The sequence below is a fragment of the Coregonus lavaretus genome (genome assembly GCF_964263955.1).
Source record: "Coregonus lavaretus genome assembly, chromosome: 27".
Taxonomy (NCBI): Eukaryota; Metazoa; Chordata; class Actinopteri; order Salmoniformes; family Salmonidae; genus Coregonus; species Coregonus lavaretus.
This window is the reverse complement of record NC_140014.1, coordinates 42,401,903-42,686,414: the sequence shown is the minus strand read 5'-3', so window position 1 is coordinate 42,686,414 and position 284,512 is coordinate 42,401,903. Positions and strand designations below refer to the sequence as shown.

At 44.8% G+C, this 284,512-nt stretch overlaps 4 protein-coding genes and 2 long non-coding RNA genes across 7 annotated transcripts in view; 1 reads left to right on the top strand and 5 right to left on the bottom strand.

Moving 5' to 3' along the window:
• Positions 1-23,111: 23,111 nt before the first annotated feature.
• Positions 23,112-35,698, bottom strand: LOC311102965 (calcineurin B homologous protein 1). Its single transcript, XM_084144469.1, has 7 exons — positions 35,359-35,698; positions 34,600-34,672; positions 32,939-33,019; positions 30,918-31,045; positions 30,605-30,666; positions 29,475-29,597; positions 23,112-25,972 (listed from the first exon to the last, which is right to left on the bottom strand). Exons 1-7 carry the CDS (start codon positions 35,423-35,425, stop codon positions 25,919-25,921), a joined length of 588 nt encoding a protein of 195 aa, XP_084000595.1. The 5' UTR covers positions 35,426-35,698; the 3' UTR covers positions 23,112-25,918.
• A 12,588-nt stretch (positions 35,699-48,286) lies between these two features.
• LOC311102487 lies at positions 48,287-52,392 on the bottom strand. Its single transcript, XR_014610018.1, has 3 exons — positions 52,022-52,392; positions 50,399-50,477; positions 48,287-48,602 (listed from the first exon to the last, which is right to left on the bottom strand). It is a non-coding gene; the product is annotated as an uncharacterized lncRNA (long non-coding RNA).
• Positions 52,393-59,223: 6,831 nt separating this feature from the next.
• Positions 59,224-72,362, bottom strand: LOC311102486. The gene is made up of 5 exons (XR_014610017.1): positions 72,117-72,362; positions 71,113-71,208; positions 67,072-67,190; positions 61,516-61,594; positions 59,224-59,539 (listed from the first exon to the last, which is right to left on the bottom strand). It is a non-coding gene; the product is annotated as an uncharacterized lncRNA (long non-coding RNA).
• Positions 72,363-79,702: 7,340 nt separating this feature from the next.
• On the bottom strand, positions 79,703-97,899 carry LOC311103079 (legumain-like). 2 transcript variants are annotated; one of them, XM_084144613.1, is made up of 14 exons: positions 97,813-97,899; positions 97,309-97,470; positions 96,453-96,550; positions 94,807-94,888; positions 94,508-94,590; positions 94,141-94,216; positions 93,172-93,234; positions 92,782-92,848; positions 87,490-87,608; positions 86,396-86,485; positions 85,914-86,123; positions 85,335-85,505; positions 83,620-83,687; positions 79,703-81,714 (listed from the first exon to the last, which is right to left on the bottom strand). In XM_084144613.1, the coding sequence occupies exons 2-14, from the start codon at positions 97,450-97,452 to the stop codon at positions 81,675-81,677; spliced, it is 1,311 nt and encodes a 436-aa protein (XP_084000739.1). In that variant the 5' UTR covers positions 97,453-97,470; positions 97,813-97,899; the 3' UTR covers positions 79,703-81,674. The 2 variants fall into 2 exon arrangements, with proteins under 2 accessions (XP_084000739.1, XP_084000738.1); XM_084144612.1 differs by having other exon boundaries at positions 97,807-97,879.
• A 7,947-nt stretch (positions 97,900-105,846) lies between these two features.
• LOC311102783 (pecanex-like protein 1) lies at positions 105,847-247,567 on the bottom strand. Its single transcript, XM_084144196.1, is given in 36 exon segments — positions 105,847-107,995; positions 108,364-108,504; positions 109,136-109,737; positions 113,409-113,563; positions 120,851-121,125; positions 137,278-137,508; positions 139,677-139,827; positions 141,629-141,729; positions 142,650-142,880; positions 143,624-143,877; positions 145,323-145,421; positions 145,424-145,525; positions 145,938-145,996; positions 146,524-146,653; positions 146,931-147,039; positions 147,802-147,979; positions 148,651-148,792; positions 149,027-149,177; positions 152,742-152,834; positions 162,394-162,499; positions 162,667-162,776; positions 167,469-167,560; positions 167,898-168,008; positions 171,770-171,941; positions 173,857-173,889; positions 176,847-177,000; positions 177,598-177,806; positions 178,364-178,421; positions 180,346-180,439; positions 198,889-199,082; positions 205,278-205,386; positions 219,489-221,492; positions 237,756-237,798; positions 239,610-239,709; positions 241,774-241,976; positions 247,173-247,567. Coding segments are annotated over 36 exon segments (7,290 nt in total). The 5' UTR covers positions 247,326-247,567; the 3' UTR covers positions 105,847-107,854.
• Positions 247,568-281,256: 33,689 nt separating this feature from the next.
• The window catches only part of ttc9 (tetratricopeptide repeat domain 9), a gene marked incomplete at both ends in the record, with an annotated part of 3,269 nt that continues 13 nt past the window's right edge, over positions 281,257-284,512 (top strand). The window contains 3 exons of the mRNA XM_084144034.1: positions 281,257-281,734; positions 283,581-283,763; positions 284,443-284,512. The exon at positions 284,443-284,512 is cut by the window's right edge and continues 13 nt beyond it. Coding sequence (XP_084000160.1) covers positions 281,257-281,734; positions 283,581-283,763; positions 284,443-284,512 — 731 coding nt within the window. The remainder of the gene's footprint in view (positions 281,735-283,580; positions 283,764-284,442) is intronic.

The window sequence follows — 284,512 nt, the reverse complement described above, 5'->3', positions numbered from 1 at the left end:
TTTTTTTATTGCAGATTCTTCAGTTAAATACCAAACCAGAAAAAAAGAGGCTTGTTCTAGCATGCCCAGGGCGTCCTCTCTCTGGAGTGCATAGTTAAACCACAAAGCACAGTACACTCATTCGGTTGTTTACGAGTTGATCAATACAGTCTTTCTGCCATAACGGTGTGAAATAAATAATGGCCTGAAATCCCGTCTGTTTGTACTATAATTAACATTGTACATCAAAAGTAATCTGGATCAGAACAGGAGAACAGGTGGTTACAATGTGCTCACTGTAAATGTCAACAACCATCCCTGTTATTCAAGACATGTCAAGACAACTTATATCATAGGAGGTACAATATCAACCTTTCAGTACATTTTACATTTACGTCATTTAGCAGACGCTCTTATCCAGAAGCATAGCTCTATTGAGCAACACAAATTAAAGTCGATTATTGCATGCAATACAAAATGTATTACTTTTACTTTAATCATGCATAATCTTTTCACACATTCATGCCGTTTAAAATGACAGATTCTAAAAAATCTTCTGATCCTGACCATCGCCACATTATGTAGCATTAAAATGAGTTTTAGAACACAGTATTCAAGACAGGTAGTGATAAATGCTTTACAGTGTTCTCCTTGAGGCATCTATTGCTTTCAGTTATCAGGACAGGAGGTATAATCCCCATGTATACATACATACATGATAGTTTGATCTGGACAATGGTGGAACAAGGAAACAGAATGTAAAACAAGGCATTAAAATAGGCCAACTAAAAACGCTATTGTATGAATCTGACAAATGGCACCCTATTCCGTATAAAAAGTGCACTACTTTTTTTTTTCTTTCTCCCAGAGCCCAAAAGTAGAGCACTGGTCCCGTTTAGGATGCAAGCCAGAACAGAGTTTCCCCAGAATACAGACTGTTTTGCCAATCCAAAAATTCAGCATTTTGTTTTCAATGTGGTACCTTTATGTCCGGTTGGGTGGTTCTTACTTGGAACATACTGTATTCTAAAGCAGAGTCCCAAAACGTTCTTACTTGGAACATACTGTATTCTAAAGCAGAGTCCCAAAACGTTCTTACTTGGAACATACTGTATTCTAAAGCAGAGTCCCAAAACGTTCTTACTTGGAACATACTGTATTCTAAAGCAGAGTCCCAAAACGTTCTTACTTGGAACATACTGTATTCTAAAGCAGAGTCCCAAAACGTTCTTACTTGGAACATACTGTATTCTAAAGCAGAGTCCCAAAACGTTCTTACTTGGAACATACTGTATTCTAAAGCAGAGTCCCAAAACGTTCTTACTTGGAACATACTGTATTCTAAAGCAGAGTCCCAAAACGTTCTTACTTGGAACATACTCTATTCTAAAGCAGAGTCCCAAAACGTTCTTACTTGGAACATACTGTATTCTAAAGTAGAGTCCCAAAACGTTCTTACTTGGAACATACTGTATTCTAAAGCAGAGTCCCAAAACGTTCTTACTTGGAACATACTGTATTCTAAAGCAGAGTCCCAAAACGTTCTTACTTGGAACATACTGTATTCTAAAGCAGAGTATATTCAATACTCTTCCCAAAACGTTGATTATAGCTACTAATATCCTAAAAATTCCTTTAAAAAACAGATTACAATAGATAAAATACCCTCAAAATACACAAATCATGCAGAATTGTTATTGCTTAAAAAAAATGTCTAATCAAATACTTGCTTTTTACTATATTCTGAACAAAAAAAAAAACGGTTTGCATTCCAGACTGAGGTATCACTCTACCGGTACATTACAGTATTCTGCTTTTACAGACTATTTTATTGGTCAATGACTACTGACAACGATGTCGATTCTTAAGTGTTAATTATATAGAACGCATATAGTTTAGAATAGATATTATATAATTATACATCATCTCGGGTCTGAATAGATATTAACAATTCAAATCTCCCAGTTAGTAGCCAAACACGTTCTGTCTGTTTATAGAAATCAATTTCTCTAGAATTCTCATTAGTACATTTTACATTTACATTTTAGCAGACGCTCTTATCCAGAGTGACTTACATTATTATTTTATTTTTTTCATACTGGCCCCCCGTGGGAATCGAACCCACAACCCTCTCTACATCCCATAGTAAGCAAGCATCACTAGCTACCTTTCATGCACAGCTAGTTATAACCTTGGCACCACAATCCCTCTATATAAAAGCTAATGCATATGAAGACCTTAAATGGAAGACGTTGGTGATTTTGTTGTTTTCAAAACAACTTGTCACTTGTTCATACAATATACATATTAGATAAACATGACAGGTAATGAGATACCATATTGCACATTATCCCGGAAGGAAGTGTGGCGGAACACAAATGTTGCAACCAAAACAGGTCATAATCAAATCAAATCAAAACGTTAACTGGGGCACAACACACACTGACTGGACCTAACTCGGTGAGGAGAGAGGAGACAGACAGCTCGGTGAGGAGAGAGGAGACAGACAGCTCGGTGAGGAGAGAGGAGACAGACAGCTAGGTAAGGAGAGAGGAGACAGACAGCTCGGTGAGGAGAGAGGAGACAGACAGCTAGGTAAGGAGAGAGGAGACAGACAGCTAGGTAAGGAGAGAGGACACAGACATGGTCTGTACCATTCACACACCCTCTGATAAGGTTATCGAAATAATTCTGGAAAGGGGGAGGGGGGGGGGGGGGGGGGGGGAGTATAAATCGTGTCCTGTGAATTTTGGTACAGTATGTTTTATGGTACGTACTTCATATTTATTTTATTTTTTATTTAACCTTTATTTAACCAGGCAAGTCAGTTAAGAACAAATTCTTATTTACAATGAAGGCCTACACCGGCCAAACCCGGACGACGCTGGGCCAATTGTGCGCCGCCCTATGGGACTCCCAATCACGGCCGGTTGTGATACAGCCTGGAATCGAACCAGGGGGGGGTCTGTAGTGACGCCTCAAGCACTGAGATGCAGTGCCTTAGACCGCTGCGCCCCTCGGGAGCCCAATGACGTGAAGTCTAAGGGAACGCATGTTAATCACGTCCCAGGATTAGAGTTCTGCTGTTGGTCTCGACCCTGTTCTATCATGTAGAAAAGCACCAACTGTCACGGTGCGAAACATATCAATGAGGTAGAGCGATATTTCCATCTTTCAACCATAGACCAACTGTCACGAGGGGGGCTATTAATCTAAAATCTCACACAGCCAGACAAGTGTCTCAGAATATTGCATAATATTTAGACAAACTTGACTCTGTAATGTCTGGCATGCGAGACTAGGCAGCTACACAAGATCTTTACTACAGTTTGCAATGTCTTCTAAGTTCTACTCCATTTGTGAAGGTTGGAGATAGGGCATTCAGAAAAACAACAAACCACTGATCCCAGTACATCTAGGTCTATACCTAGATAAATTCATTATAAATGGTAAATTGCCTTTGTTCAGACAGCAGTAGAGCAGGGGGCAAACTGGGCAGTAAAACTACACAATTCCTGTTTGACCCCTAGTTATGAAAGGAATAGGATCAAACTTTACAGATATCATCATTATTGGCCACAAGGAGTGGTGATCTAGGATCTGTCTAGGATCTGTCTAGGATCTGTCTAGGATCTGTCTAGGATCTGTCTAGGATCTATCTAGGATCTGTCTATACAATCTTATTCATTATGATCCAAAAGTCTAAACTGATGCTTGATCAGCACTCCTACTTTGAGACGCTTTGTGGATACGGGCCCCTGACCTTTGTGGATACGGGCCCTGACCTTTGTGGATACGGGCCCTGACCTTTGTGGATACGGGCCCTGACCTTTGTGGATACGGGCCCTGACCTTTGTGGATACGGGCCCTGACCTTTGTGGATACGGGCCCTGACCTTTGTGGATACGGGCCCTGACCTTTGTGGATACGGGCCCCTGACCTTTGTGGATACGGGGCCCTGACCTTTGTGGATACGGGGCCCTGACCTTTGTGGATACGGGCCCTGACCTTTGTGGATACGGGCCCTGACCTTTGTGGATACGGGCCCTGACCTTTGTGGATACGGGCCCTGACCTTTGTGGATACGGGCCCCTGACCTTTGTGGATACGGGCCCCTGACCTTTGTGGATACGGGCCCTGACCTTTGTGGATACGGGCCCCTGACCTTTGTGGATACGGGCCCCTGACCTTTGTGGATACGGGCCCCTGACCTTTGTGGATACGGGCCCTGACCTTTGTGGATACGGGCCCTGACCTTTGTGGATACGGGCCCTGACCTTTGTGGATACGGGCCCTGACCTTTGTGGATACGGGCCCTGACCTTTGTGGATACGGGCCCTGACCTTTGTGGATACGGGGCCCTGACCTTTGTGGATACGGGCCCTGACCTTTGTGGATACGGGCCCTGACCTTTGTGGATACGGGCCCTGACCTTTGTGGATACGGGCCCTGACCTTTGTGGATACGGGCCCTGACCTTTGTGGATACGGGCCCTGACCTTTGTGGATACGGGCCCTGACCTTTGTGGATACGGGCCCTGACCTTTGTGGATACGGGCCCTGACCTTTGTGGATACGGGCCCTGACCTTTGTGGATACGGGCCCTGACCTTTGTGGATACGGGCCCTGACCTTTGTGGATACGGGCCCTGACCTTTGTGGATACGGGCCCTGACCTTACAGTTATCATCATTGTTGGCTATAAGGAGTGGTGGAGAGGAGGCAGACAGCTCGGTGAGGAGAGAGGAGACAGACAGCTCGGTGAGGAGAGAGGAGACAGACAGCTCGGTGAGGAGAGAGGAGTCATCTCGGTGAGGAGAGGAGACAGACAGCTCGGTGAGGAGAGAGGAGACAGACAGCTCGGTGAGGAGAGGAGAGAGGAGAAAGACAGCTCGGTGAGGAGACAGACAGCTCGGTGAGGAGAGGAGAGAGGAGAAAGACAGCTCGGTGAGGAGACAGACAGCTCGGTGAGGAGAGGAGAGAGGAGACAGACAGCTCGGTGAGGAGACAGACAGCTCGGTGAGGAGAGAGGAGACAGACAGCTCGGTGAGGAGAGGAGAGAGGAGAAAGACAGCTCGGTGAGGAGAGGAGAGGAGAGGAGAGAGGAGACAGACAGCTCGGTGAGGAGAGGAGAGGAGAGAGGAGACAGACAGCTCGGTGAGGAGAGGAGAGGAGAGAGGAGACAGACAGCTAGGTGAGGAGACAGACAGCTAGGTGAGGAGACAGACAGCTAGGTGAGGAGACAGACAGCTAGGTGAGGAGACAGACAGCTAGGTGAGGAGACAGACAGACAGCTCGGTGAGGAGACAGACAGACAGCTCGGTGAGGAAAGAGGAGACAGACAGATCTGGGCTGTGGTACCCAGTCTCTCCTGTAACCCACACATCCCCGGAGCGGTCCACTCTTTACTGAAGAATGGCGGAGGTTGATATCTCGATCCATTGATGTTGACACAGACCTTGATCCATCTCTGGTTTCAACAGCTGAGCTTGACAGTTGGTCGATGTTATCCTAACTCCTGTGGTCCGCAGGAGAGTTTCCCCACACCTGGCAGTCATTTAGTTTGCATCTGTTTTGGGATTTGAGAACCGTGAGAATAGTAACTGAAAAGCACATAGCTAGCTACATGCCATTATGGTTTATGATGGCTTAAAAAGGACTGACCTTTGTCAAATGATGGACATGTTCGGATGTTGCACAGTCAGAGATGATCTTGTCTAGAAGCTGGAGAGGCAGACTGTGGATGGACAAACAATAATACCCAATTTAAAAAAACTTAGCGAGGAAATGAGCTTGCTATTTAATTATGTCATCCAAATGATCTATTATGGAAAACAGATGTAGAAACCCGTGACATGCCCATAGTAAAGCAGTAATACAACGGCAACCAATCATTATTGCTACAGATGTTGAGTTGCTAGCTATTAGCGGACTGAACTCCACCAATGGAGTGGCACCGAGACCAGGCTTTGTGGAACCTAGCGCTGACTAAATCGATTCGCCCAAGATCAATACCTTATGAAAATTATGAAACGCCCACCTTGTACCTTTGTCTGTCCTCCGTATTTTACACACACACACATTTGTTTACATCCCTGTTAGTGAACATTTCTCCTTTGCCAAGATAATCCATCCACCTGACAGGTGTGGCATATCAAGAAGCTGATTAAACAGCATGATCATTACACAGGTGCACCTTGTGCTGGGGACAATAAAAGGCCACTAGAATGTGCAGTTTTGTCACACAACACAATGCCACAGATGTCTCAAGTTGAGGGAGTGTGCAATTGGCATGCTGACTGCAGGAATGTCCACCAGAGCTGTTGCCAGAGAATCTAATGTTAATTTCTCTATCATAAGCCGCCTCCAACGTTATTTTAGAGAATTTGGCAGGACGTCCAACCGGCTTCACAACCGCACACCATGTGTAACCACGCCAGCCCAGGACCTCCACATCCGGCTTCTTCACTTGCGGGTTCGTCTGAGACCAGCCACCTGGACAGCTGATGAAACTGTGGGTTTGCACAACCGAAGAATTTCTGCACAAACTGTCAGAAACTGTCTCAGGGACGCTCATCTGAGTGCTCGTAATCCTCACCAGGATCTTGACCTGACTGCAGTTCGGCGTCGTAACCGACTTCAGTGGGCAAATGCTCACCTTCGATGGCCAATTGCACGCTGGAGAAGTGTGCTCTTATAATAATAATAATAATATGCCATTTAGCAGACGCTTTTATCCAAAGCGACTTACAGTCATGCGTGCATACATTTTTGTGTATGGGTGGTCCCGGGGATCGAACCCACTACCTTGGCGTTACAAGCGCCGTGCTCTACCAATTGAGCTACAGAGGACCACATGGATGAATCCCGGTTTCAACTGTACCGGGCAGATGGCTGACAGCGTGTATGGAGTCGTGTGGGCGAGCGGTTTGCTAATGTCAACGTTGTGAACAGAGTGCTCGATGGTGGCGGTAGGGTTATGGTATGGGCAGGCATAAGCTACGGACAACGAACACAATTGCATTTTATCAATGGCCATTTGAATGCACAGAGATACTGTGACGAGGTCCTGAGGCCCATTGTCGTGCCATTCATCCGCCGCCATCACCTCATGTTTCAGCATGATAATGCACGGCCCCATGTCACAAGGATCTGTACACAATTCCTGGAAGCTGAAAATGTCCCAGTTCTTCCATGGCCTGCATACTCACCAGACATGTCACCCACTGAGCATGTTTATGATGCTCTGGATGGACGTGTATTGACTGAGTGTTCCAGTTCCTGCCAATATCCAGAAACTTTGCACAGCCATTGAAGAGGAGTGGGACAACATTCCACAGGCCACAATCAACAGCCTGATCAACTCAATGCGAAGGAGATGTGTCGCGCTGCATGAGGCAAATGGTGGTCACACCAGATACTGACTGGTTTTCTGATCCAGGCCCCTACTTAAAAAAAAAAAAAAGGTATCTGTGACCAACAAGATGCATATCCGTATTCCCAGTCATGTGAAATTGTGAAATCCATAGATTAGGGCCAAATGAATTCATTTCGGTTTACTTATTTCCTTATATATGAACTGTAACTCAGTAAAATCTTTAAAATGGTTGCGTTTAGATTTTTGTTCAGTGTAGATTGTGAAAAGTGTCACGCACCATTGTTTTAACACTATCCACTGACTTTAAACAATGACGTCATATGAATTCTGCCATCTTTATGCACATTCGCCATGGTATTTAATTAACGTTTATTATTAAAACAAATAAAAAAAGGATGGATTTCAGCAAACAAAGTAAGGCACGCAGGTGGCTTAGTGGTTAAGAACGTTGTGCCAGTAACCGAAAGGTCGCTGGTTCTAATTCCCGAGCCGACTAGGTGAAAAATCTGTCGATGTGCCCTTGAGCAAGGCACTTAACCCTAATTGTTCATGTAAGTCGCTCTGGATAAGAGCGTCTGCTAAATGACTAAAATGTAAACTACAAAGAACAAACATAGGTACAAGGTGGGCGGTTCATACGGTCATTTACATTTGTTAAAGTATTGACCTTGGGCGAATCGCTGTAGTCGGAGCTAGATTCCACAAAGACTGGTCTTTCAGAGCTAGATTCCACAAAGTCTGGTCTTTCAGACCTAGATTCCACAAAGACTGGTCTTTCAGACCTAGATTCCACAAAGACTGGTCTTTCAGACCTAGATTCCACAAAGTCTGGTCTTTCAGACCTAGATTCCACAAAGACTGGTCTTTCAGACCTAGATTCCACAAAGTCTGGTCTTTCAGACCTAGATTCCACAAAGACTGGTCTTTCAGACCTAGATTCCACAAAGTCTGGTCTTTCAGACCTAGATTCCACAAAGTCTGGTCTTTCAGAGCTAGATTCCACAAAGTCTGGTCTTGGCGTCACTCCGTTGGTGAAGTTAATCATAAACTTCCTTCACTATGGAGTAGAGTTTAGTTCGCTGCTAGCTTTGTCGCGGCTACACAAGTAAACAAAGGGCTAAGTGCCCATCTCGCAAAAACCGCTCATCCCAACCACCCATAGCTACGTCTAAATATTATATTCCTCATTAAAGTACTCACTGAAAGCATTCCAAGCCACCAAAATCATCAGTAACCGCTAATGTCCCGGGGTGTTGTCCGTCGGTCGTTGAACGGGTCTCCACCGTTCTACGCCATTTTTCCTCTTGCATGGGCAGATATACTTCTGAGATGGGAAACTCCATTGGAATCGTATTAACGCTTTTGTGTTCGTTGCTCAATGCTACGGCAATGGGCCCCGCGGTGCATTCTGGGAGATTCTGGGACAAGGAGTCAATTGGGCGCTAGCTCAAAAACCTAACATTAGCATGAATTTTGTCAACAAGAAGTACAACATTACAAATATTTTAAAAAATGTGAGATATTTAACTTGCTGTCTGTAATACTGTATAGCTCCGGGATGGTGACATTACGTACTTTCGAGGGAAATAGGCACGTTTCTCGACTGACCCTGACTTTGAAAAGGGATTGCGTGACGCAGCATGATAACGGGAACGCGATTGGTCGACAAGTCTGCTGCGTGGGGCGTTTTACGTTCAACCATTCATTGCCTAATGAATTCCTATCAATTCAATTCAAAGGGCTTTATTGGCATGGGACACATATGTTTACATTGCCAAAGAAAGTGAAATAAACAATCTCCTCCAATCTCCTAATATCTCTGGCATAGGTGACTGCCAGCTTTCTACTGAGATGCGCAGAAAACATGTCACTCAAATCCTAAAGCCCGCCCCTCAGTTTTCCTCCCATGAAAAATACATATAAAAAGAAGAGAGAAATACACTGAACAAAAATCTAAACACAACATGCAACAATCTCAAAGATTTTACTGAGTTACAGTTCATAAGGAAGTCAGTCAATTGAAATTAATTCATTAGGCCCAAATCTGTGGATTTCACATGACTGGGAATACAGAGATGCATCTGTTGGTCACAGATACCTTAAAACAAAAGGTAGGGGTGTGGATCAGAAAACCAGTCAGTATCTGGTGTGACCACCATTTGCCTCATGCAGCCCTAAATCTCTTTCGCATAGAGTTGATCAGGCTGTTGATTGTGGCTTGTGGAATGTTGTCCCACTCCTCTTCAATGGCTGCGCGAAGTTGGTGAATATTGGTGGGAACTGGAAAACGCTGTCATACACGTCGATCCAGAGCATCCAAAACATGCTCAATGAGTGACATGTCTGGTGAGTATGCAGGCCATGGAAGAACTGGGACATTTTCAGCTTCCAGGAATTGTGTACAGATCCTTGTGACATGGGGCCGTGCATTATCATGCTGAAACATGAGGTGATGGTGGCGGATGAATGGCACGACAATGGGCCTCAGGATCTCGTCACAGTATCTCTGTGCATTCAAATTGCCATCGATAAATTGCAATTGTGTTCGTTGTCCGTAGCTTATGCCTGCCCCCATACCATAACCCCACCACCACCATGGCATACTCTGTTCACAACGTTGACATCAGCAAACGGCTCGCCCACACGACTCCATACTGTGGGGTTCTATTTTCTAATAATTGGATCTGTATGTGATGAATAGCTTAGAAGGAATGCATTAATGAGGAGCATAGGTTTGTACTATACTGATATAAATTGTTTCACATAACAGGCTGTGATTCATGTAAGGAACGTTAGGGGGTAGGACAGATAAGACTTGTATTTCTTACAGATACGAACACTGCCTCTTTGTTGTCTGTGAACCGTTGTCTGTGAACCGTCCTTGAACTAGGTACTCACAGTACAGTGGAATGGTGTCTTTTGGGTGCTAACTCCACAGGTTGTTATGATAAAAACGTATGCCTGGCAACAGTGTGCAACAGGGATGCGCCAAGGGGTTGGGACTAGCCGGTGCGCCAACGGATTGGCTGAGTAAGTCTAAACCACGCTCAGTCTCTACTCTGATTGGCCAGCAGGGAGTGGGAAATATCTCTGTCAGAGTATTTGAAGAAGAACCTGTAACAATGGATCAGTTCTCTGTCTGCCCTGCGTGGTATTTCAGTGAGCCCGTATACGAACCATCATACTTATCATACATACATTTTGCATATAATAAATTTAGCTTGGATTGAAGATCTCTTGATTCTTATTCCAATACCAGATTTGAATTACGCAATTTCTAACAATACACGCTGTCAGCCATCTGCCCGGTACAGTTGAAACCGGGATTTATCCGTGAAGAACACACGTCTCCAGCGTGCCAGCGGCCAATCGAAGGTGAGCATTTGCCCACTGTAGCCGGTTATGACGCCGAACTGCAGTCAGGTCAAGACCCTGGTGAGGACGACGAGCACGCAGATGAGCTTCCCCTGAGACGGTTTCTGCGGAAATTCTTCGGTTGTGCAAACCAACAGTTTCATCAGCTGTCCGGCTGGCTGATCTCAGACGATCCCGCAAGTGAAGACAACGGATGTGGAGGTCCTGGGCTGGCGTGGTTACACGTGGTCTGCGGTTGTGAGGCCAGTTGGACATACTGCCAAATTCTCTAAAACGACATTGGAGGCAGCTTATGGTAGAGACATTTAACATTTAATTATCTGAAAACAGCTCTGGTGGACATTCCTGCAGCCAGCATGCCAATTGCACGCTCCCTCAAAACTGGTGATATATGTGGTATTGTGTTGTGACAAAACTGCACATTTTAAAGTGTCCCTTTATGGCCCCCAGCACAAGGTGCACCTGTGTAATGATCATGCTATTGTCAAAGTTGCGTCAATTCAAATCTGGTATTAGGAACAAAAGAGGTCAACACGACTTCTAAGATATACTAGTTATTTTAATTAATGCAAAAACCTTCAATGGTAAATATGATGTTTCGTATATACGGGCTCTTTGAAATACCTCGCAGGGCACTTCAGAGAACTAATCCATTGTTCTAGGTTCTTGCTCAAATACTCTGACAGAGAGAGTTTCCCACCTCTCTGCTGGCCAATCAGAGTAGAGACTTGAGCGGGGTTTAGACTTACTTAGCCTATCCGTTGGCGCACCGGCTGTTCCCCGCCTCTTCTGTTACCAGGCATACGTTTATCATAACAACCTGTCATAGTGAGAAGAGCCAGCTCCCTTAGACACCATTCCTACGTCCAAGGAAGGTTCACAGATCACAAAGAACCAGTATATTCTAGTATTTGGAGACACAAATCCTTATCTAATTTTACCCCCTAAAACAGCTCTTCACATCAATCACAGCCTGCCAGGTGACACAACCTACACTAGCCCAGTCAAGAATGCATTCTTTCTAAGTTAGTCATCCCATCAATTATAAAAATAATAAATCTCTCACACTATTTAATCAGCTTCTTGATATGCCACACCTGTCAGGTGGACGGATTATCTTGGCAAAGGAGAAATGCTCACTAACAGGGATGTAAACAAATGTGTGCACAAAATGAGAGAAATACGCTTTTTGTGTGTTTGGAACATTTCTGGGTTCTTTTATTTCAGCTCATGAAACATGGGACCAACACTTTACATGTTGCGTTTATATTTTTGTTGTGTAGTAATGGTGTCTTTTTGTAGGCACCAACTCCACCATGGTTTGTTGGACAAAAGCCTATAAGGAAAATGAATGGCGTTTTTGGATAAACACCGAAAATAAGGTCTGTGGTAAACACAGGCTTAGGAGATCTGATGCGTTTTCTTCTATGAGAATTTTTAATCAGCTAACGTCACTTTTGTGAGAATTAATGTAATAAAACACAAAGCACATAAAGGATTCATAATTCATAAAGGTCATGTTAACTGACTGCTATCAACTCATAGAACACAACTTGAAGGATTCATAATTCATGAAGGTAATGTCAACTGACTGCTATCATCTCATAGAACACAACTTGAAGGATTCATAATTCATGAAGGTAATGTCAACTGACTGCTATCATCTCATAGAACACAACATAAAGGCTTCATAATTCATAAAGGTCATGTTAACTGACTGCTATCATCTCATAGATCACAACATAAAGGCTTCATATAACACAACATGGCAGCAGCACAACGTGGTATTAGCTTAACATGGTACAAACATGATTGGGCACCGACTACAGCACAAAGGGCAAGAAGTTAGAGACAACAATACATCACGCGAAGCAGCCACAACTGTCAGTAAGAGTGTCCATGATTGAGTCTTTGAATGAAGAGATGGAGATAAAACTGTCCAGTTTGAATATTTTTTTGCAGCTCGTTCCAGTCGCTAGCTGCAGCGAACTGAAAAGAGGAGCGACCCAGGGATGTGTGTGCTTTGGGGACCTTTAACAGAATGTGACTGGCAGAACGGGTGTTGTATGTGGAGGATGAGGGCTGCAGTAGGTATCTCAGATAGGGGGGAGTGAGGCCTAAGAGGGTTTTATAAATAAGCATCAACCAGTGGGTCTTGCGACGGGTATACAGAGATGACCAGTTTACAGAGGAGTATAGAGTGCAGTGATGTGTCCTATAAGGAGCATTGGTGGCAAATCTGATGGCTGAATGGTAAAGAACATCTAGCCGCTCGAGAGCACCCTTACCTGCCGATCTATAAATTACGTCTCCGTAATCTAGCATGGGTAGGATGGTCATCTGAATCAGGGTTAGTTTGGCAGCTGGGGTGAAAGAGGAGCGATTACGATAGAGGAAACCAAGTCTAGATTTAACCTTAGCCTGCAGCTTGGATATGTTGTAGTGTCGAGTTAATGCTGGTAATTATTGCTGTTGAACAAAGGAGTCCGCTCATACTGAACCTTGATCATAAGTTTTATTCATATCACAAGATGTAAGCATAAGTTTACGGGTGTCATGATCCCCCCCGGAGAGCAGCGTTTCCCAGATTGTAATGGCCGCTCTAACCTCTTCTTCGTTTAAACCCAGTATATATAATCTTCCCCAAAATATGGGTGGCTCCCTCTACTGTCCAATCCCCTGTCTACAACACACACTTCCTCTGTTCTATCTGGGGTGTCACACTAAAAACGGCTCTCTTTGAACCTAAATAAACATCCTCTCAGATTCCACTTAAAACCTTAACTAAGTCATAATCTTCATATACTACATTCCCCCCTTCGAGACTAACTAAAAGTCTCGAAAACAAACAGAATAGGATTATGACAAGTAACAATTGATCTTTTTTGAGTATCTTTAACAATAAACCAAAAACATTTCCCTCTGGAGTGTAAATACCTTTCTATGAAATATGAACAAATCTTTATGAAGTGTGAATACATTACTATGAAATATGAACAAATCTTTATGGAGTGTGAGAGCGAAAAACTGTCTGGCAGCCTTCTTTCATCAATCAAGACAGTACAATTCTCTCACGGTCCCTCTGCCCCAGGCAACCACCTAGGTACTCCAGATCAATTCATAAATCTTTATCAATGCATTTGAAACTATGATGCAATTAAATACACATGTAAGCCCCTGCAAACAAAATAATATCCAAAATGTCCACTCTCAGGCTGGTCGACCCATCGGACCCTACAGTGGATCTCTATCCCTGCCTAGACTCCCTGTCCCTAAGCATTCACGAAATAAACAAAAATATCTAAGATCCCCACATGTATTCAATAACATCAAATATCATTCTACAAAAATTAATACCTAAGAATATGACACACATTATGTATTACACATGCAAATATGTCTATATTTCATTGCAGACACTGGAATGTAGTCCACTACACTTCATCTCTCCAGCAGTCTCCTCCCCCAATGCATCTTTGATGATGGAATCGGAACCTTTCCACACCTTCCTTGTTCCATCTCCTCCAGTCATTCTCCTTTCATATTGTCCCTTCATATTGTCCTTGTTTGAGTATTTCAATCTCTACATATTCCCCCAAATGCTTCTGGAAGAAAAGAAAAGACCAAACAGTATCTTTTGCAAAACAACACTTTCAAATTAAAACATCAATATCAACTAAGAATATAAAAAATGATATAAAATGATATATGAATCACATTATCCTATTTCCCCCCTTTGATTCATAACATCATACTAAAATCACACTACTATTGAAAAAAATATATAATAATTTGAAAAATGATCAAATAATCAAAAAGGATATTTATCCATCAACACTCCATCCAGTCCCACTTGTCCCTCTTCATCCAGATCAGGAACAGTCAACAACGGCATCTGAGCGTTGTCTCCAGGCATCACTACTCCAACCTATCTCAATATCATAGCTTTCTCAAAGGTCAGTAACAAATTACAAAAGAAAAATATCACACACAGTGCTATCAGAGCTGCTACTAAAATCTGAACCATCACTGCTCCCACTGGGCCTAACTGATCTTGCAACCAAGTCTTCACTGACCATCCAGCTCCTTCAGACCTACCAAATGCATCCCTTATATTCTTCAATGCATCTATAACTATCTGGAATCAAAGTATAGGTAATATTGTCAATATGATCTTCCCAAATTTTACACCATACCATGGAAAAATTCCCACTTCTCTCTTAGACTTATCCTCCAATGATAGGCTTCCCAGACTATAACATTCCTCTAAAATTGGTGCTGGAGCTATCTGCTCCCTTGTAATCAAATGCGATATATTTATGGCTTTAATAACTATCAATGTTGAAAGAGTTAAATTGCTTCTCACTGTTGTTATAATAGACTGAAGTGTTGATGTCATTGTTGTTACTTCATCCATTCTCCCTAAAGCTTTGAACTCTTCACTTGTATTTCCATCTATCACCACTAGTGTCACTACATTCACTCTCTCTTCCTACTAACATTGAAACTTAGCTTACTGTCTTAGAGTTCCTTCAACCCTAGTTCTCCTAACTTTTTCTAATCTTTTCTCCTAACTTTTAAAAACCTTTTCCACTGATTTATTCACAAAATCCCTTTACCACCAATTTTTAGAATATGTGATTGGGAAAGTCCCCACCTGCTTCTGACTTCTTTACACACAGACTTGGCAAACTATCAAACACCTTTTAGCCTAGCCTGAAATCTCTTGGTGTAGGAATGTAACCCAGAATAACAGTCACCCCTTTTAACTTTATTTTTCAGACAGATTGTCTAATAGCTTGTCATCCTTCCTATGATATTATCTTTTCAAGCAAATATGATTCCCAAAAACCCTACTTTTTAAAATCTTCTACCAGACAGCCGTCTAGTGTACATCTTATTGTACAGTTCAATTTACACAATGCATCTCTTCCCAACAATGCAATAGGTATATGTTCTAATACCAGTATGTGTATTTTAATTTCTCTTTGATTTTTATAGCAGAGCTCAAATTGGTTCCTTAAGAGTAATCAACTGTTTTACTCCCTCAAATCCCTATCCTAATTAGTTAATTTTACATAGTGAGATGTTTAACCTCTTTAGGCTCAACACAGATAAAAGCTTTTCCACTTTTCACCTCTCCTAGTCCTTTTTATTTTCACTTCAATTGTTAGATATTTTCTTCCTAATCGGTGCTATCAGCTGACACCCCCCTTCGGATCTTCTAGGCACTCTAGAATCCTTGCTCCTTTAAGGGTTCACCTGGAGGACAGGTGATCTTCACTTGCTCCTTTATCTTCCTCAGAAATTCCCTCTGTTGTTTCCTCCTGATGCATTGCACTCACAGGTAAAATAACCAACCTGTCCACAATTATAACACTCTTCTGAAAGTTGCTGGAAGCGTAGCTGAAATCTTCCTCCTCCTTCTAAGCCTTCTCGTCCTCTTCCTCTCCAATTCTGTGTCTGTCCAGAAACTGGCTGTGGATATGGAACAACTTGTACCGCTATTGGTGGCTGATACAATTGCATTTGACCTTGTTCAGTTGAAGCTGTAGCAGTGATTGTTGATTTGATTCACTCTGATTCTTCATAACCAAAGCTTCTCTTCTCCTACTTCTTCTCCACCAGTTGTATTTGATTGAGTTTTCTGAGAGTTTCTTGGTCCTGCTCTTTCTTGTTGTTGACATATCAGTATTCTTCAAAAGGTTATATTCTAAGTTCTGTCCTCGAAATATCATCTTCCATCATTTTCTTCCTAGTGGCCTTTTTCCTTGGCCTCAATGTATTCTTCTCCTCCAATTCTTGGGATCCTTTTCTCAGCAGTTTTTCTCCTTCTGTATCTTCTCTTCTTGAGTTGTTCATCCAGTTGTGTTACTTCTTCTAAACTATTCGCTTTATCCAGGCATGATACGCATCGGTCTATATCTCTTTCTATTTCTTCTTTGCTAATCCTTGTTGGATAAAATCCTCTTGAATATGAAGCACCTTTAATCTCCAAATCTTCATCGCTGTCTTCATCTTTGCTTCCATCAGAGATCAAATCTCTAGTATCCTTCTTCTTTCCTCTCTTGCCAACTTCCTTCTGATCACAGAGTCATATCCACCCATGATCTCTTCTCAATCACTCTGATCATTATCTTCAAGTTCCATCTTCCTTAACCTCACTCTTCTCTTCCAGACATCTCATTTTCTTCCTTCTGGAGTTTTCTTTTATCTTTATGGTCGTTTCTGCTTCTCCCCTCTCTATTATTCAATCACTTTCATCATGTTGATGACGTCAGGGTTAAGATTCCCTCTACTAGATATGGTTGTTCAATGTCAGGCCAACTTTTGTTCCCTTTTCCAGACAACCTTTAGTTAATGGTATTGCAATGTTTACTATTTTCAACTATATCAACAGGTGTAATTACCTTCTTAGTCCTTATATCCTTTTTCCCCATTGTAACAACTCTTTTATATTCCTTTATTGTGAATTATTTTATTTTAGACTATATAGCCTATGGCTTCCCCCCTTTAATTATTAATATAAACTAAACGATCAAAAAAAAAAAAAAAAAAAAAATATTCCAAACAATAAACTGCATCAATAAAAATATGAATATTCAAAAATAATTAATTTAAAAAATTTTCCTTTCCCCCAATTAAACAATTACTCAATAAATGTATGAATAATAAAAAAAATTTTTTATTTCTATTTCCTATTTTACTAATTTATCAATTAGTGGCTATCATACCCTTCCTGATAGAAGGTGGTATGTATAGTATCTATAATCCAGCAACACTACAATACTCATAAACCCCATTGCTTAATAAGCATCCAATTATCTTAATTTTACAGAATAATGTCAGTACTCGATTTCCAACAGAACTGTAATCAAACCAAGTGATGCACAGAAACTCCAAAATGCAAATTTTATTCAATCAGTCTTTTGCCAAGTCCCTGTGAAATTGTCATAACATCAAATATCCTGTAGGGGAAGATTTTGTAAACAGAACAGTACTAGCCCGATATTTGACTCGATCCTCTGTCGCGTCACACCTTGTCACGTGATGTACACGTCAGCACCTCCTCTCTTTCTCTCTCTCTCTCTCCTCGTTCCTCCTATCGTTCCTATTTCCTCTCATATGACAAAAGAGCATAGAAACAGACAAGAATTTAGTAGTTTATGCAATCACTGAGTCACTTCAACCATTCAATATTCCTCCAGTCACATTCGCTCTAAGAATTAACTCAGGAATAATTATAGATAGCTCAATAACATTTATTTATTTATTTTAATCCGTCATTTTATTTAATTTATTTTAATCCGTCAACATATATCTAATTTATAAATTCAATAGATCTCAACAAATAGTTTCATTCTCAAACAACAGCCGACGTAACAACTAGAACATTCCATTTGTGTTCAAATCTCTACGTTCGTCTGTGTCTGTGTCTCCCCCCCTTGCACCGTGTAGCAGAGGACCTATTCTCCCTACGTCACTCTAGTGTCGTAAAATCACACGCATGCGCAGTTCATTCACCAATACGATTTCAGCGTGGACGGAGCCCTCTAGCAGCTCTCTCCCCAAGCCAAACAGAAAGTTAACAGTCCCGCTGTAACTCTGTTTTCTCCTCATAGCCAAACAACATTTAACAGAGCTCACAAAGCATAGAACTTGAATTCTACACACACAAACATAATTTAAGAGGCTTTATTCCATCGCAATGGCCCTCTAAGGTCACATGTTAGCATTTAGCATGCAGCATAATTAGCATTTAGCATTTAGCCTTAGCATGTATGTAACATGTGGCGTGCCACATGTAGCAACGTAACCTGCATTGCGCTTAACTACCTTTTTCCTTTGTCCCTACCTTTTATGATGCCGTGAGCTTCAGGATATTCTATGAGAGGTTCCCCCAAACAGATACCCCGTCGGATACAAGATGAGCAGTAACTTGCAATAGAATATATAACCACACCCCAGTCCCAGACTGACCCAAAACACATATAATCGCGTAAAAGGATTTTCGGCCCATCCTAAGATCGCCTCCCTGAGGTCTTTACAAGATTGCAATGCCCTAATGTGTATACGTATCTCTGCCTTGTGTATCTGCCTTGTGTATCTGCCTTGTATATCCGCCTTGTATATCTGCCTTGTATATCTGCCTTGTGTATCTGCCTTATTCACTACCATCGATTGCTCTAGAATTCCTATTCAAGCCTATTTCTATAGACACTCCCCCCTATTTGCGCCGTTTACCAGTGCAAACAAAATTTTGAATAATTATGACAGACCCTTAGTCGACAGCAACAAAACCACATCAGCACACACAAGTAATTTACACGGTACATCTTCCCAGCGCACACCCATAAGCCAGCGAACCAACTAGCGCCCAAAATTTGTGAGGAATCTCACCTTATAGCCGGCTTGAGCGGGAGTCTCCTCGCGGCTCATGAATGGAACACAAGAAAGATGCAGACCGATTCTGTTCGTGACGCCATTTGTAGTGTCGAGTTAATGCTGGTAATTATTGCTGTTGAACAAAGGAGTCCGCTCATACTGAACCTTGATCATAAGTTTTATTCATATCACAAGATGTCAGCATAAGTTTACGGGTGTCATGATCCCCCCCGGAGAGCAGCGTTTCCCAGATTGTAATGGCCGCTCTAACCTCTTCTTCGTTTAAACCCAGTATATATAATCTTCCCCAAAATATGGGTGGCTCCCTCTACTGTCCAATCCCCTGTCTACAACACACACTTCCTCTGTTCTATCTGGGGTGTCACACTAAAAACGGCTCTCTTTGAACCTAAATAAACATCCTCTCAGATTCCACTTAAAACCTTAACTAAGTCATAATCTTCATATACTACAATGTGCTGAGAGAAGGACAGTGTACCGTCTAGCCGTACTCCCAAGGACTTGTATGAGGTGACTACCTCAAGCTCTAAACCCTCAGAGGTAGTAATCACACCGGTGGGGAGAGGGGCATTCTTCTTACCAAACCACATGACCTTTGTTTAGGAGGTGTTCAGAACAAGGTTAAGGGCAGAGAAAGCTTGTTGGACACTAAGAAAGCTTTGTTGTAGAGCGTTTAACACAAAATCCGGTGAGGGGCCAGCTGAGTATAAGACTGTATCATCTGCATTTAAATGGATGAGAGAGCTTCCTACTGCCTGAGCTATGTTGTTGATGTAAAGTGAGAAGAGCGCGGGGCCTAGGATCGAGCCTTGTGGTACTCCCTTGGTAACAGGCAGTTACTTGGGGTACTCCCTTGGTGACAGGCAGTTACTTGGGGTACTCCCTTGGTAACAGGCAGTTACTTGGGGTACTCCCTTGGTAACAGGCAGTTACTTGGGGTACTCCCTTGGTAACAGGCAGTTACTTGGGGTACTCCCTTGGTAACAGGCAGTTACTTGGGGTACTCCCTTGGTAACAGGCAGTTACTTGGGGTACTCCCTTGGTAACAGGCAGTTACTTGGGGTCCTCCCTTGGTAACAGGCAGTGGCTGAGACAGCAGATGTTGTGACTTTACACACTGCACTCTTTGAGAGAGGTAGTTAGCGAACCGGGCCAAAGACCCTTCAGAGACACATTTACATTTTAGTCATTTTAGCAGACGCTCTTATCCAGAGCGACTTACAGTTAGTGAGAGCATACATTTTCATACTGGCCCCCCGTGGGAAACGAACCCACAACCCTGGCATTGCAAGCGCCATGCTCTACCAACTGAGCTACAGGGGACACCAATACTCCTTAGCCGGCCCACAAGAATAGAATGGTCTACCGTATCAAAAGCTTTGGCCAAGTCAATAAAAATAGCAGCACAACATTGCTTAGAATCAAGGGCAATGGTGACATCATTTAGGACCTTCAAGGTTGCAGTGACACATCCATAACCTGAGGGGAAACCAGATTGCATACCAGAGAGAATACTATAGACATCAAGAAAGCCAGTCAGTTGATTATTGACAAGTTTTTCCAACACTTTTGATAAACAGGGCAAAATAGAAATTGGCCTATAACAGTTAGGATCAGCTTGATCTCTCCCTTTAAATAAAGGACGCACCGTGGCTGCCTTCCAAGCAATGGGAACCTCCCCAGAGAGGAGAGACAGGTTAAAAAGGTCAGAGACAGGCTTGGCGATGATAGGGGCAGCAACCTTAAACATAAAAAAAAAATGTTTAGTCATTTAGCAGACGCTCTTATCCAGTGCATACATTATTTTTTTATTTTTCATACTGGCCCCCCGTGGGAATCGAACCCACAATCCTGGCATTGCAAACGCCATGCTCTACCAACTGAGCTACATCCCTGCCGGCCATTCCCTCCCCTACCCTGGACGCCGCCCCATGGGTCTCCAGGTCGCGGCCAGCTACGACAGAGCCTGGATTCGAACCTTAGACCACTGCGCCACTCGCAGTCATCTGACCCAGATGGTTTTTTGGGGTCAAGTTTTAAGGAGCTCCTTTAGCACCTCGGACTCAGTGACCGCCTGCAGGGAGAAACTTTGTAGCGGGGCAGGGGAAAAAGAGGGAGGAGCATTGGGGCTAGTCGCATTAGAAGGGCTGGGAGATGAGGAAATGTTGGACGGGCTAGGAGACATGGCTGAGTCAAATAGGAATCCTGACTTAATGAAGTGGTGATTTAAAGAGTTCAGCCATGTGCTCCTTGTCAGTAACAACCACATCATCAACATTAAGGGACATGGGCAGCTGTGAGGAGGAGGGTTTATTCTCCAGGTCTTTAACCGTTTTCCAGAACTTCTTGGGGTTAGACCCACAGAGAGAGAACTGCTCCTTAAAGTAACTAACTTTGGCCTTCCGGATAGCCAGAGAGCACTTATTTCTCATTTGCCTGAACGAGAGCCAGTCAGCCTGAGTAAGCGTGTGCCGAGCCTTTCGCCAAATGGAATTCTTGAGGTGGAGTAACTCTGCCAGATCACGGTCGAACCAGGGGCTGAACCTGTTTTTAATTCTCATTTTCTTTATGGGGCGTGTTTGTTAACAATACCACTGAAAATATCAAAAAAGAAGTTCCAAGCGTCTTCGACAGAGGGGATCAAGCTGATTCTATACCAATTTACAGAGGCCAGGTCATGAAGGAAGGCTTGCTCATTAAAGGTTTTTAGCAAGCGTCTATGACAAATCAGGACAGGTCATTTCACTGAGCAGCCATTATGAACACAGGCTGTAAAACAGTGATCACTAAGGTCATTACAGAAAACACCAGACTGATACCTATCAGGATTATTGGTGAGGATAACATCAAGGAGAGTAGCCTTTTCTGGGTGTTTGGAGTCATACCTTGTGGGATTGGTTAATAATCTGAGAAAGATTTAGGGAGTCCCATTGCTTTAGGACTTGGTCAGGTGGTTTAAGCATGTCCCAGTTTAGGTCACCTAGCAGGACAAATTCAGACTTAGTGTAAGGGGACAGGAGAGAGCTTAGGGCAGGTAGGGTACAGGCCGGTGCTGATGGAGGACGATAACGCCCAGCAACAGTCAACAAAGAGCCATTTGAAAGTGTAATGCTTAAAAATCAGCAAATCAAATTGTTTGGGGACAAACTTGGTGGAGACAACCGAGCCCTGAAGGTGTTCCTTGGTAAAGATTGCCACTCCACCACCTTTGGAAGATCTGTCTTGCCGAAAAAGGTTATAACCAGAAAGGTTAACATCAGTGTTCAAAACACTCTTTCTTAACCACGTCTCAGTAATGACCAACACATCTGGATTGGAGCTGTGAACCCACACTTTCAATTGATCCATTTTAGGTAAGAAGCTTCTAGTGTTAACATGCAGAAAGCCCATGCTTTTACGAGAGCAGGAATCAGTGAAGCAGATATCAGAGCACAAGTCAGAATTGGGGCTAGCAACAGTAGATGGGCCAGGGTGTACATACACGTTTCCAGATATCATCAGCAGTAATCCAATCAGGGCATGGCAGAGGACAGGGAGGAGCTCTGCAGTGTTGATTTATGACATTTTAAATGTGCATCAGATGGCAACAAGATCATATTGTACAGCAATTTCATCAGGTAACATGAATACAAAGCCGGCGAGAGGTGGCTAGAATACGATGGGAGTCCAAGAACAAACAGTCTGTCCCACGGTTGTGTAAACAAGCAAGTTCATAGTCAAACTTGGTCCTGTTAACTGACTGCTATCATCTCATAGAACAAAAACCTATAAGATCTGAGCTTATTCTTTCCACATAGGAATGGCTGAACCAATCAGGAGGTAACTAACTCTGGGTTTTAGGAAGACAAGCTGGTGACCTATATAGCTAGTCCTGGACATCCCAGACCTTGCTTGGATGAACGTAAACTAAAAAGAGTAACAAGGATAAATACTATATTAGGCCGTCCAAATGAAACAAGACAAAGCCAAAAAAGGTAACTTTTGAGCAAGTTTTATTGCAATCAAATAATTTTTACAATTGTCCTAACATTTCACAGGATAAACATTTCTATATAGCGTACATTTGAGTTATGCATGATTGATTATCACATTTCGATTAATAAAAATAATTGATGAAAAATAAATCTCTACTTCCAGCATCAAGGAGGATCTGTTGGAATCTATCATTTAAAAAAAAGGTGCTACTCAGGATTTTGGTAGAATTTTTGCATTGTAATTTCAGAAAACGTCCCCTAACACAGCTGGTGCTAATAGTGGAAGGAGTGTTTCACCAGGTGTTACTTACTCACCATTGTTGTGATTGGCTGTGATATAATCGCCTATTGATTTCTCCCAACCGGAGAGGCATCCGTTGTCAAAATGGGGAAAGCTGTTCTGACTTTGTGGCTGTGTTATCTAGTGGAAATCACTCATTTCCTGGTTGCTAAAATTCTACGTCGTTCGCTCAACTTTAGTTTGTGTGAAAACAAGCACTGAATATTGTAGGTAATCATTATACCATCTAAAAATCGCTGTGAAATATCATTTCAATAACTAAAACAGCTGTTTGAAGCAACATGATCATTCCACTATAACTGCAGTTGTATTATTGACATTCTGAAATTACAATGCAAAAAAAATCTGACAAATCATCCTGTGTAGCACCTTAAAAAGACAGACCCACAATCACATATAGCTTAATGAGCGCTGGTACTATCATACATTTGGCATTTCTGGTTCAAATACATTAACAAAAACAAAATTAGAATGTTTTTCGCCTCTCCATCAAAAGTACCTGGCTAACCTGATGATAATCAAGAATAAAAGCATGGAACAGTGGTATGGATGTTTATACGTTAGACTACAATGCCTCTTGGTTGATTCACAATGACTCTTTAAATCTTCTATTGATCGTGGAAAGGTTTGTGTTACTCCTAGACTTGAGGATATTGATCTAAGCCTCTGACCAGCTAGGGTCAGGGTTATGTCTGACGCAGTCATTAGACTAGCTAGGGTCAAGACCGAGTTGGGAAACCCTGCCCTTGAGAACAAGTCGTTGCTCAGTGATGGAAGGAATATGCATTATTCCTCGTTAGCATAACAACCCAATACACGTTACTGGAGGGACATGTTCATATTACCTTTACATCTGTGTATTCATACTGACAAAGAAAGCAGCAACACATTTTTTTGATAAAAAGTTAGCTTAAATAAAAGGAGGATAGATTTGGCCTTTTCTGCCCTGGCTAACATCACAATAACAACGCCATACCTTACATGGAACGACACCAAACATGTTTTAAACGTTTAAAATGTCTAAAGGTTTAACGGTTTAAGTCAAAAAGGTGATAAACGCAGAGCCTTGCTAATAAACATTGAGATCTATTTCAACCTTGAACGGTCTAAACAATAAATATTAAAGGTTTCATCTGTAAGAGAAGCCAGACTTAACATAAAACAACCCAAGGCACGCAACTATTCCCTTTAGTTTACAGAGCAGTGCAAGGCAGAACAGTCAGACAAAATATTAAAAACTACAACATTATCTTATATACCATAACCTTGGTCAGAGAGAGCATAGTACTGTATGGAGGAGGAGGGGTCAGAGAGAGAGAGAGAGAGAGAGAGAGAGAGCATAGTACTGTATGGAGGAGGGGTCAGAGAGAGAGAGAGAGAGAGAGAGAGAGAGAGAGAGAGAGAGAGAGAGAGAGAGAGAGAGAGAGAGAGAGAGAGAGAGAGAGAGAGAGAGAGAGAGAGAGAGAGAGAGCATAGTACTGTATGGAGGAGGGGTCAGAGAGAGAGAGAGAGAGAGAGAGCATAGTACTGTACGGAGGAGGGGTCAGAGAGAGAGAGAGAGAGAGAGCATAGTACTGTATGGAGGAGGGGTCAGAGAGAGAGAGAGAGAGAGAGCATAGTACTGTATGGAGGAGGGGTCAGAGAGAGAGCATAGTACTGTATGGGGGAGGGGTCAGAGAGAGAGAGAGAGAGAGCATAGTACTGTATGGAGGAGGGGTCAGAGAGAGAGAGAGAGAGAGCATAGTACTGTATGGAGGAGGGGTCAGAGAGAGAGAGAGAGAGAGCATAGTACTGTATGGAGGAGGGGTCAGAGAGAGAGAGAGAGAGAGAGAGAGAGCGTAGTACTGTATGGGGGAGGAGGGGGTCAGAGAGAGAGCATCGTACTGTACGGAGGAGGAGGGGTCAGAGAGAGAGAGAGAGCATAGTACTGTATGGAGGAGGAGGGGTCAGAGAGAGAGAGCATAGTACTGTATGGAGGAGGATGGGTCAGAGAGAGAGAGAGAGAGAGAGAGAGAGAGAGAGAGAGATGGAGAGAGAGAGAGAGAGAGAGAGCATAGTACTGTACGGTGGTAGAGGGCCACAGCTGCTGCCCATAGTGTATTGAGATGGGAGTGAGTCTGCGTCCAAAAGAGCACCCTATTTCCTATGTAGTGCACTACTTTTGACTTGGGACCTATGGGCCCTGGGCAAAAGTAGTGTACTACATAGGGAATAGGGTGCCAGTTGGGACTCCGCTTGGGTCTTGTTCCAACGGACATGGTGAAGGTGGAGGGTCCAGTCAATCAGAGACAGTCCTGTCAGGATGGGGTCCAATCAGAGACAGTCCTGTCAGGATGGGGTCCAATCAGAGACAGTCCTGTCAGGATGGGGTCCAATCAGAGACAGTCCTGTCAGGATGGGGTCCAATCAGAGACAGTCCTGTCAGGATGGGGTCCAATCAGAGACAGTCCTGTCAGGATGGGATCCAATCAGAGACAGTCCTGTCAGGATGGGGTCCAATCAGTGTCTCAGTGTAGGAAGCGGATGCTCATCTTCTGTTCCACGTCCACTTTCTCCAGCACCTGAGGAGGACATCAACAACACCGGTCACTAACCACAACCTGATACATTACCTCGGTCACTAACCACAACCCGATACATTACCTCAGTCTAACAAGGCCATCAACACCTGCAGTGATAACCTCAACATTACCATCAATATTGTCTCATTCAGGGGAGACCCCCCCCCCCCCCCCCCCAATATGTAGCCAGGACACTTCAATTGTAAATTACATCAATAAGAAACAATATTTTTGCTTTGATAACATCAGAAAATATCCTCCTCGCAATCTCCAAAATACAACAGCCACAGGACAACTTTTGTTTGGACGTAGCTCGCTGGCATCTCCTACAAGGAATCTGCCTCCCGAAAAAGTTTATCCCAAGTGGGTGTGACACCTACTCCTGTTGCCCCTGCTGCTTGGATTCCACCTGGCGGTCTGTTTACCGCCTGCCCTGGCCTGTCCCGTCTCCCCCTGTCAGGTACCCCCGCCACACTCCCCCCTCCCCTCTCTCCCGAGCCTCCAGTTGGGGCGAGAGACTCTGAACTTCCCATGGCTGGCCCCAGGTCGTTATACTTGTTTCCTTGTGTTTTATTGCCATTTGCCTCATGACTCCTGCGTGCTTTGTTGACTGTGACCTTCCTCGTTTACCCGCCCGTGGGACAGACGGCGTTTGTTACTACACTCGGGACTCTGACTCTCTATTGGTTCCACGGTCTCTGGGACTCCCATCCTACTCTAACCACCTCTCGCCAGCTTTGTATTCATGTTACCCGATGAAATTGTTGTACAATATGATCTTGTTGCCATCTGATGCACATTTTAAAATGTCATAAAATCAACACTGCAGCGCTCCTCCCTGTCCTCTGCCGTGCCCTGATTGGATTACTGCTGATGATATCTGGAAACGTGTATGTACACCCTGGCCCATCTACTGTTGCTAGCCCCAATTCTGACTTGTCCTCCGATATCTGCTTCACTGATTCCTGCTCTCGTAAAAGCCTGGGCTTTCTGCATGTTAACACTAGAAGCTTCTTACCTAAAATGGATCAATTGAAAGTGTGGGTTCACAGCTCCAATCCAGATGTGTTGGTCATTACTGAGACGTGGTTAAGAAAGAGTGTTTTGAACACTGATGTTAACCTTTCTGGTTATAACCTTTTTTGGCAAGACAGATCTTCCAAAGGTGGTGGAGTGGCAATCTTTACCAAGGAACACCTTCATGGCTCGGTTGTCTCCACCAAGTTTGTCCCCAAACAATTTGATTTGCTGATTTTTAAGCATGAAACTATCAAATAGCTCTTTGTTGACTGTTGCTGGGCGTTATCGTCCTCCATCAGCACCGGCCTGTACCCTACCTGCCCTAAGCTCTCTCCTGGCCCCTTACACAGCACCGGCCTGTACCCTACCTGCCCTAACCTCTCTCCTGGCCCCTTACACTAAGTCTGAATTTGTCCTGCTAGGTGACCTAAACTGGGACATGCTTAAACCACCTGACCAAGTCCTAAAGCAATGGGACTCCTTAAATCTTTCTCAGATTATTAACCAATCCCACAAGGTATGACTCCAAACACCCAGAAAAGGCTACTCTCCTTGATGTTATCCTCACCAATAATCCTGATAGGTATCAGTCTGGTGTTTTCTGTAATGACCTTAGTGATCACTGTTTTACAGCCTGTGTTCATAATGGCTGCTCAGTGAAATGACCTGTCCTGATTTGTCATAGACGCTTGATAAAAACCTTTAATGAGCAAGCCTTCCTTCATGACCTGGCCTCTGTAAATTGGTATAGAATCAGCTTGATCCCCTCTGTCGAAGACGCTTAGAACTTCTTTTTTTATATTTTCAGTGGTATTGTTAACAAACACGCCCCATAAAGAAAATGAGAATTAAAAACAGGTTCAGCCCCTGGTTCGACCGTGATCTGGCAGAGTTACTCCACCTCAAGAATTCCATTTGGCGAAAGGCTCGGCACACACATACTCAGGCTAACTGGCTCTCGTTCAGGCAAATGAGAAATAAGTGCTCTCAGGCTATCTGGAAGGCCGAAGTTAGTTACTTTAAGGAGCAGTTCTCTCTCTGTGGGTCTAACCCCAAGAAAGTTCTGGAAAACAGTTAAAGACCTGGAGAATAAACCCTCTTCCTCACAGCTGCCCATGTCCCTTAATGTTGATGATGTGGTTGTTACTGACAAGGAGCACATGGCTGAACTCTTTAAATCACCACTTCATTAAGTCAGGATTCCTATTTGACTCAGCCATGCCTCATTGCCCGTCCAACATTTCCTAATCTCCCAGCCCTTCTAATGCGACTAGCCCCGATGCTCCTCCCTCTTTTCCCCCCGCTACAAAGTTTCTCCCTGCAGGTGGTCACTGAGTCCGAGGTGCTAAAGGAGCTCCTTAAAACTTGACCCCAAAAAACCATCTGGGTCAGATGACTGCGAGTGGCGCAGTGGTCTAAGGTTCGAATCCAGGCTCTGTCGTAGCCGGCCGCGACCTGGAGACCCATGGGGCGGCGTCCAGGGTAGGGGAGGGAATGGCCGGCAGGGATGTAGCTCAGTTGGTAGAGCATGGCGTTTGCAATGCCAGGATTGTGGGTTCGATTCCCACGGGGGGCCAGTATGAAAAATTAAAAAAATAATGAATGCACTGGATAAGAGCGTCTGCTAAATGACTAAACATTTTTTTTTTTATGTTTAAGGTTGCTGCCCCTATCATCGCCAAGCCTGTCTCTGACCTTTTTAACCTGTCTCTCCTCTCTGGGGAGGTTCCCATTACTTGGAAGGCAGCCACGGTGCGTCCTTTATTTAAAGGGGGAGATCAAGCTGATCCTAACTGTTATAGGCCAATTTCTATTTTGCCCTGTTTATCAAAAGTGTTGGGAAAAACTTGTCAATAATCAACTGACTGGCTTTCTTGATGTCTATAGTATTCTCTCTGGTATGCATTCTGGTTTCCGCTCAGGTTATGGATGTGTCACTGCAACCTTGAAGGTCCTAAATGATGTCACCATTGCCCTTGATTCTAAGCAATGTTGTGCTGCTATTTTTATTGACTTGGCCAAAGCTTTTGATACGGTAGACCATTCTATTCTTGGTCGGCCGGCTAAGGAGTATTGGTGTCCCCTGTAGCTCAGTTGGTAGAGCATGGCGCTTGCAACGGCAGGGTTGTGGGTTCGTTTCCCACGGGGGGCCAGTATGAAAATGTATGCTCTCACTAACTGTAAGTGGCTCTGGATAAGAGCGTCTGCTAAAATGACTAAAATGTAAATGTGTCTCTGAGGGGTCTTTGGCTTGGTTCGCTAACTACCTCTCTCAAAGAGTGCAGTGTGTAAAGTCAGAACATCTGCTATCTCAGCCACTGCCTGTCACCAAGGGAGTACCCCAAGTAACTGCCTGTCACCAAGGGAGTACCCCAAGTAACTGCCTGTCACCAAGGGAGTACCCCAAGTAACTGCCTGTCACCACTGATTCTAGGTCAGGTATTAGTGAACGTTCCCAAATATACAAATGTAAGTTTCCAACCTTGATGAACTCATTAAAGGAAATGGAGTTGTCTCCGTTCTGGTCAGCCTCCTGGATGGTCCTATCAGCGATGCTGCCCAGCTGCTCGTCAGAGATGTTCACGCCAACCATCATTCTTAGAACCTGGAATAAACATGTTCACACCAACCATCATTCTTAGAACCTGGAATAAACATGTTCACGCCAACCATCATTCTTAGAACCTGGAATAAACATGTTCACGCCAACCATCATTCTTAGAACCTGGAATAAACATGTTCACGCCAACCATCATTCTTAGAACCTGGAATAAACATGTTCACGCCAACCATCATTCTAAAAAACCTGGAATATGTTGACAAAGTTCCTTAGGGTCTAAAATGTACAGTTCTAAGTCTTAACACCAGTGCTGTAAAGTACAGGATGACCTAAATGTAGTATACATAAATAATGAGTATAAGTGAAAAAAAAAGACTTCTGTTAACAAAGGGTGCAAAAATAATTCAGCCTTGAAATTCCAGTGTTAATGTGGGAATAAGCGCTCAAGGCATGTGCATGATATAAAGAATATTAGGCAGCCATTTTGTTTTCAAAACAAGAGATTAGCTTCTCCTGAGTCATCGAATCCAGAGATAACAGTGATTGTAGGGCACGTCCCAGTCCGATAAACAGGTTTCATACGGCACCGCCCACCTAGACACACAGGTCATATTTCATAGGGCACTGCCCACCTGGACACACAGGTCATATTTCATAGGGCACTGCCCACCTGGACACACAGGTCATATTTCATAGGGCACTGCCCACACAGGTAATATTTCATAGGGCACTGCCCAGCCGATACAATGAGAGAATACAGAAGAAAGAGGAAGGAGGTTGAAAAATGTATGCACTCACTAACTGTAAGTGGCTCTGGATAAGAGCGTCTGCTAAATGACTAAAATGAAAAAATGACAAACCTAAGACAAAAAGTCTCTCTGTTTTCAACAAAAGCAGAGAAAAGGAGTGTCTGCCTTAGAGTTCGTTATTCAGCTCTAGTGTAGGTCCAATGTATTTATCCTTCTGATACATACTCCACAACAGTAAAGCCCTCATTCTCCAATGACAAAAACATTTTAAAAAATACTTAAATGTGTCATTTAAACCCTCACCTGTAGCAGTTCGTCCCGGGAGATCTTGTCATCTCTGTCCAGGTCATATAGCTGGAAAGCAACTGGAGCAGAGATGGAGGAATTTAACGTTAAGTCATCGTTTCAAAATGCATTTTCAAATTTCCATCATAAAAATAAAAAAAGTCTTAACCAACTAGCTTTTTAAAACAATGGAGGGATAGAGAAACAGTCAACTCAGTTCTGGGACCCAGGCTAAATGTGCCTAGCCTGTTTGTGCCATCTCGACAAGGAGTTGGCAAGACAGTACAAAAACGCACCTGTGACCCAGGCTAGGGCCTAGTCTCTGACTTACAGAGCAGCTTGTTGGTCCTGCTGTTGAGAGGTTCAGAGGCGGTGGGGTCCTTGTTCTTCTCATTGTCCTCTATGGGACGGAAGTGAGCCAGCGTCCTCATGAAGCCCCGGAAGTTAACCTGGTCCTCCCTGTCCGACCAACCGTGGGGAAAACAACAATTACTTACCCCCCCCATCAACAATCCAGCATCACAGTCAAATAACAATGACTTCAGTCAACCATCCCTCAGAATGGTAGGCTATAACAGAGGCCTACATATAGAATGGTAGGCTATAACAGAGGCCTACATATAGAATGGTAGGCTATAACAGAGGCCTACATATAGAATGTTAGGCTATAACAGAGGCCTACATATAGAATGGTAGGCTATAACAGAGGCCTACATATAGAATGGTAGGCTATAACAGAGGCCTACATATAGAATGGTAGGCTATAACAGAGGCCTACATATAGAATGGTAGGCTATAACAGAGGCCTACATATAGAATGGTAGGCTATAACAGAGGCCTACATATAGAATGGTAGGCTATAACAGAGGCCTACATATAGAATGGTAGGCTATAACAGAGGCCTACATATAGAATGGTAGGCTATAACAGAGGCCTACATATAGAATGGTAGGCTATAACAGAGGCCTACATATAGAATGGTAGGCTATAACAGAGGCCTACATATAGAATGGTAGGCTATAACAGAGGCCTACATATAGAATGGTAGGCTATAACAGAGGCCTACATATAGAATGAGGGTCATTTCTAAGGTACGGTAGTGAAAGATTCATCTGTATCATTTGCTCCATAGCCATCCAGTAAAAACAGTCATTCACGTCACTAGTTAAAGACTCGAGGTCAGTACACCTCAGACCAATGTGACCCTGTTCTACCAGGCCATTCATTCTGGCTCGCATGACTCAGCCTAACCTGAGACACAGACGTACGTGGGTCACACAAAATCGCAAAAGTCTTAGCTAGTCAATTACTGCAGACAACAAGACTCGTGTCCTGATTGAACAGCTCCCCGTCTGTCCTCCAGGCATGCTCTAGCCTAGTTGAAGGTCTGTTTGTGCCTTCTTACTCAATTCTATGCTGGAAATAACCACACAAGTGGTCAAGACAGCACAAATAGATCTAGGACCAGGCTATAATGCTACAATCTGTGGTGGAACTCAACAACTCTCTTCACAAACTGCTCCAAACCAGACCAGCTCCAGACTCCAGAGGACCAGTAACCATTATAAGCCACAGCTAAAATCAAGTCGCCTACACACTGGTCGTGTAATGATACAGGCCGATCCATAAATCATGGAACTTTCATGTCAATTTCAAAGATCCAGAACCACAACGTCTACAAAAACTAGCTTAAAAAATGTGCAGTTTGTCTTAAACGTTTGAATATTTATTGTCAAATACACACAAACCATTCATTTGTAACCCTGTTCCAACAAAATAATATTTAACGTATGTTTAATGTATTACTAAACGGTTCTTGTAGTAAGAGTGACTTACGGCTATGTGCATTGTGTACCCTTGAGGAAAAACAGTAAAAGGACACAGAGCCGACCGTAAAGGACACAGAGCCGACCGTAAAGGACACAGACGACCGTAAAGGACACAGAGACGACCGTAAAGGACACAGAGACGACCGTAAAGGACACAGAGACGACCGTAAAGGACACAGAGACGACCGTAAAGGACACAGAGACGACCGTAAAGGACACAGAGACGACCGTAAAGGACACAGAGACGACCGTAAAGGACACAGAGACGACCGTAAAGGACACAGAGACGACCGTAAAGGACACAGAGACAGAGACGACCGTAAAGGACACAGAGACAGAGACGACCGTAAAGGACACAGAGACAGAGACGACCGTAAAGGACACAGAGACGACCGTAAAGGACACAGAGACGACCGTAAAGGACACAGAGACGACCGTAAAGGACACAGAGACGACCGTAAAGGACACAGAGACGACCGTAAAGGACACAGAGACGACCGTAAAGGACACAGAGACGACTCACCCCTCAGGAAAGAAGGCATTGATGATTCTGTCTCCCAGAGGATTGATGGCCAACTCTGGGATCCGCTGGAAATCTTCACGACTACAGAAACCAGACAAGGTGAAGAGAGTTAGGATTAACTCAATGACAACAGAGGGAATGTTGGACTATAGTCTCTTAGAGAGTCTAAGAATGTGTCCCCACATCACACACTATGGATCACACTACCAGATATCACTGATATGACACTGGATATTGTGATGATATGACAATGATTCCTTTGGCCGTATGATTTGATTCAAACGGTGCGGCTCGCTGGGTCTTGAACAGTCAGCTCGACATTGAGAGTGTGCGGGGTGAGACATTCAGCCCAGGGGAGTGGACGTGGCTGTAGTGTTGTGTCAACTGATTAATTATTAAGACAAGTCACCTTGGATTCACCAGACCAGCTTTAGCCATGCCCAGCCCCACTGTATACCGTAATGCAGACCGGATGCTTCAGTGAGAGGCCACAGAACCCACACTGGTTATATGTAAACAGGAAAGTAGACTGTCTACATTCCAGTGTTTACAGTTTTGTATCTACCTTGTTAAATATCATATAGTGATCTGAAACTGACCCCCACCCAGTTTAATAGTCAGTAGTAACACTTCAAAGACACTGGTTAAATGTGTGGCTGGAATCTAGGAAGTTTCTTCCTTATAGAGGGTTAGAACCCACTCAGAGAGATAAAAGAGCTGTGATTAAAGGAGACCGTTTTCTCTGAAGGTCAGAGAGGGAAGGAACATTGAGAGCAATCAGACTGTCTATCTAGTCTGTTTGCAATGTAATGTTTGAGGTCACACGTGCACTAAATCTGCTGTTGATATTGCAAACAGTGTTGTCAGACTAGACGGACACCCGGGTCAAAAAAATATGTTCCCTGTAGCTCAGTTGGTAGAGCATGGCGCTTGCAACGCCAGGGTTGTGGGTTCGTTTCCCACGGGGGGCCAGTATGAAAAATGTATGCACTCACTAACTGTAAGTCGCTCTGGATAAGAGCGTCTGCTAAATGACTAAAATCTCAAATGTAAAATGTTACCCAGTGTTATGCCTGAGCCCTGAGGAAAGGCTTTTGGCCAAGGGAGTCGCGTGTGCACTGCTCACAGACCGGAGGCTACAAACGTCTAAATGTGCACTCAATTTCAAAACCACACCGGGCTCAGAATATACTTCCATTGCCACTTTTAAGTAGGGGAAATGGTCACTTGCCTCTAAGCGATATTCACTGGCATGAGGACAATTCCATTGCACATTACCCAGTTGGATCTGATGGTGTTACAGCTGAAGCAATGCAGGAAGGAAGGGTAACCATGAACCATGAACCTTCTCCCTTCTGGTTGTTTCAGTAGTTACTGAGTGTTTCACGAAGCGCACACATTGTAAATATAATATAATAATAAGCCATTTAGCAGACGCTTTTATCCAAAGCGACTTACAGTCATGCGTGCATACATTTTTTTGTGTATGGGTGGTCCCGGGGATCGAACCCACTACCCTGGCGTTACAAGCGCCGTGCTCTACCAGCTGAACTACAGAGGACCAAATAAGAATTTGTTCTTAACTGACTTAGTTAAATGAAATCAAAACATTTAATATAATCACACCAGCGGCAGTGCTGCTGTTGGGGCCGGTTCTGTACCTGAGCGTGCCGTTCTCTCCTTTGTCCAAGCTGGTAAAGCGACTGTAGAGCCGTGTGATCTGGCTGTGGGAAACTGCCAACAAACACAGTGACAACATCGTTGGGATTATGCTTCTAAATGCCTCAGGTCTCTTCATACAAAGGAGTACGATAACGTAGCATACTAGCACTGACTTTGCTGAGAGCTACTTTGAGGAAAAATGTCCTTACTATGTGTGGTTGTCTCACCTAGATGGGTGCACTAACTAAATCGCACTGGATAAGAGCGTCAGCTAATAATACTCAAATGTAAATGAGAAGGAAATTGATAGTTTGTCTTTTTTTTTCCCCAACAACGTTTGTTCGTAATTTAATGTCAGTATCTAACGTTAGTTTGTTTCTTTGCTGTGATCTTCTGGAATAAAGCCTATGTAGTTATTATGTAGTGGTTAGGGACAACCCAGGCACCAGAATAATTACATGTCTTTGCTCAGGTCATTTCAAGGGACAGTAGAAAAACATAACACTTCACGACACTAACTAGTACTTACATAATGTACAAACACAACACTAATCTAACTAGCAACAATATAGTTAGCTAGGTGGAACAACGCGCCTTTTTGTTAAACTAGAGTGAGAGTTTGTCATAGAATTGCTAGTTGGCTACAGACTACAGTACTGAGCCAATAAGGCTAACTAGCAAGTTAACTAGCACTACGTTGGCTAGCTAACAAGCTAGCTAGTTAACAGCCATTGGTAAACGTGGACAATTCAACTTACAGCCGGTCTCCTTTTTGATTTCTTCAATCTCCTCCTCTCTCAGTAATGTCGACGCTCTGGATCCCATTGTAAAATCCTACAAAAGCTAAATGCCTACGCTAACAAGTTGTTTCGATAAGCCTGCTGATTCGTGCTAGTTAGCTAGCGAAAAGCTGGGTACATGAAGGTAGCAAGCTAGCAATTTTGTAACGTGCCGATGGTTTACGTTGAATCGTACTGTTGATGAATTCCTTGTGATCCTTTAAATTATTCTGAGTTTGACTCTCCAAACAGCTGACCGGATAGGTGTCAGCTTGGTCTTGTGTTTTCAACACTCCATGGGGCAGCAAGCTGGGACCCACTTTTGACTGCATTTTGACGGTGGGCGGTGCTATACGTCACGGTAGGCGGTACTACACGTCACGATGGGCGGTGCTATACGTCACGGTAGGCGGTGCCATACGTCACGGTGGGCGGTGCTATACGTCACGGTGGGCGTTGCTATACGTCACGGTGGGCATATATTTCAGCGCACCCAGTGATGGGAAGTTCGGCTCTTTCTACTGACTCTGATCTGTTCCTCGTTCAGTCAAAATAATGAATCTTTCGACTCATTTCGTTCATTTGAGTCAGACCAAGGATATCCAAAATCCATCAGATCAACCGTTTTTTATGAAGCCAGCAATGCTGATACCAAGGTCATTTTTTAGAGAAAAAAAAAAGTTTGCACATTGGGAGAGAGAAAGAGAGAGGATCACACACAAACGGTTTATGTAGCAAGGTATAAACTCTGTAAAAGTCACACCATCTCATACACATCATATTGGCTTCAGATGGATAAGTCTGTTTTCGGTAGCTGGAGAAGTGTACATATTGTCAAGTATAGAGAGAGACAGAAATGTTCACACACATACAGCTTGCAGCTAGATCTACTACCGTACAGCTCACATACATTGATAGCATGCATTTAGGCATGATCACTGTTGATCATACTGACCTGAAGTATTTGTAGCCGGCGCGGTCTGCTCGTTGCCGACTACTGCGTTGTGTTCCGGTGCACTGAAGACAAGACACTGGCGTACTTGAAGGCACTTTATTGTGTACAACTCTCTCAATCTGTTCAACATCAAGGAGAGAAAATGTTCAAAACTCTACCCTCGACCAGAATCCGCCTCTCCCAGTCGAGTAGAATGCAGACTGAGAAAAGCATGAGATCCCTCCGCATATAACCAAACCAACCCTCTAGAGGGCGCATTACCCAACTAACTCTCCCAATATCTGTAAACTACACGATATGCTGAACAATACAATATTTTGGTGAAATCAACTCACAAAATAAAATAAAAAATAGAAAATGAACGGTTACAAAAATCTGTAATTCTTTGACCTGTTACATTCACCCCTCTTTAATTTCACCAAAATCCTTCACACTTCGAGGGTGGAAAATAACCAAAAACATATAGAATAAAACTCTTGTCCACTTGGTCCAAGATAGCCCTGGGACTCCATTTCCCATATACAGCGTATAAAGCTACTTACAAAGTAAGTTAAAAGAAAACAGCAGTTGATCAGGCTACTGCCCCTTCTAGTGAATATGATGCCTTATACACCATATGAAATCTTGGAACACTTTCCCTCCAATATGAACATCTCATGACCCAGGTCATACTACTGGTAATAAAGAAAAATATCTTAATCTCAAAAATGTATCTAAAATAAAGAACGGAAAGACAGTGACCTTCTGACTCCTGTAACAAAACCCTTGGTGAGTGGTTTTTGCACCATGTTCTCTATCAAGCGATCGACTGCCTTAACAACCCTGCCAGTACGTGTTCTGACAACCTGACTTTCAAACCCTTGTACTTGGGAGGGTATCTGACTATCAATCAGTGTAACAGGTGAATTGACGTCCGAAGACCCTGTCTCATCTAAGTCAGGAACATCAATTGGGGCAACAGAGTCAGTGTCAGTCATGTGCAAATCAGGGGGGTCACTGGAATCCGACAAGCCTCTCACAGGTGAGTATTCATTTTCCCCTTGGTCTCTGACCTCTTTAGACTGGGCTCTCGTGGGTGTCAGTTGAACAGACTTCCTGGACAGGGAGTGGGGCATCTCATTCTCCATCTCAGACTCATCAGCTTCTCCAATAGACTCAGAGTCAGAGGATGCGTTTAACCACGAACATGTACGGTCCTCAGAAGCATCTACTGCTAGGCCACTCAAAGCATCAACAGAAGGAGGCTGAAACTCACTGGCCACATCCGAGGCAGCTCCATTCGTCTCTTCATCGCTTAGTTCTGGCATGGGCAAGAAGCTCACGTCCAACATCAAATTCCGATGAACAACTTTTGTTTTCCCACTTTCTTCTCTGACTTTGTAAACGTGAGTCTGAGGGTTCCGGTCTATGATGGTATACATAGTGGCTTCCCACTTATCCGCTAACTTCCTCTTCCCCCTCTCTGCTTTATTAGCTAACAAAACTATGTCGCCAACGTTCAAGTGGGTTCCACGAACTCTCTTGTTGTAGCCATCAGCTTGATGTTGCTGTCCTTTCCTCGCATGCTGCTGAGCTATGTCGGCAGCCACATGGAGGTTCGCCATCAGTTTCTCTGCATATGTCTTATAATTCACCACGACTGGATCCCTCAAGACTTGTTTGAAGACCATGTCTACTGGGAGTCTGGGGACTCGACCATACATCAAATAGAATGGAGGATATCCAGTTGTTTCATGAGTGGTGGCATTATGCGCAAAAGTCAAAGTCTGTATCTGTTGGGCCCAGTGTTGCTTAGCTGTCAGGGGTAGGGCACGCAACATACTGCCAAGTGTCCTATTGAACCTTTCGGTTTGCCCATTTCCCATGGGATGGTATGCTGTTGTGTGTGTTTTCATAATCCCTGTGAGGCTGAGGAGTTCAGCTATGAGTTTGCTTTCAAAATTGGCCCCTTGATCAGAATGTATTCGCTCTGGGAAACCGTAGATGCAGAATACGTTATCCCATAACTTCTTTGCTATTTGCTTTGCAGTTTGGTTTATGCAGGGAAGGCATGAGCCAATTTTGTAAAGTGGTCTGTTATGACTAACACATCGACAGATCTTTGCTTACAGTCCTCAGCACTCCAAAAATCAATGCACACCAGCTCCATGGGTGCCGAAGTGCGAATGCTCTCCAAGGGAGCTCGGGCAGCTGGTTCAGGGGTCTTTGCAAGGATACAGCGTTGGCAGCATTTCACATATTCCTTGATGTCTCTTCCCATTTGCGGCCAGAAGAAACGCTGTCGGGCGAGGTGTGCTGTTCTAGCCTGCCCTTGATGCCCAGCGAAATCATGCACACCAGCGAGAGCTTTGGCCTTCAAGCTAGCAGGCAGCACAAACTGATACCTCTTCTCTCTGCTTAATGGGTCTTTGGTTACCCTATATAGGACTCCGTCCTGGACTTTTAGATGATGCCACTGCTTGCACAGTGTCTGGGTCGTAAGAGCTAACCTCCTCCCTCGCCTAGGTGGTGGCTCACCCCTCTGAATGAGTGGCAGGACTTCCCTGATAACTGGATCTATTTCCTGGCTCTGCCTCAGCTCGCCGATGGAGAGGGCTGGAAGTGTGTCTTGTTCTGAGGGCACCGCCTGGGGAAGAACATTGAGAAACTGTGTTGCTCTTATCTCTGCTCCCCTTTCCCACTCTACATGAGCTTCACAAGCAGATTTCACATGAGAGGGTTCTTGACTGCCGGCCAGCCTGTCTTGAGTGGGGTCCATAGTTACACAGCACCCTGCATCAAGTGCCTGGAGACACTGGGTCTTACTCCGGAAGAGATCTTGGACTTTCTCCTCTTTGGTTCCCTCCGCCTCGGCCAAAAGACTTTCATAGGGCTCACTGATCAACCTTTGGCTCACTGATTTAGCAAACGGATCTCTACTCAGGGCATCTGCCACAATGTTCTTTACCCCAGGAATGTGTTTGATACTGAAGGTGTAGGGGGAAAGCTTTGCCACCCACCTCTGTTCGCAAGCGTCAAGTTTTGGTTTGGTCATTATATAGGTCAAAGGATTATTGTCGGTCCACACTGTAAAAGTGTGGCCTTTCAACCAGTGGCTGAATTTTTCACAAACACTCCATTTGAGCGCCAAGAACTCCAGTCGGTGAGCAGGATACCTCTTTTGTGAGCCAGTGAGGGTCTTGCTGGCAAAGGCGATCGGGCGTGCCTTCGTTTCTCCTTCTGGTATCTGGGACAGAACTGCCCCAAGGCCATCAAGAGACGCATCAATGGACAGAACCAAGGGCTTAGAAAAGTCTGGATGGCTAAGGACCACACAATTCAGGAGCTTCTCCTTAAGGCCAGCGAAAGCGGAATCGCAGTCAAGGGTCCAATCCGCAGGTTTGAGCTTTCTGTAGACTCCCGCATTCTGACTGTACTTCCCGGCCTTTCCTCTCCGTTTCTGGCCAGCTGTGAGAGCAAACAGGGGTTTTGCGATGGAGGAGCAATTTGGTATGTAGTGTTGGTAATAAAGTACCATCCCCAGGAACGACTTCACTCTGTGAACTGAAGGAGTGCAGCCATCATCTTCCATCAGGTCCCTCTTTGACATTTTGGTGATGACCTCGACCTTCTCTGGGTCAACAGCAACACCGTCACTGTCAACGATGTGTCCGAGAAACTTCACAGATCTCCGCAACAGATGGCATTTTTTTGGACTCAACTTTAGATTGTGCTCCCGTAGCCTCTGGAAAACAACCTCTAATCTGCTGAGGGCCTGCTGTTCATTGGGGGCAAATATCAAGAGATAATCTAGGTAGCACAAGAGACTGCTGAAGTTAAGATCGCCAAAGATACTCATCATCATCCTCATGAAGGACGCTGGACTGTTGCAAAGCCCCTGTGGCATTCTGTTATACTCGTGCAGGCCTAATGGTGTGTGAAGGCGGTATACTTTTTGTCCTCCTCATGCATGGGCAAGTTATAAAATCCAGACGTGAGGTCCATGGTGCTGAAGACAGCATTACCGCCAAGGGCAGCCAAGCAGTCCGATTGATGGGGCAAAGGATGAGCATCCTTGATAGTTCTTGCATTCAGCCATCGAAAGTCTGTGCATATCCGGAGGTCGCCATTTTTCTTCCAAACCATCACGAGTGGAGAAGCATATTCACTCATTGATTTCCGTATGATTTCCTGTTCCTCCATCTCGGTGAGAACTTGGCGCAGCTTTTGATAGTGGGCTGGCGGCACTCTGCGATATGGAAGACGGAAGGGACGGTCGTCAGTGAGGCGGATCCTATGGGCAAAGCCCTTGGCTTCTCCACAGTCAAGATGATGCTTTGAAAATATATCCTGATATTTCTCCAGCAATGTCACAAGTTGGAGCTTGGTGGAGGGGCTCGCTTCACAATGATCAATGTCGACATTTCCTAGACCAGACTTCTGCAGTCTGTCTTTCAGGTCACCGTTGTCGTCCTGTTTCACATGAGTCACTCCAACAGAGCCAGCATCACTCTGACAGGAACCCTGGAACAGTGTGAGATCTTCAGCTGCAACACAAGTAGAGACGTCCGCAAGCTTGCTGTTCCTTTTCAGTGTGAGTGGTTTGTCTGAGATATTAGTGATTTTCATGGGAGTCCAGCCATCTCCCCATAGCGGTGTTACCACTCTCCCCACCATAATGCCCCGAGGCACGCACCTGGAGGTTGTAGGCTCCACCATAACTGTACTCCCAGGTGACTTGGGTATATTACTTGGCAGTCTTCCCCACAGCAGGTACTCTTGTTTGGGAAGGAGAGTCACCGCCTGAGTTAGCTTCACTGTCCCTACTTTTCCTGGGACATCTTCACCCCTCCATCTTGTGAGACTGGTCATCATTTCTAGAAACTGTTCGCCATCTGGAGACCCTTTTGTGTTGCTCGAGATAAGTGTCCAATAACTGTTCTCGTTTTTCAGCTGATGCAGTACACGTTTCAACATGTTGGTGCCTATTATTATGTCGTCTTTCTGACCAGTGATCACCAGAACTGGGACCATGCACTTTACCCCATACAGACTTAGTTCCATGTCATACATGCACTTGGGGCGCACTTGTACTCCTCCACAGCCAACAAGGATGATATGCTGTGAGAGTTCTTGATGTGGGGTCAAGACGCTATCCGATAGTAGTCTCTGCTCTGCCTCTTCACTTATCGTGCAGGCCATTGAGCCTGTATCGAGGAGCCCTTGCAACTGAGCACAGCCATTAACTGTCACCGGTGCGTGAAATAACTCACTGAACGTCTCAACTCTGTGAATATTCTGAACAATTACCGTGCAATTATCAGACATTGCTTTACAGACATTGACATACATCTCCTTCAATTCTTCACTTTCTTCAAGGGTTGAATCTTCAACGCTCACACATCCCCTTTCCGTATGTGAGCTATCTAGTTTAAACTGGCTCCACCTTGCTCAGAGTTAGGTGGTGTGTGCGCTAACTGTGGCTGAGCGTTAATTCTTGGCCGGCGCTGTTGGCATTCTCTCTTCCAGTGGCCGGGCTTGTAACAGCCCATACAGAGGTTCGCCTGTCTACAGTGTGCAGTAGTTGAATGTTCGGCAGACTGACAGACTTTACATCTACTCTGAACAATGGCTGCTGGCCCCCTGCTTGGTGGCACGACTGCTGTTGTGTGTGCCGTCTGCTCTAGCACACGGTTCAGCAAGCCAATGAGAGACTGCATGCAGATGCTCTCTGTCTGAGGAGAGGATGGAAGCCCCATTGCCTTTGGGTAACCAGTAAGGTCTGTTGGGTTTTCAGCAGCGACTGTCTCTGTGGTTAATGCCTGAGCATGTGCACCGATGTTCTTTGGCCGATAAGATTTGGCTTGACACATTGTTCTAGCCTCTCTCTGATGTTCAACGAGGTGTTCCTGAATCTCATTTGCTGTCCACTTTTCAGCTGTTTTGCACTTTAGGACACTTGCAAGAGCGGGGTCGGGACAGTGTTTCACCAGCATCATTGTGACTTCGTGAGAGGGGTCCTCAATGTTTCGCCCCTGCCTTCTCAGACACTCATCTGCGACATCCACAGCCTTGTTCAAGCGTATCCAATAGTCCATGGGACTTTCTCCGACCAGAGGAAGTGTGTTATAGAAATCTGCTAAAGGCATAGAGGAGTAGGTTAACTCACTGAAATGTTGTTTCAGAATATCAAAGACGAGCTTGGAGTTCTCAGCTGGCTGCAGCGATGGCATACTGCGCAGGGTAACTTTAACAATGTCTCTAGCCTTTCCCATTAGTCTTGACATTATCTCCTGGGAGTGCTCTTGCGGGTGTACACCCCTCTTATTCAGGTAAACGCTCATAATCTCTTCCCACTCATGCACTGTGTGTTTGTCTGTTCCATCACCCCTGAAGTACGGCGGCTCTTTGACATCTGTCTTCATGACTAACTTTACTCCTGTCATGTTCAAATCAGACTGTCCATATCCTAAGTTCAGGCTAGGCGTAGGAGTGGTTTGGTTATCTGCACTACCAACAGATCTCTGTAATTGGCTAGCAATGTTCTCTCCTATTTCATGAGCTAACTGTGTGATGAGACTCCCTAGGTCTGCAGAACTCACATGTGAACTAGACACTGGCTGACGTGGAGAATGTTCATCTGTTTGGGTGTGAGTGTATGAAAATGCAGGACGGCCCACTGAACTAACGCTGCTTGCAATGTCTGGAGCATCTCTTAAGCTACGCATGTGTGGTGCGGGGGAATATTCATCAGTGCGTAAGCGTGTGGACGAGAGTACAGGTCTGCCTAGTATACCAGCACCCCTAACCGGCGTGCTCTCCACCCTACTCATAAACCTGCCCCTCCCCAGGCTTACCCCTGCAGCATCTCCAACACTAAATGGTGTCTGCGCATCCTTACCATCAGTCATTAAAAAAAAGAAAAAAAGAAAGTTGTAATAGACTATGGTAATGATATGTGAATCACCAGAACATGTGAATCTGAAAAAAAAATTGTTAAATGATAGAAGTAGCTGAGGTAAGCAATTAAGAGCTACAATTTACACATTAATGTTTGCCCTTATACTTGTCAACGTTCCGAAGAGGTTCCTACTCGTCACAGCAACCACCGGCGATCACCCTGGCGATGATCTGAAGCGAAGATAATCCGGGTCACGGCACCAATGTAGCCGGCGCGGTCTGCTCGTTGCCGACTACTGCGTTGTGTTCCGGTGCACTGAAGACAAGACACTGGCGTACTTGAAGGCACTTTATTGTGTACAACTCTCTCAATCTGTTCAACATCAAGGAGAGAAAATGTTCAAAACTCTACCCTCGACCAGAATCCGCCTCTCCCAGTCGAGTAGAATGCAGACTGAGAAAAGCATGAGATCCCTCCGCATATAACCAAACCAACCCTCTAGAGGGCGCACTTACCCAACTAACTCTCCCAATATCTGTAAACTACACGATATGCTGAACAATACAATATTTTGGTGAAATCAACTCACAAAATAAAATAAAAAATAGAAAATGAACGGTTACAAAAATCTGTAATTCTTTGACCTGTTACATATTGATTACACATAGCATGCATATCAATGTATTTAGGCATGATCACTGTTGATCATACTGACCTGAAGTATTGGTTACACATAGCATGCATATCAATGTATTTAGGCATGATCACTGTTGATCATACTGACCTAAAGTATTGGTTACACATAGCATGCATATCAATGTATTTAGGCATGATCACTGTTGATCATACTAACCTAAAGTATTGGTTACACATAGCATGCATATCAATGTATTTAGGCATGATCACTGTTGATCATACTGACCTAAAGTATTGGTTACACATAGCATGCATATCAATGTATTTAGGCATGATCACTGTTGATCATACTGACCTGAAGTATTGGTTAGCATTTTTTTTCACATCACAGTCACTGATAATGGAGAGGAAAAGTGTAGGCTAGGTTCAGTTAATGTGATTTTGTTCATCTAAACGCAAATAATTAATCTAAGTGATTGTCAGTATATATGTATTTTGCATGTTGACTAACCAATCGCAGAGAAATGAGATTAAATCTAGTCATGATCAGTTTCATATTTCAGGTAAAATTAGTAATTAGTAGATTGGCTTGATAGCGGCATTGAAGTTGTTGGTTGGCTAGCAAGCGAAACTTGACCTTACACATCGTTCACTTTTTGGGAAAACTGGCCCAGCCACTTGGTAGCTAGCTAGCTATCGTTAGTTCAAATAAAGCAAAATGATGTACTGATATGAAAGTGCAAACTATAAAGTATAAACCCACCGTAGTGATGCCGGTAAAGACGTTATGAATGAGGTACAATGACGTATACATAAATAATTGATGAGGTACCAGGCTGAGGGTTCTCGAACGTGGACGCGCATCAGACATTCCTTACACTTTGAAACCCACGCCCATTGTGACGTACAGCACCACCCACCGGGCGAAATGGCGTGAAAAGAGTGTCCCGTGGCTAGCTAGCTAGCTGTCATCCTGCTGTCAGAGGGGCAGCAAAGATTATTGATATACTGACAAGATACATGTCTCTCCGCCCTAACAATGGGAGTCGTTGTCCACAAAGCGGCACGGAATAGCTCCCGCCCATCCTTTCTTTGGATTGGTGGATACATCTCATTATTCTAATCTAATTTTTGAATATTCGATGAGGGTTCTTGACGTCAACCGCCTGTATTCAATGGAGAGAGACGCTATGCTACTAGCCCCATGTTATGAATATGCATAGCCATCTCAAGACAACTCCAACATAAAGTGTTTTCTCAAAGTTATGGAGAAGATCACAGAAAAGGAAAATAAGCCTGAGGAAGATAGCTTAGTGGTTAAGAGTGTTGTGCCGGTAACCGAAAGGTCGCTGGTTCTAATCCTAGAGCCGACTAGGTGAAAAATCTGTCGATGTGCCCTTGAGCAAGGCACTTAACCCTAATTGCTCTGGATAAGAGCGTCTGCTAAATATATATATATTTTTAAATAAGAGGAGATGAAGGCTTTAAAAAAAGAGGTGAAACAGTTGAAGGTCCAAAACCAGGAACTGACAACCCTGAACATGTCTCTGCAGAGAGGTATGTATTGCTATAGGCATGTTTAAATTGTTATTAAGGAAGTACCTGAACGTCTCTCTCTCTCTTCTATCTGTCTCTCACTCTTTTCAAATGACTGAATTAAAAACAGGTTTATTTGTTTCTGTTTTTCAATCTCATGAATAGCCTTGCTTCTAAAACTTGAAGCTGTTGCCCCGGCCTCCAGCCTCTCAGGTCACTGCCCAACCACAAAGGTAAGTGCTTAGTTAGCCAGTCAAAAAGTGTATTTGTCATATTTTAACGTTGGGCAGTGCTAAGATATTAGTGTAGGATTACGTTAACATTTATACAGCCAGGACCATCAGCAGAGGGGATTACCCCTTTGGGCATCAGTAATGCCACGCTGCTGGCCTGCGGTAGAGGTGGCGCCTCCACCACAGCCTTGTTCAAAGACCTGGCTGTGGCTGTGTTTGGGAGGGAGGTGATTGCTACCCATGGATTATCTGGACAAATTGGAAATGCCAATAAAGGGACTTCAGCAAAGCTGGCCCTTGATGAGGGAAAAGTCTAACTGATAATTGGTAAGGGAAACGTTTAGATCCCAATGCAGCACAAAAAAAAAATATATTTCCAGTGGCAAAACCCATTTATTAACTCATAAAATGTTTTACTTTGACCCGATTTGGATTTGTAGAAACTGTGCAAAACAAGTTTCCAGATATACCCCCCAAATTCAATCCGAGCAGCACTGAGGGAGAGGATGAACGATGGGCATAAACTTCACATCAGGTATAGGTTTACATACTTTCTTGTCAATGTATAGGTGTGTTGAGTGTTAATATACAAATTTCTTCTGTGTTTTCAGACAAAGAAAACACTTACATGGGCAACGTTTCCTTTAACCCTAAATTACCCTTTTTATTCATTTATCTAATAAATAAATGACCCCATCCTCTGCTTCGCTTCCTACATTTCCCAGGGGGTCAGATTTTTAACTTTTTAATCTGGAACGAAGCCTTGTGTGGAAGGCTCCACAATACCTGTGCTTTGTAGTTTTCAGATCAAAATCAAATCATATCAAATGTTATTTGTCACATGCGTCGAATACAACAAGTGTAGACCTTAACGTGAAATGCTTACTTACAAGCCCTTAACCAACAAGGCAGTTCAAGAAATAGAGTTCAGAAAATATTTACTAAGTAAACTAAAGTAAAAAATAAACAGAAAAGTAACACAATAAAATAACAATAACGAGGCTATATACAGGGGGTACCGGTACCGAGTCAATGTGCGGAGGTACAGGTTAGTCCAGGTAATTTGTACATGTAGGTAGGGGTAAAGTGACTATGCATAGATAATAAACAGAGAGTAGCAGCCCTGTAAATAGTCACACAAACACAGAGTTTCTGCTGTTACATCCTGTGAACTCTGCCCCTCTCATCTCTCTCCTGTCCTCCCCAGTTAAGACAGGGCCTGTAAACAACAGTGAGAAAACAGGGTGAAAAACCACAGTGTGCCATCACAGCAGCAAGATCTGTGATCTGTTGCCACAAGAAAAGGGCAACCAGTGAAAAACACCATTGTAAATACAACCCATATTTATGTTTATTTATTTTCCCATTTGTACTTTAACTATTTGCACATTGTTACAACACTGTATATAGACATAATATGACATTTGAAATGTCTTTATTCTTTTGGAACTTCTGAGTGTAATGTTTTCTGTTAATATTTGTTTATTTCACTTTTGTTGATTATCTACTTCACTTGCTTTGGCAATGTTAACATACGTTTCCCATGCCAATAAAGCCCTTAAATCGATAATTGAATTGAATTGTCTACCACAGAAGGCAAAGAAGAAGAAAAGAGGACGTGGCGCCGAACCACAAAAATATCTCCTCGAGCTAGAAGCCGCTTACTTCTCCTTTATGAAATGTTAAAATGTCACAAGATGATATTGTGTAGTTTCTTTATGAGAAGTCAAGTATTGGTCAAGCCCATGTTTTTGAAGCTATAAAATACTGACAAGGTGATTGGCGCTGTCAGGGATAGGTAGATGTATTAAGCTGTTGTTGTTAGGGGAAGTCACGCTGGGAAGGGTTGGGGAGGCTTTATAAGTTACAGGATGTCTTTAGACACCTCGCAGAACTTGGGGAGAGCTATCAATATTGTACTCTGTACTAACTTCTGCCTGCAATTGCATCAACTAAAGAATAATCTTAATACTTTGACGAAGAGTTGGTGTTTCCTTCTTACCACCACATATTGATTTGAGCATCATTACACCTGATCATCAGTTGAAGAATTTGAGCCAACAACTTCCTATTCCTACAGGATATACACTGCTCAAAAAAATAAAGGAATTTAAATTTTTGAGCAGTGTATATTCTGCAGGATTCCTGCAGGATTCCTGCAGGATTGTTTTCCTGAAGGACTACCTGCATGATTTCTACAGGATCCTGCAGGAATTGTCCTACAAGAAAAGTGGCCCCTTTTTTTTTGTAAGGGCTGTGTGAAAAACAAATGTACAATATATTATCATCATTTTATGGCTAAATGACAAATAGCATCTAGCGGTGCATGCCGATACTCTTCTCTTCTCTCCTCCTCTCCTCCTCCTCTCTACCACCATGTGGAGAGGAGCCATGTTCTATTCAGAGATTACTGGGAAATATCTTCAACTGTAACAGTTCAGAGAATAAGCTGTTCTGTGTTTTTGTGTACCGTGTACTCTTGCATATTTGAAAATGAAAAATATAATTTGTTCTGTTTTGGCTGACAAATAACATCGAATGGTGGTTATACATAATCTTCTCTCCTCTCCTCTTCACATTAAATCAAAGTCTAATATACTCTAATGGTAAGGGACAAAAGTAGCCTAAAGTGTCTTTAAAATGTTTTTATTAGCAAAATATGCATGTTTCATTTATGTAGGTTAACAGTGGTAATTAGTCATTCAAAACAATTCAACACGGGTAAATCAGTTAAATCAGTGACAAAAGAGCTAAACAAAACTAAAAATCAGTTTGTCCATATATTTCTGCAGACCAGCAATATTATGGAGACACCAAAAAAATATTACAATATTAACTAGAAATAAAACCATGTGCCAATTTTATATTTTGGAGTCGGTTAAACCTGAAATTCATTTCAGCAATGATGGTGCACAGGAGGAAGAGCACTATATTAACGGTTTTCACCAGATAGAAGAGTGCTCGCTCCAATCCGTAGAGTAATCTGTTGAAGAATAACATTGCTTTTTGAGGACACTTCGGCAAACAGCACTTCAACAAAATGTTTGAAGCAGATAGGGGACACACTTTCAAAATCATCCTAAATTATCAGAAAAATTGATTTGAGTAATTAATCCAATGATGTTACTTCTAGAAGATTTGGATACGAAGCGCGAAAATGCTATTATAGGTACCATTATAGGTAGCATTTGAAACCGGGGCCAGGTAAACAGAACCAAAGCATGGGTTGCTGTCATACCTTGTCCATGGACTGCTTACAGGGGAAGGAAACCAATATGTAATTGTGTAAATTGGGTGATCTATCCCTTTAACATTGTGAGGGGGTATTCTTAAAAAATATATAATAACAATAGCAAGATCAGCACCATCTAGTGGTCAGAACCTGGTAATGCGTTGTAGGATGGGACACAAACCTAAAAACTTCAATGACTAATTTCTCTGAACATGGGAAAAAAAAAAAATATATATAACCAAATCCACTGAAAATACATGACATAGGATGAAGAAACCGCAGCTCCATACTACTCCATACTCCGAGCCGCAGCTCCATACTACTCCATACTCCGAGCCGCAGCTCCATACTACTCCATACTCCGAGCCGCAGCTCCATACTACTCCATACTCCGAGCCGCAGCTCCATACTACTCCATACTCCGAGCCGCAGCTCCATACTACTCCATACTCCGAGCCGCAGCTCCATACTACTCCATACTCCGAGCCGCAGCTCCATACTACTCCATACTCCGAGCCGCAGCTCCATACTACTCCATACTCCGAGCCGCAGCTCCATACTACTCCATACTCCGAGCCGCAGCTCCATACTACTCCATACTCAGAGCCGCAGCTCCATACTACTCCATACTCCGAGCCGCAGCTCCATACTACTCCATACTCCGAGCCGCAGCTCCATACTACTCCATACTCCGAGCCGCAGCTCCATACTACTCCATACTCCGAGCCACAGCTCCATACTACTCCATACTCCGAGCCGCAGCTCCATACTACTCCATACTCCGAGCCGCAGCTCCATACTACTCCATACTCCGAGCCGCAGCTCCATACTACTCCATACTCCGAGCCGCAGCTCCATACTACTCCATACTCCGAGCCGCAGCTCCATACTACTCCATACTCCGAGCTGCAGCTCCATACTACTCCATACTCCGAGCCGCAGCTCCATACTACTTGTCAAACACTGGAGGCTGCTGAGGGGGAGGACGGCTCATAATAATATCCGGAACGGCGCTAATGGAATGGCATCAAACACTTAGAAACCATGTGTTTGATACCATTCCACCCATTCCGCTCCAGCCATTACCACGAGCCAGTCCTCCCCAGTTAAGGTGCAACCATCCTCCTGTGCTGTTAAACATAGAGAACTTATCCTGTATACTCGTTGTTGGGTTGGGATTTGCATGGCATGTGGGAGGTCTGTGGGTGGCTTTTGACCATTTCTTTGGATTCTTACTTATTGTTAGAAAAAAAAGTTCGGTCCAAATCAGATGTTAGGTACTATATTTATTGAATAATATATAAATCCTGTAAATTAAAATGGTCAATTTGGGTGCAATCAATTAGCTTAATTTCTCAGCGATCAAATTATATTTCATCAAAATAACGTTTTAGGAATGCTAATCTTCTCTTTTTCAAACTACAGAAACGATTGCAGAACAATCTGAAATGGTGGGTGTCATGGCTTGCTGAAATGGATCGACCCCGTTATTAATCCCATATTAAATCATGTACACAATACATTTCTGATTGCTTATGTACACTCACCTAACGACGTCTTCAGATGTATACATGCTGTACGCTGATGTTAAGTATGTTGAGTCTTCGGTGGTTGGCATTGACATTACTGTAGAGGAAACAAAATGATAGTTTTTTCACAGACTGGTGTCTATGCCAGTATGAAAATGTATGCACTCACTAACTGTAAGTGGCTCTGGATAAGAGCGTCTGCTAAATGACTAAAAATGTCAATGTAAATGTATGTGAGGAAGTAAAAGCATGAAATAAAAGGTCTATTATTTTCAGGGTGATACTTAGAAAAATGACATCTGTTACAGATTTGGAGCAACTTCAGATATCAAACTGTTATTCAGAAGTGGGAAGATGGAACAATATTATTTCACAGCTAGGATGGGCAGTGCTTACTATAGAAAAGCCATAATAAACGCAACGTCCTTTTACACCAGAGTTTAAGAAATCGAGAGCGTGGGACTATGAGGTTCTATCTGCATTTTATTTGTCGAAATTGAGTTATTTGCATAGTCTTGTTCTGTTTAATGTTCAGTACTCTAAAATAACCCAATTCATGTTGTTAAGTTCAAAAAGAATACAAGCTAAAAAATTGCTGACACCATTCAAACCAATGAGGGTTCAGAACTTTAAAAAAGCCAATGATCTCAAAAAATCATATTTTTGCAGACAGAACCTTCCAGTCCCAAGCTTTTCTAAATGTTGATGATAAGATGCATGGGATGGTGGTGGAGCTTCCTGTCTGCACTGACACAAGACCCCAATGACACTTCCTGTCTGCACTGACACAAGACCCCAATGACACTTCCTGTCTGCACTGACACAAGACCCCAATTACACTTCCTGTCTGCACTGACACAAGACCCCAATGACACTTCCTGTCTGCACTGACACAAGACCCCAATGACACTTCCTGTCTGCACTGACACAAGACCCCAATGACACTTCCTGTCTGCACTGACACAAGACCCCAATGACACTTCCTGTCTGCACTGACACAAGACCCCAATGACACTTCCTGTCTGCACTGACACAAGACCCCAATGACACTTCCTGTCTGCACTGACACAAGACCCCAATTACACTTCCTGTCTGCACAGACACAAGACCCCAATGACCAGCATCTGCAGACACAACAGCACATTTAGGATGTTGTGTCTGCAGATGCAGCCTAAATACAGTGGGGAAAAAAATACTTATTTTCCACCATAATTTGCAAATAAATTAATTAAAAATCCTACAATGTGATTTTCTGGATTTCTTTTTCTCAATTTGTCTGTCATAGTTGACGTGTACCTATGATGAAAATTACAGGCCTCTCTCATCTTTTTAAGTGGGACAACTTGCACAATTGGTGGCTGACTAAATACTTTTTTCCCCCCACTGTATATGGCCCTCACAATAAGGACACCATAACATGTAAAAATAAATATATATAGATAATATATTTATTCAATAAGAATATTTCCTTTGAGAGACATGTTACAGACTATACATCATTCTAAAGCATAGAACTGCTCAGTAAAATACATGCTAAAGCCCTACGCAGATCTAGCCTGAACTCCACGTCTCTGACTTCAAGTAAGCAAACTGAAAGGAACCATGAGACTTCATCACTTCATAGAAACATGTTTCCATTACCTGAGATGATGATGATGAGGAGGAGGAAGACGGAGAGATGAAGAGCCATGTGAGGGTTTGAGTCTGGGTGTGTGACGGTGTATCTATGCACAAATATTTATGTGTGTGTGTGTGTGTCAAGGATCAAGAAACCAAATAAAATGACGACTTCCTAATGTTCATATATCACTGTCTTAAACTCTCTTCCTGCTTCTGTTTGCGTATACATGGCCCATCATTGGCAGATGGCAACTATTGCTTTATATGGACCTGTTTTAACCCAAGGTTGCTCTCCGTCACTACGATTGGACTTTTTCTCAGATAGACTCATTAGCCAGCGTTCTACAGTATCAGGACACCATTACCTGAGATGATGATGATGAGGAGGAGGAAGACGGAGAGATGAAGAGCCATATGCACCCTTGCACTTTTCTTAAATAATTCCCTATTTATTCCACAACAAGTTGAAATGGAAAAAAATTACTTTTAGTCTCCACACATCCACATTTTCAACATGATTGAATTTATTGGATTTTTACTGCAGAACGGATTTAGTATTTTTACTTTAATTTGTTCCCTACCCAAGGACCTATACCCTAGCCCAATAATGGTCTAAAGTAGTCTAACGTTACTCCTTAAAGCCCAAGAACCTTACATGTTCTGTTTAAAGGTGAAATGTCTCTGGAAGCAAAAACAGCCAAATACTACATCTGAACGTGAATTGATTCTCAACTTCGGTATGGTTCTAGAAACCATACCTTCAGAAAGCATTCAGACCCCTTGACATTTTCCATATTTTGTTACGTTACTGCCATATTCTAAAAATGATTAAATGCCCCCCCCCCCCCCATCAATCTACACACAATAGCCCATAATGACAAAGCAAAAACTGGTTTTTAGAAATTTGAGCAGCTGTTTTCAGGTCTCTCCAGAGATATTCGATCGGGTTCAAGTCTGGTCTCTGGCTGGGCCACTCAAGGACATTCAGAGACCTGTCCCAAAGCCACTCTTGCGTTGTCCTGTTGGAAGGTGAACATTCGCCCCAGTCTGAGGTCGTTTTTTCCCCCCCTCATCAATCTACACACAATACCCCATAATGACAAAGCAAAAACTGTTTTTCAGACATTTGAGCAAAAATATAAAAAACGGAAATATTACATTTACATAACTATTCAGACCCTTTACTCAGTACTTTGTGGAAGCGCCTTTGGTAGCGATTACAGCCTCAAGTTCTTATTTTTATCTGTTTTTTTTAAATCTAATTTTACTGCTTGCTGGCGTGAGTTACTTGATGTGGAATAGAGTTCCACTTTGAAACCCACGGCCATCGTGACGTACAGCACCACCCACCGGGCGAAATGGCGTGAAAAGAGTGTCCCGTGGCTAGCTAGCTGTCATCCTGCTGTCAGAGGGGCAGCAAAGATTATTGATATACTGACAAGATACATGTCTCTCCGCCCTAACAATGGGAGTCGTTGTCCACAAAGCGGCACGGAATAGCTCCCGCCCATCCTTTCTTTGGATTGGTGGATACATCTCATTATTGTAATCCGATTTTGAATATTCGATGAGGGTTCTTGACGTCAACCGCCTGTATTCAATGGAGAGAGACGCTATGCTACTAGCCCCATGTTATGAATATGCATAGCCATCTCAAGACAACTCCAACATAAAGTGTTTTCTCAAAGTTATGGAGAAGATCACAGGAAAGGAAATTAAGCCTGAGGAAGATAGCTTAGTGGTTAAGAGCGTTGTGCCAGTAACCGAAAGGTCGCTGGTTCTAAACCCAGAGCCGACTAGGTGAAAAATCTGTCGATGTGCCCTTGAGCAAGGCACTTAACCCCAATTGCTCTGGATAAGAGTGTCTGCTAAATATATATATATTTTTTTAAATAAGAGGAGATGAAGGCTTTAAAAAAAAAAAAAAGAGGTGAAACAGTTGAAGGTCCAAAACCAGGAACTGACAACCTTGAACATGTCTCAGCAGAGAGATATGTATTGCTATAGGCATGTTTGTATTGTTATTAAGGAAGTACCTGAACGTCTCTCTCTCTCTCTTCTGTCTGTCTCTCACTCTTTTCAAATGACTGAATTAAAAACAGGTTTATTTGTTTCTGTTTTTCAATCTCATGAATAGCCTTGCTTCTAAAACTTGAAGCTGTTGCCCCGGCCTCCAGCCTCTCAGGTCACTGCCCAACCACAAAGGTAAGTGCTTAGTTAGCCAGTCAAAAAGTGTATTTGTCATCTTTTAACGTTGGGCAGTGCTAAGATATTAGTGTAGGATTACGTTAACATTTATACAGCCAGGACCATCGGCAGAGGGGATTACCCCTTTGGGCATCAGTAATGCCACGCTGCAGGACTGCGGTAGAGGTGGTGCCTCCACCACAGCCTTGTTCAAAGACCTGGCTGTGGCTGTGTTTGGGAGGAAGGGGGGGAGGGGAGGAGGGAGGGAGGGAGGGAGGGAGGGAGGGAGGGAGGTGATTGCTACCCATGGATTATCTGGACAAATTGGAAATGCCAATAAAGGGACTTCAGCAAAGCTGGCCCTTGATGAGGGAAAAGTCAAACTGATAATTGGTAAGGGAAACATTTAGATCCCAATGCAGCACAAAAAAAAAGTTATTTCCAGTGGCAAAACCCATTTATTAACTCATAAAATGTTTTACTTTGACCCGATTTGGATTTGTAGAAACTGTGCAAAACAAGTTTACAGATATACCCCCCAAATTCAATCCGAGCAGCACTGAGGGAGAAGATGAACGATGGGCATAAACTTCACATCAGGTATATGTTTACATACTTTCTTGTCAATGTATAGGTGGGTTGAGTGTTACAGTTTTTCTCGATTGCTAAGACACATTTCTTGAAAGCTGCTCTCCTTTTCTCTTAACTGTGAACACAAAACCCAATTTTCAAGCTACATTCACAAAACCTCAGACTCTTCTTGCAAAACCAAACTTTCACCTCAAAACAGTTCAATCTGTGCTCAAAACTGAACTGTTGTCAAATCGTGCCCCGAGTCAATCAAAATAAAAAACACTACTGAACAGTCACTAAACACTACGTAGAAAAATAGAAAACACAATGCTCAGGACATGAAGCTGGAGAAATAAATGTTTATTGTTCACTGTAGGCTAAATGCATGTTGCAAAACAAAAAATACCTGTGCATTTAGCACTTGTACAAAAAGACAAAACAGAAATATTGTGCATTTACATGTAGCACTTGTAAAAACAAACAGAAATCTTATGCGTTTGCCACTTGTGTACAGTAAGCCCATGTAAAAATAAAGTACAAAAATATACAAATAAGTGCATTACTCAGCCACAGCATCATGTCTCCGTACTGGGTCAGGCCACAGGACTTCATCCACATCACAGGCCACATTTTGTCTGGCCAGGCAACGGGGGAAAAAACCCCTGGCATGCCGTATCCAGGCTTGGCATGCCTCCACACCTATGTCACCACAGGCAAGTCCCATGGCTTGCAGGAGATTTACCCTGGTGTAAGGTTGGCGTTCATATACCTTCCACCGCCATGAGGAGAATAATTCCTCAATGGGGTTTAGGAAAGGGGAGTACGGTGGAAGGCAAAGATTGATAAAACCTTGGTTCATATTGTACCACTCTCTAACCTGGAGGGCTCTGTGAAAACTCACATTGTCCCAAACAACAACATAGATGGGATGCTCATCCTGCTGCCCTAACAAAGCATCTCGCATGTGATTGAGGAAAATGAGGAGCTGGTGAGTGTTGTAGGGCCCCAGGTTGGCATGATGGTGGACAACCCCATGATTGCTGATGGCAGCACATAATGTGACATTGCCACCACGCTGCCCAGGAACACCAACAATGGCCCGATGGCCAATCACATTACGGCCTCTCCTTCTCCTTTTGGTGAGATTAAACCCAGCTTCATCCATGTAGATGTATTGATGGGGTCTTTCCATTGCATCCAGTTGAAAAACCCTCTGTAGAAATAGATATAGTTTTGTAAGTGATACGGAAAAAGTGATTTAGGCCACTACAGTAAATCACTACTTAGAGTAATCAACATTGAATGTGTCTGGATATATGCCAACCTGTACATACTGGAATCTTTGCTCTTTGACTCTGTCTGAGTTGCGATCAAAGGGCACTCTGTATAGCTGTTTCATGCGCAGTCTGTTGCGCTTGAGGACACGATCAACAGTAGAGAGGCTGACACTGTTGATACCCTCAAAATGTAAATGGTCCTCAATGATCTTCTGCTGAATTTCGCTCAGTTTAATGGCATTTTTCTTACGGACCATATCAACAATTAGGGTCTCTTGGTGTGGGGAGAACATACCTGTCCTCCCACCCCCATGTGGCAGTCTTTCAATTCTACAAAAAGAGAACATGGAGTTACAAAAAATATACATGGAATACTAGGCCTACAAACAGTTAGACCAACCCTCCATTACAATACTACAGTACATTGGTACAGTGATGTACTGAAACATATATTCACTTACAGTATACTGTGGTACAGTATATAGTATGTCATACAGTAATTGCTGTCAACATTTACATACTGTACTATAATGTCAAAAAAAGGTAATTACCTGTTCTCTTCTCTAAATCTTCGGATTATGGTGGACACAGTGAATCTACTGATGTTTGGTTGTACCCTTTGTCCAGCCTCCCTCATGCTCATACCATGGACAAGAACATGGTCAATCACAGTAGCTCTGATTTCATCAGATATTACTGTTCTTTGTCTTCGCTGACCACCTCGACCACCTCGACCTCCTCTCACACAAACTCTTCCTCTCAGATTTCTATCCATTGTAGGGCCTCACAAACCAGTGCTCTCTGAACTGGCTTACTGTATATGTTCCCTCACATCATTAGCCACAAGTGTGATACATTTTTAGTTGTTGTGTTCAAGTGGTGATACCTGTGCTCTAATTGTGTTTGACTTTTGTCACCTGTGCTCACCATTATGCAGCACGGGTGCATCACAATGAAAATGTGTTGGCAAGTTGTGTCTAAACAGGTGAAAAGTGGTTATGGTTTTGCCAAAAGAGTGATTGATTCAATCAGTGGGTTCAGGCAACTGAGCATTTGGTTCAGACAATAGGGTTTAGTGTTTTAGCAATTGAGAAAAACTGTAATATACACATTTCTTCTGTGTTTTCAGACAAAGAAAACACTTACATGGGCAACGTTTCCTTTAACCCTAAATTACCCTTTTTATTCATTTATCTAATAAATAAATGACCCCATCCTCTGCTTCGCTTCCTACATTTCCCAGGGGGTCAGATTTTTAACTTTTTCATCTGGAACGAAGCCTTGTGTGGAAGGCTCCACAATACCTGTGCTTTGTAGTTTTCAGATCAAAATCAAATCATATCAAATGTTATTTGTCACATGCGTCGAATACAACAAGTGTAGACCTTATCGTGAAATGCTTACTTACAAGCCCTTAACCAACAATGCAGTCCAAGAAATAGAGTTCAGAAAATATTTACTAAGTAAACTAAAGTAAAAAATAAACAGAAAAGTAACACAATAAAATAACAATAACGAGGCCATATACAGGGGGTACCGGTACCGAGTCAATGTGCGGAGGTACAGGTTAGTGGAGGTAATTTGTACATGTAGGTAGGGGTAAAGTGACTATGCATAGATAATAAACAGTGAGTAGCAGTCCTGTAAATAGTCACACACAGACACAGAGTTTCTGCTGTTACATCCTGTGAACTCTGCCCCTCTCATCTCTCTCCTGTCCTCCCCAGTTAAGACAGGGCCTGTAAACAACAGTGAGAAAACAGGGTGAAAAACCACAGTGTGCCATCACAGCAGCAAGATCTGTGATCTGTTGCCACAAGAAAAGGGCAACCAGTGAAGAACAAACACCATTGTAAATACAACCCATATTTATGTTTATTTATTTTCCCATTTGTACTTTAACTATTTGCACATTGTTACAACACTGTATATAGACATAATATGACATTTGAAATGTCTTTATTCTTTTGGAACTTCTGAGTGTAATGTTTTCTGTTAATATTTGTTCATTTCACTTTTGTTGATTATCTACACTTGCTTTGGCAATGTTAACATACGTTTCCCATGCCAATAAAGCCCTTAAATCGATAATTGAATTGAATTGTCTACCACAGAAGGCAAAGAAGAAGAAAAGAGGACGTGGCGCCGAACCACAAAAATATCTCCTCGAGCTAGAAGCCGCTTACTTCTCCTTTATGAAATGTTAAATGTCACAAGATGATATTGTGTAGTTTCTTTAAGAGAAGTCAAGTATTGGTCAAGCCCATGTTTTTGAAGCTATAAAATACTGACAAGGTGATTGGCGCTGTCAGGGATAGGTAGATGTATTAAGCTGTTGTTGTTAGGGGAAGTCACGCTGGGAAGGGTTGGGGAGGCTTTAGAAGTTACAGGATGTCTTTAGACACCTCGCAGAACTTGGGGAGAGCTATCAATATTGTACTCTGTACTAACTTCTGCCTGCAATTGCATCAACTAAAGAATAATCTTAATACTTTGACGAAGAGTTGGTGTTTCCTTCTTACCACCACATATTGATTTGAGCATCATTACACCTGATCATCAGTTGAAGAATTTGAGCCAACAACTTCCTATTCCTACAGGATATACACTGCTCAAAAAAATAAAGGAATTTAAATTTTTGAGCAGTGTATATTCTGCAGGATTCCTGCAGGATTCCTGCAGGATTGTTTTCCTGAAGGACTACCTGCATGATTTCTACAGGATCCTGCAGGAATTGTCCTACAAGAAAAGTGGCCCCTTTTTTTTGTAAGGGCTGTGTGAAAAACAAATGTACAATATATTATCATCATTTTATGGCTAAATGACAAATAGCATCTAGCGGTGCATGCCGATACTCTTCTCTTCTCTCCTCTCCTCCTCCTCCTCTCTACCACCATGTGGAGAGGAGCCATGTTCTATTCTGAGATTACTGGGAAATATCTTCAACTGTAACAGTTCAGAGAATAAGCTGTTCTGTGTTTTTGTGTACCGTGTACTCTTGCATATTTGAAAATGAAAAATATAATTTGTTCTGTTTTGGCTGACAAATAACATCGAATGGTGGTTATACATAATCTTCTCTCCTCTCCTCTTCACATTAAATCAAAGTCTAATATACTGTAATGGTAAGGGACAAAAGTAGCCTAAAGTGTCTTTAAAATGTTTTTATTAGCAAAATATGCATGTTTCATTTATGTAGGTTAACAGTGGTAATTAGTCATTCAAAACAATTCAACACGGGTAAATCAGTTAAATCAGTGACAAAAGAGCTAAACAAAACTAAAAATCAGTTTGTCCATATATTTCTGCAGACCAGCAATATTATGGAGACACCAAAAAAATATTACAATATTAACTAGAAATAAAACCATGTGCCAATTTTATATTTTGGAGTCGGTTAAACCTGAAATTCATTTCAGCAATGATGGTGCACAGGAGGAAGAGCACTATATTAACGGTTTTCACCAGATAGAAGAGTGCTCGCTCCAATCCGTAGAGTAATCTGTTGAAGAATAACATTGCTTTTTGAGGACACTTCGGCAAACAGCACTTCAACAAAATGTTTGAAGCAGATAGGGGACACACTTTCAAAATCATCCTAAATTATCAGAAAAATTGATTTGAGTAATTAATCCAATGATGTTACTTCTAGAAGATTTGGATACGAAGCGCGAAAATGCTATTATAGGTACCATTATAGGTAGCATTTGAAACCGGGGCCAGGTAAACAGAACCAAAGCATGGGTTGCTGTCATACCTTGTCCATGGACTGCTTACAGGGGAAGGAAACCAATATGTAATTGTGTAAATTGGGTGATCTATCCCTTTAACATTGTGAGGGGGTATTCTTAAAAAATATATAATAACAATAGCAAGATCAGCATCATCTAGTGGTCAGAACATGGTAATGCGTTGTAGGATGGGACATAAACCTAAAAACTTCAATGACTAATTTCTCTGAACATGGGGAAAAAAAAATATATATATAACCAAATCCACTGAAAATACATGACATAGGATGAAGAAACCGCAGCTCCATACTACTCCATACTCCGAGCCGCAGCTCCATACTACTCCATACTCCGAGCCGCAGCTCCATACTACTCCATACTCCGAGCCGCAGCTCCATACTACTCCATACTCCGAGCCGCAGCTCCATACTACTCCATACTCCGAGCCGCAGCTCCATACTACTCCATACTCCGAGCCGCAGCTCCATACTACTCCATACTCCGAGCCGCAGCTCCATACTACTCCATACTCCGAGCCGCAGCTCCATACTACTCCATACTCCGAGCCGCAGCTCCATACTACTCCATACTCCGAGCCGCAGCTCCATACTACTCCATACTCCGAGCCGCAGCTCCATACTACTCCATACTCCGAGCCGCAGCTCCATACTACTCCATACTCCGAGCCGCAGCTCCATACTACTCCATACTCCGAGCCGCAGCTCCATACTACTCCATACTCCGAGCCGCAGCTCCATACTACTCCATACTCCGAGCCGCAGCTCCATACTACTCCATACTCCGAGCCGCAGCTCCATACTACTCCATACTCCGAGCCGCAGCTCCATACTACTCCATACTCCGAGCCGCAGCTCCATACTACTCCATACTCCGAGCCGCAGCTCCATACTACTCCATACTCCGAGCCGCAGCTCCATACTACTCCATACTCCGAGCCGCAGCTCCATACTACTCCATACTCCGAGCCGCAGCTCCATACTACTCCATACTCCGAGCCGCAGCTCCATACTACTCCATACTCCGAGCCGCAGCTCCATACTACTCCATACTCCGAGCCGCAGCTCCATACTACTCCATACTCCGAGCCGCAGCTCCATACTACTCCATACTCCGAGCCGCAGCTCCATACTACTTGTCAAACACTGGAGGCTGCTGAGGGGGAGGACGGCTCATAATAATATCCGGAACGGCGCTAATGGAATGGCATCAAACACTTAGAAACCATGTGTTTGATACCATTCCACCCATTCCGCTCCAGCCATTACCACAAGCCAGTCCTCCCCAGTTAAGGTGGCACCATCCTCCTGTGCTGTTAAACATAGAGAACTTATCCTGTATACTCGTTGTTGGGTTGGGATTTGCATGGCATGTGGGAGGTCTGTGGGTGGCTTTTGACCATTTCTTTGGATTCTTACTTATTGTTAGAAAAAAAAGTTCGGTCCAAATCAGATGTTAGGTACTATATTTATTGAATAATATATAAATCCTGTAAATTAAAATGGTCAATTTGGGTGCAATCAATTAGCTTAATTTCTCAGCGATCAAATTATATTTCATCAAAATAACGTTTTAGGAATGCTAATCTTCTCTGTTTCTAACTACAGAAACGATTGCAGAACAATCTGAAATGGTGGGTGTCATGGCTTGCTGAAATGGATCGACCCCGTTATTAATCCCATATTAAATCATGTACACAATACATTTCTGATTGCTTATGTACACTCACCTAACGACGTCTTCAGATGTATACATGCTGTACTCTGATGTTAAGTATGTTGAGTCTTCGGTGGTTGGCATTGACATTACTGTAGAGGAAACAAAATGATAGTTTTTTCACAGACTGGTGTCTATGCCAGTATGAAAATGTATGCACTCACTAACTGTAAGTCGCTCTGGATAAGAGCATCTGCTAAATGACTAAAAATGTCAATGTAAATGTATGTGAGGAAGTAAAGCATGAAATAAAGGTCTATTATTTTCAGGGCGATACTTAGAAAAATGACTTCTGTTACAGATTTGGAGCAACTTCAGATATCAAACTGTTATTCAGAAGTGGGAAGATGGAACAATATTATTTCACAGCTAGGATGGGCAGTGCTTACTATAGAAAAGCCATAATAAACGCAACGTCCTTTTACACCAGAGTTTAAGAAATCGAGAGCGTGGGACTATGAGGTTCTATCTGCATTTTAATTGTCGAAATTGAGTTATTTGCATAGTCTTGTTCTGTTTAATGTTCAGTACTCTAAAATAACCCAATTCATGTTGTTATGTTCAAAAAGAATACAAGCTAAAAAATTGCTGACACCATTAAAACCAATGAGGGTTCAGAACTTTAAAAAAGCCAATGATCTCAAAAAATCATCTTTTTGCAGACAGAACCTTCCAGTCCCAAGCTTTTCTAAATGTTGATGATAAGAGGTATGGGATGGTGGTGGAGCTTCCTGTCTGCACTGACACAAGACCCCAATGACACTTCCTGTCTGCACTGACACAAGACCCCAATGACACTTCCTGTCTGCACTGACACAAGACCCCAATGAACCAGCCTCTGCAGACACAACAGCACATTTAGGCTGCTGTGTCTGCAGATGCAGCCTAAATATATGGCCCTCACAATAAGGACACCATAACATATATAACATATATAATATATTTATTCAATAAGAATATTTCCTTTGAGAGACATGTTACAGACTATTCTAAAGCATAGAACTGCTCAGTAAAATACATGCTAAAGCCCTACGCAGATCTAGCCTGAACTCCACGTCTCGGACTTCAAGTAAGCAAACTGAAAGGAACCATGAGACTTCATCACTTCATAGAAACATGTTTCCATTACCTGAGATGATGATGATGAGGAGGAGGAAGACGGAGAGATGAAGAGCCATGTGAGGGTTTGAGTCTGGGTGTGTGATGGTGTATCTATGCACAAATATATATATGTGTGTGTGTGTGTGTCAAGGATCAAGAAACCAAATAAAATGACTACTTCCTAATGTTCATACATCACCGTCTTAAACTCTCTTCCTGCTTCTGTTTGCGTGTACATGGCCCCTCATTGGCAGATGGCAACTATTGCTTTATATGGACCTGTTTTAACCCAAGGTTGCTCTCCGTCACTACGATTGGACTTTTTCTCAGATAGACTCATTAGCCAGCGTTCTACAGTATCAGGACACCATTACCTGAGATGATGATGATGAGGAGGAGGAAGACGGAGAGATGAAGAGCCATATGCACCCTTGCACTTTTCTTAAATAATTCCCTATTTATTCTACAACAAGTTGAAATGGAAAAAAATAAACTTTTAGTCTCCACACATCCACATTTTCAACATGATTGAATTTATTGGATTTTTACTGCAGAACGGATTTAGTTTTTTTTACTTTAATTTGTTCCCTACCCAAGGACCTCTACCCTAGCCCAATAATGGTCTAAAGTAGTCTAACGTTACTCCTTAAAGCCCAAGAACCTTACATGTTCTGTTTAAAGGTGAAATGTCTCTGGAAGCAAAAACAGCCAAATACTACATCTGAACGTGAATTGATTCTCAACTTCTGTATGGTTCTAGAAACCATACCTTCGGAAAGTATTCAGACCCCTTGACATTTTCCACATTTTTGTTACGTTACTGCCATATTATAAAAATGAGTACATTCTTTTTTTCCACCCCTCAATCTACACACAATACCCCATAATGATAAAGCAAAAACTGGTTTTTAGAAATTTGAGCAAAAAAGTAATAAAAAAACCCCGGAAATATCACATTTACATAAGTATTCAGACCCTTTACTCAGTACTTTGTTGAAGCACCTTTGGCAGCGATTACAGCCTCAAGTCTTCTTGGGTATGACGCTACAAGCTTGGCACACCTGTCTCTGTCAGGTTGGATGGGGAGCATCGCTGCACAGCTATTTTCAGGTCTCTCCAGAGATGTTTGATTGGGTTCAAGTCCGGGCTCTGGCTGGGCCACTCAAGGACATTTAGAGACTTGTCCCGAAGCCACTCCTGCGTTGTCTTGGCTGTGTGCTTAGGGTTGTTGTCCTGTTGGAAGGCGAAGCTTTGCCCCAGTCTGAGGTTCTGAGCGCTCTGGAGCAGGTTTTCATCAAGGATCTCTCTATACTTTGCTCCGTTCATCTTTGCCTTGATCCTGACAAGTCTCCCAGTCCCTGTCGCTGAAAAGCATCCCCACAGCATGATGCTGCCACCACCATGCTTCACCGTAGGGATGGTGCCAGGTTTCCTCCAGACGTAACACTTGGCATTCAGGCCAAAGAGTTCAATCTTGGTTTCATCAGATAAGAGAATCTTGTTTCTCATGGTCTGAGAGTCTTTAGGTGCCTTTTGGCAAACTCCAAGCGGGCTGTCATGTGCCTTTTACTGAGGAGTGGCTTCCGTCTGGCCACTCTACCATAAAGGCCTAATTGGTGGAGCACTGCAGAGATGGTTGTCCTTCTGGAAGGTTCTCCCATCTCCACAGAGGAACTCTAGAGCTCTGTCAGAGTGACCATCGGGTTCTTGTTCACCTCCCTGACCAAGGCCCTTCTCCCCCGATTGCTCAGTTTGGCCGGGCGGCCAGTTCTAGGAAGAGTCTTGGTTGTTCCAAACTTCTTCCATTTTTAGTAATTTAACCTTTTGTTTTTAGAAAATAATTTCTGGCTGATATAAAATATATTTTCAAACAGGAAGGCTAGTCTGAATGCTCGTTTAACTTAATCAAGTAAGCAGAACATAATTCACTTAGTTTCCTATTATACGGGCATAGTGGGAATGAATACAGATGTATCTCAGCATAATGGCGCCAGAGGAGGAGATGGCTGCCGTTTTACGGGCTCCTAACCAATTGTGCTATTGTGTGTGTTTTTTCGCGTTATTTGTAACTTATTTTGTACATAATGTTTCTGCCACCGTCTCTTACGACTGAAAAGAGCTTCTGGATATCAGGACAGCGATTACTCACCTCGTACTGGACAAATATTTTTTATTTAACGAGTCGGACGCGAAGGATTTTCGCATGAGAAAGAGACAGAGATATCGGGGACGTAGGTCGGGGTGCCTTGTAAGGATCCGACACGCTTACAAAGCTCTCTCTCGCCCTCCATTTGGCAAATCTGACCATAACTCTATTCACCTGATTCCTGCTTACAAGCAAAAACTAAAGCAGGAAGCACCAGTGACTCGGTCAATAAAGAAATGGTCAGATGACGCAGATGCTAAGCTACAGGACTGTTTTGCTAGCACAGACTGGAACATGTTCCGGGATTCTTCTGATGGCATTGAGGAGTACACCACATCAGTCACTGGCTTCATCAATAAGTGCATCGATGACGTCGTCCCCACAGTGACCGTACGTACATACCCCAACCAGAAGCCATGGATTACAGGAAACATCCGCACTGAGCTAAAGGGTAGAGCTGCCGCTTTCAAGGAGCGGGACTCTAACCCGGACGCTTATAAGAAATCCCGCTATGCCCTCCGACGAACCATCAAACAGGCAAAGAGTCAATACAGGACTAAGATTGAATCGTACTACACTGGCTCTGACGCTCGTCGGATGTGGCAGGGCTTGAAAACTATTACAGACTACAAAGGGAAGAACAGCCGGGAGCTGCCCAGTGACACGAGCCAACCAGACGAGCCAAATTACTTCTATGCTTGCTTCGAGGCAAGCAACACTGAAGCATGAACGAGAGCATCAGCTGTTCCGGATGACTGTGTGATCACGCTCGCCGTAGTCGAAGTGAGTAAGACCTTTAAACAGGTCAACATTCACAAGGCCGCAGGGCCAGACGGGGAACCAGGACGTGTACTCCGAGCATGCGCTGACCAACTGGCAAGTGCTTCACTGACATTTTCAACCTGTCCCTGACTGAGTCTGTAATACCAACATGTTTATCACATCAACACCATTATCCCAGAAACCTAGTCCCACTCCAATTTGCATACCTCCCCAACAGATCCACAGATGATGCAATCTCTATTGCAATCCACACTGCCCTTTCCCACCTGGACAAAAGGAACACCTATGTGAGAATGCTATTCATTGACTACAGCTCAGCGTTCAACAACATAGTTCCCTCAAAGCTCATCACTAAGCTAAGGATCCTGGGACTAAACACCTCCCTCTGCAACTGGATCCTGGACTTCCTGACGGGCCGCCCCCAGGTGGTAAGGGTAGGGAACAACACATCTGCCACGCTGATCCTCAACACGGGGGCCCCTCAGGGGTGCGTGCTCAGTCCCCTCCTGTACTCCCTGTTCACCCATGACTGCGTGGCCAAGCACGACTCCAACAACATCATTAAGTTAAGTTAAGCCGTGTGGTGCCAGGACAACAACCTCTCCCTCAACGTGACCAAGACAAAGGAGATGATTGTGGACTACAGGAAAAGAAGAGGACTGAGCATGCCCCCATTCTCATCAACGGGGCTGTAGTGGAACAGGTTGAGAGCTTCAAGTTCCTTGGTGTCCACATCACCAACGAACTATCATGGTCCAAACACACCAAGACAGTCGTGAAGAGGGCACGACAAAGCCTATTCCCCCTCAGGAGACTGAAAAGATTTGGCATGGTTCCTCAGATCCTCAAAAGGTTCTACAGCTGCACCATCGAGAGCATCCTGACTGGTTGCATCACTGCCTGGTATGGCAACTGCTCGGCCTCCGACCGCAAGGCACTACAGAGGGTAGTGTGTACAGCCCAGTACATCACTGGGGCCAAGCTCCCTGCCATCCAGGACCTCTATACCAGGCGGTGTCAGAGGAAGGCCCTAAAAATGGTAAAAGACTCCAGCCACCCTAGTCATAGACTGTTCTCTCTGCTACCGCACGACAAGCGGTACCAGAGCGCCAAGTCTAGGTCCAAAAGTCTTCTTAACAGCTTCTACCCCCAAGCCATAAGACTCCTGAACAGCTAATCAAATGGCTACCCGGACTATTTGCATTGTCTCCCCCACCCCACCCCCTCTCTCTCTTTTACACTGCTACTCTCTGTTTATTGTCTATGCATAGTCACTTTAACTCTACCCACATGTACATATTACCTCAATTACCTCCACTAACCGGTGCCTCCGCACATTGACTCTGTACCGGTACCCCCTGTATATAGCCTCGCTACTGTTATTTTACTGTTGCTCTTTAATTATTTTTATATTTTACGTATCTATATTTTTTCCTTAACACTTATTTTTCTTAAAACTGCATTGTTGGTTAAGGGCTTGTAAGTAAGCATTTCATTGTAAGGTCTACACCTGCTGTATTCGGCGCATGTGACGAATACATTTTGATTTGGTTGTCCTTCTGGAAGGTTCTCCCATCTCCAGAGGAACTCCGTCTTGCTTCTTCTCTCCTCTTCTATGAGCCACGTACAGAATGTCCTTCACCCATTTACCCCATAGCCTGTAAGCACAATAACGCACATTCATCATGCTTGCTGTTCAACTTATTGGCAGTGTCGGTTCTAGACCATTCCGAGTGGGGGGGCCAGGCTGGGGCCAGTTGTACTGTTAGAGGGGCCAGTTACATTACACATTATTGTTGTCATGTCGTTTTCTTCACTGCATTGCAGGCATCAATAGACAAATGACCATGTTTATAAAATCATTAAACTATTTATTATTTACATTTTTACATTACATATTCAGTATCAGTTACATCAACTGTATTCTACGGTTTTTGTGGTTTCTTGCAGAAAGATCAGCAAATTCATCTGGATTCAAGGCGTTTGCCTTGACTTTATACTTAATACACCTAAATTGCTTAATCTCTCATCTGACATTGTGGACCTAAGATACGTTTTAACCAGCTTTAGTGCAGAAAAACGCTTCACAAGAAGCGGTACTAACAGGGATTGAAACAGATATTTTGCACAGTTTAAAGAGCTCAAAGAAAACTTCTTTATAAGGCTGAATGAATAATGCTATCTCTACTACACTGGAGGGTCTCTGCATGCCACTCTGGATTTTCCTTTGTAAAAATCTTCTGAACTGATGTAGTTCATGCCCCAAGTCCTCAATAATTTATTCATACATTCTAGCAAATGGAAACAGGGACTTCTCTTTGAGAAATGCATCACTTTTGGGGGTTTACAGTTTGGATGCCATTCATTATGTCACAGTTTTTGCTAGAGAACCGTCTGTTGAGCTCATTGAGCATCTGATCTAAGACAGGGTAGAAAAAGGTTGTACGAAAACTGTCTTTATCCATTTCTGAATCTGACCTCTGACCTCCTGTACTGAGTACACAGTCTCCATTAAATTGAGAGCTTTTTTGGTGGTTTTGCAGGGGGCTGTATTGCAGTATCACATTGCTCAGCTGTGTTCAACACCTCATTCCATAGGTCATAAAAAAATGACTCATCCCTGTAGTCATTCAAAGTTTGAAATAAGGCTTCAACTAAATCAACAGCCTTTGACAGGTCAAGTGATGAAGACTGTAGCATCTCTGATAGAAATGTTGCTTCTCCAAAAACGTTATGCAGTGGAACAAGGAACACAATGAATTGTACATCTATCTGTGCAAGCAGACCTCGCGCCTCAACAGATCCGTCACCGTTGTGTTCTTGGACTATGTCTTGCAGGACTCGCTTAAATGGCAGGCAATCTATCCATAATACACTGCTCAAAAAAATAAAGGGAACACTAAAATAACACATCCTAGATCTGAATGAATGAAATAATCTTATTAAATACTTTTTTCTTTCCATAGTTGAATGTGCTGACAACAAAATCACACAAAAATTATTAATGGAAATCAAATGTATCAACCCATGGAGGTCTGGATTTGGAGTCACACTCAAAATTAAAGTGGAAAACCACACTACAGGTTGATCCAACTTTGATGTAATGTCCTTAAAACAAGTCAAAATGAGGCTCAGTAGTGTATGTGGCCTCCACGTGCCTGTATGACCTCCCTACAACGCCTGGGCATGCTCCTGATGAGGTGGCGGATGGTCTCCTGAGGGATCTCCTCCCAGACCTGGACTAAAGCATCCGCCAACTCCTGGACAGTCTGTGGTGCAACGTGGCGTTGGTGGATGGAGCGAGACATGATGTCCCAGATGTGCTCAATTGGATTCAGGTCTGGGGAACGGGCGGGCCAGTCCATAGCATCAATGCCTTCCTCTTGCAGGAACTGCTGACACACTCCAGCCACATGAGGTCTAGCATTGCCTTGCATTAGGAGAAACCCAGGGCCAACCGCACCAGCATATGGTCTCACAAGGGGTCTGAGGATCTCATCTCGGTACCTAATGGCAGTCAGGCTACCTCTGGCGAGCACATGGAGGGCTGTGCGGCCCCCCAAAGAAATGCCACCCCACACCATGACTGACCCACCGCCAAACCGGTCATGCTGGAGGATGTTGCAGGCAGCAGAACGTTCTCCACGGCGTCTCCAGTCTCTGTCACATGTGCTCAGTGTGAACCTGCTTTCATCTGTGAAGAGCACAGGGCGCCAGTGGCGAATTTGCCAATCTTGGTGTTCTCTGGCAAATGCCAAACGTCCTGCACGGTGTTGGGCTGTAAGCACAACCCCCACCTGTGGACGTTGGGCCCTCATACCACCCTCATGGAGTCTGTTTCTGACCGTTTGAGCAGACACGTGCACATTTGTGGCCTGCTGGAAGTCATTTTGCAGGGCTCTGGCAGTGCTCCTCCTGCACCTCCTTGCACAAAGGCGGAGGTAGCGGTCCTGCTGCTGGGTTGTTGCCCTCCTACGGCCTCCTCCACGTCTCCTGATGTACTGGCCTGTCTCCTGGTAGCGCCTCCATGCTCTGGACACTACGCTGACAGACACAGCAAACCTTCTTGCCACAGCTCGCATTGATGTGCCATCCTGGATGAGCTGCACTACCTGAGCCACTTGTGTGGGTTGTAGACTCTGTCTCATGCTACCACTAGAGTGAAAGCACCGCCAGCATTCAAAAGTGACCAAAACATCAGCCAGGAAGCATAGGAACTGAGAAGTGGTCTGTGGTCACCACCTGCAGAACCACTCCTTTATTGGGGGTGTCTTGCTAATTGCCTATAATTTCCACCTGTTGTCTATTCCATTTGCACAACAGCATGTGACATTTATTGTCAATCAGTGTTGCTTCCTAAGTGGACAGTTTGATTTCACAGAAGTGTGATTGACTTGGAGTTACATTGTGTTGTTTAAGTGTTCCCTTTTTTTGAGCAGTGTATTAAATGTGCACCACAGGTTATAATGTACACCGCAGTGTATATATGAAGAGCCATATATCGACATGCCCAGCGAGTGTCACTTAGTCTCTGAAGCTCTCTAGGTGCACCTGGGTACATCTCTCTTTGTACGCTAAGCCATTTTTGATGCACATATGACCCAGATGTGAAGACATACAGTCTTTCTAGTAAGGAGAATAACTGTCCTACCTCAGGGACAGCTTTGACTGTATCCACTAAAACTAAGTGTAGACAGTGTGCACTGCAGTGGAGGTAAAAGGCTTTGCTTGTTCTTTAATGCGTTGCCTGGACGCCTGAATGCTGCCACTCATAACTGAAGCACTGTCATGTGCTTGGCCTACTAGGTTGTTTTTGTATTCCAATACCATTACTTTTTAATATGTGTATGATTTTGTCAGTAAGCCCTGCTGCATCTAGTGGATCAGCCGATTCAAAGTGGAGACAGCTCTCATGGACAAGCGCTCCACTGAAATAGTACCTGAGTACTGGAGATAACTGATCCTTTTTTCCTCCACATCTTTTGTTTTTCGTCTGCCATTATGCTGGAGACCTCAATGTCTTTCACTTCTTCTATCATCTCTGTTCGAACCATGTCTGCCAAACAACTCAGAACCTCCTTCTGAATCCCTTTGCTTGTGTATTTTGCATTATGAATGGAAGTCAACCATTTTTTCCACAGTTGTGTCATGCTTAGCTATTGTTTCTAGGATTGCCATGAAGTTCCCTTTATTATCAGACTCTGCAGACTCATCGTGTCCTCTTTGTGCAATGTTTTGTGTGGCTGTAAGTAGTAGTACTTCTCCTATTGTTTTAATATAGTCCCCATTTTCTTGAACCTGTTTGTTGTGTTCCTTGTTTAGGGCATGTACTAGTGTTGCATTACTTTTTACAGCTTTCTGATAAGACTCTCCATGTAATCGTTGCTTGTTTGTGCCGCTCAGACGTCGCATGAATTGCAAATCCCCCCTCTTTGTAAGTTGCCTTCTTCCAGTTGTTAAAACCCAATTTTGAATCGAACACAGTCTCAGGGACTTTGGGAGGGCTAAAATGCCTGCAGGCGTAACAAAACACAGAGTCTGATTTTTTTTGAATATTCAAGCCAGGGGTGGATGTGGTACCAGACTACAAGCTACTCCTCCTGTCCCCCATCAGTGTTCTTGGGTCCATGTTCATTACTGGCTGCACCGGTGGCTCCTCCCAGGATTTGCTGATATCTGTCGAAGAAAAAAAACATAATTAAAAGTATCTATTTGGGTAATTTTAGACACATACCATAGCCATCAGACAACTTCTGAAATCCATCCGATATCTATATCACAAGCCCAATAGCATGTTAAATGAGATCATTTCATTTCAATCATAAACCCGGCACATTTCTATACACCATATAAACGGACTAATTGCACTGCTTTACAAGTAACCACAGATTTATTCAACAACACAAACCTGGATGGTCCACTGCTTGTGGACGCACATGGTTCCTCTGTTGGTGTCTCACTCTCAGTCTCTACCTCCCCCTCAGCCTCTCCATCTCTCCTGCTCTACTATGCCTTCACTCTGTCTCTCCAATGGACACGTCTTCCTGCTCTCTCTCTGCAGGCTCTCTGCTCTCTCTTGCTCTCTCCACACCTGAACCCTCTGGCTCTGTCTGACTTCCTGCCTTGTCTTTTCTTTGGAAGAAGGACATTATGTTATTTTTTCTCTTCGTGTTGGTGAGAACTATAGAGCAAAAGCAATGGGGCCCAAGCTTATTCATTCATTTACTGAAAAAAACTGACTCGCTAGGTAGCTACCTTTCAGGTCTAACCTTTTAACGTTACAATGCGTTTACTGAGTGTGGTTTAAGTAAAAGCACTCAGCAACATGCGTTTTTGAGCAAATATTATATCCTTTTTCATATTGCCATACATTTTCGATGCCTGACTGTTAGAATTAGCTACAAAACTAAACCAAAAACAATGCAAACGAATACATAGCCCAGGATGCAAGCCAATTCCTTCATTAATTCACAAAGAAAGTAACAAACGGCCAGGTTAACATTAGCTGATCTAACGTTACACTTCTGTAATGCATTTAATAGTTAACTATGTTACAAATACAACATATTAAACATTTTGCTCACCTCTCTTTATTTCATTCTTCTTGCAGAATTTCTTTCAACTTCTGAATAGAAAAAAAACTAGCAGGTCCACGTCGTACGATACTGTTGTGTTCCGCCTAAAAGGAGTCCCACTAGAAAATGTGTTGGCTTACTTTAGTGTTCCGTTTTGCGCTGTCTAATAACGAATGTAAAAAAATAAAAATAAAACATTATCGCAAAAAGGAATTCTGTGATAATTATTTCAGACCCCGCATTTAGGGTCCAAGCTTGTTGTCACTGGGGCACTGCCCCCCCCCAGAACCGCTAGTGAGTTGCCGCGATGTCACATGTCCTACTTATATATCAGTACACTCGTAACAACTTACGCATTACGAAACTTCTATTCGATTCAATAATCCTCACGTAGCAAATAAACTATATTTTTTTGCTGTTGACCAAATTCGACAATCATTGACCTCCATACAAACACTCCTTGCTTGGTGGGCGAAAAAACACCGAGTTGGGCCTCTCTTCCAGCAAGATAACACAATGGAAACGCCTAAACTCAGAATGCAACACTGCTTATTGCCACACGATGACAGTATAGTTACCACACACCAGGGGATGGCAACTATACTGAACAAAAATATAAACGCAACATGTAAAGTGTTGGACCCATGTTTCATAAACTGAAATAAAATATCCCAGAATTTTTCCATACACACAAGAAGCTTATTTCTATCAAATGTTGTGCCCAAATGTCTTTATAATAATAATAATAAGCCATTTAGCAGACGCTTTAAAAGCGACTTACAGTCATGTGTGCATACATTTTTACGTATGGGTGGTCCCGGGGATCGAACCCACTACCCTGGCGTTACAAGCGCCATGCTCTACCAATTGAGCTACAGAGGACCACATCCCTATTAGTGAGCATTTTTATTTTGCCAAGATAATCCATCCACCTGACAGGTGTGGTATATCAAGAAGCTGATTAAACATCATGATCATTGCACAGGTGCACCTTGTGCTGGGGACAATAAAAGGCCACTCTAAAATGTGCAGTTTTGTCACACAACACAATGCCACAGATGTCTCAAGTTTAGAGAGTGTGCAATTGGCTTGCTGACTGCAGGAATGTCCACCAGAGCTGTTGCCAGAGAATTGAATGTTAATTTCTCTAACATAAGCCAATTGCAATGCAGTTTTAGAGAATTTGGCAGTACGTCCAACTGGCCTCATAACCGCAGACCACATGTAACCACGCCAGCCCAGGACCTCCATATCCGGCTTCTTCACCTGCGGGATCGTCTGAGACCAGCCACCCAGACAGCTGATGGAACTGAGGAGTATTTCTGTCTGTAATAAAGCCCTTTTGTGGGGAAAAACTCATTCTGATTGGCTGGGCCTGGCTCCCCTGTGGGTGGGCCTGGCTTCCAAGCGGGTGGGCTTATGCCCTCCCAGGTCCACCCATGGCTGCACCCCTGCCCAGTCATATTAAATCCATAGATTAGGGCCACATTTATTTATTTAAATTGACTGATTTCCTTATAGGAACTGTAACTCAGTAAAATCTGTGAAATTGTTGCATGTTGCGTTTATATTTTTGTTCAGTATATATTCAGCAGCGGGACGATTTTTGTCGGGCAGATTATAATAAATTTGTACACTGCAAATATTATATTATATTAACCTTTATTTAACTAGGCAAGTCAGTTAAGAACAAATTCTTATTTACAATGACGGCCTACCCTGGCCGAACCCGGACGACGCTGGGCTAATTGTGCTCAACTTAACCCAAAAATACATTGGATTTGAAAATAACAACAATTTCATACCTTGATTACATTGAGACACGATCACATATAGTAGCTTTCTTTTTTTATTCGTGGGAATACTTGAGAATAGATTTCCTCAATTAAATGTATTTTTAGCTGAATTCCTGGTGATTTTACAGGGTTTTTTTCACCGTTTAAAAAAAAAAACTAAAAACTTTGAGGGGCCAAAGAAAATGACTCGAGGGCCGGTGCTGCCGACTCCTGCCATACACCATATTCATTAGGAGGGGAAAGGGGAAACAGTATCCCATTGGTATGGTATCCCATTCACTATATCATTTCTTTATTGGACCATGACCAACAAACTGTAGATTGTTATACATTTGTATATATTTCATGAACTTCAGAAAACTATTTAGCTGAGCCCCCATACAAAGGACAGATGTTCCATACAAAAAACGAAAACCATGAACAATCCTTTTTTATTAAGAGATGGTTGATGGTTAACTAAAAAGTAACACACATCTGGTCTGTGTGTGTGGAGACACAGAGCCTTCAGAAAGTACTCACACCCCTTGATTTTTTCCACATTTTGTTGTGTGACAAAGTGGGATTAAAATGGATTTGTCATTTTTTTGTCAACGATCTACACAAAATACTCTGTAATGTCAAAGTGGAAGAAATATTCAAACATTTGTAAAAAACAAAACAAAAAACAACAACAATATATCTTGATTATTAACTCGGCCACTCAGGAACATTCACTGTCTTCTTGGTAAGCAACTCCAGTGTAGATTTGGCCTTGTGTTTTAGGGTATTGTCCTGCTGAAAGGTGAATTAATCTCCCAGTGTCTGGTGGAAAGCAGACTGAACCAGGTTTTCCTCTAGGATTTTTCCTGTGCTTAGCTCCATTCCGTTTCTTTTTCATCATGAAAAACTCCCTAGTCCTTAACGATTACAAGCATACCCATAGCATGATGCAGCCACCACCATGCGTGAAAATATGGAGAGTTATACTGTGTTCTACTGTGTTGTAATGTATTTAGGACAAAACGTTTATTGCTTTGCCACATTTTTTGCAATTTTACTTTAGTGCCTTATTGCAAACAGGATGCATGTTTTGGAGTAGTTTTATTCCGTACAGGCTTCCTTTGCACTCTGTCATTTAGGTGAGTAAAGTAGAGATACTAGAGATACTATCTCTTTCATTGTTACCCAACGCTTAGGTTTACCTCCACTTTACTCATATCCTTCCATATCCTTGTCTGTACATAATGCCATGAATCTTTTCTATAACACCCGGAAATCTGCCCCCTTTATTCTATGTACCCAACGCACTAGAAGACCAGTTCTTAAAGCCTTTAGCCGTATCCTTATTCTAGTCCTCCTCTGTTCCTCTGGTGATGTAGAGGCTAACCCAGGGCCTGTAGCCCCCAGTATCACTCCTACTCCCCAGGAGCTATCATTTGATGACTTCTGTAATCGCAAAAGTCTTGGTTTCTTGCACATAAATATCAGAAGTCTACTTCCTAAGTTTGAGTTATTCACTGCGTTAGCACACTCTGCCAACCCTGATGTTCTAGCAGTGTCTGAATCCTGGCTCAGGAAGGCCACCAAAAATTCTGAAATTTCCATCCCCAACTATAACATTTTCCGTCTAGATAGAACTGCCAAAGGGGGTGGAGTTGCAATCTACTGTAGAGATAGCCTGCAGAGCTCTGTCATACTATCCAGGTCTGTGCCCAAACAGTTTGAGCTTCTACTTCTAAAAATCCACCTTTCCAGAAATAAGTCTCTCACTGTTGCCGCTTGCTACAGACCCCCCTCAGCCCCCAGCTGTGCCCTGGACACCATATGTGAATTGATTGCCCCCCATTTATCCTCTGAGTTTGTACTGCTTGGTGACCTAAATTGGGATATGCTTAATACCCCAGCCATCCTACAATCCAAGCTAGATGCCCTCAACCTCACGCAAATTATCAACGAACCTACCAGGTACAACCCTAAATCCTTAAACATGGGTACCCTCATAGATATCATCCTGACTAACATACCCTCTAAATACACTTCAGCTGTCTTCAACCAGGATCTCAGCGATCACTGCCTTATTGCCTGCGTCCGTAACGGGTCTGCGGTCAAACGACCACCCCTCATCACTGTCAAACGCTCCCTAAAACACTTTAGCGAGGAGGCCTTCCTAATTGACCTGGCCCAGGTATCCTGGATGGATATAGATCTCATTCCGTCAGTAGAGGATGCCTGGTTGTTCCTTAAAAGTAATTTCCTCTCAATCTTAAATAAACATGCCCCATTCAAAAAATACAGAACTAAGAACCGATATAGCCCCTGGTTCTCCTCAGACTTGACTGCCCTTGACCAGCACAAAAACATCCTGTGGCGTACAGCATTAGCATCAAATAGCCCCCGCGATATGCAACTTTTCAGGGAAGTTAGGAACCAATATACACAAGCAGTCAGGAAAGCAAAGGCTAACTTTTTCAAACAGAAATGTGCATCCTGTAGCACTAACTCCAAAAAGTTTTGGGACACTGTAAAGTCCATGGAGAATAAGAGCACTTCCTCCCAGCTGCCCACTGCACTGAGGCTAGGAAACACTATCACCACCGATAAATCTACAATAATCGAGAATTTCAACAAGCATTTTGCTACAGCTGGCCATGCTTTCCATCTGGCTACCACTAACCCGGCCACCAACTCTGCACCCTCTGCTGCAACTTGCCCATGCCCCCCCCGCTTCTCCTTCACACAAATTCAGACAGCTGATGTTTTGAAAGCGCTGCAAAATCTGGACCCCTACAAATCAGCTGGGCTAGACAATCTGGACCCTTTCTTTCTAAAACTAGCCGCCGAAATTGTCGCAACTCCTATTACTAGTCTGTTCAACCTCTCTTTCATAACGTCTGAGATCCCCAGAGATTGGAAAGCTGCCGCGGTCATCCCCCTCTTCAAAGGGGGTGACACTCTAGATCCAAACTGCTACAGACCTATATCCATCCTGCCCTGCCTTTCGAAAGTATTCGAAAGCCAAGTTAACAAACAGATCATCGACCATTTCGAATACCACCGTACCTTCTCCGCTATGCAATCCGGTTTCCGAGCTGGTCACGGGTGCACTTCAGCCACGCTCAAGGTCCTAAACGATATTATAACCACGATTGATAATAGACAGTACTGTGCAGCCGTCTTCATCGACCTGGCCAAGGCTTTCGACTCTGTCAACCACCGCATTCTTATTGGCAGTCTAAATAGCCTTGGTTTCTCAAATGACTGCCTCGCCTGGTTCACCAACTACTTCTCAGATAGAGTTCAGTGTGTCAAATCGGAGGGCCTGTTGTCTGGACCTATGGCAGTCTCTATGGGGGTGCCACAGGGTTCAATTCTTGGGCCGACACTTTTCTCCGTGTATATCAATGATGTCGCTCTTGCTGCTGGTGACTCTCAGATCCACCTCTACGCAGACGACACCATTTTGTATACATCTGGCCCTTCATTGGACACTGTGTTAACAAACCTCCAAACGAGCTTCAATGCCATACAACAATCCTTCAGTAGCCTTCAACTGCTCTTAAACACTAGTAAAACTAAATGCATGCTTTTCAATCGAACGCTGCTAGCACCCGCCCACCCGACTAGAATCACCACTCTCGACGGGTCTGACCTAGAGTATGTGGACAACTACAAATATCTAGGTGTCTGGTTAGACTGTAAACTCAACTTCCAGACTCACATAAAGAATCTCCAATCCAAAGTTAAATCTAGAATCGGCTTCCTATTTCGCAACAAAGCCTCCTTCACTCATGCTGCCAAACATGCCCTCGTAAAACTGACTATCCTACCGATCCTTGACTTCGGCGATGTCATTTACAAAATAGCCTCCAACACTCTACTCAGCAAATTGGATGTAGTCTATCACAGTGCCATCCGTTTTGTCTCCAAAGCCCCATACACTACCCACCACTGTGACCTGTACGCTCTTGTTGGCTGGTCCTCACTACATGTTCGTCGTCAAACCCACTGGCTCCAGGCCATCTATAAATCACTGCTAGGCAAATCCCCGCCTTATCTTAGCTCATTGGTCACCATAGCAGCACCCACCCGTAGTCTGCGCTCCAGCAGGTATATCTCACTGGTCATTCCCAAAGCCAACACCTCCTTTGGCCGCCATTCCTTCCAGTTCTCTGCTGCCAATGACTGGAATGAATTGCAAAAATCTCTGAAGCTGGAGACTCTTATCTCCCTCAATAACTTTAAGCATCAGTTGTCAGAGCACCTTACCGATCACTGCACCTGTACACAGCCCATCTGAAATTAGCCCACCCAACTACCTCATCCCTATATTGTTATTTATTTTGCTCTTTTGCACCCCAGTATCTCTATTTGCACATCATCTCTTGCACATCTAGCATTCCAGTGTTAATACTATTGTAATTATTCTGCACTATAGCCTATTTATTGCCTTACCTCCATAACTTGCTACATTTGCACACACTGTATATATATTTTCTGTTGTATTTCTGACTTTGTTTTTTTTACCCCATATGTAACTCTGTGTTGTTTTTATTGCACTACTTTGCTTTATCTTGGCCAGGTCGCAGTTGTAAATGAGAACCTGTTCTCAACTGGCTTACCTGGTTAAATAAAGGTGAAATAAATAAAAAATAAAATAGTATTGTGGAGTAACTACAATGTTGTTGATCCATCTTCAAAGTTTTCTCCTATCACAGCCGTTAAACTCTGTAACTGTTTTAAAGTCACCACCATTGGCCTCATGGTGAAATCCCTGAGCAGTTTCCTTCCTCTCCGGCAGCTGAGTTAGGAAGGATGCCTGTACTTTCTATCCAAAGTGTAATTAATAACTTCACCATGCTCAAAGGAATATTCAATATCTGCTTTTCTTCATTTTTACCCATCTACCAATAGGTGCCCTTCTTTGCGAGGCATTGGAAAACCTCCCTGGTCTTTGTGGTTGAATCTGTGTTTGAAATTCACTGCTCGACTGAGGGACCTAACAGATAATAGTATGTGTGGGGTACAGAGATGAGGAAGTCATTCAAACATCATGTTGAACACTATTATTGCACACAGAGTGAGCCCATTCAAATGATGACTTGTTAAGCACATTTTTACTCCTGAACTTACTCCTGAATTTGTAAACATTGAAGAAAACATAATACTTTCTGAAGTTTTCCAATACACAGAGTGTACAAAAAATTACGGACACCTTCCTAATATTGAGTTGCACCCCCTTTTGTCCACAGAACAGCCTCAATTCGTCGGGGCATGGACTCTACAAGGTGTTAAAAGCGTTCCACAGGGATGCTGGCCCATGTTGACTCCAATGCTTCCCACAGTTGTGTCAAGTTGGCTGGATGTCCTTTGGGTGGTGGACCATTCTTGATACACACAGGAAACTGTTGAGCATTTAAAAAAAACAGCAGCGTTGCAGTTCTTGATACAAACCGGTGCGCCTGGCACCTACTACCAAACCCTGTTCAAAGACACTTAAATGTTTTGTCTTGCCCGTGTTCACCCTCTGAATGGCACACACACACACAATCCATGTCTCAATTGTCTCAAGGCTTAAAAATCATTATTTAACCTGTCTCCTCCCCTTCATCTACACTGATTGAAGTGGATTTAACAAGTGACATCAATAAGGGATCATAGCTTTCACCTGGATTCACCTGGTCAGTCTGTCATGGAAAGAGCAGGAGTTCTTAATGTTTTGTATACTCAGTGTATATGTGTGTGTAGAATATGTTCTATAGTGTTTGTAAAGTCAGTAATTTGTGGACAATCTAAAAGAGTCAGAAATACAAAGACACGTACGAACATCATCAGTTTTATTTCCAAGAGTGAACATTGTATACAAAATGATTCTAGTCAGCTATTGCTCCTCCTGCAGTCCACTCCTCAAAGCCTTAGTCCTACACTGCGTTGCCCCAGCTCTCCCTTTTACATTCCTAAAATGTCTTCTGCCCTATTCAGCATCTTATACAGCCAGTCGTCCATAAACTTCAGCAACCATCAATTTAAAAAAAAAAGAAAAGATTATGATCACTATTGCATTTGATAATATACGGTGGCAGGACGTCTGTAATATATAACTAGAATCCATTCTATTTCTATGGTCTGCACCCTTCCTCAGCAAAACCAGGCACAGTAGCTACACCATTTAACTCTAAAATCATCCTAATATGACAAATTACTCCCAACAGAAGAGGAACCATTATTTGACTCTGGCAATATCTTGATTAAACTAGATATGACAGGAGGGGGGGTAGACCAGATGGAGAGAGCCAGTATGGTAATTAATATTATATTATACAACAGGTGGTTTGGAATCCCTATTGTTATTGACTATCCTGCTGATTATATACTAGACAACATACACATACAGCAAGTTTGCCGTCTTTTCAGCCTGTAGTGATTGCGTTAGCTGTGCAGTTGGCTAGCTAGCAACGGTGGAAGAGCCTCCATAGGAACCATTGTTGTTTGCCATAGCAAAAGTTCTGGAACTATCAATCAGCGTTTTAGGTAGTTTTGCTTTCCATGTCAGTCAATACGAATAGAACTAACGACCAGAGAACGCCTAAAAATTGCACTTGACAACCAGTGTTCGTGAATATAGCATCACGCTTTGTTAGAAAACACATGGAAAGAATCTTGCTTTTTAATGCTGGTAACCCATCGTATAAAAGCAATAACACACTGGAGTCCATGTGTTATGACATTTTTATCATGGCTGTGGTGGTCTACACCACTCAGCTTAGCCTCGTGGCAGTCCACAAAAAGTCCTTTACAGTTGCCTCTGACTATCAAGGTTTTAGCTCAACATCCCCAAACGACAACACAGTATCCTGAGCCTTTACAGGATAACTTTTCCCTAGGTTCAGATCTAGGTTTAGCTACCCCTTTTCCCAATCCTAACCGTTAGTGGAGAAAAAAAAAAAAACGCAAAACTGACCCATGCTCAGCATCTAGGGGGCAACGTCACCCTACACCGTCACTCACAGTCACACAGCTGTGATAAACGGGCCCATGGTGACATCTAGCAGAGCCAATACCCAAGCAGTAGGGGAGGGTGTTCATGGGTTTAACCACTTCATTTTCAGTGGGCATACCTGCTTATACCCACTTCTTAATCCCCACGATGCTTAACAAAGTAGTGTAGGTATACGCCGTATCAATTCATTAAGGCTGATGGAACAGATCGGAACGTTTCACATATTATTTCTTTACATTTTAGGTGTTGTAATGTGCACACGGCCTACATGCAAATGTTTACAAATGGACATTTTTTTTTCTTTTTCGGTAAACCACCATTTTAAAAAATGCACATTTGATCATTCAGAGTGTATGTCACTGTTTCTCAGAGAGTTGCACACAGGGCTTCTTTCCTTCACTGGGAGGGCCGTTTGACAATTTTTTGCCAAAATTACAGTATACCCACTAAAATCAGGCACCACTGCACCCAAGGGAGAAAAGTGAACCCAAGTATTCTCTCATTTTTCGTCATACAAAAATCAGAGCAGTAAAACATTATTCGCATCAAAAAACGCTCACAGTGATATAGTGCAATTAATCATAAAAACACATCTTAAAAATGTCTTAATAAAACCGGGAAAAAAAATAAGTTTAAAAATCAAACGTTTCAGAAAGTGTTATAGCAGTGAAAGAGATTCTTTGTCAAACTTGATTCCTTGTCAGTGCAAAGAGAAGACTCATCGTCGTCTCAGACCCTCCCGTCTAGAGGCACAGCAAGCTGATTTGAGGTGTGTGTTCGTTCAGGAACATCCATCTAGTTGAAATGACACACGCTCTCCATTGCCATCAGGATACTGAGGAGGCAGACAAAATGACACGATTAGTCTATGGAAGCAGCTCAACGGAAATTAAATAAAGCTAAAATAAAACAATTTTATACCAAATATTACTGTGTTTTGTCAACTGTGCATTAGTGCAACTTTTGTATGTATTTAATAACTTGTCTTGACATTGATAGCGTTAAGGTAGAAGGTATGAGGAAGGAGATCTGTAGTCCAAATGGCACCCTATTCCCTATCGGAGGGACTGCATGGGGTCCATGGCCAGATCAATAAATATCAATATAAATATATTTATAGATCTGGTTATTAAAACACACACACAGAGTGTACAAAACATTAAGAACACCAGCTCATTCCATGACAGGCTGACCAGGTGAAAACTATGATACCTTATTGATGTCACTTGTTAAATCCACTTAAAAAATAAAATCAGAGTAGATGAAGGGGAGGAGACAGGTTAAAGAAGGATTTTCAAGCCTTGAGACATGGATTGTGTATGTGTGACATTCAGATATTTAAGTGCATTTGAACGGGGTACACACACACACATCCAACTATATATACACATACACAAAGCGCGCTCAAAAAGTATTAGACAGTGACAAATGTTTTGTTGTTTTGGCTCTGTACTTCAGAACTTTGGATTTGAAATGATACAATGACTATGAGGTTAAAGTGCAGACCGTCAGCTTTAATTTGAGGGTATTTTCATCCATATCGGGTGAACCGTTTATAAATTACAGCACTTTCTGTACACAGTTACCCCATTTTAGGGGACCAGAAGTATTGGGACAGATTCACTTATATGTGTATTAAAGTAGTAAAAAGTTAAGTATTTGGTCCCATATTCCAAGCACGCAATGACTACATCAAGCTTGTGACTCTAGACATTTGTTGGATGCATTTTGCTGTTTGTTTTGGTTGGGTTTCAGATTATGTTGTGCCCAATAGAAATGAAATGGTGAATAATCTATTGTGTCATTTTGGAGTCGCTTTTATTATAAATAAGAATATCATGTTTCTAAACACTTCTACATTTAAAATGTGGATGCTACCATGATTACGGATAGTCCTGAACGGATTGTGAATAATGTTGAGTGAGAAAGTTTGACGCACTAATATCATACCCCCCCCAAAAATGCTAACCTCCCCTGTTATTGTAATGGTGAGAGGTTAGCATGTCTTGGGGGTATGATATAAAATGCTAACCTCCCCTGTTATTGTAATGGCGAGAGGTTAGCATGTCTTAGGGGTATGATATAAAATGCTAACCTCCCCTGTTATTGTAATGGCGAGAGGTTAGCATGTCTTAGGGGTATGATATAAAATGCTAACCTCCCCTGTTATTGTAATGGTGAGAGGTTAGCACATCTTAGGGGTATGATATAAAATGCTAACCTCCCCTGTTATTGTAATGGCGAGAGGTCAGCACGTCTTAGGGGTATGATATAAAATGCTAACCTCCCCTGTTATTGTAATGGCGAGAGGTTAGCATGTCTTGGGGGGTATGATATAAAATGCTAACCTCCCCTGTTATTGTAATGGCGAGAGGTTAGCACGTCTTGGGGGTATGATATAAAATGCTAACCTCCCCTGTTATTGTAATGGCGAGAGGTTAGCATGTCTTAGGGGTATGATATAAAATGCTAACCTCCCCTGTTATTGTAATGGCGAGAGGTTAGCATGTCTTAGGGGTATGATATAAAATGCTAACCTCCCCTGTTATTGTAATGGCGAGAGGTCAGCACGTCTTAGGGGTATGATATAAAATGCTAACCTCCCCTGTTATTGTAATGGCGAGAGGTTAGCACGTCTTAGGGGTATGATATTTGTGAGTCTAACTTTCTCGATCATCATTATTCATCCAACAAGGTGTCCACATTACTCCACCAATTCTACATGAGACTGGTACATTACCTGTCTGTTGGGTATCCGCCCTCACACAGGTTGACCAGGGCATACAGGTGCCGCAGAGCGTATTCATACTGCAACACAATAACAAAACAACTTTTATATACTGTACTCTGATCCATCCTCATACTGCAACACAATAACAAGACACCACAACTTTTATGTGGTCCTCTGTAGCTCAGCTGGTAGAGCACGGCGCTTGTAACGCCAAGGTAGTGGGTTCGATCCCTGGGACCACCCATACACCCAAAAAAATAATAATGTATGCACGCATGACTGTAAGTCGCTTTGGATAAAAGCGTCTGCTAAATGGCATATTATTATTATATACTGTACTCTGATCCATCCTCATACTGCAACACAAGAACAAGACACCACAACTTACAGTGGAATGTACATGCAAGTCATAATGTTCCTACTTCCCCCACATCTCCTGTCCAGAAGTCACTGTTGTGTCGGTCATACTTTGTAAAAGTTAGAAAAAGTCCCATGGTCATGTGAGGGAAAGGCCTAGTTTAAACAGTAAAAAACATCTAAAACCTGTAAAAGATGCTTTGATGGTTGTGAGTTGTTTTTATTTAGTGGAGTATTTCTGTTATTCAGTCTCTGAAGCATTTCTGTTATTCAGTCTCTGAAGCATTTCTGTTATTCAGTCTCTGAAGCATATGGGGTAACAGTCTGGGGAAAATAAGTAGATCAACAGTTCCACCCATCAGAGACAGAAACCTACAGCACCACAATCAACTGACTAATGAATGTCAACTAGAGACAGTTGTCATCTTGGGACAAACCCTGAAATAAACGAAGGCTTAAGTGATGGTGCATCTGACTGTTGTGTATTCAAAATGGGTCAATACTTTCATTGTATCTGGCGCCATAGTTGGGGTTCCATGTGTAGGTTGAGTTCCTGTAAAGTGACAGACAGACAGGACTGTACCTGGGTGGTGCGCCAGACAGACAGACAGGACTGTACCTGGGTGGTGGGCCAGACAGACAGGACTGTGCCTGGGTGGTGTGCCAGACAGACAGGACTGTACCTGGGTGGTGTGCCAGACAGACAGGACTGTACCTGGGTGGTGCGCCAGACAGACAGACAGGACTGTACCTGGGTGGTGCACCAGACAGACAGACAGGACTGTACCTGGGTGGCGCGCCAGACAGACAGACAGGACTGTACCTGGGTGGCGCGCCAGACAGACAGAACTGTACCTGGGTGGCGCGCCAGACAGACAGACAGACAGGACTGTACCTGGGTGGCGTGCCAGACAGACAGGACTGTACCTGGGTGGTGTGCCAGACAGACAGACAGGACTGTACCTGGGTGGCGCGCCAGACAGACAGGACTGTACCTGGGTGGTGTGCCAGACAGACAGACAGGACTGTACCTGGGTGGTGCGCCAGACAGACAGACAGGACTGTACCTGGGTGGTGTGCCAGACAGACAGACAGGACTGTACCTGGGTGGTGCGCCAGACAGACAGGACTGTACCTGGGTGGTGCGCCAGACAGACAGACAGGACTGTACCTGGGTGGTGCGCCAGACAGACAGACAGGACTGTACCTGGGTGGTGCGCCAGACAGACAGGACTGTACCTGGGTGGTGCGCCAGACAGACAGGACTGTACCTGGGTGGTGCGCCAGACAGACAGGACTGTACCTGGGTGGTGCGCCAGACAGACAGGACTGTACCTGGGTGGTGTGCCAGACAGACAGGACTGTACCTGGGTGGTATGCCAGTTGAAGCATTGTGTCTTGTAGTGTCCGACAGCAGCCTTGTAACACTGGTGCTGGGTCAGGTCCAGCTTGGCACTCAGAACCCTCTGGGTCACGGTCTCGTCTCCTGTCACCTTCTCTACCACCCGGCGCATCGTTTCTCCCAGCAGCTCACGCGCCTAGTGGAAAATCACAACAGTTCTCCAATGTCCCCACTTCACACAGGACACAGAAAATCACAACAGTTCTCCAAGGTCCCCACTTCACACAGGACACAGAAAATCACAACAGTTCTCCAAGGTCCCCACTTCACACAGGACACAGAAAATCACAACAGTTCTCCAAGGTCCCCACTTTTATGAAATAACAGAAGCACCTTATGATAAAGTCTGGCTCATGTTCATTAGGCACGATCCGTAACAGAGCGAAATGGAGAGGTACCATCTGAACTTCACTGAGGAACACTTGTTTTCGGTTTCTCTTACGGTGTTCCCGAATGAATACATCCCAGGTTCATTAGGGAAAAAAAAAAAAAAAATACTATATACACTACAAGAAAAAACGTAAACGCATTTCCTGTCCGTTACCTTGAGGTGTGAGTTGATCTGGCTGAGGTATTTCCTGGCTGCTGTGATGTCATTGGTGCTCATCAGTTTCCTCTTTAGGATGGCCAGGGGTACGTCAGGGCTGGGGGTCAGGTCTGGGTCCGCTACAGGCTGCAGGGTCATGGGGGGGGCAGGCTGGGCGTTGGCCTTGGCATTACCTTGGAAGGCCATCACCTTCATATGGGCCAGAGTCTGGAGAACAGAGATACAGACAGTTAACCTCCTCCTTCATACGGGCCAGAGTCTGGGGAACACACGAACATGTTACCGTCTCGTTCATTAACAGTCTATTGCAACAAATAAACATTGGCTATGTGAACAGAAGTGGAAATCGAGGTTTGTTAACTCTTTAAAAAAAAAAAACTTTTAGATCTAAATCTTGGTGGATAAACCATTTCCCAATAACATCATGTGATTCCTCATCTGAACAGGAATTAGCCATGTCTTCGCTCTGAATCCCTCACCTTGTTTCCAAACTGCATGACGTGGCTCGTGTTAGTGTGGCTCTTCACGACCTTGAACTGTTTCATCAGGGTCTCCTTCCTCAGGTCCTCCTGGACAACAGTCAAGGAGAAACATAACATTGAGTTGCTAAGGATGTTCTGCCCCTTTTGAGCCAAACACATTGGAGTAACGGCTATATCCAAAAAGGTCCTTTTTTTTTTTTTTTTGAACAGAAATACAAAAATCAGTAAAGACTTGTGGTTTATCGAGGACATTGTTCAAAAACATTCTTGTTTACGTGTGTGTTTTCAGCTTTTTCTAAGGAATCAGAAGTTGCGTTCTGACATGTGAAGGAGCCCCACGTCTCACATCAGTCTTCCATCCAGTTAACATTGTCCCAGTCTCACATCAGTCTTCCATCCAGTTAACACCATCCCAGTCTCACCACATCATTCTTCCATCCAGTTAACATTGTCCCAGTCTCACATCAGTCTTCCATCCAGTTAACACCATCCCAGTCTCACCACATCATTCTTCCATCCAGTTAACATTGTACCAGTCTCACATCATTCTTCCATCCAGTTAACATTGTACCAGTCTCACATCATTCTTCCATCCAGTTAACACTGTCCCAATCTCACAGTCTCCCATCCAGTTAACATTGTCCCAGTCTCACATCATTATTCCATCCAGTTAACACTGTACCAGTCTCACCACATCAGAGTCTCCCATCCAGTTAACACTGTACCAGTCTCACATCATTCTTCCATCCAGTTAACACTGTCCCAGTCTCACCACATCAGAGTCTCCCATCCAGTTAACACTGTACCAGTCTCACATCAGTCTTCCATCCAGTTAACACTGTCCCAGTCTCACATCATTCTTCCATCCAGTTAACACTGTCCCAGTCTCACCACATCAGAGTCTCCCATCCAGTTAACACTGTACCAGTCTCACATCATTCTTCCATCCAGTTAACACTGTCCCAGTCTCACCACATCAGAGTCTCCCATCCAGTTAACACTGTACCAGTCTCACATCAGTCTCCCATCCAGTTAACACTGTCCCAGTCTCACATCAGTCTTCCATCCAGTTAACATTGTCCCAGTCTCACCACATCAGAGTCCTCCATCCAGTTAACACTGTACCAGTCCCCCAGGTAGGTCTCTCTCTTCTCATCATAGTAGCAAGCATAGGACGACTCATGAGAGTTAGCTGCTGTGGTGGCATACACTGAAGGAGAGAGAGAGAGATTCATCAGACACAGACAGAGAGATTCAGACAGAGAGATTCATCAGACACAGACAGAGAAAGAGATTCATCAGACACAGACAGACAGAGAGATTCATCAGACACAGACAGAGAAAGAGATTCATCAGACAGAGACAGACAGAGAGATTCAGACACAGACAGAGAAAGAGATTCATCAGACACAGACAGACAGAGAGATTCAGACAGAGAGATTCAGACACAGACAGAGAAAGAGATTCATCAGACACAGACAGAGAAAGAGATTCATCAGACACAGACAGACAGAGAGATTCAGACAGAGAGATTCAGACACAGACAGAGAAAGAGATTCATCAGACACAGACAGAGAAAGAGATTCATCAGACACAGACAGACAGAGAGATTCAGACACAGACAGAGAAAGAGATTCATCAGACACAGACAGAGAAAGAGATTCATCAGACACAGACAGACAGAGAGATTCAGACAGAGAGATTCAGACACAGACAGAGAAAGAGATTCATCAGACACAGACAGAGAAAGAGATTCATCAGACACAGACAGAGAGATTCAGACAATGGAAAAGTGAGAGCGTTAATACAGGATGTATGGATCCAGAACACTGATTACACACCATCACATAATGTTACAATTGGAAATCCATAGCTTGATTGATTATACACAATAACAAAATATAGGTTTTAAAAGTAGTAATGAAACATCAAGCTCATCATGGTTTCCTGTTGTACTGTAGACAGTGAAGCCTTGGGCCTGTGGGTAACAATACAACGTTATGGGATGTCGGTCACTTGAGGCAGGGGAGACTTTAGAGTGACTTTGCACACTATGTGTAAACAGAAGTGCTGATCTAGTCCAGACGGAGTAGACTAGGGAGAGAAGGATCTAGAAGGATCTAGTCCAGACGGAGAAGACTAGGGAGAGAAGGATCTAGTCCAGACGGAGAAGACTAGGGAGAGAAGGATCTAGTCCAGACGGAGAAGACTAGGGAGAGAAGGATCTAGAAGGATCTAGTCCAGACGGAGAAGACTAGGGAGAGAAGGATCTAGAAGGATCTAGTCCAGACGGAGAAGACTAGGGAGAGAAGGATCTAGAAGGATCTAGTCCAGACGGAGAAGACTAGGGAGAGAAGGATCTAGTCCAGACGGAGTAGACTAGGGAGAGAAGGATCTAGAAGGATCTAGTCCAGACGGAGTAGACTAGGGAGAGAAGGATCTATAAGGATCTAGTCCAGACGGAGAAGACTAGGGAGAGAAGGATCTAGAAGGATCTAGTCCAGACGGAGAAGACTAGGGAGAGAAGGATCTAGAAGGATCTAGTCCAGACGGAGAAGACTAGGGAGAGAAGGATCTAGTCCAGACAGAGTAGACTAGGGAGAGAAGGATCTAGAAGGATCTAGTCCAGACGGAGAAGACTAGGGAGAGAAGGATCTAGTCCAGACGGAGTAGACTAGGGAGAGAAGGATCTAGAAGGATCTAGTCCAGACGGAGAAGACTAGGGAGAGAAGGATCTAGTCCAGACGGAGAAGACTAGGGAGAGAAGGATCTAGTCCAGACGGAGAAGACTAGGGAGAGAAGGATCTAGTCCAGACGGAGAAGACTAGGGAGAGAAGGATCTAGTCCAGACGGAGAAGACTAGGGAGAGAAGGATCTAGTCCAGACGGAGAAGACTAGGGAGAGAAGGATCTAGTCCAGACGGAGAAGACTAGGGAGAGAAGGATCTAGAAGGATCTAGTCCAGACGGAGAAGACTAGGGAGAGAAGGATCTATAAGGATCTAGTCCAGACGGAGAAGACTAGGGAGAGAAGGATCTAGAAGGATCTAGTCCAGACGGAGAAGACTAGGGAGAGAAGGATCTAGAAGGATCTAGTCCAGACGGAGAAGACTAGGGAGAGAAGGATCTAGTCCAGACAGAGTAGACTAGGGAGAGAAGGATCTAGAAGGATCTAGTCCAGACGGAGAAGACTAGGGAGAGAAGGATCTAGTCCAGACGGAGTAGACTAGGGAGAGAAGGATCTAGAAGGATCTAGTCCAGACGGAGAAGACTAGGGAGAGAAGGATCTAGTCCAGACGGAGAAGACTAGGGAGAGAAGGATCTAGTCCAGACGGAGAAGACTAGGGAGAGAAGGATCTAGTCCAGACGGAGAAGACTAGGAAGAGAAGGATCTAGAAGGATCTAGTCCAGACGGAGAAGACTAGGGAGAGAAGGATCTAGAAGGATCTAGTCCAGACGGAGTAGACTAGGGAGAGAAGGATCTAGTCCAGACGGAGAAGACTAGGGAGAGAAGGATCTAGAAGGATCTAGTCCAGACGGAGAAGACTAGGGAGAGAAGGATCTAGAAGGATCTAGTCCAGACGGAGAAGACTAGGGAGAGAAGGATCTAGAAGGATCTAGTCCAGACGGAGAAGACTAGGGAGAGAAGGATCTAGAAGGATCTAGTCCAGACGGAGTAGACTAGGGAGAGAAGGATCTAGTCCAGACGGAGAAGACTAGGGAGAGAAGGATCTAGTCCAGACGGAGAAGACTAGGGAGAGAAGGATCTAGTCCAGACGGAGAAGACTAGGAAGAGAAGGATCTAGTCCAGACGGAGAAGACTAGGGAGAGAAGGATCTAGAAGGATCTAGTCCAGACGGAGTAGACTAGGGAGAGAAGGATCTAGTCCAGACGGAGAAGACTAGGGAGAGAAGGATCTAGAAGGATCTAGTCCAGACGGAGAAGACTAGGGAGAGAAGGATCTAGTCCAGACGGAGTAGACTAGGGAGAGAAGGATCTATAAGGATCTAGTCCAGACGGAGAAGACTAGGGAGAGAAGGATCTAGTCCAGACGGAGAAGACTAGGGAGAGAAGGATCTAGTCCAGACGGAGAAGACTAGGAAGAGAAGGATCTAGAAGGATCTAGTCCAGACGGAGAAGACTAGGGAGAGAAGGATCTAGAAGGATCTAGTCCAGACGGAGTAGACTAGGGAGAGAAGGATCTAGTCCAGACGGAGAAGACTAGGGAGAGAAGGATCTAGTCCAGACGGAGAAGACTAGGGAGAGAAGGATCTAGTCCAGACGGAGAAGACTAGGGAGAGAAGGATCTATAAGGATCTAGTCCAGACGGAGAAGACTAGGGAGAGAAGGATCTAGTCCAGACGGAGAAGACTAGGGAGAGAAGGATCTAGTCCAGACGGAGAAGACTAGGGAGAGAAGGATCTAGTCCAGACGGAGAAGACTAGGAAGAGAAGGATCTAGAAGGATCTAGTCCAGACGGAGAAGACTAGGGAGAGAAGGATCTAGAAGGATCTAGTCCAGACGGAGTAGACTAGGGAGAGAAGGATCTAGTCCAGACGGAGAAGACTAGGGAGAGAAGGATCTAGTCCAGACGGAGAAGACTAGGGAGAGAAGGATCTAGTCCAGACGGAGAAGACTAGGGAGAGAAGGATCTATAAGGATCTAGTCCAGACGGAGAAGACTAGGGAGAGAAGGATCTAGTCCAGACGGAGAAGACTAGGGAGAGAAGGATCTAGTCCAGACGGAGAAGACTAGGGAGAGAAGGATCTAGAAGGATCTAGTCCAGACGGAGTAGACTAGGGAGAGAAGGATCTAGTCCAGACGGAGAAGACTAGGGAGAGAAGGATCTAGTCCAGACGGAGAAGACTAGGGAGAGAAGGATCTAGTCCAGACGGAGAAGACTAGGGAGAGAAGGATCTAGTCCAGACGGAGAAGACTAGGAAGAGAAGGATCTAGTCCAGACGGAGAAGACTAGGGAGAGAAGGATCTAGTCCAGACGGAGAAGACTAGGGAGAGAAGGATCTAGTCCAGACGGAGAAGACTAGGGAGAGAAGGATCTAGTCCAGACGGAGTAGACTAGGGAGAGAAGGATCTAGTCCAGACGGAGTAGACTAGGGAGAGAAGGATCTAGTCCAGACGGAGTAGACTAGGGAGAGAAGGATCTAGTCCAGACGGAGTAGACTAGGGAGAGAAGGATCTAGTCCAGACGGAGTAGACTAGGGAGAGAAGGATCTAGTCCAGACGGAGTAGACTAGGGAGAGAAGGATCTAGTCCAGACGGAGTAGACTAGGGAGAGAAGGATCTAGTCCAGACGGAGTAGACTAGGGAGAGAAGGATCTAGTCCAGACGGAGTAGACTAGGGAGAGAAGGATCTAGTCCAGACGGAGTAGACTAGGGAGAGAAGGATCTAGTCCAGACGGAGTAGACTAGGGAGAGAAGGATCTAGTCCAGACGGAGTAGACTAGGGAGAGAAGGATCTAGTCCAGACGGAGTAGACTAGGGAGAGAAGGATCTAGTCCAGACGGAGTAGACTAGGGAGAGAAGGATCTAGTCCAGACGGAGTAGACTAGGGAGAGAAGGATCTAGTCCAGACGGAGTAGACTAGGGAGAGAAGGATCTAGTCCAGACGGAGTAGACTAGGGAGAGAAGGATCTAGAAGGACTGTGGACCAGAGCATGACAATAACCAACACAGACCATCCTCTCCTTAGGGTCTGTTCACACAATCAGTGACAACAACAACAACAAAAAAATACTCCAACACAATGTAGCTACCATCTGCTTGTATGAAGACTAATGGCCGCCTGAACAGACCGTTACCCAGACCATCCCTTAATAAGGGCTGATTTGGGGAGTAGGTTGAAGTTGCCCCTAGACGCTGATCCTGGGTAAGTTTTGCATTTCCCCTCTACTTATTAAGGTTAGGATTGGGAGAAGGGAAGCTGATCCTAGATCTATACCTAGGGAAACTTCACCCCGGAGCGTGTTTTTGTGAGCAGCCAAAAACAGCTCTGTTCAGGGTGACCAGACATTAAGTGTTTAACGTTGAGCTTAGGCATTAACTCCGAAGTTTAAGGTTAGAGGTAAGTTTAGGCATCAACTCCCAAAATCTTAAGGTTAGGTATTAACTCTGAATGGTTAAGGTAAGGGTTAAAACAAAAATCTCTAAAAAAAAAAAAACTATTTTCCACCACTGGATTCGAACATGCAACCTTTGGCACCGGAGGCAGACGCTTACAGAAATCTACTTGAAGATAACAGCGTTCACTGTTCCCCCAAGTGCCCCTGATATCGTTATTGATTGACCAGTTTTTATTATCAGTGGTTCGGCTAGTTCCTGGAAAGTGATTAGAGTCACGGGGAGGTTCAAGTGCAGAGCAACTCACCATCGATGTCAGCAGGCAGTTTGGTCATCATCGATCCAGACTCACAGGCCTCGATATAGAACACCAACTGCGCGAGCGCACGGAAGGAAAAGGCCAGTCAGCGGAATCTATCATTACATTTACGTCATTTAGCAGACGCTCTTATCCAGAGCGACTTACAGTTAAGTGAGTGCATACATTTTTCATACTGCCCCCCCCCCCCCCCCCGTGGGAATCGAACCCACAACCCCCGGCGTTGCAAGCGCCAAGCTCTACACGGGACCCTGACTAGAACTATCTATTATAAATACCTTTGGTCTTAGACCAAAATTACTTACTACGACTGGAGAAAGTCTGAACATGTGATTGGCCCTCCACGACCGCAAACAATAACAAGTTTAACTTCCGCACCTTTTGGTATTTCTTGTTCTCACGCATGTAGTTGATGGCAGCCATGAGGTCGGCAACATGAAGCTGTAGAAAGAAAAAAAAACATTTAATTCACAATAAAATAGGTTCATTTCTGTTTTTCCATCCAGTACGTCAACATGCATGTTCACTTCAAACCCAAAAGAGGCACTAGACCCCATGTGATCTAGCCACAAGTCAGTCACAAGATCCACACAAGGCCTTGGGCAATTTAGGGAGGAGTATCCTTGTCTTGTTCAGTGACTCAGTCTCTCCCACAAAACTTTCTGCTGAGTGAGAGAACATGAGGTTTATTCAACCAGGCTTAAATAAGAGATCTTTTTGATCATAACCCTAACCCATAAACTGTTCTCAATGATAGCTGCCATATATTTGAACTTTCTATGTCACAGGGCAGAACTAGATCATCCATCCATCCATGGACAGACAAGGAAGGCTCTGTCCGAAATCATTTTATTTGTCACATGTGCCGAATACAACAGGTGTAGGCCTTACCGTGAAATGCTCACTTACAAACCCTTAACCAACAATGCAGTTCAAGAAATAGAGTTCAGAAAATATTTATTAAATAAACTAAAGAAAAAAAGAAAAAGTAACAATACAATAACGAGGCTATATACAGGAAGTACCGGTCCCGAGTCAATGTGCGGGGGTACAGGTTAGTCAAGGTAATTTGTACATCTAAGGAGCCTTTTTGTCCTAGACTTGGCGCTCCGGTACCGCTTGCCGTGCGGTAGCAGAGAGAACAGTCTGTGACTGAAGTCGTTGACAGATTGACACCGCCTGGTATATAGGTGCTGGATGGCAGGAAGCTTGGCCCCAGTGATGCATTGGGCTATTCCCTATATAGTGCACTACTTTTGGCCAGAGGATAGGGTGCCATTTCTGCCAACTAGCAAGTGTTCAGAGACTAAAATCTGGCAGACGAACAGGAAGTGTAAAAGAGCTTACGTCGTCGTCAGGGAAGGCCAGCAGCCCAGGAGCTCCGTGATCAGTGAAGTACACAAACACGTGATCGTTGGGACCGCTGCCAACAGGAAGAGAAAAATAAGTTGATAAAGCAGGTGTTTTTCTTTGAACTGAAAAGATATGACACAATCACATTTCTAAGTCAATACAAGCTGTGAGACTGAAAACTTCCCCCTAGAAAACAATGGAACATTCTGTCCAGAAACTTTGTAACAATATATTGTTGTTGTAACAATGATTTTCCCATGTCATTTTAGAGGTCTACCTTAACGTTTTGGAATAACATCCCCCTACTGTGGCATTGCCATGATATATTCCAACCCCCCCCCCCCCCCATCTCATCACTTGCCTCTTCAGCACTTTCCCAGAACCCCCCTTGGTACTGTCAGAGTCACCCTTCAGCACGGCCAGGAAGTTGCTAGGGGTCACAGCCTGCAGGGTACACAGGCAGAGAGCAGGCACTGAGGGCAGTATTCTGACTTGAGATCCATGTGCGCAACTTGAATAAAAGGGGTCTCAACTTCTTGAACATTTTAACAGTACTGTATAAAAAAAAAAAGCATTGATTGTTGTTGATAGTTTATGCAATGATATTAGCGCCGTTCACAGAAGAAAAAAAAAGGCTTTTGATATGTTCCATCCACTCACCTCTCCAGTGTAGTCTTTGGGGACTCCCTTGTAAACGTCTGTCCCATTGGGTCTGTTGATCACCTCCCCTTGGGTGGGGTTCCTGAAAACATACAGGTTAAATAACAGGAATCGGATACATGCCTGGAGGCAACACAGGGCAGACAATTTACTATATGACCTGCAAAACCCTACACCCACTTCCACTGTGCCCTTAAGCAAGGCCCTTCGCCCCATAACTAGCTCTGGGGAGGTGTAATGTGGCCTAACCTGTGCTCGTGCGTGTTTGAGAACCGAGCAGAAGACACATTTTCTGATATATAACGTTGGACAAATAAAGTTGCAGTGTACAGTCTTGGCATTCGGAATGGCAAAACATGTATTCTATCACAATACACATTGGTAGTGTAATATTCAGTACTATAATGGTCTGTGACGGTAAAGCTTGCGTGACAGTTTGGAATGATTGTGAATAGCAACTACAAAAATTAGATCTTTATTAAACCCACAGTAGCACTTCCTCTACCCTCCAATGACAGGAATCACGCTATACTTTACTCATACAGTAGTCCAATTCAAACATACTGAAAACCACTTTTGCACAAGACATAAGCATCACATGATTCTGTTTGTTTTCGATTCAGAGTTAAATATTAACTGTATATCCCAGCAGACCCTAGATGCAGTTAATATTACAGGATCAATAAAGTGATAAAACAAAAGAAACGGCATTTTTATACAGTAAAAATCCAAATATGAGAACATTAGATTTTTACCTACATTAAGACACCTCCTGCATCAAAGTAGGTCAGTAAAATAGTAAATGTCTATCTAGTGATTACAGTAAGACAAGTACTTTCCTCAATTTCAAAAATGTGTTTCAGTCATTGACAGATGAACAGCTCCAATAACTGCTTATGAATTACCAATGACTGATGTTGCTACTAGCTACTGAACAATTAGAGAGAGAGAACACCATTTTTTAAATGTTATTAGATAATTGCCTTCCACCTTAAAACCCTGAACCTCATGTCTCCCATCTAGCCACCATAATTCCCAGCGAGAGAAGAGCAGCTAAATTAGAACCTTGTGACCGACAGTCGGTCGTGTCTCAGGGAGCTTCTAAACCGCCCGCTTTCCAAATGGTAAAACTATTCATTTAAAATTGTGTGCTACCTTTGACCAGGGTCCCACATGGCTCTGGTCAAAACTAGTGCACTATATAGGCAATAGGGTGCCTTTTGAGAAATACTCAAAACGGTTTAGTGGACAGCGTGTCTGAGAGCTTCCGCTTCTAGAAGCACAGGGCCTGGCTGCTGTCCGCACGCCACCGCACTATGAGGAAATGGTTTAGGCCCATCGTCGTGCACCCAAAATAAGGATGATATATGCTCTGCTCTCGTCACAGGAATGCAAATATAGCAGAACAAACCCATAATAACAGACTGAAGCTGGCTAAATCTGAAGAGTTGATAGGGCTTGGTGTGTGTCTGTCGGCATTTATAAACCTGTAAAGGACAATGTGTAGTACTTCATTGCATAATCTACAGTTGATTACATAAAAAAAAAAATATATATATATATATAGTTCAACCCTAGGACATTGTTAAGGTGAAGAACTAAGCAGACAAGGTGGACAACACAAAATTGATAGATAGAATACTCACTCCTCATTGGTCGCCAGGTCATCATACATCATCACAACAATCTGCTCGTCAGGGATGCCATTCTTGTGGACGATCTGGTACGCGTGGCAAGCGTCGGCCTAGGGAGGGGACACAACGTATGTCGAAAAAAATAAAATCACCTCACTACTCACATTATTGAAATGAAATCGCGAGGGAGGAGTTAGAATGTATTATTGTTTACTGATTATGTCAATTCACAGTGCAGTAACCAGGAACACGTCAAGTCATTCAACAAATCAAGTAAAAGTCAACAAAATGATCTATCACAGCATCTATCCATTTCTAACAGGACACATCACTGCTTGATACAATGTTAAAAAGCACTAGCTACATTAGGAATAGTGGCCAATGACAGCTATGTATGTATAGTCCCTCTTATCACCAATCAATAACAGGGAAAGTCGTCCTCCAAGTCTAGTCGGATAAAGTTAAATTGGTCAAATACACCAAATACCGATAAACTATAATATGTCCCGATTAGCACAATTTTCCCTATATTAGTGTAATACTTATGTCCTTATCAAAAGTAGTGTACTATAAAAGTGAATAGGCTGTCATTAGGGATGCAACCATGGTAACAGATTACAACAAACACTCACTCAACTGATAAATAATATATAATAATAATATGCCATTTAGCAGACGCTTTTATCCAAAGCGACTTACAGTCGTGCGTGCATACATTTTTGTGTATGGGTGGTCCCGGGGATCGAACCCACTACCTTGGCGTTACAAGCGCCGTGCTCTACCAGCTGAGCTACAGAGGACTACATAAAGTCAAGTGTACATTTTTTAACGGATTTCAAAATGTACTAGCCTAACTTCACTCTCTTACCTGGTGTCTGTAGTTGTACCAGCCATTGGAGCCAGCGACAATCACCACCCAGTTCTTCCCGTTTTCAGGCTGTTGTGTGGGGAAAGCATTAGCCACCAGTCCCAAACTGAGGCCCAGAAGAGCTAGGGTCGACGTAAACATCATCCTCTTCCGGTGTCTGTCCTGGGAAAAAGATACAACGGTATTATTATCATATCAAGTTACTAGCTAGATGTTTATGTTTTTGCCCATATGGTCTTGCACTGTCAACGATGATATTCACACTTTGCATAGTGCCCCAGCTGCTACAGCGACTGTTTACAGTTTAGCAAAGCGCCAAGGGATAACATGTTGTCGATCCTCTGGCTGCCAGCTAGCTAGCTGTTAGTTACACCATCCATTTCCAAAATAACTACAGGGGAATCTACAGTAACAGTAGCCCATTAGAACACTGAAAATAACACTAATAAAGTTAAACTACATTTCAGGTATCATCGAAAAGTAAAATCGTTTGATTACCTTTACCTTCTTTGTTCCTGTCAGGAAGACTCAGATCCCGCATGAGGCTGTGACATTGGAGTGAGGATTTTATGCAAATCACAGTGTTGGGAAAAAACTGTCGGGTTTTGCTGGACAGCCAATCAGATCGCCCCAAGGTGGGGAAGGCGGGGCATGATGACTAAATGAGTCTACGCTGGAAACACATGATACAAAGTCATGTGGTTTCTCGCTTTCTTTGATACAATGATTTATTAGTTTCTTTGATGATACGGGCTTTTTTCAGTGGTGGGAAAAGTACCCAATTGTCATACCTGAGTAAAAGTAAAGATTCCTTAATAGAAAATGACTCAAGGAAAAGTCACCCAGTAAAATACTACTTGAGTAAAAGTCTAAAAAGTATTTGGTTTTAAATATACTTAAGTATCAAAAGTAAAAGTAAAAATCATTTCAAAATTGCTTATATTAAGCAAACCAGACGTTTTGTTTTTGTTATGTAAGGATAGCCAGGGGCACACTCCAACATGCAGACATCATTTACAAACTAGGCAATTGTGTTTAGTGAGTCTGCCAGATCGGAGGCAGTAGGGAGGACCGGGGGATGTTCTCTTGACAAGTGCGTGAATTTGACCATTTTCGTGTCCTGCTAAGCATTCAACATGTAATGAGTACTTTTGTGTGTCAGGGGAAAATGTTTTTCATTAGGAATGTAGTGTAGTAAAAGTAAAAGTAATCAACAAATATCAATAGTAAAGTAAAGTACAGATACCCCAAAAAACTACTTAAGTAGTACTTTAAAGTATTTTTACTTAAGTACTTTACACCACTGTCTTTTTTACAAACATAGTAACACATATTGTGTTAAATGTAGCTTTTCTGTATTAGTTTATACTACAGTAACAATTTGGACAAAGCTTGCTTTTCGTTTCATGAGGAAGACTTATTATGCAATGTGTAATATGGATGCATTAAAAAACAGTACTGTTTACATGTATGTTTGGATAATTGCAAAGGAGTTTTCATTTTAGTCACTAGTGTGTTACAAGTCACCCAAATATCACAGATGCGCATAATGTATAGAAATATGATGCCAGGTGTAATTCTCGCTTGTCGCTCAATAACTTCCTATATTGGCACCGTCTTGTGACCCATTTCTAAACAATATGTAACTTTTATTTCAACTGCTCAGCAGAAATGGTAGTGAGACACCATGAACCACAGATCTTGTGACATCAAAAGTAAGCATTCAACCCACTCAGTTCAGCACCTGCCCCGTGCACTGTTAAGGCTGGTTTACAGTTGGTCTAGTTACCTACTGTTTGTGGACACTTGTCACATTCTAATGGTCTACAGACGTGTCGTTAGACGAAGTATAAACCAGCCTTTACTGAGGTGAAATGTTCCTGTGCTCTTGTGGGCTCTCGTGATACTGCAAATATCCATAGTCTAGTAGCTGTACAGCGTTCAGAACGTATAGGCTAAGAGTGGACACTGGTGCGGTAGGATGATACAGCGCTTTCAGTATGGAAGACTTTTACATTTACATCAGTTGTTACAAATGGCACGGGTTTTATTTGAGCATCCAACACTCAGTTTAGGACCTGCACTGCACTGTGGTGAAATGTTCCTGAAATGTACTTGTGGGCTCAATCATGTGATGTGGCTAACGACCTTTGACTAGTAGACATACAGCGCCTTCAGAAAGTATTCATACCACTTGACTTATTCCACAATATGTTGTGTTACAGCCTGAATTCAAAATGGATTCTTTCCTCTCAACCATCTACACACAATACCCCATAATGACGAAGTGAAGACATGTTTTAATACATTTGTGCTAATTTATTGAAAATTTAATACATAAATATCTCATTTACGTAAGTATTCACACCCCTGTGTCAATACATGTTAGAATCACCTTTGGCAGCGATTACAGCTGTGAGTCTTTCTGGGTAAATCTCTAAGAGCTTTGCACACCTGGATTGTACAACATTCTTCAAGCTCAGTCAAGTTGGTTGTTGATCATTGCGAGACAGCCATTTTCAAGTCTTGCCATAGATTTTCAAGCCGATTTAAGTCAAAGCTGTAACTAGGCATCTCAGAAACATTCAATGTCATCTTGCAACTCCAGCGTATATTTAGCCTTGTGTTTTAGGTTATTGTCCTGCTGAAAGGTGAATTTGTCTCCCAGTGCCTGTTGGAAAGCAGACATCCATTTATTTGTATCCTAAAAAAAACTCCCTTGCCGATGACAAGCATACCCATAACATGATGCAGCCACCACCATACTTGAAAATATGAAGTGGTACTCAGTGATGTGTTGGATTTGTCCCAAACACAACGCTTCTGATCTGTGACTGTCTGATCCTCAACGCTGGGGCCCCACAAGGGTGCGTGCTCAGCCTCCTCCTGTACTCCCTGTTCACCCATGACTGCGTGGCCAAGCACGCCTCCAACTCAATCATCAAGTTTGCAGACGACACAACAGTAGTAGGCTTGATTACCAACAATGACGAGACCGCCTATAGGGAGGAGGTGAGGGCTCTGGGAGTGTGGTGCCAGGAAAATAACCTCACTCAACGTCAACAAAACAAAGGAGATGATCGTGGACTTCAGGAAACAGCAGAGGGTGCACCCCCCTATCCACATCGACAGGACCGCAGTGGAAAAGGTGGAAAGCTTCAAGTTCCTTGGCGTACACATCACTGACAAACTGAAATGGTCCACCCACGCAGACAGTGTGGTGAAGAAGGCGTAACAGAGCCTCTTCAACCTCAGGAGGCTGAAGAAATTTGACATGGCACCTAAAACCCTCACAAACTTTTACAGATGCACAGTTGAGAGCATCCTGTCGGGCTGTATCACCGCCTGGTACTGCAACTGCACCACTCTCCAGAGGGTGGTGTGGTCTGCCGAACGCATTACCGGGGGCAAACTACCCACCCTCCAAGACAACTACAGCACCCGATGTCACAGGAAGGCCAAAAAGATCATCAAGGACATCAGCCACCCGAGCCACTGCCTGTTCACCCCGCTATCATCCAGAAGGTGAGGTCAGTACAGGTGCATCAAAGCTGGGACCGAGAGAATGAAAAACATCTTCTATCTCAAGGCCATCAGACTGTTAAATAGCCATCACTAGCACATTAGAAGCTGCTGTTGCCTATTGAAATCACTGGCCACTTTAAGAAATGGAACACTTTAATAATGTTTACATATCTTGCACTACTCATCTCATATGTACAGTGAGGGAAAAAAGTATTTGATCCCCTGCTGATTTTGTACGTTTGCCCACTGACAAAGAAATGATCAGTCTATAATTTTAATGGTAGGTTTATTTGAACATTGAGAGACAGAATAACAACAAAAAAATCCAGAAAAACACGTCAAAAATGTTATAAATTGTTTTGCATTTTAATGAGGGAAATAAGTATTTGACCCCCTGTCAATCAGAAATATTTCTGGCTCCCAGGAGTCTTTTATACTGGTAACGAGCTGAGATTAGGAGCACACTCTTAAAGGGAGTGCTCCTAATCTCAGCTTGTTACCTGTATACCTGCTTGACACCTGTCCACAGAAGCAATCAATCAATCAGATTACAAACTCTCCACCATGGCCAAGACCAAAGAGCTCTCCAAGGCTGTCAGGGACAAGATTGTAGACCTACACAAGGCTGGAATGGGCTACAAGACCATTGCCAAGCAGCTTGGTGAGAAGGTGATAACAGTTGGTGCGATTATTCGCAAATGGAAGAAACACAAAAGAACTGTCTATCTCCATCGGCCTGGGGCTCCATGCAAGATCTCACCTCGTGGAGTTGCATTGATCATGAGAACAGTGAGGAATCAGCCCAGAACTACACGGGAGGATCTTGTCAATGATCTCAAGGCAGCTGGGACCATAGTCACCAAGAAAACAATTGGTAACACACTACGCCGTGAAGGACTGAAATCCTGCAGCGCCCGCAAGGTCCCCCTGCTCAAGAAAGCACATATACAGGCCCGTCTGAAGTTTGCCAATGATCATCTGAATGATTCAGAGGAGAACTGGGTGAAAGTGTTGTGGTCAGATGAAACCAAAATCGAGCTCTTTGGCATCAACTCAACTCGCAGTGTTTGGAGGAGGAGGAATGCTGCCTATGACCCCAAGAACACCATCCCCACCGTCAAACATGGAGGTGGAAACATTATGCTTTGGGGGTGTTTTTCTGCTAAGGGGACAGGACAACTTCACCGCATCAAAGGGACGATGGACGGGGCCATGTACCGTCAAATCTTGGGTGAGAACCTCCTTCCCTCAGCCAGGGCATTGAAAATGGGTTGTGGATGGGTATTCCAGCATGACAATGACCCAAAACACACGGCCAAGGCAACAAAGGAGTGGCTCAACATTAAGGTCCTGTAGTGGCCTAGCCAGTCTCCAGACCTTAATCCCATAGAAAATCTGTGGAGGGAGCTGAAGGTTCGAGTTGCCAAAAGTCAGCCTCGAAACCTTAAGGACTTGGAGAAGATCTGCAAAGGAGTGGGACAAAATCCCTCCTGAGATGTGTGCAAACCTGGTGGCCAACTACAAGAAACGTCTGACCTCTGTGATTGCCAACAAGGGTTTTGCCACCAAGTACTAAGTCATGTTTTGCAGAGGGGTCAAATACTTATTTCCCTCATTAAAATGCAAATCACTTTATAACATTTTTGACATGCGTTTTTCTGGATTTGTTGTTGTTATTCTGTCTCTCACTGTTCAAATAAACCTACCATTAAAATTATAGACTGATCATGTCTTTGTCAGTGGGCAAACATACAAAATCAGCAGGGGATCAAATACTTTTTTCCCTCACTGTATACACTGTATATACTTCTATTCTATAATATTCTACTGTATCTTAGTCCATGCCGCTCTGTCATTGCTTGTCCATATATGTATATATTCTTAAATTCCATTCCTTACTAGATTTGTGTGTATTGGGTATATGTTGTGGAATTGTTAGATATTACTGCACTGTCGGAGCTAGAAGCACAAGCATTTCGCTAACCCCGCAATAACATCTGCTAAACACGTGTATGTGACAAATACAATTTGAAGGTTGGAATAAATATACACACATTCACAGTATAAAGGTTTGAGGTCCTCCAATCAGGGGGAGGGTGGGGATGTGATGTATGTTTTGTTATGTGTGTTTTGGTTTCAGGCTGTGGGTGATGGTCCTGGTGGTTTCAGGCTGTGGGTGATGGTCCTGGTGGTTTCAGGCTGTGGGTGCTGGTCCTGGTGGTTTCAGGCTGTGGGTGCTGGTCCTGGTGGTTTCAGGCTGTGGGTGTCGGTCCTGGTGGTTTCAGGCTGTGGGTGCTGGTCCTGGTGGTTTCAGGCTGTGGGTGCTGGTCCTGGTGGTTTCAGGCTGTGGGTGTCGGTCCTGGTGGTTTCAGGCTGTGGGTGTCGGTCCTGGTGGTTTCAGGCTGTGGGTGTCGGTCCTGGTGGTTTCAGGCTGTGGGTGATGGTCCTGGTGGTTTCAGGCTGTGGGTGCTGGTCCTGGTGGTTTCAGGCTGTGGGTGCTGGTCCTGGTGGTTTCAGGCTGTGGGTGTTGGTCCTGGTGGTTTCAGGCTGTGGGTGATGGTCCTGGTGGTTTCAGGCTGTGGGTGCTGGTCCTGGTGGTTTCAGGCTGTGGGTGCTGGTCCTGGTGGTTTCAGGCTGTGGGTGTTGGTCCTGGTGGTTTCAGGCTGTAAGTGTTGGTCCTGGTGGATTCAGGCTGTGAGTGTCGGTCCTGGTGGTTTCAGGCTGTGGGTGTTGGTCCTGGTGGTTTCAGGCTGTGAGTGTTGGTCCTGGTGGTTTCAGGCTGTGAGTGTCGGTCCTGGTGGATTCAGGCTGTGAGTGTTGGTCCTGGTGGATTCAGGCTGAGTGCTGGTCCTGGTGGTTTCAGGCTGAGTGCTGGTCCTGGTGGTTTCAGGCAGAGTGTTGGTCCTGGTGGTTTCAGGCTGTGAGCGGTGTGTGTGATGGTCCTGGTGGTTTCAGGCTGTGAGCGGTGTGTGTGCTGGTGGTTTCAGGCTGTGAGCGGTGTGTGATGGTCCTGGTGGTTTCAGGCTGTGAGCGGTGTGTGTGATGGTCCTGGTGGTTTCAGGCTGTGAGCGGTGTGTGTGATGGTCCTGGTGGTTTCAGGCTGTGAGCGGTGTGTGTGATGGTCCTGGTGGTTTCAGGCTGTGTGTGCTGGTCCTGGTGGTTATAGGTGCACTTACTTCCATGCCAGCTCGGACGTCGGACGGGGCTTGGTCCTTTCCGCCCTTGGAAAATCCCTTTGGGCTAGGGGCTTCGCACCCACTGACCAGAGCACCCTATTTGTATTATCTTTGTAATGTTGTTGTAAAAAAAAAAAAAACACTTTGCATTCAGGAAATAAAGTTAATTTCTATGCCACATTTTTTGCAAACAGGATGCATGTTTTGGAATATCTTTACGTTGTACAGGCTTTCTTTTCACTCTGTCATTTAGGTTAGTATTGTGGAGTAACTACAATGTTGATCCATCTTCAGTTTTCTATCACAGCCATTAAACTATGTAACTGTTTTAAAGTCACCATTGGCCTCATAGTGAAATCCCTGAGTGGTTTCCTTCCTCTCCAGCAACTGAGTTAGGAAGGACGCCTGTATCTTTGTAGTGACTGGGTGTATTGATACACCATCCAAAGTGTAATAAATAACTTCACCATGCTCAAAGGGATATTCAAATGTATGCTTTTTTGTTTTTACCGATCTACAAATAGGTGCCCTTCTTTGTGAGGCATTGGAAAACCTCCCTGGTCTTTGAGGTTGAACCGGTGTTAGAAATGTACTGCTCGACTGAGGGACCTTACAGATACTTGTATGTGTGGAGTACAGAGATGAAGTAGTCATTCAAAAATCACTTTAAACACTATTATTAACACGACTCAGGATAAGACCCAGATGCAGACACAGGAGTCAGGCAGTTTGAATCTCAGATGTTTATTACAAAACAGGGGGCAGGCAAACAGCAGGTCAAGGGCAGCCAGAGGTCAGTAATCCAAGGCAGCGTCAAATCAGGGACAGAACGGCCGGCAGGCTCAGGGTCAGGGCAGGCAGAATGGTCAGAACCGGGAGGACTAGAAAACAGACACTAGAGATGCTGGAAAACAGGAAAAACACGCTGGTAAGACTTGACAAGACTGGCAACAGACAAACAGAAAAAGCAGGTATAAATACACAGGGGATAATGGGGGAAATGGGCGCCACCTGGTGGGGGGTGGAGACAAGCACAAGACAGGTGAAACAGATCAGGGTGTGACAAGCAACTTGTGACTTAAGCACAGTTTTACTCCTGAACTTATTTAGGTTTACCAGAAGAAAGGGGTTGAATACTTATTGACTCAAGCTATTTCAGCTTTTAATTTATTTGTAAACATTTCTAAAAACAATTACACTTTGACATTATAATAATAATAATAATAATAATAATATGCCATTTAGCAGACGCTTTTATCCAAAGCGACTTACAGTCATGTGTGCATACATTTTTACGTATGGGTGGTCCCGGGGATCGAACCCACTACCCTGGCGTTACAAGCGCCATGCTCTACCAATTGAGCTACAGGGTATTGTGTAATAGGCCAGTGACACAAAATGTGGGATAAAATGTCAAAGAGGTGTGAACACTTTCTGAAGGCTCTGTACTGGTTCAGTATCATGGTTGTGCTCGATTCCATTTCAATTCCAGTCTATTCAGGAAGAACACTGAAATTCTAACTCTCTTCAATTACAAATTTTTTGAATTTTGATTACTTTCTGAATTGCCTGGAATTTAAATGAAATTGACCCCAACCCTGATCATACCGCACATTCAGTATGGAAATTGGAAACCCACGTCAGTTGTTACCAACGACCCGCTGGCTTTTGAGACTCATCATAAAACATAAACCAGCTGTAAATCAAACGCTTTTTATTTCTCCATATAGAAAAATAATTAAGTTAAAGGAAACAGCCCATCAAAAATTCAGCATCTTGTTTTTCAACCGATGGTCCTCGATACATTTATATAACCTTTGTCGCATAAATGAAAAAATATGTAACAAATTGTAAATACCACGTTCACAGTAATAAATATTTATAACAAAAAAAATATGTTGTACATTGACATAATATATATATATATTCATATATATAAAATTATATACTGTAAAAACTTTTTTCAAGTTTATCAAAAAGCAAAAACAAAAATAGCTGAATAAACAATGATTGCATTATTTTATTTTAATTCCCAAGGCATCGGTAACCATGACCACTAAGAGTCTTAATAAATAAAATAATGTGATATGACCTCAAAGATAGTAGTGCATCACTGTAAATTAAAAAAGAAAATTGTAGTGTACGTTTATTTCTACTCACAATGTCTTTTTTTGCAACTTCCAAAACAAACCAATAGGAATGGCAATGAGGACATCGTAAATAGTTTATCTAGCACCTGCATGTCTTCCCCCTTAACTACTGCTACTATCGGTTTCTCTGTAGTCTTCTTGGCAGCAACATAAAGCTTAGACGTGTCATGTCACGTGTGTGAAACCATGGCCACTTTCAGGGCCAGGCTTTTTTTGGCAAATTATTTTGAGACAAACAAGAAAAATAAAACATTGCAGTTTTACACAACTTCCTCACACTCAGTTCTGTCGTAATCATAAATCGAACCGCTGTCATGAGCTTGTGCACATATTTGTGTGTATGTCACGTGGGTGCACACTGTCTGTCAAAGTAATAAAAATAAATGCATAGAAAAGAATTACCGTTGGTAGCAATGTTCAACTTCTTAGGGTTACTTTCATGTAGCATATTGTGACACACAGGGCAAGGCAGATAGACGTGTGTACTGCTTTATTCTACCCTGGGTACCAGTCTGCTGCACTCTAGCCTGGGTACCAGTCTGCTGCACTCTAGCCTGGGTACCAGTCTGCTGCACTCTAGCCTGGGTTACCAGTCTGCTGCACTCTAGCCTGGGTACCAGTCTGCTGCACTCTAGCCTGGGTTACCAGTCTGCTGCACTCTAGCCTGGGTACCAGTCTGCTGCACTCTAGCCTGGGTACCAGTCTGCTGCACTCTAGCCTGGGTACCAGTCTGCTGCACTCTAGCCTGGGTACCAGTCAGCTGCACTCTAGCCTGGGAACCAGTCTGCTGCACTCTAGCCTGGGTACCAGTCTGCTGCACTCTAGCCTGGGTACCAGTCTGCTGCACTCTAGCCTGGGTACCAGTCTGCTGCACTCTAGCCTGGGTACCAGTCTGCTGCACTCTAGCCTGGGTACCAGTCTGCTGCACTCTAGCCTGGGTACCAGTCTGCTGCACTCTAGCCTGGGTACCAGTCTGCTGCACTCTAGCCTGGGAACCAGTCTGCTGCACTCTAGCCTGGGAACCAGTCTGCTGCACTCTAGCCTGGGCACCAGTCTGCTGCACTCTAGCCTGGGTACCAGTCTGCAGCACTCTAGCCTGGGTTACCAGTCTGCTGCACTCTAGCCTGGGTACCAGTCTGCTGCACTCCAGCCTGGGTACCAGTCTGCTGCACTCTAGCCTGGGTACCAGTCTGCTGCACTCTAGCCTGGGTACCAGTCTGCTGCACTCTAGCCTGGGAACCAGTCTGCTGCACTCTAGCCTGGGTACCAGTCTGCTGCACTCTAGCCTGGGTACCAGTCTGCTGCACTCTAGCCTGGGTACCAGTCTTTACTCGCCTTTACTTGCACATGTCCCTGGCTTCCTTTCTCCCTTATAAAGATCCAAAATGGAACCCTGTTCACTATTATTAGTGCACTACCTCGGACCACACACTGATCCTTCTGCACTAGAGAGAGAACAGGGAGGCCTGCTGCGAGGTGAACCCTGACCTCTGACCTCTGGCTGGGTAACTCCCAAGAGGAGAGGGGTGCATTCATTCGGACACACCTTAGTTTCAAAACGTTGTGCAACGGAAAATGTTTCAAAAACAAAAAAAGAGCGTTTCGCAAATGGACGAGTCCACAGTAGTCTCTCCCTATTCGACTCTGATTTCTTCCGTTTGGTGCCTAATGAACAGGACCCTGTCTCAGGCCCAGTCAAACCTCGGCCCCCAGCTCTATGACCCCAGTCTCTATGATGGGGACCAGTTTTTCATCCACCTGAACCAGCAGGATGGTCTGGTCTATATGGGAGCGGCTGGTGAGGTCACGGCTACAAGGCACCCACCGGTGAATCACCTGGAGAGAAGAAGGGTTGGTGATGGAGGGAGGAGAGAGAGAGGAGAGATAACAGAAGGCAAGTTATTGATCTGATAGAACAGAATACAATACGGTATAGAACTGAATACAATATCAATATATGGGAGGATGGGGCGGGTGGACGGGGAATGAGGGGGAGAATATGTTGGGGTTATCTTTGTATGCATTTATTCAATAGTTTTTTTGTACCCCCCCCCCCCAAAAAAAAAGACCAAACTAAATAAAAAGTTGTTCACCAAAAAAATCTTGAAGTAAAAAATGTGATATAAGTGACAACAATTGTAAACTTGACTGAGATGACATGAGAAAAATGTTGATATTCAAATTGTAAATTGAGAGGGACTTACATGTCCCTCCATGCCCTCCAGGGGGCGCCAGTCTCTCCAGCAGCTGCGTCCTGCCCTCAGCCTCACCGTCTCGTCAGGCCACTGCAGCTCCTTCCGCTTCGACAGGTTAATGATCTCCAGCACCTGGCTCACATCCACGATCTGCAGGAGAGGGGATATAGTCAGATCAGCACCATTCAATAACTTAGTTTTACCTTTGTTGGTTTGTTGGTTATGTACTGCAGTGATTCTCAACTCCAGTCCTCCAGTTGAGAAACACTGTTGGGGGTACTGGAGGACTGGAGTTGGGCTGTTGGGGTACTGGAGGACTGGAGTTGGGCTGTTGGGGTACTGGAGGACTGGAGTTGAGAAACACTGTTGGGGTACTGAGGACTGGAGTTGGGCTGTTGGGGTACTGAGGACTGGAGTTGGGCTGTTGGGGTACTGAGGACTGGAGTTGGGCTGTTGGGGTACTGGAGTTGGGCTGTTGGGGTACTGGAGTTGGGCTGTTGGGGTACTGAGGACTGGAGTTGAGAATCACTGATCTAAAGTAAACAATCCATCCTCCAAATGTCTAAAGGACTTGTATGTTTTTTTTTGGAAAAGGAAACAAAAAGGTAAGTTTGTAATTTATGTGAACTATCAGTTACAGGTGCTGTTTAAAACAGTTACAGGTGCTGTTTAAAACAAACAGTTACAGGTGCTGTTTAAAACAGTTACAGGTGCCTTTTAAAACAGTTACAGGTGCTGTTTAAAACAGTGAGGTTCCATCAAGGTGTTGCTGTCCGCTGACCTGCACTCTGTAGGAGATGTCATCTCTTCTCACAGTGGATAGAGCCGGGTTGTGTTGGTGGTGGTGGTGTTGACCGAGCGGGTCAGCTATGGCGCTACACAGCCCGTCGTTCCCCAGCAGGCCCACTAGGGTATGTCTCTTACAGGTGGGGATACTGTGGGAGGACAGGGATGCGGAGGGGCCGGCTGGGTCCGAGGAGAACCCTGAGCCCAGGCGGAGCTGCAGGGAGGTGGGGAGGGTGCGGAGGGAGAGCTGGCTGGTGGAGGAACGGCGGCAGGGCTCCAGGCCCGTGGCTGAGGTACGTAGGGAGGAATGGCGGCAGGGCTCCAGGCCCGTGGCTGAGGTACGTAGGGAGGAGTGGCGGCAGGGCTCCAGGCCCGTGGCTGAGGTACGTAGGGAGGAATGGCGGCAGGGCTCCAGGCCCGTGGCTGAGGTACGTAGGGAGGAGTGGCGGCAGGGCTCCAGGCCCGTGGCTGAGGTACGCAGGGAGGAATGGCGGCTGCTACTGTAGCGGTACGAAGAGGAATGGCTGGTTACGGAGGCTCGGGCTGGGGAGGGGTGCACCAGACCAGACTGGACCGACTGGGAGCTCTGACTGGTGCCTGGATGGAGAGGACAGATACAGGTTAGTTGGTGCCTGTATGGAGAGGACAGATACAGGTTAGTTGGTGCCTGGATGGACAGGTTAGTTGGTGCCTGGATGGACAGGTTAGTTGGTGCCTGGATGGACAGGTTAGTTGGTGCCTGGATGGACAGGTTAGTTGGTGCCTGGATGGAGAGGACAGATACAGGTTAGTTGGTGCCTGGATGGACAGGTTAGTTGGTGCCTGGATGGAGAGGACAGATACAGGTTAGTTGGTGCCTGGATGGACAGGTTAGTTGGTGCCTGGATGGAGAGGACAGATACAGGTTAGTTGGTGCCTGTATGGAGAGGACAGATACAGGTTAGTTGGTGCCTGTATGGAGAGGACAGATACAGGTTAGTTGGTGCCTGTATGGAGAGGACAGATACAGGTTAGTTGGTGCCTGTATGGAGAGGACAGATACAGGTTAGTTGGTGCCTGTATAGAGAGGACAGATACAGGTTAGTTGGTGCCTGTATGGAGAGGACAGATACAGGTTAGTTGGTGCCTGTATGGAGAGGACAGATACAGGTTAGTTGGTGCCTGTATAGAGAGGACAGATACAGGTTAGTTGGTGCCTGTATAGAGAGGACAGGAGAGAAGTAACCAGGGCCCAGTTCCCCGATAGCGCTGGAACTTAGGCTTACGAGTGTTTTAACAATGCATCGTTCCTATAACGGCCGAAGATGTTACAAGTGAGTCGTTGAGGCATGTATCGATATAGCCCAAGAATGTACTACCCTGAAGGAGTATAGGCAAGCCGTTACTCCTTATAGTACAAGGACCTTATGTTGTTTTCAGATGTAGACTGGCTCTGGCAGCCAAAACAGCCAAATACTTGATCTAAACATGAATCGATTCTCAATTGCGATACGGTTCTAGAAACATAAATCCCTTTACTTTCATATCACATAAAATAATTTCACAAATGCAAAATGAACACTTACTGTACTGTTTTAACCGGCTTTATCACAGTTGCTATCACAGTTGCAGCCGACAGTATTTTTTCAGTGACAACACGTTTCTGGCGGCCATCCGTTCCTACACACAGGTGTTCGGAGCACGCTAGATAGCTAATTAGCACAGGTGGAAGCCTCGGTCTGTAACATGGAGATATGGCAGAGTGGGAACACTAACACTAACCCTAACAAGGTGTGTAGTAATTTCTCGCCGATATGAAAGGCTGTGCCGCAAGCAAAACAAACATACCGCAAGCGATGCGTGTTCACGTTCAGACCGAGCGTCGGGGCTCGTAACAAAAATCTCCCGGGAAGATGATATCTTATAATAATAATAATAATATAATAATTATAATAATATGCCATTTAGCAGACGCTTTTATCCAAAGCGACTTACAGTCATGCGTGCATTGGTCCCGGGGATCGAACCCACTACTACCCTGGCGTTACAAGCGCCGTGCTCTACCAGCTGAGCTAAAGGTATCTGATAGGATCGAAAAGAAAAGCAGCGCTGATCTCGGATCAGCTTTCTCCCATTATAATCTTACCTTATTCTACAACACTGAAGACGGATCAGCTTCTAGAGAGATATCACCTATGGCTGGAAATATTGAGGCCGCTTTTCTAATTGCCTACCTTATAATGACCCTATAAAAATGCGCACCTGTTGTTACTAGGGCTGTCAAACGATTAAAATAATTAATCACGATTAAAATCGCATGCTTTTCTGTAGTTAAATGGGGATTAAAATCACAATTTTTGAATTTGCTCAAATTTGGCCCTAAAGAAATACTTTTCCATTTAAAAAGCAGTGCATTCATTGTGTTCCAGGCATACTATGCTTTGATTGTAAAGGGATTGGAAACACATAATAATCTGTCTCAGAAACTAAACGCTTCCAAAATTGAAATAGGCCTACTCCCTCTTATCAATGTTGTTGAAGTTACACACACACACACACACACCTGTGTCTTACTATACTTGTGAGGACTTTTTGGGGACCAACAATTGATTCACATTTCAAAATCCTATTTCCTCTAACCTTTAACCCTAATTCTAAGCCCTTTTTTTTTTTTTTTTTTTTTTATACAAGTGAGGACCGGCAAAATGTCCTCACTTCTTTGAATTTGAGTTGGTTTACTATTCTGGTGAGGACTTCCTGGTACTCACATACAAGTACCGTTAAAGCTTCAGCCAATGGCATTCTAAATGAGTGTTCCCCCAATTTCTGATTGGACCTGGCTCTTTCGATTCAAAGACAACGTTCTGAATTCCACAGAAGACGACGACAACAGGTCCGCCAGGTCGGAGTTCATGTAGGTTAATACAGCTATTAGATCAGCCTAGGCGACTTCAACATGAACAAGACACAAGCTGCTGCTACTAGAATTGGGATCATTTGCTTAAAAATCTTTTGATCTACAGAACTACAACAAAAACGGTAGCTAAATGGAATGGATGTCCTGTTCTGATTAAAATCATTGTGGGAAGTTAGTTTTATCAAGAGGCGTTGAGCCATGGCATTGTAAAGATTATTTTGGTTAGCTAGCTAGTTAACATTAGCATAACTAGCTAGCTACTTCTGTACAAATGATGTTTTTTGCTGTTATCTAAAGAAACGCCTGAGAATGTGTTTATAGTTGAACTTTCTGTAAGTTTTCCTTTAAAAAAAAATCTCAAAGACATGCTTAAGTTAAGTACCCAATAGGTCCATTTTTAAAAGAGATCTTATTCTTTAGTTTTTTTTAATCCTCTTATGTTTATTGTGTAGTAAATATTTCACTTTTTATTTTCATAGTTTTTCCTGTGAAGCACATTGTGTTGCATTCCATGTCTGAAATGTGCTGTCGGAAATAAAGCTTGATTTGATTTGAAGAAATGGAAATGCAATTAACGACAAATTTCTTACGGCATTAAAAATGGAACGCGTTATTAACGCGAACTTTGACAGCCCTAGTCGTGGCACATCATGAAATATACTGGAGGCAAAAATCACAGACTGTAGCCTTCAATTAGCAAACTACAAATCAATTGATTGAACACGAAATTGATTTCAATATGACGTAGCCTATATCCTGACCTACACTGTAGTATTTATCTTTTAAACGCAGTCACCTCGGTTGGTATTCCAATAACCTTTTTAATCATTCGCTTGTTTGTAACAATTGCAAAGACATTGGCAACTTTGTATTTGTAGTCAACTTCTTTCTGACGTTATCGGAGGTCACAGAGACGGACAAACATATTGATTCTATGTTTAGCAGCAGATATCTTCTGTAAAGTGACACGGAAGGGCAAAAAAAAGCATCTAAAGACATACCTAGCTAATTCACCAGTTGTCTGAGGCAGTCGGTTAATAGATAACGAGCGTTTTCAAGTGCTGCTTTAGTAACGATGGTTTTGCTCCTATGAAGGTTCTAACGATGAAGGTAGCCTTCGGATGATTTTGGGAAACCAGGCCATGGTCAGGTGACGTTATTATTCTTATAACATCCTGGTCACACAGCGAAGAAACGTTATGCTAATGTATAATTTTGGTGATATCTGAAAATATTTAGGAATTTGTATCTGGTGACCAGGGGTTGGGGTCAATTACATTTTATTTTCAGTCAATTCAGGAAATTCAGTTTACTTCCTGAATTGACCGAATTGAAAAGGACTGGTGGTGATGTCTGTGGTGGTGGTCCTCACCCATAGAGTGTGGCTGGTAGGCCAGGGGAGCAGAGCTCTGCTGGGAGTCATCGCTCATCCCCATCCCGTTACCGCTGGTACAGGACAAGCCCCCTGCATTAGAGTCCTCAATGTTCCCACCACTGTTACAGCCAGAACCACAGCCCTTACGCAACCTAGAGAGAGAGAGAGAGAGAGAGAGAGAGACAGAGAGAGAGAGAGAGGAGAGAGAGAGACAGAGAGAGAGAGAGGAGAGAGAGAGAGAGAGAGAGAGACAGAGAGAGAGAGAGAGGAGAGAGAGAGAGAGAGAGAGAGAGAGAGAGAGAGAGAGAGAGAGCGCGAGAGAGAGAAAGAGAAAGAAAAAGACAGAGAGAGAGAGAGAGAGAGAGAGAGAGAGAGAGAAAGAGAGAGAGAGAGAGAGAGACAGAGAGAAAGAGAGAGAGAGAGAGAGAGAGAGAGAGAGAGAGAGAGAGAGAGAGAGAGAGAGAGAGAGAGAGAGAGAGAGAGAGAGAGAGAGGAGGGGGGAGAGAAGTTACATCATCAGGTACTACAGATGAAAATCATCCGGCTGGCTAAATCTGGCACATTTACAGAAATGTTGACTAATGTGCAGTAAACCTGTTACTTTAAGTAAATTCCTTTAACTGGGGACAGATTAAGAAGAGAACATTTAGAGAGAACACAAAACAGGAAACCCCACCGGCACTAATGAGTACAAATAATTAGCACTTACATCTACAATACAGCAACAGTTGTCACACAGTGCTTTGGCCAAGACCCCACGGAGCAAATAGAAGCACAGTGGAAACTCCCTAGAATAAACCTCAGAGAGAGAGAGAGAGTGGCAACGTCCCAATTATCTCTCCTTCCTATAATAATAATAATAATAATAATAATAATAATAATAATAAGCCATTTAGCAGACGCTTTTAACCAAAGCGACTTACAGTCATGTGTGCATACATTTTTACGTATGGGTGGTCCCGGGGAATCGAACCCACTACCCTGGCGTTACAAACGCCATGCTCTACCAATTGAGCTACTGAGGACCAATCAAAGGTGCACTTGTTCACTTCCCTTCACGGATTTCAAAACGAAATGACTGGTATAAGAAATACACTATATATACAAAAGTACAGTTGAAGTCGGAAGTTTACATACACCTTAGCCAAATACATTTAAACTCAGTTTTTCACAATTCCTGACATTTAGTAAAAATTCCCTGTCTTAGATCAGTTAGGATCACCACTTTATTTTAAGAATGTGAAATGTCAGAATAATAGTAGAGAGAATGATTTATTTCAGCTTATATTTCTTTCATCACATCCCAGTGGGTCAGAAGTTTATATACACTCAATTACACTGCTCAAAAAAATAAAGGGAACACTTAAACAACACAACGTAACTCCAAGTCAATCACACTTCTGTGAAATCAAACTGTCCACTTAGGAAGCAACACTGATTGACAATACATTTCACATGCTGTTGTGCAAATGGAATAGACAACAGGTGGAAATTATAGGCAATTAGCAAGACACCCCCAATAAAGGAGTGGTTCTGCAGGTGGTGACCACAGACCACTTCTCAGTTCCTATGCTTCCTGGCTGATGTTTTGGTCACTTTTGAATGCTGGTGGTGCTTTCACTCTAGTGGTAGCATGAGACGGAGTCTACAACCCACACAAGTGGCTCAGGTAGTGCAGCTCATCCAGGATGGCACATCAATGCGTGCTGTGGCAAGAAGGTTTGCTGTGTCTGTCAGCGTAGTGTCCAGCGCATGGAGGCGCTACCAGGAGACAGGCCAGTACATCAGGAGACGTGGAGGAGGCCGTAGGAGGGCAACAACCCAGCAGCAGGACCGCTACCTCCGCCTTTGTGCAAGGAGGAGCAGGAGGAGCACTGCCAGAGCCCTGCAAAATGACCTCCAGCAGGCCACAATTGTGCATGTGTCTGCTCAAACGGTCAGAAACAGACTCCATGAGGGTGGTATGAGGGCCCGACGTCCACAGGTGGGGGTTGTGCTTACAGCCCAACACCGTGCAGGACGTTTGGCATTTGCCAGAGAACACCAAGATTGGCAAATTCGCCACTGGCGCCCTGTGCTCTTCACAGATGAAAGCAGGTTCACACTGAGCACATGTGACAGACGTGACAGAGTCTGGAGACGCCGTGGAGAACGTTCTGCTGCCTGCAACATCCTCCAGCATGACCGGTTTGGCGTGGGTCAGTCATGGTGTGGGGTGGCATTTCTTTGGGGGGCCGCACAGCCCTCCATGTGCTCGCCAGAGGTAGCCTGACTGCCATTAGGTACCGAGATGAGATCCTTAGACCCCTTGTGAGACCATATGCTGGTGCGGTTGGCCCTGGGTTCCTCCTAATGCAAGACAATGCTAGACCTCATGTGGCTGGAGTGTGTCAGCAGTTCCTGCAAGAGGAAGGCATTGATGCTATGGACTGGCCCGCCCGTTCCCCAGACCTGAATCCAATTGAGCACATCTGGGACATCATGTCTCGCTCCATTCACCAACGCCACGTTGCACCACAGACTGTCCAGGAGTTGGCGGATGCTTTAGTCCAGGTCTGGGAGGAGATCCCTCAGGAGACCATCCGCCACCTCATCAGGAGCATGCCCAGGCGTTGTATGGAGGTCATACAGGCACGTGGAGGCCACACACACTACTGAGCCTCATTTTGACTTGTTTTAAGGACATTACATCAAAGTTGGATCAGCCTGTAGTGTGGTTTTCCACTTTAATTTTGAGGGTGACTCCAAATCCAGACCTCCATGGGTTGATACATTTGATTTCCATTGATAATTTTTGTGTGATTTTGTTGTCAGCACATTCAACTATGTAAAGAAAAAAGTATTTAATAAGATTATTTCATTCATTCAGATTTAGGATGTGTTATTTTAGTGTTCCCTTTATTTTTTTGAGCAGCATAGTATTTGGTAGCATTGCCTTTTAAATTGTTTAACTTCGGTCAAACGTTTTGGGTAGCCTTCCACAAGCTTCCCACAATACGTTGGGTGAATTTTGGCCCATTCCTCCTGACAGAGCTGGTGTAACTGAGTCAGGTTTGTAGGCCTCCTTGCTCGCACACTCCTTTTCAGTTCTGCCCACAACTTTTCTATAGGATTGAGGTCAGGGCTTTGTGATGGCCACTCCAATACCTTGACTTTGTTGTTCTTAAGCCATTTTGCCACAACTTTGGAAGTATGCTTGGGGTCATTGTCCATTTGGAAGACCCATTTGCGACCAAGCTTTAACTTCCTGACTGATGTCTTGAGATGTTGCTTCAATATATCCACATAATTTTCCTTCCTCTATTTTTCTGAAGTGCACCAGTCCCTCCTGCAGCAAAGCACCCCCACAGCATGATGTTGCCACCCCCGTGCTTCACGGTTGGGATGGGGTTCTTCGGCTTGCAAGCGACCCCCTTTTTCCTCCAAACATAATGATGGTCATTATGGCGAAACAGTTCTATTTTTGTTTCATCAGACCAGAGGACATTTTTCCAAAAAGTACGATCTTTGTCCCCATGTGCAGTTGCAAACCGTAGTCTGGCTTTTTTATGGCGGTTTTGGAGCAGTGGCTTCTTCCTTGCTGAGCGGCCTTTCAGGTTATGTCGATATAGGACTCGTTTTACTGCGGATATAGATACTTTTGTACCTGTTTCCTCCAGCATCTTCACAAGGTCCTTTGCTGTTGTTCTGGGATTGATTTGCACTTTTCACACCAAAGTACGTTCATCTCTAGGAGACAGAACGCGTCTCCTTCCTGAGCAGTATGTCGGCTGCGTGGTCCCATGGTGTTTATACTAGCGTACTATTGTTTGTACAGATGAACATGGTACCTTCAGGCGTTTGGAAATTGCTCCCAAGGATGAACCAGACTTGTGGAGGTCTACAAAACATTTTCTGAAGTCTTGGCTGATTTATTTCGATTTTCCCATGATGTCAAGCAAAGAGGCACTGAGTTTGAAGGTAGGCCTTGAAATACATCCACAGGTACACCTCCAATTGACTCAAATGTTGTCAATTAGCCTATCAGAAGCTTCTAAAGCCATGACATCATTTTCTGGAATTTTCCAAGCTGTTTAAAGGCACAGTGAACTTAGTGTATGTAAACTTCTGACCCACTGGAATTGTGATACAGTGAATTATAAGTGAAATAATCTGTCTGTAAACAATTGTTGGAAAAATTACTTGTGTCATGCACAAAGTAGATGTCCTAACTGACTTGCCAAAACTATAGTTTGTTAAGAAATTTGTGGAGTGGTTGAAAAACGAGTTTTAATGACTCCAACCTAAGTGTACAGTGGGGAAAAAAAGTATTTAGTCAGCCACCAATTGTGCAAGTTCTCCCACTTAAAAAGATGAGAGAGGCCTGTAATTTTCATCATAGGTACATGTCAACTATGACAGACAAATTGAGAATTTTTTTTCCAGAAAATCACATTGTAGGATTTTTTATGAATTTATTTGCAAATTATGGTGGAAAATAAGTATTTGGTCACCTACAAACAAGCAAGATTTCTGGCTCTCACAGACCTGTAACTTCTTCTTTAAGAGGCTCCTCTGTCCTCCACTCGTTACCTGTATTAATGGCACCTGTTTGAACTTGTTATCAGTATAAAAGACACCTGTCCACAACCTCAAACAGTCACACTCCAAACTCCACTATGGCCAAGACCAAAGAGCTGTCAAAGGACACCAGAAACAAAATTGTAGACCTGCACCAGGCTGGGAAGACTGAATCTGCAATAGGTAAGCAGCTTGGTTTGAAGAAATCAACTGTGGGAGCAATTATTAGGAAATGGAAGACATACAAGACCACTGATAATCTCCCTCGATCTGGGGCTCCACGCAAGATCTCACCCCGTGGGGTCAAAATGATCACAAGAACGGTGAGCAAAAATCCCAGAACCACACGGGGGGACCTAGTGAATTACCTGCAGAGAGCTGGGACCAAAGTAACAAAGCCTACCATCAGTAACACACTACGCCGCCAGGGACTCAAATCCTGCAGTGCAAGACGTGTCCCCCTGCTTAAGCCAGTACATGTCCAGGCCCGTCTGAAGTTTGCTAGAGTGCATTTGGATGATCCAGAAGAGGATTGGGAGAATGTCATATGGTCAGATGAAACCAAAATATAACTTTTTGGTAAATACTCAACTCGTCGTGTTTGGAGGACAAAGAATGCTGAGTTGCATCCAAAGAACACCATACCTACTGTGAAGCATGGGGGTGGAAACATCATGCTTTGGGGCTGTTTTTCTGCAAAGGGACCAGGACAACTGATCCGTGTAAAGGAAAGAATGAATGGGGCCATGTATCGTGAGATTTTGAGTGAAGATTAAACGTGGCTGGGTCTTTCAGCATGACAATGATCCCAAACACACCGCCTGGGCAACGAAGGAGTGGCTTCGTAAGAAGCATTTCAAGGTCCTGGAGTGGCCTAGCCAGTCTCCAGATCTCAACCCCATAGAAAATCTTTGGAAGGAGTTGAAAGTCCATGTTGCCCAGCGACAGCCCCAAAACATCACTGCTCTAGAAGAGATCTGCATGGAGGAATGGGCCAAAATACCAGCAACAGTGTGTGAAAACCTTGTGAAGACTTACAGAAAACGTTTGACCTGTGTCATTGCCAACAAAGGGTATATAACAAAGTATTGAGAAACTTTTGTTATTGACCAAATACTTATTTTCCACCATAATTTGCAAATAAATTCATAAAAAATCCTACAATGTGATTTTCTGGAACATTTTTTCTCATTTTGTCTGTCATAGTTGACGTGTACCTATGATGAAAATTACAGGCCTCTCTCATCTTTTTAAGTGGGAGAACTTGCACAATTGGTGGCTGACTAAATACTTTTTTCCCCCACTGTATGTAAACTTCTGCCTTCAACTGTATGTGGACATCCCTTCAAATTAGTGGATTTGGCAAGTTCAGCCACACCAGTCGCTGACAGGTGTATAAAATTGAGCACACAGCTATGCAATCTCCATAGACAAACATTGGCAGTAGAATGGCCTTACTGAAGAGCTCAGTGACTTTCAACGTGGCACCGTCATAGGATGCCACCTTTCCAACAAGTCAGTTCGACAGATTTCTGCCCAACTGTAAGTGCTGTTATTGTGAAGTGGAAACGTCTAGGAGCAACAACGGCTCAGCCGCAAAGTGGTAGGACACACAAGCTCACAGATCGGGACCGCCGAGTGTTGAAGCGCGTAGAGCGTAAAAAGATCGCTGAGTTCCAAACTGCCTCTGGAAGCAACGTCAGCACAATAACTGTTCGTCGGGAGCTTCATAAAATGGATTTGGCCGAGCAGCCGCACACAAGCCTAAGATCACTATTCGCACAATGCCAAGCATCGGCTAGAGTGGTGTGAAGCTCACCGCCATTGGACTCTGGAGCAGTGGAAACGCGTTCTCTGGAGTGATGAATCAAGCTTCACCATCTGGCAGTCTGACGGACGAATCTGGGTTTGGCGGATGCCAGGAGAACGCTACCTGCCCCAATACATAGTGCCAACTGTAAAGTTTGGTGGAGGAGGAATAATGGTCTGGGGCTATTTTTCATGGTTTGGGCTAGGCCCCTTAGTTCCAGTGAAGGGAAATCTTAACGCTGCCAATGACATTCTAGATGATTCTGTGCTTCCAACTTTGTGGCAACAGTTTGAGGAAGGCCCTTTCCTGTTTCAGCATGACAACGCCCCGTGCACAAAGCGAGGTCCATACAGAAATGATTTGTCGAGATCGGTGTGGAAGAACTTGACTGGCCAGCACAGAGCCCCATCGAACACCATTTGGATGAATTGGAACGTTGACCGCAAGCCAGGCCTAATCGCCCAACATCAGTGCCCGACCTCACTAATGCTCTTGTGGCTGAATGGAAGCAAGTCCCCCGCAGCAATGTTCCAACATCTAGTGGAAAGCCTTCCCAGAAGAGTGGAGGCTGTTGTAGCTGCAAAGGGGGGGACCAACTCCATATTAATGCCCATGATTTTGGAATGAGACGTTTGACGAGCAGGTGTCCACATACTTCTGGTGTATGTTGGAAACTCCCACTAACCCATGCCTCCACCAATCTAAAGCTTTTAGTTCTGTTGGAAGTAGTGAACGACTGGAGGAGGAAGGAGATATGATTGGGAAACACCAAGAATCCTACATGCGCCAGGTACTAACGATGAAGTTCCTTATATTCCCAATGCTGATTGGTCCTCCCCAGGATGTGACCTACCTGTGCCAGGTACTAACGATGAAGTTCCTTATATTCCCGATGCTGATTGGTCCTCCTCAGGATGTGACCTACCTGTGCCAGGTACTAACGATGAAGTTCCTTATATTCCCGATGCTGATTGGTCCTCCTCAGGATGTGACCTACCTGTGCCAGGTACTAACGATGAAGTTCCTTATATTCCCGATGCTGATTGGTCCTCCCCAGGATGTGACCTACCTGTGCCAGGTACTAACGATGAAGTTCCTTATATTCCCGATGCTGATTGGTCCTCCCAGGATGTGACCTAGCTGTGCGTGGGAGTTGCAATAGGATGTCATCAGGGACGACACGTAGATGGGATATCCAATGGGCTGGTCACATGAAGAGTTGATCATGTTGCGTAGCGCCTGTTTGGCGTTCTGGATGCTCCCGCGTTCCGGGTTCCTGTTCCGTAAGAACACCAGTTCCTGCTGCTGTCCCGCCCACAGGCCTCTCACACACTCCTTATTAACCTGTAGGATGGAACCCAGAGATAAAACAGTTAACCCTAACCCACCCACACACTCCTTATTAACCTGTAGGATGGAACCCAGAGATAAAACAGTTAACCCTAACCCACCCACACACTCCTTATTAACCTGTAGGATGGAACCCAGAGATAAAACAGTTAACCCTAACCCACCCACACACTCCTTATTAACCTGTAGGATGGAACCCAGAGATAAAACAGTTAACCCTAACCCACCCACAGACCTCCTTATTAACCTGTAGGATGGAACCCAGAGATAAAACAGTTAACCCTAACCCACCCACAGACCTCCTTATTAACCTGTAGGATGGAACCCAGAGTTAAAACAGTTAACCCTAACCCACCCACAGACCTCCTTATTAACCTGTAGGATGGAACCCAGAGATAAAACAGTTAACCCTAACCCACCCACACACTCCTTATTAACCTGTAGGATGGAACCCAGAGATAAAACAGTTAACCCTAACCCACCCACAGACCTCCTTATTAACCTGTAGGATGGAACCCAGAGATAAAACAGTTAACCCTAACCCACCCACACACTCCTTATTAACCTGTAGGATGGAACCCAGAGTTAAAACAGTTAACCCTAACCCACCCACAGACCTCCTTATTAACCTGTAGGATGGAACCCAGAGATAAAACAGTTAACCCTAACCCACCCACACACTCCTTATTAACCTGTAGGATGGAACCCAGAGATAAAACAGTTAACCCTAACCCACCCACACACTCCTTATTAACCTGTAGGATGGAACCCAGAGATAAAACAGTTAACCCTAACCCACCCACACACTCCTTATTAACCTGTAGGATGGAACCCAGAGATAAAACAGTTAACCCTAACCCACCCACACACTCCTTATTAACCTGTAGGATGGAACCCAGAGTTAAAACAGTTAACCCTAACCCACCCACAGACTCCTTATTAACCTGTAGGATGGAACCCAGAGATAAAACAGTTAACCCTAACCCACCCACAGACCTCCTTATTAACCTGTAGGATGGAACCCAGAGATAAAACAGTTAACCCTAACCCACCCACAGACCTCCTTATTAACCTGTAGGATGGAACCCAGAGATAAAACAGTTAACCCTAACCCACCCACACACTCCTTATTCACCTGTAGGATGGAACCCAGAGTTAAAACAGTTAACCCTAACCCACCCACAGACCTCCTTATTAACCTGTAGGATGGAACCCAGAGATAAAACAGTTAACCCTAACCCACCCACAGACCTCCTTATTAACCTGTAGGATGGAACCCAGAGATAAAACAGTTAACCCTAACCCACCCACACACTCCTTATTAACCTGTAGGATGGAACCCAGAGATAAAACAGTTAACCCTAACCCACCCACAGACTCCTTATTAACCTGTAGGATGGAACCCAGAGATAAAACAGTTAACCCTAACCCACCCACACACTCCTTATTAACCTGTAGGATGGAACCCAGAGTTAAAACAGTTAACCCTAACCCACCCACACACTCCTTATTAACCTGTAGGATGGAACCCAGAGTTAAAACAGTTAACCCTAACCCACCCACACACTCCTTATTAACCTGTAGGATGGAACCCAGAGTTAAAACAGTTAACCCTAACCCACCCACACACTCCTTATTAACCTGTAGGATGGAACCCAGAGATAAAACAGTTAACCCTAACCCACCCACACACTCCTTATTAACCTGTAGGATGGAACCCAGAGTTAAAACAGTTAACCCTAACCCACCCACACACTCCTTATTAACCTGTAGGATGGAACCCAGAGTTAAAACAGTTAACCCTAACCCACCCACACACTCCTTATTAACCTGTAGGATGGAACCCAGAGATAAAACAGTTAACCCTAACCCACCCACACACTCCTTATTAACCTGTAGGATGGAACCCAGAGTTAAAACAGTTAACCCTAACCCACCCACAGACTCCTTATTAACCTGTAGGATGGAACCCAGAGTTAAAACAGTTAACCCTAACCCACCCACACACTCCTTATTAACCTGTAGGATGGAACCCAGAGATAAAACAGTTAACCCTAACCCACCCACACACTCCTTATTAACCTGTAGGATGGAACCCAGAGATAAAACAGTTAACCCTAACCCACCCACACACTCCTTATTAACCTGTAGGATGGAACCCAGAGTTAAAACAGTTAACCCTAACCCACCCACACACTCCTTATTAACCTGTAGGATGGAACCCAGAGATAAAACAGTTAACCCTAACCCACCCACACACTCCTTATTAACCTGTAGGATGGAACCCAGAGATAAAACAGTTAACCCTAACCCACCCACAGACTCCTTATTAACCTGTAGGATGGAACCCAGAGATAAAACAGTTAACCCTAACCCACCCACACACTCCTTATTAACCTGTAGGATGGAACCCAGAGATAAAACAGTTAACCCTAACCCACCCACACACTCCTTATTAACCTGTAGGATGGAACCCAGAGTTAAAACAGTTAACCCTAACCCACCCACAGACTCCTTATTAACCTGTAGGATGGAACCCAGAGATAAAACAGTTAACCCTAACCCACCCACACACTCCTTATTCACCTGTAGGATGGAACCCAGAGTTAAAACAGTTAACCCTAACCCACCCACACACTCCTTATTAACCTGTAGGATGGAACCCAGAGATAAAACAGTTAACCCTAACCCACCCACAGACTCCTTATTCACCTGTAGGATGGAACCCAGAGTTAAAACAGTTAACCCTAACCCACCCACACACTCCTTATTAACCTGTAGGATGGAACCCAGAGATAAAACAGTTAACCCTAACCCACCCACAGACTACTTATTAACCTGTAGGATGGAACCCAGAGATAAAACAGTTAACCCTAACCCACCCACACACTCCTTATTCACCTGTAGGATGGAACCCAGAGTTAAAACAGTTAACCCTAACCCACCCACACACTCCTTATTAACCTGTAGGATGGAACCCAGAGATAAAACAGTTAACCCTAACCCACCCACAGACTCCTTATTCACCTGTAGGATGGAACCCAGAGTTAAAACAGTTAACCCTAACCCACCCACAGACTCCTTATTAACCTGTAGGATGGAACCCAGAGATAAAACAGTTAACCCTAACCCACCCACACACTCCTTATTAACCTGTAGGATGGAACCCAGAGATAAAACAGTTAACCCTAACCCACCCACACACTCCTTATTAACCTGTAGGATGGAACCCAGAGTTAAAACAGTTAACCCTAACCCACCCACACACTCCTTATTAACCTGTAGGATGGAACCCAGAGTTAAAACAGTTAACCCTAACCCACCCACAGACTCCTTATTAACCTGTAGGATGGAACCCAGAGTTAAAACAGTTAACCCTAACCCACCCACACACTCCTTATTAACCTGTAGGATGGAACCCAGAGATAAAACAGTTAACCCTAACCCACCCACACACTCCTTATTAACCTGTAGGATGGAACCCAGAGTTAAAACAGTTAACCCTAACCCACCCACACACTCCTTATTAACCTGTAGGATGGAACCCAGAGTTAAAACAGTTAACCCTAACCCACCCACACACTCCTTATTAACCTGTAGGATGGAACCCAGAGTTAAAACAGTTAACCCTAACCCACCCACACACTCCTTATTAACCTGTAGGATGGAACCCAGAGATAAAACAGTTAACCCTAACCCACCCACACACTCCTTATTAACCTGTAGGATGGAACCCAGAGTTAAAACAGTTAACCCTAACCCACCCACACACTCCTTATTAACCTGTAGGATGGAACCCAGAGTTAAAACAGTTAACCCTAACCCACCCACACACTCCTTATTAACCTGTAGGATGGAACCCAGAGTTAAAACAGTTAACCCTAACCCACCCACACACTCCTTATTCACCTGTAGGATGGAACCCAGAGATAAAACAGTTAACCCTAACCCACCCACACACTCCTTATTAACCTGTAGGATGGAACCCAGAGTTAAAACAGTTAACCCTAACCCACCCACACACTCCTTATTAACCTGTAGGATGGAACCCAGAGTTAAAACAGTTAACCCTAACCCACCCACAGACTCCTTATTAACCTGTAGGATGGAACCCAGAGATAAAACAGTTAACCCTAACCCACCCACACACTCCTTATTAACCTGTAGGATGGAACCCAGAGTTAAAACAGTTAACCCTAACCCACCCACACACTCCTTATTCACCTGTAGGATGGAACCCAGAGTTAAAACAGTTAACCCTAACCCACCCACACACTCCTTATTAACCTGTAGGATGGAACCCAGAGATAAAACAGTTAACCCTAACCCACCCACACACTCCTTATTAACCTGTAGGATGGAACCCAGAGATAAAACAGTTAACCCTAACCCACCCACAGACTCCTTATTAACCTGTAGGATGGAACCCAGAGATAAAACAGTTAACCCTAACCCACCCACACACTCCTTATTAACCTGTAGGATGGAACCCAGAGTTAAAACAGTTAACCCTAACCCACCCACACACTCCTTATTAACCTGTAGGATGGAACCCAGAGTTAAAACAGTTAACCCTAACCCACCCACACACTCCTTATTAACCTGTAGGATGGAACCCAGAGATAAAACAGTTAACCCTAACCCACCCACACACTCCTTATTAACCTGTAGGATGGAACCCAGAGTTAAAACAGTTAACCCTAACCCACCCACACACTCCTTATTAACCTGTAGGATGGAACCCAGAGTTAAAACAGTTAACCCTAACCCACCCACAGACTCCTTATTAACCTGTAGGATGGAACCCAGAGATAAAACAGTTAACCCTAACCCACCCACACACTCCTTATTCACCTGTAGGATGGAACCCAGAGATAAAACAGTTAACCCTAACCCACCCACACACTCCTTATTAACCTGTAGGATGGAACCCAGAGATAAAACAGTTAACCCTAACCCACCCACACACTCCTTATTAACCTGTAGGATGGAACCCAGAGTTAAAACAGTTAACCCTAACCCACCCACACACTCCTTATTAACCTGTAGGATGGAACCCAGAGTTAAAACAGTTAACCCTAACCCACCCACACACTCCTTATTAACCTGTAGGATGGAACCCAGAGTTAAAACAGTTAACCCTAACCCACCCACACACTCCTTATTAACCTGTAGGATGGAACCCAGAGATAAAACAGTTAACCCTAACCCACCCACACACTCCTTATTAACCTGTAGGATGGAACCCAGAGTTAAAACAGTTAACCCTAACCCACCCACACACTCCTTATTAACCTGTAGGATGGAACCCAGAGTTAAAACAGTTAACCCTAACCCACCCACACACTCCTTATTAACCTGTAGGATGGAACCCAGAGATAAAACAGTTAACCCTAACCCACCCACACACTCCTTATTAACCTGTAGGATGGAACCCAGAGTTAAAACAGTTAACCCTAACCCACCCACACACTCCTTATTAACCTGTAGGATGGAACCCAGAGTTAAAACAGTTAACCCTAACCCACCCACAGACTCCTTATTAACCTGTAGGATGGAACCCAGAGTTAAAACAGTTAACCCTAACCCACCCACACACTCCTTATTAACCTGTAGGATGGAACCCAGAGTTAAAACAGTTAACCCTAACCCACCCACAGACTCCTTATTAACCTGTAGGATGGAACCCAGAGTTAAAACAGTTAACCCTAACCCACCCACACACTCCTTATTAACCTGTAGGATGGAACCCAGAGTTAAAACAGTTAACCCTAACCCACCCACAGACTCCTTATTAACCTGTAGGATGGAACCCAGAGTTAAAACAGTTAACCCTAACCCACCCACACACTCCTTATTAACCTGTAGGATGGAACCCAGAGATAAAACAGTTAACCCTAACCCACCCACACACTCCTTATTAACCTGTAGGATGGAACCCAGAGATAAAACAGTTAACCCTAACCCACCCACACACTCCTTATTAACCTGTAGGATGGAACCCAGAGTTAAAACAGTTAACCCTAACCCACCCACACACTCCTTATTAACCTGTAGGATGGAACCCAGAGTTAAAACAGTTAACCCTAACCCACCCACACACTCCTTATTAACCTGTAGGATGGAACCCAGAGTTAAAACAGTTAACCCTAACCCACCCACACACTCCTTATTAACCTGTAGGATGGAACCCAGAGTTAAAACAGTTAACCCTAACCCACCCACACACTCCTTATTAACCTGTAGGATGGAACCCAGAGTTAAAACAGTTAACCCTAACCCACCCACACACTCCTTATTAACCTGTAGGATGGAACCCAGAGTTAAAACAGTTAACCCTAACCCACCCACACACTCCTTATTAACCTGTAGGATGGAACCCAGAGTTAAAACAGTTAACCCTAACCCACCCACACACTCCTTATTAACCTGTAGGATGGAACCCAGAGATAAAACAGTTAACCCTAACCCACCCACACACTCCTTATTAACCTGTAGGATGGAACCCAGAGATAAAACAGTTAACCCTAACCCACCCACACACTCCTTATTAACCTGTAGGATGGAACCCAGAGATAAAACAGTTAACCCTAACCCACCCACAGACTCCTTATTAACCTGTAGGATGGAACCCAGAGATAAAACAGTTAACCCTAACCCACCCACACACTCCTTATTAACCTGTAGGATGGAACCCAGAGATAAAACAGTTAACCCTAACCCACCCACACACTCCTTATTAACCTGTAGGATGGAACCCAGAGATAAAACAGTTAACCCTAACCCACCCACACACTCCTTATTAACCTGTAGGATGGAACCCAGAGATAAAACAGTTAACCCTAACCCACCCACACACTCCTTATTAACCTGTAGGATGGAACCCAGAGATAAAACAGTTAACCCTAACCCACCCACAGACTCCTTATTAACCTGTAGGATGGAACCCAGAGATAAAACAGTTAACCCTAACCCACCCACAGACTCCTTATTAACCTGTAGGATGGAACCCAGAGTTAAAACAGTTAACCCTAACCCACCCACACACTCCTTATTAACCTGTAGGATGGAACCCAGAGTTAAAACAGTTAACCCTAACCCACCCACACACTCCTTATTAACCTGTAGGATGGAACCCAGAGTTAAAACAGTTAACCCTAACCCACCCACACACTCCTTATTAACCTGTAGGATGGAACCCAGAGTTAAAACAGTTAACCCTAACCCACCCACACACTCCTTATTAACCTGTAGGATGGAACCCAGAGTTAAAACAGTTAACCCTAACCCACCCACACACTCCTTATTAACCTGTAGGATGGAACCCAGAGTTAAAACAGTTAACCCTAACCCACCCACACACTCCTTATTAACCTGTAGGATGGAACCCAGAGATAAAACAGTTAACCCTAACCCACCCACACACTCCTTATTAACCTGTAGGATGGAACCCAGAGTTAAAACAGTCAACCCTAACCCACCCACACACTCCTTATTAACCTGTAGGATGGAACCCAGAGTTAAAACAGTTAACCCTAACCCACCCACACACTCCTTATTAACCTGTAGGATGGAACCCAGAGTTAAAACAGTTAACCCTAACCCACCCACAGACTCCTTATTAACCTGTAGGATGGAACCCAGAGTTAAAACAGTTAACCCTAACCCACCCACACACTCCTTATTAACCTGTAGGATGGAACCCAGAGTTAAAACAGTTAACCCTAACCCACCCACACACTCCTTATTAACCTGTAGGATGGAACCCAGAGATAAAACAGTTAACCCTAACCCACCCACACACTCCTTATTAACCTGTAGGATGGAACCCAGAGATAAAACAGTTAACCCTAACCCACCCACACACTCCTTATTAACCTGTAGGATGGAACCCAGAGTTAAAACAGTTAACCCTAACCCACCCACACACTCCTTATTAACCTGTAGGATGGAACCCAGAGATAAAACAGTTAACCCTAACCCACCCACACACTCCTTATTAACCTGTAGGATGGAACCCAGAGATAAAACAGTTAACCCTAACCCACCCACACACTCCTTATTAACCTGTAGGATGGAACCCAGAGTTAAAACAGTTAACCCTAACCCACCCACACACTCCTTATTAACCTGTAGGATGGAACCCAGAGTTAAAACAGTTAACCCTAACCCACCCACACACTCCTTATTAACCTGTAGGATGGAACCCAGAGTTAAAACAGTTAACCCTAACCCACCCACACACTCCTTATTAACCTGTAGGATGGAACCCAGAGATAAAACAGTTAACCCTAACCCACCCACACACTCCTTATTAACCTGTAGGATGGAACCCAGAGTTAAAACAGTTAACCCTAACCCACCCACACACTCCTTATTAACCTGTAGGATGGAACCCAGAGTTAAAACAGTTAACCCTAACCCACCCACACACTCCTTATTAACCTGTAGGATGGAACCCAGAGTTAAAACAGTTAACCCTAACCCACCCACACACTCCTTATTAACCTGTAGGATGGAACCCAGAGATAAAACAGTTAACCCTAACCCACCCACACACTCCTTATTAACCTGTAGGATGGAACCCAGAGATAAAACAGTTAACCCTAACCCACCCACACACTCCTTATTAACCTGTAGGATGGAACCCAGAGATAAAACAGTTAACCCTAACCCACCCACACACTCCTTATTAACCTGTAGGATGGAACCCAGAGATAAAACAGTTAACCCTAACCCACCCACACACTCCTTATTAACCTGTAGGATGGAACCCAGAGTTAAAACAGTTAACCCTAACCCACCCACACACTCCTTATTAACCTGTAGGATGGAACCCAGAGTTAAAACAGTTAACCCTAACCCACCCACACACTCCTTATTCACCTGTAGGATGGAACCCAGAGTTAAAACAGTTAACCCTAACCCACCCACACACTCCTTATTAACCTGTAGGATGGAACCCAGAGATAAAACAGTTAACCCTAACCCACCCACACACTCCTTATTAACCTGTAGGATGGAACCCAGAGATAAAACAGTTAACCCTAACCCACCCACACACTCCTTATTAACCTGTAGGATGGAACCCAGAGTTAAAACAGTTAACCCTAACCCACCCACACACTCCTTATTAACCTGTAGGATGGAACCCAGAGTTAAAACAGTTAACCCTAACCCACCCACACACTCCTTATTAACCTGTAGGATGGAACCCAGAGTTAAAACAGTTAACCCTAACCCACCCACAGACTCCTTATTAACCTGTAGGATGGAACCCAGAGTTAAAACAGTTAACCCTAACCCACCCACACACTCCTTATTAACCTGTAGGATGGAACCCAGAGTTAAAACAGTTAACCCTAACCCACCCACACACTCCTTATTAACCTGTAGGATGGAACCCAGAGATAAAACAGTTAACCCTAACCCACCCACACACTCCTTATTAACCTGTAGGATGGAACCCAGAGATAAAACAGTTAACCCTAACCCACCCACACACTCCTTATTAACCTGTAGGATGGAACCCAGAGATAAAACAGTTAACCCTAACCCACCCACACACTCCTTATTAACCTGTAGGATGGAACCCAGAGATAAAACAGTTAACCCTAACCCACCCACACACTCCTTATTAACCTGTAGGATGGAACCCAGAGATAAAACAGTTAACCCTAACCCACCCACACACTCCTTATTAACCTGTAGGATGGAACCCAGAGTTAAAACAGTTAACCCTAACCCACCCACACACTCCTTATTAACCTGTAGGATGGAACCCAGAGTTAAAACAGTTAACCCTAACCCACCCACACACTCCTTATTAACCTGTAGGATGGAACCCAGAGTTAAAACAGTTAACCCTAACCCACCCACAGACTCCTTATTAACCTGTAGGATGGAACCCAGAGATAAAACAGTTAACCCTAACCCACCCACACACTCCTTATTAACCTGTAGGATGGAACCCAGAGTTAAAACAGTTAACCCTAACCCACCCACAGACCTCCTTATTAACCTGTAGGATGGAACCCAGAGTTAAAACAGTTAACCCTAACCCACCCACACACTCCTTATTAACCTGTAGGATGGCACCCAGAGATAAAACAGTTAACCCTAACCCACCCACAGACTCCTTATTAACCTGTAGGATGGAACCCAGAGTTAAAACAGTTAACCCTAACCCACCCACACACTCCTTATTAACCTGTAGGATGGAACCCAGAGATAAAACAGTTAACCCTAACCCACCCACAGACTCCTTATTAACCTGTAGGATGGAACCCAGAGTTAAAACAGTTAACCCTAACCCACCCACACACTCCTTATTAACCTGTAGGATGGAACCCAGAGTTAAAACAGTTAACCCTAACCCACCCACAGACTCCTTATTCACCTGTAGGATGGAACCCAGAGATAAAACAGTTAACCCTAACCCACCCACACACTCCTTATTAACCTGTAGGATGGAACCCAGAGTTAAAACAGTTAACCCTAACCCACCCACACACTCCTTATTAACCTGTAGGATGGAACCCAGAGTTAAAACAGTTAACCCTAACCCACCCACACACTCCTTATTAACCTGTAGTATGGAACCCAGAGTTAAAACAGTTAACCCTAACCCACCCACACACTCCTTATTAACCTGTAGGATGGAACCCAGAGATAAAACAGTTAACCCTAACCCACCCACACACTCCTTATTAACCTGTAGGATGGAACCCAGAGTTAAAACAGTTAACCCTAACCCACCCACACACTCCTTATTAACCTGTAGGATGGAACCCAGAGTTAAAACAGTTAACCCTAACCCACCCACACACTCCTTATTAACCTGTAGGATGGAACCCAGAGTTAAAACAGTTAACCCTAACCCACCCACACACTCCTTATTAACCTGTAGGATGGAACCCAGAGATAAAACAGTTAACCCTAACCCACCCACACACTCCTTATTAACCTGTAGGATGGAACCCAGAGATAAAACAGTTAACCCTAACCCACCCACACACTCCTTATTAACCTGTAGGATGGAACCCAGAGATAAAACAGTTAACCCTAACCCACCCACACACTCCTTATTAACCTGTAGGATGGAACCCAGAGATAAAACAGTTAACCCTAACCCACCCACACACTCCTTATTAACCTGTAGGATGGAACCCAGAGTTAAAACAGTTAACCCTAACCCACCCACACACTCCTTATTAACCTGTAGGATGGAACCCAGAGTTAAAACAGTTAACCCTAACCCACCCACACACTCCTTATTCACCTGTAGGATGGAACCCAGAGTTAAAACAGTTAACCCTAACCCACCCACACACTCCTTATTAACCTGTAGGATGGAACCCAGAGATAAAACAGTTAACCCTAACCCACCCACACACTCCTTATTAACCTGTAGGATGGAACCCAGAGATAAAACAGTTAACCCTAACCCACCCACACACTCCTTATTAACCTGTAGGATGGAACCCAGAGTTAAAACAGTTAACCCTAACCCACCCACACACTCCTTATTAACCTGTAGGATGGAACCCAGAGTTAAAACAGTTAACCCTAACCCACCCACACACTCCTTATTAACCTGTAGGATGGAACCCAGAGTTAAAACAGTTAACCCTAACCCACCCACACACCTCTCACACACTCCTTCATTTAATAATACAGTTGAAAAACAAATGAGTTCCATAGTTCCATAGTGAGTTCCAGTTCCATAGTGAGTTCCATAGTGAGTTCCAGTTAGTTCCATAGTGAGTTCCATAGTTCCCTAGTTAGTTCCATAGTTCCACAGTGAGTTCCATAGTTCCCTAGTTAGTTCCATAGTTCCATTGTGTAACACGGAATATAATCCACTCTTATTATATTCATTGTTAGTTTTTCCTGACATTTCTTAGGCTTTATCCTTCTGGTTATCTTTCCCTTATCCTCTAGGTGCACCTGGTCATCTTTCCCTTATCCTCTAGGTGCACCTGGTCATCTTTCCCTTATCCTCTAGGTGCACCTGGTCATCTTTCCCTTATCCTCTAGGTGCACCTGGTCATCTTTCCCTTATCCTCTAGGTGCACCTGGTCATCTTTCCCTTATCCTCTAGGTGCACCTGGTCATCTTTCCCTTATCCTCTAGGTGCACCTGGTCATCTTTCCCTTATCCTCTAGGTGCACCTGGTCATCTTTCCCTTATCCTCTAGGTGCACCTGGTTATTTGTCCTTTCTTCTCTCGTTGGTGTCTGATTCAGGGCCGGTGTTCGTCCTCCTGCTGATTTTGGTGCAAACTAGCCCTCTCTCCGCAGTCTCCTGTCCTGTCTTCTCAGTCTCCTCAGGCTCCTGTCCTGTCTCCTCAGTCTCCTCTCCTGTCTTCTCAGTCTCCTCTCCTCTCTCTCCGCAGTCTCCTATCCTGTCTTCTCAGTCTCCTCTCCTCTCTCTCCTCAGTCTCCTGTCCTGTCTCCTCAGTCTCCTCTCCTCTCTCTCCGCAGTCTCCTATCCTGTCTTCTCAGTCTCCTCTCCTCTCTCTCCGCAGTCTCCTGTCCTCTCTCTCCGCAGTCTCCTGTCCTGTCTCCTGTCCGGTCTCCGCAGTCTCCTGTCCTGTCTTCTCAGTCTCCTGTCCTGTCTCCGCAGTCTCCTGTCCGGTCTCCGCAGTCTCCTGTCCTGTCTCCTGTCCGGTCTCCGCAGTCTCCTGTCCTGTCACCGCAGTCTCCTGTCCTGTCTCCGCAGTCTCCTGTCCTGTCTCCTGTCCGGTCTCCGCAGTCTCCTGTCCTGTCACCGCAGTCTCCTGTCCTGTCTCCGCAGTCTCCTGTCCTGTCTTCTCAGTCGCCTGTCCTCTCTGTCTCCTGTCCTCAGACTCCTCAGTCTCCTGTCCTCTGTCCTGTCCTCGCTCCTCAGCCTCCTGTCCTCTCTCCTCAGCCTCCTGTCCTCTCCCCTCAGCCTCCTGTCCCGTCTCCTCAGCCTCCTGTCCTGTCCTCTCTCCTCAGCCTCCTGTCCTGTCCTCTGTCCTCAGCCTCCTGTCCTCTCTCCTCAGCCTCCTGTCCTCAGCCTCCTGTCCTCAGCCTCCTGTCCTCAGCCTCCTGTCCTGTCCTCTGTCCTCAGCCTCCTGTCCTCTCTCCTCAGCCTCCTGTCCTCAGTCTCCTGTCCTCAGCCTCCTGTCCTCAGCCTCCTGTCCTCAGCCTCCTGTCCTCAGCCTCCTGTCCTCAGCCTCCTGTCCTCAGCCTCCTGTCCTCAGCCTCCTGTCCTCTGTCCTCTCTTGGTCATTAGCCTCCTCTCTCTCTGCTTCCTAAGCCCTGTCCTGTCCTGTCCTCTTTGCTCATCAGTCACCCAGATTGTCGCACCTTGATGACCCTAAAGCTGAGGTATCGTCTGTTGAGCATGATGACCTACTAACCTTGATGACCCTAAAGCTGAGGTATCGTCTGTTGAGCATGATGACCTCCTAACCTTGATGACCCTAAAGCTGAGGTATCGTCTGTTGAGCATGATGACCTACTAACCTTGATGACCCTAAAGCTGAGGTATCGTCTGTTGAGCATGATGACCTACTAACCTTGATGACCCTAAAGCTGAGGTATCGTCTGTTGAGCATGATGACCTACTAACCTTGATGACCCTAAAGCTGAGGTATCGTCTGTTGAGCATGATGACCTCCTAACCTTGATGACCCTAAAGCTGAGGTATCGTCTGTTGAGCATGATGACCTACTAACCTTGATGACCCTAAAGCTGAGGTATCGTCTGTTGAGCATGATGACCTTGTACTCGTTGGTTCCCTCGTCCAGGACGTGGCGCAGGGTGAGTAGTGAGGGCGAGTTAGAGAGCACGGCGTTAGTTCCATAGTGAGTTACATAGTTCCCTAGTTAGTTACATAGTTCCACAGTGAGTTCCATAGTTCCCTAGTTAGTTCCATAGTTCCATTGTGTAACACGGAATATAATCCACTCTTATTATATTCACCGTTAGTTTTTCCTGACATTTCTTAGGCTTTATCCTTCTGGTTATCTTTCCCTTATCCTCTAGGTGCACCTGGTCATCTTTCCCTTATCCTCTAGGTGCACCTGGTCATCTTTCCCTTATCCTCTAGGTGCACCTGGTCATCTTTCCCTTATCCTCTAGGTGCACCTGGTCATCTTTCCCTTATCCTCTAGGTGCACCTGGTCATCTTTCCCTTATCCTCTAGGTGCACCTGGTCATCTTTCCCTTATCCTCTAGGTGCACCTGGTCATCTTTCCCTTATCCTCTAGGTGCACCTGGTCATCTTTCCCTTATCCTCTAGGTGCACCTGGTCATCTTTCCCTTATCCTCTAGGTGCACCTGGTTATTTGTCCTTTCTTCTCTCGTTGGTGTCTGATTCAGGGCCGGTGTTCGTCCTCCTGCTGATTTTGGTGCAAACTAGCCCTCTCTCTGCAGTCTCCTGTCCTGTCTTCTCAGTCTCCTCAGGCTCCTGTCCTGTCTCCTCAGTCTCCTCTCCTGTCTTCTCAGTCTCCTCTCCTCTCTCTCCGCAGTCTCCTATCCTGTCTTCTCAGTCTCCTCTCCTCTCTCTCCTCAGTCTCCTGTCCTGTCTCCTCAGTCTCCTCTCCTCTCTCTCCGCAGTCTCCTATCCTGTCTTCTCAGTCTCCTCTCCCCTCTCTCCGCAGTCTCCTGTCCTCTCTCTCCGCAGTCTCCTGTCCTGTCTCCTGTCCGGTCTCCGCAGTCTCCTGTCCTGTCTTCTCAGTCTCCTGTCCTGTCTCCGCAGTCTCCTGTCCTGTCTCCTGTCCGGTCTCCGCAGTCTCCTGTCCTGTCACCGCAGTCTCCTGTCCTGTCTCCGCAGTCTCCTGTCCTGTCTCCTGTCCGGTCTCCGCAGTCTCCTGTCCTGTCACCGCAGTCTCCTGTCCTGTCTCCGCAGTCTCCTGTCCTGTCTTCTCAGTCGCCTGTCCTCTCTGTCTCCTGTCCTCAGACTCCTCAGTCTCCTGTCCTCTGTCCTGTCCTCGCTCCTCAGCCTCCTGTCCTCTCTCCTCAGCCTCCTGTCCTCTCCCCTCAGCCTCCTGTCCCGTCTCCTCAGCCTCCTGTCCTGTCCTCTCTCCTCAGCCTCCTGTCCTGTCCTCTCTCCTCAGCCTCCTGTCCTGTCCTCTGTCCTCAGCCTCCTGTCCTCTCTCCTCAGCCTCCTGTCCTCAGCCTCCTGTCCTCAGCCTCCTGTCCTCAGCCTCCTGTCCTCAGCCTCCTGTCCTCAGCCTCCTGTCCTCAGCCTCCTGTCCTCAGCCTCCTGTCCTCAGCCTCCTGTCCTCTGTCCTCTCTTGGTCATTAGCCTCCTCTCTCTCTGCTTCCTAAGCCCTGTCCTGTCCTGTCCTCTTTGCTCATCAGTCACCCAGATTGTCGCACCTTGATGACCCTAAAGCTGAGGTATCGTCTGTTGAGCATGATGACCTACTAACCTTGATGACCCTAAAGCTGAGGTATCGTCTGTTGAGCATGATGACCTACTAACCTTGATGACCCTAAAGCTGAGGTATCGTCTGTTGAGCATGATGACCTCCTAACCTTGATGACCCTAAAGCTGAGGTATCGTCTGTTGAGCATGATGACCTACTAACCTTGATGACCCTAAAGCTGTGGTATCGTCTGTTGAGCATGATGACCTACTAACCTTGATGACCCTAAAGCTGAGGTATCGTCTGTTGAGCATGATGACCTACTAACCTTGATGACCCTAAAGCTGAGGTATCGTCTGTTGAGCATGATGACCTCCTAACCTTGATGACCCTAAAGCTGAGGTATCGTCTGTTGAGCATGATGACCTACTAACCTTGATGACCCTAAAGCTGTGGTATCGTCTGTTGAGCATGATGACCTACTAACCTTGATGACCCTAAAGCTGAGGTATCGTCTGTTGAGCATGATGACCTACTAACCTTGATGACCCATAGCTGAGGTATCGTCTGTTGAGCATGATGACCTACTAACCTTGATGACCCTAAAGCTGAGGTATCGTCTGTTGAGCATGATGACCTCCTAACCTTGATGACCCTAAAGCTGAGGTATCGTCTGTTGAGCATGATGACCTACTAACCTTGATGACCCTAAAGCTGAGGTATCGTCTGTTGAGCATGATGACCTCCTAACCTTGATGACCCTAAAGCTGAGGTATCGTCTGTTGAGCATGATGACCTACTAACCTTGATGACCCTAAAGCTGAGGTATCGTCTGTTGAGCATGATGACCTTGTACTCGTTGGTTCCCTCGTCCAGGACGTGGCGCAGGGTGAGTAGTGAGGGCGAGTTAGAGAGCACGGCGTTGCGCCAGGCCGGGTCACCCTCGTGGGCGATCACCAGGTTCTGCTGGTGGGAAGAGATCGCCTCGAACAGAACCACAGGCTCGTCATACTCATCTGGGGACGTGAAGTGGTCCTGGGACAGAGAGAAAAGGAGATCAGTATTTCTTTATTCTTTATAAAACAGTACAGAGGTAGAATAAAGGCGGATATTTTCCTCATTACCCTGTGGTTGCTGGCCTGCTTCTCTAACTGTGAGGCTACTGCTACCCCTAGAGCAATGAAGACTTGACGCGGAGAAGGTTTGCCGTCATGTAGCGCCTCACCTGGTGTAGTTTGAGTGACATGCGTATCCCAGGTAACGCTCACCTGGTGTAGTTTGAGTGACATGCGTATCCCAGGTAACTCTCACCTGGTGTAGTTTGAGTGACATGCGTATCCCAGGTAACGCTCACCTGGTGTAGTTTGAGTGACATGCGTATCCCAGGTAACTCTCACCTGGTGTAGTTTGAGTGACATGCGTATCCCAGGTAACTCTCACCTGGTGTAGTTTGAGTGACATGCGTATCCCAGGTAACTCTCACCTGGTGTAGTTTGAGTGACATGCGTATCCCAGGTAACGCTCACCTGGTGTAGTTTGAGTGACATGCGTATCCCAGGTAACGCTCACCTGGTGTAGTTTGAGTGACATGCGTATCCCAGGTAACGCTCACCTGGTGTAGTTTGAGTGACATGCGTATCCCAGGTAACTCTCACCTGGTGTAGTTTGAGTGACATGCGTATCCCAGGTAACTCTCACCTGGTGTAGTTTGAGTGACATGCGTATCCCAGGTAACTCTCACCTGGTGTAGTTTGAGTGACATGCGTATCCCAGGTAACTCTCACCTGGTGTAGTTTGAGTGACATGCGTATCCCAGGTAACGCTCACCTGGTGTAGTTTGAGTGACATGCGTATCCCAGGTAACGCTCACCTGGTGTAGTTTGAGTGACATGCGGATCCCAGGTAACGCTCACCTGGTGTAGTTTGAGTGACATGCGTATCCCAGGTAACTCTCACCTGGTGTAGTTTGAGTGACATGCGGATCCCAGGTAACTCTCACCTGGTGTAGTTTGAGTGACATGCGTATCCCAGGTAACTCTCACCTGGTGTAGTTTGAGTGACATGCGGATCCCAGGTAACTCTCACCTGGTGTAGTTTGAGTGACATGCGGATCCCAGGTAACTCTCACCTGGTGTAGTTTGAGTGACATGCGGATCCCAGGTAACTCTCACCTGGTGTAGTTTGAGTGACATGCGTATCCCAGGTAACTCTCACCTGGTGTAGTTTGAGTGACATGCGTATCCCAGGTAACTCTCACCTGGTGTAGTTTGAGTGACATGCGTATCCCAGGTAACTCTCACCTGGTGTAGTTTGAGTGACATGCGGATCCCAGGTAACGCTCACCTGGTGTAGTTTGAGTGACATGCGTATCCCAGGTAACTCTCACCTGGTGTAGTTTGAGTGACATGCGGATCCCAGGTAACTCTCACCTGGTGTAGTTTGAGTGACATGCGGATCCCAGGTAACGCTCACCTGGTGTAGTTTGAGTGACATGCGTATCCCAGGTAACTCTCACCTGGTGTAGTTTGAGTGACATGCGTATCCCAGGTAACTCTCACCTGGTGTAGTTTGAGTGACATGCGTATCCCAGGTAACTCTCACCTGGTGTAGTTTGAGTGACATGCGTATCCCAGGTAACTCTCACCTGGTGTAGTTTGAGTGACATGCGTATCCCAGGTAACTCTCACCTGGTGTAGTTTGAGTGACATGCGTATCCCAGGTAACGCTCACCTGGTGTAGTTTGAGTGACATGCGTATCCCAGGTAACTCTCACCTGGTGTAGTTTGAGTGACATGCGGATCCCAGGTAACTCTCACCTGGTGTAGTTTGAGTGACATGCGGATCCCAGGTAACTCTCACCTGGTGTAGTTTGAGTGACATGCGTATCCCAGGTAACTCTCACCTGGTGTAGTTTGAGTGACATGCGTATCCCAGGTAACTCTCACCTGGTGTAGTTTGAGTGACATGCGTATCCCAGGTAACTCTCACCTGGTGTAGTTTGAGTGACATGCGGATCCCAGGTAACTCTCACCTGGTGTAGTTTGAGTGACATGCGTATCCCAGGTAACTCTCACCTGGTGTAGTTTGAGTGACATGCGGATCCCAGGTAACTCTCACCTGGTGTAGTTTGAGTGACATGCGTATCCCAGGTAACGCTCACCTGGTGTAGTTTGAGTGACATGCGTATCCCAGGTAACTCTCACCTGGTGTAGTTTGAGTGACATGCGTATCCCAGGCACCACCACCTTCCTCAGGAGTTCCATGTCGGCAAAGATCCACTCATCTCTCACCGAGGAGATTCGGAAGTCTCCCTTGAACAGCGCATGGAGTCCATACAGGAAAGACTCCAGGTTACTGGACATGTGGTGGGAGAGAGAGAGGAAAAGAGACAGGAAGGAGGAAAAATATCAACAACAACACCAAATCACAAAACAGTAAATCAGGATGAGACAGAGAAGCCAGGGCATTTATACATTCTGTACACTTTGTGTAGGTCTACAATCTTGTCCCTGACATCCTTGGAGAGCTCTTTGGTCTTGGCCATGGTGGAGAGTTTGGAATCTGATTGATTGATTGCTTCTGTGGACAGGTGTCTTTTATACAGGTAACAAACTGAGATTAGGAGCACTCCCTTTAAGAGTGTGCTCCTAATCTCAGCTCGTTACCTGTATAAAAAGACACCTGGGAGCCAGAAATCTTTCTGATTGAGAGGGGGTCAAATACTTATTTCCCTCATTAAAATGCAAATCAATTTATAACATTTGTGACATGCGTTTTTCTGGATTTTTTTGTTGTTATTCTGTCTCTCACTGTTCAAATAAACCTACCATTCAAATTATAGACTGATCATGTGTCTTTGTCAGTGGGCAAACGTACAAAATCAGCAGGGGATCAAATACTTTTTTCCCTCACTGTAGTTACCCAAAAAGTGTTAAACAAATCAAAATATATTTAATATTTGAGATTCTTCAAATAGCCACCCTTTGCTTTGATGACAGCTTTGCACACTCTTGGCATTCTCTCAACCACCTTCATGAGGTAGTCACCTGGAATGCATTTCAATTAACAGGTGTGCCTTCTTAAAAGTTAATTTGTGGAATTTCTTCCCTTCTTAATGCGTTTGAGCCAATCAGCTGTGTTGTGACAAGGTAGGGGGGGTATACAGAAGATAGCCCTATTTGGTAAAAGACCAAGTCCATATTATGGCAAGAACAGCTCAAATAAGCAAAGAGAAACAACAGTCCATCATTACTTTAAGACATGAAGGTCAGTCAATACAAAACATTTCAAGAACTTTGAAAGTTTCTTCAAGGGCAGTCGCAAAAACCATCAAGCGCTATGATGAAACTGGCTCTCATGAGGACCGCCACAGGAAAGGAAGACCCAGAGTTACCTCTGCTGCAGAGGACACATTCATTAGAGTTACCAGGCTCAAAAATTGCAGCCCAAATAAATGCTTCAGAGAGTTCAAGTAACAGACACATCTCAACATCAACTGTTCAGAGGAGACTGTGTGAATTAGGTCTTCATGGTCGAATTGTTGCAAAGAAACACCTACTAAAGGACACCAAGAAAGACGAGCAATGGACATTAGACCGGTGGAAATGTGTCCTTTGGTCTGTAGTCCAAATTTTAGATTTTTGGTTCCAACCGCTGTGTCTTTGTGAGACGCAGTGTGGGGTGAATGGATGATCTCCACATGTGTATTTCCCACCGTAAAGCATGGAGGAGGAGGTTTTATGGTGTGGGGGTGCTTTGCTGGTGACAGAGTGAAGGAAAAGCAGCCAACAAGTGCTCAGCATATGTGGGAACTCCTTCAAGACTGTTGGAAAAGCATTCCAGGTGACTACCTCATGAAGCTGGTTGAGAGAATGCTAAGAGTGTGCAAAGCTGTCATCAAGGCAAAGGGTGGCTATTTGAAGAATCTCAAATATAAAATATATTTTGATTTGTTTAACACTTTTTTGGTTACTACATGATTCCATATGTGTTCTTTTTTCGTTTTGACGTCTTCACTATTATTCAACAATGTGGAAAATAGTAAAAAATAAAGAAAAACCCTTGAATGAGTAGGTGTGTCCAAAACTTTTGACCGGTAGTGTACAGTCCAGTTTGTGATTGATCAGATAGATACTGTAGCTAGTGACAGTCCTACCTAGACATGTGGTGTGATGATGACCCTAGGGCTCTCCTGCCCAGCACACACAGGCCAAAGCACAGCAACACCAGGGAAGAGTCCTTCTCACTGTCCAGAGGCTCCAGAGGAGAGGGAAAAGTAGAAGTAGATATATTTAGATTGGAATAAAAGTCATGAACATACCGACAGAATAGTGGTAGCTGTCTCACGGTTTGTGTTATTTTCAGACAAAGACCAATTCTCCCCAATTTCGTGATATCCAAATTGGTAGTTACAGTCTTGTCCCATCGCTGCAACTCCTGTACGGACTCGGGAGAGGCGAAGGTCGAGAGCCATGCGTCCTCCGAAACACGACCCTACCAAGCCGCACTGCTTCTTGACACACTGCTCGCTTAACCCGGAAGGAAGCCGCACCAATGTGTCGGAGGAAACGCCGTAGGGCTGGCGACCGTGTCAGCGTGCAGGCGCCCGGGCCCGCCACAAGGAGTCGCTAGAGCGCGCGATGGGACAAGGACATCCAGGCCCGGCCAAACCCTTCCCTAACCCGGACGACGCTGGGCCAATTGTGCGCCGCCTCATGGGTCTCCCAGTCGCGGCCGGCTGCAACACAGCCCGGGATCGAACCCGGATCTGTGGTGACGCCTCCAGCACTGCAGTGCTTGGGAGGCCCTCCCATGGCTCAATCTCTAATAGTCTTTCTGTGATTCCTCACATACTGTCTACCTCCTCCCCTACTCAACCATATCACAGGAGGTCCTCCCAAGGTCCATCCCCTCGGATCATCCACTCCGATGTGTTTTGAGAATGAGGCGAGGAATTGAGAAAAGACACATTGCGAAAGAGCCCATGTTCCTACCTTGGCCTTGAAAGGACTTATTTACATTAAATCAGACTTGATTCTTAGTCTGGTCCCAGATCTGTTCGTGGTGTTTTGCCAATTCCTATGGTTGCCATCATGCCTAACAATGACCATTGGAGTAGGCAAGACAACACAAACAGACCTGACCTGGGACTCAGGCTACATGCTACATGCTTCTACCTTGGCCCGTCGGGAGTTGCAGTACTGGATCCAGCCCAGGTAGACCTGGCAGAAGGAGTCCCTGGAGATACCAGCCAGGCGGTGGTCGTAGTCTTGGTCTATGTTGGGGTTAAAGGTCGGGTCCAGGTCCACGTAGTTCCTCTCTCCACAGGCCTTCAGACCCTCCTTCATCGTCTCATTGGCCAGCCACTCCTCCAGTTTGGTTGAGGCGATCACATAGTATATGATCCCCTGGAGAGAGGAAGTAAGTAGAGAAGACAAGTTGATCTTTACTAGGCGACAGAGATGTTTCCTGGACCACAGAGATGTTTCCTGGACCACAGATATGTTTCCTGGACCACAGATATGTTTCCTGGACCACAGAGATGTTTCCTGGACCACATAGATGTTTCCTGGACCACAGAGATGTTTCCTGGACCACAGATATCTCTACTGGACCACATAGATGTTTCCTGGACCACAGAGATCTTTACTGGACCACAGAGATCTTTACAGGACCACAGAGATATTTACTGAACCACAGAGATCTTTACAGGACCACAGAGACGGCAGATAAAGAAAACACGAGTAGGATGCAACAGACTTAGAACATGGACACAACCAGGAAAACAAAAACAAACCACCTGATGGATGACCTGGCCAAGATGAACCACTCTTGGAGTGAGGCACAACATGTTGCCAAGAACAAGAAGAGGATCCCAAATGTCCCAAAGGAGATGAAGTAATTGGAACATCATTTTATTCTGATTGATGATTTTAAATCCCAAATTGGAGGGCTGCTGACCACAGATTGCACATGTTTTTAAACCAATTTTTAACTTCCATTCATTTGTATGTGCTGTTCTGTCTCGCGTAACTATGTGGTGCTTTCTTGACCAGGGCTCACTTAAAAAAGAAATGTCACTCTCAAAATGTGACTTCTCTGGTTAAATACGTTTAAAAAAGTTAGTAGCTAGACAAGCACGGTCACTCACCTTGACGTAGTAGGTGGTGAGGATACGTCTGAGGTCGAACACCTGGAGCATGGAGGCCGCGCTGTTGTCCGTGATGCTGTAGCCCTCCAGGACGTACTTGGTGACCAGCACCTCCCAGGCCAGCCAGCGCTGTCCGAAGGCCGCGTTGAAGGACAGGATATGGGGCAGGTGGCCTGGCTCACAGCAGCAGCAGCCCTCATTCTCCTCCACCCCCTCCGTAATGGCCTCCACCTCCCTCTGCTGGCAGTACGTACCTGGGGGGGGAGACGGGACGGCTTCATAAACATGCTATAATGCTTCATAAACACCCTGACACTACAGCCCCTAACTCCCGCTGCTGGCAGTACATACCGGGGGGGGGAGGAGGGGGGGATAATGTTATAAACAGTCTATAAGACTTCATAAACAGTCTATAAGAGTTAAACTATGACTGAATTTTTATAATTGACTGATGTCAATGGGAGACTTGTGCATAAACGGTGGTGATAAGGGCAGATCTTAACCCCCTGGAGTTGGTTGATGCACCGGTGCGTAAATCTATATTACATCAAATAAAAAAAATCCCCATCAAATTCCGTCAGTTTAAGCTAGAGACGTTTTTTTTGTTGTTGTTTATTTTGCATCGGATTTTGCAATCCACCGCATCCAACAGTGTCCGCGGATGAGTCTCAATCCACCGCATCCAACAGTGTCCGCGGATGAGTCTCAATCCACCGCATCCAACAGTGTCTGCGGATGAGTCTCAATCCACCGCATCCAACAGTGTCTGCGGATGAGTCTCAATCCACCGCATCCAACAGTGTCCACATCTGCGGTGAAAGGTGACAGAGCTAAAGCGGTGTTTTTCAGACCATGAGACATCCCGAAAATCATTATTCTCACGAAAACGTCTGTGGCGTCCGAACGGTTGGACATACAAACTAATGGGACCCCACTGTGGAAAGGGGAGATTCTCACGAACACGGTGGTGTTCTCCGGTTTGCTCTACGACCCCCCACAAGTGTCACGGGACTCGTCTGAAGGTACAGATTTTAAAAAAAAACTAATGGAAGTATGAAGGTAGTTTTGTGCCTACCCAGAAAAAGGGTTTAAATATGTGATATAAAATTAAAATGTTTTTTTATATCTCCTAGATATAGTACAGACGCTTTATGTTTTGACTGTCCTTTATTAATGTGTTATTCAATGTGTTTCTATGGGCTTTAGTAGTAAAGGCCAAAAGAAATATTTTCTCAAATCATTTTTTATATATATATATTTTCTTATACCTAAAGGGGTCCTAAAATTCTAAATCAAATCGCTAAATGAGCCATAGTACGACCATCTTAAAACAATTCCATTAGTCGGCTTAGAACCCCCTTTCCCCCTTCCCCCTTCCCCCTTTCCCCCTTCCCCTTCCCCCTTTCCCCTTTCCCTTTTTCACTTCCCTTTCCCCCCTTCCCCCTTCCCCCTTTCCCCCAACGTCTTAGACATTTTAGGCCCCAATTCCACAAGGCTTCTTCAAGACCTGGGGTGGTGGTCTCAAATGGCACCCTATTCCCTATATAGTGCACTACTTTTGACCAGAGCCTGAAGTAGTGCACTATAAAGTAAATACCCACTATATATGGAATAGGGTCCCATTTGGGACTCAACCCTGAACACTTCATATACACACTATGCTACAAGGCCTAATTTGAGAGTCCCTCCTCTTCCCGACCTCTGAACTCCAGTCCTCGGAGCTGGAAGGTGACCAGTCCGTTGCCGATCTCCACCAGGTGAACCAGGGCGTTGAGGTAGTCGGAAGCCAGGATGTCCCATAGTTGCCCCAGCGGCCCAGCAGCAGATCCCCACACAGCCTGTGCTGCAGGGAGCGCGTCAGGTGCTCATAGAAGATAGAGTTCAGGTTGTTGTCATCAGAACCTGGAGAAGGAAGGGAGGGAGGGAGGGAGGAAGGAAGGAAGGAGGGAGGGAGGGAGGGAGGGAGGGAGGGAGGGAGGGAGGGAGGGAGGGAGGGAGGAATTAAGCTCAACTACAAAGGGACATTTTCCTGAATGAAAATTGTGTGACTTTCTTCAGCTGGTCCAAAGTATGTTTATGGTAGTCGAATAAGTTTAGTTGAATGGTGAGAGGCTAGCGTTGAAAACCTGAAGCTACTGGAAGTAGCACAAGTCATTATATAGGATTTACTACTGCCTCTTTCCAACCAAGGTACATGAACCGTGTACGCAAGCTGAAGGTGAGAAGAACGTTTGGTAATACGGCTAGATCAGAGCATTCTAGTCGATCAAATTGGACTGTGAGTTAAACCGTAGCTACAGATAAAGACCTCCACCTGGGGTTCTGTCCAGCTGAGACGCCAGTCTGGTGTTGGAGTGATCCACTCTCTTAGTGCTGCAATAGACAACAGATCAGGCAAGAATCACACACAGACAAACAAAAATGGACCAACAGGAGTCAAATCAATACACTGATTCTAATTTTTTAACTCTTCTCCCGGAGTGTACACTAGCACTCTCCCCTTCGTGGAACCATGAGAGGCAGTGTGCAAGGGTACACTTTGGGAGGAGGGTAAAGAGTCAGAACACAGGGTACACTTTGGGAGGAGGGTAAAGAGTCAGAACACAGGGTACACTTTGGGAGGAGGGTAAAGAGTCAGAACACAGGGTACACTTTGGGAGGAGGGTAAAGAGTCAGAACACAGGGTACACTTTGGGAGGAGGGTAAAGAGTCAGAACACAGGGTACACTTTGGGAGGAGGGTAAAGAATCAGAACACAGGGTACACTTTGGGAGGAGGGTAAAGAGTCAGAACACAGGGTACACTTTGGGAGGAGGGTAAAGAGTCAGAACACAGGGTACACTTTGGGAGGAGGGTAAAGAATCAGAACACGGCCATAGCAGTTTCAGAGAGCTCGTTACTTGTAGTCTCTCTCCCAGAACTTGACGGGTCTGACATAGGAGGTGATGAAGATGGCGCTGCCCAGGAAGGGGTTGAGCGGAGTAGAGAGGACTGCTGACACCACAGCCTGAACAAACAGCATGGCAGAGTCTGGGAGAGGGCTAAGGAGTCAAGGAGCTTTAGAAGAAACAGCACAAGACCTTTCATAAATCATAGAGACACCAAGTCCCCAAAATAATTGATGACATTATCCGGGTGAAAGCAGTCAAGGAAAGGGTTGGCTGTGTATCAAGTCCTTTAACATCTGACTGGGGTTTAACACGGACGTAGAGCTGATAACGGAGCCAAAGCTCTTTAACCATCTGCTGAGGTTGGACTGACACTAGTGATGTGGAGGTCTATGGTGAGCCCGGTGAATGAAGGATACGAGGCTGGGCGAAGGGCTGGGCGAAGGCGTGGAAGGCTGACCCCCAGGTGATCTGCCAGGGAGCGATGTAGGTGTAGACAAAACACAGCTTGTAGAAAAGCTCCCACAGCTACAGGATGGGGGGGGGGGGGGGGGGGGGGGAGACAGAGAGAGAGAGAGAGAGAGAGAGAGAGAGAGAGAGAGAGAGAGAGAGAGAGAGAGAGAGAGAGAGAGAGAGAGAGAGACAGAGAGAGACAGAGAGAGACAGAGAGAGACAAAGAGAGACAAAGAGAGACAAAGAGAGACAGACAGAGACAGACAGACAGAGACAGACAGAGACAGACAGAGACAGACAGACAGAGACAGACAGAGACAGACAGAGACAGACAGACAGAGACAGACAGACAGAGACAGACAGACAGAGACAGACAGAGACAGACAGACAGAGACAGACAGACAGACAGACAGAGACAGACAGACAGAGACAGACAGACAGACAGAGACAGACAGACAGACAGAGACAGACAGAGACAGACAGAGACAGACAGAGACAGACAGACAGAGACAGACAGAGACAGACAGACAGACAGAGACAGACAGACAGACAGAGAGACAGACAGACAGACAGACAGACAGACAGACAGACAGACAGACAGACAGACAGACAGACAAAGAGAGAGAGTGTTAAACTCATCTGAACTACCCAGACACTAGTTGGATGTTCTATACACTGAACAACCTGTATATCACATTACATAGCACAGGGCTGTGTGGCAGTAGGAGGAAAAACACAACTAACTATTGAACTCTGGCACATTTCTATTGCAAAACATTTAGTTACTGTGTGCCCTAATGAACAGGGCCCAGATGTCAGGGTAAAATGCTTTGTCACCTTGCTGAAGACGATGGACATGAGGAAGAGGTCCAGCAGCAGGGTCTCCGAGAGGTTGCGGTAGTCGAAGGTGAAGAAGAGGACGGTGAAGAGTACTGTGATGTACTGGTAGGTGGGGCTACTGTAGGAGGAACGAAGCAGCTTCAGACCTGCCACTGTTATCATCAACGCTCCAACCCTGGAGAGGAGAGGAGGGGGAGGAGAGAGAGGGGGGGGGGGGGGGAGAGAGAGAGAGGAGGGGGAGGAGAGAGAGGGGGGGGAGAGAGAGAGAGAGGGGGCGGGGTTGGGGGGAGATGAAAAGAGAGATAAGAATAGGATGTTATAAGACCAACCAAGGTACATGAAGACTCCTGCTTAACTAGTTGGTTAAGATGACACAAATACAAAATACAACAGGATAGATTACAGATTACCAGCTGATTGGAAACTGGGTGTAAACTGACCTCACTTCAACCACCTTTGCACACTGGGTTACCATGTGAGACACAGAACAGAGAGACAATCCACAGAGGAGAAAGAAACATGCAGAAGATATAAAGAAGACAGGCAGGGAGAGGAGAGGAGAGGAGAGGAGAGGAGAGGAGAGGAGAGAGAGAGAGAGAGAGAGAGAGAGAGAGAGAGAGAGAGAGAGAGAGAGAGAGAGAGAGAGAGAGAGAGAGAGAGAGAGAGAGAGAGAGAGAGAGAGAGAGAGAGAGAGAGAGAGAGAGAGAGAGAGAGAGAGAGAGAGAGGAGAGAGAGACAGACAGGGAGAGGAGAGGAGAGAGAGAGAGACAGACAGACAGAGAGAGAGATGGACGGACAGACAGAGGGACAGACAGTTAGATAGTTACTAGTAGGTAGAGGACTCACTCAGTGTCCAGTTTCCTGGGACTGGCCAGTTCCCTGGCGCTGCCACTCAGCTCGTTGAGGATGACCAGGGGATACAGAACATTCTTCTCCAAGAACAACAGCCACACATAGAGCCTCTCAAACCACATCACATGGGCCTCACCTACAAACAAAGGGTTCGTTACGTCAGTTAGCCGAGTGGGTACGTATGTTCTTATAACCATTACACTTCATATTTGTTTTATTGACACTTGGAAAATAACTTCCCACCACCTCCCGTGGGGTACTCAAATATCAATTTTAGTCATTGAGCAGACGCTCTTACCCTGAGAGACTTAGCCTACAAAAAATCAGTGGATTCAACTGAGATAAGGTAAAAGAACTTGGGGTGACTGACCCCTGAACTCAAACAGGTGGTACTCCTTGGTCTTGAGCAGTGGCTGTGAGAGGCAGTACCAGGGCAGCTGCTTGCGGACTTGTGGCAGCAGGTAGTGGGTTAGCAGGCCCACGGCCCCCAGTAGAGAGTAGAGCACGTAACTCAGGAACGGCTGGGGTGCACAGGGAAACGAGACAGAGTTTAACATACAAAGACGTCATACATGTGATAAGATTAAAAAAATTATATAGTGTCAACTTATTTTAAAATCAGGTCTTTCCTTATAAGGACTCAACTGCTCGACACACACACCAAGAGGTTGGAAACCAGGAGCATTGCAATGCCACCAAAGCAGTTTAGTGCCTTACTCAAGGGCACAACGGCAAAAAGAGATGGCGACCATTTTTTTTTTTTTACATTTTAGTCATTTAGCAGACGCTCTTATCCAGAGCGACTTACAGTTAGTGAGTGCATACAATATATATATATATATATATATATATATATATATATATATATATATATATATATATATATGTATATATATATATACACAGGTAAAAGTCAGTAAATTAGAATATTTTGAAAAACTTGATTTATTTCAGTAATTGCATTCAAAAGGTGTAACTTGTACATTATATTTATTCATTGCACACAGACTGATGCATTCAAATGTTTATTTCATTTAATTTTGATGATTTGAAGTGGCAACAAATGAAAATCCAAAATTCCGTGTGTCACAAAATTAGAATATTGTGTAAGGGTTACATTTTGAAGACACCTGGTGCCACAAAATAATCAGCTGATTAACTCAAAACACCTGCAAAGGGCTTTAAATGGTCTCTCAGTCCAGTTCTGAAGCCTACACAAACATGGGGAAGACTTCAGATTTGACAGCTGTCCAAAAGGCGACCATCGACACATTGCACAAGGAGGGAAAGACACAAAAGGTTATTGCAGAAGAGGCTGGCTGTTCTCAGAGCTCTGTGTCCAAACACATTAATAGAGAGGCAAAGGGAAGGAAAAACTGTGGTCAGAAAAAGTGTACAAGCGATAGGGATCACCGCGCCCTAGTCAAGATTGTGAAAAAAAACCCATTCAAAAATGTGGGGGAGATTCACAAGGAGTGGACAGCTGCTGGAGTCAGGGCTTCAAGATCCACCACCAAGAGACGCTTGAAAGACATGGGTTTCAACTGCCGCATACCTCGTGTCAAGCCACTGTTGACCAAGAAACAGCGCGAAAAGCGTCTCACCTGGGCTAAGGAAAAAAAGAGCTGGACTGCTGCTGAGTGGTCTAAAGTCATGTTTTCTGACGAAAGCAAATTTTGCATTTCCTTTGGAAATCGAGGTCCCAGAGTCTGGAGGAAGACAGGAGAGGCACAGGATCCACGTTGCCTGAAGTCTAGTGTAAAGTTTCCACCATCAGTGATGGTTTGGGGTGCCATGTCATCTGCTGGTGTCGGTCCACTCTGTTTCCTGAGATCAAGGGTCAACGCAGCCGTCTACCAGCAAGTTTTAGAGCACTTCATGCTTCCTGCTGCTGACCTGCTCTATGGAGATGGAGATTTCAGGTTCCAACAGGACTTGGCGCCTGCACACAGCGCAAAATCTACCCGTGCCTGGTTTACGGACCATGGTATTTCTGTTCTAAATTGGCCAGCCAACTCCCCTGACCTTAGCCCCATAGAAAATCTGTGGGGTATTGTGAAAAGGAAGATGCAGAATGCCAGACCCAACAACGCAGAAGAGTTGAAGGCCACTATCAGAGCAACCTGGGCTCTCATAACACCTGAGCAGTGCCAGAAACTCATCGACTCCATGCCACGCCGCATTAATGCAGTAATTGAGGCAAAAGGAGCTCCAACCAAGTATTGAGTATTGTACATGCTCATATTTTTCATTTTCATACTTTTCAGTTGGCCAACATTTCTAAAAAATCCCTTTTTTGTATTAGCCTTAAGTAATATTCTAATTTTGTGACACACTGAATTTTGGATTTTCATTTGTTGCCACTTAAAATCATCAAAATTAAATGAAATAAACATTTGAATGCATCAGTCTGTGTGCAATGAATAAATATAATGTACAAGTTACACCTTTTGAATGCAATTACTGAAATAAATCAAGTTTTTCAAAATATTCTAATTTACTGACTTTTACCTGTATATATATATATATATACACATACACACAGTGGGGAAAAAAAGTATTTAGTCAGCCACCAATTGTGCAAGTTCTCCCACTTAAAAAGATGAGAGAGGCCTGTAATTTTCATCATAGGTACACGTCAACTATGACAGACAAAATGAGAATTTTTTTTCCAGAAAATCACATTGTAGGATTTTTAATGAATTTATTTGCAAATGATGGTGGAAAATAAGTATTTGGTCAATAACAAAAGTTTCTCAATACTTTTGTAATATACCCTTTGTTGGCAATGACACAGGTCAAACGTTTTCTGTAAGTCTTCACAAGGTTTCACACACTGTTGCTGGTATTTTGGCCCATTCCTCCATGCAGATCTCCTCTAGAGCAGTGATGTTTTGGGGCTGTCGCTGGGCAACACGGACTTTCAACTCCCTCCAAAGATTTTCTATGGGGTTGAGATCTGGAGACTGGCTAGGCCACTCCAGGACCTTGAAATGCTTCTTACGAAGCCACTCCTTCGTTGCCCGGGCGGTGTGTTTGGGATCATTGTCATGCTGAAAGACCCAGCCACGTTTCATCTTCAATGCCCTTGCTGATGGAAGGAGGTTTTCACTCAAAATCTCACGATACATGGCCCCATTCATTCTTTCCTTTACACGGATCAGTCGTCCTGGTCCCTTTGCAGAAAAACAGCCCCAAAAGCATGATGTTTCCACCCCCATGCTTCACAGTAGGTATGGTGTTCTTTGGATGCAACTCAGCATTCTTTGTCCTCCAAACACGACGAGTTGAGTTTTTACCAAAAAGTTCCATTTTGGTTTCATCTGACCATATGACATTCTCCCAATCCTCTTCTGGATCATCCAAATGCACTCTAGCAAACTTCAGACGGGCCTGGACATGTACTGGTTTAAGCAGGGGGACACGTCTGGCACTGCAGGATTTGAGTCCCTGGCGGCGTAGTGTGTTACTGATGGTAGGCTTTGTTACTTTGGTCCCAGCTCTCTGCAGGTCATTCACTAGGTCCCCCCGTGTGGTTCTGGGATTTTTGCTCACCGTTCTTGTGATCATTTTGACCCCACGGGGTGAGATCTTGCGGGAGATTATCAGTGGTCTTGTATGTCTTCCATTTCCTAATAATTGCTCCCACAGTTGATTTCTTCAAACCAAGCTGCTTACCTATTGCAGATTCAGTCTTCCCAGCCTGGTGCAGGTCTACAATTTTGTTTCTGGTGTCCTTTGACAGCTCTTTGGTCTTGGCCATAGTGGAGTTTGGAGTGTGACTGTTTGAGGTTGTGGACAGGTGTCTTTTATACTGATAACAAGTTCAAACAGGTGCCATTAATACAGGTAACGAGTGGAGGACAGAGGAGCCTCTTAAAGAAGAAGTTACAGGTCTGTGAGAGCCAGAAATCTTGCTTGTTTGTAGGTGACCAAATACTTATTTTCCACCATAATTTGCAAATAAATTCATTAAAAATCCTACAATGTGATTTTCTGGATTTTTTTTCTCAATTTGTCTGTCATCGTTGACGTGTACCTATGATGAATGAACATGGTGCTGACGTGGCAGAGCTCTACTGTACCTGCAGAACGATGAACACGGTGCTGACGTGGATGGCGAAGTAGAGGACGGCGATGACGACACAGACGATCAGGTCAGAGTGCAGACGCTCGTTCTGAGGGACAGACAGGAAGACGGTTAGGTTAGGAGACAGACAGACTAACTGTGTAGCTGTGTAGCCAACACCCCCAGGAAGCTACTCTTCCTGGGAGTGAGCTAATGGGAATCCTAATAAATAAAAAGACCCAAACAGATCTGGGACCAGCCAGGAGAGAACCAGGGGTGGTTGATATTGATGTCTACGCATAAGAACAGTAAGGTTTGGAATTCCACATCAACATTAACATCCTTGGCCTACAGCCCAGAGACATGACAGCGACCCAGCTCTGATTGGATTAGGAGAGAAGGGGTTGGAGCACCTAGATCTTCTGCACAGATTCTGTCAGACCTGGGCCCTGACAGCAAATAGCAGTATGACAAAAAAAATGGTGTTCCAAAAAAAGGTCCAGTTGCCAAGACTACAAATACAAATTCCAGCTAGACACATTGCCCTAGAGCAGTGGTTCACAACTGGTTTTGCCTGGGGACCCAAATTTAACATTTACATTTTAGTCATTTAGCAGACGCTCTTATCCAGAGCGACTTACAGTTAGTGAGTGCATACATTATAAATTGTGTTTTTGTTTGTTTTCATTGTTTTATTTTCATACTAGCCCCCCGTGGGAATCGAACCCACAACCCTGGCGTTGCAAACGCCATGCTCTACCAACTGAGCTACATCCCTGCCGGCCATTCCCTCCCCTACCCTGGACGACGCAGGGCCAATTGTGCGCCGCCCCATGGATCTCCCGGTCGCGGCCGGCTACGACAGAGCCTGGATTCGAACCAGGATCTCTCGTGGCACAGCTAGCACTGCGATGCAGTGCCTTAGACCACTGCGCCACTCATTTAACAATGACAATTGAGTCGCGACCCAATATTATGGACTGTTGATGATTACATTTTGTAATGTTGTATTGCAGCTGCCTACTTGGGCAGGTTTCACTTGCAAAATAGACTCCGTCTCAATGGGCTACTATTATGGTATTAAAGAAAGTCATTACACAGCCATATTCACTGAGAAAACATGTATTATCAAGTCAAGAGAATAAGCCATTTAATTAGGCAACCAGTTCAGGAGTGGGGTGTAATAAATGACCGGACTCAGAACATGACATCAAAACCAGTCCAATAATGTTAAATGAACAGTAACACATACCAGTGTTTAAAAAAATAAATAATACAAATCATTAGGAATTCTTAAATCATCAATTACCATGTGAATAGTTTCACAACTGTGAAATGTAAAAAAAAAAAAAAGGTGTATGTTTTTAAATCAGTTCAATAAAATGTAATATGAATGTCAGAATTAATTAACAATAATAATTAACATTGTGAACAATAACTCATTAACCTGTTTATTTATTGTGTGTGTGGGTGTGGCCTATCAGCGGGAAGCTGGGGGTGTTTCTTCAGTTCGATACGTTTATTGAAGTCTGGGGTGATGGTTGACGTGGCAACTCGGAGGTCATGCTGGCTGTCCAGTTTGTTGACGGCCACAGCAGAGAAGCCACTTTCACACAGATGGGTAGTGCTGAACGGTAGCATGATTCTGATCGACAGGCGAGAGCAGGATACTTCTCCCACTACGCTGCACCAGAACTGTCATTTCCGCGAAGCGCGTGTTCAGTCCGAGCTCAAACAACAGCTTCACCAGCTGATCCTCTTCGTTGCTTGGCAACGTGACGCTTCCCATCTCCATTCGAAAGGGGTCCCCCGTATCCGTCGTCGTCTCCTCTTCTCCTCCGGGAAGAAGTCGCAAAACTTTCCCTGCAGCTTGACAAGATGCTGTTTAACTGGGGTTTTTCAGTGTGTCGCCGTGCGCTTTGTTGATCAGATTCTGAATCTCGAAATCAGCATTGGGAAACATGTCAATCCTCCCGTTAGAAACATGATTTGCCCAAACGGTAAACTTCCATCTTGAAGGCATCCTCTTTGTCCCTCTGTTAAAATCGATTGTGCCCCCCTTCCCTCGCGTTGACACATTGAGCGAATTCAGATGATCAGAAATATCTGCCAGGTAGGCAACCTGAGCGAGACATTCCTCACAAATGGAAATGTTTGGCCAGAGGTGACTTGTTTTCCGAAAGAAACGCAGCAATCTCCGCTCGAAGCTCATAAAATCGACCCAACACTTTACCACTGGAAAGCCAGCGGACCTCTGCATGATAAAGCACCTGATGGTGCTTGCTCCCCATATCCCTGCAGAAGGCCTGGAAACACCTGCTTTTGGTGGAACTCTTTAGATATTTTATTTTATTTTATTTCACCTTTATTTAACCAGGTAAGCCAGTTGAGAACAAGTTCTCATTTACAACTGCGACCTGGCCAAGATAAAGCAAAGCAGTGCGATAAAAACAACACAGAGTTACATATGGGGTAAAACAAAACATCAAAAATACAACAGAAAATATATATACAGTGTGTGCAAATGTAGTAAGTTATGGAGGTAAGGCAATAAATAGGCTATAGTGCAAAATAATTACAATAGTATTAACACTGGAATGATAGATGTGCAGAAGATGATATGCAAATAGAGATACTGGGGTGCAAATTAGCAAAATAAATAACAATATGGGGATGAGGTAGTTGGGTGGGCTAATTTCAGATGGGCTGTGTACTGGTGCAGTGATCGGTAAGCTGCTCTGACAACTGATGCTTAAAGTTAGTGAGGGAGATAAGTGTCTCCAGCTTCAGAGATTTTTGCAGTTCGTTCCAGTCATTTGCAGCAGATAACTGGAAGGAATGGCGGCCAAAGGAGGTGTATCTCACTGGTCAAGACAGGGATTTGCCTAGCAGTGATTTATAGATGGCCTGGAGCCAGTGGGTTTGGCGACGAATATGTAGTGAGGGCCAGCCAACGAGAGCGTACAGGTCACAACGGTGGGTAGTATATGGGGCTTTGGTGACAAAACGGATGGCACTGTGATAGACTACATCCAATTTGCTGAGTAGAGTGTTGGAGGCTATTTTGTAAATGACATCGCCGAAGTCAAGGATCGGTAGGATAGTCCATTTTACGAGGGCATGTTTGGCAGCATGAGTGAAGGAGGCTTTGTTTGCGAAACAGGAAGCCGATTCTAGATTTAACTTTGGATTGGAGATGCTTAATGTTAGTCTGGTCGACACACATATAGTTGACACACTTGATCACATTCTGGAGAGCGGCGTGGAAACTCAGTCACCATGTCCTCCATGTCCTCCATGTCCTCCATGTCCACCATGTCCTCCATGTCCTCCATGTCCACCATGTCCTCCATGTCCTCCATGTCCTCCATGTCCACCATGTCCTCCATGTCCTCCATGTCCACCATGTCCTCAATGTCCTCCATGTCCACCATGTCCTCCATGTCCACCATGTCCTCCATGTCCTCCATGTCCTCCGCTGTCCTCCGCTGTCCTCCGCTGCCAATGCCTCCCTGTGTAGGAAGCAGTAGTTCCACGTTTCACTCGGTGCTCTCTCCAGGATCCGCTTTACTACTCCGGGGTGCTTTCCCGTCATGGCAGCTGCCCCCATCAGTGGTCACACCGACGCACTCATCCCAGGCCAGTCCCACGGAGCCCAGGTACATATCCATCGTGTTAAAGACAGCCTCGGCGGCGCCTCCACCACCACCGCCACCACCGCCGCCACCACCACCACCACCTCCACCACCACCTCCACCACCACCGCCACCACCACCGCCACCTCCACCACCACCTCTACCAAAAACGTGTCCATGATTTTACTCTGACAGCCTATTTGAGTTAAACGACAGCTAACTATCCACATGTGCAATGCCTGCAGAACACATCTGCATAGTTAGCTGTCAACCAAGCTTGCTGTCGGAAGAAGATCTGTGTTATCTGATTGGACGTGCCAACATTTAAAACAAAACAATGTTGCAGAATGACATTTCTATTGTATCAGTGTGTGTGTGTGTGTGTGTGTGTCGAGAAATATGTAATTTCATTGGATCAGTGTGTGTGTGTGTGTGTGTGTGTGTGTGTGTGTGTGTGTGTGTGTGTGTGTGTGTGTGAGACGAGAACGTTATTGTATTGGTCAGTGAGTGTGTGCAGCGCGAAAACCCTCCGAGACCGAACGTAGCGAGCCATTTCACCACTGTGAGACCGAACGTAGCGAGCCATTTCACCACTGTGAGACCGAACGTAGCAAGCCACCCTCCGAGACCGAACGTAGCAAGCCATTTCACCACTGTGGACGCGCTGCACGTGTAAAGTCCCACGACCCCTTAAAATCACACAACCCTTCAGTTGAGAATCACTGCCCTAGAGCACACAAAAAACTATACATACCTCGGCCTAAACATCAGCGCCACAGGTAACTTCCACAAAGCTGTGAACGATCTGAGAGACAAGGCAAGAAGGGCCTTCTATGCCATCAAAAGGAACATAACATTCGACATACCAATTAGGATCTGGCTAAAAATACTTGAATCAGTTATAGAACCCATTGCCCTTTATGGTTGTGAGGTCTGGGGTCCGCTCACCAACCAAGAATTCACAAAAATGGGACAAACACCAAATTGAGACGGCATGCAGAATTCTGCAAAAATATATTCCGTGGGGCCTTCCGAGTGTCACAGCCGGCCGTGACCGGGAGACCCATGAAGGCGGCGCACAATTGGTCCAGCGTCGTCCGTGTTTGGGGAGGGTTTGGCCGTCCGGGATGTCCTTGTCTCATCGTGCTCTAGCGACTCCTTGTGGCGGGCCGGGCGCCTGCAAGCTGACTTCAGTCATCATTTGGACGGTGTTTCCTCCGACACATTGGTGCGGCTGGCTTCCGGGTTAAGCAAGCAGTGTGTCAAGAAGCAGTGTGGCATGGCAGGGTCGTGCTTCGGATGACGCGTGGCTCTCGACCTTCGCCTCTTCCGAGTCCGTAGGGGAGTTGCAGCGATGAGACAAGACTAACTACCAATTGGATACCACAAAATGTTTTTTAAAAATCCTCTGTGTACAACGCAAAACAGCAAATAATGCATGCAGAGCATAATTAGGCCGATACCTGCTAATTATCAAAATCCAGAAAAGAGCCGTTCAATTCTACAACCACCTAAAAGGAAGCGATTCCCAAACCTTCCATAACAAAACCCTCACCTACAGAGAGATGAACCTGGAGAAGAGTCCCCTAAGCAAGCTGGTCCTGGGGCTCTGTTCACAAACACAAACATACCCCACAGAGCCCCAGGACAACACAATTAGACCCAACCAAATCATGAGAAAACAAAAAGAGAATTACTTGACATATTGAAAAGAACAAACAAAAAACAGAGCAAACTAGAATGCTATTTGGCCCTAAACAGAGAGTACACAATGGCAGAATACCTGATCACTGTGACTGACCCAAAATTAAGGAAAACTTTGACTATGTACAGACTCAGTGAGCATAGCCTTGCTATTGAGAAAGGCCGCCGTAGTCAGACCTGGCTCTCAAGAGAAGACAGGTTATGTGCACACTGCCCACAAAATGAGGTGGAAAATGAGCTGCACTTCCTAACCTCTTGCCAAATGTATGACCATATTAGAGATACATATTTCCCTCAGATTATACATATCCACAAAGAAATCAAAAACAAATACAATTTTGATAAACTCCCATATCTATTGGGTGAAATAACACAGTGTGCCATCACAGCAGCAAGATTTGTGACCTGTTGCCACAAGAAAAGGGCAACCAGTGAAGAACAAACACCATTATAAATACAACCCATATTTATGTGTTTATTTTTTCTCGCTTTTGTACTTTTAACTATTTGCATAGCGTTACAACATTGCATATAGACATATGACATTTGAAATGTCTCTATCCCTGTTAACATATGTTTCCCATCCCAATAAAGCCCTTTGAATTACATTAAATTGAGAGAGAGAGAGAGAGAGAGAGAGAGAGAGAGAGACAGAGAGAGACAGACAGAGACAGAGACAGAGAGAGAGACAGAGAGAGAGAGAGAGAGAGGAGAGAGAGAGAGAGAGAGAGAGAGAGAGAGAGAGAGAGAGACAGAGACAGAGACAGAGACAGAGGAGACAGAGCGACAGAGAGACAGAGAGACAGAGAGAGAGAGAGAGAGAGAGAGTCCCCTCATCCAGCTGGTCCTGGGGCTGAGTTCACAAACCTGTTTCACTAAACACACTGAAGCCTCAGGACCAGAACATCCATCAATCAGAATAAAACAAATTACAACAGTCAAAACAAAACTACATGACCTATTGGGAAACACAAGCACAAAGCAAAATGCAGTGCTATCTGGCCCTAAAATCGACAGTACAACATGGCAAGCTATTCGACCATGGTTACTGATCAAAACATTAGTAAAATATTGACAAAGTACAGACTCAGTGAGCACAGCCTTGCCATTGAGAAGGGTAGACACAGGAAAACCTGGTTCCCTGTAGAGGAAAGGCTGTGCAACCACCGCACCACAGCAGAACCTGAGACAGAGCTGCATTTGCTGACAAAATGTCAAAAATATAAAACAATTAGAAAGTGTCATTTCACCAAATTTGAAACCCTTATTCAAGGTTTCAAAGACCTCTCTGATGAGGATAGGCTACCCATCCTGTTGGGGGAGGACTCAGGCTACCCGTCCTGTTGGGGGAGGACACAGGCTACCCGTCCTGTTGGGGGAGGACGCAGAGAGCTGTGGGTTGGCAGGATAGGCTGCCTGTCCTGTTGGGGGAGGACTCAGGCTACCCGTCCTGTTGGGGGAGGACGCAGGCTACCCGTCCTGTTGGGGGAGGACGCAGGCTACCCGTCCTGTTGGGGGAGGACGCAGGCTACCCGTCCTGTTGGGGGAGGACGCAGGCTACCCGTCCTGTTGGGGGAGGACACAGGCTACCCGTCCTGTTGGGGGAGGACGCAGAGAGCTGTGGGTTGGCAGGATAGGCTGCCTGTCCTGTTGGGGGAGGACTCAGGCTACCCGTCCTGTTGGGGGAGGACGCAGGCTACCCGTCCTGTTGGGGGAGGACGCAGGCTACCCGTCCTGTTGGGGGAGGACGCAGGCTACCCGTCCTGTTGGGGGAGGACTCAGGCTACCCGTCCTGTTGGGGGAGGACACAGGCTACCCGTCCTGTTGGGGGAGGACGCAGGCTACCCGTCCTGTTGGGGGAGGAAGCAGAGAGCTGTGGGTTGGCAGGATAGGCTACCCGTCCTGTTGGGGGAGGACACAGGCTACCCGTCCTGTTGGGGGAGGACACAGGCTACCCGTCCTGTTGGGGGAGGACGCAGGCTACCCGTCCTGTTGGGGGAGGACGCAGGCTACCCGTCCTGTTGGGGGAGGACGCAGGCTACCTGTCCTGTTGGGGGAGGACACAGGCTACCCGTCCTGTTGGGGGAGGAAGCAGAGAGCTGTGGGTTGGCAGGATAGGCTACCCGTCCTGTTGGGGGAGGACGCAGAGAGCTGTGGGTTGGCAGGATAGGCTACCCGTCCTGTTGGGGGAGGACTCAGAGAGCTGTGGGTTGGCAGAGCACTACATTGCTGCCTGCCATAAGATGAGGGACAGTGTCTGACAGACCAACCAACCTGCACACGTCCTCTATGCCATTGTTATTGTCCATTGAATGGTTATGTTTTACCCTTATTATTGTTGTTACTCATTGTCCCGTTGACAATACTGATTATTATTATTTTATGTTACTATTGGAAATGTATCACTTAATCTCCAAAGTATGCTTTGGCAATATGTACATTGTTACGTCATGCCAATAAAGCAAATTGAATTGAATTGAGAGAGAGGAGGATGAATTTACACAGACTCAATAATGAGGCCTGAGTGGAGCCAGTTGGACCAGACAGTGACCCAGCTCTGACCAGACCTCAACATCAGCAGAACCAGACAGTGACCCAGCTCTGACCAGATCATTAGAATGGCTCTATTTCTATAGCTTTGACTGTATTATCTCTGAGTGTGTTACAAATCATCACAGGTAGAGGGTCCTGCTGCACCTCCGACAACTAACTAACCAGCCAACCAACTAATTACCTACCTCCCTAACCAACTCATGACCTACCTACCTACCTACCTACCTACCTACCTACCTACCTACCTACCTACCTACTCACCACAGAGCCCCTGAGCTTCTCAGGTAGAGGGTCCTGCACCTCTGACAAATAACTAGCTAACCAACAAATGACCTATCTAACTAATTATCTACCTACCTACAGTTGAAGTCGGAAGTTTACATACACCTTAGCCAAATACATTTAAACTCAGTTTTTCACAATTCCTGACATTTAGTAAAAATTCCCTGTCTTAGGTCAGTTAGGATCACCACTTTATTTTAAGAATGTGAAATGTCAGAATAATAGTAGAGAGAATGATTTATTTCAGCTTTTATTTCTTTCATCACATTCCCAGTGGGTCAGAAGTTTACATACACTCAATTAGTATTTGGTAACATTGCCTTTAAATTGTTTAACTTGGGTCAAACGTTTCGGGTAGCCTTCCACAAGCTTCCCACAATAAGTTGGGTGAATTTTGGCCCATTCCTCCTGACAGAGCTGGTGTAACTGAGTCAGGTTTGTAGGCCTCCTTGCTCGCACACGCTTTTTCAGTTCTGCCCACACATTTTCTATAGGATTGAGGTCAGGGCTTTGTGATGGCCACTCCAATACCTTGACTTTGTTGTCCTTAAGCCATTTTGCCACAACTTTGGAAGTATGCTTGGGGCCATTGTCCATTTTGAAGACCCATTTGCAAACAAGCTTTAACTTCCTGACTGATGGCTTGAGATGTTGCTTCAATATATCCACATAATTTTCCTTCCTCATGATGCCATCTATTTTGTGAAGTGCACCAGTCCCTCCTGCAGCAAAGCACCCCCACAGCATGATGCTGCCACCCCCGAGCTTCACGGTTGGGATGGTGTTCTTCGGCTTGCAAGCAACCCCCCTTTTCCGCCAAACATAATGATGGTCATTATGGCCAAACAGTTCTATTTTTGTTTCATCAGACCAGAGGACATTTCTCCAAAAAGTACGTTCTTTGTCCCCATGTGCAGTTGCAAACCGTAGTCTGGCATATTTATGGCGGTTTTGGAGCAGTGGCTTCTTCCTTGCTGAGTGGCCTTTCAGGTTATGTCGATATAGGACTCGTTTTACTGTGGATATATACTTTTGTACCTGTTTCCTCCAGCATCTTCACAAGGTCCTTTGCTGTTGTTCTGGGATTGATTTGCACTTTTCTCACCAAAGTACGTTCATCTCTAGGAGACAGAACGCGTCTCCTTCCTGAGCGGTATGACGGCTACGTGGTCCCATGGTGTTTATACTTGCGTACTATTGTTTGTACAGATGAACGTGGTACATTCAGACGTTTGGAAATTGCTCCCAAGGATGAACCAGACTTGTGGAGGTCTACAATTTGTGAGGTCTTGGCTGATTTCTTTTGATTTTCCCACGATGTCAAGCAAAGAGGCACTGAGTTTGAAGGTAGGCCTTGAAATACATCCACGGAGCCCCTGAGCTTCTCAGTAAGATGGTCCTGCACATCTGCCAACTAACTACCTACCTACCTAGTTAACTAACTAACTACCTACCTACCTAGTTAACTAACTAACTAACTACCCATCTACTCACCACGGAGCCCCTGAGCTTCTCTGGTAAAGGGTCCTGCACCTCAGACAGGGGGTCTTCTGGGTTCTTGTTTTTCAGCTTGGGTAGAATCATGGACTTCACCAAGGAACTGGAAACAGAGAAGGCAACTGGTGAGTGGCCCATACTGATATATCCCATCATCAAAGAGCTCATACAAAGCAAACCAAACTAGTAAGAGTGACTATCATCAAGGAAAGCTGAGTAAAGAAAGATGGAGGCCAGAGAAAAGAGGGAGGTCCTGTAGGATATACTCACATGAGTACAGAGGGGTCGCTGCTCTGCCGGCTCAGATGGTAGGAGACCGCCACCAGGAGGCCACAGAACACCGAAAATAACACAGGGATATGCTGGGGTTCCCAGGTCTCCTAGAATCACAGCGATAAGAACCCATTAGAACCACAGAGAACAACACAGGAATGTATTGGCGTTCCCAGGTCTCCTAGAATCACAGCGATAAGAACCCATTAGAACCACAGAGAACAACACAGGAATGTATTGGCGTTCCCAGGTCTCCTAGAATCACAGCGATAAGAACCCATTAGAACCACAGAGAACAACACAGGAATGTATTGGCGTTCCCAGGTCTCCTTAAATCCACCAAATTTTCAGAACGCTTTTAAAAAACACGGAAGCCAAAACGTGGAAACTACGGATACAACTTCCTCCGAGCTCGTGCATTATGATAATTCATATTTGTGCCAATAGAAATCCCTGCATTAGCATGTTTTTCTGCTAGCCGATACATCCTGAAAAAGATACACCACATTACTGGCCTGCTAATGTGCCTGGACCGTGCAAGCTAAACTGCCAAGAAAAAGCCCATAACTGATCCAAATGGTTGCCCCTGTCAGCCGGGCTAGATGCAGTCGTTTCGAAATTAATATGCTTTCAAAACGCCAGGCTTTTGAGCGGTTATTCAAATCACTTAGGCTATTCACTGCAGTTTACAGGCTAGACTAAAGTTTTGTACCCACTTGATAACAATAATAACATTCATCATTACATTGTGTGGTTGTAGCCTAGGTAGGATACATTTCTTGTCCCTAAATAAATAACTGAAACAATAGGGTAGCTTTTCGAGCTGCTACCCAGGGACAATATCACATTGAGCTTGTGAATTATGGGCTAATATGCATACTCTTCTCACTGAGGCTATAGTCTACATGTCGAGCCTGTCTGTCTTTGTTCTGTTGCGCAATTACTCCCCTGGCCTCTCCACTGCAACGGCTATTCCTCTTAAATCTTGCTCGCTGAATGTAAAATAGGCTACAGCGTTAAGAACGGGCAGGGTAGTTGGAAAGGAGAAGCCCATATTTTCCAATAGGCCAGAGCACAGCCTGGAAGAACGCACAGATCTGCCATTTCATAATCTCTTCATAAACCCCCCCCCTCCCCTCCCCCCCACACATTCTGAAATTGGCATTTTTGTCCCACCCAGTTTTATCATTGCACTGTAATACAAAAAGCGGCACTGGTGTGCTTTAGGACCATGCGGACTCCTCAGAGCGGTGTTTGGTGGTTTCAGCCAGATAGATTTAGGACCACGTGGACAACACAGAGCGTGATAATTTTTTATCCTAATAGTCTATCGGAGGAGAGAAGCAGGCTTCCTCTTGCTAATTGCTGAATGTAAAAAACAGGCCTACAGCATAGAAAATGCATGTCGGCGAAAGTTGAGGAGAGAGTGCGATGGTGTGATCTCTTTGGCCAGTGATGATAACATTGTTGCACAGGACACAAGAGATGAAGACAGTGAAAAATGGAAATAACTTGCAAACCACTTGAGCAACGAGGCAATGACATCCTGTAAAAGATGCGCAGGTTAAACAGCGTTTGTTGTTGTATTGCTACATTTAAATACGAGTTACTGTATTTTTCATTAGGCCTACACGTACATTGAAACATTATTTGCAGTTGTCACTATGACAATGAATCCTGAAAGCACTGAATGGTCTTGAGTTACTTCCTTATTAATAGGCAGTGTGCAGTAGGATGTGTTGATCAGTTGATTGACGGGTGAAGGACTGAAGAACGATAAACAAACTTTCCTCTAGTGTGGAGGCTCACCAACATTTTATAATTACGTAGCCTGTAGTTTATTGTTATAGTTATTGCTATTGGCTTGGTGGATGGCCCTTACCTCTGACACAACACAACTCCATACAGTGCCTTCGGAAAGTATTCAGACACCGACTTTTTCCACTTATTCTAAAATAGATTAAATAAAAATCCTCATAATGACAACGCGAAAACCGGTTTAGACATTTCTGCAAATGTATTAAAAATAAAAAACAGAAACCTTATTTACATAAGTATTCAGACCCTTTGCTATGAGACTCGAAATTGAGCTCTGATGCATCCTGTTTCCATTGATCATCCTTGGAGATGTTTCTACAACTTGATTGGAGTCCACCTGTGGTAAATTCAATTGATTGGACATGATTTGGAAAGGCACACACCTGTCTATATAAGGTCCCACAGTTGACATTGCATGTCAGAGCAAAAACCAAGCCATGAGGTCGAAGGACAGTATTGTGTCGAGGTACAGATCTGGGGAAGGGTACCAAATAATTTCTGCAGCATTGAAGATCCCCAAGAACAAAGTGGCCTCCATCATTCTTAAATGGAAGAAGTTTGGAACCACCAAGACTCTTCCTAGAGCTGGCCGCCCGGCCAAACTGAGCAGTCGGGGGAGAAGGGCCTTGGTCAGGGAGGTGACCAAGAACCCGATGGTCACTCTGACAGAGCTCTAGAGTTTGTTTGTGGAGATGGGAGAACCTTCCAGAAGGACAACCATCTCTGCAGCACTCCACCAATCAGGCCTTTATGGTAGAGTGGCCAGACGGAAGCCACGCCTCAGTAAAAGGCACATGACAGCCCGCTTGGAGTTTGCCAAAAGGCACCTAAAAACTCTCAGACCATGAGAAACAAGATTGAACTCTTTGGCCTGAATGCCAAGCGTCACATCTGGAGGAACCCTGGCACCATCCCTACGGTGAAGCATGGTGGTGAAGGCATCATGCTGTGGGGATGTTTTTCAGTGGCAGGGACTGGGAGACTAGTCAGGATTGAGGCAAAGATTAATGGAGCAAAGTACAGAGAGCTGCTTGATGAAAACCTGCTCCAGAGCGCTCAGGACCTCAGACTGGTACGAAGGTTCACTTCCAACAGGACCCTGAGCACACAGCCAAGACAACGCAGGAGTGGCTTCGGGACAAGTCTGATTGTCCTTGAGTGGCCCAGCCAGAGCCAGGACTTGAACATCTCTGGTGAGACCTGAAAATAGCTGTGCAGCAATGCTCCCCATCCAACCTGACAGAGCTTGAGAGGATCTGCAGAGAAGAATGGGAGAAACTCCCCAAATACAGGTGTGCCAAGCTTGTAGTGTCATACCCAAGAAGACTCAAGGCTGTAATCGCTGCCAAAGGTGCTTCAACAAAGGACTGAGTAAATGGTCTGAATACTTACGTAATGTGATTTGTTGTTAAAAAATAAATAAAAAATAGCAACAATTTCTAAAAACCTGTTTTTGCTTTGTTATTATGGGGTATTGTGTGTAGATTGAGGAGGGAAAAAAACGATTTAAATCAATTTTAAAATAAGGCTGTAATGTAACAAAATGTGGAAAAAGTCAATGAGTAAATACACACTTACACTTATACTTGTTTACTTTTATACTCTATAAATTGACTCCTTCAAAAAATTTACTCTGGCAAGTTTGCCACCGGAGCACTGCAGTAAGGAAGTAAAGAGGAAGTCCAATCCATCACAGTAAGGAAGTAAAGAGGAAGTCCAATCCATCACAGTAAGGAAGTACAGAGGAAGTCCAATCCATCACAGTAGGGAAGTAAAGAGGAAGTCCAATCCATCACAGTAAGGAAGTAAAGAGGAAGTCCAATCCATCACAGTAGGGAAGTAAAGAGGAAGTCCAATCCATCACAGTAGGGAAGTAAAGAGGAAGTCCAATCCATCACAGTAAGGAAGTAAAGAGGAAGTCCAATCCATCACAGTAAGGAAGTAAAGAGGAAGTCCAATCCATCACAGTAGGGAAGTAAAGAGGAAGTCCAATCCATCACAGTAAGGAAGTAAAGAGGAAGTCCAATCCATCACAGTAAGGAAGTAAAGAGGAAGTCCAATCCATCACAGTAAGGAAGTAAAGAGGAAGTCCAATCCATCACAGTAGGGAAGTAAAGAGGAAGTCCAATCCATCACAGTAAGGAAGTAAAGAGGAAGTCCAATCCATCACAGTAAGGAAGTAAAGAGGAAGTCCAATCCATCACAGTAAGGAAGTAAAGAGGAAGTCCAATCCATCACAGTAAGGAAGTAAAGAGGAAGTCCAATCCATCACAGTAGGGAAGTAAAGAGGAAGTCCAATCCATCACAGTAGGGAAGTAAAGAGGAAGTCCAATCCATCACAGTAAGGAAGTAAAGAGGAAGTCCAATCCATCACAGTAAGGAAGTAAAGAGGAAGTCCAATCCATCACAGTAGGGAAGTAAAGAGGAAGTCCAATCCATCACAGTAGGGAAGTAAAGAGGAAGTCCAATCTATCACATTAGGAAAGTAAAGAGGAAGTCCAATCCATCACAGTAGTGAAGTAAAGAGGAAGTCCAATCCATCACATTAGGGAAGTAAAGAGGAAGTCCAATCCATCACAGTAGGGAAGTAAAGAGGAAGTCCAATCCATCACAGTAGGGAAGTAAAGAGGAAGTCCAATCCATCACAGTAGGGAAGTAAAGAGGAAGTCCAATCCATCACAGTAGGGAAGTAAAGAGGAAGTCCAATCCATCACAGTAGGGAAGTAAAGAGGAAGTCCAATCCATCACAGTAGGGAAGTAAAGAGGAAGTCCAATCCATCACTTCCATTGTTTGGCTGTGCCCATAGCAACGTTAGAAAATGAGGGTGGATACAGAGATTAGAACACATTCAAACACAGGCGTTAGAACAACAGAACACACACAGGCGTCAGCCATCACACGTCACCAGATCTTTTATTGGATCAGTTGATATTCATAATACTGGGAGAGAGGAGGAGGCTCGAGGTTAGTTCAGACTGACCTTCAGGGCCCCGTAGCAGACGCCATAGAGCAGGGCCACAGTGACCACGCTTCGCAGGACACTGTAAAGAGATGACAGAAGGCTGGTGGAGGCTGTGGACACACGAGGTCAGCATCACTTATACATACCAGATAGTGTTTGACATTTAGTGCAAATCAGCATTCTCTCAGTGTCACAATGTGTAGATGTCAAAGGTTAAAGGGAGGTCAAACTAAGAGACCCTTGCAGAGAGACCCTGTGAACTTTTATTGAGAGAGCTGTGGTAAGGTCAGACTTCAAATGTATTTATTACATTTTATTAGGGATGTGCATCCGTCCCTTTTTCGATACATGGGGGTCTGATACACATTTATCTTTTACAATAACAACCTGACGATTAGGGCCTGTCATATATTGAAAATAAACTTGACATCCGAAAGTATCCCTCACCGTTCCCCCCGAACACGTGGATATCCAGCTGCTCAAAGAGGTACATTACGAAGGTGTTGACCTGGGGAAGGAGCCCCACGAAGAACACGATAGGAAAGCACAGAGTGAACACTGCAGAGAGAAGAGGTGGTTAGTAATAATACACTGGCCAAAAGTATGTGGACGCCTGCTTGACGAACATCTCTTTCCAAAAATAATGGGCATTAATATGGAGTTGGTCCCCCCCTTTGCTGCTATAACAGCCTCCACTCTTCTGGGAAGGCTTTCCACTAGATGTTGGAACATTGCTGCGGGGACTTGCTTCCATTCAGCCACAAGAGCATTAGTGAGGTCGGACTCTGATGTTGGGCGATTAGGCCTGGCTCGCAGTCGGCGTTCCAATTCATCCCAAAGGGTGTTCGATGGGGTTGAGGTCAAGGCTCTGTGCAGGCCAGTCAAGTTCTTCCACACCGATCTCAGCAAACCATTTCTGTATGGACCTCGCTTTGAGCACGGAGGCATTGTCATGCTGAAACAGGAAAGGGCCTTCCTCACACTGTTGCCACAAAGTTGGAAGCACAGAATCGTCTAGAATGTAATTGTATGATGTAGCGTTTTCCCTTCACTGGAACTAAGGGGCCTAGCTCGAACCATGAAAAACAGCCCCAGACCATTATTCCTCCTCCACCAAATTTTACAGTTGGCATTATGCATTCGGGCAGGTAGTGTTCTCCTGGCATCCGCCAAACCCAGATTCGTCCGTCGGACTGCCAGATGGTGCGATTCATCACTCCAAAGAACGCGTTTCCACTGCTCCAGAGTCCAATGGCGGCGAGCTTTACACCACTCCAGCCGACGCTTGGCATTGCGCATGATGATCGTAGGCTTGTGTGCGGCTGCTCGGCCATGGAAACCCATTTCATGAAGCTCCCGACGAACAGTTATAGTGCTGACGTTGCTTCCAGAGGCAGTTTGGAACTCGTGAGTGTTGCAACCGAGGACAGACTATTTTTTTATGCGCTACGCACTTCAGCACTCAGCGGTCCCGTTCTGTGAGCTTGTGTGGCCTACCACTTCGCGGCTGAGCCGTTGTTGCTCCTAGACGTTTCCACTTCACAATAACAGCACTTACAGTTGACCGGGGCAGCTCTAGCAGGGCAGAAATTTCACAAACTGACTTGTTGGAAAGGTGGCATCCTATGACGGTGCCACGTTGAAAGTCACTTAGCTCTTCAGTATGGCCATTCTACTGCCAACGTTTGTCTATGGAGATTGCATGGCTGTGTGCTCGATTTTATACACCTGTCAGCAACAGGTGTCGCTGAAATAGCCGAATCCACTAATTTGAAGGGGTGTCCACATACTTTTGTATATATCGAGTATATACGGGTATAATGACTGGGACAATGGGGTTTGGTCACGAGCACGTAGCTCACTTCAGTCAAATGTAAGCAGCACACTTTACAAAATGATAGTAACTGTTCTTATGATACTGTATGTATTAAATATGCTCACTTTATATGACCACATTCACAACACATCTTAATAAGTAGTCAAAATATTAAGCTAGATAATCAACACATACAGTGCGTTCAGAAAGTATTCAGACCCCTTGACCTATTACACATTTAGTTACTTTACAGCCTGAATTTAAAATTGATTCAATTGAGATTTTTTCTCAAACATATACCCCATAATGTCAAAGTGTAATCTTTTTACAAATCTTTACAAACTAATTAAAAATGAAAAGCTGAAATGTCTTGAGTCAATAAGTATTAAACCCCTTTGTTATGGCAAGCCTAAATAAATTCACGAGTACAAATGTGCTTAACAAGTCACATAAATTGCATGCAAAATATACAGGCGGCCTTCCTAACTCAGTTGCCGGAGAGGAAGGAAACCGCTCAGGGATTTCACCATGAGGCCAATGGTGACTTTAAAACAGTTACAGAGTTTAATGGCTGTGATAGTAGAAAACTGAGGATGGATCAACAACATTGTAGTTACTCCACAATACCAACCTAATTGAAAGAGTGAAAAGAAGGAAGCCTGCACAGAATAAAAATATTCCATAACATGCATCCTGTTTGCAACAAGGCACTAAAACAATACTGCAAAGAAATTGTCAAAGCAATTAACTTTTTGTCCTGAATACAAAGTCTGATGTTTGGGGCAAATCTAATAGGAACATTACTGAGTGCCACTCTGCATAATTTTAAGAATAGTAGTGGCTGCATCATGTTATGGGTATGCTTGTAATCGTTAAGGACTGGGGAGTTTTTTTCAATACAAAATAAAACAGAATAGAGCTAACTAAGCACAGGCAAAATCCTAGAGGAAAACCTGGTTCAGTCTGCTTTCCACCAGACACTGGGAGATGGATTCACCTTTCAACAGGACAATAACCTAAAAACACAAGGAAAAATCTACACTGGAGTTGCTTACCAAGAAGACAGTGAATGTTCCTGAGTGGCCAAGTTACAGTTTTTACTTAACTTGAAAATCTATGGAAAGACTTGAAAACGGCTGTCTAGCAATGATCAACAACCAATTTGACAGAGCTTGAAGAACTTTTTAAAGAATAAATGGCAAAATATTGTACAATCCAGGTGCGCAAAGCTCTTCGAGACTTACCCAGAAAGACTCACAGCTGTTCCAGAAAATGATGTCATGGCTTTAGAAGCTTCTGATAGGCTAATTGACATCATTTGAGTCAATTGGAGGTGTACCTGTGGATGTATTTCAAGGCCTAACTTCAAACTCAGTGCCTCTTTGCTTGACATCATGGGAAAATCCTAATAAAATCAGCCAAGACCTCAAAAAAAGAATTGTAGACCTCCACAAGTCTAGTTCATCCTTGGGAGCAATTTCCAAACGCCTGAAGGTACCACGTTCATCTATACAAGCAATAGTATGCAAGTATAAACACCATGGGACCACGCAGCCGTCATACCACTCAGGAAGGAGACGCGTTCTGTCTCCTAGAGATGAACGTACTTTGGTGAGTAAAGTGCAAATCAATCCCAGAACAACAGCAAAGGACCTTGTGAAGATGCTGGAGGAAACAGGTACAAAAGTATCTATATCCACAGTAAAACGAGTCCTATATCGACATAACCTGAAAGGCCGCTCAGCAAGGAAGAAGCCACTGCTCCAAAACCGCCATAAAAAAGCCAGACTACGGTTTGCAACTGCACATGGGGACAAAGATTGTATTTTTTGGAGAAATGTCCCCTGGTCTGATGAAACAAAAATAGAACGGTTTGCCCATAATGACCATTGTTATGTTTGGAGGAAAAAGGGGAAGGCTTGCAAGCCGAAGAACACCATCCCAACCGTGAAGCACGGGGGTGGCAGAATCATGCTGTGGGGGTGCTTTGCTGCAGGAGGGACTGGTGCACTTCACAAAATAGATGGCATCATGAGGAAGGAAAATGATGTGGATATATTGAAGCAACATCTCAAGACAATAAAGTGGGGATCCTAACTGACCTAAAACAGGGAATTTTTACTAGGATTAAATGTCAGCAATTGTGAAAAACTGAGTTTAAATGTATTTGGCTAAGGTGTATGTAAACTTCCGACTTCAACTGTATGTAAATTAGATATTTCTGTATTTCATTTTCAATACATTTGCTAACATTTCTAAGAACATGTTTTCACTTTGTCATTATGGGGTATTGTGTGTAGATGGGTGAGGAAAAAAATAATATTTAAATCAATTTTGAATTCAGGCTGTAACAACAAAATGTGGAATAAGTCAAAGGTGATGAATACTTTCTGGAGGCGCAGTAAGGGATCATTTCCATCAAAATTGCTTTTCCCGAATCTGTCTCCAGGAAACCCCCTCCAAGTGTCCATGTTGTCCAATTAGCAGCAGTATAAAGACTCACCTATGACGAGGTCCCTGGCAGTGGAGAGAACCAGGGAGCTGGTGAGGGCGACACCGTACAGGGTGAACCGGGCCGAGCCGGTCCCATCACTACCATAGTCCAACACCCAGATCAACCCACAGCACAGGCAGAAGTAGACGGGCCGACTGTAGACTATGATACGGTTATGGCCCTGGAGAGAGAGGAGAGAGGAAAGAGGAGAGAGGAGAGAGGAGAGAGGAGAGGAGAGAGGAGAGAGGAGAGAGGAGAGAGGAGAGAGGAGAGAGGAGAGAGGAGAGGGAAGAGAGGAGAGAGGGGAGAGGGGAGAGGGGAGAGGGGAGAGGGGAGAGGGGAGAGAGAGAAGAGAGAGAAGAGAGAGAAGAAAGAGAGGAGAGAGGAGAGAGAGATTAGGTTGGGGTGTAGAGAAACAAAGACAGCCTACAGTCAACCGGACTTCCCCCACCCTATGCCTGCAGCAGGGTGGGGGGGGAGAGAGGAGGAGGGAGAGAGAGCTGTAGTCTAAACTCTAGTCTGCTATTTAAAGCCCGATGCCTGCAGCAGGGTGGGGGGGGGGGGAGGAGGAGGGAGAGAGAGCTGTAGTCTAAACTCTAGTCTGCTATTTAAAGCCCTATGCCTGCAGCAGGGGGGAGAAAAGGGGGAGTAACAGACTGACTCCATTTTGAGGGCTCAGCTCAGGGCAGAGAAGGTTCTAATTCCAGGGGAGGAGGACAAAGAGAGGGCAGATTAGAGGAGAGATAAAGAGATGCTTACATGACTAGGGGGCAGATTAGAGGAGAGATAAAGAGATGCTTACATGACGAGGGGGCAGATTAGAGGAGAGATAAAGAGATGCTTACATGACGAGGGGGCAGATTAGAGGAGAGATAAAGAGATGCTTACATGACGAGGGGGCAGATTAGAGGAGAGATAAAGAGATGCTTACATGACGAGGGGGCAGATTAGAGGAGAGATAAAGAGATGCTTACATGACTAGGGGGCAGATTAGAGGAGAGATAAAGAGATGCTTACATGACGAGGGGGCAGATTAGAGGAGAGATAAAGAGATGCTTACATGACGAGGGGGCAGATTAGAGGAGAGATAAAGAGATGCTTACATGACGAGGGGGCATATTAGAGGAGAGATAAAGAGATGCTTACATGACGAGGGGGCAGATTAGAGGAGAGATAAAGAGATGCTTACATGACGAGGGGGCAGATTAGAGGAGAGATAAAGAGATGCTTACATGACGAGGGGGCAGATTAGAGGAGAGATAAAGAGATGCTTACATGACGAGGGGGCAGATTAGAGGAGAGATAAAGAGATGCTTACATGACGAGGGGGCAGATTAGAGGAGAGATAAAGAGATGCTTACATGACGAGGGGGCAGATTAGAGGAGAGATAAAGAGATGCTTACATGACGAGGGGGCAGATTAGAGGAGAGATAAAGAGATGCTTACATGACGAGGGGGCAGATTAGAGGAGAGATAAAGAGATGCTTACATGACTAGGGGGCAGATTAGAGGAGAGATAGAGATGCTTACATGACGAGGGGGCAGATTAGAGTAGAGAGATAAAGAGATGCTTACATGACGAGGGGGCAGATTAGAGTAGAGAGATAAAGAGATGCTTACATGACGAGGGGGCAGATTAGAGGAGAGATAAAGAGATGCTTACATGACGAGGGGGCAGATTAGAGGAGAGATAAAGAGATGCTTACATGACGAGGGGACAGATTAGAGGAGAGATAAAGAGATGCTTACATGACTAGGGGGCAGATTAGAGGAGAGATAAAGAGATGCTTACATGACGAGAGGGCAGATTAGAGGAGAGATAAAGAGATGCTTACATGACGAGGGGGCAGATTAGAGTAGAGAGATAAAGAGATGCTTACATGACGAGGTGGCAGATTAGAGGAGAGATAAAGAGATGCTTACATGACGAGGGGGCAGATAAGAGGAGAGATAAAGAGATGCTTACATGACGAGGGGGCAGATTAGAGGAGAGATAAAGAGATGCTTACATGACTAGGGGGCAGATTAGAGGAGAGATAAAGAGATGCTTACATGACGAGGGGGCAGATTAGAGGAGAGATAAAGAGATGCTTACATGGCGAGGAGAAGAAGAGTCTGGTTGAACACTCTGAGACAGAAACACAACAACAGGGTTAATACCACTACATTAGTACTGTCGCCATACCAACAATACCACTACATTAGTACTGTCGCCATACCAACAATACCACTACATTAGTACTGTCGCCATACCAACAATACCACTACATTAGTATTGTCGCCATACCAACAATACCACTACATTAGTACTGTCGCCATACCAACAATACCACTACATTAGTATTGTCGCCATACCAACAATACCACTACATTAGTATTGTCGCCATACCAACAATACCACTACATTAGTATTGTCGCCATACCAACAATACCACTACATTAGTATTGTCGCCATACCAACAATACCACTACATTAGTATTGTCGCCATACCAACAATACCACTACATTAGTATTGTCGCCATACCAACAATACCACTACATTAGTATTGTCGCCATACCAACAATACCACTACATTAGTATTGTCGCCATACCAACAATACCACTACATTAGTATTGTCGCCATACCAACAATACCACTACATTAGTATTGTCGCCATACCAACAATACCACTACATTAGTATTGTCGCCATACCAACAATACCACTACATTAGTATTGTCGCCATACCAACAATACCACTACATTAGTACTGTCGACATACCAACAATACCACTACATTAGTACTGTCGCCATACCAACAATGCCACTACATTAGTATTGTCGCCATACCAACAATACCACTAAATTAGTATTGTCGCCATACCAACAATACCACTACATTAGTATTGTCGCCATACCAACAATACCACTACATTAGTATTGTCGCCATACCAACAATACCACTACATTAGTATTGTCGCCATACCAACAATACCACTACATTAGTATTGTCGCCATACCAACAATACCACTAAATTAGTACTGTCGCCATACCAACAATGCCACTACATTAGTATTGTCGCCATACCAACAATACCACTACATTAGTATTGTCGCCATACCAACAATACCACTACATTAGTATTGTCGCCATACCAACAATACCACTACATTAGTACTGTCGACATACCAACAATACCACTACATAAGTACTGTCGCCATACCAACAATGCCACTACATTAGTATTGTCGCCATACCAACAATACCACTAAATTAGTATTGTCGCCATACCAACAATACCACTACATTAGTATTGTCGCCATACCAACAATACCACTACATTAGTATTGTCGCCATACCAACAATACCACTACATTAGTACTGTCGCCATACCAACAATACCACTACATTAGTACTGTCGCCATACCAACAATACCACTACATTAGTACTGTCGCCATACCAACAATACCACTACATTAGTACTGTCGCCATACCAACAATGCCACTACATTAGTATTGTCGCCATACCAACAATACCACTAAATTAGTATTGTCGCCATACCAACAATACCACTACATTAGTATTGTCGCCATACCAACAATACCACTACATTAGTATTGTCACCTCTACTCAATACAACCGGTCACTGATATTCACACCTCTACTCAATACAACACATAGAATTGAACTTCACACTGTATAATAGAATACTGCATAGAATGGCTGATTTGCTCTGATTTGCAAAGGCCTAGCTGTGATTAGGCTGGTGGAATGGGAGGAAGGAATATGTATGCATCATGATCTGTATGTCATTGTGTCAGTAAGGGGAAAACACTGCCTGAAACCCTCCTACTCTTCAAACAGACCCACAAAAGACTCGCCCTCACACATTTTAAAACGTTCAGACACCAAACAGAATGTAAGGAGCACCAGAAAGAGATAGATGTTTGATGTAGTCCCCATGTAGCTCAGTTGGTAGAGCATGGCGCTTCCAACGCCAGGGTTGTGGGTTCGTTTCCCACATGGGGCCAGTATGAAAATGTATGCACTCACTAACTGTAAGTGGCTCTGGATAAGAGCGTCTGCTAAATGACTAAAATGTACATGTTATATAGTTTAGTCTTCCATTAGGTCTGTATGAATCCTAGCTTTGAATCACATCTCATGAGTAGCAGACACTGTTCCTTTCTCCCTGGGCCAATCAGATGAGCCTAAACCTACTGTCAAGATAGCAGGTTGTTAGCTAGCTAGGTAACATGACTGAACAGCGACCTGGGATTAGTTAAAAACGGCCCGCGACATGGTTTGTGAAATTAGGTAGCTCCGATTACATGGGTCGTATATTTTTTTTTAACGGTTTGAGGTAGAGATGAGCTGTTTTCTTTGTCTGTAAAGCTGTGAGCATGCCTGTCGCACAGCTGTGCTCCATTGGTCCTCTCTGGCAGCGAACAAAGCCTACTCGGAATGCTTTATGAAATTATTCAATGTATCAACATTGCTCGCGTTGCGCGCCGCTCCAACTTATCAAATGTACAAATGTAACAACAGAAAACTCATCAGGGACTGCATCTCCCATCACCGTCACGGCTAAATTACATTATTTATTTTTTTAACTGGTGGAGGAATGGATGCACGTGAACAGCGGACGGAGAGAAGCAGGTGAGTGATGGCTGGAAGGGGATGGGGCTGCCGGCTGGCTGATTACAGATCCCACACGTAATATGAGCATGAAAGTGAAGTGGACATTATTGGACCAGCGCATACAAGAGACTAGTCTGTTGCTAAAAAAAAATTCTACTGAATTTATAAACAAAACAGACTTTATTAACAATTTAGGACAGACGCCAGCAGGATCGTAAGATTGGTAGGGCTGAAAAATATGGTAGTATCATATGAAACGGTACGAAGGTATTCTAAAATGTTGGTATGATAACATTTTGGTACCGTTATACAGTGCAATGCTACTACTTAAGTGAAATAGCGGCTATTGATATCATCATAAGTTATTGTTTTTTTTTAACCTATTTAAGTTGAGTGTACTGATTTGCAAGTGGCTCTGGATAAGAGCGTCTGCTAAATGACTAAAATGTAAAATGTAGACCTTGAGTAGTGAGTACTGGCAGCTGGCGATGACGAGGCAGAACTGGAAGACCCAGATGTCAGTGAAGAATCCGCTGACCAGTAGGACTGACCCCAGGAAGGCTACCAGGACGGCTAGCACCACCGCTAGGATGTTTTCTAGAACCTCACGGTTTCTGGTAGAGGGACACACACACACACACACACACACACACACACACACACACGTTAGCAAGGCTACCAGGACAGCTAGCACTACCGCTAGGATGTTTTCTAGAACCTCACGGTTTCTGGTAGAGTGACACACACACACACACACACACACACACACACACACACACACACACAATGTTAGCAAGGCTACCAGGACAGCTAGCACCACCGCTAGGATGTTTTCTAGAACCTCACGGTTTCTGGTAGAGGGACACACACACACACACAATGTTAGCAAGGCTACCAGGACGGCTAGCACCACCGCTAGGAGGTTTTCTAGAACCTCAAGGTTTCCGTCGGACAGACGGAGTGAAAACAATGTCTCGCGAAACCATATACAATATTTCTCCAGTGTCAGTCCCAATTCACCCCCTAACCCTTTCCATTGACCCTTCGACGTTTGCAGATCTGTAAGGTGGCGGCAATATGATGGATGCTCCACCACTACACTTATCCAGACCCTTCAGATCTGCAAACATCAAAGTGTTAGGACCAAGGTGAAGGGCAGGGAGTGATTGGAAAAATCACTAATAGTGACCGTTCTTGTGTAAAGCCGTTACCTGTCGAACAGAGCCAGCAGGGTGAGTCTGTCAAAGTGCAGGCCGACCCAGAGGTTAGGCAGCAGCCAGAAACGGTAGTGCTGTTTGGCCTTGCGCGCCGTGGCCGGGTCCTCCAGGTTTAGAGGAGCATCATGGAGCTCTGGGCTCAGGTCTACATCCTGCTGATCCAACAGCTCTGGTCTCATGGTCAGGAGACGGTTCAGACGGATCTGTAGAACACACAGTAAACAGTTAACACACTACACGCGCACACTACACACACAGTAAACAGTTAACACACTACACGCGCACACTACACACACACAGTAAACAGTTAACACACTACACGCGCACACTACACACACACAGTAAACAGTTAACACACTACACGCGCACACTACACACACACAGTAAACAGTTAACACACTACACGCGCACACTACACACACACAGTAAACAGTTAACACACTACACGCGCACACACACAGTAAACAGTTAACACACTACACGCGCACACACACACACACACACACACACACAGTAAACAGTTAACACACTACACGCGCGAGCACATACATACACAGTAAAAAGTTAACACACTACACACGCGCACGTACACACACATGCGATAACCACTCACCAGGTCATGATAACCACTCACCAGGTCATGATAACCACTCACCAGGTCATGATAACCACTCACCAGGTCATGATAACCACTCACCAGGTCATGATAACCACTCACCAGGTCATGATAACCACTCACCAGGTCATGATAACCACTCACCAGGTCATGAGGGTAGAAGCGAACTGAGGTAGAACTGGAGAGGTGGGAGTCTGTGTCCCTGTTGAGTTGAAACAAGGACAAGGTGACTTCATGGGACTTTACTGATGGGATTATTCTGACCCAGTACTATATTGATGGGATTATACTGACCCAGTACTATACTGATGGGACTATACTGACCCAGTACTATACTGATGGGACTATACTGACCCAGTACTATACTGATGGGATTATACTGACCCAGTACTATACTGATGGGATTATACAGACCCAGTACTATACTGATGAGACTATACTGTCCCAGTACTATACTGTCCCAGTACTATACTGATGGGATTATACTGACCCAGTACTATACTGATGGGACTATACTGACCCAGTACTATACTGATGGGATTATACTGACCCAGTACTATACTGATGGGATTATACTGACCCAGTACTATACTGATGGGATTATACTGACCCAGTACTATACTGATGGGACTATATTGATGGGATTATACTGACGGGATTATATTGATGGGATTATACTGACCCAGTACTATACTGATGGGATTATACTGACCCAGTACTATATTGATGGGATTATACTGACCCAGTACTATACTTATGGGATTATACAGACCCAGTACTATACTGATGGGACTATACTGACCCAGTACTATACTGATGGGATTATACTGACCCAGTACTATACTGACGGGATTATACTGACCCAGTACTATACTGACGGGATTAAACTGACCCAGTCCTATACTGATGGGATTATACTGACCCAGTACTATACTGTCCCAGTACTATACTGATGGGATTATACTGACCCAGTACTATACTGATGGGATTATACTGATGGGATTATACTGATGGGATTATACTGACCCAGTACTATACTGATGGGATTATACTGACCCAGTACTATACTGTCCCAGTACTATACTGATGGGATTATACTGACCCAGTACTATACTGATGGGATTATACTGATGGGATTATACTGACCCAGTACTATACTGATGGGACTATACTGACCCAGTATATACTGATGGGATTATACTGACCCAGTACTATACTGATGGGATTATACTGACCCAGTACTATACTGATGGGACTATACTGATGGGATTATACTGACGGGATTATATTGATGGGATTATACTGACCCAGTACTATACTGATGGGATTATACAGACCCAGTACTATACTGATGGGATTATACAGACCCAGTACTATACTGATGGGACTATACTGACCCAGTACTATACTGATGGGATTATACTGACCCAGTACTATACTGTCCCAGTACTATACTGATGGGATTATACTGACCCAGTACTATACTGATGGGATTATACTGATGGGATTATACTGACCCAGTACTATACTGACCCAGTATATACTGATGGGATTATACTGACCCAGTACTATACTGATGGGATTATACTGACCCAGTACTATACTGATGGGATTATACTGATGGGATTATACTGACGGGATTATATTGATGGGATTATACTGACCCAGTACTATACTGATGGGATTATACTGACCCAGTACTATATTGATGGGATTATACTGACGGGACTATACTGATGGGATTATACTGACCCAGTACTATACTGATGGGATTATACTGACCCAGTACTATACTGATGGGATTATACTGACCCAGTACTATACTGACGGGACTATACTGACCCAGTCCTATATTGATGGGATTATACTGACCTGGGACTATACTGACCTGGGACTATACTGACCTGGGACTATACTGATGGTAGATCAATCAATCAATATATTTAATGAGCAACAGTGGCTCTCTTTTTTCCCTTTCTAATGAGATCATTCAATGGACAGTTCTGCGTCCCAAATAGCACCTTATTCCCTATGTAGTGCACTACTTTTAACCAGAATATGTGTACTCTATAGGGAATAGGGGGCCATTTCAGGCACACAGTCAGTTGTTGTGATTGTGAACTAACCATATGTTGTTGGCGGCGCGTCTTGTTGCAGGTTGAAAGTTGACCAGGGACATATCGCATCCCCCTGCCTCATACAGGGAGGGAGTGAGCTTCCCTGGAATCACAGACCAAACACAGTCTGTTACTCTGATTACATAAACACAGTCTGTTGCTCTGATTACATAAACAACACAGTCTGTTCCTCTGATTACATAAACAACACAGTCTGTTCCTCTGATTACATAAACAACACAGTCTGTTACTCTGATTACATAAACAACACAGTCTGTTGCTCTGATTACATAAACAACACAGTCTGTTTCTCTGATTACATAAACAACACAGTCTGTTGCTCTGATTACATAAACAACACAGTCTGTTCCTCTGATTACATAAACAACACAGTCTGTTGCTCTGATTACATAAACAACACAGTCTGTTTCTCTGATTACATAAACAACACAGTCTGTTGCTCTGATTACATAAACAACACAGTCTGTTCCTCTGATTACATAAACAACACAGTCTGTTGCTCTGATTACATAAACAACACAGTCTGTTGCTCTGATTACATAAACAACACAGTCTGTTGCTCTGATTACATAAACAACACCGTCTGTTACCCTGATTACATAAACAACACAGTCTGTTGCTCTGATTACATAAACAACACAGTCTGTTGCTCTGATTACATAAACAACACAGTCTGTTCCTCTGATTACATAAACAACACAGTCTGTTGCTCTGATTACATAAACAACACAGTCTGTTCCTCTGATTACATAAACAACACAGTCTGTTCCTCTGATTACATAAACAACACAGTCTGTTCCTCTGATTACATAAACAACACAGTCTGTTCCTCTGATTACATAAACAACACAGTCTGTTGCTCTGATTACATAAACAACACAGTCTGTTACCCTGATTACATAAACAACACAGTCTGTTGCTCTGATTACATAAACAACACAGTCTGTTCCTCTGATTACATAAACAATACAGTCTGTTGCTCTGATTACATAAACAACACAGTCTGTTCCTCTGATTACATAAACAACACAGTCTGTTCCTCTGATTACATAAACAACACAGTCTGTTCCTCTGATTACATAAACAACACAGTCTGTTCCTCTGATTACATAAACAACACAGTCTGTTCCTCTGATTACAGAAACAACACAGTCTGTTCCTCTGATTACATAAACAACACAGTCTGTTACTCTGATTACATAAACAACACAGTCTGTTACCCTGATTACATAAACAACACAGTCTGTTACCCTGATTACATAAACAACACAGTCTGTTACCCTGATTACATAAACAACACAGTCTGTTCCTCTGATTACATAAACAACACAGTCTGTTGCTCTGATTACATAAACAACACAGTCTGTTCCTCTGATTACATAAACAACACAGTCTGTTACCCTGATTACATAAACAACACAGTCTGTTACCCTGATTACATAAACAACACAGTCTGTTACCCTGATTACATAAACAACACAGTCTGTTCCTCTGATTACATAAACAACACAGTCTGTTCCTCTGATTACATAAACAACACAGTCTGTTCCTCTGATTACATAAACAACACAGTCTGTTACCCTGATTACATAAACAACACAGTCTGTTACTCTGATTACATAAACAACACAGTCTGTTACTCTGATTACATAAACAACACAGTCTGTTCCTCTGATTACATAAACAACACAGTCTGTTCCTCTGATTACATAAACAACACAGTCTGTTCCTCTGATTACATAAACAACACAGTCTGTTCCTCTGATTACATAAACAACACAGTATGTTGCTCTGATTACATAAACAACACAGTCTGTTGCCCTGATTACATAAACAACACAGTCTGTTACCCTGATTACATAAACACAGTCTGTTCCTCTGATTACATAAACAACACAGTCTGTTCCTCTGATTACATAAACAACACAGTCTGTTACCCTGATTACATAAACAACACAGTCTGTTACCCTGATTACATAAACACAGTCTGTTACCCTGATTACATAAAGAACACAGTCTGTTACTCTGATTACATAAACACAGTCTGTTCCTCTGATTACATAAACAACACAGTCTGTTACCCTGATTACATAAACAACACAGTCTGTTACTCTGATTACATAAACACAGTCTGTTCCTCTGATTACATAAACAACACAGTCTGTTGCTCTGATTACATAAACAACACAGTCTGTTGCTCTGATTACATAAACAACACAGTCTGTTACCCTGATTACATAAACACAGTCTGTTCCTCTGATTACATAAACAACACAGTCTGTTGCTCTGATTACATAAACAACACAGTCTGTTCCTCTGATTACATAAACACAGTCTGTTACCCTGATTACATAAACAACACAGTCTGTTACTCTGATTACATAAACACAGTCTGTTCCTCTGATTACATAAACAACACAGTCTGTTGCTCTGATTACATAAACAACACAGTCTGTTCCTCTGATTACATAAACAACACAGTCTGTTCCTCTGATTACATAAACAACACAGTCTGTTGCTCTGATTACATAAACAACACAGTCTGTTACCCTGATTACATAAACAACACAGTCTGTTACTCTGATTACATAAACAACACAGTCTGTTACTCTGATTACATAAACAACACAGTCTGTTCCTCTGATTACATAAACAACACAGTCTGTTCCTCTGATTACATAAACAACACAGTCTGTTCCTCTGATTACATAAACAACACAGTCTGTTCCTCTGATTACATAAACAACACAGTATGTTGCTCTGATTACATAAACAACACAGTCTGTTGCCCTGATTACATAAACAACACAGTCTGTTACCCTGATTACATAAACACAGTCTGTTCCTCTGATTACATAAACAACACAGTCTGTTCCTCTGATTACATAAACAACACAGTCTGTTACCCTGATTACATAAACAACACAGTCTGTTACCCTGATTACATAAACAACACAGTCTGTTCCTCTGATTACATAAACAACACAGTCTGTTCCTCTGATTACATAAACAACACAGTCTGTTCCTCTGATTACATAAACAACACAGTCTGTTACCCTGATTACATAAACAACACAGTCTGTTACTCTGATTACATAAACAACACAGTCTGTTACTCTGATTACATAAACAACACAGTCTGTTCCTCTGATTACATAAACAACACAGTCTGTTCCTCTGATTACATAAACAACACAGTCTGTTCCTCTGATTACATAAACAACACAGTCTGTTCCTCTGATTACATAAACAACACAGTATGTTGCTCTGATTACATAAACAACACAGTCTGTTGCCCTGATTACATAAACAACACAGTCTGTTACCCTGATTACATAAACACAGTCTGTTCCTCTGATTACATAAACAACACAGTCTGTTCCTCTGATTACATAAACAACACAGTCTGTTACCCTGATTACATAAACAACACAGTCTGTTACCCTGATTACATAAACACAGTCTGTTACCCTGATTACATAAAGAACACAGTCTGTTACTCTGATTACATAAACACAGTCTGTTCCTCTGATTACATAAACAACACAGTCTGTTACCCTGATTACATAAACAACACAGTCTGTTACTCTGATTACATAAACACAGTCTGTTCCTCTGATTACATAAACAACACAGTCTGTTGCTCTGATTACATAAACAACACAGTCTGTTGCTCTGATTACATAAACAACACAGTCTGTTACCCTGATTACATAAACACAGTCTGTTCCTCTGATTACATAAACAACACAGTCTGTTGCTCTGATTACATAAACAACACAGTCTGTTCCTCTGATTACATAAACACAGTCTGTTACCCTGATTACATAAACAACACAGTCTGTTACTCTGATTACATAAACACAGTCTGTTCCTCTGATTACATAAACAACACAGTCTGTTGCTCTGATTACATAAACAACACAGTCTGTTCCTCTGATTACATAAACAACACAGTCTGTTCCTCTGATTACATAAACAACACAGTCTGTTGCTCTGATTACATAAACAACACAGTCTGTTCCTCTGATTACATAAACAACACAGTCTGTTGCTCTGATTACATAAACAACACAGTCTGTTGCTCTGATTACATAAACAACACAGTCTGTTCCTCTGATTACATAAACAACACAGTCTGTTGCCCTGATTACATAAACAACACAGTCTGTTACTCTGATTACATAAACACAGTCTGTTACTCTGATTACATAAACAACACAGTTTGTTACTCTGATTACATAAACAACACAGTCTGTTGCTCTGATTACATAAACAACACAGTCTGTTGCCCTGATTACATAAACAACACAGTCTGTTACCCTGATTACATAAACAACACAGTCTGTTCCTCTGATTACATAAACAACACAGTCTGTTCCTCTGATTACATAAACAACACAGTCTGTTACCCTGATTACATAAACAACACAGTCTGTTACCCTGATTACATAAACAACACAGTCTGTTCCTCTGATTACATAAACAACACAGTCTGTTCCTCTGATTACATAAACAACACAGTCTGTTCCTCTGATTACATAAACAACACAGTCTGTTACCCTGATTACATAAACAACACAGTCTGTTACCCTGATTACATAAACAACACAGTCTGTTACTCTGATTACATAAACACAGTCTGTTCCTCTGATTACATAAACAACACAGTCTGTTGCCCTGATTACATAAACAACACAGTCTGTTACCCTGATTACATAAACACAGTCTGTTCCTCTGATTACATAAACAACACAGTCTGTTCCTCTGATTACATAAACAACACAGTCTGTTACCCTGATTAAATAAACACAGTCTGTTACCCTGATTACATAAACACAGTCTGTTACCCTGATTACATAAACAACACAGTCTGTTACTCTGATTACATAAACAACACAGTCTGTTACTCTGATTACATAAACAACACAGTCTGTTCCTCTGATTACATAAACAACACAGTCTGTTACCCTGATTACATAAACAACACAGTCTGTTACCCTGATTACATAAACAACACAGTCTGTTACTCTGATTACATAAACAACACAGTCTGTTCCTCTGATTACATAAACAACACAGTCTGTTCCTCTGATTACATAAACAACACAGTCTGTTCCTCTGATTACATAAACAACACAGTCTGTTACTCTGGTTACATAAACAACAGTCTGTTACCCTGATTACATAAACAACACAGTCTGTTGCTCTGATTACATAAACAACACAGTCTGTTCCTCTGATTACATAAACAACACAGTCTGTTCCTCTGATTACATAAACAACACAGTCTGTTACTCTGATTACATAAACAACACAGTCTGTTGCCCTGATTACATAAACAACACAGTCTGTTGCCCTGATTACATAAACAACACAGTCTGTTCCTCTGATTACATAAACAACACAGTCTGTTCCTCTGATTACATAAACAACACAGTCTGTTCCTCTGATTACATACACAACACAGTCTGTTACTCTGATTACATAAACAACACAGTCTGTTGCCCTGATTACATAAACAACACAGTCTGTTACTCTGATTACATAAACAACACAGTCTGTTCCTCTGATTACATAAACAACACAGTCTGTTCCTCTGATTACATAAACAACACAGTCTGTTCCTCTGATTACATAAACAACACAGTCTGTTCCTCTGATTACATAAACAACACAGTCTGTTGCTCTGATTACATAAACAACACAGTCTGTTCCTCTGATTACATAAACAACACAGTCTGTTCCTCTGATTACATAAACAACACAGTCTGTTCCTCTGATTACATAAACAACACAGTATGTTGCTCTGATTACATAAACAACAGTCTGTTACTCTGATTACATAAACAACACAGTCTGTTGCTCTGATTACATAAACAGCACAGTCTGTTCCTCTGATTACATAAACAACACAGTCTGTTCCTCTGATTACATAAACAACACAGTCTGTTCCTCTGATTACATAAACAACACAGTCTGTTCCTCTGATTACATAAATAACACAGTCTGTTCCTCTGATTACATAAACAACACAGTCTGTTGCTCTGATTACATAAACAACACAGTCTGTTCCTCTGATTACATAAACAACACAGTCTGTTCCTCTGATTACATAAACAACACAGTCTGTTCCTCTGATTACATAAACAACACAGTCTGTTCCTCTGATTACATAAACAACACAGTCTGTTGCTCTGATTACATAAACAACACAGTCTGTTGCTCTGATTACATAAACAACACAGTCTGTTGCTCTGATTACATACACAACACAGTCTGTTGCTCTGATTACATAAACAACACAGTCTGTTGCTCTGATTACATAAACAGCACAGTCTGTTCCTCTGATTACATAAACAACACAGTCTGTTCCTCTGATTACATAAACAACACAGTCTGTTACTCTGATTACATAAACAACACAGTCTGTTACTCTGATTACATAAACAACACAGTCTGTTGCTCTGATTACATAAACAACACAGTCTGTTGCCCTGATTACATAAACAACACAGTCTGTTACCCTGATTACATAAACAACACAGTCTGTTCCTCTGATTACATAAACAACACAGTCTGTTCCTCTGATTACATAAACAACACAGTCTGTTACCCTGATTACATAAACAACACAGTCTGTTACCCTGATTACATAAACAACACAGTCTGTTCCTCTGATTACATAAACAACACAGTCTGTTCCTCTGATTACATAAACAACACAGTCTGTTCCTCTGATTACATAAACAACACAGTCTGTTACCCTGATTACATAAACAACACAGTCTGTTACCCTGATTACATAAACAACACAGTCTGTTACTCTGATTACATAAACACAGTCTGTTCCTCTGATTACATAAACAACACAGTCTGTTGCCCTGATTACATAAACAACACAGTCTGTTACCCTGATTACATAAACACAGTCTGTTCCTCTGATTACATAAACAACACAGTCTGTTCCTCTGATTACATAAACAACACAGTCTGTTACCCTGATTAAATAAACACAGTCTGTTACCCTGATTACATAAACACAGTCTGTTACCCTGATTACATAAACAACACAGTCTGTTACTCTGATTACATAAACAACACAGTCTGTTACTCTGATTACATAAACAACACAGTCTGTTCCTCTGATTACATAAACAACACAGTCTGTTACCCTGATTACATAAACAACACAGTCTGTTACCCTGATTACATAAACAACACAGTCTGTTACTCTGATTACATAAACAACACAGTCTGTTCCTCTGATTACATAAACAACACAGTCTGTTCCTCTGATTACATAAACAACACAGTCTGTTCCTCTGATTACATAAACAACACAGTCTGTTACTCTGGTTACATAAACAACAGTCTGTTACCCTGATTACATAAACAACACAGTCTGTTGCTCTGATTACATAAACAACACAGTCTGTTCCTCTGATTACATAAACAACACAGTCTGTTCCTCTGATTACATAAACAACACAGTCTGTTACTCTGATTACATAAACAACACAGTCTGTTGCCCTGATTACATAAACAACACAGTCTGTTGCCCTGATTACATAAACAACACAGTCTGTTCCTCTGATTACATAAACAACACAGTCTGTTCCTCTGATTACATAAACAACACAGTCTGTTCCTCTGATTACATACACAACACAGTCTGTTACTCTGATTACATAAACAACACAGTCTGTTGCCCTGATTACATAAACAACACAGTCTGTTACTCTGATTACATAAACAACACAGTCTGTTCCTCTGATTACATAAACAACACAGTCTGTTCCTCTGATTACATAAACAACACAGTCTGTTCCTCTGATTACATAAACAACACAGTCTGTTCCTCTGATTACATAAACAACACAGTCTGTTGCTCTGATTACATAAACAACACAGTCTGTTCCTCTGATTACATAAACAACACAGTCTGTTCCTCTGATTACATAAACAACACAGTCTGTTCCTCTGATTACATAAACAACACAGTATGTTGCTCTGATTACATAAACAACAGTCTGTTACTCTGATTACATAAACAACACAGTCTGTTGCTCTGATTACATAAACAGCACAGTCTGTTCCTCTGATTACATAAACAACACAGTCTGTTCCTCTGATTACATAAACAACACAGTCTGTTCCTCTGATTACATAAACAACACAGTCTGTTCCTCTGATTACATAAATAACACAGTCTGTTCCTCTGATTACATAAACAACACAGTCTGTTGCTCTGATTACATAAACAACACAGTCTGTTCCTCTGATTACATAAACAACACAGTCTGTTCCTCTGATTACATAAACAACACAGTCGGTTCCTCTGATTACATAAACAACACAGTCTGTTCCTCTGATTACATAAACAACACAGTCTGTTGCTCTGATTACATAAACAACACAGTCTGTTGCTCTGATTACATAAACAACACAGTCTGTTGCTCTGATTACATACACAACACAGTCTGTTGCTCTGATTACATAAACAACACAGTCTGTTGCTCTGATTACATAAACAGCACAGTCTGTTCCTCTGATTACATAAACAACACAGTCTGTTCCTCTGATTACATAAACAACACAGTCTGTTACTCTGATTACATAAACAACACAGTCTGTTGCTCTGATTACATAAACAACACAGTCTGTTGCTCTGATTACATAAACAACACAGTCTGTTACTCTGATTACATAAACAACACAGTCTGTTACTCTGATTACATAAACAACAGTCTGTTACTCTGATTACATAAACAACACAGTCTGTTACTCTGATTACATAAACAACACAGTCTGTTCCTCTGATTACATAAACAACACAGTCTGTTACTCTGATTACATAAACAACACAGTCTGTTCCTCTGATTACATAAACAACACAGTCTGTTACTCTGATTACATAAACAACACAGTATGTTGCTCTGATTACATAAACAACACAGTCTGTTACTCTGATTACATACACAGTCTGTTCCTCTGATTACATAAACAACACAGTCTGTTACTCTGATTACATAAACAACACAGTCTGTTCCTCTGATTACATAAACAACACAGTCTGTTCCTCTGATTACATAAACAACACAGTCTGTTGCTCTGATTACATAAACAACACAGTCTGTTGCTCTGATTACATAAACAACACAGTCTGTTACTCTGATTACATAAACAACAATCTGTTACTCCGATTACATAAACAACACAGTCTGTTACTCTGATTACATAAACAACACAGTCTGTTCCTCTGATTACATAAACAACACAGTCTGTTACTCTGATTACATAAACAACACAGTCTGTTCCTCTGATTACATAAACAACACAGTCTGTTACTCTGATTACATAAACAACACAGTCTGTTGCTCTGATTACATAAACAACACAGTCTGTTGCTCTGATTACATAAACAGCACAGTCTGTTCCTCTGATTACATAAACAACACAGTCTGTTCCTCTGATTACATAAACAACACAGTCTGTTACTCTGATTACATAAACAACACAGTCTGTTCCTCTGATTACATAAACAACACAGTCTGTTGCTCTGATTACATAAACAACACAGTCTGTTACTCTGATTACATAAACAACACAGTCTGTTACTCTGATTACATAAACAACAGTCTGTTACTCTGATTACATAAACAACACAGTCTGTTACTCTGATTACATAAACAACACAGTCTGTTCCTCTGATTACATAAACAACACAGTCTGTTCCTCTGATTACATAAACAACACAGTCTGTTCCTCTGATTACATAAACAACACAGTATGTTACTCTGATTACATAAACAACACAGTATGTTGCTCTGATTACATAAACAACACAGTCTGTTACTCTGATTACATACACAGTCTGTTCCTCTGATTACATAAACAACACAGTCTGTTACTCTGATTACATAAACAACACAGTCTGTTCCTCTGATTACATAAACAACACAGTCTGTTCCTCTGATTACATAAACAACACAGTCTGTTGCTCTGATTACATAAACAACACAGTCTGTTGCTCTGATTACATAAACAACACAGTCTGTTACTCTGATTACATAAACAACAATCTGTTACTCTGATTACATAAACAACACAGTCTGTTACTCTGATTACATAAACAACACAGTCTGTTCCTCTGATTACATAAACAACACAGTCTGTTACTCTGATTACATAAACAACACAGTCTGTTCCTCTGATTACATAAACAACACAGTCTGTTACTCTGATTACATAAACAACACAGTCTGTTCCTCTGATTACATAAACAACACAGTCTGTTCCTCTGATTACATAAACAACACAGTCTGTTCCTCTGATTACATAAACAACACAGTATGTTGCTCTGATTACATAAACAACACAGTCTGTTACTCTGATTACATAAACAACACAGTCTGTTACCCTGATTAAATAAACAACACAGTCTGTTCCTCTGATTACATAAACAACACAGTCTGTTACTCTGATTACATAAACACAGTCTGTTACCCTGATTACATAAACAACACAGTCTGTTACTCTGATTACATAAACAACACAGTCTGTTCCTCTGATTACATAAACAACACAGTCTGTTCCTCTGATTACATAAACAACAGTCTGTTCCTCTGATTACATAAACAACACAGTCTGTTACCCTGATTACATAAACAACACAGTCTGTTACTCTGATTACATAAACAACACAGTCTGTTCCTCTGATTACATAAAAAACACAGTCTGTTGCTCTGATTACATAAACAACACAGTCTGTTCCTCTGATTACATAAACAACACAGTCTGTTGCTCTGATTACATAAACAACACAGTCTGTTCCTCTGATTACATAAACAACACAGTCTGTTGCCCTGATTACATAAACAACACAGTCTGTTACTCTGATTACATAAACACAGTCTGTTACTCTGATTACATAAACAACACAGTTTGTTACTCTGATTACATAAACAACACAGTCTGTTGCTCTGATTACATAAACAACACAGTCTGTTGCCCTGATTACATAAACAACACAGTCTGTTACCCTGATTACATAAACAACACAGTCTGTTCCTCTGATTACATAAACACAGTCTGTTCCTCTGATTACATAAACAACACAGTCTGTTACCCTGATTACATAAACAACAGTCTGTTACCCTGATTACATAAACAACACAGTCTGTTCCTCTGATTACATAAACAACACAGTCTGTTCCTCTGATTACATAAACAACACAGTCTGTTGCTCTGATTACATAAACAACACAGTCTGTTCCTCTGATTACATAAACAACACAGTCTGTTACCCTGATTACATAAACAACACAGTCTGTTACCCTGATTACATAAACAACACAGTCTGTTACTCTGATTACATAAACACAGTCTGTTCCTCTGATTACATAAACAACACAGTCTGTTGCCCTGATTACATAAACAACACAGTCTGTTACCCTGATTACATAAACACAGTCTGTTCCTCTGATTACATAAACAACACAGTCTGTTCCTCTGATTACATAAACAACACAGTCTGTTACCCTGATTACATAAACACAGTCTGTTACCCTGATTACATAAACACAGTCTGTTACCCTGATTACATAAACAACACAGTCTGTTCCTCTGATTACATAAACACAGTCTGTTACTCTGATTACATAAACAACACAGTCTGTTCCTCTGATTACATAAACAACACAGTCTGTTACCCTGATTACATAAACAACACAGTCTGTTACCCTGATTACATAAACAACACAGTCTGTTCCTCTGATTACATAAACAACACAGTCTGTTACTCTGATTACATAAACAACACAGTCTGTTCCTCTGATTACATAAACAACACAGTCTGTTACCCTGATTACATAAACAACACAGTCTGTTACCCTGATTACATAAACAACACAGTCTGTTCCTCTGATTACATAAACAACAGTCTGTTCCTCTGATTACATAAATAACACAGTCTATTACCCTGATTACATAAACAACACAGTCTGTTGCTCTGATTACATAAACAACACAGTCTGTTCCTCTGATTACATAAACAACACAGTCTGTTCCTCTGATTACATAAACAACACAGTCTGTTACTCTGATTACATAAACAACACAGTCTGTTACCCTGATTACATAAACAACACAGTCTGTTACTCTGATTACATAAACAACAGTCTGTTACTCTGATTACATAAACAACACAGTCTGTTCCTCTGATTACATAAACAACACAGTCTGTTACTCTGGTTACATAAACAACACAGTCTGTTACCCTGATTACATAAACAACACAGTCTGTTGCTCTGATTACATAAACAACACAGTCTGTTCCTCTGATTACAAAAACAACACAGTCTGTTCCTCTGATTACATAAACAACACAGTCTGTTACTCTGATTACATAAACAACACAGTCTGTTGCCCTGATTACATAAACAACACAGTCTGTTCCTCTGATTACATAAACAACACAGTCTGTTCCTCTGATTACATAAACAACACAGTCTGTTCCTCTGATTACATACACAACACAGTCTGTTACTCTGATTACATAAACAACACAGTCTGTTGCCCTGATTACATAAACAACACAGTCTGTTGCCCTGATTACATAAACAACACAGTCTGTTCCTCTGATTACATAAACAACACAGTCTGTTACTCTGATTACATAAACAACACAGTCTGTTCCTCTGATTACATAAACAACACAGTCTGTTCCTCTGATTACATAAACAACACAGTCTGTTGCTCTGATTACATAAACAACACAGTCTGTTCCTCTGATTACATAAACAACACAGTCTGTTCCTCTGATTACATAAACAACACAGTCTGTTCCTCTGATTACATAAACAACACAGTATGTTGCTCTGATTACATAAACAACAGTCTGTTACTCTGATTACATAAACAACACAGTCTGTTGCTCTGATTACATAAACAGCACAGTCTGTTCCTCTGATTACATAAACAACACAGTCTGTTCCTCTGATTACATAAACAACACAGTTTGTTCCTCTGATTACATAAACAACACAGTCTGTTCCTCTGATTACATAAACAACACAGTCTGTTCCTCTGATTACATAAACAACACAGTCTGTTGCTCTGATTACATAAACAACACAGTCTGTTCCTCTGATTACATAAACAACACAGTCTGTTCCTCTGATTACATAAACAACACAGTCTGTTCCTCTGATTACATAAACAACACAGTCTGTTCCTCTGATTACATAAACAACACAGTCTGTTGCTCTGATTACATAAACAACACAGTCTGTTGCTCTGATTACATAAACAACACAGTCTGTTGCTCTGATTACATACACAACACAGTCTGTTGCTCTGATTACATAAACAACACAGTCTGTTGCTCTGATTACATAAACAGCACAGTCTGTTCCTCTGATTACATAAACAACACAGTCTGTTCCTCTGATTACATAAACAACACAGTCTGTTACTCTGATTACATAAACAACACAGTCTGTTCCTCTGATTACATAAACAACACAGTCTGTTGCTCTGATTACATAAACAACACAGTCTGTTACTCTGATTACATAAACAACACAGTCTGTTACTCTGATTACATAAACAACAGTCTGTTACTCTGATTACATAAACAACACAGTCTGTTACTCTGATTACATAAACAACACAGTCTGTTCCTCTGATTACATAAACAACACAGTCTGTTACTCTGATTACATAAACAACACAGTCTGTTCCTCTGATTACATAAACAACACAGTCTGTTGCTCTGATTACATAAACAACACAGTCTGTTCCTCTGATTACATAAACAACACAGTCTGTTCCTCTGATTACATAAACAACACAGTCTGTTCCTCTGATTACATAAACAACAGTCTGTTACTCTGATTACATAAACACAGTATGTTGCTCTGATTACATAAACACAGTCTGTTACTCTGATTACATAAACAACACAGTCTGTTCCTCTGATTACATAAACAACAGTCTGTTACTCTGATTACATAAACACAGTCTGTTACTCTGATTACATAAACAACACAGTCTGTTCCTCTGATTACATAAACAACACAGTCTGTTGCCCTGATTACATAAACAACACAGTCTGTTGCCCTGATTACATAAACAACACAGTCTGTTACTCTGATTACATACACAGTCTGTTCCTCTGATTACATAAACAACACAGTCTGTTACTCTGATTACATAAACAACACAGTCTGTTCCTCTGATTACATAAACAACACAGTCTGTTCCTCTGATTACATAAACAACACAGTCTGTTGCTCTGATTACATAAACAACACAGTCTGTTGCTCTGATTACATAAACAACACAGTCTGTTACTCTGATTACATAAACAACAATCTGTTACTCTGATTACATAAACAACACAGTCTGTTCCTCTGATTACATAAACAACACAGTCTGTTCCTCTGATTACATAAACAACACAGTCTGTTCCTCTGATTACATAAACAACACAGTCTGTTACTCTGATTACATAAACAACACAGTATGTTGCTCTGATTACATAAACAACACAGTATGTTCCTCTGATTACATAAACACAGTCTGTTCCTCTGATTACATAAACAACACAGTATGTTGCTCTGATTACATAAACAACACAGTCTGTTACTCTGATTACATAAACAACACAGTCTGTTACCCTGATTAAATAAACAACACAGTCTGTTCCTCTGATTACATAAACAACACAGTCTGTTACTCTGATTACATAAACACAGTCTGTTACCCTGATTACATAAACAACACAGTCTGTTACTCTGATTACATAAACAACACAGTCTGTTCCTCTGATTACATAAACAACACAGTCTGTTCCTCTGATTACATAAACAACAGTCTGTTCCTCTGATTACATAAACAACACAGTCTGTTACCCTGATTACATAAACAACACAGTCTGTTACTCTGATTACATAAACAACACAGTCTGTTCCTCTGATTACATAAACAACACAGTCTGTTCCTCTGGTTACATAAACAACACAGTCTGTTACTCTGATTACATAAACAACACAGTCTGTTCCTCTGATTACATAAACAACAGTCTGTTCCTCTGATTACATAAACAACACAGTCTGTTACCCTGATTACATAAACAACACAGTCTGTTACTCTGATTACATAAACAACACAGTCTGTTCCTCTGATTACATAAACAACACAGTCTGTTACTCTGGTTACATAAACAACACAGTCTGTTACTCTGATTACATAAACAACACAGTCTGTTACTCTGATTACATAAACAACACAGTCTGTTCCTCTGATTACATAAACAACACAGTCTGTTACTCTGATTACATAGACAACACAGTCTGTTACTCTGGTTACATAAACAACACAGTCTGTTACTCTGATTACATAAACAACACAGTCTGTTACTCTGATTACATAAACAACACAGTCTGTTCCTCTGGTTACATAAACAACACAGTCTGTTCCTCTGATTACATAAACAACACAGTCTGTTGCTCTGATTACATAAACAACACAGTCTGTTTCTCTGATTACATAAACAACACAGTCTGTTGCTCTGATTACATAAACAACACAGTCTGTTCCTCTGATTACATAAACAACACAGTCTGTTGCTCTGATTACATAAACAACACAGTCTGTTACCCTGATTACATAAACAACACAGTCTGTTGCTCTGATTACATAAACAACACAGTCTGTTCCTCTGATTACATAAACAATACAGTCTGTTGCTCTGATTACATAAACAACACAGTCTGTTCCTCTGATTACATAAACAACACAGTCTGTTACTCTGATTACATAAACAACACAGTCTGTTACCCTGATTACATAAACAACACAGTCTGTTACCCTGATTACATAAACAACACAGTCTGTTACCCTGATTACATAAACAACACAGTCTGTTCCTCTGATTACATAAACAACACAGTCTGTTGCTCTGATTACATAAACAACACAGTCTGTTCCTCTGATTACATAAACAACACAGTCTGTTCCTCTGATTACATAAACAACACAGTCTGTTACTCTGATTACATAAACAACACAGTCTGTTCCTCTGATTACATAAACAACACAGTCTGTTGCTCTGATTACATAAACAACACAGTCTGTTCCTCTGATTACATAAACAACACAGTCTGTTGCTCTGATTACATAAACAACACAGTCTGTTACCCTGATTACATAAACAACACAGTCTGTTGCTCTGATTACATAAACAACACAGTCTGTTCCTCTGATTACATAAACACAGTCTGTTCCTCTGATTACATAAACAACACAGTCTGTTACTCTGATTACATAAACAACACAGTCTGTTCCTCTGATTACATAAACAACACAGGAGTGGTAATGCATGTAATGCTGCAGATAAGATGAATGCCAATCTAATCAATAACAGTCTCTTTGAACTCATTTAATGTGAGCAAAGACAAACACCATGTCTGGAAATACTCTAAGCACGTTACAGTAATGCACTGTTGGAGAACATTGTTGGAGAACACTGTTGGAGAACACTGCTGGAGAACACTGCTGGAGAACACTGCTGGAGAACACTGTTGATAATCGGAGTAAATAATCGATTTACTACTGTAGATAAGATAGATGTGGTAAAGTTAGTCCCGTGTGGCTCACTTGGTATAGCATGGCACTTGTTACGCCAGGGTTGTGGGTTCGATTCCCACGGGGGACCAGCATGAAAATGTATGCACGCACTACTGTAAGTGGCTCTGGATAAGAGCGTCTGCTAAATGACTCACTACTGTAAGTCTCTCTGGATAAGAGCGTCTGCTAAATGACTCACTACTGTAGTCTCTCTGGATAAGAGCGTCTGCTAAATGACCACTACTGTAAGTCTCTCTGGATAAGAACGTCTGCTAAATGACCACTACTGTAAGTCTCTCTGGATAAGAGCGTCTGCTAAGTGACTCACATGTAAATAATGTAAAATCACCAGGAGTGTGTTGGACACCATTCAAGACAAACAACATGGCTACCTCCCTGGTCAAACAACATGGCTACCTCCCTGGTCAAACAACATGGCTACCTCCCTGGTCAAACAACATGGCTTCCTCCCTGGTCAAACAACATGGCTTCCTCCCTGGTCAAACAACATGGCTTCCTCCCTGGTCAAACAACATGGCTTCCTCCCTGGTCAAACAACATGGCTTCCTCCCTGGTCAAACAACATGGCTACCTCCCTGGTCAAACAACATGGCTACCTCCCTGGTCAAACAACATGGCTTCCTCCCTGGTCTAAAGTAGTACACTATGTAGGGAAGAGGGTGACATTTGGGACGCAGCCCTTGACTGCAAATACTATATGCCACAGTCTGTTTATGGTTGAAAAGTCATCTTTTCAACGTATCGTGCTCACTGGGAAGTTTGACACATGCTCTTGAAGGAACGTCTTCAGATCCAGTACCAATCAAAAAGGTACAAAGATTAAATATTGACTACAGTATGTTGGGATTCACTCTTGCAATGCACATTTTATACGAACCTCACATCCTAGTCCATCTCCCTCCTTCCTTCAATCTATGCTAGTCCATCTCCCTCCTTCCTTCAATCTATGCTAGTCCATCTCTCTCCTTCCTTCAATCTATGCTAGTCCATCTCCCTCCTTCCTTCAATCTATGCTAGTCCATCTCTCTCCTTCCTTCAATCTATGCTAGTCCATCTCCCTCCTTCCTTCAACCTATGCTAGTCCATCTCCCTCCTTCCTTCAATCTATGCTAGTCCATCTCTCTCCTTCCTTCAAATCTATGCTAGTCCAATCTATCCCTATCAATCCTTTCCTATAGGAGATGGTACACCATTGCTTCAGCAACATCTTTACTCAGATAAAACCGGACATGTTACTCAGAGCATTATGGGTACTGTCATGCACTTCTGCGCTCCCTCTGTTCTGCCCTACCAGAGTCATCCTGCAGGCTGCTAGTTCCCACGTTTAGGATAAGATTAAGTTTAATAGTATCTTAGACACACAGTACTGCTGTATACAAAATAAACACTGTACATTACACACTTACACTTGTTAAACCAAATAAAATATTGCAATTTAGCCACGTCATACACACTGTACACATCTTGTTAAGTCCTGAGAGCATTTTGGGATTCACTCTTGCCATCTATAGCTCTCATTGCCCCCAATCTATCCCTGCCTGAAAACTGGATGTTACCCCTAGAGCATTATGGGTACTGTAGTTAGTACATCATGCAACTACAACTGCCTACTGAAGTCATCCTGTAGGCTGATAGTGCATTGTGGGTACTGTAGTACATCATGCTACATCTCCCTACCGAAGTCATCCTGTAGGCTGGTAGTGCATTATGGGTACTGTAATACATCATGCTACATCTCCCTACCGAAGTCATCCTGCAGGCTGGTAGTGCATTATGGGTACCGTAGTACATCATGCTACATCTCCCTACCGAAGTCATCCTGCAGGCTGGTAGTGCATTATGGGTACCGTAGTACATCATGCTACATCTCCCTACCGAAGTCATCCTGCAGGCTGGTAGTGCCTACGGTAGAGGCCTTGTCCTGAGAGCCCTCCAGGTGCGCACTTCCATTCCTGGCCAGCAAGGAGGCACTAGCACTCAGCACGGTCACCTGGGACGGAGTTCTGGATGGCTGACCTTTCACCTGTGAAGTAGAAGGCTGGGAGGCCTTGCTGAGAGCCTCCTGAAAACTGGAGGGAGAAGGAGGAGAGGAGGATAGGAGAGATGGGGAGACGGGGCAGGGGGAGAGGGGGAGAGTGGAGAAGAGACAGGACAGGGGAGAGGGGGACAGGACAGGGGAGAGGGGGAGGAGACAGAAGAGTAGGTATATTGTAACAGCAGTAGACGGGATGGAAGTAGTAGTGATGAGAGGAGGAGGTGGTGGAGGAGGAGGTGGTGGTGGCGGAGGAGGAGGAGGAGGAGGTGGTGGTGGCGGAGGAGGAGGAGGTGGTAGTTGGTAATCAAGATGGATATAGAAAAATACAAGATGTGTCGGGATGGTAAAAACGGGCAAACGTGAACACAGCACACAAAGATAGATAAACAGAGAGAGACAAACAGAGAGAGATAAACAGAGAGAGATAAACAGAGAGAGATAAACAGAGAGAGATAAACAGAGAGAGACAAACAGAGAGAGACAAACAGAGAGAGATAAACAGAGAGAGATAAACAGAGAGAGACAAACAGAGAGAGACAAACAGAGAGAGACAAACAGAGAGAGACAAATGTTCTGATAGGACAATTATAACCAAATGAAGGCTTAGAAAGTACACTGGAAAGGGGGAGGGAGTGTACTCGGGTTTCAGAGAACAGTGATAGGTTACACCACTAGAAGGCTGAAGAAATCTATAGGGAGGAGGACACTATACCTGGTGGAGGAGGAGGAGGACGAAAAAGAAAGAAGAAGAAAAAGAAAGAAGAAGAAGAAGAAGAAGAAGAAGAAGAAGGGGAGGAGTAAGATGGAGGGACGATGACATAATGATGGTTTCTTTAAGGACGGCTGGCAGAGAGAGTGTTAGATAATGATGGTTTCTTTAAGGACGGCTGGCAGAGAGAGTGTTAGATAATGATGGTTTCTTTAAGGACGGCTGGCAGAGAGAGTGTTAGATAATGATGGTTTCTTTAAGGACGGCTGGCAGAGAGAGTGTTAGATAATGATGGTTTCTTTAAGGACATCTGGCAGAGAGAGTGTTAGATAATGATGGTTTCTTTAAGGACGGCTGGCAGAGAGAGTGTTAGATAATGATGGTTTCTTTAAGGACGGCTGGCAGAGAGAGTGTTAGATAATGATGGTTTCTTTAAGGACGGCTGGCAGAGAGAGTGTTAGATAATGATGGTTTCTTTAAGGACGGCTGGCAGAGAGAGTGTTAGATAATGATGGTTTCTTTAAGGACAGCTGGCAGAGAGAGTGTTAGATAATGATGGTTTCTTTAAGGACGGCTGGCAGAGAGAGTGTTAGATAATGATGGTTTCTTTAAGGACGGCTGGCAGAGAGAGTGTTAGATAATGATGGTTTCTTTAAGGACGGCTGGCAGAGAGAGTGTTATATAATGATGGTTTCTTTAAGGACGGCTGGCAGAGAGAGTGTTATATAATGATGGTTTCTTTAAGGACGGCTGGCAGAGAGAGTGTTAGATAATGATGGTTTCTTTAAGGACGGCTGGCAGAGAGAGTGTTAGATAATGATGGTTTCTTTAAGGACGGCTGGCAGAGAGAGTGTTAGATAATGATGGTTTCTTTACGGACGGCTGGCAGAGAGAGTGTTAGATAATGATGGTTTCTTAAAGAACGGCTGGCAGAGAGAGTGTTAGATAGTGAAACGCTTACTTCTCAAAACAGACTGATAGTCTACACCTGTTGTTTACAAAGCACATGACAAATACAATTTGATTTGAATAAATACAATTTCATTCGAGGCTGTTTAGCATTTTGCATCTTATTGACCACAGGCTGGTTTCTCGTCTAACATTTCAGTGGCTAAGCAGCATTTAGGAATGTGACCTTGGATGAGAATCAACTGAATACAGGGAGGGCCGAATCTTCTTCAGATGGATGAAGGGTGTTTGCAAATTTCCGGTAACATTCCAAAAATTAGGGCTGGGTGATATACGGCGATATTCCAAATGCCTGTATCGCAAGAATCTAGTTTTTTTTTTTTTATTGTTTGTTTTTATGAGCGTTTGTGTCTGCTTGTTCTCATGTTTTTTTGGTCTCGTCTCCTTCGCTCTGTGTGCATCCCATTTCACACACACACACCAAGCCCCTCCTGCTGCCACACACAACAAAGATGACAAGATCACTCTCTCTGACAAGAGGTTTCAACTCGCTATTTTGCATTTGAGGCTTGGTCCAACAGAAAAATCGGTCATATGGACACCGAAACACACGGAGACATTATTTTACTGTACTAGAGAAGTTAACCCTTTCTAAAGATACCCTTTTTAATTTCTCAACTCCTCGAATTGTGCGCAGAGCAGACACTACTAAAAATGGGAGTATCAATGAACATCGACTCTGGAAAATGAATGTTCAGTTTGTCGTGCGCGGCATTGCGGTACCGCGTACCGCTAGCAGCATTTTAGCCAAACTGTTATACTAGATATTTATTATGTATTTTACAAATGCATAATACGCATAAAACGCAATTATATAAAGGAATTGGCAACTCGTTCTCATTCTGAGAAATAAGGTAGACCACTTGATTTCAACATCTGAACAAAAGTGGACAGGCTAACGAGCTTTTCAAACAGTTGAAGACGGACAGAAGTGTGTGTTCGTAACAATTCAACTGTTCTACCTTGTTAGCTAACAAAACAGATCCAAGTTGGATAAACATGAAATATAAATATTAGTTGGCTACTCACTAGCACGGGGGCTTGTGCTTGAGAGATTGTTTAGGAGACCTGCAAATGTTCTATAAAGCCTGCTACAAGAAGGGAGTCATTATTAGTGAATGTGCATTATGCATGGTTATTAGTGAATGTGCATTATGCATGGTTATTAGTGAATGTGCGTGGTTCTGGTTCAAATGTGACAAAAAGGGCATTTTCATATACAAACTTGAAAGCCCGATCAGTGATTATTGCAAAAAAAGCAGGTAAAACTATTTTGATAATACAATGAAATGATCAGTGTGTCTTATGGCTGTGGAAGGCTTGTATTCAGCCTAGGTATAATCTCACAAACCCTGAATTCATTAGATTATTGCTGACTGTTTGGAATGCAGTGTATTTTACCTTTAATTGTACAATAAAGCTCATTTAGAGAATGTATTTTTTATAACGATTCTGAAATTATTCAGACCCCTTGACTTTTTTCACATTTTGTAACAACCTTGTTCTAAAATTGATTAAATTCTTTTTTCCCCCCTAATCAATCTACACACAATACCCCATAATGACAAAGCAAAAACAGATTTTTAGAAATGTTCGCAAATGTATTACAAATAAAAACTGAAATATTACATTTACATAAGTATTCAGACCCTTTACTCAGTACTTTGTTGAAGCACCTTTGGCAGCGATTACAGCCTCGAGTCTTCTTGGGTATGACGCTACAAGTTTGGCACACCTGTATTTGGGGAGTTTCTCCCATTCTTCTCTGCAGATCCTCTCAAGCTCTGTCAGGTTGGATGGGGAGCGTCGCTGCACAGCTATTTTCAGGTCTCTCCAGAGATGTTCGATCGGGTTCCGGTCTCTGGCTGGGCTACTCAAGGACATTCAGAGACTTTTCCCGAAGCCACTCTTGCGTTGTCTTGGCTGCGTGCTTTGGGTCGTTGTCCTGTTGGAAGGTGAATCTTCACCCAGTATGAGGTCCTGAGCGATCTGGAGCAGGTTTTCATCAAGGATCTCTGTACTTTGCTCCGTTCATCTTTGCCTCGAGCCTGACTAGTCTCCCAGTCCCTGCCGCTGAAAAAGCATCCCCACAGGAAGAGTTGGTGGTTCCAAACTTCTTCCATCTAAGAATGATGGAAGCCACTGTGTTCTTGAGGACCTTCAATACTGCAGAAAATTCCTTCAACCTCATGGCTTGGTTTTTGCTCTGACATGCACTGTCAACTGTGGGACATTATATAGACAGGTGTGTGCCTTTCCAAATCATGTCCAATCCATTTAATTTACCACAGATGGACTCTAATCAAGTTGTAGAAACATCTCAAGGATGATCAATGGAAACAGGATGCACCCAAGCCCAATTTTGACTCTCATAGCAAAGGGTCTGAATACTTAAGTAAATACGGTATCAGTTTTTTGTTTTTTATACGTTGCAAACATTTCTATTTGCTTTGTCATGATGGGGTATTGTGTGTAGATTGATTGCTGAGGGGGAAAAAATATACTTTCTGGATACTTTCCGAAGGCACTATCTATTGTCAATCGCCCATAAGTTTGAAAATAATAGAGATATGATTTTTAGGCCAAATCGCCCAGTCCTACCCAAACTCCCAGGTTTTCCAGAAGTCCTGGTTAGAAGATTCCTGGAATCAGAAGGGAATAAGCAGAAAATCCTCACTCCTCCAACCAGGGTTTCTGGAAAGCCTGGGAATGTTGGGAATGTTACCAGAATTATACAACCCTACATGGATGACTGGACTATTGGCATAGCTAGTTTACTCAATCAGTAAATAACACAGGAGGAAATGGAAAGATTTGATTTGGGAATTAAAAGGAGGAAAAAAAGATAAAAGAAGGGAAGTGCTGCTGGGATACAACCGTAGAACTTTGTAGGTAAAAGGTGCTCTTTGTGAACGGGGCTAAATAGTCTTTTTTTTTTTAATGGACCAAGGCACTCTTCATATAATTAGTTTAAAATGCCTTTATCTTGGTAATGTTCAGTAAAACCAAAGGTTTACAACTCCGACACGTTTCGGCAGCATGGCCTTCGTCAGGGAGTAACAATTGAAGAGTACATTGGCCCATTTTGATTTTTAAAGTAGAAACAGATTGAAAACCTCCAAAGAGAAACAAACAGAAAGAAAAACAGGTCAAAGGACAATAAATGTCATGCAGGAGAAGGGAGAGAGGCAGAGAGAGACCCTTAATGCGGTATGAGGCCATGCGAGAATCAATGGACAGGACCTAATCCCCTTCCCTGCCTTCCAGTGGACAGGACGGGACCCAATCCCCCTGCCTGCCTTCCAGTGGACAGGACATCCCCCTGCCTGCCTTCCAGTGGACAGGACGGGACCCATTCCCCCTGCCTGCCTTCCAGTGGACACGACATCCCCCTGCCTGCCTTCCAGTGGACAGGACATCCCCCTGCCTGCCTTCCAGTGGACACGACATCCCCCTGCCTGCCTTCCAGTGGACAGGACGGGACCCATTCCCCCTGCCTGCCTTACAGTGGACACGACATCCCCCTGCCTGCCTTCCAGTGGACAGGACATCCCCCTGCCTGCCTTCCAGTGGACACGACATCCCCCTGCCTGCCTTCCAGTGGACACGACATCCCCCTGCCTGCCTTCCAGTGGACAGGACATCCCCCTCCCTGCCTTCCAGTGGACAGGACATCCCCCTCCCTGCCTTCCATTGGACAGGACATCCCCCTCCCTGCCTGCCTTCCAGTGGACAGGACATCCCCCTGCCTGCCTTCCAGTGGACAGGACATCCCCCTCCCTGCCTTCCAGTGGACAGGACATCCCCCTGCCTGCTTTCCAGTGGACAGGACGGGACCCAATCCCCCTCCCTGCCTTCCAGTGGACAGGACCGGACCCAATCCCCCTGCCTGCCTTCCAGTGGAGAGGACATCCCCCTGCCTGCCTTCCAGTGGAGAGGACATCCCCCTGCCTGCCTTCCAGTGGACAGGACATCCCCCTCCCTGCCTTCCAGTGGACAGGACATCCCCCTGCCTGCCTTCCAGTGGACAGGACATCCCCCTCCCTGCCTTCCAGTGGACAGGACATCCCCCTGCCTGCTTTCCAGTGGACAGGACGGGACCCAATCCCCCTCCCTGCCTTCCAGTGGACAGGACGGGACCCAATCCCCCTGCCTGCCTTCCAGTGGAGAGGACATCCCCCTGCCTGCCTTCCAGTGGACAGGACATCCCCCTCCCTGCCTTCCAGTGGACAGGACATCCCCCTCCCTGCCTTCCAGTGGACAGGACATCCCCCTCCCTGCCTGCCTTCCAGTGGACAGGAATAACCTAAAACTGGTGTGAGAAGAAGGAATAAGTAGGAAAAAGTTTGACGAACGGGTGGGAAGAGCGGCAACCCCCCCCATGCCAAAAAACCCACGAGCCCTACCTTTGACCCTGTCCATTACCCAACATGCACAGCTCTACCCTGAAACCCACTGTCCGTGTCCGCTAAGATTACCCATCATCATGCACAGCTAACACTGACCCCTGCCCCTGTCCGTGGACGGCCCAGCATGCATTGCAAAGCGTACCTGAGAGGCGATCCGATGATGGAAGAGGGGGGCGTGGGGTTACTTCCTGCGTTGTGCCGTCGCCGCACCGCCTGGCGACGGAACTTGATCGTGTCCTCACTTCCGGGGGCTGCGGAGGAGAAAGAGAGCGCAGTGGGAGGAGTCAGCAACAGGCCAACTGACCACCTGACCAAGACCATGTGTGCGTTCCAAATAGCACCCTATTCCCTATATAGTGCACTACTTTTGACCAGGGCCAATAGGGTACCATTTCAGACACAGCCCATACCAGGGCCAATAGGGTACCATTTCAGACACAGCCCATACCAGGGCCAATAGGGTACCATTTCAGACACAGCCCATACCAGGGCCAATAGGGTTTCATACCACCACTAATTTGAGAAAACTAGAACTCCCTGTCTGGCAGCAAGCAGTCAGCAATAAGACCATATTAACCTGTCTGGCAGCAAGCAGTCAGCAATAAGACCATATTAACCTGTCTGGCAGCAAGCAGTCAGCAATAAGACCATATTAACCTGTCTGGCAGCAAGCAGTCAGCAATAAGACCATATTAACCTGTCTGGCAGCAAGCAGTCAGCAATAAGACCATATTAACCTGTCTGGCATGTCAGCAGTCAGCAATAAGACCATATTAACCTGTCTGGCAGCAAGCAGTCAGCAATAAGACCATATTAACCTGTCTGGCAGCAAGCAGTCAGCAATAAGACCATATTAACCTGTCTGGCAGCAAGCAGTCAGCAATAAGACCATATTAACCTGTCTGGCATGTCAGCAGTCAGCAATAAGACCATATTAACCTGTCTGGCATGTCAGCAATAAGACCATATTAACCTGTCTGGCAGCAAGCAGTCAGCAATAAGACCATATTAACCTGTCTGGCAGCAAGCAGTCAGCAATAAGACCATATTAACCTGTCTGGCATGTCAGCAGTCAGCAATAAGACCATATTAACCTGTCTGGCAGCAAGCAGTCAACAATAAGACCATATTAACCTGTCTGGCATGTCAGCAGTCAGCAATAAGACCATATTAACCTGTCTGGCATGTCAGCAGTCAGCAATAAGACCATATTAACCTGTCTGGCATGTCAGCAGTCAGCAATAAGACCATATTAACCTGTCTGGCAGCAAGCAGTCAGCAATAAGACCACATTAACCTGTCTGGCAGCAAGCAGTCAGCAATAAGACCATATTAACCTGTCTGGCAGCAAGCAGTCAGCAATAAGACCATATTAACCTGTCTGGCAGCAAGCAGTCAGCAATAAGACCATATTAACCTGTCTGGCAGCAAGCAGTCAACAATAAGACCATATTAACCTGTCTGGCATGTCAGCAATAAGACCATATTAACCTGTCTGGCAGCAAGCAGTCAGCAATAAGACCATATTAATCTGTCTGGCATGTCAGCAATAAGACCATATTAACCTGTCTGGCATGTCAGCAGTCAGCAATAAGACCATATTAACCTGTCTGGCATGTCAGCAGTCAGCAATAAGACCATATTAACCTGTCTGGCAGCAAGCAGTCAACAATAAGACCATATTAACCTGTCTGGCATGTCAGCAGTCAGCAATAAGACCATATTAACCTGTCTGGCATGTCAGCAGTCAGCAATACGACCATATTAACCTGTCTGGCAGCAAGCAGTCAGCAATAAGACAATATTAATCTGTCTGGCAGCAAGCAGTCAGCAATAAGACCATATTAACCTGTCTGGCAGCAAGCAGTCAACAATAAGACCATATTAACCTGTCTGGCATGTCAGCAATAAGACCATATTAACCTGTCTGGCAGCAAGCAGTCAGCAATAAGACCATATTAACCTGTCTGGCAGCAAGCAGTCAGCAATAAGACCATATTAACCTGTCTGGCATGTCAGCAGTCAGCAATAAGACCATATTAACCTGTCTGGCAGCAAGCAGTCAGCAATAAGACCATATTAACCTGTCTGGCATGTCAGCAGTCAGCAATAAGACCATATTAACCTGTCTGGCAGCAAGCAATCAGCAATAAGACCATATTAACCTGTCTGGCATGACAGCAGTCAGCAATAAGACCACATTAACCTGTCTGGCAGCAAGCAGTCAACAATAAGACCATATTAACCTGTCTGGCATGTCAGCAGTCAGCAATAAGACCATATTAACCTGTCTGGCAGCAAGCAGTAAGCAATAAGACCATATTAACCTGTCTGGCAGCAAGCAGTCAACAATAAGACCATATTAACCTGTCTGGCATGTCAGCAGTCAGCAATAAGACCATATTAACCTGTCTGGCAGCAAGCAGTCAGCAATAAGACCATATTAACCTGTCTGGCATGTCAGCAATAAGACCATATTAACCTGTCTGGCAGCAAGCAGTCAGCAATAAGACCATATTAATCTGTCTGGCATGTCAGCAAGAAGACCATATTAACCTGTCTGGCATGTCAGCAGTCAGCAATAAGACCATATTAACCTGTCTGGCATGTCAGCAGTCAGCAATAATACCATATTAACCTGTCTGGCAGCAAGCAGTCAACAATAAGACCATATTAACCTGTCTGGCATGTCAGCAGTCAGCAATAAGACCATATTAACCTGTCTGGCATGTCAGCAGTCAGCAATAAGACCATATTAACCTGTCTGGCATGTCAGCAGTCAGCAATAATACCATATTAACCTGTCTGGCAGCAAGCAGTCAACAATAAGACCATATTAACCTGTCTGGCATGTCAGCAGTCAGCAATAAGACCATATTAACCTGTCTGGCATGTCAGCAGTCAGCAATAAGACCATATTAACCTGTCTGGCAGCAAGCAGTCAGCAATAACACCATATTAATCTGTCTGGCAGCAAGCAGTCAGCAATAAGACCATATTAACCTGTCTGGCAGCAAGCAGTCAACAATAAGACCATATTAACCTGTCTGGCAGCAAGCAGTCAGCAATAAGACCATATTAACCTGTCTGGCATGTCAGCAATAAGACCATATTAACCTGTCTGGCAGCAAGCAGTCAGCAATAAGACCATATTAACCTGTCTGGCAGCAAGCAGTCAGCAATAAGACCATATTAATCTGTCTGGCATGTCAGCAGTCAGCAATAAGACCACATTAACCTGTCTGGCAGCAAGCAGTCAGCAATAAGACCATATTAACCTGTCTGGCATGTCAGCAGTCAGCAATAAGACCATATTAACCTGTCTGGCAGCAAGCAGTCAGCAATAAGACCATATTAACCTGTCTGGCATGTCAGCAGTCAGCAATAAGACCATATTAACCTGTCTGGCAGCAAGCAGTCAACAATAAGACCATATTAACCTGTCTGGCATGTCAGCAGTCAGCAATAAGACCATATTAACCTGTCTGGCAGCAAGCAGTCAGCAATAAGACCATATTAACCTGTCTGGCAGCAAGCAGTCAACAATAAGACCATATTAACCTGTCTGGCATGTCAGCAGTCAGCAATAAGACCATATTAACCTGTCTGGCATGTCAGCAGTCAGCAATAAGACCACATTAACCTGTCTGGCAGCAAGCAGTCAGCAATAAGACCATATTAACCTGTCTGGCATGTCAGCAGTCAACAATAAGACCATATTAACCTGTCTGGCATGTCAGCAATAAGACCATATTAACCTGTCTGGCATGTCAGCAGTCAGCAATAAGACCATATTAACCTGTCTGGCACGTCAGCAGTCAGCAATAAGACCATATTAACCTGTCTGGCAGCAAGCAGTCAACAATAAGACCATATTAACCTGTCTGGCATGTCAGCAGTCAGCAATAAGACCATATTAACCTGTCTGGCATGTCAGCAGTCAGCAATAAGACCATATTAACCTGTCTGGCAGCAATCAGTCAGCAATAAGACCATATTAATCTGTCTGGCAGCAAGCAGTCAGCAATAAGACCATATTAACCTGTCTGGCAGCAAGCAGTCAACAATAAGACCATATTAACCTGTCTGGCATGTCAGCAATAAGACCATATTAACCTGTCTGGCAGCAAGCAGTCAGCAATAAGACCATATTAACCTGTCTGGCAGCAAGCAGTCAGCAATAAGACCATATTAACCTGTCTGGCATGTCAGCAGTCAGCAATAAGACCATATTAACCTGTCTGGCAGCAAGCAGTCAGCAATAAGACCATATTAACCTGTCTGGCATGTCAGCAGTCAGCAATAAGACCATATTAACCTGTCTGGCAGCAAGCAATCAGCAATAAGACCATATTAACCTGTCTGGCATGTCAGCAGTCAGCAATAAGACCACATTAACCTGTCTGGCAGCAAGCAGTCAACAATAAGACCATATTAACCTGTCTGGCATGTCAGCAGTCAGCAATAAGACCATATTAACCTGTCTGGCAGCAAGCAGTCAGCAATAATACCATATTAACCTGTCTAGCAGCAAGCAGTCAGCAATAAGACCATATTAACCTGTCTGGCATGTCAGCAGTCAGCAATAAGACCACATTAACCTGTCTGGCAGCAAGCAGTCAGCAATAAGACCATATTAACCTGTCTGGCAGCAAGCAGTCAGCAATAAGACCATATTAACCTGTCTGGCAGCAAGCAGTCAACAATAAGACCATATTAACCTGTCTGGCATGTCAGCAGTCAGCAATAAGACCATATTAACCTGTCTGGCAGCAAGCAGTCAGCAATAAGACCATATTAACCTGTCTGGCAGCAAGCAGTCAGCAATAAGACCATATTAACCTGTCTGGCAGCAAGCAGTCAGCAATAATACCATATTAACCTGTCTGGCAGCAAGCAGTCAGCAATAAGACCATATTAACCTGTCTGGCATGTCAGCAGTCAGCAATAAGACCACATTAACCTGTCTGGCAGCAAGCAGTCAGCAATAAGACCATATTAACCTGTCTGGCAGCAAGCAGTCAACAATAAGACCATATTAACCTGTCTGGCATGTCAGCAGTCAGCAATAAGACCATATTAATCTGTCTGGCAGCAAGCAGTCAGCAATAAGACCATATTAACCTGTCTGGCATGTCAGCAGTCAGCAATAAGACCATATTAACCTGTCTGGCATGTCAGCAGTCAGCAATAAGACCACATTAACCTGTCTGGCAGCAAGCAGTCAGCAATAAGACCATATTAACCTGTCTGGCAGCAAGCAGTCAGCAATAAGACCATATTAACCTGTCTGGCATGTCAGCAGTCAGCAATAAGACCATATTAATCTGTCTGGCAGCAAGCAGTCAGCAATAAGACCATATTAACCTGTCTGGCATGTCAGCAGTCAGCAATAAGACCATATTAACCTGTCTGGCATGTCAGCAGTCAGCAATAAGACCACATTAACCTGTCTGGCAGCAAGCAGTCAGCAATAAGACCATATTAACCTGTCTGGCAGCAAGCAGTCAGCAATAAGACCATATTAACCTGTCTGGCAGCAAGCAGTCAACAATAAGACCATATTAACCTGTCTGGCATGTCAGCAGTCAGCAATAAGACCATATTAACCTGTCTGGCATGTCAGCAGTCAGCAATAAGACCACATTAACCTGTCTGGCAGCAAGCAGTCAGCAATAAGACCATATTAACCTGTATGGCATGTCAGCAGTCAACAATAAGACCATATTAACCTGTCTGGCATGTCAGCAATAAGACCATATTAACCTGTCTGGCATGTCAGCAGTCAGCAATAAGACCATATTAACCTGTCTGGCACGTCAGCAGTCAGCAATAAGACCATATTAACCTGTCTGGCAGCAAGCAGTCAACAATAAGACCATATTAACCTGTCTGGCATGTCAGCAGTCAGCAATAAGACCATATTAACCTGTCTGGCATGTCAGCAGTCAGCAATAAGACCATATTAACCTGTCTGGCAGCAATCAGTCAGCAATAAGACCATATTAATCTGTCTGGCAGCAAGCAGTCAGCAATAAGACCATATTAACCTGTCTGGCAGCAAGCAGTCAACAATAAGACCATATTAACCTGTCTGGCATGTCAGCAATAAGACCATATTAACCTGTCTGGCAGCAAGCAGTCAGCAATAAGACCATATTAACCTGTCTGGCAGCAAGCAGTCAGCAATAAGACCATATTAACCTGTCTGGCATGTCAGCAGTCAGCAATAAGACCATATTAACCTGTCTGGCAGCAAGCAGTCAGCAATAAGACCATATTAACCTGTCTGGCATGTCAGCAGTCAGCAATAAGACCATATTAACCTGTCTGGCAGCAAGCAATCAGCAATAAGACCATATTAACCTGTCTGGCATGTCAGCAGTCAGCAATAAGACCACATTAACCTGTCTGGCAGCAAGCAGTCAACAATAAGACCATATTAACCTGTCTGGCATGTCAGCAGTCAGCAATAAGACCATATTAACCTGTCTGGCAGCAAGCAGTCAGCAATAATACCATATTAACCTGTCTAGCAGCAAGCAGTCAGCAATAAGACCATATTAACCTGTCTGGCATGTCAGCAGTCAGCAATAAGACCACATTAACCTGTCTGGCAGCAAGCAGTCAGCAATAAGACCATATTAACCTGTCTGGCAGCAAGCAGTCAGCAATAAGACCATATTAACCTGTCTGGCAGCAAGCAGTCAACAATAAGACCATATTAACCTGTCTGGCATGTCAGCAGTCAGCAATAAGACCATATTAACCTGTCTGGCAGCAAGCAGTCAGCAATAAGACCATATTAACCTGTCTGGCAGCAAGCAGTCAGCAATAAGACCATATTAACCTGTCTGGCAGCAAGCAGTCAGCAATAATACCATATTAACCTGTCTGGCAGCAAGCAGTCAGCAATAAGACCATATTAACCTGTCTGGCATGTCAGCAGTCAGCAATAAGACCACATTAACCTGTCTGGCAGCAAGCAGTCAGCAATAAGACCATATTAACCTGTCTGGCAGCAAGCAGTCAACAATAAGACCATATTAACCTGTCTGGCATGTCAGCAGTCAGCAATAAGACCATATTAATCTGTCTGGCAGCAAGCAGTCAGCAATAAGACCATATTAACCTGTCTGGCATGTCAGCAGTCAGCAATAAGACCATATTAACCTGTCTGGCATGTCAGCAGTCAGCAATAAGACCACATTAACCTGTCTGGCAGCAAGCAGTCAGCAATAAGACCATATTAACCTGTCTGGCAGCAAGCAGTCAGCAATAAGACCATATTAACCTGTCTGGCAGCAAGCAGTCAACAATAAGACCATATTAACCTGTCTGGCATGTCAGCAGTCAGCAATAAGACCATATTAACCTGTCTGGCATGTCAGCAGTCAGCAATAAGACCATATTAACCTGTCTGGCATGTCAGCAGTCAGCAATAAGACCACATTAACCTGTCTGGCAGCAAGCAGTCAGCAATAAGACCATATTAACCTGTCTGGCATGTCAGCAGTCAACAATAAGACCATATTAACCTGTCTGGCATGTCAGCAATAAGACCATATTAACCTGTCTGGCATGTCAGCAGTCAGCAATAAGACCATATTAACCTGTCTGGCACGTCAGCAGTCAGCAATAAGACCATATTAACCTGTCTGGCAGCAAGCAGTCAACAATAAGACCATATTAACCTGTCTGGCATGTCAGCAGTCAGCAATAAGACCATATTAACCTGTCTGGCAGCAAGCAGTCAGCAATAAGACCATATTAACCTGTCTGGCATGTCAGCAATAAGACCATATTAACCTGTCTGGCAGCAAGCAGTCAGCAATAAGACCATATTAATCTGTCTGGCATGTCAGCAATAAGACCATATTAACCTGTCTGGCATGTCAGCAGTCAGCAATAAGACCATATTAACCTGTCTGGCATGTCAGCAGTCAGCAATAATACCATATTAACCTGTCTGGCAGCAAGCAGTCAACAATAAGACCATATTAACCTGTCTGGCATGTCAGCAGTCAGCAATAAGACCATATTAACCTGTCTGGCATGTCAGCAGTCAGCAATAAGACCATATTAACCTGTCTGGCAGCAAGCAGTCAGCAATAACACCATATTAATCTGTCTGGCAGCAAGCAGTCAGCAATAAGACCATATTAACCTGTCTGGCAGCAAGCAGTCAACAATAAGACCATATTAACCTGTCTGGCAGCAAGCAGTCAGCAATAAGACCATATTAACCTGTCTGGCATGTCAGCAATAAGACCATATTAACCTGTCTGGCAGCAAGCAGTCAGCAATAAGACCATATTAACCTGTCTGGCAGCAAGCAGTCAGCAATAAGACCATATTAATCTGTCTGGCATGTCAGCAGTCAGCAATAAGACCACATTAACCTGTCTGGCAGCAAGCAGTCAGCAATAAGACCATATTAACATGTCTGGCATGTCAGCAGTCAGCAATAAGACCATATTAACCTGTCTGGCAGCAAGCAGTCAGCAATAAGACCATATTAACCTGTCTGGCATGTCAGCAGTCAGCAATAAGACCATATTAACCTGTCTGGCAGCAAGCAGTCAGCAATAATACCATATTAACCTGTCTGGCAGCAAGCAGTCAGCAATAAGACCATATTAACCTGTCTGGCATGTCAGCAGTCAGCAATAAGACCACATTAACCTGTCTGGCAGCAAGCAGTCAGCAATAAGACCATATTAACATGTCTGGCATGTCAGCAGTCAGCAATAAGACCATATTAACCTGTCTGGCAGCAAGCAGTCAGCAATAAGACCATATTAACCTGTCTGGCATGTCAGCAGTCAGCAATAAGACCATATTAACCTGTCTGGCAGCAAGCAGTCAGCAATAATACCATATTAACCTGTCTGGCAGCAAGCAGTCAGCAATAAGACCATATTAACCTGTCTGGCAGCAAGCAGTCAACAATAAGACCATATTAACCTGTCTGGCATGTCAGCAGTCAGCAATAAGACCATATTAATCTGTCTGGCAGCAAGCAGTCAGCAATAAGACCATATTAACCTGTCTGGCATGTCAGCAGTCAGCAATAAGACCATATTAATCTGTCTGGCATGTCAGCAGTCAGCAATAAGACCACATTAACCTGTCTGGCAGCAAGCAGTCAGCAATAAGACCATATTAACCTGTCTGGCAGCAAGCAGTCAGCAATAAGACCATATTAACCTGTCTGGCAGCAAGCAGTCAACAATAAGACCATATTAACCTGTCTGGCATGTCAGCAGTCAGCAATAAGACCATATTAACCTGTCTGGCATGTCAGCAGTCAGCAATAAGACCACATTAACCTGTCTGGCAGCAAGCAGTCAGCAATAAGACCATATTAACCTGTCTGGCATGTCAGCAGTCAACAATAAGACCATATTAACCTGTCTGGCATGTCAGCAATAAGACCATATTAACCTGTCTGGCATGTCAGCAGTCAGCAATAAGACCATATTAACCTGTCTGGCACGTCAGCAGTCAGCAATAAGACCATATTAACCTGTCTGGCAGCAAGCAGTCAACAATAAGACCATATTAACCTGTCTGGCATGTCAGCAGTCAGCAATAAGACCATATTAACCTGTCTGGCATGTCAGCAGTCAGCAATAAGACCATATTAACCTGTCTGGCAGCAATCAGTCAGCAATAAGACCATATTAATCTGTCTGGCAGCAAGCAGTCAGCAATAAGACCATATTAACCTGTCTGGCAGCAAGCAGTCAACAATAAGACCATATTAACCTGTCTGGCATGTCAGCAATAAGACCATATTAACCTGTCTGGCAGCAAGCAGTCAGCAATAAGACCATATTAACCTGTCTGGCAGCAAGCAGTCAGCAATAAGACCATATTAACCTGTCTGGCATGTCAGCAGTCAGCAATAAGACCATATTAACCTGTCTGGCAGCAAGCAGTCAGCAATAAGACCATATTAACCTGTCTGGCATGTCAGCAGTCAGCAATAAGACCATATTAACCTGTCTGGCAGCAAGCAATCAGCAATAAGACCATATTAACCTGTCTGGCATGTCAGCAGTCAGCAATAAGACCACATTAACCTGTCTGGCAGCAAGCAGTCAACAATAAGACCATATTAACCTGTCTGGCATGTCAGCAGTCAGCAATAAGACCATATTAACCTGTCTGGCAGCAAGCAGTCAACAATAAGACCATATTAACCTGTCTGGCAGCAAACAGTCAGCAATAAGACCATATTAACCTGTCTGGCATGTCAGCAGTCAGCAATAAGACCACATTAACCTGTCTGGCAGCAAGCAGTCAGCAATAAGACCATATTAACCTGTCTGGCAGCAAGCAGTCAGCAATAAGACCATATTAACCTGTCTGGCAGCAAGCAGTCAACAATAAGACCATATTAACCTGTCTGGCATGTCAGCAGTCAGCAATAAGACCATATTTACCTGTCTGGCAGCAAGCAGTCAGCAATAAGACCATATTAACCTGTCTGGCAGCAAGCAGTCAGCAATAAGACCATATTAATCTGTCTGGCAGCAAGCAGTCAGCAATAAGACCATATTAACCTGTCTGGCATGTCAGCAGTCAGCAATAATACCATATTAACCTGTCTGGCATGTCAGCAGTCAGCAATAAGACCATATTAACCTGTCTGGCAGCAAGCAGTCAGCAATAAGACCATATTAACCTGTCTGGCAGCAAGCAGTCAGCAATAAGACCATATTAACCTGTCTGGCAGCAAGCAGTCAGCAATAAGACCATATTAACCTGTCTGGCAGCAAGCAGTCAGCAATAAGACCATATTAACCTGTCTGGCTGCAAGCAGTCAGCAATAAGACCATATTAATCTGTCTGGCAGCAAGCAGTCAGCAATAAGACCATATTAACCTGTCTGGCAGCAAGCAGTCAGCAATAAGACCATATTAACCTGTCTGGCAGCAAGCAGTCAGCAATAAGACCATATTAATCTGTCTGGCAGCAAGCAGTCAGCAATAAGACCATATTAACCTGTCTGGCATGTCAGCAGTCAGCAATAAGACCATATTAACCTGTCTGGCATGTCAGCAGTCAGCAATAAGACCACATTAACCTGTCTGGCAGCAAGCAGTCAGCAATAAGACCATATTAACCTGTCTGGCAGCAAGCAGTCAGCAATAAGACCATATTAACCTGTCTGGCAGCAAGCAGTCAACAATAAGACCATATTAACCTGTCTGGCATGTCAGCAGTCAGCAATAATACCATATTAACCTGTCTGGCATGTCAGCAGTCAGCAATAAGACCACATTAACCTGTCTGGCAGCAAGCAGTCAGCAATAAGACCATATTAACCTGTCTGGCATGTCAGCAGTCAGCAATAAGACCATATTAACCTGTCTGGCAGCAAGCAGTCAGCAATAAGACCATATTAACCTGTCTGGCAGCAAGCAGTCAGCAATAATACCATATTAACCTGTCTGGCAGCAAGCAGTCAGCAATAAGACCATATTAACCTGTCTGGCAGCAAGCAGTCAGCAATAAGACCATATTAACCTGTCTGGCAGCAAGCAGTCAGCAATAAGACCATATTAATCTGTCTGGCAGCAAGCAGTCAGCAATAAGACCATATTAACCTGTCTGGCAGCAAGCAGTCAGCAATAAGACCATATTAACCTGTCTGGCAGCAAGCAGTCAGCAATAAGACCACATTAACCTGTCTGGCAGCAAGCAGTCAGCAATAAGACCACATTAACCACAGTGATTTAGAAAACACTGACACCCTTACGACGACTTGACCAAGGCCACGTCGGTAGTAACATTGTGATTGAATCACCCAAGCTAAGCTCTAGTAAAATATCACGTTCGGGAGCAAAACGTTGTGATTAATTTACAGTACCGGTCGAAAGTTTTAGAACACCTACTCATTCAAGGGTTTTTCTTTATTTTTACTATTTTCTACATTGTAGAATAATAGTGAAGACATCACAACTATGAACTAACACATATGGAATCATGTAGTAACCAAAAAAGTGTTAAACAAATCAAAAATATATTTTATATGTTAGATTCTTCAAAGTGGCCACCCTTTGCCTTGACAGCTTTGCACACTCTTGGCAAAGGGTGGCTACTTTGAAGAATCTAACATATAAAATATATTTTGATTTGTTTAACACTTTTTTGGTTACTACATGATTCCATATGTGTTTTCTCATAGTTTTGATGTCTTCACTATTATTCTACAATGTAGAAAATAGTAAAAATAAAGAAAAACCCTTGAATGAGTAGGTGTTCTAAACCTTTGACTGGTACTGTATGTATGGAAGCCAGGAGATGTTAATTAATGGTCAACTACCGTGAGACCGACAGTTAATTGCTTAACAATCACTGGCTGACGAAATGTAATGACTGACCTGACTGGAGAGACAGTTACTGCTGACCTGACTGGAGAGACAGTTACTGCTGACCTGACTGGTGAGACAGTTACTGCTGACCTGACTGGTGAGACAGTTACTGCTGACCTGACTGGTGAGACAGTTACTGCTGACCTGACTGGTGAGACAGTTACTGCTGACCTGACTGGTGAGACAGTTACTGCTGACCTGACTGGTGAGACAGTTACTGCTGACCTGACTGGTGAGACAGTTACTGCTGACCTGACTGGTGAGACAGTTACTGCTGACCTGACTGGTGAGACAGTTACTGCTGACCTGACTGGGGAGACAGTTACTGCTGACCTACGGACAGACAACGCACACACTGTCCTAACATGCTAATGGTGACTAACTACACAGGGAAGGATCCCTACGCCTGGCCTGGGTCTAGTTCGTCTGTAAACTGTGGCTCCATGGAAACTTGCCATGGCAACCATACATGAGCAGGGCAGAGCAGACAGCCAATAGAGGTGTGGGTTCTAATACGTGTTAGAGAAACTAGAGACATACAGTGCCTTGGGAAAGTATTCAGACCCCTTCCCTTTTTCCACATTTTGTTACGTTACAGCCTTATTCTAAAATGGATTCAATTATAATTTTTTCTCATCAATCTACACACAATGACAAAGTGAAAACAGGTTTTTAGAAATGGTTTGCTAATTTATTACAAATAAAAAACAGAAATACCGTATTTACATAAGTATTCAGACCCTTTGCTATGAGACTCGAAATTGAGCTCAGGTGCATCCTGTTTCCAGTGATCATCCTTGAGATGTTTCTACAACTTGATTGGAGTCCACCTGTAGTAAATTCAATTGATTGGACATGATTTGGAAAGGCACACACCTGTCTATATAAGGTCCCACAGTTGACAGTGCATGTCAGAGCAAAAACCAAGCCATGAGGTTGAAGGAACCCTGGATACCAACCTAACTATAACCCTGGATACCCACCTAACTATAACCATGGATACCCACCTAACTATAACCCTGGATACCAACCTAACTATAACCCTGGATACCAACCTAACTATAACCCTGGATACCAACCTAACTATAACCCTGGATACCCACCTAACTATAACCATGGATACCCACCTAACTATAACCCTGGATACCCACCTAACTATAACCCTGGATACCCACCTAACTATAACCCTGGATACCAACCTAACTATAACCCTGGATACCAACCTAACTATAACCCTGGATACCCACCTAACTATAACCATGGATACCCACCTAACTATAACCCTGGATACCAAGCTAACTATAACCCTGGATACCAACCTAACTATAACCCTGGATACCAACCTAACTATAACCCTGGATACCAACCTAACTATAACCCTGGATACCCACCTAACTATAACCTTGGATACCCACCTAACTATAACCCTGGATACCAACCTAACTATAACCCTGGATACCCACCTAACTATAACCCTGGATACCAACCTAACTATAACCATGGATACCCACCTAACTATAACCCTGGATACCAACCTAACTATAACCCTGGATACCAACCTAACTATAACCCTGGATACCAACCTAACTATAACCCTGGATACCAACCTAACTATAACCCTGGATACCCACCTAACTATAACCATGGATACCCACCTAACTATAACCCTGGATACCCACCTAACTATAACCCTGGATACCCACCTAACTATAACCCTGGATACCCACCTAACTATAACCCTGGATACCAACCTAACTATAACCATGGATACCAACCTAACTATAACCCTGGATACCAACCTAACTATAACCCTGGATACCAACCTAACTATAACCATGGATACCAACCTAACTATAACCCTGGATACCAACCTAACTATAACCCTGGATACCCACCTAACTATAACCATGGAAACCCACCTAACTATAACCCTGGATACCCACCTAACTATAACCATGGATACTCACCTCGTGAGGAGCTGGCAGTGGTAGCATCCTGAGGCTCTGAAGAAAAGGCTGTCTGGCTGGGTAGACTGTTTCTGGACCTGGTCACTGATTCCAGCTGTGAGGCCCTTCCCAATAGGGAGGCAGCATCCAGGACATCCCCCTCTTTGGCTTCCAGGTCAGATTTGGAGGTGGTGAGGGGTCGGGGCCCGGCGGCAGGAGCCCCCAGGCGGTGGGGCTCGTTAAGGTAGGCGGACGCCGCCTTGCCGCTGTCCAGGCTCAGCACCCGGGCGTGGGTTTTGGCGCTGCCCGTGCTGGGGGTCCGGCGAGAGGTGCGGTGCTTGCCTCCTCTTCCGGCCCGCCCCCCTCCTCCCTCAGATCTGGCCTGGGCTTTTTGTGATGAGGACATGGAGGCTCTGGCAGCAGAATTGTGGGAGTGGCTGTGGGAGTGACTGTGCTTGGCTTTCAGGGCGCCATAGCGTCTCTCGGGGGAGTGGCAGGAGTGGGAGGTGGTTGAGGAGGAGGAGTCAGTGCTGAAGTGGTGTGATTGGGTGGATCGGAGAGAGGAAGCACAGCTCAGCTCGCTCCCGTCACTCCACTCCTCCTCCCCACCGGCGAATACTGCACTGTGCGGCTTGGACATGCCACGCAACGACATGTAGTCCCGGTGGCGGCTGGCGTCAAAGCTGCTCGCCCGTTTCTTACCGGTCCGCCGGCGCCCGCTGCTGCGCCCGGCTGCACCAGAGGAGGAAGTAGTTTGTTGGACCTCCTCTTTCTCTCCTCTCTCCCTGTCCTGTTCCCTGCTGGCTGTGCAGGCCGAGCCGTCTGCACTGGTCCTCATACTACTGCTGCAGAGGGGGTCTGCTGGGGCTGGGCGCTCCTGGGCCGGGGGGTCTGCTGGGGCTGGGCGATCCTGGGCCGGGGAGTCTGCTGGGGCTGGGCGCTCCTGGGCCGGGGAGTCTGCTGGGGCTGGGCGCTCCTGGGCCGGGGAGTCTGCTGGGGCTGGGCGCTCCTGGGCCGGGGAGTCTGCTGGGGCTAGTGGGTCCTGGGCCGGGACTGGGGGGTTGGGGTTAGAGGGGGACGTGGCGGAGGAGGAGGAGGAGGAGGGTTGTTTGGATGTCAGCTCATTGGCATGGGGGTTCTTATTGGCCTCCCTGGAAGGCAGGAGGCTGCTCAGCCCTCTGGAGCTCAGCCCGGACCCCAGACTAGAAGTCCTGCCAGCAGCCTCCCCTCCACCACCACCACCACCTCCCCACTCCCTCCCGGCCCCAGCCCCGCGCTGCTCGCCCCCCGACAGGCAGAGTAAACGCTCTACATGGCTGTGGAAGCTGCTGACGGTGCTGTTGGTGTCTCTGTCCGTGCCGCCGCTGCAGTAACTCTCTGTAGAGCCGCTGCTGCGTGAGCTCAGGCTGCGGAGACTGTCTGCACTGACCTTCCCTCCTCCTCCTCCTCCTCCTCCTCCACCCACACGCCCCCCATCACCCAGGTCAGTCTGGTATAGAGCCTCCCCTGCCAGCCCTAGCCTGCAGAAGTCCTGCTGGTGTCTGTAGCAGTCTGTGGAGCAGCCAGAGGTGGAAGTGGAGGCCTGGTCCTGATGCTGGTCGAGTCTCTCAGCCCCCTCCATGTCCCGCTGGCCCTGTCCTCCAGCCTCAGCCCCTGGCCAGTGGGGTCTGGCAGATTCCAGCTCACACACTGGGTCCAGGCCCCCTTTCCGGGGCGGGGGGTAGAGGCTAAAGTCAGCTGAAGGCAGTGAGGGGTCAGGGAAGGCTGATCCGGCAGAGCTGGAGGTGCGGGGCAGGCCCCGGGTCCGTGGCTCCTTCCTTAAGGACTGAGAGTGCAAGCCAGGGGCGTGGGCCGACACCTCTGTGTCGCAGAAGGACAGGGATTGGCTGAAAGGGTGGGAGGCGGCGCTACAGAGGTCGGCGGGGTCGCGGGACAGCTCGGGGGGGCCCAGGGAGGTGGAGGGCTGCATGGAGGAGAAGGAGTGGTTGGAGACAAGGCAGTAGATCTTTGGGTCAGACATCATGTCTGGAGGGGAGGAAAGGAGATCAGTGAAATTAGTGAAGGTCTGTTCTCAGTGATAATTACGTGAAATTAGTGAGGGCTTCCCCACTTCTCCTCCTGTACACAGAAAAATACAGAGAAAGACAGAGGGGTGGAGAGAGAGCGACGAGGGGTGGAGAGAGAGCGACGAGGGGTGGAGAGAGACGGAGGGGTGGAGAGAGGAGACAGAGGGGTGGAGAGAGAGAGTCAGAGGGGTGGAGAGAGAGAGACAGAGGGGTGGAGAGGAGACAGAGGGGTGGAGAGAGGAGACAGAGGGGTGGAGAGAGGAGACAGAGGGGTGGAGAGAGGAGACAGAGGGGTGGAGAGAGGAGGCAGAGGGGTGGAGAGAGGAGACAGAGGGGTGGAGAGAGGAGACAGAGGGGTGGAGAGAGGAGACAGAGGGGTGGAGAGAGGAGACAGAGGGGTGGAGAGAGAGGAGACAGAGGGGTGGAGAGAGAGGAGACAGAGGGGTGGAGAGAGGAGACAGAGGGGTGGAGAGAGGAGACAGAGGGGTGGAGAGAGGAGACAGAGGGGTGGAGAGAGAGGAGACAGAGGGGTGGAGAGAGGAGACAGAGGGGTGGAGAGAGGAGACAGAGGGGTGGAGAGAGGAGACAGAGGGGTGGAGAGAGGAGACAGAGGGGTGGAGAGAGGAGACAGAGGGGTGGAGAGAGGAGACAGAGGGGTGGAGAGAGGAGACAGAGGGGTGGAGAGAGGAGACAGAGGGGTGGAGAGAGGAGACAGAGGGGTGGAGAGAGGAGACAGAGGGGTGGAGAGAGGAGACAGAGGGGTGGAGAGAGATGAGACAGAGGGGTGGAGAGAGGAGACAGAGGGGTGGAGAGAGGAGACGGAGGGGTGGAGAGAGGAGACGGAGGGGTGGAGAGAGGAGACAGAGGGGTGGAGAGAGAGGAGACAGAGGGGTGGAGAGAGAGAGTCAGAGGGGTGGAGAGAGGGGAGACAGAGGGGTGGAGAGAGGGGAGACAGAGGGGTGGAGAGAGGAGACAGAGGGGTGGAGAGAGGAGACAGAGGGGTGGAGAGAGGAGACAGAGGGGTGGAGAGAGGAGACAGAGGGGTGGAGAGAGGAGACAGAGGGGTGGAGAGAGAGAGACAGAGGGGTGGAGAGAGGAGACAGAGGGGTGGAGAGAGAGAGACGGAGGGGTAGAGAGAGAGAGGCGGAGGGGTGGAGAGAGAGAGGCGGAGGGGTGGAGAGAGAGAGGCGGAGGGGTGGAGAGAGAGAGGCGGAGGGGTGGAGAGAGAGAGGCGGAGGGGTGGAGAGAGGAGACAGAGGGGTGGAGAGAGGAGACAGAGGGGTGGAGAGAGGAGACGGAGGGGTGGAGAGAGGAGACAGAGGGGTGGAGAGAGAGGAGACAGAGGGGTGGAGAGAGAGAGTCAGAGGGGTGGAGAGAGGGGAGACAGAGGGGTGGAGAGAGGGGAGACAGAGGGGTGGAGAGAGGAGACAGAGGGGTGGAGAGAGGAGACAGAGGGGTGGAGAGAGGAGACAGAGGGGTGGAGAGAGGAGACAGAGGGGTGGAGAGAGGAGACAGAGGGGTGGAGAGAGAGAGACAGAGGGGTGGAGAGAGGAGACAGAGGGGTGGAGAGAGAGAGACGGAGGGGTAGAGAGAGAGAGGCGGAGGGGTGGAGAGAGAGAGGCGGAGGGGTGGAGAGAGAGAGGCGGAGGGGTGGAGAGAGAGAGGCGGAGGGGTGGAGAGAGAGAGGCGGAGGGGTGGAGAGAGGAGACAGAGGGGTGGAGAGAGGAGACAGAGGGGTGGAGAGAGGAGACAGAGGGGTGGAGAGAGAGAGACAGAGGGGTGGAGAGAGAGGAGACAGAGGGGTGGAGAGAGAGGAGACAGAGGGGTGGAGAGAGAGGAGACAGAGGGGTGGAGAGAGGAGACAGAGGGGTGAAGAGAGGAGACAGAGGGGTGGAGAGAGGAGACAGAGGGGTGGAGAGAGGAGACAGAGGGGTGGAGAGAGGAGACAGAGGGGTGGAGAGAGGGGACAGAGGGGTGGAGAGAGGAGACGGAGGGGTGGAGAGAGGGGAGAGAGGGGTGGAGAGAGGAGACAGAGGGGTGGAGAGAGGAGACAGAGGGGTGGAGAGAGAGGAGACAGAGGGGTGGAGAGAGGAGACAGAGGGGTGGAGAGAGGAGACAGAGGGGTGGAGAGACACAGGGAGAGACAGAGACACAGGGAGAGACAGAGAGAGACAGAGACACAGGGAGAGACACAGGGAGAGAGAGGGAGAGACAGAGAGAGACAGAGACACAGGGAGAGACACCGGGAGAGAGAGGGAGAGAGAGACACAGGGAGAGACAGAGGGAGAGAGAGGGAGAGACAGAGAGAGACAGAGACACAGGGAGAGACAGAGGGAGACAGAGACACAGGGAGAGACACAGGGAGAGACAGAGACACAGGGAGAGACACAGGGAGAGACAGAGACACAGGGAGAGACAGAGACACAGGGAGAGACAGAGACACAGGGAGAGACAGAGACACAGGGAGAGACAGAGACACAGGGAGAGACAGAGACACAGGGAGAGACAGAGACACAGGGAGAGACAGAGACACAGGGAGAGACACAGGGAGAGACAGAGACACAGGGAGAGACAGAGGGAGACAGAGACACAGGGAGAGACAGAGACACAGGGAGAGACAGAGACACAGGGAGAGACACAGGGAGAGACAGAGACACAGGGAGAGACAGAGGGAGACAGAGACACAGGGAGAGACAGAGACACAGGGAGAGACAGAGACACAGGGAGAGACACAGGGAGAGACAGAGACACAGGGAGAGACACAGGGAGAGACAGAGACACAGGGAGAGACACAGGGAGAGACAGAGACACAGGGAGAGACAGAGACACAGGGAGAGACAGAGACACAGGGAGAGACAGAGACACAGGGAGAGACAGAGACACAGGGAGAGACAGAGACACAGGGAGAGACAGAGACACAGGGAGAGACACAGGGAGAGACAGAGACACAGGGAGAGACAGAGGGAGACAGAGACACAGGGAGAGACAGAGACACAGGGAGAGACAGAGACACAGGGAGAGACACAGGGAGAGACAAAGACACAGGGAGAGACAGAGGGAGACAGAGACACAGGGAGAGACAGAGACACAGGGAGAGACAGAGACACAGGGAGAGACACAGGGAGAGACAGAGACACAGGGAGAGACACAGGGAGAGACAGAGACACAGGGAGAGACACAGGGAGAGACAGAGACACAGGGAGAGACAGAGACACAGGGAGAGACAGAGACACAGGGAGAGACACAGGGAGAGACAGAGACACAGGGAGAGACACAGGGAGAGACAGAGACACAGGGAGAGACACAGGGAGAGACAGAGACACAGGGAGAGACAGAGACACAGGGAGAGACACAGGGAGACAGGGAGAGACAGAGACACAGGGAGAGACACAGGGAGAGACAGAGACACAGGGAGAGACACAGGGAGAGACAGAGACACAGGGAGAGACACAGGGAGAGACAGAGACACAGGGAGAGACAGAGACACAGGGAGAGACAGAGACACAGGGAGAGACACAGGGAGAGACAGAGACACAGGGAGAGACAGAGACACAGGGAGAGACACAGGGAGAGACAGAGACACAGGGAGAGACACAGGGAGAGACAGAGACACAGGGAGAGACAGAGACACAGGGAGAGACACAGGGAGAGACAGAGACACAGGGAGAGACACAGGGAGAGACAGAGACACAGGGAGAGACAGAGACACAGGGAGAGACAGAGACACAGGGAGAGACACAGGGAGAGACAGAGACACAGGGAGAGACACAGGGAGAGACAGAGACACAGGGAGAGACACAGGGAGAGACAGAGACACAGGGAGAGACAGAGACACAGGGAGAGACACAGGGAGAGACAGAGACACAGGGAGAGACACAGGGAGAGACAGAGACACAGGGAGAGACACAGGGAGAGACAGAGACACAGGGAGAGACACAGGGAGAGACAGAGACACAGGGAGAGACAGAGACACAGGGAGAGACAGAGACACAGGGAGAGACACAGGGAGAGACAGACGACACAGGGAGAGACAGAGACACAGGGAGAGACAGAGACACAGGGAGAGACAGAGACACAGGGAGAGACACAGGGAGAGACAGAGACACAGGGAGAGACAGAGACACAGGGAGAGACACAGGGAGAGACAGAGACACAGGGAGAGACACAGGGAGAGACAGAGACACAGGGAGAGACAGAGACACAGGGAGAGACAGAGACACAGGGAGAGACACAGGGAGAGACAGAGACACAGGGAGAGACACAGGGAGAGACAGAGACACAGGGAGAGACAGAGACACAGGGAGAGACACAGGGAGAGACAGAGACACAGGGAGAGACAGAGACACAGGGAGAGACAGAGACACAGGGAGAGACACAGGGAGAGACAGAGACACAGGGAGAGACAGAGACACAGGGAGAGACACAGGGAGAGACAGAGACACAGGGAGAGACACAGGGAGAGACAGAGACACAGGGAGAGACAGAGACACAGGGAGAGACACAGGGAGAGACAGAGACACAGGGAGAGACAGAGACACAGGGAGAGACACAGGGAGAGACAGAGACACAGGGAGAGACACAGGGAGAGACAGAGACACAGGGAGAGACACAGGGAGAGACAGAGACACAGGGAGAGACAGAGACACAGGGAGAGACACAGGGAGAGACAGAGACACAGGGAGAGACAGAGACACAGGGAGAGACACAGGGAGAGACAGAGACACAGGGAGAGACAGAGACACAGGGAGAGACACAGGGAGAGACAGAGACACAGGGAGAGACACAGGGAGAGACAGAGACACAGGGAGAGACACAGGGAGAGACAGAGACACAGGGAGAGACACAGGGAGAGACAGAGACACAGGGAGAGACAGAGACACAGGGAGAGACACAGGGAGAGACAGAGACACAGGGAGAGACACAGGGAGAGACACAGGGAGAGACAGAGACACAGGGAGAGACAGAGACACAGGGAGAGACACAGGGAGAGACACAGGGAGAGACAGAGACACAGGGAGAGACAGAGACACAGGGAGAGACACAGGGAGAGACACAGGGAGAGACAGAGACACAGGGAGAGACAGAGACACAGGGAGAGACAGAGACACAGGGAGAGACACAGGGAGAGACAGAGACACAGGGAGAGACACAGGGAGAGACAGAGACACAGGGAGAGACAGAGACACAGGGAGAGACAGAGACACAGGGAGAGACACAGGGAGAGACAGAGACACAGGGAGAGACACAGGGAGAGACACAGGGAGAGACAGAGACACAGGGAGAGACAGAGACACAGGGAGAGACAGAGACACAGGGAGAGACACAGGGAGAGACAGAGACACAGGGAGAGACAGAGACACAGGGAGAGACAGAGACACAGGGAGAGACACAGGGAGAGACAGAGACACAGGGAGAGACAGAGACACAGGGAGAGACACAGGGAGAGACAGAGACACAGGGAGAGACACAGGGAGAGACACAGGGAGAGACAGAGACACAGGGAGAGACAGAGACACAGGGAGAGACACAGGGAGAGACAGAGACACAGGGAGAGACAGAGACACAGGGAGAGACACAGGGAGAGACAGAGACACAGGGAGAGACAGAGACACAGGGAGAGACACAGGGAGAGACAGAGACACAGGGAGAGACACAGGGAGAGACAGAGACACAGGGAGAGACAGAGACACAGGGAGAGACACAGGGAGAGACAGAGACACAGGGAGAGACAGAGACACAGGGAGAGACACAGGGAGAGACAGAGACACAGGGAGAGACAGAGACACAGGGAGAGACACAGGGAGAGACAGAGACACAGGGAGAGACAGAGACACAGGGAGAGACAGAGACACAGGGAGAGACACAGGGAGAGACAGAGACACAGGGAGAGACAGAGACACAGGGAGAGACACAGGGAGAGACAGAGACACAGGGAGAGACAGAGACACAGGGAGAGACAGAGACACAGGGAGAGACAGAGACACAGGGAGAGACACAGGGAGAGACAGAGACACAGGGAGAGACACAGGGAGAGACAGAGACACAGGGAGAGACACAGGGAGAGACAGAGACACAGGGAGAGACAGAGACACAGGGAGAGACACAGGGAGAGACAGAGACACAGGGAGAGACAGAGACACAGGGAGAGACACAGGGAGAGACAGAGACACAGGGAGAGACAGAGACACAGGGAGAGACACAGGGAGAGACAGAGACACAGGGAGAGACAGAGACACAGGGAGAGACAGAGACACAGGGAGAGACACAGGGAGAGACAGAGACACAGGGAGAGACAGAGACACAGGGAGAGACACAGGGAGAGACAGAGACACAGGGAGAGACAGAGGGAGAGACAGAGACACAGGGAGAGACAGAGACACAGGGAGAGACACAGGGAGAGACAGAGACACAGGGAGAGACACAGGGAGAGACAGAGACACAGGGAGAGACAGAGACACAGGGAGAGACACAGGGAGAGACAGAGACACAGGGAGAGACAGAGACACAGGGAGAGACACAGGGAGAGACAGAGACACAGGGAGAGACAGAGACACAGGGAGAGACACAGGGAGAGACAGAGACACAGGGAGAGACACAGGGAGAGACAGAGACACAGGGAGAGACAGAGACACAGGGACACAGGGAGAGACAGAGACACAGGGAGAGACAGAGACACAGGGAGAGACACAGGGAGAGACAGAGACACAGGGAGAGACAGAGACACAGGGAGAGACACAGGGAGAGACAGAGACACAGGGAGAGACACAGGGAGAGACAGAGACACAGGGAGAGACAGAGACACAGAGACACAGGGAGAGACAGAGACACAGAGACACAGGGAGAGACAGAGACACAGGGAGAGACACAGGGAGAGACAGAGACACAGGGAGAGACACAGGGAGAGACAGAGACACAGGGAGAGACACAGGGAGAGACAGAGACACAGGGAGAGACACAGGGAGAGACAGAGACACAGGGAGAGACAGAGACACAGGGAGAGACACAGGGAGAGACAGAGACACAGGGAGAGACACAGGGAGAGACAGAGACACAGGGAGAGACACAGGGAGAGACAGAGACACAGGGAGAGACACAGGGAGAGACAGAGACACAGGGAGAGACACAGGGAGAGACAGAGACACAGGGAGAGACACAGGGAGAGACAGAGACACAGGGAGAGACAGAGACACAGGGAGAGACACAGGGAGAGACAGAGACACAGGGAGAGACAGAGACACAGGGAGAGACACAGGGAGAGACAGAGACACAGGGAGAGACAGAGACACAGGGAGAGACACAGGGAGAGACAGAGACACAGGGAGAGACACAGGGAGAGACAGAGACACAGGGAGAGACACAGGGAGAGACAGAGACACAGGGAGAGACAGAGACACAGGGAGAGACACAGGGAGAGACAGAGACACAGGGAGAGACACAGGGAGAGACAGAGACACAGGGAGAGACACAGGGAGAGACAGAGACACAGGGAGAGACACAGGGAGAGACAGAGACACAGGGAGAGACACAGGGAGAGACAGAGACACAGGGAGAGACAGAGACACAGGGAGAGACACAGGGAGAGACAGAGACACAGGGAGAGACACAGGGAGAGACAGAGACACAGGGAGAGACACAGGGAGAGACAGAGACACAGGGAGAGACACAGGGAGAGACAGAGACACAGGGAGAGACACAGGGAGAGACAGAGACACAGGGAGAGACAGAGACACAGGGAGAGACACAGGGAGAGACAGAGACACAGGGAGAGACAGAGACACAGGGAGAGACACAGGGAGAGACAGAGACACAGGGAGAGACAGAGACACAGGGAGAGACACAGGGAGAGACAGAGACACAGGGAGAGACACAGGGAGAGACAGAGACACAGGGAGAGACACAGGGAGACAGAGACACAGGGAGAGACAGAGACACAGGGAGAGACACAGGGAGAGACACAGGGAGAGACAGAGACACAGGGAGAGACACAGGGAGAGACAGAGACACAGGGAGAGACACAGGGAGACAGAGACACAGGGAGAGACAGAGACACAGGGAGAGACACAGGGAGACAGAGACACAGGGAGAGACAGAGACACAGGGAGAGACAGAGACACAGGGAGAGACAGAGACACAGGGAGAGACACAGGGAGACAGAGACACAGGGAGAGACAGAGACACAGGGAGAGACACAGGGAGAGACACAGGGAGAGACAGAGACACAGGGAGAGACACAGGGAGAGACAGAGACACAGGGAGAGACACAGGGAGACAGAGACACAGGGAGAGACAGAGACACAGGGAGAGACACAGGGAGAGACAGAGACACAGGGAGAGACACAGGGAGACAGAGACACAGGGAGAGACAGAGACACAGGGAGAGACACAGGGAGAGACACAGGGAGAGACACAGGGAGAGACAGAGACACAGGGAGAGACACAGGGAGACAGAGACACAGGGAGAGACAGAGACACAGGGAGAGACAGAGACACAGGGAGAGACACAGGGAGAGACACAGGGAGAGACACAGGGAGAGACAGAGACACAGGGAGAGACACAGGGAGACAGAGACACAGGGAGAGACAGAGACACAGGGAGAGACAGAGACACAGGGAGAGACACAGGGAGAGACAGAGACACAGGGAGAGACACAGGGAGACAGAGACACAGGGAGAGACAGAGACACAGGGAGAGACAGAGACACAGGGAGAGACACAGGGAGAGACAGAGACACAGGGAGAGACAGAGGGAGAGACAGAGACACAGGGAGAGACACAGGGAGACAGAGACACAGGGAGAGACAGAGACACAGGGAGAGACACAGGGAGAGACAGAGACACAGGGAGAGACAGAGACACAGGGAGAGACAGAGACACAGGGAGAGACAGAGACACAGGGAGAGACACAGGGAGACAGAGACACAGGGAGAGACAGAGACACAGGGAGAGACAGAGACACAGGGAGAGACAGAGACACAGGGAGAGACAGAGACACAGGGAGAGACACAGGGAGACAGAGACACAGGGAGAGACAGAGACACAGGGAGAGACACAGGGAGAGACAGAGACACAGGGAGAGACACAGGGAGACAGAGACACAGGGAGAGACAGAGACACAGGGAGAGACAGAGACACAGGGAGAGACAGAGACACAGGGAGAGACAGAGACACAGGGAGAGACACAGGGAGACAGAGACACAGGGAGAGACAGAGACACAGGGAGAGACAGAGACACAGGGAGAGACAGAGACACAGGGAGAGACAGAGACACAGGGAGAGACACAGGGAGACAGAGACACAGGGAGAGACAGAGACACAGGGAGAGACAGAGACACAGGGAGAGACAGAGACACAGGGAGAGACACAGGGAGACAGAGACACAGGGAGAGACAGAGACACAGGGAGAGACAGAGACACAGGGAGAGACAGAGACACAGGGAGAGACAGAGACACAGGGAGAGACAGAGACACAGGGAGAGACACAGGGAGAGACAGAGACACAGGGAGAGACAGAGACACAGGGAGAGACACAGGGAGAGACAGAGACACAGGGAGAGACACAGGGAGAGACAGAGACACAGGGAGAGACAGAGACACAGGGAGAGACACAGGGAGAGACAGAGACACAGGGAGAGACACAGGGAGAGACAGAGACACAGGGAGAGACAGAGACACAGGGAGAGACACAGGGAGAGACAGAGACACAGGGAGAGACACAGGGAGAGACAGAGACACAGGGAGAGACAGAGACACAGGGAGAGACACAGGGAGAGACAGAGACACAGGGAGAGACAGAGACACAGGGAGAGACACAGGGAGAGACAGAGACACAGGGAGAGACAGAGACACAGGGAGAGACACAGGGAGAGACAGAGACACAGGGAGAGACAGAGACACAGGGAGAGACAGAGACACAGGGAGAGACAGAGACACAGGGAGAGACACAGGGAGAGACAGAGACACAGGGAGAGACAGAGACACAGGGAGAGACACAGGGAGAGACAGAGACACAGGGAGAGACACAGGGAGAGACAGAGACACAGGGAGAGACAGAGACACAGGGAGAGACACAGGGAGAGACAGAGACACAGGGAGAGACAGAGACACAGGGAGAGACAGAGACACAGGGAGAGACACAGGGAGAGACAGAGACACAGGGAGAGACACAGGGAGAGACAGAGACACAGGGAGAGACACAGGGAGAGACAGAGACACAGGGAGAGACAGAGACACAGGGAGAGACACAGGGAGAGACAGAGACACAGGGAGAGACACAGGGAGAGACACAGGGAGAGACAGAGACACAGGGAGAGACAGAGACACAGGGAGAGACAGAGACACAGGGAGAGACACAGGGAGAGACAGAGACACAGGGAGAGACACAGGGAGAGACAGAGACACAGGGAGAGACACAGGGAGAGACAGAGACACAGGGAGAGACACAGGGAGAGACAGAGACACAGGGAGAGACACAGGGAGAGACACAGGGAGAGACAGAGACACAGGGAGAGACAGAGACACAGGGAGAGACACAGGGAGAGACAGAGACACAGGGAGAGACACAGGGAGAGACAGAGACACAGGGAGAGACAGAGACACAGGGAGAGACAGAGACACAGGGAGAGACAGAGACACAGGGAGAGACAGAGACACAGGGAGAGACAGAGACACAGGGAGAGACAGAGACACAGGGAGAGACACAGGGAGAGACAGAGACACAGGGAGAGACACAGGGAGAGACAGAGACACAGGGAGAGACACAGGGAGAGACAGAAGGAAGAGAGTCTATCCTAGTTCAGCAGTGTGTGAGGGATGGACTGTGGACATTAGATATCCTGCCACATGTTAACCTTGTTTAAACAGAGCTCTCATATGTTCTGATGAAAGCCACTCTCCTGAGCTAAACTCACAATCCACAATCCAGATATGAGTGCAAGGAAACATTTGAGTAATACAACAAATATTATAACACCACCACATGATTTCACAAGAGCTCCTTCTCTAAGTGACGCAGAGTATTTTCACTCAGTAGTTGCCCTGAGTGAGGCCAGGATTCAATCCAACAAAGATTAACGACCTGCGCAAAGCACTAGACTTTTAATTTCTAAATGCTGTGGATGTTGGTTCAAGCAGAAATCACCTTGAAATAAAAGTCTCAGTGCTCCGTTTTGGTTTGAATACCAGTCCAAGTCAGAGCCTGTTATGGACAGCGTGAGCGGAGGCTAGTCCTTAGGAGGAGGGAGAACAAAGCCCTGACACCCTACTCCCTATAGTGCACACGTTTTGACCAGAGCCCTGGTAGTTTACTATATAAGGAACAGGTTTGGGGAAAGCCCTGGTAGTTTACTATATAAGGAACAGGTTTGGGGAAAGCCCTGGTAGTTTACTATATAAGGAACAGGTTTGGGGAAAGCCCTGGTAGTTTACTATATAAGGAACAGGTTTGGGGAAAGCCCTGGTAGTTTACTATATAAGGAATCATTTTGGGGAAAGCCCTGGTAGTTTACTATATATGGAATTGTTTTTTTGGGAAAGCCCTGGTAGTTTACTATATATGGAATCGTTTTTTTGGGAAAGCCCTGGTAGTTTACTATATATGGAATCATTTTTTTGGGAAAGCCCTGGTAGTTTACTATATAAGGAATCGTTTTGGGGAAAGCCCTGGTAGTTTACTATATAAGGAACAGGTTTGGGGAAAGCCCTGGTAGTTTACTATATAAGGAACAGGTTTGGGGAAAGCCCTGGTAGTTTACTACAGTGTATTTGATCCCCTGCTGATTTTGTATGTTTGCCCACTGACAAAGAAATGATCAGTCTATAATTTTAATGGTAGGTTTATTTGAACAGTGAGAGACAGAATAACAACAAAAAAATCCAGAAAAACGCATGTCAAAAATGTTATAAATTGATTTGCATTTTAATGAGGGAAATAAGTATTTGACCCCCTCTCAATCAGAAAGATTTCTGGCTCCCAGGTGTCTTTTATACAGCTAACGAGCTGAACTTAGGAGCACACTCTTAAAGGGAGTGCTCCTAATCTCAGCTTGTTACCTGTATAAAAGACACCTGTCCACAGAAGCAATCAATCAATCAGATTCCAAACTCTCCACCATGGCCAAGACCAAAGAGCTCTCCAAGGATGTCAGGGACAAGATTGTAGACCTACACAAGGCTGGAATGAGCTACAAGACCATCGCCAAGCAGTTTGGTGAGAAGGTGACAACAGTTGGTGCGATTATTCGCAAATGGAAGAAACACAAAATAACTGTCAATCTCCCTCGCCCTAGGGATCCATGCAAGATCTCACCTCGTGGAGTTGCAATGATCATGAGAACGGTGAGGAATCAGCCCAGAACTACACGGGAGGATCTTGTCAATGATCTTAAGGCAGCTGGGACCATAGTCACCAAGAAAACAATTGGTAACACACTACGCCGTGAAGGACTGAAATCCTGCAGCGCCCGCAAGGTCCCCCTGCTCAAGAAAGCACATATACATGCCCGTCTGAAGTTTGCCAATGAACATCTGAATGATTCAGAGGAGAACTGGGTGAAAGTGTTGTGGTCAGATGAGACCAAAATGGAGCTCTTTGGCATCAACTCAACTCGCCGTGTTTGGAGGAGGAGGAATGCTGCCTATGCGGCAGGTAGCTTAGTGGTTAAGAGCGTTGTGCCAGTAACCGAAAGGTCGCTGGTTCTAATCCCCGAGCCGACTAGGTGAAAAATCTGTCGATGTGCCCTTGAGCAAGGCATTTAACCCTAATTGCTCATGTAAGTCGCTCTGGATAAGAGCGTCTGCTAAATGACCAAAAATAATAATAAAAAAAAATAGAACACCATCCCCACCGTCAAACATGGAGGTGGAAACATTATGCTTTGGGGGTGTTTTTCTGCTAAGGGGACAGGACAACTTCACCGCATCAAAGGGACGATGGACGGGGCCATGTACCGTCAAATCTTGGGTGAGAACCTCCTTCCCTCAGCCAGGGCATTGAAAATGGGTCGTGGATGGGTATTCCAGCATGACAATGACCCAAAACACACGGCCAAGGCAACAAAGGAGTGGCTCAGGAAGAAGCACATTAAGGTCCTGGAGTGGCCTAGCCAGTCTCCAGACCTTAATCCCATAGAAAATCTGTGGAGGGAGCTGAAGGTTCGAGTTGCCAAATGTCAGCCTCAAAACCTTAATGACTTGGGGAAGATCTGCAAAGAGGAGTGGGACAAAATCCCTCCTGAGATGTGTACAAACCTGGTGGCCAACTACAAGAAACGTCTGACCTCTGTGATTGCCAACAAGGGTTTTGCCACCAAGTACTAAGTCATGTTTTGCAGAGGGGTCAAATACTTATTTCCCTCATTAAAATGCAAATCAATTGATAGTTTTTCTGGATTTTTTTTATTTTTATTCTGTCTCTCACTGCTCAAATAAACCTACCATTAAAATTATAGACTGATCATTTCTTTGTCAGTGGGCAAACGTACAAAATCAGCAGGGGCTCAAATACTTTTTTCCCTCACTGTATATAAGGAACAGGTTTGGGGAAAGCCCTGGTAGTTTACTATATAAGGAACAGGTTTGGGGAAAGCCCTGGTAGTTTACTATATAAGGAACAGGTTTGGGGAAAGCCCTGGTAGTTTACTACATAAGGAACAGGTTTGGGGAAAGCCCTGGTAGTTTACTATATAAGGAACAGGTTTGGGGAAAGCCCTGGTAGTTTACTATATAAGGAACAGGTTTGGGGAAAGCCCTGGTCCAGTTCAGACCTAAAATTAAAATATGATGGCTAGCTCTAGGCAGTCTGGGTAGTTCCATATTTTTTTAATTTCCCAAAGATGGAGACCACCGTGCTCTTGGAAACTTTCAACACTCTAGACATGGTTTTATAACCTTCCCCAGATATGCCTCATCGGAGATCTAGGGACAGTTCCATGGACTTCATGGTATAGTTTCTGCTCTGACATGCCCTGTCAACGGTGGGACCTTTATATAGACAGGTGTGTTTCTTTCTAAATCATGTCCAAACAATTGAAATTGGCCACAGGTGGACTCCCAAGTTGTAGTGACGTCTCAAGGATGAAAAGGAAATTGGATGCACCTGAGCTCAATTTGGAGTGTCATAGCAAAGGGGTGTGAATACTTACGTAAATAAGATGTGTACTTCATTTTCAATAAATTTGGAAAATTGTGTAAAAACATTTGCTCACTGTCATTATGGGGTATTGTGTGTAGATGGGTGAGAAAACAAATATTTAATCCATTTTGAATTCAGGCTGTAACAACAAGAACATGTGGAACTGAAGAGGGTTCATTTTGTCTAGAGCCCTCTCTGTGTCTGACAGCAGACCACTCCAGTGACTGGCTGGCTGGCTGGCTTACTTTTGGCCTAGTGCCTTGCATAGGGAGCCATTTGGGACCTTCAGGCAGCTTGTCACAACAGAATCCATACTTCAGGCAGGTTGTCACAACAGAATCCATACTTCAGGCAGGTTGTCACAACAGAATCCATACTTCAGGCAGGTTGTCACAACAGAATCCATACTTCAGGCAGGTTGTCACAACAGAATCCATACTGTCACAACAGAATCCATACTTCAGGCAGGTTGTCACAACAGAATCCATACTTCAGGCAGGTTGTCACAACAGAATCCATACTGTCACAACAGAATCCATACTTCAGGCAGGGGGCCTTCATGGTAGCTGTTGTCACAATAATAACCCAACTAAATGAATGAACCAGAGGGGGAAGTTTCCCCTAGTTACAGACCTAGGATCAGTTCCCCCTAGGTACAGACCTAGGATCAGTTTCCCCTAGGTACAGACCTAGGATCAGTTTCTCCTAGTTACAGACCTAGGATCAGTTTCCCCAAGGTACAGACCTAGGATCAGTTTCCCCAAGGTACAGACCTAGGATCAGTTTCCCCAAGGTACAGACCTAGGATCAGTTTCCCCTCCCCCCTAGGTACAGACCTAGGATCAGTTTCTCCTCCCCCCTAGGTACAGACCTAGGATCAGTTTCCCCTCCCCCCTAGTTACAGACCTAGGATCAGTTTCCCCTCCCCCCTAGTTACAGACCTAGGATCAGTTTCCCCTCCCCCTAGGTACAGACCTAGGATCAGTTTATCCTCCCCCCTAGTTACAGACCTAGGATCAGTTTCCCCTCCCCCCTAGTTACAGACCTAGGATCAGTTTCCCCTCCCCCCTAGGTACAGACCTAGGATCAGTTTCCCCTCCCCCCTAGGTACAGACCTAGGATCAGTTTCTCTTCCCCCCTAGTTACAGACCTAGGATCAGTTTCCTCTCCCCCCTAGGTACAGACCTAGGATCAGTTTCCCCTACCCCCTAGGTACAGACCTAGGATCAGTTTCCCCTCCCCCCTAGTTACAGACCTAGGATCAGTTTCCCCTCCCCCCTAGTTACAGACCTAGGATCAGTTTCCCCTCCCCCCTAGATACAGACCTAGGATCAGTTTCCCCTCCCCCCTAGTTACAGACCTAGGATCAGTTTCCCCTCCCCCTAGGTACAGACCTAGGATCAGTTTCCCCTCCCCCCTAGTTACAGACCTAGGATCAGTTTCCCCTCCCCCTAGGTACAGACCTAGGATCAGTTTCCCCTCCCCCCTAGGTACAGACCTAGGATCAGTTTCCCCTAGGTACAGACCTAGGATCAGTTTCTCCTCCCCCCTAGGTACAGACCTAGGATCAGTTTCCCCTCCCCCCTAGTTACAGACCTAGGATCAGTTTCCCCTCCCCCCTAGTTACAGACCTAGGATCAGTTTCCCCTCCCCCCTAGTTACAGACCTAGGATCAGTTTCCCCTCCCCCCTAGTTACAGACCTAGGATCAGTTTCCCCTCCCCCCTAGTTACAGACCTAGGATCAGTTTCCCCTCCCCCCTAGTTACAGACCTAGGATCAGTTTCTCCTCCCCCCTAGTTACAGACCTAGGATCAGTTTCCCCTCCCCCCTAGTTACAGATCTAGGATCAGCTTCCCCCCTCTAGGATCAGCCAAGACCAGGGTCTAAAGGCAACTTCACCCAACTCCGTCACACTCACTGAAGAGAATGCCTCAAACTCCATTGAAGTTGAGAGAATTGAGAAAGTCCTGAACTATTTTGACTTCTTTCAAATCTTTCTCTTCTCATAATATCCGTTTAATGTATTGTACAACAAACAATCATTAGACCTGTTCAGGTGTAAAAGGTTTTGAGAAAGAGGTGGTGGCTGTTACCTTTGGCTGTAGTGGCTCCTCCGTGACCGTTGGTGGACGCAATCTGAACAACAATGGAAAGATGGGAGGAGAGCTACTTAAAAGACATAGTAAATGACATAGCATAAAACAATATCTTCCCATATCCCTAAAGCACGTTTTCAAAGATTTAAAAATAACCTACAACAGTATGATTACTAGATTGCGTATTGTTGAAAAGGAAACATCTTGAAGAGGAAGACAATGGAAATAAGCCTTCGGGCTTTATTAGGAGTGAAAGCTATTCTCTGAATTATTTTTGTATTTTTCTTGACATAGGATCCTACGGTTCTAAGATGCTTTTGGGAAACCGGGCCCTGGTCAAATAACATGAGTAACTTGTTAAAAAATAAAATAAAACGGCACCGATTGGCCTATAAGTGACCCGACCAAATTCACATAGAGATGCGAGTTATAGATCCTGTCATTCTTATTGAAAGCGAGTCTAAGAAGGGGTAGATCTGTTGTTCTATGTGCCCTATTTCTATGCTCCCCGTTCTTAAGTTTCATTCGTGCGTCTTTTACTTTAGGTTTTGTACACCAGCTTCAAAACAGCTGAAAATACAATATTTTGGGGTATGGAAAATATAGTCCACAGCGGGTTAATGATTCTCTACACTACGCTATTAGAATTTTAGCAACCATTAAATGGCTGAGCAATTTAATACTTTAAACCCTCATATCTGTCGCCCCGTTTGTGTTAGAGACTTTATATATGTAGGTATCTTTCCTAACGCCAGACAAAATCTGTCAGGATAGATTTTGTTTTTAAAGGGATACTTCAGGATTTTGGCAATAAAGCCCCTTTATCTACTTCCCCAGAGTCAGATGAACTGGTGGACACCATTTTTATGTCTCTGCATCCAGCACGAAGGAAGTTGGAGGTAGTTTCGCGAGCCAATGCTAACTAGCGTTAGCGCAATGACTGGAAGTCTATGGCAGTTGTTCCCAACCTGTGGGGCGAGGGGGTCGGCAGGGGGGGGGGGACTCAGTCCGGCTTTCAACTTACTATTGACAGTTGTAATAGCACAAAGAGCCATTTAAAAAAAGAAGTAGCGCATCATTAGTTTTCCTCTTGTCATGCCAGTCATTGCAGACCTTAGAGAGCCTGTTTATAACTAGTCAGAAATGTCCAGATCACATGAGGTAGTCACCTGGAATGCATTTCAATTAACAGGTGTGCCTTCTTAAAAAAGTTTAATTTGTGGAATTTCTTTCCTTCTTAATGCGTTTGAGCCAATCAGTTGTGTTGTGACAAGGTAGGGGGGGTATACAGAAGATAGCCCTATTTGGTAAAAGACCCAAGTCCATATTATGGCAAGAACAGCTCAAATTAAGCAAAGAGAAACGACAGTCCATCATTACTTTAAGACATGAAGGTCAGTCAATCCGGAACATTTTAAGAACTTTGAAAGTGTCTTCAAGTGCGGTCGCAAAAACCATCAAGCGCTATGATGAAACTGGCTCTCATGAGGACCGCCACAGGAAAGGAAGACCCAGAGTTACCTCTGCCGCAGAGGATAAGTTCATTAGAGTTAACTGCACATCAGAAATTGTAGCCCAAATAAATGAATCACAGAGTTCAAGTCACAGGCACATCTCATCATCAACTGTTCAGAGGAGACTGTGTGAATCAGGCCTTCATGGTTGAATTGCTGCAAATAAACCACTACTAAAGAACACCAATAAGAAGAAGAGACCTGCTTGGGCCAAGAAACACAAGCAATGGACATTAGACCGGTGGAAATCTGTCCTTTGGTCTGGAGTCCAAATGCAATCAATCAATCAAAATAAAACGGAGATAATACATAGTGTGAAGCATCATTCTGTGCTCACCTGGTGAGTCCATCCATTATAGGAGTTTCTGGAGCTGCAATCTACTGGAGGAGTTTCCTCTTGAATGAAGTCTGCCATCTCCATACCCCCACCAGGGTCCCTGTGCGCGGGGAAACACACACACAGAGGATACTTTTTGGTTACCTAGCACCACAACAATGCACTCTAGGATTCCTTCCTGCCTCCCCTGGAGTGTGGATGGATGGCAGAGGACACACAGAAAGGAGCGTGGATGGATGGCAGAGGACACACAGAAAGGAGCGTGGATGGATGGCAGAGAACACACAGAAAGGAGCGTGGATGGATGGCAGAGGACACACAGAAAGGAGCGTGGATGGATGGCAGAGGACAGACAGAGGCCTGAGGCGCTATGATAACGCCATTCATCATGTTCACATTAATAGAATTAACCTATACTTCTCGCTCGTCATTTATCTTATCATTAATCAAATACTGGAAATTAGAAATTCGTTAGCCTATTCAGAATTAGAATCACGTTCGTTGTCCTACAAGAGGAAACTCTTGGCACAGCTCACACATTGCTTACACAAAACAAAGAAAACATACCTAGCTAACATGCAACAGGGCTACATTATTTTCAAATATTCAGAAAAAATGTAAAAACAAGAAAAACATTCCGAGACCCTAACATTTCTGTTTAGCTGGAAGGTACACAGAGTGTTCAAAACATTAGGAACACCCGCTCTTTTCATGACAGGCTGACCAGGGGAAAACTATGATCCCTTATTGATGTCACTTGTTAAATCCACTTCAAAAATCAGTGTAGATGAAGGGGAGGAGACAGGTTAAAGAAGGATTTTAAAGCCTTGAGACATGGATTATGTATGTGTGCCATTGAGGGTGAATGAGGAACACCGTTATTAATGTGTTATTAAGATGTTATACACGTGTTATTCAGCATTTATAACGTTATTAGCCTGTTATAGACCTGATATTAAGCTGTTATTTACATATTAAGCGGTTATAAACATATTATTAACACGCTGTTCTCCTATTATTGATATGTTATTCACCTATCAAATCAGGCAGGACAGGGTTTCAGTCAGCAGTCCAGGGGTCCTATAGAGAGCATATCAAAGATATCTGAGGTATAGTCTCCTGTAGCTCAGTTGGTAGATAACTCCTGATAACTCCTGAGTGGCGCAGTGGTCTAAGGCACTGCATCGCAGTGCTAACTGTGCCACTAGAGATCCTGGTTTGAATCCAGGCTCTGTCGTAGCCGGCCGCGACCGGGAGACTCATGGGCGGCGCACAATTGGCCCAGCGTCGTCCAGGGTAGGGGAGGGAATGGCTGGCAGGGATGTAGCTCAGTTGATAGAGCATGGCGTTTGCAACGCCAGGGTTGTGGGTTCGATTCCCACGGGGGGCCAGTATAAAAAAAGTATATATTCACTAACTGTAAGTCGCTCTGGATAAGAGCGTCTGCTAAATAACTCAAATGTAAAATGTGAAATGAATGGGCAAGACAAAATATTGAAGTGCCTTTGAACAGGGTATAGTAGTAGGTGCCAGGTGCACCGGTTTGATTGTGTCAAGAACTGCAACGCTGCAGGTTTTTCCACGCTCAACAGTTTCCTGTGTGTATCAAGAATGGTCCACCACCCAAAGGAGTCAGTGTATGATGAACCAAACATCTCCACCAATGATTGTCTGACTACGAATCACCATGCCTCAATTCTAGAGGCCAGAAAGGTTTCCGAACAAATGTGGTCAACCCATAAAATTAGACTTAAAGCACAAAACAACAGTTGGACAACATATCTGACAACCTAGCTCAGTGTTTTTCAACTCCAGTCCTCCAGTACCCCCAACAGCCCAACTCCAGTCCTCCAGTACCCCAGCCCAACTCCAGTCCTCCAGTACCCCCCAACTCCAGTCCTCCAGTACCCCCCAACAGCCCAACTCCAGTCCTCCAGTACCCCCAACAGCCCTCCAGTACCCCCAACAGCCCTCCAGTACCCCCAACAGCCCTCCAGTACCCCCAACAGCCCTCCAGTACCCCCCAACAGCCCAACTCCAGTCCTCCAGTACCCCCAACAGCCCTCCAGTACCCCCAACAGCCCAACTCCAGTCCTCCAGTACCCCCCCCCCCCAACAACCCCCCATGAACATTAACCCTGAACCCGACAGCTCACTGACCTACCCTGGTCCGTTACTGTCCTCCTGGCCCTCGTTGGCCCCCTCAGTGCTGGTTCTGCTGCCCTCTTTCCCCTTGGCCCGGTGCTCTACCACCTCTCCCTCGTCCAGGGCATGATGCAGCCGGTAGGTCACAGTCTTCAGGAGCAGGAACATGCCAGCTATCACACCACAGTAGATCCCCACTATCACCATGGTGGGCGGGAGCACCTGGAGGACACATATTACGTTTATAAAATTTGACAGACAATCTTATGCAAAGCCACCTACAATTAGTGCCTTTAACTAAAGTAGGTAAAACAACCAGGGCTACATTTTTGAAAAACCTAAGGGAGGACCAGGGTTCCCTTTCAGTGACTGTTCGATTGAACGTTAGAATGGGCAAAACGAGTGACCTAAGCAAGTTTGAGCGTGGTATGATCTTCGGTGCCAGGCACGCTGGTTCTGGTATCGCAGAAATGGACAGCCTCCTGAGCTTTTCACGCACTACAGTGTCTAGGGTTTACCGAGAATGGTGCTACAAACAAAAAAACGCCCAGTCAGCGGCAGTCCTGTGGGCGAAAACAGCTCGTTGATGAGAGGTCGAAGGAGAATGGCAAGAATCTTGCAAGCTAACAGGCGGGCCACAAACAGGCAAATAACAGCACAGTACAACAGTGGTGTGCAGAACGGCATCTCGGAACACACACAACTCGTTGGATCTTGTCACGGATGGGCTATTGCAGCAGATGACCACACCGGGTTCCACCCCTATTAGCTGAAAACAAGAAGAAGCGGCTCCAGTGGGCACGCCATCACCAACACTGGACAATTGAGGAGTGGAAAAACGTTGCCTAGTCCAACGAATCCCGGTTCCTGTTACGTCATGCTGATGGCAGAGTCCATGGCCCCATCCTGCCTGGTGTCAACGGTACATGATTGTGGTGTAATGGTGTGGGGAATGTTTTCCTGGAGCACGTTAGGTCCCTTGATACCAATTGAGCAACGTTTCAATGCCCCAAAGAATTCAGGCTGTTCTGGAGGAAAAGGGGGGGTCCTACCCGGTACAAGATGGGTGTACCTAATAAACTGGCCATTGAGTGAATAGTTGATATTAAGACCTTCCCTCATTATGATCGGTGATTCAGTGCCTTGTGTAACGGACCAGCCCGGTATGCTCTGCTCGGGGACTGCATTAGCTCTGAGAGCTAAAAAGGCTCCATGTCTTGGGAAAGGTAAGTCATCATCACGGTATTAATACAGTCATCAGTATAGTTTACTGAACTACCTCCACTACATTTCCATAGCAGATGTTCAGAGCATTTATTTATTATGCATAACAATAACACCTGCGTTGCTCAAACCCGCTCCTCATTTAGACCACATGGCGTTATTACCATGGAGTTATTACCATGGAGTTATTACCATGGAGTTATTTCAGCTCCTGAAATAAGCTCCCAGAGACCACATTCTCCCTGCCATGGCGCATTCAGAGAATCCCTCTCTCCCTGCCATGGCGCATTCAGAGAATCCCTCTCTCCCTGCCATGGCGCATTCAGAGAATCCCTCTCTCCCTGCCATGGCGCATTCAGAGAATCCCTCTCTCCCTGCCATGGCGCATTCAGAGAATCCCTCTCTCCCTGCCATGGCGCATTCAGAGAATCCCTCTCCCCCTGCCATGGCGCATTCAGAGAATCCCTCTCTCCCTGCCATGGCGCATTCAGAGAATCCCTCTCTCCCTGCCATGGCGCATTCAGAGAATCCCTCTCTCCCTGCCATGGCGCATTCAGAGAATCCCTCTCTCCCTGCCATGGCGCATTCAGAGAATCCCTCTCTCCCTGCCATGGCGCATTCAGAGAATCCCTCTCTCCCTGCCATGGCGCATTCAGAGAATCCCTCTCTCCCTGCCATGGCGCATTCAGAGAACAGGGATGCAAACTGGCGAGGGCCCAAAAAGGTTACACTTTTTTTAAGCACTGCAACATACAAAAAATCCCTGCTAGGGGAGACAAAAAAAAAAAGATATATATAATATCATCTTTAAAATGCTAACTTCTAGTGACAGGCTGGATCCCTTCTTGAAATGCAGGGTTTAACTAATTAAACAACAAAGAATATGATCTAGATGATCTGTCTCTGTGTGTAAAATAAAAAGTGGTTAATGTGAACCTAACACAGCTAAAAAATTTAAGCAAAGCAATCCAATGTTATTTGTTGCCTGGACTTTACTGCAAATGACACTCGTCCAGAGAAAAAACGATACATTAATATTGCAGTTATCCATGACAGCCTTTATAATAAAACACTTGTGACCACACACACATCTAAATATTGCACTTGGGGGAAAAAATAACATCTTAAAAGTAGAAATACAATGAAACAAACAGGCATTCTATTTTTTCTCTATTATAGTGGCTACGATTATACTGGCCACTAATAGTACATATCGATCAAGTGCAAAAAAATAATGTTCACTGAGTAAAAACTAAAAGAATCCCCCCTCGCTCTCACACAACTGTATGTCAAGTTCAACACAACAAAAGCAATGGCTTTGGGCTACACCGCACGTTATTACATTGGAGACTTTCTGCCTGTGGACATCTGTTCCACAATGTGTCAGCAGCAGAGCATGATACCCTTTGTTGGCGTGATTGATCTCTTTCAGGCAAAGTACACCTGGCATAACCCTTTTTATCCACCGTAATGAAAAAAGTGTCTTCCTTTCACCTCTATAGTGGCATCCAGCTTAAACCAGGCCCGGCTCCAGCTAGCGTTACACTTAATCTCTGAATCCACTTGCTTAACAAGAAACGTCTCATTTTCACCCAATTCTCTCATTCTGAAAATTAACCACATACTGTAGAGGGAAAACATTAGTTCATAGATAGCTAGTTAACTAGCTAAAGAACTAACGTTAACTACTAACGGAGAATTCGATCCAGCTAGCAAGATACTTAAACAATGCTAACAATTCTTGTTCCACCATACTTGCTCCCTCACCTCAAACTTTCCAAAATGCCAGTTGTTTTTTCGGTTACAGCTCATGAAGTAGGCTTCATCACCTTCTCACCCCCCGGTCTCCGTGGTCAGGTATTCTCACCTACCTCTCCGTTGTCGTTCAGGGGACGCGCAGCTGTAACTGGCAAACTGCCTTCCCGCTCTCCGCTGTCTTTCCAGAGCGCGCGCTGATGCTGTAACTAACAAGTTGGTTGTCGCTTCTCTCTTCAGTCACGTGCTGCATTCTGTTCATATGTGAATGATTGTCTGAGCCTTGGATATAGCCGGTATTGCTCCAAACGTGCATCACTCGTTCGCTTACAGCCAGTAGTGATCCAAAGCCCCCCCCAAAAAAACAAATTTTGGTTACCTATTTTGGATTTAAAATGGCGAATTTCGCCGAAAGGGGACTAGTTTGCATCCCTGAGAGAATCACTCTGCACATGCAACACTTTTTCAAAGATTTTGCTGTGTTACAGTTCATATACGGAAATCAGTCAATTGAAATAAATTCATTAGGCCCTAATCTATGGATTTCACACGACTGAGCAGGCACACAGCCGCAGGTGATGAAGCCAGATGTGGAGGTTCTAGGCTGGCGTGGTTATACGTGGTCTGCGGTTGTAAGGCCGGTTGGACGTACTACCAAATTCTCTAAAACAACGTTGGAGGCGGCTTATGGTAGAGAAATGAATATTCAATTCTCTGGCAACAGCTCTGGTGGACATTCCTGCAGTCAGCATGCCAATTGCACGCTCCCTCAAAACTTGAGACATCTGTGGCATTGTGTTGTGACAAAACTGCACATTTTAGAGTGTCCTTTTATTGATATGATACACCTGTCAGGTGGATGGATTATCATGGCAAAGGAGAAATGCCCACTAACAGGGATGAAAACAAATTTGTGCTCTATTTTTGTTCAGTGTAAATTGGAAAGCTGCAACTAAAATGCCCCTCAATATTGAAAGTGGGTTACAGATAAAAATGCTGCTTGAAAGATCAATAATTTGCATTTGGTTAATATGAGGGGGAGGGACAGGAACATTTGGTTGTGCAGATAGTGTTTACACTAACATGATAGGAGGGGGAGGGACATTTGGTTGTGCAGATAGTGTTTACACTAACATGATAGGAGGGGGAGGGACATTTGGTTGTGCAGATAGTGTTTACACTAACATGATAGGAGGGGGAGGGACATTTGGTTGTGCAGATAGTGTTTACACTAACATGATAGGAGGGGGAGGGACATTTGGTTGTGCAGATAGTGTTTACACTAACATGATAGGAGGGGGAGGGACATTTGGTTGTGCAGATAGTGTTTACACTAACATGATAGGAGGGGGAGGGACATTTGGTTGTGCAGATAGTGTTTACACTAACATGATAGGAGGGGGAGGGACATTTGGTTGTGCAGCAGTGTTTAATCCATCCTACTCTCCAGCTATTCCAAATGATTAATGACAACATCTCCTAGCGGTCTGTTTTTGTGCTGTATTTCTGCGTCAGTTTGAATACCTGGTAGATCTTGCCACCAGTATAGGAGAGTCAAGAGAGCACAAAACATGCATTGTTAGCTAATAGACCGAGATAGATTGCTGCCAATGTTAGTACCTACCATACATTATATGTCTTCTATTAGCTAGTTATCTTTGTGGAATGTTATGTCTAATGTATTTACCTCCGTTTTGAAACGTGTCTTTATGTCTTGATTTATGTTTGTCTGATATATCTTGTCCTTTTGTTTATGTTTTCATTTATACTGTATGTTCACCTGCCCAGGGACTAGGGATGTAAATGAACTGTTAGCTACATTAAATCTGGTGGCGCAACGCATCACTTCTCGCGTTTGAGAATTATGTTTTTGTTGTACATTGTTCTGTTCAAAATAAACGTAATAAAAAACGTTTTAACCACGACTTGTTACCAAAAACTGGTTGGGATTAGTATTTTCCTAAATCTGGTATTTGTGGACAATGTAACGGTGTCAGGTAGTTAGCCAACAATGACAGCTAGCCAGCTGACATTATTAGCTAAATTAGTTAGCTACTTGGGTTTGCTAGCTAGCTAACGTTATCGGGAGAGAAAAAAAAGTGTCACACCTGACAACACAACATAACAGTGAAAACACAAGAAGCGAACAGTACGCCCAGTTTATAAACTACACGTCAACTGGTATTTATTTCGTTTATTCGAGGGAAATATGTAGATTTCAAACAAAGGACGCCTACACAGCAACCTAGCTAACGTTAGCTAGATAACGTTAGTTACCCTACTAGCCATCAGCGGTTTGGCTAGCATCATTAACGTTACAGCCAGGGAAGAGCGTCTAACGGTAAACCATATCTTGACTTGCTTTGTTGAGATTGAAGGATATCTAACTTTATTGTGCCATAAAAGACAGTAACCGGATCAAAGTTAAAACATACTTACCATGTAAAGGGTGAAGGGGAAACATAGTAGGAATAGCCAAATGTAGAGGTGTAGCGCATTGACAAATGTATTTTGATGAGGATCATAGTACCATCCGCCTGTGATTGAAGCCCAGACACCCTGCCTGAGGATCTGAAGAGTTTGAGACCCCATGTTTTATCCCATTCGACTCCTTGAAGAAACGACTAAATAAACGGGGTGACACGAAGGCTAGCCGTCGTGAAACATGACGAACAGTACAGTGTTTTCAGACTTTGGCCTGAAAATCCCCACTGCAGATATCTTCTGCAGTTAGCAAGCTGGGGCACTGTTCTTGGTCCTCCACTCAGACGTCTCCTATCCCACCACACTCTGCGAGGTGCTTCTTCTTCTTCTTCTTCTTCTTCTTCTTCTTCTTCTTCTTCACCTTCGTCTTCTTCTTCTTCTTCGAGGTTTGATGAGAGACTACAACCAATTGGTGCAATGTCTCCACCTACTTACTGTACGGGGTAGTGAACGAGAAAAAAAAGCAATTACGGGAAAGGGGTGGGGAACACCGACGTCATACAAAATACAAAAAAAAGTACTAAATCAAAACCCATCCCACTCCTTCAGTCATGGGCCAAACCACATCCCTACACAGGCTCATGGGCCTGTAAAGCAGAACAGTAGTCGACAGGATTCCTTGTAATGTCTCTGCTGTAAAATCGCCGAGTTCCAAAAAACGATGACTATTTTTCTCTGTTTGGTTGTGCAGTTTATAACCATTGCAATAAACGTTACAAAGTCCACCTTTTAAATATGCAACATATCAGCACAGATAGAACAATGAGCCAGATGTTTCACCAGATGTATAAATCTGAAGCATCCGGTTGGCGTTTCCACTCACCACCAAATACGGTGATAAAAGGAAGCCCAGTGGCTGGCAGTGGGAGAAGATGGCGCGAGATGGTTTTTAGCCGACATTCTGCACATTTTCTCATCAATGAAACATTGGATCTCAATACAGTTATGTTCCCAAAACTAGAATCTGTTATGAACAGAGTAAAAATAAAAATGTTTCCAGAAACAGAATCAGAACCGCGAATGAAAGTGATCTCTACTGTTCCGGAACAGAACCGTTATTTTTAAAAGCATGGAACCGGTTAACAATGTTCTTTTACGTTCTAGGCATTCTTTTCCCCAGTCCCACAAAAAAAACGCATCAACGAGCCCTATGCAAAGCCCTCACTCTCAAACGTATTCCAGTGTCTGCCTGCCTTCCAGCTGAAAATATTTGCTGGTGTCTGTGCATGTGTAGACAACCTGCCCCCTCCCGCTTCAAAGCATAGTCTAGTAACCTATTGATGTTACAAGCTAGCCCTTGATCACATGACTCTCAGTTCCATTATATTACACATAAGAGTCATTGGACGAAGGCGTCTTCTGTACACACGTCGCTTGCGGTACGGTTTTGGAAGCACAAGGACCTTATCTTTCATATCAGCGAGACATAATAATACAAATAAAAAGGTTAAATTGATACTTTGGGTTAAATTTTCTTAAATGCCATTCCTTACTAGTTTTGTGTGTATTAGGTATATGTTGTGAAATTGTTAGATATTACTTGTTAGATATTACTGCACTGTCGGAGCTAGAAGCACAAGCATTTCGCTACACCAGCAATAACACCTGCTAAACACGTGTATGTGACATAAACAATTTAATTTAATTTAATTTGATTGGTGTTCCCACGCGGCCATATCGCCATGTTACACCGCTTGTTTACGGAAGACAAAAGGCGACCACCTGTGCTAATTAGCTATCTGGCATGCTCAGAACACCTTTGTGTAAGCGGAAGTGTAGTTTCGTTGGATGGAGGCCTCCATAGCTGTATGGATCTGCGCAAAACTGCTACAGTAAGTGTATCTTTTCTTAATTGAAGGATTCTTTCTCGCTGATGAAAGAAAGATAAGAGTCATATGTTTCGAAAGCCGTATTATGATTATTGCCGTTTCTAAACGTTAAAACACAGCGTTGGGAGATTATAGTTCACATGAGGTAGTCGTGGGCGAAGCTGAGAACTGTAGGGAGAAGGCTGAATGGCTGAGAACTGTAGGGAGAAGGCTGAATGGCTGAGAACTGTAGGGAGAAGGCAGAATGGCTGAGAACTGTAGGGAGAAGGCTGAATGGCTGAGAACTGTAGGGAGAAGGCAGAATGGCTGAGAACTGTAGGGAGAAGGCTGAATGGCTGAGAACTGTAGGGAGAAGGCAGAATGGCTGAGAACTGTAGGGAGAAGGCTGAATGGCTGAGAACTGTAGGGAGAAGGCTGAATGGCTGAGAACTGTAGGGAGAAGGCTGAATGGCTGAGAACTGTAGGGAGAAGGCTGAATGGCTGAGAACTGTAGGGAGAAGGCAGAATGGCTGAGAACTGTAGGGAGAAGGCTGAATGGCTGAGAACTGTAGGGAGAAGGCTGAATGGCTGAGAACTGTAGGGAGAAGGCTGAATGGCTGAGAACTGTAGGGAGAAGGCTGAATGGCTGAGAACTGTAGGGAGAAGGCTGAATGGCTGAGAACTGTAGGGAGAAGGCAGAATGGCTGAGAACTGTAGGGAGAAGGCAGAATGGCTGAGAACTGTAGGGAGAAGGCAGAATGGCTGAGAACTGTAGGGAGAAGGCAGAATGGCTGAGAACTGTAGGGAGAAGGCAGAATGGCTGAGAACTGTAGGGAGAAGGCAGAATGGCTGAGAACTGTAGGGAGAAGGCAGAATGGCTGAGAACTGTAGGGAGAAGGCAGAATGCCGCCTAGAGTTTGAGAGCTAGTTACAAGCGTGATTCAGAAATTAGGGAGTAGAGATTTTTTGTTGGAGAATGGATCAACCTTTTCAATGCAAGTTATGGATACTATAATTATCACGTTTCACATTGGATTTATTAACTACAAAAAGGTAAGACGTGTTTTTATTTTAATTCTGGTGAAGCTCTGTGCACACAAGCGTGCCAGCTAGCTAGATAGCTGGTCCAACGGCAACTCTCCGAAGTTCAAACACATTCAAAGTTCCTTCACAGAAGCCACTCCTCCGTAGGTATAATTCAGATAATGCATGTCATAGCAAGATGCCCAGGGCTTCAAGCCTCCTCCTCCACCCTCTCTCTTCCCACCCGCAAAATCTCCGTCTCATCTTGAGCCATACACTCGTCTGTCCAATACCTGTAAATAGCTTACCTGCTCCATAGCAACCTGCTCTATCCGCACTGATTGGTGAAGTAATTGAAATGTTGAGCTTTGGTCGATAGGCTGTTGGTCGACCGAGATTAAGTCGAGCAGTAACATATATACAGTACCAGTCAAAAGTTTGGACACACCTACTCATTCAAGGGTTTTTCTTTATTTTTACTAGTTTCTACATTGTAGAATAATAGTGAAGACATCAAAACTATTAAATAACACATATGGAATCATGTAGTAACCAAAAAAGTATTAAACAAATCAAACCCCTATTACTAGCCTGTTCAACCTCTCTTTCGTATCGTCTGAGATCCCCAGAGATTGGAAAGCTGCCCGCCGGTCATCCCCCTCTTCAAAGGGGGTGACACTCTAGATCCAAACTGTTACAGACCTATATCCATCCTGCCCTGCCTTTCGAAAGTATTTGAAAGCCAAGTTAACAAACAGATCACCGACCATTTAGAATCCCACCGTACCTTCTCCGCTATGCAATCTGGTTTCCGAGCTGGTCATGGGTGCACCTCAGCCACGCTCAAGATCCTAAACGATATAATAACCACGATTGATAAAAGACAGTACTGTGCAGCCGTCTTCATCGACCTGGCCAAGGCTTTTGACTCTGTCAATCACCGCATTCTTATTGGCAGACTAAATAGCCTTGGTTTCTCAAATGACTGCCTCGCCTGGTTCACCAACAACTTCTCAGATAGAGTTCAATGTGTCAAATCGGAGGGCCTGTTGTCTGGACCTCTGGCCGTCTCTATTGGAGTGCCATAGGGTTCAATTCTCGGGCCGACTCTATTCTCTGTGTATATGAATGATTTCGCTCTTGCTGCTGGTGACTGTCAGATCCACCTCTACGCAGACGACACCATTTTGTATACATCTGGCCCTTCATTGGACACTGTGTTAACAAACCTCCAAACGAGCTTCAATGCCATACACCACTCCTTCAGTAGCCTCCAACTGCTCTTAAACGCTAGTAAAACTAAATGCATGCTCTTCAATCGAACGCTGCTTGCACCCGCCCGCCCCACTAGAATCACTACTCTCGGCGGGTCTGACTTAGAATATGTGGACAACTACAAATACCTAGGTGTCTGGTTAGACCGTAAACTCTCCTTCCAGACTCACATTAAGCATCTCCAATCCAAAGTTAAATCTAGAATCGGCTTCCTATTTCGCAACAAAGCCTCCTTCACTCATGCTGCTAAACATGCCCTCGTAAAACTGACTATCCTACCAATCCTTGACTTCGGCGATGTCATTTACAAAATAGCTTCCAACACTCTACTCAGCAAATTGGATGTAGTCTATCACAGTGCCATCCGTTTTGTCACCAAAGCCCCATATACTACCCACCACTGTGACCTGTACGCTCTCGTTGGCTGGCCCTCACTACATATTCGTCGCCAAACCCACTGGCTCCAGGTCCTCTATAAATCACTTCTAGGCAAATCCCGCCTTATCTTAGATCATTGGTCACCATAGCAACACCCACCCGTAGTATGTGCTCCAGCAGGTATATCTCACTGGTCATCCCCAAAGCCAACACCTCTTTTGGCCGCCATTCCTTCGAGTTCTCTGCTGCAAATGACTGGAACGAACTGCAAAAATCTCTGAAGCTGGAGACTCTTATCTCCCTCACTAACTTTAAGCATCAGTTGTCGAGCAGCTTACCGATCACTGCACCTGTACACAGCCCATCTGTAATTAGACCAACCAGCTACCTCATCCCCATATTGTTATTTATTTTGCTCATTTGCACCCCAATATCTCTATTTGCACATCATCTTCTGCACATCTATCACTCCAGTGTTAATACTAAATTGTAATTATTTTGGACTATGGCCTATTTATTGGCTTACCTCCATAACTTACTACATTTGCACACACTGTATATATATTCTCTATTTTATTTTTGACTGTATGTTTTGTTTATTCCATATGTAACTGTGTTGTTGTTTTTAATCGCACTGCTTTGCTTTATCTTGGCCAGGTCACAGTTGTAAATGAGAACTTGTTCTCAACTGGCTTACCTGGTTAAATAAAGGTGAAATCAAAATAAAATAAAATAAAAATATATTTTATATTTGAGATTCTTCAAAGTAGCCACCCTTTGCCTTGATGACAGCTTTGCACACTCTTGGCATTCTCTTAACCAGCTTCATGACGAGTGCTTTTCTAACAGTCTTGAAGGAGTTCCCTTATATGCTGAGCACTTGTTGGCTGCTTTTCCTTCACTCTGCGGTCCAACTCATCCCAAACCATCTCAATTGGGCTGAGGTCGGGTGATTGTGGAGGCCAGGTCATCTGATGCAGCACTCCATCACTTTCCTTCTTGGTCAAATAGCCCTTACACAACCTGGAGGTGTATTTTGGGTCATTGTCCTGTTGAAAAACAAATGATAGTCCCACTAAGCGCAAACCAGATGGGATGGCGTATCGCTTCGGTAGCCATGCTGGTTAAGTAGGGGTGTAACGATCCATCTACTACATCGATGTATCGATTTATATTCCTATGATCCAACAACATCGATCTGTGCTCGGCGAGTTGGCCTTTTGGACAACATATATCGATCTAACATCGTTTTAAAATGTAATAAATCGATTGTATCGATACTAGGAAATAACCCATTGGATTTAAGCACGTCAGACTTTATATGGATGTTTTTTCTTAGCACTTTTAATGATAAAGGCTTTAAACATTACTCGATTCAGTCTGCCTATCCGTGACGTCATCGCGCCAGCAGCAGCGCAAAGGCGCCAAGACAACAAAACAAAGCATGGCGGACAACAGAGGAGAAGCGGACAACAGAGGAGAAGCCGACAACAGAGGAGAAGCCGACGAGCGAGAAATTATCAAGCCACCATTGCGGTCCTTACAAGAAACAGGAATCTAGGAAACTTCACCTGCACTGTCCAGTATCCAGGTATTTATTTCAGTCACACTGGTTGAATTTTTGGCTAAAAGGTTACTGAATCGATTTCAAGTCACTGAATCGTTTCGGATCGTATCGTTCTAAATGAACCAATATCGTCCTTGAATCGTATCGACAACCACGAATCGTGATACAAATCGAATCGTTGTTAAAACGAATCGTTACACCCCTATGGTTAAGTGTACCTTGAATTGTAAATAAATCACAGACACTGTCACCAGCAAAGCACCCCCACACCATAACACCACCTCCTCCATGCTTCACAGTGGGAACCACACATGCAGAGATCATCCGTTCACCTACTCTGCACCTCACAAAGACATGGCGGTTGGAACCAAATATCTCAAATTTGGACTCATCAGACAAAAGGACAGATTTCCACCAGTCTAATGTCCATTGCTTGTGTTTCTTGGCCCAAGCAAGTGTCTTCTTCTTATTGGTGTTCTTTAGTAGTGGTTTCTTTGCAGCAATTAGACCATGAAGGCCTGATTCACGCAGTCTCCTCTGAACAGTTGATGTTGAGATGTGTCTGTGACTTGAACTCTGTGAAGCATTTATTTGGGCTGCAATCTGAGGTGCAGTTAACTCTAATGAACTTATCCTCTGCAGCAGAGGTAACTCTGGGTCTTCCTTTCCTGTGGCGGTCCTCATGAGAGCCAGTTTCATCATAGCGCTTGATGGTTTTTGCGACCGCACTTGAAGACACTTTCAAAGATCTTAAAATGTTCCGGATTGACTGACCTTCATGTTTTAAAGTAATGATGGACTGTCGTTTCTCTTTGCTTAATTTGAGCTGTTCTTGGCATAATATGGACTTGGTATTTTACCAAATAGGGCTATCTTCTGTATAGCACCCCTACCTTGTCACAACACAACTGATTGGCTCAAACGCATTAAGAAGGAAAGAAATTCCACAAATTAACTTTTAACAAGGCACACCTGTTAATTGAAATGCATTCCAGGTGACTACCTCATGAAGCTGGTTGAGAGAATGCCAAGAGCGTGCAAAGCTGTCATCAAGGCAAAGGGTGGCTATTTGAAGAATCTCAAATATAAAATACATTTGGATTTGTTTAACACTTTTTTGGTTACTACATGATTCCATACTTTTGTCTGGTGCTGTGTGTATATATATATATACACACATATATGTATACATATATATACACACACACACACACACACACACACACTATATATATTATATATATATATATAGTGTGTGTGTGTGTGTATATATATATATATATATATATATATATATACACACACTACCGTTCAAAAGTTTGGGGTCACTTAGAAATGTCCTAGTTTTCGAAAGAAAAGCAATTTTTTTGTCCATTTAAAATAACATAAAATTGATCAGAAATACAGTGTAGACATTGTTAATGTTGTAAATGGCTATTGTAGCTGGAAACGGCAGATTTTTTATGGAATATCTACATAGGCGTACAGAGGCCCATTATCAGCAACCATCAGTCCTGTGTTCCAATGGCACGTTGTGTTTGCTAATCGAAGTTTATCAAGGCTAATTGATCATTAGAAAACCCTTTTACAATTATGTTAGCACAGCTGAAAACTGTTGTGCTGATTAAAGAAGCAATAAAACTGGCCTTCTTGAGACTAGTTGAGTATCTGGAGAATCAGCAATTGTGGGTTCGATTACAGGATCAAAATGGCCAGAAACAAATAACTTTCTTCTGAAACTCGTCAGTCTATTCTTGTTCTGAGAAATGAAGGCTATTCCATGTGAGAAATTGCCAAGAAACTGAAGATCTCGTACAACGATGTGTACTACTCCCTTCACAGAACAGCGCAAACTGGCTCTAACCAGATTAGAAAGAGGAGTGGGAGGCCCCGGTGCACAACTGAGCAAGAGGACAAATGCATTAGAGTGTCTAGTTTGAGAAACAGACGCCTCACAGGTCCTCAATTGGCAGCTTCATTAAATAGTACCCGCAAAACACCAGTCTCAACGTCAACAGTGAAGAGGCGACTCCAGGATGCTAACCTTCTAGGCAGAGTTGCAAAGAAAAAGCCATATCTCAGACTGGCCAATAAAAAAAAAGATTAAGATGGGCAAAAGAACACAGACACTGGACAGACGAAGATTGGAAAAAGGTGTTATGGACAGACTAATCGAAGTTTGAGGTGTTCGGATCTCAAAGAAGAACATTTGTGAGACGCAGACCAAATGAAAAGATGCTGGAGGAGTGCTTGATGCCATCTGTCAAGCATGGTGGAGGCAATGTGAAGGTCTGGGGGTGCTTTGGTGGTGGTAAAGTGGGAAATACAGTGGGGGAAAAAAGTATTTAGTCAGCCAACAATTGTGCAAGTTCTCCCACTTAAAAAGATGAGAGAGGCCTGTAATTTTCATCATAGGTACACGTCAACTATGACAGACAAATTGAGAAAAAAAAATCCTGAAAACCACATTGTAGGATTTTTAATGAATTTATATGCAAATGTTGGTGGAAAATAAGTATTTGGTCACCTACAAACAAGCAAGATGTCTGGCTCTCACAGACCTGTAACTTCTTCTTTAAGAGGCTCCTCTGTCCTCCACTCGTTACCTGTATTAATGGCACCTGTTTGAACTTGTTATCAGTATAAAAGACACCTGTCCACAACCTCAAACAGTCACACTCCAAACTCCACTATGGCCAAGACCAAAGAGCTGTCTAAGGACACCAGAAACAAAATTGTAGACCTGCACCAGGCTGGTAAGACTGAATCTGCAATAGGTAAGCAGCTTGGTTTGAAGAAATCAACTGTGGGAGCAATTATTAGGAAATGGAAGACATACAAGACCACTGATAATCTCCCTCGATCTGGGGCTCCACACAAGATCTCACCCCGTGGGGTCAAAATGATCACAAGAACGGTGAGCAAAAATCCCAGAAACACACGGGGGGACCTAGTGAATGACCTGCAGAGAGCTGGGACCAAAGTAACAAAGCCTACCATCAGTAACACACTACGCCGCCAGGGACTCAAATCCTGCAGTGCCAGACATGTCCCCCTGCTTAAGCCAGTACATGTCCAGGCCCGTCTGAAGTTTGCTAGAGTGCATTTGGATGATCCAGAAGAGGATTGGGAGAATGTCATATGGTCAGATGAAACCAAAATATAACTTTTTGGTAAAAACTCAACTCGTCGTGTTTGGAGGACAAAGAATGCTGAGTTGCATCCAAAGAACACCATACCTACTGTGAAGCATGGGGGTGGAAACATCATGCTTTGGGGCTGTTTTTCTGCAAAGGGACCAGGACGACTGAGCCGTGTAAAGGAAAGAATGAATGGGGCCATGTATCGTGAGATTTTGAGTGAAAACCTCCTTCCATCAGCAAGGGCATTGAAGATGAAACGTGGCTGGGTCTTTCAGCATGACAATGATCCCAAACACACCGCCCGGGCAACGAAGGAGTGGCTTCGTAAGAACCATTTCATGGTCCTGGAGTGGCCTAGCCAGTCTCCAGATCTCAACCCCATATAAAATCTTTGGAGGGAGTTGAAAGTCTGTGTTGCCCAGCGACAGCCCCAAAACATCACTGCTCTAGAGGAGATCTGCATGGAGGAATGGGCGAAAATACCAACAACAGTGTGTGAAAACCTTGTGAAGACTTACAGAAAACGTTTGAACTGTGTCATTGCCAACAAAGGGTATATAACAAAGTATTGAGAAACTTTTTTTCCCCACTGTATGTACGGGGTAAAAGGGATCTTGAAGAAGGAAGGCTATCACTCCATTTTGCAACGCCATGCCATACCCTGTGGACGGCGCTTGATTGGAGCCAATTTCCTCCTACAATAGGACAATGACTCAAAGCACAGATCCAAACTATGCAATAACTATTTAGGGAAGAAGCAGTCAGCTGGTATTCTGTCTATAATGGAGTGGCCAGCACAGTCACTGGATCTCAACCCTATTGAGCTGTTGTGGGAGCAGCTTGACCGTAAGTGCCCATCAAGCCAATCCAATTTGTGGGAGGTGCTTCAGGAAGCATGGGGTGAAATCTCTTCAGATTACCTCAACAAATTGACAACTAGAATGCCAAAGGTCTGCAAGGCTGTAATTGCTGCAAATGGAGGATTCTTTGACGAAAGCAAAGTTTGAAGGACACAATTATTATTTCTATTAAAAATCGTTATTTCTAACCTTGTCAATGACTACATTTTGTCACGGTTTCGGCCGAGGCGGCCCCTCCTCCTTGTTCGGGCAGGTTTCGGCGGTCGTCGTCTCCGGAGTACTAGCTGCCACCGCTCTATGTTTCTTGTTGGATTGGTTTTGTCTGTTTGTCACACCTGTTTTGTGTTATGTCTCATTAAGCACCCTATTTAGTTTCCTTGTTGTTAGTTAGGTGTTGTGTGTAATTGTTCCATGTCGTGTTGCTGCGCTGCATGTATTTTGGTGCGCTATTTTGTGCTTTCCTCCTTGTTTGTGTTTTAGGAGTAGATTACGCACTTGTTGATTGCGCCCGTTTGTATACGCCTGTGCGCGCTTTTCTCGCCTCCGGGCTGGTTTTGGATATTTATTGTGATATCTACTAAAGTATTTTTGTTGGACTTTACTTCTGCCTCCTGCGCCTGATTCCACACCACACCTACCATAGCAACTCCTGACAGAATTACACACCATATATGGAATCAGCAGGAGCACCCACCGACATCATGGAGGAGCGTCTTCGCGGTCAAGAGGATCGAATCAACCAGATCGGGCACGCCTTGGACCGCGTAATGAACACCCTCCATCGATGGGAAACCAGCGGGGTACCCACACCCCCACCTATCGCACCATCACCATCGGACAGCCCGCCCGTCCAACTACCGGAACCCAGTGGGATTCGGCTCTCGCTCCCGAGGGCGTACGACGGCACCGCTGCCGGGTGTCAGGGGTTCCTATTACAAGTGGAACTCTACCTTGCCACCATACACCCGGCGCCCTCGGGATACGAGAGCGTTTCCGCCCTCATCTCCTGTCTCACCGGCAAGGCGTTGGAGTGGGCCAACGCCGAATGGAGGGGAATAGACGCCGCCACAGTCACCTATGCGGAGTTCTCCCGCCGCTTCCGTGCTGTCTTCGACCATCCACCAGAAGGGAAGGCGGCAGGGGAGCGTCTATTCCACCTCCGACAGGGGATGAGGAGCGCTCAAGAGTTTGCGCTGGAGTTCCGGACTCTAGCGGCCGATGCAGGGTGGAATGAGAGGGCCCTCATAGACCACTTTAGATGTAGCCTTCGGGAGGACGTCCGCAGAGAGTTAGCGTGCAGGGATACTACACTAACATTTGACCAGCTGGTGGACATGGCCATTCGGCTGGACACCCTGCTCGCGACCCGCGGACGTCCCAGGTGGGGGCCTCCCATTCCACCCTCCAGCGCCTCCGAGCAGAGCCCGATGGAACTTGGAGGTGCTGGCGCTAGAGGGAGGAGAGGTAGGAGCCCGAGGGGGGCAGTCTCCTGCACCAACTGTGGCCGCGGAGGGCACACCGCGGCTAGGTGCTGGGGAGGGTCCCCTGGTGAGGGAGATGGCAGGTCACACATTGGGGAGTCCTCCCAGGTGAGTAGGCGCCCTACTTACCCAGAGCTTTCTGTCGTACACATTACATTACCTGTTTGTTTCCCACAGGTTGCACCTCGTTCCCAGCATAAGGCGCTAGTCGATTCAGGCGCAGCTGGGAATTTTGTAGATCGTAAATTCTGTGTTAAGTTAGGGATTCCCCTCCTTCCAGTCGATAAGCCCTTCCCTGTACATGCCTTAGATAGTCGTCCGTTAGGATCTGGGTTAATTAGGGAGGTCACGGCGCCACTTAGGATGATGACGCAGGGGGGTCATGAGGAGACGATTCAACTCTATCTGATCGACTCTCCTGCGTATCCGGTGGTACTGGGGCTTCCCTGGTTGATTACCCATGATCCTACGATTTCGTGGCGAGAGAAGGCTCTTAAAGGGTGGTCTGCTCAGTGTGAGGGGCTATGTCTGGGTGTTTCCGTAGGGGCGACCTCGGTGGAGAGCCCGAACCAGATGCCAGCACTGCACATTCCGCCTGAGTATGAGGATTTGGCACTCGTGTTTAGTAAGACCAGAGCGGCACGGTTGCCACCTCATAGACAGGGGGATTGTGCGATAGACCTCCAGACAGGAGCTGCGCTCCCGCGGAGCCGTGTGTATCCTTTGTCACAGGAGGAGAAAAGGGCAATGGAGACTTACATTGCCGAGTCTCTGAGACAGGGATACATACGGCCCTCCACTTCTCCCGCGTCCTCGAGCTTCTTTTTTGTGAAGAAAAAGGATGGAGGTTTGCGTCCGTGTATTGATTACCGCGGTCTCAATCAGGTGACTGTGAAATATAGTTATCCACTCCCGCTGATTGCGACCATGACGGAGTCATTACACGGGGCACGGTTCTTCACAAAATTGGACCTCAGGAGCGCATATAACTTGGTGCGCATTAGGGAGGGCGATGAGTGGAAGACAGCATTTAGTACTACCTCCGGCCATTACGAGTATCTCGTCATGCCATATGGGTTAATGAATGCTCCATCAGTCTTCCAATCTTTTGTAGATGAGATTTTCCGGGACATGCAGGCGCAGGGAGTAGTGGTGTACATAGATGATATTCTTGTGTACAGTTCTACTCGGGCCGAGCATGTAGCCCTGGTGCGCAGGGTATTGAGGAGACTGTTGGAGCATGACCTGTATGTCAAAGCCGAGAAATGTCTGTTCTTTCAGGAGTCAGTCTCCTTTTTGGGTTACCAGTTGTCTGCGTCAGGGGTGAGAATGGAGGTGGACCGAGTGTCCGCCGTGCGTAATTGGCAAACCCCAACTACGGTTAAAGAGGTGCAGCGGTTCTTGGGTTTTGCGAATTACTACCGGAGGTTTATCCGGGGTTTTGGACAGGTGGCAGCTCCCATAACGTCTCTTCTGAAGGGGGGTCCGGTGCGCTTGCAGTGGTCGGCTGAGGCGGACAGGGCTTTTGGGAGACTGAAGGACCTGTTTACCTCGGCTCCAGTGCTGGCGCACCCGGATCCCACTTTACCCTTCCAAGTTGAGGTGGACGCGTCTGAGGCCGGTATCGGGCAGTTCTTTCACAACGGTCCGGCACACCACCTAAGCTCCGCCCCTGTGCTTTTTATTCTAAGAAGCTCAGTCCGGCGGAGCGGAATTATGACGTAGGGGACAGGGAGCTGTTAGCCGTAGTACAGGCCCTAAAGGTGTGGAGGCATTGGCTTGAGGGGGCTCAGCACCCTTTCCTCATTCTGACCGACCACCGTAACCTGGAATACATTCGGGCAGCTAGGAGACTGAATCCTCGCCAGGCTCGATGGACTATGTTTCTCGCCCGGTTTGTGTTCAAGATCACTTACATCCCTGGGTCCCAGAACGGGAAGGCAGATGCCCTGTCCCGGCGGTATGACACGGAGGAGAGGTGCGTGGAGCCCATTCCCATACTACCGGAGTCTTGTCTGGTGGCACCGATGGTGTGGGAGGTCGATGCGGAGATCGAGCGGGCATTACGCACCGACCCTAGCCCTCCACAGTGTCCGGTGGGTCGGACGTACGTCCCGCTCGAGGTCCGGGATCGGCTGATTTATTGGGCTCACACGTCCCCCTCCTCTGGACATCCAGGTATTGGCCGGACAGTGCACTGCCTTAGTACGAAGTACTGGTGGCCAACGTTAGCCAGGGATGTGAGGGTTTATGTCTCCTCCTGCTCAGTGTGTGCCCAGTGTAAGGCGCCCAGACACTTGCCCAGGGGTAAATTACAACCCCTGCCCGTTCCACAACGACCCTGGTCTCACCTCTCGGTGGATTTTGTTACCGACCTTCCCTCCTCACAAGGGAATACCACCATCCTGGTCGTTGTGGATCGGTTCTCGAAGGCCTGTCGTCTCCTTCCCATGCCGGGTCTTCCTACTGCCCTACAGACCGCTGAGGCTCTATTTACTCACGTCTTCCGGCATTACGGGGTACCCGAGGATATAGTGTCCGATCGAGGCCCCCAGTTTACCTCCAGAGTCTGGAGAGCCTTTATGGAACGGTTGGGGGTCTCGGTGAGCCTTACCTCGGGTTACCACCCGGAGAGTAATGGGCAGGTCGAACGAGTCAACCAGGATGTGGGTAGGTTTCTGAGGTCATATTGTCAGGGCCGGCCGGAGGAGTGGGCGAGATATGTGCCCTGGGCCGAGATGGCACAGAACTCTCTCCGCCACTCCTCCACGAGACTAACCCCTTTCCAGTGTGTGTTAGGGTACCAGCCGGTTCTGGCACCTTGGCATGAGAGCCAGATCGAGGCCCCTGCTGTGGATGAGTGGGTGCGGCGCTCGGAGGAGACGTGGAACGCTGCACACGTCCATCTGCAGCGAGCCATCCGTCGACAGAAGACGAGCGCCGACCTACACCGCAGTGAGGGGCCAGTGTACGCACCTGGAGATCGAGTCTGGCTCTCAACCAGAAACCTGCCCCTCCGCCTGCCCTGCCGGAAGCTGGGTCGGCGGTTTGTGGGGCCTTTTAAAGTCCTGAGGAGATTGAACGAGGTGTGTTACAGGTTACAACTGCCCATTGATTACAAGAATATTAACCCCTCGTTCCATGTGTCTCTCCTCAGGCCGGTGGTAGCTGGTCCACTCCAGGACTTTGAGATTGAGGAGACTCCTCCGCCCCCGTTGGACATCGAGGGGGCTCCGGCGTACACTGTTCGGACCATCCTGGATTCGAGACGCCGGATGGGGGGTCTCCAATATCTCGTGGAGTGGGAGGGGTACGGTCCGGAGGAGCGGTGCTGGGTGCCGAGGAGGGACATTCTGGATCCGTCCCTGCTGACCGAATTCCATCGTGGTCATCCTACGCGCCCTGCTCCGCGTCCTCCTGGTCGTCCCCGAGGCCGGGGGCGGCGCACGGCTGGAGCCGCGCGTCAAGGGGGGGGTACTGTCACGGTTTCGGCCGAGGCGGCCCCTCCTCCTTGTTCGGGCAGGTTTCGGCGGTCGTCGTCTCCGGAGTACTAGCTGCCACCGCTCTATGTTTCTTGTTGGATTGGTTTTGTCTGTTTGTCACACCTGTTTTGTGTTATGTCTCATTAAGCACCCTATTTAGTTTCCTTGTTGTTAGTTAGGTGTTGTGTGTAATTGTTCCATGTCGTGTTGCTGCGCTGCATGTATTTTGGTGCGCTATTTTGTGCTTTCCTCCTTGTTTGTGTTTTAGGAGTAGATTACGCACTTGTTGATTGCGCCCGTTTGTATACGCCTGTGCGCGCTTTTCTCGCCTCCGGGCTGGTTTTGGATATTTATTGTGATATCTACTAAAGTATTTTTGTTGGACTTTACTTCTGCCTCCTGCGCCTGATTCCACACCACACCTACCATAGCAACTCCTGACACATTTCCTATGCATTTTGCTATATTTCCTATTCAAACTCATTTCATGTATGTTTTCATGGAAAACAAGGACATTTCTAAGTGACCCCAATCTTTTGAACGGTAGTATATATATATATATATATATATATATATATACAGTGGGGAGAACAAGTATTTGATACTTTTGCAGGTTTTCCTACTTACAAAGCATGTAGAGGTCTGTAATTTTTATCATAGGTACACTTCAACTGTGAGAGACAGAATCTAAAAGAAAAATCCAGAAAATCACATTGTATCATTTTTAAGTAATTAATTTGCATTTTATTGCATGACATAAGTATTTGATCACCTACCAACCAGTAAGAATTCCGGCTCTCACAGACCTGTTAGTTTTTCTTTAAGAAGCCCTTTGTAAGTAGGAAAACCTGCAAAATCGGCAGTGTATCAAATACTTGTTCTCCCCACTGTATATATATATATATATATATATATATATATATAAGAGCTCAAATGTAAATGTAATGTATTGTATATATGCGCCCATCTCAGTGAACTAATCCATTGCGGAGGCCTAGACTAAAAGCCAATTTATGCTTGATTCGAAAATGTGGTCGGAGGCTCCATATGGAGGGTGAGCCTCCAGAGGCCTGCAGAGGCCTAATCGATCTCTGTACCGCATCGCCTTGCGCCTCCCAAATGTTGTAACAATACGCAGGGCTCTGTATAGCTCCGCTTTGACATGATTGGTTGACGGTAGGTGGGGGCGGTACATCCTTGACAACAGCTCTGCTCCGCGAAGCCAAGAAGTATGAATGCCCTGACTTCTGCTGAGGCCATATCAACGTAAATGCTGCATGGCCAATGCAGACGTTGGATTGACCATGCGCCCAGATGCACAATGCACTTCTCTCTCCAGAATGCACATTCATTGTTTCATAACTTCATTGCGTGAATTGTTTGCTTTTGACTGTTAGTGTATATAAATTCCCCATTACGTTTGTTACTGTCATTTATTTTTATGCATTCAATATTATTATTCCAGTCTTCCTGTTCTCATTGTCTGAGCGGACACATTGTTTTCAGAGTGCACAACCTATGCTACACTTGTGAGAAACAATTTTTGTTTTATTTAATTCCATTTTTAAGAGTTCTGTCAATTTAGTCATTGTCTTTTGTTTGGAGCGGTCCTGTCAATGTTGAGTAAGGACGCACATGCATAGAAGTAAGGCCTATAGGCTACCTGGCCTGTGCACAAATATAGGCATATAAATGTGCCCATTTGGGGATCTGATTGTGTTTCTGATTGGCTTAACGCACCACCACTAATGACCTGTGGAGCTTCTCAAAGTAATGTTTTCTTCACCTCCAAACAGCAAGCAAACAAAGTTTGTTTTTACATCCTTTTGAGAATTACAATAGTCCCTCAATGTATTTGAAAACTCTTTCCAGCTCTCTCCCTTTCGATAACCACTCAGCGTGAAAGGGAAAAATGTCACGCTCTGATCCAGTGGAAACGTCATAAAATAAGCTTCTTATCAGTGCTTGACTTGGACTGAAATAGGTTCCGGTACTCATTTTGGGTGCTGGTACTGTTTATATTTAGGTGCAGGAGCTCCACAATCCTTTTGAGCTAATATTCTATAAGAGGAACAGGAGCTCAAGCAGTAGAACATTTGAGGTGCCGGTACTCCGCTCCGGTGAGCTCCTGTCCAAGTCAAGCACTGCTTCTTATCCCTTTCGCAAATAGCCTACAGCTGTGTTTGTCCCGAGCTCACTGGCGTGGGAAACTCTTGAGGGCCCAGAATATTTTATACAATGTTGCAAGTTCACTAGCGCAAGCTTCAGGCCAAAACCAGGTTAATAGTTGATACAATGTTGGTTACTTCCAAACAAAAAAAATTGGAACCTATTTTTGGTTCCACCCCCTGGTTTGAAAACGTACACACAAAAACAGCCCTCTTGTGGTACTGTAATAAAAAAAATCTCGGTGTTGTGGCATATCTGGTTGACTTTCACTGCTGTATTCTCAATCATGAAACTAGTCATCATAACAGATGTACAAGTTACTAGTAAGTTATCTTGATCATCAAATAAATCATCTCTAGACAGACACTAAAATCTCTTTGACCCTCATCAAATGAGAGTGGTCCAACTGTAGCAGGTCTCGTCAATATCAAAGGATTTTTGATTTATTTATTTTATCTTTATTTAACTAGGCAAGTCAGTTAAGAACAAAATTCATATTTTCAATGACGGCCTACCCCGGCCAAACCCGGACGACGCTGGGCCAATTGTGCGCCGCCCTATGGGACTCCCAATCATGGCCGGATTGTGACACAGCCTGGACTCGAACCAGGGGTCTGTAGTGACGCCTCTAGCACTGAGATGCAGTGCCTTAGACCGCTGTGCCACTCGGGATCCCACAACTAATGTCCAGACAGTCTATTTTGACCACACCTGGCTAGATTACATACATTTAATCACATTAAAATGTAATGTTCTGATGAAGAATGACTCAGTCATTGTAGAATTGGAAAATCATTATATTCAGAAAAGTAAACATTTTTCTCAAGGAAAATCGACCATGGATTCAGGGTCTTTTGACGTGGAAAAAACATAATTACATACAATTATTATATTCAGAAAAGAAAGAAAATGTCTCAAAGAAAACAGACCATGGATTAATTTGCAGTTTGTGTTTTTGTATACAGTATGTATATCTCTATGCACTGTTGACATCAGGAGTATCTTACCCAAAGGCCATGACTGTAGAATACATGTTTTTTTGGCGTTATCAAGGAAACCAGACCATGGATTCAGGGTCATTTGACATGGAAAAAACATGGTCTGTTGTCCTTGAGAAAAATTGTTGTTTATTTTTCTGAATGATTTAAAGTAATGTAATACTGCAATAAATTTGGCAAATAAATTAACTTCATGTCCTGAATACAAAGCGTTATGTTTAGGACAAATCCAACACAACACATCACTGAGTACCACTCTTAATATTTTCAAACATGGTGGTGGCTGCATCATGTTATGGGTACGCTTGTCATCGGCAAGGACTAGGGAGTTTTTTTTAGGATAAAAATAAACTAACTAAGCACAGGAAAAGTCCTAGAGGAAAACTTGGTTCGATCTGCTTTCCAACAGACACTGGGAGACAAATTCACCTTTCAGCAGGATAATACCCTAAAACACACTGGAGTTGCTTACCAAGACGACATTGAATGATTCGGAGTGGCCTAGTTACAGTTTTGACTTAAATCAGCTTCAAAATGGCTGTCTAGCAATGATCAACAATATTTGAATAATGTGCAAATGTTGTACAATCCAGGTATGCAAAGCTCTTAGAGACTTACCCAGAAAGACTCACAGCTGTAATCGCTGCCAAAGGTGATTCTAACATGTATTGACTCAGGAGTGTGAATACGTATGTAAATGAGATATTTCTGTATTTCATTTTCAATAAATTTACACAAATGTCTAAAAACACGTTTTCACTTTGTCATTATGGGGTATTGTGTGCAGATGGTTGAGAGAGACATCTATTTTAATACATTTTGGATTCAGGCTGTAACACAACAAAATGTGGAATAAGTCTGAATACTTTCTGGAGGCGCTGTAACTATGAGTTGAACATATTTGGCTGAAAACAAACTAGTAGCCAGTTGTTGGAATCATATCTAACCCGTTGGCTCGTGGAGCCTAACCCGAGTCTAGAGGCAGTCTAGTTAAAGATACTGATAACTAATCCCTAACCAACTAAGGTTTCCCCTTTTGTCTGTGGTCTAGCTCTGTGGTTCCCAACCAGGTGTACTAGGAACCCTGGGGGTACTTGACCTATCCACAGGGGGTACTTGAGAAGACTCATGTGACCATAGGCTTACTGGTAAAATGCAGTGGTGGAAAAAGTACCCAATTTGTCATACTTGAGTAAAAGTTAAGATATCTTAATAGAAAATGACTCAAGTGAAAGTCACCCAGTAAAATGTTACTTGAGTAAAAGTCTAAAAGTATTTGGTTTTAAATATACTTAAGTATCAAAAGTAAATGTAAATATTAAAATATACTTAAGTATCAAAAGTAAAAGTATAAATCATTTCAAATAGCTTATATGAAGCAAACCAGACAGCAACATTTTCTTGTTTTTTAAACATTTACGGATAGCCAGAGGCACACGCCAACACTTCAACATAATTTACATACGAAGCATTTGTGTTCAGTGAGTCCGCCAGATCAGAGGCAGTAGGGATGGCCAGGGATGTACTCTTGACAAGTGCGTGAATTGGACCATTTTCCTGTCCTGCTAAGCATTCAAAATGTAACAAGTACTTTTGGGTGTCAGGGAAAATGTATGGAGTAAAAAGTACATTATTTTATTTACAGTGAGGGAAAAAAGTATTTGATCCCCTGCTGATTTTGTACGTTTGCCCACTGACAAAGACATGATCAGTCTATATTTTTAATGGTAGGTTTATTTGAACAGTGAGAGACAGAATAACAACAAAAGAATCCAGAAAAACGCATGTCAAAAAAGTTATGAATTGATTTGCATTTTAATGAGGGAAAAAGGTATTTGAGCCCTCTGGAAAACACGACTTAGTACTTGGTGGCAAAACCCTTGTTGGCAATCACAGAGGTCAGACGTTTCTTGTAGTTGGCCACCAGGTTTGCACACATCTCAGGAGGGATTTTGTTCCACTCCTCTTTGCAGATCTTCTCCAAGTCATTAAGGTTTCGAGGCTGGCGTTTGGCAACTCCCTCCACAGATTTTATATGGGATTAAGGTCTGGAGACTGGTTAGGACACTCCAGGACCTTAATGGGCTTCTTCTTGAGCCACTCCTGTGTTGCCTTGGCCGTGTGTTTTGGGTCATTGTCATGCTGCAATACCCATCCACGACCCATTTTAACTGCACTGGCTGAGGGAAAGAGGTTCTCACACAAGATTTGACGGTACATGGCCCCGTCCATCGTCCCTTTGATGCGGTGAGGTTGTCCTGTCCCCTTAGCAGAAAAACACCCCCAAAGCATAATGTTTCCACCTCCATGTTTGACGGTGGGGATGGTGTTTCCCTCATTAAAATGCTAATGAATTTATAACATTTTTTACATGCGTTTTTCTGGATTATTTTGTTGTTATTCTGTCTCTCACTGTTCAAATAAACCTACCATTAAAATTATAGATGATCATGTCTTTGTCAGTGGGCAAACTTACAAAATCAGCAGGGGATCAAATACTTTTTTCCATCACTGTAGGAATGTAGTGAAGTAAAGTAAAAAACTATAAATAGTAAAGTAAAGTACAGATACCCCAAAAAACTACTTAAGTAGTACTTTAAAGTATTTTTACTTAAGTACTTTACATCACTAGTAAAATGCATTTTACATTTACATTTTAGTCATTTAGCAGACGCTCTTATCCAGAGCGACTTACAATGCACATTAGGGGGTACTTCAGGGATTCTCCAGGCAGAGCAGAATTCAGTTGGTGGACAGTAAACGAAACAGGTTGGGAACCACTGGTCTAGCGATTAGCTAACGTTAGCTAGCTAGCGTCACAAAATAGTATTCCGCTAGCTAGCTGAGCTGTTTTATAAAAAAAAACAGCAGAGATGACTCAAACACCGTAGCTAGCTAGCAAGCCCTCCTCGGCAACAATGTTATTGGGGTGCGGGAAAGTTAGATTAATCATCCATATTTAGTTAATTGTCATTGAAGTTGGTGGTTACTACTGGTTTCAGATCCGAGGCAATATAAATTGTCCGCCATGTTTTGTGTTCTTCTTCTTCAGAGGTTAACGGCGGTTGGCATCCAATATGTTGCATTACCGCCCCCAACTGGACTAAATCCATTATAAATCCATTATACTGTAATACTACAAAATAAAATAAAAATATATTTATAAATATACATATTTATATATACACACAAAAATAACACCCTTCAAACTAACCCTACCTTCAAACTTAAAAAAAACACTGCCCCATTCCACTACTTTGACTCTCTACTACTGCACATAATGGAGAGGTACGATATAAATATATACTTTTTTCGGTTTGAACCAGTTCAGAATTTTATTTTGCTGGTCGGAACAGTGGAATGGAATGAAAAAAATAATGCTTCTGTTCAGAACAATGCTAACAATGTGAACGTCCTGGACGTCCTGCTCCTGCCAACGGGACACCACCCCTCAACACACCCTTGTAACTCTTTTGAAGTCAAAATCTTGTATACCCAAATACCACAGCTGCCACCGCAACATCCATTTTCAGTGATTTACGTTCCATTTCTGCGGTACAGTTGATAACCATTGCTATGAACGCTAAGAAGCCAACCTTACTGAAGCATATATCACTCGTTGGCCTATCCCTCTGTGCTGGCACAGATCTACTACTCACAGGGATCCTCTCAGGATCCATCACCCTTGACCCCTCCTCCTCTACTATCTTCACTCAGCATACGACACCTTCTGCACTACTCTGACTCTAGCCACCTCAACCTGCCTCTCTCGCACCGGACACTTCCAATCCCCAGCAACATGGGCACCCCTACAGTTGACACACACAATTTTATCCACCAAAACTAAACAACTCTCTATCCCATGCCCTCCTGCACACTTCCCACATCTTGGAATCTCCCTCCTACAAACTGCTGCAACATGACCGTAAACGTTGCACCTGAAACAGCGCAATGGATTCGGCACAAAAGCGCTAACAGGATAACTGATACATCCTAACATGACTTTGTAAAGACTCTGACTCAAAACTCAAAAAGGACTGACAGTGACTCCTCTGTTTCACCACCAGGTCTGCGTCGCACCAAACGGCGGCCGTCACAAACACCAGGAATCTTCAACTGCTCCACCACACTTAACGCTACCCCAGAAATCACCTTTCAATGGTGCCCTGTTCCTAAGAGCAAAGCAAGAAACAGATCTTGACCCAAGTTACGTGACACGGAGCGCCCGCTCCCTCTGGTCAGAAGAAACACAAACAAATATCACAAGTCCACTACAGGTTACCTTCACTAATTCAACTGCACCCAACTCCTTTCCCACCCACCCTGAAACCACAAATGGTTCTGCCAAAAGTCAAGGGTCCACTTTCTCCAGAAATGTCACTCCTACTGGAACAGATTCTTCTTTATCAGGTCCATCGATGCCAGGCTCTGGTTCTGAGCTCTTCACCACACCTTCCACCTCACTTAACTCGCCCTCATTCACTTCCATTTCACCTCCAGAACTCGGTCTGGCTCACTCGGTTTGCACTCGGCACCAATCTTCTTCAACACCCAATCTCCATTTTTATCGCCATCTTCCTCCAATTCAAATCCAACCTCTGCTTTCCTCATTCTCTTTGACCTCTTCTTCCTCTTCTTCCTCCTCAGAAATCCACCTCTCTGTGTCCCTGTCCCAATAATCCTCTTCTCCAGACTTTGCTTGCGGCCCGGTGGCATCCCGACTTAACTCCATCTCATAATCGTCCTGCTCACCTCAGAAACGTGTCTTTCTCTGAGCGGCGACATTTTGCGAGTATCTTCCCCTATCAGGTGAGTTCTGTCTGATCAACCCTTCTTTAGCTATTCTCTTTCTTTGCAGCTTTGTTTTCCTTCTGGTTCTTCTTCTGTGGGTTTTATGGGGGACTATAACCCAAGAAGGTGTATTGCCGCCACCAACTGGACGGGGTTGAGAAAACAACGTAAAAAAAAAAAATCCATACGTAATAGGGAAAACGAACTTAATCCACACAAATAAAATAGTACAGTGACGAAAACTAAAACAAAACTCCCACTTCTTCCTTCCTTCAAAACTCCATATCTCTCTTCTCAGGCTCTAGGGCCTGAGGGGGTGGTACGGCTTGTGACAATACTCCATGCAACTCCTCTGCCGAGAAATCTTTCAGTCCCAGGAACCGCTCTGCCGCATCCACAATGATATCTATTTTCCTGGACTTCCTCTCCACCTTGGAAGTGCCATTAATCACCATAGTTATAAAGTCCACAAAATCAACCTTCTCAAAGGAAAATTCCACCCAAAAACTATATTTTGGTATTAGTTTCATTAGTCCATTGTTGACATAGTCCCAAAAGTTTTTTGCTTGTCCAAGTTTTCAAGATATGCAACTTTCAAAATACAGAAATCATCCAAACACAGCATCATATGATGTAAAATGCATCATACAGGGATGATTTCTGTATTTTGAAAGTTTCATATCTTGAAAACTTGGAATAACAATGGATTAATTTTGGGTGGAGTTTTTCTTGAACCTTTAAAATCTCTGGGTCCTGCTGGTAAAAGGCAACCCCTGCAGCCTGCAGTGAAGGCCTATCCACCACCATGGACTCTTCAGGAGCACCATTCAAACCCTTTTAACCACTGCTGCATAGAAAATGCTCTGTACAACCCTGACTTAGGCCACCTCATTCTCTTTCACCCTTGTCGGGGCATTCCAAAGACGTGGCTTCATGGTTCCCACCACAATTGCAACATGTCACATTTTCATCACTTTTATAACACATTAAATGATATTTTCCACAACTTGGACATCTCGGCTTCTCCCTTCTGCAAACACTTGAAACATGACTAAAAGCTTTACAGTGATCACACTGCATTGGTCTTGGGATAGATGCTCTGACTCTGTAGTTAATATACCCCAACTGCACTTGAGTAGGGAGAGACTCCATATCAAAAAACAAAAGAACAGATAGACTTCACTTTTTCTTCATTCACCACACGATTCATCCGACGTGCATCAATAACTCCAGGAATATTTTACATCTCTTCAACATCGACTTCCCACGAGACACCAGATATTACCCCCTTGAGGGGTGCGCTGTTCCTAAGAGACACACGACACGTCGAACTTCTCAAATCGGGTGAGACTCAACACACGTTCCTTACAAAAAATCAAAACCAGCCCGCCTCTCGTGATCCTCACAGCCCTTCACTCTACCCAGCACTCTCTCCACCAGTTTGAATATATTAAATGGATTCCTCAAGATAAGTAATCCGATCAGTTGTTCCTTATTAACAAACCATACTCCTACAAGATAAGAAGGGACATTCTCATCACTGTACTCTACTTTGTTCCGTTTTCCATTCTTTTGGACAGTAGTCCAATTCTCCTTGATTCCACCGCCATTAGATTCAAGATCCACATCAGCGCGTCCTCTTCCACCATCCTTTCGAATCTATCCACGCGCCTCGACGGCTGAAACTTTGCCGTGTTTTAAGGGCTCGGAGTGATGTCACGCACCCAAGAAGCCTCAACCAAATCACCCAACAGATATGGATGACTTTGCCTCCAGGTATCCCACGAAAAGGAAATTTCGCACCCCGTTTCGAATACGCATCTCTCCTTCTCTCTTTCTTGAGGACGCAGGCCCAATCCCGAAGAGACACAAGACACGTCGAACTTCTCTCTAATCGGGTGAGACTCAACAACACGTTCCTTCTGATCCTCAGAAGTACAGAAAATCTGAACAAGCCCACCTCCACATCAGTGTCTTCAATGAAGTGTTTGCTGTCATTCAACCAGAGAGATGAGAGAGTGCAGCAGTAGCTAGTACTCATTTTCATGTAAATTGAGAAAGCACTAAACATCAGATTAATTCTGACAATTTGTTTCTGGCTATGTTGTTGCTACGGTGGCTCAAGAGGGACAAGCACTAAACATCTTAGCTAGATGTAAAATTGGGCAACAAAGACCTCCTCGGCAAAAACGTCTAAAATTAATCACAGATTTCTTGATTGATCTTAGATTAATTCTGACTATTTGTTTCTGGCTATGTTGTTGCTACGGTGGCTCAAGAGGGACAAACAACAGTAATATTAGGGAGTATGCAATCACAGATGTTTGCTTCGCCTAGCTGAGTTCTGCTAGGAGCAAACCTATGTATGCTGACGCCTTTAGTCTAAACGTCCACCTAGCCTATCAGAGGATGAGGTGATTGGTTGATCTCCACAAGTGCATAGGGCGTAGGGTCTACAGGTCGATTTGGGATTGGGCTGTAGCCTATCCTATGCAAACTAAGGTTGTGTAACAGAACTTTCCAAACATACTATAGGGTCATTCCACCTCAAAAGCACAAGAAAGTGAATTTCGACACCCACCATCTCAGATTGTTCTGAAATCATTTCTGAAATTAATAACAGATACGAGATACGAGTAGCATTCCTGAAACATTATTTTGTTGTAATATAATTTGATCTCTGAAATTAAGCTAATTGATTGTACTCAAATTGGCCATTTTAATTTGTAGGATTCAAATAATATTAAATAAATATTATATCCAATTTGGACAGAACTTATTCCTACCAATGAGTAAGACATGAGGAATCCCCAAAAAATGTCTAAAGCCACCCACGGATCCCCTACATCCCAAGCCAGTCCCACCCCAATAACCATTATAGAGTATCAATTGTCTATGTTTGACAAGTAGTATGAAGCTGTGGCTTGGAGTATTGCTTCTCCATACTATGTAAGGTATTCCCTGTGAATCTGGTGTTTTTTTTCCCTGTTCAGAGAAATTAGTCATTGAAGTCGCTTGCATTATTTACCATAAAGTAGTGTGAAAGTACCAGGTTTTGACCACTAGATGCTGCTGTTCCTGCTATGCCGCCAAATTATTTTATCAATTTTGCTGGTCTCTTGTGTTTATGAAATAGATTACAACATTTCATTTGCAACTTTGGGTAGAAAACAGCCCAGCTAGTCCATTACCTACCATCTAGACTCCTTTTCAATAGAAAGTGCAAACGTAACGGCACAACATTAAGTTCTTAACAGTCAAGTCATAACAATTTGAAAAAGCATTACATTTTCCTCTTATTTTTAAAAATATATTTGTTTGTTTGTTTGTTATATAAACAGAGGACAAGATAACACAGTCCCTTGGTTACAGAGTAAGCCTGTCCATTGGCTTGCACAGCCGACCCACCCGTGAGTAAGTTTGGGCTCTGACAGGGGTAGGACTAGGGCCAGGAGCTGGTAGAAACCTCACCCTCAGTTGGCTCAATGTCTCAATTCTGCGCCCCTTGCCCTTAGGCCTGGACTGTGATCCAGCTCATCTAGGCGAGTGTGTTCTGGTTTGTTGTCTGCTCTGCAGATCCACCCGATTGCGACGATAGAGGGAGCCACCAACATCCACCAGGTAAGAACGTGGTGCAACTCTCTGTTAGTCACGTGCCCAGCCTCCAAAGTTCTGTGGTGTCTCCCAGCAGCGGTTTCATCCTTATCGTTTCACCCACCTCCAGCTCTGTCGAGCAGTCCGGTCGTAGAAGCACTTAGCGAGCTGCTTTCTGTGGCGCAGTTCGTCCGTGACGCCAACCATGACGCAGGGCTCAAGTAGCTTGTTAGCTACGGGGATGGTCGTCTTCAGACGTCTGGACAGAAGGCGTTGCGCTGGGCAACGTTTTTTTTCGGTGGGTGTGTTCCTCCAAGATGGCTTTCCAGGGGTCGTTCCTGCCCTGCTTAACAGGTTTTTTGCAATGTTGACAGCTGACTCTGCCTTGCCATTTGCCTTTGGGTGTCTTGGAGAGGAGGTCACGTGGTCAAACTCCCATTCTGAGGCGAAACGCTTGAACTGTGCAGTGAATTGTGGGCCATTGTCCGTGAAGACCTTGTCAGGCTGGCCTTGCCTTGCAAACTGCGCCTTGCAGCGCTTTATGACCGTCTCTGCAGACAAGTCAGGGAGCAGTTCAATTTCCCAAAAGTCAGAGTAGTGGTCAACAACGAGAAGATAGTCCTTTTGTCTGTGGCTGTGGCTGAATAAGTCCATGCATGTGGGCAGTTCGTGCGACATCATGGTTTCCTTTTGCTGTTCTTGAGCGTACTCGTTGCATGTGGTACAGCTGCTGACAAAGTCTTTAATTTCTGATTGCATGTTTGGCCAGTATAATGTTTCATGCATGCGTCACCTCCAACGTGTATGTATGCTGGTAAGCATCTCTGGACGTAGTGATTTTGGGGATAATGACCTTCTGACCTCTGAACAAGATGCCATTTTTTGCACGCTGATCTCATCTCCAAAGGTCCCGTATTCTCTCACTGTGAAAGGTGTATCATCTTTCAGGTACGGGCAACCTGTGAGAACCATGGACTTCAGTGACTGTAGGTGTTCGTCCTTGTGTTGCCTGATCTGGGCTGGGCGGTGATCTGTGACGTTTAAGTACGTCTACCTGATTGATCTGTTGAACATCTTGTTGTTCCTGCTGTAGCGAACAGATGGCATGCCGCTGACAGGCAGTGCCTCTGCCTGTACATTGTGCTGTTGCCCAGCTCAGTGTGTCGCTGATGTACATCTCTGGTCCCGGCTTGTAGACAATCTTCAGGCTGTAGTTTTGCAGAGTCAAGAGCATGCTTTGAAGCCTCTTGGGCGCGTTGAGGAGAGGTTTACTGAATATGGCATTTAGTGGTTTGTGGTCAGTTTCAGCGGTGACCAGCTCTCGACCATATAAGTAGTGATGGAAGCGCTGGCAGGAGAAGACGATGCTGAGGCACTCTTTCTCAATTTGTGCATAGTTTTGTTTGGTGGGGGTGAGCGTTCTCGAGGCAAACGCAACGGGCTGGCCTTCCTGCATGAGGCAGCATCCAAGTCCACTTTGGCCGGAGTCGCTCTGGATTGTGACAGGCTTCATGATGTCATAGTAGAGCAACATTGGCATGGACGAAGCCAGAGATTTCTGCACTCCGGCCTTGTGTTTGGGTAGCCAGTGTCATTGTCGGTGTGTCTTTGTCCAGCAACCGGCGCAGAGGCTCACAGACTGCTGATAGGTGTGGCATGAACTTTGCAAGATAGTTTTGCAAAGCCGATGAGACGCTGTACTCCTTTTGCATCAGACGGGTTTGGCATGACGAGGATCGCTCTGACTTTGTCTGGGTCCGGCTTCAGGCCTTTGGACGAGAGAATGTGGCCATGAAAGTGGACGTCTTTCACCTTGAACTGCAGCTTCTTCAGGCCAAGGCGCAGCTTAACTGATCGGCAGCGCTCCATCAGTACCAGCAGTGTCACATCGTGGTCGCGTTCTGCTTCTTCGTCTGTGTCACCGCAGCCTACGATCAGGACATCATCAGCGATGGGTTCAGTGCCCAGCCAGTAACTCGTGCTGCTTGCGTTGGTATACCTCAGGCGCCACTGAGACACCAAACGGGAGCTTGAGCCAGCGTTTTCCGACCCCAGGGGGTCCAGAAGGTAGTCATGAAGCTGCTTTCTTTGTCCATCTTGCGTTGAAAGAATGCATCTCGGGCGTCCACCAAGGTGAAAATCCTGGCCCTTGGGAAGCTTTGTAGAGGCATCCTTCAGTGTCGGCATGATGTAGTGGGAGCGTTTCAGTGCTTGATTCAGATGCTTTGGGTCGATGCAGACCCTCAGCTTCTCTGTTACTGATCCAGTCAGTTGGTTCAGTCACAGATGTCATGTGGCCATCGGCCTCATACTTGTCCAGCTGGGCCTTCACAGCCACTTTCATTGCAATGGGCCACATTGCGAGGATCACACCGGACTGGAGTGACGCTCTCATCCAATTCAAAGTGTACCTCCCCAGGCACTGATTCAACAGGCCCGTTGAATACATCGTCATATCTGCTGAGTTGTTGTTCTTCGGACAGGGGTTCCATGCTGGACGTGCTCCACGGTGTGCAAGGTCATTTGGTACGGTGAACTGCGTCAGTCCCAGGCTTTTCGCATGTAGCGCCTGAGAGGAGAGGATGTTGACTGGTTTTCACGATCTCAAAACTCCAGCTTGTGTTTTTATGTCCCCAGAATAACACATTCGGTCTCAAAGATGCCCATAGAGCTCATTAGCTCTCCCGAGCACAGCTTTAGTCTAGTGTCGCTGGGCAAGAGATGTGTGTCGGGTGCCAGATTGATTTTGTCTTTGTGGCTCATTACGTTGCGCGTAGCACCGGAATCCAGTTGACATTGCTGCTGCTTGTTGTGTCATCGTAGTGTCACAAACCATTTCTTCGCCTCTTGAGTTTACAGCCCCAATGGATTCATTACATGTAAATGTCACTTTCACTGTTCTTCTCTGAACACTGAGTGACATCATCAACACAGTGAATCTTACCCTCACTCACCCTTCTTTTGCTTTTTGAGACACACTTTTGCAAAGTGATTATTAGTTCCACAAGCTCTGCATGGTTTTCCGTAGGCAGGGCAGTGCTTTTTTGCCTCGTGCGTGTGCATTTTCCACAGTATTTGCATGCTATGGGGCTGTCTGTGTTCTCCGTTCGTGGTGAATTACTCTGCCTCGATTGGTTTTGTCTGAATGTCTGCCATGCAAGAGTGTGAACAGTATCAGCGTCGGTGCGTGGGGTTTCGATTCCCATTGCTCTCATTCTCATGTCAGTGACTTTGGCAGTGCGGCACATTTCAATGGCAGTTACTAATGTTAAGTCAGTCCATCATTCAATCCCCCCGTATTCACAAGTAGCGAATCTTTCTCTCAAACGGGTTACAAAGTTGTATACAGACTCACCCTCTTCCTGTTTGCAGCTTCCAAAAAACGAACTGCTCGTAAATGACATTCCTGGCGGGTTTGAAGTAATCCTCCAATGCATCCAGTATAGCTTTTGCATCACTCTGTTGTCGTGCTGTGAGGGTGAGATTGTGCCGGTAGATATACCTGCATTCGCTGCCCATCAAGCTCCTCAGAGTTGCCGCTTGGACCTCGTTGGGTTTCTCATGTACAGTTGAAGTCGGAAGTTTACATACACTTAGGTTGGAGTCATTAAAAATCGTTTTTTCAACCACTCCACACATTTCTTGTTAACAAACTATAGTTTTGGCAAGTCGGTTAGGACATCTACTTTGTGCATGACACAAGTAATTTTTCCAACAATTGTTTACAGACAGTTTATTTCACTTATAATTCACTGTATCACAATTCCAGTGGGTCAGAAGTTTACATAGACTAAGTTGACTTTAAACAGCTTGGAAAATTCCAGAAAATGATGTCATGGCTTTAGAAGCTTCTGATAGGCTAATTGACATCATTTGAGTCAATTGGAGGTGTACCTGTGGATGTATTTCAAGGCCTACCTTCAAACTCAGCTAAGACCTCAGAAATAAATGTGTAGACCTCCACAAGTCTGGTTCATCCTTGGGAGCAATTTCCAAACGCCTGAAGGTACCACGTTCATCTGTACAAACAATAGTACGCAAGTATAAACACCATGGGACCACTCTGCCGTCATACCGCTTAGGAAGGAGACGCGTTCTGTCTCCTAGCCTAGAGATGAACATACTTTGGTGCGAGAATAGAACTGTTTGGCCATAATGACCATCGTTATGTTTGGAGGAAAAAGGGGGAACTTGCAAGCCAAAGAACACCATCCCAACCGTGAAGCACGGGGGTGGCAGCATCATGCTGTGGGGATGCTTTGCTGCAGGAGGGACTGGTGCACTTCACAAAATAGATGGCATTATGAGGAAGGAAAATTATGTGGATATATTGAAGCAACATCTCAAGACATCAGTCAGGAAGTTAAAGCTTGATCGCAAATGGGTCTTCCAAATGGACAATGACCCCAAGCATACTTCCAAAGTTGTGGCAAAATGGCTTAAGGAAAATAAAGTCAAGGTATTGGAGTGGCCATCACAAAGCCCTGACCTCAATCCTATAGAAAATTTGTGGGCAGAACTGAAAAAGCGTGTGCGAGCAAGGAGGCCTACAAATCTGACTCAGTTACACCAGCTCTGTCAGGAGGAATGGGTCAAAATTCACCCAACTTATTGTGGGAAGCTTGTGGAAGGCTACCCGAAACGTTTGACCCAAGTTAAACAATTTAAAGGCAATGTTACCAAATACTAATTGAGTGTGTGTAAACTTCTGACCCACTGGGAATGTGATGAAAGAAATAAAAGCTGAAATAAATCATTCTCTCTACTATTATTCTGACATTTCACATTTAAAAAATAAAGTGGTGATCCTAACTGACCTAAGACAGGGATTGTTACTAGGATTAAATGTCAGGAATTGTGAAAAACTGAATTTAAATGTATTCGGCTAAGGTGTATGTAAACTTCCGACTTCAACTGTAGACCGGTCGCCAGTGCATAGTCCTCAAATTCATCCCTGAAGTTGTCCCAATTAGTATTCCAGTCCCCTGTGAGAACCATGGGATTTGGTGGCGGAATGTTCGCTGCCATAGCGATGGAATATGAGATCTCTTTGCCTTCAGCCATCGAGGTAGGTAGTGATGCTGGCTAGTCAGTGTTGTGACTAATGTTAGCAGTAGGAAACGGCGTGTGTTCGCATATGGAACGTAACTGTGCCTATACTGTACTTAGCTACAAAAAAAAAAAACATGTGGTTTTCAAGCCACTTCTGATAACATTGCATTCATTCAGTATGATATGTTGGATTAAAGAATAAAGACAGACACAAATGTCAAGTTCAATAGCCTTGTTCAAGCATTCTACAAGTCCCTACGTACGGAGTCCGGGGAACAGCCCAGCTAGTCGATTACCTATCAACAGTGAATAGTTGACTCAAAGAGAGAGAAAGATAATAGTTGAACAGTTTTGAACAACTACATTTCTTCAAAAATAGAGAGAGAGAGAGAGAGAGAGAGAGAGAGAGAGAGAGAGAGAGAGAGAGAGAGAGAGAGAGAGAGAGAGAGAGAGAGAGAGAGAGAGAGAGAGAGAGAGAGAGAGAGAGAGAGAGAGAGAGAGAGAGAGAGAGAGATTATTTTTTTCCACTTTCACTTAGCTAGGTAATGCAGCTAGCTAGTTTAACCTACTCAAACACTTGGCTCAAATAGAGAGGGATGCTATGTTAGCTAGCTGGCTATGACTATCCAACACTGGAACTCTTCCAGCTCAAGGTAAGCTTTTGGTTTTATTCATTTATTGTCACCGGGGCCCGCCGGTCTAACTTCTAAACTGCTTGCTGACTGTACACTGTACTGCGTGATTGTAGCGGGTTTACTAACGCGTTACTTCTAGTAGCTATGTTGTTGACTTGACTTTAGCGGTTTGCGGTTATGATATGAAGGTTTGGCTTGGAACGTTTTTTCGCCTGGTCACAGACAGCTGATGTGTTGTGCACTGAAGTCCACAGGCGAAAGGAAACTGTGAGAGGAGAAGAGCGCATAGACGCGAGAAGGAATTATACAACAAGCAAATTGATCATGCTGTTGGTATGTGGCAGCTATGAAAGTGAACTGTGTTTGCGTGTGATCAGGGGTGCATTCATTCCGCCGATTCTGTTAAAAAAACTTTTCTTAAATGGAAGCAAACGGAACAAAATCAGGATAAACATACCAGAATTTGTCCAATAGAAGCTCTTGTTTGCAACTGTTGGACTAGTGATTACACCCTAGATCCGCTAGATGCAGGCAAGAGTGTGCAAGGCGGTATTGAATGTGTCACTGTCTGTCTCCTTGATTACTCAAATGTATCTCGACCTGTGTGCACCTACGTTGTAAACTTTCATTCGTAGGCTAGGTTGTGGCAACCTCATGATGGGGTATAGGGAACATTCTAGTATCATGTAGTAAGTAGCCTAAACTTATCCATGTTACATTGAGCTGGGTGAATGGAATATGAATGACATTCATCCAATATGCTGTAATAGAAATAAGGCCATGCTCATAAAAAATGTACATATAAAATGTGTCCTCCCTCATGTTAAACGGCACCGACCGCCACTGGAGGTTATAGGCCTGAGTCCTGCAGATAATGGGATGTTGGGAAAGCCCTGGAATGGAAGGGTGTGTCCGAGTTACCATACGGCCTATAGCCTATAATTTACAAGTCAGACTGCAGACCTTAGGGGTCAGTGACTGAGTGACATCAGCTTCAGCTTTACATCTCATCTGGGATTCATTCCTGCCCAGTTGCAGAACTTTCTAGACACACCCTAACAGCTGCACTTCGGTGGTCAATGTCTATTTGGGATATTTATTCGCGCTGTCATGTCCATGGGCGTGGTGCTGTCGCTGAATAGTAGCCTAGACTAAATAATAATCCAAAAGTAACCCGTATGACAGATTGACAGTGGCCCTGTCCTAAGTGACTGTTCGGATGACATCATCATACCCGTGGGACCACGGAGGGCGCGCGCACTGCAAATCAACACTGCCTCTGCGCACATACGAGCGCTATGGCTCTGACTTTTTATAGGGAACAGGTTGCTGGAACACACAAACGCGAGAAATAGCTTGTTATCAGCCTTCATTATCTGGTTGCTGCGTTTCTTCTTTTGAGGTAGGCTACAGCAGTCTGCGAAGGAGATGTGTCGATAGAAACCCATGGCAGAGATTCTAGAATCATGATTATATGAGGAAAAGGAGAGTCGGATGCACGCACGACCGAATCCACCGTCACGGAAAGACTGGAAAAATATAATATATAGGCTGTAACTCACGAGCGAGGTGCCAGGCGGGCACCAGTGTTGCCTAGCGCCAGGCTACTTTGCGCCACAATAAGAAAACAGGGGATGCACGAAAACAGTGAAGACAACGGGTGCACGATGCAGGACTGAATCGATATATTTCCCCTAGAATAACCAGACAGACGTTGGGTCGACTTGGCTATCATTTCAGTGTAAAGCGCGTCGAATAAGTAGTCAAATTTATTATCGAGAAGATGAGTGTAAGCCAAACTGGGTATGATGGCATTTCTAGAGTGGATGGTGGCACGGTAACGGGCGGCCTCAACATCAGTGGTACCCCGAAGCTGCAACAGTGCGCTCAGCCTCCCGGTAATCGACCCAGGGATGCCCGCTTCCAGCAACACGGCGGGCGGCAGCACCAGCACGGTAGCACGGCTGTCAAACCGCCTAATTCCGAACGGTCCGAACCCGCGGACGTTGTGAAGCGCGCCATTGACTTCAAGACTCAAGGCACCCAGTGCTACAAGGATAAGAAGTACCGGGAAGCGATTGGCAAGTACCACCGTGCTTTATTAGAGATGAAGGGGTTGTGCCGGGTGCTGGGAGACCCCGATGCCAGCTCTAAGTCTCCTTCCTCGGTGCTGCCTACTATGAGCAAGTCAGACAGCCTGACAGACGAGCAGAAAGGTGCCATGGAGAACGCCGAGCTGGAATGTTACAACAGTCTGGCAGGTATGTGATCATCATTACATGATTTTTCTATTGTCTTTATATAAAGAAATTATGGTTCTGTGTAGGCCCACATATTATAGACTGCAGACCTAATGGTTTATGAATGCTTTACAACATCATCACCACCATCAACATCAACATCATCATCACCAACATCATCATCAACATCATCATCATCATGTCCATCATCATCATGTCCATTGTCCACCCCGCCATGGTTAATTGTAGGCCTATTCTAACGTTAAACGTGGTTGAAAGATCATCTCTGAATATGCACCTGCGCTGCCTGATATTCTGCCAGCGTTTCCAAATGCCTCTGCTTAGAATTGTATTAAGGCCTGCTGTCAAGTTTAGGCATGAAGATTGACAAGATCGACGGTTACATTTATACCGTTTGTAGCCAGTTAGACCGAATTCCTGTTTGGCCAAATTGAAATGAATTGTCTCAATTCTTGTTTTAATACAGTAGTGGTGCGTGGGTAGAATCACTGGGGAAGCCAAGCCAGGGAAAAAAAAAACACATTGCTACCTGTGTTGTGATAATTGCGTTGTTTGCTCTATAACCTGTTAGTTCATATGCCTTGACACCGTGACCTAAAGGCCGAGACAATAAGAAGACACAGTGGCAGAATAAATTCAACCACACCTTTTTGTTTCATCACAACAAAACCCTAGAGCAACATCTGTCCGGTGAAGTCCGCAAAACATACAGCATGTCAACAAACAGTTACATGACCTACAGCGCGGCCAAGGAAGTTAATTCTTCAGACGTTTTCGGACTACTAAACAACTACTGACTTAGAACCCGGAGACTTACGGCAAGTCGCAAAGAAAACAGGCGCTGCCTCCACCGTTCTGACATCATAATCACCGATGCTTAGTCTAATACAGTGACGACTAAAATATCTATTTAGTCCAATCAACATAAGCTAAATATGTGGCTGTCCATGTTACTAATTTCTGTGTGTGTGTGCAAGTAGAAAATACATGTTGACTCACCCTACTTGTAGAAAAATGCCATCCTACTCTTAAATGTTATAACACTAGTTTTTGTTGTCCAAGGCTACCTGGCTAAAATGCTTGTATGCTAGCCTAACTTCCTTTCATGGGCAACAATGCGCCAGGTCAGCTAGTTAACATTAGCCTACTACATCTAGCTACATGTTTAACTTCAATCCTCTCAGGCCAGGGGGCACAATGTATGAATTTATGGTTGGATCAGAATCGCAGTTATAATCATTGGCCAGTACGGAGAATTAAGTAAAACAAACCACAAGTCCAAATCCCTATCTCCAGCCATGGCTAATTTAGGAAAGGGCCAATTTTAGCTAGCTATCTATCTACCGGAGGACAATAACACAACGAGATGCAACAATTCAAAATGTTTCTGTAAATAACGTTTGGCTTTTGATGTGATTGGTGTGAAGCCAAATCCAAACTGGCTTCCCTTGATATTTTTATTTGGTGCACCAGGACTATTCCCAGCTGAGCTCGCTCAGTTTAGCTCAAAGCTGATTGGCTATTATTTTATACTTTTTTTTATCAAGGGAGACCAAATGCTCCACTGGCTTCCCTTGCATTCAACGCTACGGGCGACAATGGTGTCATACTCTTTCTGACCACACAGCATCAGATAGATGGGCTACACATACAGAGACAGAGGGGGCGCTGTTTCGTTTGGATGCTTTTCTCCGGTGATAAACGTTCAGCCTCTTGCGAATTGATGGACATTATGAAACACAGAGAGACAAAATACATTATTTTGTATGCTTTTTTTCCCTTGGTCAATTTCTTTGGGGGAAGCCTGGCTTCCCTTGGCATCCACTGTGTCTTTATCTCCTCCCAGCGTGCCTGTTGCAGATGGAGCTGGTCAACTATGAGCGTGTGAAGGAGTATTGTCTGAAGGTGCTGCGTAAGGAAGGGGACCACTTCAAGGCTCTGTACCGCTCTGGGGTGGCCTATTATCACCTAGGAGACTTCCACAAGGCCCTGCACTACCTCAAGGAGTCCCACAAACAGCAGCCAACAGGTGAGGATTAGGCCAGCTAGTCTGCTACCCCCTATGCACATTTCATATATTATTCAATTTGATACATAATAATATAATAATAATAATATGCCATTTAGCAGACGCTTTTATCCAAAGCGACTTACAATCATGCGTGCATACATTTTTTGTGTGTGGGGGGTCCCGGGGATCGAACCCACTACCTTGGCGTTACAAGCGCCGTGCTCTACCAGCTGAGCTACAGAGGACCACATCATTTTGAAAAAAAATATATGTGTTTCTTTGGAATTCGAAAAAGCTTCTTTCTTTACAGAGGTATAGTTGAGACGGGTACATTCTGTTGAGGCGATCAATAATTATAATGGAATTGAGCATGGAATTCATTTGACAGTGACCTCAAATTTACCTGGATGTCAGCAAAGCAATTGGATGGCATTTTGGCTCCCCCCCCCCCCCCCCCCCCCCCCAACCAGATTGATAGATTTAAAACCTATAACTCAACTGGCAAGAGTTGACCCCTAACAACTCAGGGGTTTTTAATCAACATTTATAACTCAGTTGATGTAATGTAAGTAAGCATTTCACTGTAATGTCTGCACCTGTTGTATTCGGTGCATGTGACCAATACAATTTGATTAGATTAGATTTGATGTTTCCTTTCCTGCGGTAAAGCATAATTTTTCTGTCTTTTGTATTCCAGACACCAACGTTCTCCGTTACATTCAGCTGACTGAGATGAAAATCCGTCGTTCTGCCCAGAGGGAGAAGAA

Coding starts and splice junctions, on each gene's coding strand:
- LOC311102965 (XM_084144469.1), bottom strand. CDS start 35,425: ATGGGATCCAGAGCGTCGACATTACTGAGAGAGGAGGAGATTGAAGAA. Junction 31,046..32,938: donor AATGCCTTCTTTCCTGAGGG/GTGAGTCGTCTC, acceptor TTGGTCGGACAG/GGAGGACCAGGTTAACTTCC. Junction 29,598..30,604: donor CCCGGGACGAACTGCTACAG/GTGAGGGTTTAA, acceptor TGTTTATTCCAG/GTTCTAAGAATGATGGTTGG.
- LOC311103079 (XM_084144613.1), bottom strand. CDS start 97,452: ATGATGTTTACGTCGACCCTAGCTCTTCTGGGCCTCAGTTTGGGACTG. Junction 94,889..96,452: donor GACCTGGCGACCAATGAGGA/GTGAGTATTCTA, acceptor GTATGTTTTCAG/GAACCCCACCCAAGGGGAGG. Junction 83,688..85,334: donor TCAACTGGCATACCACCCAG/GTACAGTCCTGT, acceptor ATTGTGTTGCAG/TATGAATACGCTCTGCGGCA.